Source organism: Cupressus sempervirens, chromosome 10, assembly GCF_028749045.1.
Source record: "Cupressus sempervirens isolate cs-2001-9-10 chromosome 10, ASM2874904v1, whole genome shotgun sequence".
Classification (NCBI taxonomy): Eukaryota; Viridiplantae; Streptophyta; class Pinopsida; order Cupressales; family Cupressaceae; genus Cupressus; species Cupressus sempervirens.
Window position 1 is genome coordinate 327052333 of NC_143127.1, and position 258588 is coordinate 327310920.

The 258588-nt window shown below is 33.7% G+C and overlaps 1 protein-coding gene across 1 annotated transcript; it reads left to right on the forward strand.

Moving 5' to 3' along the window:
* Nucleotides 1–4185: 4185 nt before the first annotated feature.
* On the forward strand, nt 4186–130904 carry LOC149533946 (MADS-box protein AGL24-like). Its single transcript, XM_089804701.1, has 8 exons — nt 4186–4440; nt 53130–53187; nt 107972–108018; nt 108134–108233; nt 108348–108389; nt 130171–130212; nt 130436–130524; nt 130628–130904. The coding sequence occupies exons 2-8, from the start codon at nt 53131–53133 to the stop codon at nt 130632–130634; spliced, it is 384 nt and encodes a 127-aa protein (XP_089660827.1). The 5' UTR covers nt 4186–4440; nt 53130; the 3' UTR covers nt 130635–130904.
* Nucleotides 130905–258588: the final 127684 nt, after the last annotated feature.

Here is a 258588-nt window from a genome sequence, read left to right on the forward strand (position 1 = left end):
GGTTTAGAACAATCTTTTTCTGGTTGCTTTAATATTGATAATAAATGGAACACTTTAGTATTTATTCTATTTGCCTGATGGTGAGAGAGGTTGTCTAAACTAACTATGAGTTTGATTATTTGTGGAAAATATCTCCTACTTACAAGTTGATGAGCTCAAGGGGTTTTCTAATGAATCACTCATAAGGCACAACAACTATTGAAGGTTTTGCAAATGGGGTTGTGAGTAGAGTGGGCTTAAGTATGGAAGAAATTTTGTGGTTAAGCAAGTTTGAGATGGAGTAGTGCTTGGATGGATGACCTCGAAGGAGCATCACCTAGATGCAATGAGTGCTAAAAGTTCCACCCATTGATATGATATGATAGATTTTAATGAAGTCCATGAGACTAAAGTAGCCTATGGGACCCACGCAATCACCCTCCCGAGACAAGAGCGAAACTAGTTAGTTGCAAAGTTTTGGTTAACTTGTCTCTCCTTCTCTGAAGTTTGATAATCAAATCCGTTGTTCTCTTCACTTGATCTTCCTCGAATAGATAGTTGAAGTCCTTGTTCTGCAATATCTCTGTATAACCAGATCTAATGTCGTTGTATGCCAGGCACTCCTTGACAAAGTGTTGCTCTGTCTCAACTGTTCCCATATTACAGAACAAACATGTTCTGTTTGCCCACTCTTCCTTTGGAACTTGTCATCTACTAGTTTCACATCGCAGTCGATGTGAACTAGTTCTAAGTTGTGCCATCAACATTTTTGCTTTCCAATTAATAGGTGCTCTTATATAGGCCTTTTTATATGACATATAGACTCTTGTCAACTACTACTCATGAAACATGTTTAAGTTTTCTATCCACACATTTTCTCATACAAAGTCATTTTCACTCCTAATTATGAACCTTTAGATAATGATATCTCATTGCATGATTGTGATTATGTTCTTTTTAAATATGATTCATGATTTAAACTTGGGTTATACTTATTTTTAAATCTTTTCTCACATGTACATAATTTTTTTTTTGTCAAGTCCAGACATATAATGAGCACATATTAGTTAGAAAGGAGTTGCAATGATGCCCAAGGCAAGATAACACAGACCAAATATGTATGGTGGGGCAAGTTCCCCAAATATCCAATATGATCAATGTAAACTAGATTAGAAGGCAATACTAGATAGGATGCTATGTTTAAAAACACAAATCGCCCCCAAGTATGTTTATGCCAAAAGAGCTTGACAAGAACCGTTATTACAAAGTGAGCTTCTAGCTCAATACCAAATGCCTCCAAGAACAAGAAGACCAAAAGACTAAGTGCCAAGACCAGCTCTTGCACTTCTTTGTTTGGCACCACTCCTCACTCCAAAGACTCCAAAGTTCACTTTCTTCATGTCCTGATCATTCCTTGATCGATTGATTTGCCTTCCTTCCTTGATGATTTGAGCAATGCATAAGGTCTCCTTAAATAGTAGAGTGCCTTGGGTGAAATTCCAAGATTTGATCATTAGAAAGATAGGTCCTGCCCTATCCGGCTGCAAACTCCAATGTAAGTAAGCATAATAGCTAAGGGGTCCATCCTATACTAAACCCATTATGAAATAGGGCCCAACTATGAGGCCGATGCATTTTAGCAATAGCTCACATGACTCAAGTGGTTACAACATTGCCCAATGAAACTTGATACACCCAACCCAATGCATTCTCCAATGTGCAATGGCTAGCACTAAGCTGCCTTAGCAAAGTGATTGAGCCGTTGAGATAAAGAACAACAATAAAATGTCCAGTTAGCCAATTCTAAACAAGACAAGTAAGTGACAAAGTCGGCCTAGACTGCAGGTCTGTTACATCCTCCCCCACTTAACTCGTGGCGGTGTCTTGACGCCTGTGCTGCCTGCTCGCACTAGTAGGTTCAATGTGTTGTGAATCAGTTCAATTGATTGGGGTTCCTCTCCTGAAGAAGCCCATCTCCATCCCTAAAAATGTTTTCAAAAGTTGTCTCATCTTCTCCTGGCCCCATCGATGTCGAAGGTTCCAATTCTTCCCAAAGTTGTACTACTTGCCAACATCTCTCTAGTGTGTTGTGCATCTGAGCATAGAGATCATTTGACGTGGTATCATCTTCCAAGAGTTCCAGTTGCATAGAAGCATGTTACACCTACAATCACGAGCTCTTATATGTGGCATCAATTAGGATCTTGATCAAAACGTTTATTGCAGCTGAGTTCATAATTACTATATTATATTACTCAGTAATTAAATACAAAAAACATGCAAATAAGTCTGATATGTCTATGCAACAATTCCCTTTCTCCAAATTAAGGTTTGGAGTTGTTGCATAAATATTTCACTTAATTGTGAAAATTTTGCTAGTTGTTGTACAATAAATTCCAACTTTCCTCAAAGGTTCTTATTTTTTGCATATCTATTCTTGGTTTCATTAATTCATTTGAATTTTCATCAAATATGTAGAGAATGAATTCATTAATTTGTTTAGAATGAAGCAAATTGTGTTTATAGGTATCAACCAAGATGATGTGACAAGCTTTGGAATCAAACACAAGTTTCATACTTAGTAATCTTGTTTAATTATGATCTTAAATAGAGAGGGTTTAATGATTGAGGACCGTTACCATTCCATTCATGATGACATCTAAGGATAGGAATGTTAGTGTAAATAGTTAATCACTTCTTAGGAGATGCATGAACACATTAACTTAAGTTTATTTAGTCATTATTTGGTGATTTGTCTCACCTCATGTAGTTGAGACATGCATACCACTTTGTGAGACATCTTTTCTATGCACAATTTCCAATCATCAAGTGAGATAACAAAAAATCTTTCATTAGAGTGGTAATAAGTTGCATGCCTCCTCTAGCTTTCCTATATATGTAAGGATTCATTGTAAATTTTACACACGGAGAGATATTCATCGAAGTATGTCATTGCTCTCATCTATTTTGATAATCATACTAGACTATTGTAGAGCATACACTTGACTTTTGTAGCTCAATCTAGTTATTATTCATTTGGTTTATCTTGGCTCTAACAAAGAAGAAAAACATAAATGGCTAAAAGGGATAAAAAGATATATAATAATATAATGTCAATATATTCTTCAAAAAAAATTCCTACATCATATGCAAGTGGAAAACATGTTTATAAGACAAAAGAGGACATTGTCTAGGTCATCTAAAAATAATGGGACATTGCAAAATAAATGGAACTCAAGAACTTGAAATTAATTTTAAACTTCACCGATTATGGGCATAGATCATAGCTATTTCATTTGTGTATTGTGACAATGATTTTTTTTCTCACTAGATTTATAAGTCATTGAAGGCCTCTCCCATTAATTTTGTTCTATTGTTGCTGGAGGATCCTTGTAATCCACGTGTTTATGTTTTTAAAACTGGTCCTGCTTGACACAAAACTTTGATGATTGTTATTTTTTTTTGAATTTTGTAGGAGGGCAGATAGAAATTACTTTTCTTTTCTTTTCATCAATAGTTTTCTTACTATTGTGAGTATTAACTATAGTAGGAAAGGTGTGGGGATTAATTGATTATGCTAGGTTGGGTTTTTGATGTTAAGGGGAGGGATAAGTTGACAATTATTTGTAGATCACTTTGGTTATGATGTGGGGTAATTAATGGTTTTGTCTTTCGTGAGTTGACAATCAGTTGTAGATAACTTTGGTTATGATGTGGGGTAATTAATGGTTTTGTCTTTCGTGAGTTACGCCTCTTTTAATATAAATTAATGAATTGTTATTTTAACTTGATATTTCAATATGATCCAAAACAATTATTTAGGTTGCTTTGGTAACTTGTCTTTTATTGTACCCTAGGTACCGAGCTTACACTAAATAGTATCAAAGCAAGACTTTCTTAATATAAAATTTTCTAGAGGTTCTAATAGATGTGTTCTAGATAAGAGAAAATCACATTTGCAAAGATTGTAGATGAGATAAACAAAATATGAGGTCTTACTTAATTTGGAAAAAAATATTTTTTGAAATGAGCCACCTCATTAAAAATACTTATCCTTGCCTAAATACAATATATACTAAATAGATAAACTTCTTTTAAAAAATCATAAATTCCATACTAAAAAATAATAATCAATAAATCTATTAAAAACTACAAAATTGATATATATATATATATATAAACATTCTCTTAAATAGATCCAATTATCGCAGTAAAATCATTGGTTGCAAAATAAACAATAAAAAATGGCATCAACATGATCATGTGATATGAGTACCATTGAAAAGCCCGAGAGAGGTCATATTTGTTTGGGTATGAAAGCAGATTCTTTCTGTAAATCAGTGGGCCGGTAATAAACGCTGGTTGGGAGGCGTCAGATTCATTTTCTCCAGATCAGGAGGTTCTGCGGAAGAGAAGGATACCTACGCATATTTACATACCACTCTTGTTTTCGTTTTGCAGGTACGCCATTATATTCCCAAAACTGTTAAACCTAATCTGTTTTTTTACCATTTTTAGACTACCAATATATTGTAAAATTTGAAAAAGCTTAGCAAGATATCTGTCCAGGTCTATTTATAGAATGTGCCGGTATAAATGCTTGCAGTTATAACAAAACAATAATAAGCGTTGCTACTTATTGTGAGATAAACATAATAACTTGCTTCAACTTGGCACACAGATCCGTTTTTCAGCCTTTTGTTTGACTGAATCAGATTTTATTCTATCTCTTTCTGTGATTATGTAAGAGGTTAGAGGGATATTACCCATATTTTAGCACTGTCTGCTTAGTCTATTTGAAATGTGTAATTTTGTTTTCAGAATCTGTAATCCAAAACGATTTCCAATCACCATCATCAAAATGAGAGAAAAGTTTTGGATCACATTTACTCAGAAATCAAAATATCAGAAAGTACCAAAATCAAAATATTAGAAAGTACAAAAAGAAAAAAATTGAGATTTTGATAATAAAATACTGAATATAATCTAAACATATAAAAGCTAAAAAAAACTTACACCCAATTAGGAAAACAGCAACAGTAGTATAAATTTGTGGAAATATTTTGACATTGTTATCTGGATGAGTTTTGGCATCTGTATCATATTGATAATGGATTATAAGAAGTATTATCGCTATATATGTAGAGAGAGAGAGAGAGTGACTGTAGCATATGAAGCATAAGGATCTTATATCCCTACCAACTGTACAGTCCCATCAAAATCCATGAATGAGTATTCAAATGAAACGATGTGAACAGTGATAAGGAGTTGATTACAAATAAGTGACAAGAGCGACAAATTAGTGTGAGAATAGAAATGAAGATATGGTCCACGTTTTTCTTATAAATCTGATTGGACCATCCTATTTTAACTTATTTCTATTACAACCAACATTCCAAAGGAGAGCAACAGAGAAAAATTGGCGAAGGATATATTACATTTTGGCCATTCTCTTCTTTGCTATTATCATATGAATCATGGGGTATAGTGTAGAATGTCTTGTAGTATGTTTATGGATCTAGAATATGAACTGAATTTTCAGTACTATATTTTAATAATGAAATATAGAATATGATTTAAAATGTTTTCTAATATTATTTTGTTTCCATTATGAATCATAGAGTATGATTTAAAATGTTAATGTTAAAATATGTTACACAATCAAAATCTATAAATCTATATATGTTATTGCCATAGACTGTACAAATTTTATCTTGTGAGATAAGAGCTGGTAACCAACTAAATAACAAGACATAAAACATTCTTACAGATATCTGCGCAGACCTTGCCACCCAAAAACGTAATTTCATGGGATGGTGGAATATATAAGATGGATCATAGAATGTGTATATTTTCAATTATTTCCTTCTATAACATCATCTAGTCTTGGCGATGAATCATGATCTATGATCAGTCCATGTTGAAATGAATACATTAATTTGTCTAATAATTTAAAGTAAGAATGTTCTAAAATAGTCAAAAATATTAAATATCAAAACACTTCTGATTAGTCAACATTATAATAAAAATATTAAAAAGTCATATTTTCAAATTATATAACAAATTATCATTTAATTATCAAAATTATAAATATAATTTATAATAAAGAATTAAAATATAGTTATTATTTTATTAATCTCAAAATAGATTATAATAGAAATAATGTGTAAATTAACTAAACTATTCCGTTTTTAATCTAGACCATTCATTTGTCTACGAGAAAAAGAAAATGGGATTCTTGGATTCTATTTACTCTATCAAAGGAACCATTTTAATTCTCAAGGACTCAATAGAGTGGAATGTGGTAATTAGTTGTAAATAAGAAATCTATTTTTTTTTGCTTTATGGTTGTTTGACAACATCTATTGTGTATAAAGAGGTAAAAAATGAATGATAAGAGACTAGATATAAACCAGTTAATGACAAGAGACTAGATATAAAATGACAGGATTGGTCCAAATACATTATCACCCACCTTCTTTATAATAGTCTAAGTATCATATTTTATAGTTTGAGTTTTTAATTATCTTTGAGCCTTTATTTTTATTATTATGTAAGTTGATTTATTTTGATAGGCAACAATTCCTAGATTATCCAATTGTTTTAATTTTTTTTTGTTATTTATCAGATCTTATGTCTCTAATGTTAGATCTATAAAATATGTTTTAAAAATTGTGAACTTAATTCAAAAAATTTCCTCTTTCAATTATATGATAAGCAATGCTACATCAATATGTGTCAATAGTTGAAATATATGGTAGAACTTTAATGAAACATGTTTGAATCCACAAAAGGGTTGATTGTGGCTATTTCAAACATAGAAAAGACTACTATCCTGTTTGTGTGGATTTAATGAGTGCTTTATCTAAATAACTGTATGATTGTGATATTTATTCTATATTCCCACTTAGTTTCTAATGACCTACTAATGTTATAGTTTATGCTAAATATTTTTCAAGGACAACAATGTAGACTAAAAATGACAAGAAAAATATTGCACATTTGACACAATATACTTAGTGGCTTATAATGTGCCTATAAATTGAGGAGAGCTTGACGATGTCTTCTATATTGAGCTTTCATAAAAGTTATGGCAAATGTCATTATTAAGGACTTGTTAAGCATATCATACAAATTCTTGTGACCATGCTTAATTGGAATGACCCAATATATCATCCATTAAGATGGATTTCAAAGACTTGTTAGGAATCCATATAGATCTGCTTGTATTCCATATTTATATATTTAGTTGACTTCACAATATCACATTTTGTGCCAGACTTTATGCATGAAAACATTGTAACTTGGTTTTTGATAGTTAATTTTTCTTATATAAAATGATCAAAACTTTTTAAACGTACGATGTATCCCAATAACCTTTTGATTGTCCCACTTGTTAAACATAATATGTGCCTCATGAGGAACTAACAACATTTTTGGTACATAGTATTTAAGGATCCATCACATGTTTGTCAATATATGTTACAAATTGGAGAATTAAAGTAAGCAAACATATAACTTGCATTAGCATGATATCTAATCCTAATAAGAATCGAGGAGTACTATGATGGCTACAAACAAAGTTAAAATCAACAAGACAATCTTGTTTCTAGTTTATATGTTGTAAAATTATTGCGACTACATTCATATTTGCTAGATATGTAGAGTCATTGTGACTATATGTAGGTTACGATGTAAACTAAGAAGATAACAAAAAATGAATCTATATAAATTTGAGAAATTATTAATCATTGACATGAAATAAGTTAAATAAGTAATCAAATAAAAAAGGATGAAGAGAAACTCACATAATTCTTCTTTAGATTTGCAAGTTGTCTCTTGCACATTGACTTCTTTGATGAAAACCTATCTATGTTATAAATTAAGAATATTCTTTATTAAAGTTACAATTCCTCAAGAATATCATAGGTTAAGAACTCAACTTGAAAAATCAACTGAATTTATGCAATACAAATATTATTTAGGTACCAATTATTAATGTCTAGACTAGTCATTCTTATTCCAACTTTTAGATTATGATCTAATTTGTACATTACTAATAACTAATCATCTATAAAATGAGTAATTTATTTTTGAAAATTTGTACTATACTTTAATCAAATTTTTTTTTCCTAATAGAGTAGAGGTACATAAGATTTGGCTTTGGAGATAACTCCCAAGATTTTCAAGACAAATAGAAAGCACAAAAATAAGAGAGATTGCGTATTACAAGAATAAACTATATTCTCAACACATAAGTGCAACACAATCAATTGGAATGATATTATAAGTAGACCGATTGGTTAAATAAATTACAAAGGTACATAAGAACCATAAGATTACAAAAATTGTTGTGATCTTATGACATGGTAATTTAAAGATAATATATCACCCACCTAATGTGGAGTTACATGTGCACTAAAGGTGAATCACCCTAAAAAATAGAACAAAGTATTTACAAAACTTCAACTAAAGGTGGAAGGTGATAAAGTGATACGTGAACTAAAGGTGGAGTCACCACATAAAGTGGAATCTGGTAACATGATAACACCAGATAAAGTGGAAATGCTCCTAAAATCTCTTATATGATCCCTAAGTAAACTTAAATAATACACATGTTTATGTTTCACAAGAATAAAATGATAGGTACAGTACTTGAATGCATCAACACTCCCCTTTAATGCAAGTTAGAAAGAATGTATGCATACAATGATTGAGATTGATTAAAAGGACTTGTTAGGTACCCATGTACAAATGCAATGCAATATCTTGTAAATGGGAAAAATGAATAAATCCTAGTGTAAAAGAATTTTTTTCTCAAAAGACAGAAGAAATATAAATAACCTCTCAAATAAGAATGGGAAAGAAAAAACCTTGTGTGAGGAAAAAATCCCACCCATAAGAGATACAACGAGAGACTAAGTAGCTCGTCACCAATTTATAGTGTACACCAATGGTATATGCTCCAGATTGGATGTAGAAGATGATCCACGATCATAAAATTCTCAATGTTCCTCCACTTAGGGAAATAGAACCAAAGGTGTATGAATAAAGTCTCCCTAGTCTTGAAAGAAATATGTAGGAATAAATCCCAATATGGATGTAGTATTTGAAAGTTTCTCTAGTGTCCCCCTTGTTGGTGATGAAAGTTATCTCATTTAAATATCATTTACTAGGCCACACTACTAAAAGACAATACAAGATCCAGTGAAGATAAATGCAAAACAACTCATCCACGGACTCAAATATCTCATCCTAAGGATAAATAGACCTCCTCCAAGAATTGGTCTAAAGTATCCATGCTCATGTCAAATTGTGAAGGATAATCACATAAAGAATAAAGAAGAGGGTCAAATTCCACCCTCATGACAATTAAATAAGGTCCATCTCCATAAAATAGTAGATGAATATCATCAATAGTATTTCCTAAATTTTTAATAAACAAATCCAAAAATAAACCTATAACATCTAATATTAGTCCCAAGGAATTGTGTTTGGAAGACCATGCATGCCTTGTTTTGTTGAATCAGAAAAAATCATAACTATGTCAACATTAGAATCATCTATAGAAATATCAAATGTAGTCTCAAAAGGATAAGATGGAATGAAAGGCTTAAGAATTGGGTTATATGTGAATAGTTGGGTTAAAGTAAACAAATTTCTCCTCAAGATTGATATCCACACTAGAAGTATGACCATTATTTGAAGAGTTAAAGTCGTCAATAAGAACAAACTATAAAAAGGAGTACAACAAAAATGTGTGATCCATTAGCTTAATAGAAGCAATAGTTCCACTCATCAAGTCTATGATGATAACTAAATCAAGAATGAACTCTTCCTTACTACACCATGAGTGATTTGATAGATGAAAATAGTATTATTGGTCAAGTTAGGTACAAACAACACAACATGGAAGGTTTCATCCTCAATATCAATAGATCCTTTTATAATCACATTCATATATGCATGATTCCCCATAAAAAAATGGTGGTGACTTGTGACCTGTTCTTATCATTAAAATTGATAATTATGAAGCAATCCACACAAATGAATAAAATAGGAGAATTCAAATAGAATTTAAAATTGATAACAATATCATTGCAAGGTTTATCTTGAAAGGTTCTAGTCAATAGTTTAACCATGAACCTATGATCATGAGAGAATTCACTAGATACAACATTTGAAAGGTCTTAAAATGGGTCAAGGGATCACATTTACCATTGTAAGCCTCCAAGTGAGGTATTTTCATGTATTAGGGGATAACAAAATAGATATCATATCCAAGGACAAAAGGCTATCAATGTCACATGTAGGAATGTTAAATCAAGATTTATTCATGGAGGCAATTTTTTATTACAACGATGAAAAATAAATTAAGGAATACTATTGATAATGGATTTGGTTGAGAGATTTGTATGAGACATATGTGAAAGGTTAAAACCATTATGGGAAATGGAAGGAAGGTTAGAATATAAAAATGGGAGATTGTTGTATATAGGTGTGGATGCAAGTTGTGAAACAAATGGAACACTAGAAGGAGGGGGAATGATAATATTATAAATTCTTTTAGGAGTTTAAAATGTGTAGCTTTGATATCTGAAATAGTTAAGTCATGAGAGGTGGAGCATATGTGGAAACACTAGGTGAAGAGGTAGGTGCTTATTATACACCATAATTTGATTCATGACTATAGATGTTAATTCTTCAAAAAATAAATTTGATCGCAATTGGTATTCTAAAGCCATCCAAGTCAAATATGTTGATGGTTCTTCATGAAATAGGATCTGACAAGACATTGAAGAAATCAAATCCTAAGCCATACAAAAATTAATACCATTCTTCCTTTCCTCAACAAGGAGATTCTACATCCTCTCCCAAGGGAGAAACATATAAAAACTGGAATCCTACTTGGTCATGTTGCAAGAACATTGAGCATGAAAAATACCATTTCTATAAGAAGGATATTGATGAATTGAAGCATCTACTAAAAAAGAATAGAATTAATTTTCTTTCAAGAATGCCTACTTTAAATTTTTCTTCACAGTTATAATATTTTATAAGGAAAAGATATGCAATATTAGGACATGTAAGAATAGATGTGGAAAGGATGAGTTCTTTTTCCTATTATATATCATAATTTTGTGAGATGGCTTATATATTTAGGAGCTTCTCATGATATGGAATCTTTAGATGTGACCAAGACTTCCATGACTTGTGACTTGTGCTTATCATTGAAAATTTTCTTATTCCATTATCTGGTTAGTTTAAACCCTATTTCAACGATAAGCACGGGTCACAAGTCACCACCATTTTTAAAAATCTAGGATCATCCAAATGTTCCAAGACTTGTGACCCATGCTTATCATTGAAAATTTTCTTATTCCATTATCTGGTTGGTTCAAACCCTATATTTTGTGTCTAGCGAGAAATCACATTTGATTTTCACAATTTCCTTATCTCTTTAGGATCTCACAATTAGATTCATTATAGTGGAATCGTAAGTCTAAGATTTCTGGTCTGTTGATGTTACAAAATAAGGTTTAGTGCAAGATCATAAGTGATAATTCATGTGTTTCCCGATATCACAATATCTAACATAAGCGTAAAGGTGTAGAATTACTTTACATGGGTTATGATCTTATGCGCATGATGATAGCATAGCATCATAAGTATTTTTATGAAGATCAGTAGGTGTTACAACTTTACGATGAAAGGAGAAGCGTAAATCTTTTTCTATAGAGTCCTAACCATACACATAAATCTAAAGTGGGAGATCATAAAGTGTAGAGTTTCAAGTCATATGATGCCTACAATATTATAGTGTGGGGCCTAGCACATATGCATAGAAGATTTGAGCACATGTCAATAAAGACTTCTACGAATACGAAAAGTGAAAGATCATAAGATCACGAGGTAAGATACAAAGACATGATGAAGAGTCAAGCATAGGATCGTGAGGCTAAACTAAATCTAAAGTTAGGGCCTCTAAGGTTATGATAAGTAATAAAGGTAACTATTATTGTATAATCAAAGGGTTAGGACAATAATTAGAAGAAAAGCTCCCAAATTTATGATGGAGGTTGTCTAACTGTTAGCATAAGATCATAAGATGGTAGGAGAAAAGCCTCGATGCTATGGGTATCATTGAAGTGTAAGATCGTAAAGGTTTGACTACACAATACCGATGCTATGCAGATGGTTGTAGATTGCCAGGTGTGAGTTCACAATTTGAAAACAATATTGCAAATAATGTTTCCAATCTTATGATAAAATAATGAGTGTAAGGCCATAAGGAGTATAAAAGACCTTTCCACTGATACAAAAAAGGGATTGAATGTAAGATCGTAAGGGTGATTGTTCTTGTCTACAAGGTTATGAAGGGTTTGAATTTCAAATAAAAGGCGTAAGATCACAAGCCCTAAATATGACATGAAAAAGTAATTTTTCTTTCTTTGAAATGGAAAACAACAGAAAGGTTTCAACCAATAAGGTTTTAAAAGTACAATAAAGTGTTGAGTTGGATAATCAAGTTGATGCTCCATGAGGTGACAAAAAAATTGAGAATTAAAGCTTGTGCATGCAGGAAATCAACACAAAAAAGAAATTGATGAAGTATACAGGACATAAAAGACACTTTCCAGGCTGAAACAAGATACCATTTACAAAGCACGAAGAATTTGAGAAGTTGTAGAGCTTTCAGATAGAAGTTGTAGAGCTCTTAGTTTTTATTTGCAGGTAGAGATTTCAGATCTTATTTGTAGAAAATATGTTAGAGAAAGAGGTACAAGAGATCCAAGCTAAAGACATGGAAGTTGTAGAAATGTCAACCTCAAAAGGAGGAAAAACTCAGCAGAGAAAGCCAAATAAATATGAAAATGAATGGATGAAGGTATTCCCAAACTTTTTGAATGCCATTTCTACAAATGATCATGATTTGAGAGACCCATACACATTTTGTAGAGATGCAACTTTCGCTAGTGTAAATGGATACGAATTGTTCAGATACTTTTACAATAATAGGTTTGAGAAGATCCCCATTTGCAGCCCATGGAGAAGAAATATGGCGAAGCTATTATTCCCAAAAGTATATGTGGATGTTGATTTGGTGAAAGCCCTAATCAAGTCATACAATCCAAAAACCAAATCATTCCACTGACATGATACAAGTATTCTTTGTACACTATACCATGCTTCATTCATTGAAGCTTTTGGACTTGAAGGTTAGAGTAGTGTCCAAATTGATATAGATGATCTTCAAGGAAAATTTGAGAGAAATATGAGTGCTTACACTCAAAAAGAAATGATGCATCATATCCCTATGGACCTCAAAAGGGTAGGGGATTTTCCTAAGAAGGTAGAGAAAATGATTCCTGTGAGCAAGTTCAAGAATTACTTTCAAAAGATTTTATATGGTGTCTAAAAGGTAGTGGGAAGTGATGGCTCAGATATGATGTATGGATCAATATACATTATAGCCTGGGATGTGCATGATGCCTTCCACAATGTGGAATAGAATTATGTGGCTTACATCATTGAGAAGATGCAATGACAAATTGAATCAACATAGAGAGGAGAATTGGGTAATTTTAGATTCCACCATTATTCATTGTTGATGCATCTTATCTTGTACAAGAAGGTGGGATACATTAATCCAGATTTCATTGATCAGACATCTGATGAGAATGGAGTGCTGCCAATACAATTGTGGACATGGGTGTGGGAAAAATTACCACTACTCTGATTGTATTTATTTTTTCAATAAATTTAGTGTAGTAATAATGAGAATGTTAGATCCCAACTTCTTTAGGGCCCCTAAAATTTGGAAAAGTTTATTAAGAACAAACCTTTTGCTTGAACAAAAGAGATTAGATCACAATTGGGGTGATATATTCTTGTTCCAAACTTTTTCTCTTATGAGAGTTTATGCATATCCCAAACCACCTCATGTATTACCAAAGTATATCGTTCCTTGGCTTGCAATCATTGAATTTTTATGGCAGTTGGTCATGGTAAATAAGGAATTCTTAGGGCCAAAATTGCACAAGGGAACCTTTTTATGTAGATGTTTTAGGATAGGAGACTTTTCAATTGGAAAAAGCATCTCTAGATCAAATCCATGCTTTCCTTAGGCATTATAACTTATCTACTACCCCATATAGAATGTATGACTCATAAAACTTCATGAGAAATGCTCTAAAAGAGATCAGGTGTTATGTGTTGCCTGCTACTAAGGAATTTCTCCTTGAGGATCTAATTACAAACATTGTAGCTGAAGGGGAAGCCACAAAAATAAAATAAAATAAAAATTTAATGACATCCGGAGGGTGGAGAATAAATTGAAGAGGACAAACCCAAATTTCAAGGGTTTTTACTTAGATGTCCCATACCCCTACAAGCTAAGGAAGATGGTGGATAATTATGATGATATCATGGCACAAATGCCTGAAGAGCCAATAGGTGAAGAAGGGAGGGTAAACTATTGAGCCTGATGTAGTTTTGGAAGTTGAAGAGGAGCCAACATCAGTGTCATGGGTAGCCAAGGGCAACAAGAGGAAAAAAGTGATCCATGTACCTGCTAAGGTAAATCAGAGGACACTGCAACTAATGCCCAGAAAGAACCAATTATATTTTTTTGATTTAAGGAAAAATTATTTGCAAGATATAGTAACAACATCAGAGAATTCTTTGACTGACTTACAACTAACATCAACTAGACTGGATGAAAGGATCATCCAGGTAGAGAAGTTCATGGAAGATGATGAATTCCTAAATTTTTCTGAATTTGAAAGTTTTTATACAGAGTGAAGCAGGGTGAGTTGGTCTTGAAGCTCAAACTAGGTGAATTTGAGGAGAAGATTCAAGAACTGATAGATAAATTGTAGGCATATGATCTCGAGAGTGAGAAAATGACTCCTAGAGAGGCTAGATACCTTGTACAAGGGAGTGGAATGCTTTTAATGCCTTGTTGGGATCTTGAGCAAGCATTTATGCTTGATCAGATCAAGTAGAAAGAGAATGTGATTTCCTATGAGGCATTTGGTGTTGACAATTTTCAAAGAGGGTCACGATTCAACATAGACTCTAAGCCCTTGGTAGTGTGGAGTATGGCACTTGAAATAAGCAAGCCAAAGATGATGGACATTTAGAGCACTTCTCAAGGAAACATGATACTATGAACCATGAAAAATAATTTTGGTACATAAATCTCAAAGGCCTTGAGACATTTTTCATTCATGAATGAGGCCAAGGTTAAAGAAATTGAGACTAGATTAGCCAAGACCTTCCATGATTACATTGACATTAGAAAATTGTATTAGGAAGAGCTAAAAAATAGTTATGTCTATGGGTAGAAAATAGATGAGTTAGAATCAAAGGCCAAGGAGCTAGAAGTTGAAGTGGCATCTTTAAAGGAGTAGCTCAAGGAAACAAAACATGGAAGAGTATAAGTCAGGAGTGAGCAACTAGCAAGGATTACTCAAGAGACATCAACTCAGACTACAAGGCAAGTGCAAAATGATACTGAGCCACAAGGAATGAGTATTGATGTTAAAGCTCCACATCAAGGTGGTGATATAAAAATAAATGTTTTAAAATGTATGATAAGCCATATGATAGGCACTTTGAAGAAGATCTCTCAACAGACACATATCCTTTTCATTTCTCTGCAAAGTGCTGAGCATATATGCAATGAAGCACTATTATGGCTAGATCACCTATTTTTAACCAATGGGGACCATACAATCAATTTTTTGAAAGATTAATTTTGTTAATGGAAAAGAAGCCTGATTTTCTCGATAAAATTTTCACACTAAAGGAAAGTTTAGAGATAGTAAAAAAATTAATTGGTTTCTTTACTGGTAAGTTGCAAATTGTGCAAAATAAAATGAAGATTTTGATAGGAGGGATTGATTCTTACATCCCACCAATTTTAGATGCTGAAAATAAGTTGAAAGACTGGTAGGAGTGGTCAAATTATTTTGACTCAATACTAGCTCTACGAGGAGTAACAACCATTTTTGATAATGATGCAGATAATGTTACTTTCAATGATTTAATTGATTCTCTCTTCAAAGTGGAAATTGATATTAATTGGTTTGTAATTGAGTCAAGAGTCATAATAGATGGTAGGTGGAATAATGTTGTTAGTGATTTGGATGAGGTTAGAGACACTTAAGGGCTAACAAAAAGAGAGATTTATGTGTGGGAAGCAGTTGGAGAAATTAAAGCTTTGCTCATAGAAAGAAGTTATAGATCATAATTGGATGGTAGAAGAGACAAAACATAGAAAAGAAAATGTTTATGATAGGTTGTTAAAGTTGTACACATGCTCATCTTGGAGACATGTAAAGAGAAAATGTCATCTGCTAGTTTTGAAACTACTTCTTATCTTTTGTCTAAGTACAAAGAATGTTTGTAAAGAGAAAATATCTGAACTGCCTTTGTATTAATTTTTGAATCAAATTTTGACAAGAGTCCTCCCATTTGTAGCTTGTTGGCAATCCTTTTCTTATAAAAGGATTCCCAATATGTAGAGTTGAGGTCCAATTTTTGTTTCATTTTAATGTTAATACTATTTTGCAGTCGGTCTTGATTTTATTGTTAATTCGATGTTGTTTCAAATTTGTATCTCAAGAACATTGTGATAAATGAATGAACTACCTGTTATATTTTGAGTTCTATTTTGAGTTTTGTATTTGATAAATGTATCATTCTCATGGAGATTAATACACAAGAGAGGAATTACTAAACATTCGTATCCCAAATTTCTGTCTCCTTTTTCATATTCTTGTTATTTTGAGACTAAATGAGAAAAGTTCATTTCAGTTCAATACAACTTGGATAGGTTGTCTATCAATTCATCATTTCTTTTAATTCAAGAAATTAAGTTAATGCTTCTAAGAATTGATAGGGTTTCTAATTATATGGGAGGGATATCATAAGAATGGGAATTAGGGTTAAAAATTGATATATTTAATTGTAAGCCAATAGAATAGATCAAAATTTACTGATATGACTTTGTATAACAATGGATAAGGCATTGGTCATCAATTCATAGACAAATTGAGGCAATCATTGAGTTGCATAATTCACATTTAAATCAAATCAATTATCCTAAAGTCTATGAGAATGAATTACATGTTGGCCATTCACTTATTGTAATAGCTTTTGAGTTTATAGTTGGTTGTTGTAAATCAATAGTTATTTTCAATTTAAAGAAGATAGTAGACCGTTTTCTGCTTAAAGGGATAATTAATGGGTAAAGAGAATCAATAAATGATATAATCCCCAGGTATACCTGCCTTGGCTTGCAGAGCCTAAAGTCTAGAAAGCCCATGTGCTTTGTTAAGTTGGTCCAGATCCAAAATAAGTTTTGCTAAAGATGGGAAATAACCAACCCTTATCCACCTTTGTTTTGTATTCTACTGTTGTTTTAGATCTGTATTTCTAAAACACCAACATGTTGTACAAAAAAAAATCTTGGAGTCTCTTACGAGCCAATATTGGCCCTTATATGAGAAAACTCCACCTACTAGATGAGTTAATGTTATATTCATACAAGTCCAGCTAGCCCTTGTACAATGTGTTGCATGACTAGATGATAGATCGTATCTATCATATGTTAGAATACATTGTCATATGAAACGATGCACTCCCAAACAATGCCAAGAGGACAATAACACAAAAATGCATAAAATAAGCATAAAAATAATTAAAACCTCCACACCTAGGAGTACCAGATCTGCACAGGTCAAGGAGTGAACACTCGAGAGCATCACATAAAGATTAAATAAGCCTAACATACTAAATCATAAGCACATTCCCAATCTATTCCATAATACACAATGCCAAGATAAGCAAAAGGTACCAAGTACCCCACCCCAGACATTAGGAATACATAAATATCAAGTAATCCATATGCATCAAGGCAATATAATCAAGGATATCTAATATGATATTCTACCAATATCTCTAATTTATAATAGTGATAATTAGGCATCCAGATAAATGGATACATGAACATCAAGTAAACTTAAGATACAACAATGCATAACATGATATCCATAGCATTAGAAGAAAAGCATAAATCACAAGCAACAATATACTTTAGATAAACATTTAGGATCCAAGTGAATATTTGACTCTAACCCAAAACTAGAAGTAGATGGTCCTTGTACACTAGACCTTAATAATGGTATGTAGTTGTGCCTCCCAACCATGTGGTACCCTCAGGCCCACTCCCATCATGCTAATGGAGATAGTGACCTGACCATAATCACATAAAACAATCACCCATAGATTAACATGCCAAGAAAAGTATGAAACCAACATCTATGATCATGCGACTTGAAGATAATCATGTACATCAAGTCATTGGTGAGGCCCACTATAGGATAAATTTGTAGGGACTCTAGTAGAGTGTAATTCATTTGGCGTTGGAAGCTAATGCTATATGGTATGGTAACTCAACTCCCTTGGGAGGCCACACAATTAGCGTTGTAACTCAACCCAAACATAAGGCCTTACAATGTGTCCTTGAACCAAGTCATATAGAAGCAAGTGTATAGGCACCGCACCCTCAAATTGGCTCCCTCAGGGTGCTCAACAATTATAAAGGTGTTCTCTTATCTTATTATTAAATTTTACTATCCCATTTATTAATTTTAATTATCACTTGTTTAAACCTCTTTATGTTACCTTGTTGTCCACTTCTGGGCCAAGGTACACAAGAGAATCCACTCCAAATTTCTACCCTACATACCCATTCCCATCACATGATGAGTACCCATTGGCAACCCCAAATGAACAATCACTCCACCAACCTATATCCAGGAGTTTGAGTCTCGTACTTAATCCCAACATACAAACACACATGTGATCATGTGTGGGAATAACCAAATTCATGAATATAATCAAGTAATACAAACTCAAGGGTTCAATATGAGAATGCAATAAATGAAACAAGTATAATGAACTCACTCAACTAACCTAAATCTAGGTAAAAATTCAACATGAATCCCAATGTCCATAAGGTAAAACCATAACATGAACGAAAACATGGAATATAATTCATTTCCATAATCTAAACAACTGTTGCCAAAATCCTAACAAAATATAGGTGAAACACAAAATGAGGCAAGTGAAAACGTAACAAATCCAAATGTCTCAAATTTTAATAAAATTGAAAACCCAACTCTAGAATATGGTCAAACAACCAAGGGTCCAACAAAACTCACAAACCATCCTTGGATTCACAATGTAACGAATCTAACAAAATTCATAGGTCTATAAATTCAATTTGAAAATAAAACTTCATATTAGAAAATAAAATACCTCAGAATGTCCTTGAACCATTGTGATTCTACGATCTTGCTTATTGTAGCAAGGGTTACAAAATTAAATCTCTAACTAAGTTAAATGAGACAATAGACAAAAACTTGATGGCATGTAGAGCAAGGCAATTCCAAAAGAAGCTAAAAATCAAACACCTTAGAATTTGATGAAATTGAGAACCTATTTTCCAATTGGGATTAAGCACCCATATATCAAATAAAATTTGAGCTACAAGCTCTCAGGGAAATTCCAACAATATAACAGTAAGGAAACTTAAAAATTAAAACCCCAATTTTACACATATGCTCATTATTGTCCAATCAGGTCAAATTAAAGCATGAATATAGAGAGAGACACTAGTTCTCATCCTCCAATTAAATATAAATTGAAAAATAGAGCTTAAATGGATGAAAGCCATAAAAAAAGCCCCACAACACAACCAAAAGGGTAAAAATGAGAATTGCAACCATAATATAATGAGGCCATAGAATACTATGAAACACTTGACAAATTAAGATTTCCCCATGAAAAATCCAATGATACCAATGTCGTGACTACACATTTGTTCACCCTAACTATGCTTTTTTGAAATTCACCAGAATTGCGCTTTTGTTAAGTAGAATTGCACATCTATTAGGTAGGACTACAAATTTATTATTTTGGTACATATGTTTACCATAACTACGCATCTATTCAGGTTGGTGGAAAGAAGGGTGACAATTGGGTGTTTGCAGGCTGCACATATGTCCAGTGGTCCTAGACATATGTACAATATATTTGTGCATCTATCCAGAAGACTAAAAAATATAAGGAATTGAGTTGAACTTCTAGATTCGGTTGGGATTGAGGAGTGGTTCTAGGAACCTCCCTAGGCTGAACTCTAGGTTGGAAACCTCTTCCCAAAACCCATTCTCAGAGAAGTTCCACTCAGAGGAAACCATCCCATAACCTAAAATATAGACTAAAAAAACACAAAGAAACATACAAGAGGTACATTACAAATTATAGAGAATAATACACTCATTTTTAACTAGAAAACAACACCTGCATTTCATACAATAATCTTTTAGTAATATTTTATGACATTATCAAGATAAATAGAGAGAAAGTGTAGTTTCAAGCCTACTTGAATTCATTTAAAAGAGTTGATGATGATGTATTTGTGTAAATCCAAACTCCCATAGTCTCTTCTAGGCAAAAATCCTATGGCTCCAAGACTCCTTGGTTTTCTCCTTCCTCCTAGATTCTGTGAGATTCCCTTGTCTAGGTTCCCAAGTCCCAATATTGATTTTTTACTATAGTTTTTAGTAAAGTTTTTGCCTTAATTTTTTCCTATGTTTTTGCATCACAAGAAGGACCCTATTTTATAGGGAGTAGGATGTTGTTGCAATGGTTGCATCTGTTGCAACCAACATCCCAACCATAGTTTAATTTATTAAATCAACCTATTTGTTTATTGTTGATAATTTGTTTAATATTTCCAAGTAGTCGATAGTTATCTAGGTGGTCAAGGAGGTTGAATTTAAAGGATACCTAATTGTGTATTGGTTAAGTTTCTACCATCTCACTTATTAGGTCAAGGGTTCCATTCTCGTGACCTTTTACTATCTCTAGTCTATATCTTGGTCTTACTAAGTCACGAGTTAAAATCCATTTTCTTTTTTAATTTTTCATGAAGATCTAGGTAGGTGGGTTGGGGGTAAAATCAAGAGGTGGTAGGTTCTATGTTCAAACCTCATAAATAATTTTACTTTAATTTTATTCTTTTTTTTTTTCATCCTTTAACTCATTAAATAGACTTTGTGCAAACTAACCATGCAAGAGCTAAAACCACATACAAGAAGTAATACACATAAATATATTTATTTGGGTATATAAGTGCGCACCTATATATACCTAGATAAATATATTTAAGTACTCAATCATAAATTAAAAACTCACAAATAAATATGTCATTAAACCAAACAAAGATGAAACTTTTAGAATTAGGGAATATTGAGAGGAGGAGGTGGTGGGGAAATCAACATCTACAAACCTTATCCCAAAACTGGATATTATTAATTTCCTTATAACTTGCATATGAAAGAAAACTAATTATATTGAGCAGTAAACATAACTATGTAATAAGAGAACTCATAACACCATATTTTGTTAACTAGGGAAACCCTGGCCAAGGCAAAACCACGGTGAGGATGGTACCCACAAAATGATCCACTAATAAAAAACTAGTTAAAGATATTGACCTTGTTGGGGGTCTATTACATGCATATAGTGTTTGGTCCTTGTATAGGACTTAGGGTTTGTTAGAAGCCTCAACCTTGTTAGGAGTTGTTATAGATAAATACAAAATGTATGTAAGAAGAGCCCACTGCCCAAACATGCAATATATAATACAATGCCTTGATACAAAAAGATAGATATAAAAACCTCTTGCTTGTTGTTGATATCTTCAATATATGATATAACAATTGCTTCTCTTTACAAAACTAAATTAACTTTGCATTTACAAACTTTCCTTTATACCTTAGTAATTCTCAAAATAATGTCTAGTCAACCTTCAAGCTTTCACATGCTTTACAAAATACAAAATAAACTATTTTCCTCTTAGAATTAACATCTTGGATGTCATCCCTAATTAGTCAAGTAATTATTTTGTAAACAAAATAATTCCTTAACTCACAATTGACCATTTCCTGTCATGCTCTATTTTGTCTGTATATTGCCACAAATGGTAAAACTGTCATATCTTCTTCTATATTGACCATACTGACTCACACTCTTGAACACATTTTCCTCACACTTTGTACTATCTGTACCTAACTGCACACATTCCAATAATGCCTCAGTCAATTGCTTATTTGAAAATTGAATTTTTTGTACTAGATGAGCTAACTAATACTTAGATAATTTTCTAATTATGAATACCATAACTTCATCGTCAAGGTTTTCTTTCTTCATACTGAAGATATGTTGCCATAAACAACAACATTCAATATCTACCTTGGCCAAATTTCCAACAATCTCCCCCTTTGGCATTGATGGCAACATATGAGAAAATTGGCCTAGTCCCAAAAACTTTTAATCATCAAAACCTTACAAAATTTGGCTTTATGAAAAATATAAAATTCAAAACTTGCGGATCATTGTACGTAACCATCTTTCCTTATATCTCCTAATTTTCATTCATAACTCCCCTTTTGATTATAGTTATATTTGATATATTATTCCTCCTTTCTACATACATCATACAATATTCCTATATTACTCCCCCTTTTACATCTATGCCAAAGGTGTTAAAAACATATATATAATTCAAAATTTGGATCTATACCTCTGCATTAGCTGGATAGTTGTGTTGTACAGTCATCGAAACTTATCTTTAAACTATTAAAGTTATTTTCCCATGAATCTCTAACTCCCTCTAATATACTGAGAAGAGTGCAAAGTCCATAGGATGCAATTTCAACTGCATTCAAGTATGAATAGACAAACTTCTCAGAAAATGTCTTGGCCTTAAGACATTCCTCAACTTTCCTTTCCAAAGTTTCTATTTTCAAAGACACATTTTCTCTGAGAAGTGAAAATCTTTTGGCAGTTATCTCTTTACTAATCTCAATAAGACTTATCTCATCATAAGTCTTTCCGATCTTTATCTCAATATCTTTAATTTTCTTACTAGCCCATTGAAGCTAATTTACTAGTACTTCAAGTTCTTCATGCTTCTTCTTTAGCTCTTCATCTTTGTCTCTACTGAACTTAAATTTTAATGCACATTTTACATATAATACCTTTCCTTCATGTTCACATCTTCTTAGCTCCTTGACACATGGATCAAGAGCTCCCAAATCATTTCTGATATTTTGATAGACAATCTCAAACATCCATGCATCATGTTTGGCCTATACTTGAATAGTTGCAATATCAGATTGGTTGGTGAATTTTGTATCAAAATCTTGTACTATAACTTTTTCTATGCCCTAGAGATCTGACTTAGTCATCTTTATAGTCAAGGTCTTCTACAGTCTCTCTATTACCTCCATTAGAGAGATTTATAGACTCTTTACCTTTCTATTCTTCTTGATGATCTTGTTGAGTGATGAGATCCATTCAATTTGATCATCATCATATGATCCTGTTAATGTTGCTAAGGTAAGGAGTGTCTTGGAAGAACTAGGTACACTAATTTTTTTCTCATCTTCCTCCTTTTTCTTCTTCTCCTCTTCTTCTTTTCATTTCTTCTCTTCTTCTTCCTTTTTACTATTCTATTCTTCTTCTTTTCTCTTCTTCTCTTCTTCTTCCTTTTTCTTCTTCTATTCTTCTTCTTCTTTTCTTCTCTTCTTCCAATTTCTTTCTTTCCTCCTAAATTTCCTTATGTTCTTCCTCCTTCTTTCTCAAGTGTACTTTTCTTTTCTTCTTTTCTTTCTCTTTCTTTTTGCTCTTTTCTTCCTCTTCCTTTCTTTCTTCTTCTTTTCTTAATCTTTTCTTTTCTTCCTCTTCTTTTCTCTTTTCTTCTTCTTCTAGATTCTTCTTTTCATCATCCTCTTCTTCTGAGCTAGTATAAATGGTCAAATTGCCAACATTAGTGCCATAATCCTTGAATCAATCATTTTTTGTATCAATTGTGACCTTTGCGTTGTCAATTTGCATTGTGTCAGTGTCCATGGTAATTTGTGGTGCTGCTACTACTACCTCATTTATATCTACCATCATCTGTATTATGGGTTTCTCTACTTTGTCATTGACTTCTAGATAATTACCTCCCATAATCAGTATACTTCTAGTCTTGTTCCTAAGATAAGACTCACGAGTCTTTAGTAAACTTGCAAGGTGCTCATGCTCTTACTTCATGTTGCTTCTTTGCAAGTTTTTTAGGTTCTCTTTGTCCTCTCATCTTCTTCTTGGCAATATTTGGCACTATATCCTTGTGTCCTTGCTAGGTCTTGTAGCCATAGCTTTCATTTTTTTCTTCCTAGGGGAATTAGGAGATTTTTTTTTTACTTCAACTAATCTGACTGATTTTCTTTTTACCTCAACCACCTCTACTTCTTCTTCTTTTGATGGCTTAGATAGTTGAATAACAGGTGTAATAGGTGGTTGATCCTATGAAACTACTACATAAGTTGCTATTGATGTAGTCACAGATGGAACTACAATGGTAACACCTTCAGATGGTCCTATTGATGCCAATGGTGGCACAAACATCATCCCTTGATGACCAATCTATTTCATCCATGTTATGGTTTACTTCACAACACTTATTTCTTCTTCAATCATGCCTGCTTCCAACATTGACTTCTTTAAGACCGAATCAACTTTTTTTTGAGTTGACTTCTCTAATGATGCCTGACTTGGTGATTGCATTAATTCATCATAGGTTCCAAGCATGTCAAATCCTTCATCCTTATCATATTTAAGGATCATCTCTGCATATCCCTCAATTTCTTCTTCTGAAACCTCATAGCTAAGTGGCTCAACATACAACATTATAGGATCAACTACATTAATATATGTGAAATCAATATTAATCATGAAATAAATATCATTTTTGAACTTCTCTACCATAGAGGGTGGTACTTTGTATCTTCCCTTAATTTCATTCTGAAAGGTCTTCATGATAAGGTTTGCGATGTCATTGATCTTATCAATAGGATACTTATTATGGATCTCTGATATCTTCTCCATGGTACACTTATCATTTCTAAGTAATTTAACTACTGACATTAAAGGAAATATTTTGATCCAATGGAAAAACACATCTTACCAAGAATTGGAATCTAAATTGACTATTCTTAACCTTCTTGATCCTTTCAAGGTTCTCAACCAACTATGCTCTTAGAATTTTTCTCAAGTTAAGTTTTTCTTTCTCAATGCAAAATTTGCAGGCTACATGAATGAATCCAATTTCCATGTCACACTTCTTGAACTAGAACATATCTTTATTGCAATGATTCTTCTCAGAAATCTTACATCATCTTGTTTGATTTTGCTTATTACTATTCCTCTTCCATTATAGATAGATTTTGTGTTTTCAAGTACTATTTTCTTAACGTTCTTTTCATTTATATGTATACTACCCTCATTGCATAAATCAATAACTTCATGAATTAGATTAGCTAAGATTTTTATTATATTATCCCCTAACCAAAACTTGCCATCATGAGTTTTACTAAGTATGACTTTAGTCCATTCTTTATTGTCAAACTGGTAATAGAACAAAACTTTCACTAGGTCATTGTTCTTTAGATGTTCAAACTCTTTTCTAAAACTCATATATTGATTATAGATTAGGTTGAATTCCTTGGAAACATGTTCTTATCCTATATATTCAAATTTTAAGCTAGAATATCTACTTAAATCTTCCAGGTGAATGACTCTTTCCAGAACTTTTGAAAGCATGATGCTAAGGTCATCCTATAAATGTTTCACTATATTGACTTTCAACTTAGGTCTTTCTTCTTCCTCAACATTGTGAATCAAAGACTTGTCCATTTTGATACCCAAATTTTGAACTCAATTCACAACTCAATTCTTGTGTAAAATGTTAAATACCTCGATTCTACACATAGCTAGGGTTCTCTGAACTTCACACTTCAATTCCCCTTCAATTTTCTTTCAATTCACTTTCAAGTTTCTCTTTATTGTTCCTTAACTCTTTACATGCTCAAATGATACACAAGATCTTGTTCACATCCTTTAAATCTTACCAAATCGATCTCTGCATTAATTGTGCAAGTACAACAATTCATGAAAAGTTTTCTCTGATGACTAGTAGACTTGTTCTCTTTTGCGCACACATATACGATCTCCAAACCATGTGTGCTCTTAACTATAACTTGAATGGATCATTAAATACCTCATACTAACTGTGTTATTCATAATTTTCCATCTACTACTTCTTTTGACTTTCTGAAGTTATAAAAGTTTATCAATAGGATAAATTGCATATAATTGTAGAATTTAGTCTTCCTTTAGGTACATCAAATGACTTCTCTTCTAATACTACGTATGAGCTTGATGGGTTATTTTCTTTCACAAATACTTCTTTGAATTCTTCCACATTCTCTCTCAACTCATCTTTCTGACTATTATTGCTTCTACCATTCCTTCTAACATTTTTGTTGTTGTTCCTTCTAAAATTTGGGTTCGTATTGATGTTCCTCATATCCATTTTACAAAGTTTTTCTACATGACCAAACTGACATATTGGTGCATTATTTTTGTAATTAGGTCTAGGTTTGTCAATAGGTGCTTCGCAATTCCTGACAATGTGTCTAAAGTTGTTACATTTGTAACACAAAATGTTGTTCCTTGATCCATTAGCTCCTTCATTGGATCTCCTTCTTTCTCTTGCAGGATTAGTACCTCTAAACATTCTACTATAGCTATTATTACTATTAAATTTAGGTTTCTTATGATCAATTGCTCTATGACCAAAACCATGACAATAATGACAATATAAATTAGAAATAGGTTTGAATGAATTACATGTATAATCCCTTTTCGTATGACCAATTATATTACATGCAAAACATCTATCTTTAAATTCATACCTTACTTCCTTAGGTGATTTAGCTTGCTCAATTTTCTTAGGTTCATCATTTTTTTTACTTTGATTTTCTTGTTCAACTTCTTTTGATGCATCTTCAAATTGACTTGATTCAATCTTATTATAGTAATCTTTCTTATGTTTAGGATGCTTAGCAATTGGATCTAGTTCCTTTCTTAGGATTTCTTAGCTGACTTTTCTCCAATAAAATATTCAAGACCAGTCTTATCATAGGAAGGTCTCTGAAAATATGATTGTCCATTAATATTCTTGCTACTAATATATATCTTATCTAATTGTTGCTTAGTCTAGGTTAACTCTTCTTTCATAGTAATTTTGTACTTCTCAAGTTCCACATATTCTAACTTGATGGATTCAAGTTCATATGTAACTTTTGTCAGATGGGATCTTAGATCCGCATTCTCAATTTTTTGACCTAACTCAATTTTGCTATCATCTTTCTTAAAACTTAGCTTTAATTGAGTGATTTTCAACTCATGTTTCATAATCTCATTTTCTTTCATCAATCTTGAGACTTCATCTCTATCATTTATCTGATCTTTAGGTTCCTTTTTGGATTTGAGATAATCAATCTTGCCTTTCAACTTTCCAATGTAGTCTTTTGCATCTTCATATCTTTCTTTTAGGTTGTCTCTTTCTTCAGTGAGAATGTTAATCTGCTCAAGAGCTTCTTTTAAGTTATATTGGCTACTAAATTAATAGTTTTTTAATAACCCAGTGATAAGAACACATACACCTAGGGGCAACTAATTCCCATGGTCAATGCACCTATTTAGACACCAGTGCCAACTATAAGGCTATACTCTCCTTCTTCTTCTTCAGGTTCTGCAAGACCTAGGCGAGTGGACCTTATATTCTTTATATGGTACAAGTGTAAAGGCATAAAACTGAATCTAGATAACAGATAAAAACCCTTGAATCTTGTATGTTTATGCAGACATTCATGGACATGAAATAGCTATTGATAGGACACACGAACCTGATAAACTAACTGAGGGTAACTCTTTTCAATTCTTAAACATAAATTGGAAAAGATATTTGATTAAAGATTAAATCAACATAACCTAGGTATGCAAAAACAAAAACATGTAACCTCTAAGTTGATCAGTCCCTTATCCATTGAGCATAAACTAAGTCTTAACACACACATGGATACTCACAATACTCAGATATCTAATCTATCTATCTACCTTGCAAATAGACATATGTTTTCATAAGAACTCTCATATTTATTAAGGGTGAATACACAAAGTTGGGTCACAATTCTGTGGAATGAGACCTCTTATGAAATGAGTACCCAATTTGAAAAAATGGGCACCCATTGTTGGCTTAGGCACTTGATTCTAAATTTAAAAAATGGGCACCCATTTTTTTAAAATCTGGTACCTATTTTTGAAAAAATAAAAAAAATTGAATTTTTTAGAAATAGGTAGCCATTTTTGACTTTTTAAAATTTTATTTTATTTTTATTTTTGAGGGGCTTTTGAATGTCGCTTATAGTTTTTCAAAACGGGTACCCATTTTTTGAATTTCAAATAATGGGTGCTTGTTTCTTACAACATGTGGCGGGATTTTTTTTCTTGCCTTGGATTTTGGGTTAGGATAGGCTTGGTGAGACCAAGCCTATGCCTTTACCTCTCAAGATTTGGCTAAGGCATTAAACTGACAAATTCATTCCTTGCCATAATTTTTAGAGGATCTTCCCAATCAAAATTTTTTACAAAACAAAAACCCATTAGAGCTCTCACTGTCCTAATTTTAGAAATATAAATTTTATAGTTTTATGATTTTATTTACTATTTTTGTATTTTTTTTTAATCAAAGGTGGTACCTAAATATAAAATAGCGACATTCACTAAAATTTTAATAACTTTTTTATTTTATAACTTTTCTTAAATTAATTTATATATCATCAATCTACATTCAATTCTTTTGAAGTTAAATTTTCTTTTTGAAAAAAGTGAAATTTTGATCAAATTATGGTGTTCATACATGAGAGGTTTTAAAATTTACCTTTATAGTCCATTAAAAATTAATAATAAAATAATTATTCAATAAAAATTTAAGAAAAAATATTATCATCAATCTTTGGTGTCTTAGGTAACCTTGTTTAAAAGGATTTATAAAAATTCATTTATTTGTGTCAAATTATGGTGTCTGTGAACGAGTGTGGTATGGTCCTGAAATAGGCATTTTGAAAAAGTGGTTTTTAAAGATCCATACCTAAAACAAAATTTATCATATGGTTATACAAATAAATTACAAATTCAAAAAGTAGATTCTGAACACTACAATTTTTATTTTTAAAGTTTTTTATATCCAATCTCTAAATGCATTAAATTTTGACATCAATTGACAAGAAATTTCAAAAATAGGAAAAACACTTCCATTTTTTGTTCAAAAGTGAGACCCAACTTCTTGCACTTACCCTTGAATATCCTCCTGGTGAAAACTGCAATCTTGTCGATGTAAATAAGCATTTATATGGCTCTTTGTTCCAATAGAAAATCTATCAAGACATACAACATTAAGGGATTGCAAAAGGGTCTAAGCTCTTTGTTCTTAAACACGAAACATTGCAGACAATAGAAGAAGGAGACGAGAATCAGAATGAAACTAAGAAAATAAAGTTTTTTTATTAATCTCAGTGAAACCAATACATCATCTGTATGCCAAAACTCAGAGAATATGCAATGAATGACTATATCTTATGGATATGTTAAAAGAAACTACAACATTCTATTCAAAATAGAGAAAGTACTGAAGAAATATAGTCTCAGAGCAATTAGGAAAATTTTACTTAGGCTGGAACCAATAGAGTGGTTACACAGCAATGAAAAATGTCTAGAATCGAAACCAACTATGGTCTCATAACATCTGGGAAACTTCTCCAGAATTGGAACCCTTACAAAGAGAAATGAAGAAGAATATATAGACAAGAAGAGACTCAGATCAGAAATCTAATTCTGATATGTGTCCTACTAAAAACATCTTATCTTGTTGTTGTTGAAAACTATCTCTTCTCCATCTACTAGCAAATCAAATCTTGATTAATAGTGTTAGCAAAAATATCTAATATATCCCAATAAAGTAATTAGAAAAATATCCTCTGAAGGAATATCAGATACATGTCATAATATATGCTAGAGCTTCAAATCTGATCTTGTTTGTCCTCATCTGCCTTCAATTGTGAATCTTCAACTACCTTAGCCGACAAAACATTATCTTCTGTATCTGCTATCAAAAAACATTTAACTTACTCTTTGTAGTTGCCCAGTGCATATGATCCTATCTAAAACTAATCATAGATTATATTCCATCAAAAATAATAAATTTGCATTATTATTGAGGCTGCCCCAAAATTATAAGACCTCCTGTAGCTTCTTCTGATGGATGGAGACATGTGCAAAATCTGAATGTATAAATGAAAAGTACCTCTTCTCTTGGTTCTAGTAGTATATCATACTCTACATTTCTAACACAAATAGTGCCTCTGAGATCGATTTGAAAATCCATGCCTTGGGCCATGAAAGAGTAATATAATTGAAATTTTTTAGAAGCCTATATAGTATAAACTATATAATAACATTAGATCATTTCAATTTTTTCAATTCCAACTTTAGATGTGCATTCAAATTATTTTAATATCTCAGAAACTCCTTTTTTTGTTCCTCACCTTATCTCTCCAACCTACATGCACCATGTGTCAGATTCTCATTGGCCATCACCATCCGGGCGGCCCCACGCAATTTTATGCATTGAAATATTTGAATTTTTGATGTATCCCCCGACCTTATGAGATTATGATATTATGACAACTTAACCCCTTGTAACATCTTAGCCTTGTTTATTTCCCTCTATGATCATACGAGAAACCTGACAATTTCATAATATCATAGCGCCTTCATTTGCTTCTTATGATCACTCAACATCTCCTTCTAGTGGAGCATCTTAGGTGTTCTAATTTTATTCTATGATCCTATGCCTACCAACGGGCCCCTGTCATAATATCTTAAGCCTTCAAACTTCACCTCCCAATATCTTGAGATTATGATGCTATGATCTCATTGTAGCGTCATAATGCCAATGCTTGTCTCTTCTGACTCTATAAAAATTGGCAGATTCTTGCCACGTGAAACTTCATGCTTAGACGTTCCTTTTGTCAAAAACTTTCCTTATATCTACTAGGCTAGCCATGGGTGGGCCCTTCCAAGTGAGCAACTCTTGTCTTTAAGATACATGTCTCTTAAGACACCAATGTTGATCATAATGGGGCATATAAAAACAAAATAAAACCCCCCATATCAAATGTGGGATTAAACCTGAGGGTTTTTACTACTTCACCATGGATGGCTCTAAGTTCCTTTCCCCTATTATGGATTTGGGTGCCCTACACTTTTTGCGTGCCTTGGAGCTCTTTCTTCCCATGTGGATGCTCTCTCATGTGCCATCCTCTTGCACGTGTGTACCTTGCATTTCATTCCCATTGCCATACCTGCCATGAATGTTGCATGTTCTAACTCTAGCTATGAATGCTCTACATATCTAATGGCATAGATATCATTTTGAATCCGAGACATTTATCCTACTTCCTCAACTCCACTCTTGCCTTCACTGCGATCCAACAAGCCGGGTCTCCTCCATTTCACCCCTACCAAAAAAGCTCTGTCATACCATGGGTCAGCATTCATGCCTCTGCTATTGAGCTCTGCTCTAGCTCCCACCTTTGACTGTTGTGCCCTCTTTTCTTTTGTGTGGTGCTTTGCATTTCATTTAACATGGGTGGAGCTTGGTTCTTCTTCTCCTGTGCGAATTGTAGGTTCCTCCTTATGGTTCCTAAACATTTACTACCACTACATCAAAAGGCCTTCCCTACCATGGACTATCCTACTTCTATGCCATGAGTGTTTTGTTCTGTTCTTTCCTTTTGTCATGGAGCTCCTCTTTGATTAAATATGTGGATTCCTATTGGCATATGGAAAAGATCGACAATAATTTCAACTTTCATTCACATTTTGACCACCAACTCCTCTAGACCTTGCAATCAAGAGCTCTTCATCTTTGGAATCTATTACCACTTCAAATCCATCAAACTTTGGCATTATTGCAACAATAGAAGTAGGTATATGAACATGACCTTGCAATTCTATTTGAGGAACATGTTGAACATGATGAACTACTAATTCATATTTATGCTTACTATAGACACCTTCACCACTTATTTCTATTACATATTGTTTGAAACCACATTTATCATCCTATGTGTAGTTAATGGGTGAACAATTTCATCCATTATTTTCAGCATATTTTTGATACATATGAACCTAGGAATTTCATTGGTTTCTAATTAATTCTTATTGGTCAATTGCTTGCTTCCTGCTCCTAGACAATATTGTTTTTGAAATCTATGGATCAATCATAATTGAAACTTTTAGGTACACACTAAAACTCACAATGATATCTAACAATCATTAAAATCATCTAATGAAAATATTTTCAATCCTCGATGTCTTATCATTCTCCAGCAATCAATCGGACCCCAAAGTGGATCTAGCTATTTTTTTGGGTTTTCAAACAATTGATTCCTCAAAATTATCCAATGAGCATCTAGAAATGATTAAAATTGAATTTGACCACTGTAACATCATTAAAACTCATTTTATCACTTATCTTTAAACTATGATTTTTTTACTGAGAGGCCTAAAATTTGGCTTTAAAAATTGATCAAAATGAGTAACTAGGCTCTAAAAATTGACATGTTGATTCTTTGTTCCATAATCCTTCACCATGTCAGATCTCATCTTATGATGACACCTGAGTCAAAAGATATTGACCGTCAAATTTGCCTACTTGAAACTGCCTACAAACCAACATGTTAGAAAATTGGAAAGTGTGTTTGGTTTGTGATTTGAAAACAGGGCAAATAGATACTTGAGGGCTTGAAAATTAGAGCTTTAGCTCACTATCATGAGGGGAATAAAATTCTATGATTTGGGCTCATGAGAAATAACAGGACGCATTTGGAAAGCATGTGAAGTGAGGAACTCAGAATTGCAGGATTGGAAACATCAACAGAGCAATGATTTTTGCAAATGGAATGGACCTGGTAAAGTGTACAGATGGATTCATCAAGACATGAAAACTAACACAGTTGAAGATTTTTTGGAGTAGAACTCAATGGTATAATCCATTTGAACTCATCTATCATAGATTCAGTGTTATTACATCTCGAACATGGGTACAAATGAGATTAATACAAAAGCTTTATTTTCTTAGTTTCATTTTGATTCTCAACTCCTTCCTTTGTTGTCTGCAATATTTTGTGTTTAAAAACAAAGAGCTTAGACCCTATTGCAATCCCTTAAGGTTGTATGTCTTGATAGATTTTCTACTGGAACAAAGAGCCATGTAAATTCTTATTTACATCGACAATGTTGTAGGTTTCATCAGGAGGATATTCAATAAGTATGAGAGTTCTTATGAAAATAGATGTCTATTTGCAAGGTAGATAGACAAATCAAATATATTTGAGTATTTTAGGTATTCATGTGTATGTTAAGACTTAGTTTATGCCCAATGGATAAGGGATTGATAAGCTTAGAGGTTACATGTTTTTTCTCTTGCATACCTAGGTTATGTTGATTCAATCTTTAATCAAATATCTTTTCCCATTTATTTCTACATTTCTTGATACTAGTAAAATTTCACAAGTTGCATTCAGAATCACATTTGAAAACTGATCAAACAAATTCATCATAGGCTCAAATTTGGGACATATAAAATGTGTGACCTCTAGAAAATAATAAAAAAGGAATTTTCTTAGTATGGTCAACTGGGTCAAAGTTACAATCGGTCAAACAGGGCCTTCCAGAATTCAGGGCAATTTGCATCAGCATGACAAAGATAAGTAACCAACTTAAAGGGATTCAAAACCTAAGCAAAACATATTGAAATGACATGAAAATTGAAATATAGGTTCATTAATATGCGTAAAAAACACTTCCAAAGAAGTGAGTCATGAAACATAATGAGGTGCAAGATATTCAAATGCAAACTAGGCCTTCTGTCATTGTTTGATACTTGGGCAAAAATGCAGAATTGAACACTGCTCAAAATAGAACTTCACAGAATGACTTAGAATGATGGGTTATCATTATAAGACACACATATATATAATAAATGAAAGGTGTTAGAAACATTAAACACCTCTTAGACCCTAAAATGATAGCTAGGTACGTAAGCAAGAAAATGTACCTATAGGGTTCAAAATGACTCAAAAATTTGGAATGGTACTCATAACAGGAATGCAATTTTGAGTCCCATCAAGTTATTTTGTAACTGTACCATATCCATAGGGATCTTACTCAAGTTGTTAAGCCTCTTCTAAGTAGCTGAGCTCTGATACCAATTGTTAGAAATAGGGAATGCTAAGAGGGGCGGGGAGGTCGTAGGGTAAATAATTATTCTACAAATTTTAGCCCAACACTGGATATTATTAATTTTCTTATAACTTGCATATGAAAGAAAACTAATTATACTATATAATAAACATAGCCATGTAATAAGAGAACTCATAACCCCATATTTTGTTAACTAGGGAAACCCTAGTCAAGGGAAAAACTTGGTGGGGATGGTACCCACAAAATGATCCACTAATTAGAAGTGTTTAGTTAAAGATATTGACCCTGTTAGGGGTCTATTACATACATATAGTGTCTCGGTCCTTATTAGAGAATTTAGGCCTTGCTATAAGCCTTAACCATGTTAGAATTTGTTATGTATAAATACAAAATGTATGCAAGAAGAGCCCACTGCCCAAACATGCATTATACAATGCAATTCCTTGATACAAAAAGATAAATACAAAAAGCTCTTGCTTAATGCTGATATCTTCAATATCTGATATAACACTTGCTGCTCTTCACAAAACTTACAATCCTCTGATCATACATCAGAATTGACGTCACATAAAGATTGCATAGTCTTCCTTAGAAGAAAACTTAACTTTGTATTTAAAAACTTTCCTTTATACGTTAGTAATTCTCAAAATATTGTTCAGTCGACCTTCAAGCTTTCACACGCATTACAAAATAAAAAAATTAACTCTTTCCCTCTTAGGGTTAACATCTAGGATGTCATCCCTAATTAGTCAAGTAATTATTTCATAAATAAAAGAATTCCTTAACTTACAATTAACCATATCATATCATGTTATGTTTTGTCTGTATACTAGCGCAATTAGTAAAACTATCATATCTTCTTCTGTACAGACCGTACTGACTCACACACTTGAACTTGTCATCCTGACACTCTGTACTATTCATACATACTACACACATGACAATATCAATTGATGACTTATATCAAAATAGTATCTACTCTACCAGATTAACTGACTCATACTTAGACAATTTTCTAAGTATGAATGCCATATCTTCATCTTCAACGTTTGACTTCTTTATACTAAAGATATGTTTCTATAAATGACAACATTCAAGATCTACCTTAACCAAATTTCCAATAGGAACTCCAAGTCCCCAAATACAGGTAGAGATAACTCTGGAAGTGATCCTCTAAGCATAGGGTGTCTACTTGGACCATGGTTTCATATCCAAATCAACAGATAATATAGAGGCTTTAGTACATGTTCTTGCACATACTTGTATCATTGACCAAATCAACATGAATACCTACAAATAACTTTGTGATCACATTAAATCATATCAAATAGTGATATAGGTATTCAATGGGTTAGTAGGGTCCATTGGAATCCATAATCCATAATTCATAAGAGAAAGCATAAGAAATGTATCATAGAAAGTGTAACTCAAAAAATCATCATGTAAAGTATTGCCTAGCCTCCTATCACAATCATGAAACATATGAAGAAAATCTAGTGTCTCAAAATAAGTCTGAAATCATGTTGTTAGGGTTATAGTACAATAAATGAATTGGTTTAGAGATTCTATTAATAGATATATGGAGGGTTTGTATGAAGACATGTATACTACTATTTTGAGGAGTCTTGATGACCTGATTGTACAATTGAGATCACGTTCATCATTTTTACCGTAGGTTAATGAGAGGATATTTGTAGAGTTAAGAGTTGAGGTCACATAAGATGTATCCTTAAAGCAAATTCATATCCTTGTCTCTAAGGATACAATCAAATTAGAGGTCTTCTCATTTTATGAGGGGAAAGTTGAGGTGAGGGGTATTAGGTTATCTGATATGCGATTCCATATATAACATGTATGATATACCCTTGATTCCTTACAATACATGGTTGATATTTTAATAATAACCCAAATTCATTATACCTTTCCTAGTAGTTATACATCATGTTCCATTTAGGGATCAACATCAACCCTCTAAATCTTTGAGGATATTTTGGTCACGAGCACAATAGAGTTCTTGATTGTGATCAATACTATAGGGCTGATCAAGTTGCACCTACTCATTGATAGTTGGTGTGATAGAGGACTCCAAAGTAACACCAGTAATGTCTGATACAATTGATAGAGTTACCATTTCTTTTTTATAGGGAATCAATTGATAGGATAGGGAAGATTGCATCTACAACTGACAACATTACTTTTTGATACATTGGACATTATATATTATGACTAAACTTAGTCAACTAAAATCATCTTTTGAGGTATTACCTATTGTTGTACCAAGATCAAGAGACAAGGCCCATAGAGCCCTACATCTTCCTATATCAGGTGATATATGTGGGTTTATAGGAGATCAAAGACACATGGATATGACAGTTAATTTTTTAGATGTTCTTCTATAATTACATTCGTACATTGTAGGCTTGTAGAGGATACCAAAAGAGTTTCATAGATATCATCAAAGTTGTGCATGGCCTTTTATTTCCAATGAACCAATATATGGCATCACTTCATGCACATCATAGTGTACAATTCTCTACATAAAATCAACTTAGCACTCTACATATTCAATTGAGCACATTGCACAACCTTTAGATGCACAAAACTCTACTACAACTCCAGATGTAGGGGTACGAGTTGGAGATGTCTACATAACCACTGATTTATTGGAGAATTTTTATATTCTTTTCCTATTAGGAATTATTTATTTGATTATGATTCTCTTTTACAAGAGGTATATGTCCTTGATCATCACCTCTTCTTTGTTTGGTAAACTCTTTTCAATGTAAATACCTACCCTTACTAGGTATTCTAAAGTTTATTATCCTTCATGTAAGAATCCTTATTTCAGTTTGAAAAATAGGAATAAATAGGTGCACTATTGTTCTCTCCCCCTATATTTTTCTTGAAGTTATTATCTGTGTTCACACACCCCTCTAGAAGGTAGATTTTCTACAACCAATATTTCCTTCTTTCAAGGGTCTCTTCTCATAAGTGACACATCCTTTCATAATTATCTATGTTCTTATCTTACAAGGTCCAACTCTCTTTGTTAAGGTTATGATATACTTTATTGCTTAAAGGTATCTCATTGTTGCTCTAGAAGTAGTTATCTTTGATTCTATTCCTTATGAGATCTATGGCTATATAGTGATCCTAAGTAGGGGGCATACATATGCCTTCCTTGTACTAATTTTTACATTCTATACACTTTTACTTTTACATTGCAACATGACACTCCCTAATGAGTACAAGTGACCCTTTTCCATCCTAGGAAAATGTATTTACATGCACACACACTTATCTGTAGAGATAACTGAGCCTTGTCCATCCACAAAGAGCACAAAGATATTTACATGTCATGGTGACACTAGGAAATAATCCATGGGTGTACACACACACATACAATATACACATAATGCAAAAATCATTAATGAGTGCACAAGATTAGCTCTCTCTCTAAGGTACACAAATTGACTAGACCATCCAATCCTACCTTTTTTTTCTTGCTCTCTCTCACTCACTTCCTAGATAGAATCATGGGGAATATCATATTTTTTGATCACTCTTCCTTTCCTATGTGATCATCTATGTTTTTTTAGTATGTCAAATTGGGTGAGATATTTCTTCAATTGAGGTTTCTTTTCTTTTTTAGTATGTGAAATTGGTGGGTGAGATATTTCCTCGATAGAGGTATCTCTAACTATTTGATCTGGGTATTGTGCTATCCCCGTTTGAGTCTTTTTTTTTGCTTTATTTTCCTTTTTCTTAGTTTTTATGCTCTTATGCATGGGATTGGAGTTAGGATCCTAAGTTTTGGGCCTTACATTCTTCAACTTAGTGATGTTCTATCTCCTTGTAATTTTATACTTGCCTCATAATTCTGCTAAAGTGGTGGCTAAATATATCATCTTAAAATAGAAGAAATTATTTTGAGGCCTTTTAGCCCTCCTTAGTATAGTTTTGTTCCCTATCTTTTCTTCCAATTTATCCCCAATCTCTACACCATCTCCTATTTTTATGAATGAACCTCATAGGTGTTACTTTACCACCTTTTTGGCCATATCTTCTGGCACTTTCATCATTTCCCTCTTCTATCTGCACTTAGCTTGAGATTATCCCTCTTGAGCATAACCTCAAGTATAGGTTGACCGATTGAGCTATACCCAGAGGGTCTTTGGTCTCAAGACCCAATTTATCTCTGGCTTTAATATGCTTCTCCTAATGCATTTGTTGGCTATCTTTATTTTTTATCTAAAAAAATAGTATTTAAGGTAGCTTGGACACTTCATTTTCAACATCAAGTGCATCATGCACATGCATAAGGACATCATATGCATACACATGATATCTCCTAGAAAGACATCAAACATATTTAAAATCTCAAGCATTCATAAAGTCTAATTCTTCTTGCATTAAGCTTCTTCCATCAAGGTGGTAGTAAAGTTTTACTTTCAAGGAGGAGATCTTACACTCTTTGATTCAAGTTACTCAGATCTTCATCAAGCAAAATTACAAGAACTAACATTCATGAGGTTTTTATCTTATGTGATTTTCCTTTGGTTTGTGTATTGAGTCAAGTCTATTACACTACATGCTTGATTACATACTTGATACAATTGTATCTACATTGGTAATTATATTATCTGTTGTTAGACTCATTTATGCTACTTGCTAGCATTTCCTCTATTATTTACATTTCAATTTCAAGTTTTATTCCTCAATCCAAGGCTTGATCAAGGCAAGTCCTCCCTTAACAAACAAAACTATTTTTCTCTTATTTTTAGGTTCATGACCGAAGTATTGGATATGTATTTTGGGTACTCTTTTTGGAGAAGTTTTTAGATTCATAGAGTATTAAGAGCTAGAAATACATCTACTAGGTTAATGTATACCTAAAGTGTTGACCAATATACTAGTATAGGTTGATGAATTTGACCTATACTTAGGAAAAATCAAAGACTAACCCAGTTTAATTTTATTTATTTTTGGATTAAAATAAGATTTTTTTGTTTCAGGACCTATAAGGTTTTGAAAATCATCATTCTTCTCTATATATCTATTTTCCTCTATTAAGTTACTCATTTTTCCATAGCTTATCTTCATGTTTTAGATATGATCTTTCATGTGCTTAGTTACCAATTATGATTCTTGCAATCTTAATCAATCTAATCAATTTACCTTCACACAACAAATTGAAAGTGAATGAAAATTATATGTAAGAGGACTTCCTTCCCTACTTCCTTGAGATAAATTTTGGTTTAATGTTGATATCCATTTCTCCTACTTGAGTTGTGCAAATCTAACTTAGGTTATATTGAGAGTTATGTTTAGAAGCCTCTCTTTGTCTTGTATTGAATTTCTTAGGCTAGAGATGTTAACTAATGAGTTCATCTCATCTAGCTTACATTACTAAATTGATTGTGCCCATTTTCTCTCTAAATAGTAGGAATTTCAAAAAAAATATAAAATATATTTTCTTCTTTTGCAAATTACTTAAAATAGTAATTATGCTTATAGATTTAATTATGAAATCTATGCTATTTAATTTTGTTTATCATTATATGAAGTAAAAAATTTATTAATTAAAATTAAAAATTTAAATGTATATAATAATAAAAATATAATTACAAAAGTTTTAAAAAATTCAAGATATGCTTGACAATGCATTTGTGCCTATCTCCAATTGATTAGATAATACAAATCACAGTAGATCTAGCCACCATATTGACTGATCACATGTTGGGTTTGAAATCCTAAGGAAAGATTTTAAATTATTTATTTTAATCAAATCCATGAGGGAACATCTTTAAAAGGGCTCTTGATAAAAAGTAATAAAGTATAGTTTCCCTAATTCATAAATTAGTAATTCTTGAAATGGCCTTGATCTGTTAGTATGGCCACATTTTTAGGATAGAAATTATCAACATTGTTATTGTTTAATATGAAATGTTATTAACTTCCATATGAATTTGGAATTTTGAATGATGTAAGTAAAAAGATGAAATGAGTATTTCTTAAGTGTTTTATAATTATATATTTTGAAAAAGTAAAAAATAATTGAATTACAATATTCTTTTAATGACAATATTATTTAATCATTGTATGATGTTAAAAAATGAAGTTTCATTATTTTTAATGTATATATAGCTTAAAACAATAGTACATGGATTGTATCCGATTCTAAAATAGATATTAAAATCCTCATTTATAAGAAACTTAACACATGCCTTTATTAAATACTTTTAATTGAATAAGTTGTGTTCGTATCTAACTTAGATTAATCTATCTAGGTATGTTTATATTTGAATAGGTACACAATTAAGTGGTTCTATTAAGCTTGCTTAAAAAATAAATGTATATTCATGTTTGGGTAGGTGCATGAATAAGAATAATAAATGAATGGATTGTTGGAAACTTACAATTGGAACAATTGTTGTTTTGTCATTGATGTCAAATATATTGATAAGACATATTTCTAACTAATCTAAATGTCATATCTATTTGTTTGATGAAGACAATTTGGGAAATTGCTCATAACAATAGCACCTAGATGAAAGGTTGAGTTATGAAAAGGAAGCTACAATGGACATTTGATTAGATAGACTTTGATAAAGCAAAGTGGTTGCTTATATCAAGAAAGTTAAGCTAAATTAAGCAATAGAGTAAAAGGTTAAGGAATGCTGAGTGATGCTAGTATTGATCGAGCATTAGTATCGACTGAGCAAGATAGGTGATGTCAAGCTAGAAGTTTTTTAGCGATTGAGTAATTCAGTGATTTTTGAGTAACAATGTCAGGGAGGAATTTGAGGAAACTGTGAAATCGAGCCGACCCAATTGATTTCTTGGGAGATGTAAACTATATTGAACATAAGATTGATAAGTTGGATCATTAAATTCAAGGTGAGGATTAGTTAAAGACCTAATGGACTAATTCCAAAGAATTTTCTAGAGGATGATCAAGATGATGGATAGATACATTGAATCATGTTGAACCTGATTATAAACCCTAAGATCTATGATGATCATGGAAAATGGTAAAGAAAGAATTACCTATTTAAAGATGTCTAGAGCTGAACTTAAAAGAAGAAGGAGAGACACATAGAGAACAATGGATTAGAGAAGCATAATGGTGAACACAAGTGTGTGTGAGAGCGAAGCACAAGGATATTGATTGCACATATCTTGCTAAAATTGATAAGTGAATCTAAGAAGATGACTTACTTTTTGTTGGAAGGAGAAGATTGATTTCTTGAAGGGTTGCTAATTGAATCAAGAATAGAGATGACAATGGGAAGCTTATTAGTGAATCAACACATGGACTAAAGAGTGATCTAATCTTGCAAAGTGATTTGTAATTATAAAAATCAAACGCCAACTATTTTCTTTCTAATCATTGTACACAATTTGTATTGAAATCCTTTTAATACAGGTGACCTAACAGTCATTTGAAATACTTAATAGTCTATGTAAATCCTTTAACAAGGTGACATTCTAAATGGAATGATCAAAGTCCTTTGACAAGGCCACTCATAACAGGGTGATTTACTAACCATGTCACATTTAATAGTGTGTATTGTCAACCTTTAATAGGGTTGACTCCTAACAGAGCTCACTTTGAAAGAATGAAAAAATGGTGACATGTTGTTGGTGGTTTTTCCCATTTGGTTTCCATGTAAAATCCTAGTGTCAAATATGTGTTGAATGCTTTATATGTTTTACATTTGATAATATTTACATTCCACAAAGTATGTTATGTTTGAGATAGTAATTTTATCAGCATAGTAGAGACTGAGCAACAAAATGTTAAGTAGAATAGTAAATGTTTTGTATTTAATTGTTCAAATGGTACTTATGGACCTTGAGTAACTCATTCACTGCCCTCCTCTTAGTTATTCTAAACATTTCTAACAATTGGTATCAAAGCTTAGTTCTTATAGAGAAAAGTGTGAAGCTACTTAAAGCTAAAGATCGCGACTCACAGGAGAGATGTACGAAAGCTAAACAAGGAAAACCTACTTGCATCTTATTGCTAGGTGTCCTAACAAAGAGGATAAGGATGATAGAGAGAAAGGAAAGTACAAAACAAGAAGAGACTACCGAGACTACAAGAGAAACAAGGATTCCAAAGGTAAGAAATCTTGTTATGTTGATGAAGAAGAAACTGATAATGAATTTGAAATTAACGATGATGAAGTTGTCTATATTGCTATGAAAAAATATTTTGATGAAGATGAGAAAACTGCATTAATCTCATATAAAAAAGTGATAGATGGATAATTGATATGAATGCTCCAATTATGTAGTTGGTGATAAAGACAATTTTGAGGATATTGGTCCATACAAAGGTGGGTTTGTTAAATTTGGTAATGATATTCCATGTGTTGTAAAAGATAAAGGTACTATTCAACTAAATGACAAGATAAAATGTGACAATGTTACTGGGTTAAAAGACTTAATTATAATTTTTTGAGTGTTTCATGGCTAAAAAAATCAAGTTACAAAGTTTAATTCCATAATAGAAAGGCCAAGATATATGATGTTGGTGGTAAGCTGATTGAAGTGGTGATCAGACAAGAGGTAACTTGTTCTATCTATATTTATCTAATGAGACATGTTTGTTTGCACAACAAGAACATGCTTGGTTATGATACAAGAGGCTATGTCATGTGATCTTTGACAATTTGTTGGATGTTAGTAAGATGAAGAAATTAAGAGGGTTTCATAAATTGAAGAACCTTGACAATGCTATTAGTAAACAATGTGAATTGGGAAAAATGACCAAGTCTAATTTTAAGAGAAAAACATACACTTCTAGTGATATTTTGGAATTGGTTCATACTGACCTATGTGGACCTATTGATGTTCAAAGCTATTGTGGAGATAAGTATGTCATTCTATTTGTTGATGACTACTCTAGGATGATGATTGTGATGTTCCTTAAAGCTAAATCTAATGTGTTTCATTTATTCAAGTGATATTTGGCTAGAGTTGAAAAAGAAATAGGGAAGAGTCTAAACTGCTTGAGATCTGACATAGGTGGTGAATTCATTTCAAATGAGTTCAATACATTCTACAATGATAGAAGAATTAAAAGATAGATGTTAGCACCAATGGCCCCTCCTCAAATAAGATATCTGAAAGGAGAAATAGATCAATAATAGACTGTGCAAGAACATTAATGATGGAGAAGAGTGTATCGAAGAAGTACTAGAGAGAAGTTGTTAGTACTATTGTCTATACACTAAATAAAGTACAAGTCAAGAAAGGTACAAATGCTACACCTTTTGAACTATGGCATGGATATGCTCCTAAAGTCAAATATTTCAAAATATTTGGAAGTAAATGCTATATACTTAAAGATAATAGGAATGGAAAACTTGATGCAAAGAGTGATGAAGGTATACTTCTAGGATATTGCACCAAAAGTAAATATGACAAGTGTTTGAACTCTAACACTAACAAAGTTGTGGAAAGTGCAAATGTGAGAGATGATGAGTTTGTAGAAAGAAGTGACATTGCATGTAAAGAAGAACATAAATATTACAATACATTTGTCTATATGGATGATGGTGCTCTCAGCACTCCAAATGAATAAGAAAATCAAGTTGTAGTTTTCCAACATATAGGAAATGATGAAGTGCAACTACAAATTGTCGAGCAACAGATAGTATGTACCGAACAATAGGATAAAGATGCTAAGTCATAGAAAGGAAATGTTGACCATCAGATAGAAAATATAGAGCATATAGAAATTGGACCATAACCTAAACAAGAAATAAAAAATGAGCTTGAGGTTATTTTTCAAGATGAACCTATAGAAGAGCAAAGAAGGAAACCACCTCTGCTAGAAAAGTTTGTAAGAAGACATCATAAACCTAAACAAATAATTGGTGATGTTGAATCAAGTGTTATGCCAAGGAAAAGACTCAAAGATAATACATGTTTACTTTGTGAATTTGAGCCAAAATCAGTAAAAAATTCTTCAGACAATGAAGATTGGATTCAGGAAATGAATGAGGAAATTAACTAGATTGAGAAGAATAATACTTGGACTTTAGTGCCAAGACCTAAACATACAAATGTTATTGGAATAAAATGGGTTTTTAGAAACAAATTCATTGAAAATGGTGAAGTAAAAAGAAATAAGGAAAGACTGGTATGCAAAGGATATTCTCAAGAAGAAGGAGTTGATTATGGAGAAACTTTTGCTCATGTGGCAAGACTTGAAAGAGTCAGAACTTTGCTTGCATATTCAGCCTACAAAAATTTCAAGGTATATCAAATGGATGTTAAATCTACATTTTTGAATAATATACTTGAGAAAGAAGTGTACATTGAACAACCTGAAGGATTTGTAGATCCAAACAAGAAGAATATGGTATGTAAACTTAACAAATCCCTTTATGGATTGAAACAAACCCCAAGAGCATGCTATGAAAGATTGCATAATTATTTGATAAAGATTGGTTTTGAAAGGACACATAATAATAGTAATCTAAAATATTTTTTGATGACAGTATATTTGGAGGAAGAGAAGTATTATGAAAAATCATTTTCTGATGAAATTAAGAAGGAATTTAAAATGTCTATGTTTGGTGTAATCAAATTATTTGTTGGATTACAAGCATGTCAAATGAAGTTTGGTATTTTTAGTACTCAATACAAATACATGAAGGACATACTAAAGATTTTTGGTATGGAAGATTCAAGGCCAATGAGCATGCTTGTGTCTACAAGAGATAAGCTACCTAAAAATGATGATTCTGCTAATGTGAACCAGACATTATACGAATCCATGATTTGAAAATTACAATATGTTGTTTACAGTGGACCTAATATTGCATTAGTAGTTTGGATAGTTGCTAGATTTTCAAAAAATTGTAAAGAGAATCACATGATGGAAGTGAAAAGGATAATGACATATCTAATAGGTACTGAAGAGTATGGATTGTATTACAAGAGAATTGATAGATTTGAATCAAGAAGGTATTCACTAACTCAGATTAGGTAGGAATTATTGATGACAGAAAAAATACTGGTGGAGGTGCATTCTTTCTAGGAAAGAGATTGGTGTCATGGACAAGCAAGAGATATAATTATATTTCCCAACCAACAGCTAAAGCCGAGTATGTGGCAGTTGCAGTAAATTGTTCAAGTATCATGTGGATAAAGAAATTGGTAAAAGGTATGAAAGAAGAAATTATAGATCCAATAGTTATCTATTATGATAATACAAGTGCTACACTAAGACAAAGCACATTGCTATCAAGTATCACTACTTGAGGACCTAGTTCAAGACAAAGAAATAAAGTTAGAATATGTGCTCACCAAAGAACAAATTGCAGACATAGTCAATAAAGCCTTACTTAAACGTGCTCATGAATATCTTAGAGCTACATTAGGGTTATAGTCAATAAAGCCTTACTTAAACGTGCTCATGAATATCTTAGAGCTAAATTAGGGTTGATTCCCCTAAACAAGGCTACTTAAGAAGATAAGGTGCATTGCATCAAATGTGCTAATCAGAATATCTTACACATTGATACAAAGCTTCTTTACTTCAAGAAATGCCTAAGGTAGATAGTCTAGTACAACATAATAGATAAGTCATAGACATGTGATTGAAATTAGCTAGCTATGCAAAATCTACATAATTTAGATGTATGAATAGACTGAAGCTAGGAAAACTAAGTTTCTTTGGCATTGTTGTCAAAGAGGGAGAATATGAACAAGAGATGTATCCAAGAGGGAGATCTATTATATCAAAGGGGGGAAATTAGTAAAGAGAATCAAAATGAAACTAAGGATATTGATCACTCATGATGGTGAAATCTTTTGGATTGTATGGTAACAAAGTTAGATACATTAAGATATTGCTAATATTGAGATGTTGCCATCAATGCCAAAGAGGGAGATTGTTGGAAACTTGCAATTGGAACAATTGTTGTTTTATCATTGATGCCAACTCTATTGATAAGACATTGCTACCTTATCTAAATGTCATATCTATTTGATTAATGAAGAGGATTTGAGAAATTACTTATAACAATAGCACCTAGAGGAAAGGTTGAGTTATGAAAAGAAGCTACAATGGACATTTGATTAGACAAACTTAATAAAGTAAAGTGATTTTTTATATCAAGAAAGTTAAGGTAAGCCGAGCAATAGAGTAAAAAGTTAAGGAATGTCAAGTGATGCTAGTGTTGACCGAGCATCAGTATCGACTGAGAAAGATAGTTGATGCTGAGCTAGAATTTTTACAGCAATTGATTAATTCAGTGATGATTGAGTGTCATAATTTAGGGATTGTAGAATAATAGTGTTAAGGATGAATTTGAGGAAATTGTGAAATCTAGCCAACTTAGTTGATTTCTTAGGAGACGTAAATTGTGTTGAAGATAAGATTGATGAGTTGCATCATTAAATTCAAGGTGAGGATTAGATAAAGACCTAAAAAATGGATTCTAGAGAAGTTTCTAGAGGATGATCAAGAATATGTACAAATAAAATGAATCATGTTGAACCTAATTGTAAATCCTAAGATCTATAGTGATCATGGAAAAATGGTATTTATCAAGAATTGCCTATTTAAAGAGCTATAGAGCCAAACTTAAAAGAAGAAGGAGAGGCACATAGAGAAATGTGGACCAGAGACACACAAGGATGAACACAAGTATGTGAGAGTGAATGAGAAGCACAAGGAGATTATGTAATGCCCTGCCCAAAGAATCCTTGGAACACACACACACACACACACGCACGCACGCACGCACGCACGCACGCACACACACAACAAGTATGGATGTACACAACCATCAAAAAACAAGGATCACAAAGATTACAACAGAAGACTAAAAAAAATTCAAACACCAACGAATCTATAAGCATCACTATTGACCAAAAACGATGAAGCTACAAAGGTTGCAAACAGATTTGAATTCAAAATATCCCAGATTCGAACGGTCAAACACAAGGGTTCAAGAGCTCCATAAAGGGTATCCCAATCACCTCTCGAAACCCTTTGGTCAAGTCAAAAAGTGCCTGCACACACACACACGCACGCACACACGCACGCACGCACGCACACCAAGTATGGATGTACACAACCATCAAAAAACAAGGATCACAAAGATTACAACAGAAGACTAAAAAAAATTCAAACACCAACGAATCTATAAGCATCACTATTGACCAAAAACGATGAAGCTACAAAGGTTGCAAACAGATTTGAATTCAAAATATCCCAGATTCGAATGGTCAAACACAAGGGTTCAAGAGCTCCATAAAGGGTATCCCAATCACCTCTCGAAACCCTTTGGTCAAGTCAAAAAGTGCCTGCTGGTTACCCAAGCAAGTTTTTTTTACAAACCTAGCCGACATTTCCAAATAGCCTAGGTGATACTTTCCAATATCGTATGACATTTCTCTAATGGCTATGTGATACTTTTAGGGTCTGGGCAACAAAGTTACTTTTCTCATGCAATACTTTACCTGTATTGTATGCCAAAATTCTAAGGGGCATTTTCTACTTTCTGATATCATAAAATAGAATTCCCTTAAGCATGTGATACTTTCCAATATCGTACGATAGATCTCCTTTGGGCATGCAATACTTACTATCGCTCAATGCTAGAGCATTGTCATCTAGGAATGCAAGAAATATTCTAATGAACAAAAAAAGAGACAGAATAGAGAGTAAGAACATCCACACTGAGGAGTGTCAGATCCACCAATCAAGGCTTGGACACTCAAACACAAGAGTGGCAAGAGGTAAATACAACTAACCATCTATACCATAGCAGTATATGAAAACATGGGGAAAGAAACATCACAATGAACAAAAACAACCAAACTCTTGTGCGGTTCCTCCCAACTATAATAACATCATGAGACCTTAAAGGCCCTATCCATTCCCCACACATAACATCCCAAACCACAAACTAGATAGTTGAGACTGTCTTATGAGGGTGTCACTACTACAATGTAATAACATCATAAGAAGAAGAACATTTAACGTAGTAAACCAATGAAGCAATAGATATTTCAACTAAGTGAATCACATCATCTAATCATATTCTGAACATGATAAATAAGGAATGCATCAAATAAACTAACATAATTTAAAGATGATATCCAAGCATTCCAATTAAAGCATAAATCACAAAGGAGCATACTCTAGAATCTCGAATATACCAAGTGAACATCCAACATCGGTCACAACTGGAACTAGATAGTCTTTGTACACTGGTCGCCAATAGTGGTATAGGTAGCTACGCCTTCCAACCATGTGAAATTTATAGGTCCATTCCCACCATGCTGATAGAGATAATGATCCAACCACAAATACACATAAAACAAATGTCCATGGCTAACACTCATGCCAGATAGTAAAGATGACTGAAACCGAGATCATGAAACAATGCAACTAAAATAGGTCCTAGTTAGACACTCTATGGGTCAACTATGTAGGGACTCAATGGAGGGTGAGTCACTTGGAATTGGAAAGCCCAAGCTAAATATCGCGTGGAATCAAAACCTCCCTAGGAAGTGCATCACACCATGTCCTTGAACTAAATTGGGTGCTCACCTTTTTATTATATTATATTTATTATCTAGTAGTTTAATAAATTATCACTTATTTAAAACTTCTTCATGCTGACCCATGAAATAGTCACCAAGGCTGCAAGAGAAGCCCCTCCATGGTGTGACTCTACATACCCATGCTCATCACACAATGAGTGCCCGTAGGCAATGCATATTTCCAACCCAACCCCAATGAACATAACAACACTAAATACAATTAGGAGTTTAGGTCTAGCAAGCACCTGACAAATACATACATGTACTCATGTGGGGTGACACCAACACCATGAAGATCGTAAAACAAGGGTTGGATGAGAACACAAGAAAAACCACACTCAACCGAATACAAGCTCGAGAGTATAGATGTGTCACACATCCCAATACAACATAAAAGTGCAATAATAATTTGAAGTACATCCAAGTCCATGACCAACATTATGCCAAGAAAATTAGGTGGTATGAAAATCAAGGCAAAAACCTCAAAAACCCAACATTGACAAAAAAGAAAAAAAATTAAACCCATTCACCCCAAGGATGAATAAGCCATAAATTTCCAATAAAAATTGGGTTTGGACATTGTATGAAAAAACAACTAGCATGATGGTGCGAAACCCCAAACTCTCATCCTGAAAATCAAGGAAATGTTAATACCTAACCAACTGGGCAGAACTAGCAATTAGAAACAGAGGGGAACAATATTTCTCAACCTCCTAACATACAACTACTAGAAAAAAATTCTGAAACAAAGCTGAAACATAAAAATAAGAGAGCCATACCTGCTAGCCAAAAGGTAAAAAACATGAATTAACACAATAAAATAAATATCCCATGGAAGTTGCCAAAAGTTGCGGCAATCCAAGGTCTCCTCGAGTTGGATCCAATGAGGCCAATCTCATGATGATCCCATGCTCGTAGCTCCTATAATGAACATAAATGCAATCCTGCAGAAGAGGATTTGGAAAAAAACTCTTAATTTTCTTAATTCCAGAAGTGAGAAGTGAGGAATAAAATTCCTTTTTGGATACTTTTTTCACTTTTTGAGTGAATAATGGATTAGGGAAAATAACTAGGTCACCTAGTTAAACCCTAATTTGACCCAAATGAAAGCAGACTATTCCAAGTAATTGGAATTCATCTATGACAAAGTTGCTGGGAATTAAAATTAATTAAAAATAAAACTCAAAAACCCCTTAAACTAAAATCACATAATTTCTTAATAACTTTCACAATAAATGTAAACTTCTAAATGCAGACACACTCATAGGTCTAATCACATAATACAAACAATTTTGGATTTATTAAAGCACCAGAGGGTTTAATTTAAATAATTTAAATAGGATATGTCAACCATAGAGGGACACCATTGGTTAAATATGAACGACTGAATCACTAACTCCATGTACCTCTACTAGAGATATAAATCATGCACACTAAAATACATGATCAAATTCAATCACATATAATAACATAGCCGAAGTAATAAATGTAGTAAATAACCTAATTTAACCATTTATTTAATTATACTAAAATAATCCATTTACATCACCCACATTCACATAAAGCATCACAAAGCCAGAATGAGGTACATAACCATAGCATTAAATCCAATCATAGAACGTAATCATAAGATATGTCCAAATACTAGATAACCATATATCATCATAAAACATACTATCATCTCAACAAGACATCAGCATGCAGATATGATCAACTGAACAATATAGCAATCTAACATCTATGATACTGGAAATCAAAGTATAACATTTGACCATCAGGTCATCTCAAATGTAAAAATAGCATGAGTACAAGTATCTATTGGATCAAAATATAACAATGTATAGATTTCAAATATGAGAGGCACTACAAATTGCTTGTGCATATGCTGCTGATATTGATAAGTGAATCTGAGGAGATGGCCTAAGTTTTGTTGGAAGGAGAAGACTGATTACTTGAAGGATTGCCAAGAAAATCACAAACGAAGATGACAATGGGAATTTTATCAGTGAATCAACACATAGATTGAACAGTGATTTGAGCTTGCAAATGAGTTGTAATTATACGGATCAAAAGCCTATTGTTTTCTTTCTAACCATTATAAACATTTTGTATTGAAATCCCTTTAATAGAGGTTGACCTAACAGTCATTTGAAAGAGTTAATAGTCTATGTAAATCCTTTAACAAGGTGACATTCTAAATAGAATGACCAAAGTCCTCTAATTAGGCCACTCCTAATAGGGTGATTAAATCCTCTAACTAGGTCACATTTAATAGTGTGTATTGTAAACCTTTAACAGGGTTGGCTCCTAATAGAGCTCACTTCGAAAGAATGAAAAAATGGTGACAGGTTGCTAATGGTTTTTCCCAAATTTTGTTGCCATGTAAAATCCTAGTGTGAAATATGTGTTGAATTCTTTACATGTTTTACATTTGATAATGTTTACATTCAACAAAGTATGTTATGTTTAAGACATTAATTTTATTAGTACAATAGACACCGACCAACAAAAAGATAAGAAAAATTGTAAATGTTTTATGTTTAATTGTTCAAATGGTACTTATGACCTCGAGTAACTCATTCATGACCACCCCCTTCATTTATTCTAAATATTTCTAACATGGATAAGATAAATTTATTTGAGTATATGTATAAAAATAAGTATGGAGGTGAGTGCATGGAAACATATATATGTAACAAATATAAAGATTAAGAAAATGTTTACCACTAATATTAGTTATGAATATAAATTTTCAAATATTTCACCTAAATAAAGATAAATTTTAATAAAAATATCACGATTATATAATTTTTGTCATCATATTTATATATAATATAATTCTCACTACTTGAATAATAATGTTTGAAAATTATTATAAAAGGTTAATGTTTATTTATATTTTATAAGTACTTCTTACTCACATTTAAATATTAATAGATTATGTCAATTTAACATTAAGATGTAGTTATGATTAATAGAATATAAAGAAGGGAGGGTTATTGACAATACTATAATAAAATATAAATGAATTAGTTATAAAAAAATTGATCGGTAAAAGGCCTAAACCATAATATTATATTAATTAAGAGAATATTTAATTATGAATATAAATTTTCAAATATTTCACCTAAATAAAAAAAAAATTTAATAAAAGTACCACAATTATATAATTTTTGTCATCATATTTATATATAATATAATTCTCACTACTTGAGTAATAATGTTTGAAAATTATTATAAAAGATTAATGTTTATTTATATTGTATAAATAATTCTTACTCACATTTAAAGATTAAAAGATTATGCCTATTGAACATTAAGATATAATTATGATTAATAAAATATGGAGAAGGGAGTGTTATTGATAGTACTATAATAAAATATAAATGAATTAGTTATAATAAAAATTGAATGGTAAAAGACCTAAGCTATAATATTTTATTAATTAAGAAAATATTGTACATTTACTTTGTTCAAGCGATCACTAGTAGAAAAGAACTGAGTGAAAAGCACCTCCAATCTTGTCTAAGGAGCCTATGAATGCATGCATAGGTGCATGTAGGTGCAGGGATGCTATGGCCCCTACTATTTGTATTGTAAGGGCCTACGCATGCATAGGGAGGGCTGCTATGGCCCCTACTATTTATAAGGGCTAGTACAAAGGTTTATTATATATCTGGTAGGGCAGTGCCTGCCTTTATAATACTAGGGGGTGGGTGATAAGCCCTATAATTTTATGGGCTAGGGGACTTTTGTCCACTGAAAAACAATTTGCAAAAATTTAGGCTATAGGGGAATTCCCCTATTTACAAAGATTGCACATGTTTGGTAATTTTACAAAGATTACAACTTTGAAGCCTTTTCCTCCTGATTAAATTATATAATTTACTTTAGATGTTTCTCATTTTGGTTACATGATCTTTTTGACCCTTCAATATTTGGTCAATCCCTTCTTCCTAAACTATCATATAATGATTGTACAATTTATTTAGACCTACAAAACAATTCTTCCTAACCAAGATCATTGTTAGCTTGGTGAAATTTAAAGAGTAAAACTACATAATTCTGAATTGAGATTCCTCCTCAATACAAATGATCATTTATACATAAATAATCAACTTTAATAATGATATTAATCATTTTCCATTAATAAATTAGTTATGAAGTTATTTAACAATTTTTTAAATTTTTATTTTATATATTTTATTGTATTGAAGAAGATTTGAGCACAACATTGTTTAGATGTCTAATCTTCTATTTCAATTACATAGGATGCAATCAAATGGAAGATATTTTAAGGCTCAAAGCATTATCGATGATGATGATGAGGTAATGTGCTACATTAGTATATTTAAAAAAATATTTTAATTCAAATATGTGATATATCTTTCTAAATACTTTAAAATGTTTATTTTTCTCTTCTAACAATATTATTATAGGTTTTTTTTAAATAAAAATAGGTAATGATATGTAAATTAGACTCATATTTTTCTTGCATGATTATAAATTATTTATTTGTACAATAGTGGAAAAAATGAACTTGTTCTTTTGAATTTTGCTAAATGATTCTATGCAAATAATAGTTGAAAAAATATATTTTACAATTTAATTTAATCTAAATATTATAAAACTAGAATATATATTTGAAAACAATTCAAAATTTCATGCAAAAATATGTATCCTAATCAAGCCCAATCATAAGAAAAGAATTCCATACAAATTCAATCATCATCCAAGAGACACTACTTCATAAAAACATAAGAAACATATTACATAAATACCAAATCAAACCCAATTATTTCATAAAACTTTTAATTCCCTTGTTCCTCTATCAACCAAGATGTCATGTCAGTGAAATTTTTGTTCTTTGAGTTTTGTAGCACAAAGTTCAAGAGGCTATGGTGAATGGAGATGTTTGATTGACAAATAAGTGATAATTATGTTGATATTGATAGCAAGATGATACATATATGATAGCATAAGATAATATGATGAAGTTTGTACATAATATATGGCCAAGTTGACTACATGAGTAGACAAGATTAATACCAAAGTGAGGATAAATTATCTTTTATAGAAACCTTTTAAAAACTAATGGTCAAGATTAAGAGGAAAGATGAAATTGCATAGGATGAAATGCTAGGTAGGATTTTGAAAGGAGGGGACATGATTGAGAGGCAATAAGGAAAATGCGTGGTTAAGATTAAGTTGTAGAAGATTTCTATTGAATTCATAAGGTGCATTGGACCTAAACATATGCAAGGTGGAAAAAGGTCAAATGAAGAGATAATAGACAAGTGACACATGTAGAAAATTCAAGGGTTCATATATGTGATTGGTTAAAATAGAAAGAAAATAATTTATGAATTTTTACTAAATATATAAAGATATTTATAAATAGAAATAAACATTGTGGTAAATAGAGGAAAGAGTGTTAGAATAAATAGTCCATTGATATAATTGGGGGGGGGGGGGGGGGGTGTTGAATTAGGTATCCAACTAATATCATAATTATCAACCTTAAACAAACTTAACCATATGAGTAATATAAACTGAAACCACAACAAGATACTCATACACAATAACACCATATATCTTAACTAGAGAAACCCTTGATCAAAGGGAAAACCCTAGTGGGGATGGTACCCACAAGATAATGTACTAATATAAATATTCCTTGTTAGAGGATGGACCCTGTTAGGAGTCTATGAATACATTCAGTACATATGAGTCCCTGCTAGGAGACTTTGAATCCCAGTTAGGAGATTCCAACCCTGTTAGGAGTTGTGGAAGATAGTTGGATCCATTGCTCAAACAACTTCAAGGGCAAGGCCAATGAACCCACTGTCCAAATGATCTTTGTATTATTCCTTGCAGAATAATAGAATTGTACTCTATTGTTCCTTCCTCTTACTTTATCCTATCAACCAAACCTCTGCTACTTTTGATCTTGTAACTAGATCACAAATCTTGCATCCAATAATCCCTTAGATTGCTTACATGCAATCAATAAGCACTCTTCTCCTTTTTGCACTTCACACTTCATACAATGATCACAATACTTGAACACACACTAAAATCAAGGAAAAAATCTTTCCTTTATACCATATTTTCATAATAATTCCTTGAGTCATCCTTGAGGCTTTTCCAATTAATTATAATAAGATAATTAATTAATTACAATTACAATAGCACTATCTACTCACAGTCTATAAAAAAATTCACATGTGTGATACTAGGGCTTGCTTACTCACTAACGTCATCAGCTGATTATCCTCTATCACTTCCTGACTGTGCATCTCTTTATTACATCTCAGATGTAAGATAGCCAACAAACATCATGAACTACTTTCCCAATACTCTATCTTTGAACTACTCTTTGTAAATCAAGTACAACTTTTGTACATCTTTGACTTGGACTTTGCACACTTGATCACATCATCAAGACACTGTACTGAATATGTCCATAATTGTGCATCACTAGACAATGAAACCATTTTTTGTACTATCAAGATCTTTATCTATTCCTCAGCCAGTCTTTATAGAAACCATGCTATGTTGACATCAATGACAAACACAATCATGAATACAACATGTTAATACTCTCCAATGCTCAGTATACTCCCCAAATGTATTATCATTAGCATTCATGCTAACAATCTCCCCCTTTGACATTGATGGTATCATAGATGACAATAAACATCTAAGTTCCAATAATACCAAGTAATACTTTGTTGCTACTTTTGTTCTCATTTACTCAAATCCTCTCCATCAAGCAAGTTTGAAATCCTTTGGATTTTGAGATCGACATTAGCTATCAACATGCTAAAAAGAATGTCAAATGCAAAAAATGCAGATAGGTGCATACTTCTTCTTCTTAGAATGTTAATTGTTTACTTCACACTAAACAATTCACAATACATCAGGTGCATATTATTGCTTCCTTTCACGAATCTTTTTAAATCTCTCTAAAGAGATATCTCTCCTTCATACCTTAGAAGATGCTCTCCCCCATACCTTAGGAGATATTTTTTCATGTATATTCTCCCCCATTGACATCAATATCAAAGACCTCAATCTCACTATTAAAACATACCAATTGTTAAATACCAATTACCAGTATAAGCCATCAACCAACTCCAGTGATGAAAGAAACTATTCAATATGAAATACCTAGAGTCCTTAGTGACTCAGATCATCATAGATACTCCATTATATGAGAAGCATCAACATTTAGTCTACGTTAACAGTAGTGCTCTATACTACTGGACTAATGCACTCTCTGCATCATCTACTATAAAGTAGACAGAGGCATAACTCCAAGCATACCTCTTAAGTACTCAAAAGTATCTTTAGGCAAAGCCTTTGTAAAGATATTTGCAATTTGATCTTTAGTACTCACATTTTCCAATCTAATCTCTTTTTCTACTACTTTCTCTCTCAGCACATGATACTTAGTAGATATATGCTTAGACTTAGAATGCAATACATGATTCGCAGACATACTATACTTGTGTTATCATAGTAAACGATAACAAGTTCTTCAAACTTAATTCTAATATTATTTAACATCTTCTTCATCCATGTAACTTGATTATAGTTATTTGCTGCTACAACATACTCTTCCTCAATAGTACTTTGCAAAATACAATCTTGCTTTCTACTTAACCAAGAAACTAATCTTCCTCCAATAAAGAATGCTCCACCATTGGTGCTCTTTCTATCATCCATATTGCCTACCCAATCTACATCAGTATATGCACATAGAGTGAAATCACTCGATCTGTTATACCAAATTCCATAGTTAGATGTCCCTTTCAAATATCTTAATATTCTCCTTATTGTTGCAAAATGATACTCCTTAGGATCAGCTCAAAATCTAGCTACAATACCTACAACATTTGCTATAGCTGGTATAGTGTGAGTTAGATATTACAAACCCCCAATCATGAATTTTTACTTCTTCTGCTCTACTACTGGTGTCTCATCTTTACTTGATAATTTGTGACTAGTTATCATAGGCGTACCAATGGGTTTACAACTTTCCAAACCAAACCTTTTCAACAAATCTTTGAAGTACCTACCTTGTGAAATGAAAATACCATCACTATTCTGTATAATTTAAAATCTTAGGAAAAAAGTAATTTCTCCTATCATGCTCATTTCAAATTCATTCTTCATTTTGTCAACAAACTTATCACTTGCTTTATCATTACCTCCAAAAATGATATCATCAAAAAATATTACAATAATTAGCAAACCATTTTCAACTTCTTTCAAATACAAGTTATTGTTTATCGTACCTTTAGCAAATCCAAGCTTTTCAAAATAACTATCTGACCTTGCAAACCAAGTTCTAGGTGCTTTCTTTAGGCCATATAAAACTTTATTTAATCTACATACCATGTCTTTTTCTTCTAATAAAGGAAAACCTTCATGGTGTTCAATATATACCTCTTCTTCAAGTTCTCCATTTAGAAAAGCTGATTTAACATCCATATGATAAATCTTGAACTTATTTATTCGTTGCATAATCTAGGAACATCCTTATTGCTTCCATTCTCGCTAGAGGTGCATATATCTTCTCATATTCTATGCCTTCTTGCTATGAGTATTCCTTGCAGACAAGTCTAGCCTTGTTCCTCACAACTTCTTCGTGTTCATTATTTTTGTTTTTGAATACCCATTTGGTTCCTATCACATTCTTGTCTTTAGGCCTAGGAACTAACTCCCATGTATTATTCTTCACAATCTAATCCAATTGTTTCTTCATTACTTTAATCCAATGATCATCTTTACATGCTTCATCTGTGCTCTTAGGCTCAACTTGAGATATCAGACATATATCCTCATTTACTCTATTCCTTATCATCACACTTTTACCTTTACTTCCAATTATCTATTTAGGAAGGTAATTCTTTGTAAAATTTTTGTTACAGGTAGGAGTTGATATCTCAATTCTTATCTCTTCTCTTGGTTCAAATCTATGCTCTCCTTTTTGCTCACATATAGCACATCATTCTACAAATCATTGTTAGTCTCAAAGAAAGCTTCAACATTATGTCTAAATATTTGAGAATTATCTTCTTCTTCATCTTAATAATAATCTACCATCTTTTCCTTGGTTCCAAACTTTTCATCTATCCTTATATTTGTGCATTCAACTATTGTCTTAGTTTTATAGTTGAAACATTTGTAAGCCTTGCTTTTCAATAAATAACCAAGAAACATACCTTCATCACTTCTTGGATCAAACTTACCAATATCATCATCTCTCTTAATGTAACATTTGCTCCCAAATATTCTAAAATACTAAACTGATGGTGAGCGACCAAATCATAGTTTATAAAGTGTCTTGTACATACCTTTTTTGATATGTATTCTATTCAGAGTGTATACTATTATATTAATTGCTTCTTTCCAAAATGTCTTTGAAAAATCATTCTCAAACAATATTGCTCTCATTGCTTCTGCTAACGACTTATTCCTTCTTTCAACAATCCCATTTTTCTCAGGTGTTCTAGGTGCAAATAACTACCTTTTGATTCCATTATCTTCACAAAATATAATAAACTCTCTAGAGGTGAATTCTCCTCCTCTATTAGATCTCAAATACTTTATCTTAACACCAAATTCATTCTCAACTCTATTCTTAAATATCTTTAACTTCTTTAAAGCTTTAGATTTCTCTTTAAGAAATGCTACCCACATCATTCTAGTGAAATCATCAACAAAAATCATAAAATACCTTTCACCATAGAATCCTCTTATTCTAGAAGGACCACTTAGGTCTATGTGAATGATCTCTAGCTTCTCTTTGGTAGTGAACTTATTGCTAGGGAATGATACTTTCTTTTTCTTAGCCAAAATACATTCCTTACACTACATTAGTAGGGTTTGTAATCTTAGGCAAGTCTTTGACTAAAAAAGTGCTACTAACCTTTACAATATTATCAAAGTTTATGTGACAAAATTTTATATGCCACAACCAACTATTATCCACTTTACCCACCAAACATGTTATTTTAGTAGGATTCAACTGAACCTCTAGATCTAGTGCCAATTCTAATCATCTTACCATCTTTGTCTTTGATAATACAAGTCTTCTTAGTGAACTGCAATAGATAAGCCTTGTCCACCAACTATCGAACACTCAACAAGTTATGCTTCAATCCATCAACAAAATAAACATCATCAATGTTAGTTTTACCATCAAGAGTAGTGGATCCAATTCCTGTTATATGACAAGCTGCATTATTACCAACTCTAACAAAACCTCCATCATGATTCTTGAACTTAACAAACTTATTTATATCACTAGTCATGTGATGTGAGCAACCACCATCAATTATCGAATCAGACTTATTTTCCACTTGGCAAACTAGACCTCTTTCTTCTCTAATTTCTCTATCAAGATCGTCTTCCTTGATAGCCACAAATCTTAATTCATCATCACTTTCACTTTGACCTTTTTCATCATATTCTTCATCTTCATTAGCATACAGACAGTTTCTATCTCTATCTCTTCTAGGCTTGAACTTTTCCTTATACCTTTTCTCTCTTTTAGGACATTTAGATGCATAATAACCAAATTCATTACAAGTCCAACATTTAAAGATTTTTTTACCATATTTTTCTCTTCTCACTAGAAGGGCTATTCCTTCTTTAATCTTCTTGTCTTCATCAGATATGTTGCTACTAGCAAAATCTCCATGAGTGCTTGCACTCCTTGTAAAAGTATGTTGAATGTTCAATGCACCGAAGGCTGTTTCAAATCTTGCTAAATCTCTAGACTATCTCAGATCTGCTTCTACTTAGTTTGATTGTCCAACTAATGTTTCCTTTGTGAAATCCTCATTGCAAGGCATTACTAGCTGAATCATCTGAGATATTGGCTTGAATAGCGTTGTGAAACTTTTCAAGATCTTCCTTTTAACTTCATCATCATGATTGGTTCCACCATGAGACCAAATTCTTACAATAATTTGTTATATTCTACCAACATAACTTCTTACATATTCATCTTCCATCATTCTAGCATCTTGAAATGCACATATCCAATTTTGTAATCTCATCCACTTAGCATGATCATCACCTTCAAAAGTAGATTCTAATGCTTTTCAAATTTCATAAGATATTTCAAGTGACTTTACCTAACTATACTCATTCTCTGGAAGAATTGTTAGCAGAGCTTCTCTTGCTCTCATGTTACACATGAATAGATCTCTTTCTTCTTCATTGCATCCTTCAAGCTTTGCTTTTTCTACAATTGTCTTCTTTCCCTTTGTCAAGATCCAATATCTCAGACCCATGCACAACATATGAGTCTTCATCTTCTCCTTCCAACTATCATTGTTGGCCCCATCAAATCTAGGACTATCATTTCTAAAAATATTCACCATCGATCTCCCAAAGCTATTAAGCTTATCCTTCAAGGACCTGAGGCTCTGATACCAATTATTAGAATATATAGTCCATTGGTATAACTGAGAGGGGGGGAATCAGTTATCCAAATAATATCATAATTATCAACCTTTAAAAAACTTAACCATATGAGTAATATAAATTGAAACCACAACAAGATACTCATACACAATAACACTAGATATGTTAACGAGGGAAACCATTGATCAAAGGGAAAACCTCGATGGGGATGGCACCCACACGATGATGTACTAATATAAATATTCCTTGTTAGAGGATAGACCTTGTTAGTAGCCTATGAATACATTCAGTACATATGAGTCCCTATTAGGAGACTTTGAATCCCTATTAGGAGATTCCAACCCTGTTTGGAGTTGTGCCAACCCTATTAGGTGTTGTGGAAGACAACTAGACCTACTGCCCAAAAAACTTCAAGGATAAGACCAATGAACCTACTGTCCAAATGATCTCTATATTATTCCTTGCAAAATAATATAATTATATTGTATTGTTCCTTCCTCTTACTTTGTCCTATCAACCAGATCTCTGCTCCTTGTGATCTTGTAACCAAATCACAAATATTGTATCCAATAATCCCTTCGATCGCTTACATGCATTCAGTAAGTACTACACTTCTTTTCACACTTAGCACTTCATACAATGATCACAATAATTGAACACACACTAAAATCAAGGAAAACATCTTTCCTTTATACCATATCTTCATAGTAATTCCTTGAGTTGACCTTGAGGCTTTCCCAATTAATTATTATAAGATAATTAATTAAGTATAATTACAATAGCTTTGTTGGCTCATAGTCTATAAAAAACTTCACACGTGCAATACTAGGGCTTGCACACTCACTAACAACATCAATTGACTATCCTCTATCACTTCATGACTACACATCTCTTCATTACATCTTAGATGTAAGATAGCCAACAAACATCAAAAACTACTTTCCTAATACCCTGTCTTTGAACTGCTCTCTATAAATCAAGTACAACTTTCATATGTCTTTGACTTAGACTCTATGCACTTGACCATATCATCAAGAGACTATGCCAAACATGTTTATAACTGTACATCACTAGACAATTAGACCATTGTCCATACCATCAAGTTATGTGTTTGCTACTCTACCAGTCTTTACATGAACCATGCTATGTTGACATCAATGACAAACACAGTCATGAAAGCAACATCTCAATACTCTTCAATGCTTAGAATACTCCCCAAATGTAGTATAATCAGAACTCATGCTAGCAAAGAGACCACAACACAATAATAACTTGTGAGCCTCTCATGTGGGAGGTCTTGGAATCCTAATGAAATAATGCCTATAATTTAAAATCATACTGAAACTATTGTATATTTAAGTACTTTAAGAATGAAGATTGCTTGAGTCATGATTAACTATGACTCATGACTCAAGAAATCTTCATTCTTAAAATATTTAAATGTACAATAGTTCCATTATGATTTTAAGTGAAAGGCATTATTTCATTAGGAATCCTTATTGATTTTTTACATTTTAGACAATTTTTTTTGGTGAGATAAATCCACATTAAAAATATTCATATAAAGTGAGCTATGTCATGACTTCACAACACACACCCCATTTTTTAACAAAAAAGGGGACCCCCTCTTTGCTTTTAGGGCAAGGGATCCCAGTCTCCACTACAATCCACCTAGTTGAGTGCCTTGACAGATGGGTCTCCCTCTAGGTCTAGGTCAGTCTAAAATGTCTAGTTGGTTAACACAAAACAAAATTTGGGGAACTAGAAAATCATTTGTTTCCAAGTAAGAGAAATGTTCACACATGCTCACTTGCACACCCTTATAGGTGTGTTGGGTGCACACCTATTAAACCCCTACACCTATAAATAGGTGAAACCCCCTCTCCTATTAGTCATTTACATTCCTTGAACCCCCAAAGACCACTCATTCACACCTCCACTACTATGCATCCAATGATCATACAACACAAGGTATGCAAAGTGCCCACATGTGTACCTTGTGCACCTTAGCAAGGTGTGAAATGTGTGGCATGTGTGCCCCTATTTTAAGCATCATTGTTGAAGCAAGGCATTTTGACCATACCTTCACACCTTGCACACCAACACAAGTGAGCAAGGCGAAAAGGTTCCCTACTTGCGCATATTGTGAGCTCAAAATAAAAAGGTTGTGCCTAGTGCACTTTGTGCACCTACACATGTGTGCTAGGTACAAAATGTGTGCTTTGTGCTTTAGAGGCCTTTTGTCAATTTTGTTGATTTTTCGTTAAGTTTCTCATCAAGTTTTGCTAGTTTGGTCATACCAGTTGGTATCTTTTAATCTTTCAACATTGAATTATTGACATGTGTCTCTTGTATAGGTTTAAATGGCATCATCATCATCTATGGTGGCAATGATAGCACCCAAATCAATAAACTTCAAGTTTTAGGGTGCCCCAAAGAAATTATGGTGTGTAGACAAGTATTTAGAGGTTTGAGAGATAGAAATGGGACATATTGATTGGAACACATTGCTAGTTTTGTGTAACAAACCAATAGAGTGATCAGAGTTGATTTGGTCACTAATCCTAAGCAATTTAGTGAAACACAACTTCCCACCCCATGTCTATTCAATCTTTAGAGTTCCTCATGGCACTGGCCCATGATTGCATGCTAGAGGAGAAGGTTGTGAGAAGTTTCATTGGGGAGATGGTCTTGGACATATGCCCTAAAAATATAGAGAAGTTGTTCCACCTACGACCTACAAACCAATTCCAAAAGATAAATTTTGACATAGCAGACAAGTGGTACAGGGAACACGAATATGAGGTGAAAGGAATAGTGAAAGAGAAGTAACTTCTTGGTTGACCCCCTACCAATAGGAGACCTAGAAAGGTTGATATGTGTTGAGGACATATGATATACAATATTGGCTACGACATAGTGTTAGAGTAATAAAGTATTTTTCTTATTAATTAAATCATATTGATTCAATTATTAAGTCACTTATTATCTCTAGTTTACCAAAGCTAAGGTTTGGACATATAATAATGAATCTTCACTAATAAAGTATTTTATTAATTAATTAAATCACATTGATTTAATTATTAATTCACTTATTATCTCTAGTTTATTGAAGCTAAGCTTTGGACATTAATAATGAATTCTTGTATTAATTATTATCATGCAACTTAGGTTTTACTTTTTAGGGTCTTGATCTCCTTTATAATGGTGACCTCTCTTTCTAATCTAACATTTATTCACTTTTGATTATATCAATTTCTCTTTTCAGTCATCTAGAATGTCTCATCTCTGGATCTAGGAATTCTAGCCTCCATATCTTTTGCTCCTCTCCTTCTATGAAAGGACTAATGGGAGTTGTGGGGTTGATCTTTCATCAACTTCAACATGTTATAAGAGCTCCAGATCTTCATGCACCTATTCTATTTATGAGAGGCTTGACTTGGCTTTTAGATCTGTGTTGTTTTTTCTTTTAGAGGGTTTCATTTCTTAGTGTATTTTTGTAATAGATCTGGGGGGTCACCTTTTTTCGGTGCACTTTGAGCCCAAAAGGACCTTAATGTTGAGATTAAAGCACCCAAAAACCCCTATTTCATATAAAATTTGCCCAATTTGGACATAGTTATAATTTGAGGCAAAACAAATTGCTACTAAATTAGGCAGATTTCCCAAGGCAACGATTCTATAATTTTTAGGCACAAAAATTGAGATTTTTTGCTTAAAAATTGATTTTTTTTTTGGCATGGGATTCAATGTTTTCATATTGAAAAATCAAGATTTTTGACCCACTTCTTGGGGCAATTTTGGTATGAAATTGGCACACTTCCTAGGGCAATTTTTGGTATGAAACTTGTACATTTTCCAAGACAATTTCTAGTAAGAAAATAAAACATTTACTGATGTGATTTTTGGTGCTAGTTGGCACAAGTCTCGAGAGATTTTGGCACAAGTCTCAAGGTAGTGATTTTTATTTTTCCCTTTTGACTCTTTTTTGACCTAGCTATGATTGTTTTGTCATAACTTTCTCATCCAGCCTTGTTTTTTGCAAACAAGATATCATTAGAAAGTTGATTCAAAGCTAGTTGTGATGGTGTAGTTTATTTGTAATTTTGATGCTGTTTGGTTTCTATTTTATGAATTCAAAGTTAGAGATTCTATTTTGCACTCTAGGAGACATATCTTGAGATATTCTATTTCCCAGATTTTGCTCCAAGCACATCCTATTTAGTTTTTTCCTCTTTTGTGCTTAAGTAAATATCTTGGTTATTTTAGGTCTTGGAATATATTTCATTTATTTAGATGATTTGTCATGGGTTGTACTATCTTTTATATCAAACTTATGTCTCTTTTGATCTTTGTTGACATCCTTTTGTAGTATTTTTGCAAACACACTGAGATACAGTGTCACTCTATTACATTTCAGGTTCTTGCACATCTTTGTGTTTTGTTGTACTTGCACTACATTATAAAGTGCCTTTGGGGTTTTCATCTTGGCCATATTCACCATTTTTCTTTGTCAAGTGAATGTTCCTTCCATGACATTAACATCACGATGTGTTAATGACATGCACCATTATAGGTGTTTGTACTTCTTGTGCACTCTTGATGCTCTTGGTTCTTCTTTCTATAGGAGATATTGCATTCAGTTTCAATGTTCATATCCTACCTCTTAGCATTATGGGGGGGTTATGTTAGTTCTATTTCTTTCTTGGTTTGATGGAGTGACCTATTATCTAGTATTTGATACAATGTACAAGGTGATTGCAATGGATGGATACCTATACATTTCCGTGAGACAGATCATTTACCATATAGACATTCTTTCATTCCTATTTTTGGAGGCCATGAAGATACCTTCCATCTTTGATTGATCATCTCTTTAGATTTATTCTTCTCTACTTGCTCATGTTCTATATAGTGGAGGTTCTATAGATCAGCAATTTAGGAGTGTTTGTAGCTTAATGCTTTAGTGGTATTCTTCATGATCATTTTATTAGAGATTTGGTTGTGCTTGGGTACCTCATTTGAATTGTTTTTATTGTCGAGACCCAAATTTTCTATCCTAAAGCTACAAGATAAACATCCAAAGCATTCTTAAAAGAAGTAGCTTCCTGAAGATGGGCCTATCCCATAAATTAAGTATCATCCACAAACTGAAGATGTAAAATAGGAGGCAAGACAACACTCCATTTCTACCCATGAATCAAACCCTGGTGAGCACGAAGCCTAAGAAACTAGCCCAAACCCTCAGCTAGAATGATAAAGAGGTAAGGTGAAATAGGATCATCTTGGTGAAGTCCTCTAGAGGCACCAAAGGGCTCTAAAGGAACACCATTCACCAGAATAGAAAAAGAAGCTGAAGTAACACAACTCATAATCTAGTTCACTCAATGTTGGCAGAAACCAAAGGCCAAGAGGATCTTTTGGAGAAAACTCCATTTGACTCTGTCATAAGCCTTAGCCATATCCAACTTAATGAACATGTCTTGCTCTTTTGATGTATGCATAGAATGAATAACTTCAGAAGCAATAACAATTCCATCAAGAATTTGCTTACCAGCCACAAAATTGCCTTGTTCCTCTGAAATCACAACTAGAAGGCATATCTTGAGTCTATCAGCAATCAATTTGGTGATAATTTTGCACACAACATTACAAAGAGCAATGGGATGAAAGGATTCAAGATTGTCAACACCTTCTTTCCTAGGGATAAGAGTTAGTAAAGTACAATTCAATGCATGAAGCATTTGCTTATTCTAAAGGGAATCCTAAACCACCTCCAAGAGATCCATATTAATAATTTCCCAAAATTCCTAAAAGAATTTCACAAGGAAGCCATCTGGGCCTAGAGCTTTACCTTTATTCATCCCAAACACAACCTCTTCAATTTTAGATATCAAAATTGGACAAAGAAGAGAATCATTTATAGCATTAGTGATAAGAGAAGGAATGCATGAAAGAATTAAGTTCTCCTCCTTAGCTGCAGGTTGAGAATCCTTAATAAAAAGGTTAGAATAAAATTGAAGTTCTTCCTTGGTCATAACAGACTAAGAAGACATCTTAAGTCCTTCAGGAGTAACAAGAGAAGAAATATACCCTTTATTGCGATGAGCCTGAACAAAATGATGAAAAAAAGTAGTATTTCTATCCCCTTCTTGCAGTCAATCAATGTGAGCCTTTTGTTTCCTGTAAATCTCTTCTTGAGGTTCCCATTCTTCTATATCCTGCATAGCCTAGGATTCAGCCCTACCAAGAGCCTCTGTAAGCCTAGAGTCCCTGATTTGGTGAGTAATCACTATAAGATGATCTAGAGCATTCCACTTTCTAGATTAAAGGTCCCCAAAGCAAGAAGTATTCCATCTCTTAAGATGATATTTGATATATTTAAGTTTCTGCTCAAAGACAAACATAGCCATGCCATAAGCCAGGCCACTCTCTCTCCACCACTTAGCCACCAAATCATAAAGGGATGAATCTTAGAGCCGCATAAGTTGGAATATAAAAGAAGGGTTCTTAGGGAGTGCCATAGGAGAAGAAGAGAACTTAATTGACCAATAATCAGAACCTCTCTGATCAAGAATTTTAGAACTTTTAATTAGGCCACTACCAACCCAATAACATGAAACAAGAAACCTACCCAAATGTTTTGAGATAGCTTCCTAACCACTCTATCTATTTTTCCAAGTGAAAACCCCATTTGAAGGCTTAACATCAATAACAGAAAGAACATCCACCTGGGCTTGAAAAATATTAGAAGCAGGACCAAGCCTATCCCAACCTCCTCGTTTCTCCTCAAGACTTAAAATGGAATTAAAATCCCCTCCTAAAATCCAAGGAAAATAAGGAGCAGAAGAATGCACATACCTAATGTGATCCCAGAGATGAATCTTCCCACGAATGTTAATATGGGCATAAATATTTATCATAAGAATAGTCTCATTAGAGTCCAAGGTAGTAACCACCGTAGAGATTGAATAATTATTAGAAATCCACCAAAGGGGATATATCTTTTGAGGTTCCTAGAATAGAGCCAAACTTCCAGAATTCCCTTGTGCACCAATACTTTGATAGTGACCATCATAACAAATGAGTGGAGCATGTTGATGTATAACCTCAACAGAAACCCTAGTCTCTTGAACACAAAAGACATCTAGAGAATGAATTGCAATCAAATCACAAATAAATTTTTGACAAAAGGTGACATTCAAACCCCTCACATTTCAAGAGAGAATGATAATTGAGGGGTTTGAGAAAAGTGAGCACCAATAGGTTTAACAAACCCAAATTCCACCAACAGATCTCTTGTCACTTTTATCTTTTCAAGGTCTATCTTCTACCCTTTTGAGGAGCTATCAGTAGGACTTTCTTAAGGATTAATTGTTACACTCCCAATCTATGAGATGAACCATTATTTTGAGATGAAACTAAAGCTTCTCTAGCTAAATCAGCCAAAAAAAAGTCATCCTCTGTAGAATTATTTAAAGTCACCTAAGCAACTTGTTGTCCTTGAATAGCTTGAACTGGTTATAGTTCAAGTGCTAGTACAATCTCCATACTAACCCCAACACTATTAGAAGTGACCACATGTGGAACCCCTTCTTCGAAAGCTAAATTCTCTAGCACCTCAAACTTGTTAAAGGTTCCATCTCTTTGTCTATCCTTGAATGGCCTCTTCCGACCTTGTCCTTTAGCCTTAGTTTTAATAGCTAAAAATCCTTCCTTGTCCTTTCCCTGAGGTTTAACCATCATGGGAGCTTTCCCTTGTCCTCTTTACCTAGAGGAGGAGGTTCCAAAGAGGGCGAATGAGCTTCCTTATGAACTTTAGGGCAATGTCATAGGAGATAGCCATAGTCATGACAAAACCAACATTGAAAAGGGAGAGATTCATATTCTAACTATTGAATCCATGATGAAGATCTCAAACAAATTTCCATTGAATCCAATAGGGGATTATTTAGATCTATCTCAACACAAATCTAGGCAAAAAAAACCCCTTTTTATCAAGGTTTTGTGTAGCAACTACCACAGGCTTTCCCAAGAGACTAGCAATTTTATGTTAAATGTCTTCTCGCCAAAACTCTAGGGGGAGGCGAGGTAGACAAACCCAAATAGGAACTCAAGAAGGAATCTCTTTAGCTGAATTAAAACCTACATGCCATGGTTTAAGAAATAATCTAACCTGATTATAAAAATATGGGCCACCTTCAAAAACACTATTGTGATCTATAATATTCAAGAAAATAACCATAAAATAGCTATTTTCCACAAGCATAATGTCCATATCTCCTTTAATCTGCTAGGAATGCTAGATCTAGGCCTCAAGAGTGGACAAAGGAATATGAATACCAAGAAACTTATAGATTAGAGCATGTCTACTCCAATATGAGGCATCTTCTTCCACCAAATCAGGAGGAATGACCAAAGCTAGGTGATCCTGGATTCTAGGAAGACACCCATTGACCTTTTTCATATTAGGGCTAGCACTCATATAAAATGTATCTACTTGTTGTGCATGCATGCTTGAAGAGGACCCATTATGATCCTTTTCCATGCAAGAAAGATCCACAATTGATGCCATAGAAATCTCTGCCATGCAAAGATTGAAGCCAGGAAAACAAACAAAAACTAGAACAACTGCCAACAAACTGAAAAAGTCCTCGTAGACACCAAACATAAGGAAAACCCATTGCAATAAACAAAAACTAGTATGCTGTTGAAATGCTTCGACGGAACCCCCACATGCAAACCTACTATAGATCCATATTCAAATGAGCCACCACCAAGCACTTGTTTGTACTCCTCAAGGGTAGACACCAATAAAGTATTTTCTTATTAATGAAATCATATTGATTTAATTATTAAGTTACTTATTATCACTAGTTTAATTAAGCTAAAATTTGGGCATATAATAATTAATTATTTTATTAATTATCATCATGCAACCTAGGTTTTATTTATAGGGTTTTGATCTCCTTTTTAAGGATGATTTATCTTTGTAATCTAACATTCATTCACTTTTTCTTATAGAAAATTCTCTTTTTGCTCATCAAGAATGTCTCATAAATGGATCTATGAATTCCATCCTCTGTAGCTTTTTCTCCTCTCTTTCTATGAAAAGTTTTTACATATAGGTGATTCTTGGGAGTTGTAGGGTTGATCTTTCATCAACTTCAACACATAGTGCTCTTGAAAAGAGTCATGGGACTCCCTACAACCAGCCATCTTGAAACATGGATAGTTAATTTCATAGAAACCATCAAGAAAAGGGGACTACCAATTGACTAAGTTTTTATCATCACCAATACTATTTGAACAACTCATTTTGGTGAAGTTTTTTCCTCTACATATGACTTCCTATGTGGTGTACATTCTGGAAGCTAAGTTTGTTGATTATCCAATACTGATAAAGAGAGGAAGCATGCAAGATGCCAATGCTTGGCCATATATAGTGCACCCTCATTTGGTATAGTAGAAGCTCCCATTTAAGAGCCTAGTGTATAGACTCATGAATGATGGTTTCATCTTTTCTATGATATGGTTCATTTAAGGGGATTATGCAAAGAGACTATTGATGGAAATTGTCGCCTGAGTAGCTCAAGTGGGTTCTTATTTCATTTAGTTTAACACTTTCACCTATATCTAAGTGGTAAGGACACTCTTGTGTCCAAAAATATTCCTTGCTATCTACTAAAAAGATTGATATTATTGGAGATAGCTAGGTAATTGGCCTTATCCTATGATAGGGAGAGAAAGAAACACAAGAAGACATGTGTATGGTCCATCACCATTAGAGCTTTCGAGGTCAAGAAGAAGAGGGATATAGTTATGTATGAGATTGAATGGGATGAATAACCCTTAGACAAATATCCATTATCATGACCTTATTTTGACACCATAGAGATGGTCCAACATCTCGTAGGGAAGCAGTTGATACTTGATGCTACTACTAAAGATCACTAGATGAACTATGTAGATGACTACAATGTCTGAATCAGGAACTATTGTAGGATGGGTCTACAACTTTTAGATAGAGCCCTCAATTTTTACATTCCTTTTAAAATATGGAATAAAGATAGTCCTAGTGTGTTAAACTTGCTATACAATAGGTTCAGGATCTTTGGAAGGCCTATAATGAATTTTGATATTGTACAAGAAGAGAATGATGACATACACCATCAGGCAAGACATGTCATTCAATTGACTAGAGATTGGGTGAGGAAGCTTTTTCACTTGGAGCTAGTTCCTAATAGACCAATGTTACAGGCTATGACAAAGCCCAAGAAAGGTAAAGCAACTAAATTCATAGTTCTAGCTTGCCAAGAGAAGTCCCCAGTGCAACCAAAGACTATATACGACCATGAGATGGAAGTGTTATAATTTTGTAGTGATAAGGTCAAGGGGAAGAAAAGGAAGAAGGTCATGCAAGAGGATGCAACTCGACTAGAAGAAGGTTAGAGTGAAGAAATACAAGCTTAGGGAGAGGAATATTAGGCTCCACTTGAAGAAATGCCTACCCAAATAGAGGCTTCTCTCTTGGTACCTAAAAGGGATATGAACGAAATAGTGGTGATAGGAGAAAAGAGGAGGAAGCTAAAAATGAAGGACACCACATCTCCTCAAATTTTGGAGACCATACTAGAAGAAGAAGAGAAAGAGCAAGGGGAAGAGATTGAATATCTCTTGTTCAATCAGAGGAACCAATCAACTAGGGTCATCGAAGAAAAAAGGCGAAGGAGTGCAACCTAGACATCTCCCTCTATTTGGGAACAACCCATGTAGCTCAAAGAGTCTATAGATTAGGAATAAGAAAAATAGATGGAGTCCATAGAAGGATATGGATTTGATGTCTTTAACTTCTAAGAGTTAAATTTTATGCCCAAAGGGACCCATTTAGAGGGTGGGGGGATAAGGGATACTCTATAGAGAGAATCATTAGGCAAGGATTCAAATAAATTGCCTCCACTTCTACAAGAACTAGTGGGTATAACACCTACACCACTAAGAAAAGAACTTTTGCTTCCTCCTCCTCCACCATTAGAGTAGAAGACCACCACTTTGTCACCACTAATCACTAGATCAGATAGTTAGATGGTTAACATGGATGATTTCTAGAAATTACACACTGTTGAGGTTTTAGAGGAGGGACAAATTGCTAGAGAGAGAGTAAACACCACTTATAGAGGTATTGAAGACCTCTCCTCCAAGGATGATAACAAAGACTCTATTAGTCGAGCCACCAAGGATGGAGAAGACCCCAGAAAAGAGTGACAAGAGAAACATGCTAGTTTCTAAAATGATCTCATTTATAGGCCACTACATATCACCCATGGGTACAACTCCATTATGACTAAAGTGAGAGGTATTTACTCGCCAACAAAGGTATGTAGAATGTACGGAGGCTAAGGGATTGGAGGCATTGACAAAGGTAGTGAAGACATCAACACCTATTCAAGATGATCCTAAGCAACTAACCTTTGTCATGAGGAATCATAACAATTACTTAATAGCACATATAGCTATTCTTCCTTCCCATGCAAAATTCGAAGATATTTCCCCTAAAGACTATCAGATGAAAGAGGTAGTGTTAGGGAAGGCCATCCAAGACATGACCAATTTTTTTACTATCACAAGCCTTAATAATTATTTTGGCACTTGGATGAAGATGACACTATGATTTTGGAATTTAGATAGTAGAATGATATGCTCTAGGAGTACATAAAGGAGCTAGTCAAGCCAATAGACCATGACCATCTTGAGGTGACCCTAGTGGCTTCCCTCAAAAGATGATCTCTGACCCTGGCACCCACAATCTCATTTTTGGATGCATATTAGAGATGGTGCCCCAATTTTGAGGACAGAGTAGTAGAAATAATTGAGGGATATATAAATGTATAGCACATTATTCAAAATAATGTTGACGCATTGGTTGTAGTGGTGCAACAAGATTTTAGGTTGTTGGATAAGGTGGCTACTTAGAGCACTGATTTGGAAGCGTTAAGGACTATCAAGGGTCAAAGATATAAGATGGTACTATATGTATAGTTGACAGAAGAGTTAGATAAGATAGATGATTGGATTGACAAGGTAGTGACCAAAAGTAAGGTTATGATTGGAATCTACAAGGATTTTCAGGAAATGAAAGCTGAGGTTTTGGAATAGGTTTTCGAGGCAGATAAATATTATAGTGCTACCAACTTGAATTTTTTTGTAGATGGCTCAAGAACCCAACTAGATTTTTTTGAAATAATTGTACAACAATTCTATATATTATTTGAAACAACATCTTCTAAAGATGATGTTAGACATGTATTCAAGACTAAGGAGGCACTGAAGGATTTAGATTCCAAGATGGAAGATTTTGCATAAATTAGGCAAGAAATCAATTACTATTGCTAAGAAATACATACTAAGTATGAGTCTTTAGACTTGACAAGTAGTTAAGAAATCACCACCATAGTTTAAAATTTCAATCTGACACATGCAAACATCATTTTGGTAGAGGGATAAAAAAACTCAGATGCTAGAGATCAAAGTTTTGACACTGGAAAAAATTCTATCAATTTTGGTCTTGCCACCCTAAGCTGCCCTAGCACAAAGGTGCAAAAAACACATAGGTGAGCCAAACAGTAAGGTGTGCCAACAGTTTTGATCAGTTGTAGTGGTGTTGATAGTTAATTGCTAGTTCTATTTTTTTAGTTTTTCATGCAATAAAAACATGTTTTAGCAGCAATCTAACTGATAGAGACACACATTGGAGCCCAAGTATGGATCTAAACAAGTTCTAGAGGCTCCCAAATTATATACAAACTTCTCCCTTCTCATCTTATTGTTCTTTAGAATTTTTTGAGTCATTTAAAGGTCTATGCACTTAGCACCTAGGTAGGAGTCTATTTGTACATAATTTTCTTAAAATTAGTAATTTTAGCATGCTTTTTGCAAGGAAAAAGCCCTAGATCTAAAAATGAAATTAACGATGGGGTTTGTGATAATAAAAAAATATGTAATATGTATTCAAGGTAGACATTTTGATGCAATAATGTATGATATTGGTGCTCTCATTCTATGTGTAGTGTTTCTTGTTGGCATGTGTGTTTCCCTTGTGAATTTTATGTTTGTGAACAATGATGGAGCCAATAGTTTTATTGTATGTTAATGCTCATGTTATCAATTAGTTCTCATTTTTTTCATTTGATAACAAATTCCTCTATTGTGACTAATTAGAGAAAGGATCACTTTCGAGTTCTAGCATAGCAATTTTTCTTGTGTAAGTGTTATTTTTGTGGCTATACAATTTGATGATTTGTGAAATATCCTGTAGTTTTCATCGTTCCCTTTGATGATTAGATTAGTGGAGTTGAGGATATACTTCTCCTAATTTCATTCATTTCTTAATTGATCCTTTTGAAGATTTAATTGGTAGAAGCATTATTACTTTGATTTATTTCCATTAGGAATTTCATTTTTTCAAGAATTTCCTTTAAATTTCTTACTACCCTAACTCTATTATTTTATTTGAAGACTTGGTTAGAATAGGAATTCATATAGCTGCATCATTAGAACTTGAATTCATCATAAAATGGAAAACACAAAAATCATATTCATATGTGGATAACATCCTTCAGAGTTTTGTAGATTTAAAGATACCCGCAAAAGCCTCCTTGTGAACATTCACATTTATCTTCAATTGAGCTACCTAGCAGCTTGGAAAACTACCATCCAGAACCTTGGAGTTGGCCAATTTGATTAGATTTTCAAGAGAGAAATTTTGGTAAGAATTTATTTCATTGGCATTGGGAAAAATTACTGCTATATAGATGTGGCACTAGAAGGAGGGCATTATCAAAATTCTAAAGTCTAAAATCTTACAGATTCATAGATTTCTGAGCGTAGAATTCTGCAGCTTGTAGAATTTTCGAGTTTGGATTTTCACAATCACTAAGATGTGCTAGTGTGAAGGTGCATCAACCAACAAGGTGCACTAAACACTAAGGTGCACCACCTTAGAGGTACATAAACTGGAGGATCTTGACCCAATGTCCCCTTTTCAACAAGATTTGAGGTCCTTGCCTAGTAAGCACGAGTTTCTAGAACATGATCATTTCTAGAAGTCTCATAGTGGCAAAGGAATACAGAAGCTTTGTACACTTGCTCCACAAATTCCATCATTGTCTTTTGCCTCACTATTCAATACTCCCACCACAACCATCTCACAAAATATCTCTCAACACCAAAGTCATTTGCCACCCCCTTTACCCATGGCTTTCTTTTCCAATGCACAAGATTTTCCTATCATCTTACAGGGTCCACTTCATGATCTCCTAAAGAATCATGAAAACTTTTGTCCAAATTTCTTCTATGGTGAAACTCAAACAACACAATATCACATAAAAATTGTTAAAGAAATCTATAATAGAAAAAAAATATAGCATGAAGATGTGGTCCTCCATTTGATCCCATACACTTTGGGAGAAGTTTCATTGAACTGGCATGTAAATGTACCACTGACATCTATTCAAAATTGGGTAGCTTTGAGAACTTGTTCCTAGACCAATTCAAGACAAATATCAACTTGGTTATCTTTCATCACAAATTATTGTTGATAAAATGAGACTTGAAAAAACCAACTCTTGGTTTAGCCATCATTTTCATATGACGTACCAAAGATTGGAGACTCCCTACACCATACCACTAGAAGTTGTCATTCAAATCTATTTAAATTCCATGGATAAACTTACTACTATCTTCCTGAGAAGACTTCTTGCCACAAATATTGACACTTTAGAGAGTGTTTTTGAAGAAGTGGTCACTTTCACGAACTAGCCCAATCTGAATGGTGGAGGTATGATGGTTCCAAATAACACCACCTTAATGGTACTTTCATATATACGAGGGATGTTGATGATGTCTAATTAGTATCCCTCACTAAATCCCATGCCAATACGATAGGATGTTGCAATCTTGACATCCACCATAACCTGTCCAGGATATGAACCTCTAAAAGTAGCATTTTTTTAATAGAAGATTGAGTTGAAACTGAAAGAAATGTGACATTCGAGTTGAGGAAAATGAAGAAAACCATGTCTCGAGTCACAAATGAGCTCACTAGTTTGTGATTTTCATAATGGCAAAATAAAAATTTCTAATTATTCAATGGAAACTCGAACAACAACAGTTATGGACAAAGCAAGTTAAAGAAGTTCAACTCTTATGGGAACAAAACTATTGGAAATAAATTCAACCCATCAGATCGCAACACTGGATTTCCTAGACAAAAATGACAATGGAACACTTAGCTAAAAAATGAAAGCATACCAGCATAAATTAATAATAATGTCTAATTTTTTGAAGTCAATTAGGTGGATATAAACCAAAATATATCCAATAATAATATGTTCTGTGGGGGAAATTAGAACATAGGCCAAAGCTCACAAGATACAGGTGACATTCCCCCTCTTCAATTCAACACAATACTATTAGAATCCTATGATATGTCATTGCACATTGAGACAAAAAAATCATTTTCAACAATGAATTTGTGTTCCTTTTCAACCAGAGGTAGAACTTGAGTTAGTTGAAGTATTTTCTTTCTGTAATAATGATTGCAACACAAACAATTCATGTAATCAGAAGGAACCACTAACTAACGGGATTCCCCTTTATTACACCTAACTCCTCCTAATCTGTGAGATAGAAATAATCCTACATTAGTGCACACCTAACTAAGTGCAACACTCTTGAGCATAAGGAGCGGTGCACACTATATTAAATAATCCTGCATGGTCCACAGAAAAGTACAATGCCGCCAATGAATTGAAAAGAACCAAGGAAAATATTTCTAGGTATGACATGTTACAAAGTTGTCCTACCCAAAGGGAAGTACTTTTGAAGACATTGGACCACATCAAGGCATCTACAAGTTCCAACACACAAAAGGTAAACTCTCCATAAATTAACTCCATCAAAGATATTGCAATCATGTTCAAGGATAAAATAGAGGTACCTCCTTTTCTACTAAGTATTTGAATTTTTGGGAAGACCCTTCTTAACTACCTTGTGGATTTAGGCACCTCATGCAACATAATGTTTCTCTCAAAGGCTAAGAGTCACTCCACAACCCACCAATCAAGTTGTAATCTATCTTGATAAGACATAAGTTAAAGTCATTAGGGTACTTAAAGATGTATGCATTCAACTAAATACAGACCCCTTGAGTTAAGGATATCATCGACATAAATGTAGTGGAAATTCCCAAAACATATGACATGCTCTTGAGTAGGGAATGGACTAGGTTCCTTAGAGAATGGTTTTGCATAGATTTCACCCAATTATGGCTACCATGGAAGGGGTTGAATAACCAAATTAAAATTGATGCTAAGCCTCAGCTAAAAAAGATAATTACTAAATACAATGCACCCAATGAATTGTTGCTCCTCCAATCTGACTTAGGATCCTATAAAGTGATGGCATTTGATACCTCCCAAACTAAATAATCTGGTCAAAACCCTACTACATGTCAGTAAAAGTGTCAACAAAATCTCATCACTTAGTTCATACATAATATGGTTACTAACTTGCAATACCTTGGAGAAGATGCAAAGCCAAACATATTACTCCTCTCTATGTTCAACGGGTTGCATCGTATGAGAGATTCCACATTTGAATGCCCAAGTTGTCAGGATGTTGTCACCCAGGTGCTGACCTAACTTTCTCCATCAACAAGTACCAAGGAAGATAGCTTCCCTTTGTCACTCAATCAAGCCATAGATGATGTTCAAGATGACACTTTAAGTGTCCCCTTCAAAGGGATTGACATTGAGAAGGGTATTCTAATAGAAGAAACTACAAAAGATCTTAACACATCATACAATGATATATCTTTAGATGGTGAATCTTTATCTTCTCCTCCTAAAGGGTTAATTACCTTATATAAGAGGACATTCTTTGTAAAATGTCAAGGCTAGGTATCAATAGTTGTCCACCCTGAACCATAGACTTCCAAGGTCCCTGGCCTAACTAAGGAGATCCAAGAGAAGTGGAGGAGCTAAATTGCCCTAGTGCCCAAAATAGCTACTAGTAATAGGCTGGCCCAAGGAAAGATGTAATGGGTTCCCAAGAATTTGTCCAAAGATCAAGTGAAAGGAAAGGTTAGGAGACATAAACATAAGTTGAAGGCACCTAAGAAAGAACCCATTTGGACTCTTAGGTTCAATAACTCTAAGTGTATACAAGGAGTCATGGCCAGAATTGAGCTAATCAATCCCAAGAGAAAATATTTCTATGCTGCTTATTGCTTATAGTTCATATGCACCAACAACATGGAAAAATATGAATCTTTTGTATTAGGACTCCTCTTTGCACTAGAGAAGAAAGTAAAAGTCCTCGTAGTAGAAGAAGATTATCAACTAGTGATTTGACAACTGAAAGCCATATAATCTTGTAACAATAAAAGGTTAGTGGCCTATGTCAAGAGAGTTTGGAACTTGATGGAGGACATCCAAGCTCTAAACATCAAATTTATTTGTAGAATAAAGAATACAATTGCCGATTGAAAGTACGAAACTCAAAAAAAAATTTGTGGAACTTGTAGCTGACTCATTAATCTCAGATAATATCATGAACTTCCAAGTTTTTCAAGATGATCAACATATTTTAGAATTCATCATGTGTAGGAGTTTGTTTTATGGACAAATGATTGATGAAAAGATCGAGGTAGAATCAAAAGATTATAAAGGCAAGGATGAGGACAACATCCTAAACCTCAAGACCAACAATACCCAAAGGGATGGTAGAGTTAGAGCATATCTTTGATCATGATGAGGTCATACACAACAAGGCATCCCTTGAGTAGAGGGGAAATAATGGGTGTAATTCCTATGACTTGGGTACAAAAGACAATCCCATAATTGTCAACATTGAGAAGGAATGCACCACTAAAGAAAGAGAAGAAATGATTTACTCTAACTCATCGAGTATAGAGATGTCATCACCTAGAGTTATGAGGATCTTAAACATATTACCCAAACATCATCATGCATAATATCCCATTGAAGCCATATAGTAAACCTTTTTGATAGAGGCAAATATTGGTGAACCAAATCATTGAGTCATTGATTATGAAAGAAGTTTAGAAGTTGTTGGATGCTAAGATTATCTTTTCTATTGGGGCACTCTACCTGGGTAGCCAACCTTGTACTAGTAAGAAAGAAAACTGGAGAAATCCATCTTTGTGTTAACTTCAAAAACCTAAATAGGGCATCTTAGAAGGGTAATTATCCATTACCCTCACTTGACAAGGTATTGAAGATCATGAATGGATCCAAGATGATGTCATTCTTACATGGATACTCTAGATATAATCAAGCAATGCTAGACAGGGAGAGTAGACTAAAAATTGTAATTAGTACTAAATGGGGGCATTCACATATAGGCTAATGCCTTTTGGCCTAATTAACATGGGAGCCCCCTTTTAATGAACCATGTATGAGGATTTCAAAGGATTGATATACAAGTGAATTGTCATCTACATGGATGACCTTATAGTCTTCTTAAAAGATAGAATAAATAACATCGCCGATCTAAAGTAAGTACTCAAACAATGAAAGAAATATGACATATCCCTCAATACCAAGAAGTGTTCATTTGGGGTTACTAAGGGGAATCTCCTTGGGCACATCATATTGGAAACTGACATTTCCATCAACCCTGAGAGAGTTGAGGCGATCCTAAAGTTGCTACCACCCAATAGCCATAAGGAGTTAAAATATTTCTTTAGGAAGATCAACTTTGTATGAAAATTCATTAGTAGTTTTTTTGAGATAGTACATCCTCTAAATGATCTACTAAAGAAAGGAGTAAAGATCTAGTTGACATCCGAAGTCAAGTGGTCATTTGAAGATATCGAGGTAGCTATTTCCACACCCCTAGTCCTCATCATCCTAGACTATCAACTACCATTCAAAATCCACTCTTCCACCTCAGAGCATTCATGTGTTGGTATCCTCACACAAAAGAAAAATGGTGAAGATTGGAGACCAATCACATTCATGAGTTTTCATCTCAAGAATATAGAGTTGAATTACCCAAACCTCGATAAGAAGTTATTGCATTGGTTAGTGACCAAAAATTTCTAACATTACATACTCTAGAGAAAAATGTATGCCATTTTCCTCAAGCCTATGGTCATGTGACTACTGATGTAGAATAAGTTAGGAGAAAGAAGAGAGAAGTGGATAGCTATCTTGCAATAATTTGAATTGGAGATTCAACATGTGAAACTAGCAAAAGGACAAGGGTTGACCAAAATGATGGATGACAATGAAGAATCAAGCATAACATCTCATGTTTATATAGGCAAAGGGGTCATAACTGATATTTGGTATTAGGATATTATGTATTATCTCCTATAGAATTGAAGTTCATATTGCATGAATAGTTCTCAATGATGAGGTCTAAAAATGAAGTGTGAATCCTATATGCTCAAAGATGGGAAACTCTACAAGAGAAACTATGAAGGAATATACTTGAGGTGTTTAAGTTGCGATGAAGCCAAGGAGGTATTGTAACAATATCACAAAAAGTATGGCACTAGACATGGGTCAAAAGAGGTTACAACTCACCAAATTCTGAGGTTCAGACATTACTGGCCCACCCTATTCAAGGATACCCATGGAGACATACACTCCTTCCATGTATGTCAAACAAGTGCTAGTAGAGAGAAACTTTGGCTATGCCTTTGCAACTAGTCTTTAAGACCCACCCTTTTGCAAAATGGGGACTATATTTCATCAGACCAATGAACCCACTATCATCAACTAGGCACACTTTTATATTGACAACCACATATTACTATGCTAGGTGGACTGAGGTGGAATATTTCAGAATTGCACATAGAAAGTGGTTACCAATTTCCAAAAAGAACACATATTAATCAGATTTGGGATGCCCTTCTTCCTGTTATACAATAATGTAACCCTTTTTGCATCAATTTTCCTTACTCAATGCCCTTGGAAAATCAAGTGATATTAAATTCTTCATCTAACTACTACCCACAAGGGAAAAATGTTGTTGAATCTAAAAGCAAGAATTTGACCATAGTCATAAAGACCTTGCTAACAATTAATCAAAGGGTTTGACATACATGATTGAAGTAAGCTTTCTGGACTGACAAGGTTAGAGCGAAGAATTCTTTGGGTACATTGACATATTTTTTGGTTTATGGTCAAGAGCTTGTTTTCCCCCTCAACCTGAAGATTTCATTGCTAAAGTTCGTGAAAGGATACATTAAAAATGTAGAAATAGTCCAAGTTAGACTAATGAATCTTTTAGAGTTGGATGAAAAGACAATGATGACGTTAGAACATGTGTCAAGACATCATGTTGTTGTCAAATGTTGGTTCAACAAAAGAGCCACCACAAAGGATTTTAGGATCTTTAACCTAGTGCTCATATGGGGTAAAGTGAAGGAAAATCCTAAGAGCCATACAAGGTTCCAACACCTATATATCAACCCCTACCAAATTGTAGAAATCCTAGGGCATAACACTTTTAGGCTATGCACAACGGAAGGGGAATAGATTCCATTTCTAATCAATGGCCAATTCCTCAAACACTGTTTTGAAAATAATTCAAAAATAAATAAATAAAATTGCGGATTACTTATTTGTTTAGTCTTTGTGTCATAGCTCCACCCTACTTGTGTTAGTGTGAGTTAGGCAGATAATAAGCATAGAAAGTATGTGTACCATGCCAACTAGTCTCAAATTTTGGAAAGGGTATTTCTTCATTAATACAGTCATATGGTATTGTCTCTTGCAAAGACTAAATACTACTATTGTGTATGGGAAATGAGGGGTTTGCAGCTTTCGATTTAGACATAAGAATGATCACTCTCAACACTAATAATTCACATAAATAAATGAATAACCAAGTTGATAGTAACATGAGTAGATGATAGCTAGGTCAAACTCAAAAGTCATTGGCTTGAGAAGAAAGGGGTTTCCCTAATAAATCTTACCAAGATCACTTGTTGGTGTTTGAGTTTCCCGAAGTTCACTAAAAGACGAACACAAAAGACATCCAAAATGAGGGATCAAAAAATCAACACACCACCTCTCACCCACATAGTCTAAGCTCAGACAAGAGGGTATAAAAGAAAAGAAAAAGAAAGAAAAATGATTGTAGTTAAGGAATCTCCTCAAAATAAATGGTTCAAACAAGGTCAAAAATACTTAATCACTACCTTGCTGAAACAAAATAAACCCCAAGGGTAATGAAGTGGGAACATGTTATCCCTATAATTTGTCAAGTTCCCTACAAAATTCAAATAATGATGTCTTGTTAAGAGCCCTCTGAACGAATTCTTAGATCTAGTCAACAATGGTTGGGAGTGTGATAATTAGGGAACTCTTAAATCTCATGCCCATTTATAAAGGGTTTCTCTTAAACTATTGAATAATCATGGGGACAAGTGCTTGGGAATGTTGATGGAATTAATCCATAAAAGAAAACACTAATCATTAAGGTCAAAGGTCTGAGTTTTGAGTCAAAACCCTAAGTGACTTGTCATAAGTACTAGGAATCAAGTCTTTACGAGACACATGGTTAAGGATAGCTTGTTGATAAAGAAATGCCTACATTGTTTCTTCCTTTTTGCTAGGCTATTTGTTGTGGCTTCACAATACACACACCCCATTTTTTAACAAAAATGGGAACCCCCTCTTTGATTTTAGGGAAAGGAATCCCACACTTCATAGTAGGGCACCTAGTTGAGTGCCTTAGTGGATGGGTCTCCCTTTGGGTCTAGGTCAGTCCAAAATGTCCAGTCAATCAACACTAAACAAAAACTAGGGAAGCTAAAAATCAAATTTATCCAAGTTAGAGAAAGGTGTGCACATGCACACTAGCGCACATGCACACCTAGGAGGGGTGCACTAAGTGCCCTCAAATACCAAGCTCCCTAAAGGGGCATAGATGCACACATGTGCACCTTCAGAGTTGTGTTGAATATGCACCTATTGAACCCTCATGCCTATAAATAGGTAAACCCCCTCTCTTATTAGTCATTTACATTCCTTGATCTCCCAAAGACTACATGTTCACTCTTGCACTAGTGTGCATCTTATAATCACATGACATAAGGTACAAAAAGTGAACACATGCACACCTCATGCATCCTAGCAAGGTGCACAATGTGTAGCATGTGCAACCCTATTTCAAGCATCTTTGTTGAACCAAGGTACTTCGATTGTACTCTTCACACCTTGTGCACAAACAGAGGTGTGCTACTTGCACATGGTGTGATATTGGAACACTAAGGTTGTGCCTAGCACACTATTTGCACCTGTGAATATATGCTAGGTGTGCAATGTGTGCTTGTGTACTTTAAATGCCTTATGCCGAATTTGGTCTAGTTTCTCATCAATTTTTGCCAGTTTGCTCATATCAGTTAGCGTCTTTCAATCTTTTGACATTGATGTATTAACATGTGTCTCTTGTGTAGATTAAAATGACATCATCATAATTATCTATGATAGCAAAGGTAACACCCAAACCAATGACCTTCAAGTTTTAGGCTGCCCAAAAGAAATTACAATTTATAGACAAGTATTCAAAGGTTCGAGACATGAAATGGGACATATTTATTGGATTGCTTTCCTAGTTTTGCACACCAAACCGAGTGAGAGATTGGAGATGATCATATCACTAATCCTATGCAGGTTAGTGAATGCAATTTCCCACCTTGTGTCTATTCAACCTTCAAAGTTGATCATAACACTAGTCCATCATTATGTGCCAAAGGAGAAGGTTATGAGAAGTATTACTGGGGGGATGGTCTATACATGTGCCCAAATAATATAGAGAAGGTTTTTCAACTACCACTTTATATACTTTTGGAGTACATAAAAGAGCTACTTCTCTTCTGTTGGTAGGGTGTTGGGAAAGGAGGTACTTCTCTTGCATTATGCCTTTCACCTCTTATTTGTGTTCCCTATACTACATAAAACCTTCTCTATTGAGAAAGAAGAATGATATACTTTTGGAGTACATAAAAGAGGTAGTCAGTCAATTAGATGTTGACCATCCTGAGTTTATCCTAGCAGGTGGCCTAAAAAGATCAGCTTTGGCCCTAGCACCCACAAGCTCATTTTTGGATACGTTTCAGAGATGACACCATAGTTTTGAGGATAGAGTACAAATAATTGAGGGAAATATAAACTTATTTCACAATATTCAAAAGATTACTGACATATTATTTATATCAATGGAACATGATTTTGGAGTGATGGACGAGGTGGCCACTTGGACCAATGATTTGGAAGCATTAAGAACCATCAAGGGTCAAAGATATCAAATGCAACTAGATATATATTTGGCAAAAGAGTTAGATTAGGTAGATGACTAGATTGAGAAGATTGTGATTGGATATAAGGTTATGATTGGACTCTATGAGGATATTCAGGAAATGAAAGCCAAGGCTTTGGAATAGTTTTTGGAGGTGGATATATATTATAGTGCTTCCTAGCTTGGAGAATTTTGGAGATGACTCAAGAACCCAACTAGCTTCAGTTCAAACAATCATGCAACAATTTTGTGCATTATTTAAAACAAAACCTTTTGAAGATGATGTCAGACGTGTATTCAAGAGTGAGGTGGTACTAAAAAAGTTAGATTCTAAGATAGAATATTTTACATAAATTAGGAAGGATATCAATGACTATCACTGAGAGGTACAAACTAAGTATTAGTCTTTTGATTTGTTGAGTAGTGAAGAATTGATGTAGGAGCACCCTAGGTTTCCTTGTAATCATGTTCATTTTGTGCATTCTTCTTGTTGGTGTCAAGTTCTAGTTGCTGCCAAGTTCCAGTTGTTGTTGAGTTCCAGTTACTATCAACTTCCAATTTCTACCAAGTTCCAGTTGCTACCGAGTTTAGTTGATGCAAAGTTACAATAGTTGTTGATGCCTGGTTCCTTATTTGAATGAGTTAGTTTTTGATTGGTTCTTAGTTTGATCTGATTTATGTATTTAATTTGGATGTAATGATATAGAATCTTCTATAATCCATTTTGGAAAATATAAATAGGGGCATTTAGGTTTGGGTTAAAAAGGGATGAGGTCACAAAGAGATGACTTAGAGATTCTGGATAGGAGAGTGAAGTTGAGGGAGCTAGAAGTTAGAATTAAGGACCAAATTTTGTAAATCTTGTTGGTTGTAACCTGAAAGGCCTTACATTTGGGCATGTATGTTGATAATTGAATGAATTAATAAAGTGTTTACTTTTCTCTCTCTCATTGATGTTGTTCTCTCTGTTCTTTTTTTTGTTGTGTTTACTAAGCAAGGTAATTGGGCAGTTAGGTGTTCCTCTGGCCCTATCTTTTCATTCCTCCTTGTGTTAGGTGGTATCAGAGCTTGAGGTTCATCCTTGTGGAGATTGGATCATCTTAATCCCTAAGTTGAATTTGTTTATATAGTGGAAGATCTACAAATTTTACCTATAACTTGCAGAGGGTTACAATCTTGTAGGAGCTTGTTTATAAAGATGATTTGAGGTAGAGGAAATGTTGACACTGCTATTATGGAAATGTTAAGACAAATTTTATCCCAATTAAATGTCATGGAGATAACCTAAAGGAAATGAGTGCATCTTGATGATTTGAGTGATGATGAAGCAATGACACCAAACCCTAATCTAGAACTTGAGGAAAATTAGGATGAGGAAAGATTGTTGAGAGTGTTATCTAGGGAGCATTCAAAGTCTGATGTAGAAGTTGTTCCTTATGATGAAAAATTGGACATCAATGCTATGTTGGATTGGATCTTTGATATGGATAAGTTCTTTGAGTTTGAAGGCACTCTTGATAATAGGAAGGTAATGATTGTAGTCACTAGGTTGAAAGGTCATGCCTCACTAAGTTATAATCATTTGTAAACTGATATACCAAGAACAAGAAAAGAGCAGATTAAGACCTTGCTAAAAATGGTTAACAAGGTAAAGAAGAATTTCCTTCATGCTAATTACCAAGTTATGTTGTTGAGAAAGGTACAAATTTGAGATAAAAGGACATGACTATGAAGGAGTACACTAAGGAATTCTATAGATCTGACATCAGATTTGGACATGTGGATGATGAGGTTGAGAAAGTTGCAAGGTGTCTAAATGGATTGAGATCTAGAATTAAAGATGAGATAAGTTTTCTGAAATTGAAAAGTATAAAAGAAGCATATCAATATGTCTTGAAAGCTGAGGAGATCTTGACAAAGAAGCATGAAAAAATAGAGAGAGGTAGAGGTGGTAGATTCTAGAGAGCCAGAGGTGGACCTTATGGACAAGGTGGAAGATCTGATAATTCGGTGCAAGATAAGGGAAATCTAAGTGTAAAAGTGATGATAAAGGTGAGACTAAATGGAAGAGGTAATTCTTATTCTAGAGGAGAATTTTGTGGTAATTGTTTCAGATGTGGAAAAGAAGGGCATATATCCTTCGAATGTAGATACTCTAGTGAAAATAAAAATGGTAGTAGGAATATTGTGATACAAGGTGAAACTGTGCACCCTCAAAGTGATCTTGAGGTTGGATAAAATTTGATGGTGAGAAGAACTCTATGTGGTGAGAGAATTGAGGATAAAAAATCTATTCATAGAAGTCTTTTCAAGACCAAGTGTTTAATAGATGGGAAATGCTACAAAGTGATCATTGATAGTGGAAGTTCAATAATTTTGGCATTAAAGGATCTAGTTACAAAGTTTCAATTGTAGAGGTTGAAGCATCATAAACCCTATCATGTTTCATGGATTAGGGATGACCATAAGATATTGGTAGGTGAATAATGTGTTTTGAAATTAAAGATCTATTATTACTTTGATAAAGTTTTGTGTGATATTATGCCTCTGTATTGTTGTCATATTTTGTTGGGTAGACCTTGGCAATATGATAAACATTTTGTATATGATGGAAGATTGAATCAATATAATATTTGGATGAATGGAGTAATGGACACATTGATTCTTTTGATTAAGTCTCCCGATGGGATCAATTGTATTACTGTAAGACTTTACATGGTTAGTGGAAAATAGTTTGAGAAGGAAATAAAAAAGAACCAACTCTATTTTCCATAATTCCTAGAGGGCCAAGTTATGGTAGTGATGGTCGAATAATAGGGTATAGTAATGACGAAGAAGTAGATACAAGTCAAGTAGTAGAAAATGGTAGAGGTTGAGTGACAATAGAAACTATTAATGTTAGCTATGTGCCAATAGAAATTGAAAGCTTGTTGAATGAGTATAAACACATTGTTTTTGAAGATATACCTAACGGTTTACCACCATTGAGAAGTATAAGTCATTGTATGGACCTAACTCATGGACCTAATTATCAAGTAAAGCACCATAGAGGTTGACACCTATAGAAAATGAAGAACTTAACAAAAAAGTTCAAGAGTTTTTATGGGAAGGTTTGATCAGAGAAAGCTTGAGTCCATGTATTGTACCTATTGTATTAGCACCTAAGAAGAATGGAGAATGGATAATGTGTACTAATTCTAGAGATATTAACAATATCACAGTGAAATATAGGTTTCGTATGCCAAAGATGAATGACATAATGGATTAGTGGAGCAAAGTATTTTACCAAGATTGATTCAAAGAGTGGTTATTGTCAGATCAAAATCAAAGAAAGTGGTGAATGGAAGACTACTTTTAAGATGAAAGATGGTTTGTATGAATGGTTGGTTATGCTTTTTGGTTTGACTAATGCACCTAGTACTTTCATGACATTGATTAATGAAGTTCTCAAGTAGTTCTTGGGTAAGCTTTTTATTTTTTATTTAGACAACATTTTGATATTCAGTAAGACTAAGGAAGAACATCTTGATCATTTTAGGCAAGTATTGGAGAGTTTGAAAGAGGAGAAGTTGTTTATTAATTTGAAGAAGTGTTCCTTCATGCAAGAAGAGATTGTGGATTTGGGATTTATGATTTTAGTTGATGGTTTGAGAATGGATCCTGAGAAGGTTAAGGAAACTTCTAAATGGTCTATACCTAAGAATGTGGGTGAGGTAAGATCATTTCATGGTTTGGCTAGTATCTATAGAAGGTTTATAAAGAATTTTAGTTCTATTTGTAATGCTATGACTGAGACATTGGGAGGAGACAAAATGGATTTTAAGTGGACACATTGTTAGAGTAAAAAATTAAATATTAATTATTTATTCTATTTACATATGCTTACTTAGGTTAATGAATTTAGTTAATAGTTGTAGTGATGAGTTGTTGACAACACAGGAGTTTGTTCCCTTCTAACATGTTCCACCTTTTTATGGATGCTTAGTTGTCAACCTTATCTTCTATCACTTTCCAGCTTGTTCTACAAGCTTCCATGAGGCCTTTATATTCAGGCTTTCTCATTGTATTTTCTCATCACATTCTCATTGTAAATACAATTTTCATTTTTTTGCAATATTTTCTCTCTCAAGTCCATTTAGGGTTTTTTCCAAGATCCACCTCTTCCTTCTTGGTTTTCCTTCAACAGGTTATTTGCATGCAGGTGATCTTGGTGAGTTGTGAAGTTGGATTTCATCAACTCCTATATGGTATTAGAGCCTCCTTGCTGTTACATCGTTGAAGGTTTTTGAAGCTATGATTCAAAGACATAAACCCTAGTTTATTTGTGCATTTTTCTTCAATCCAGGGGAAGAGCATTTTTAGGAGCACTTTGGGCCCAAACGGATGCTACCATTGGATCCAGAAGGTCGTTTATAGTCAAGATTCATATAAAATTGTCAATTTTGGATACAGAGCTCCAGGAGGCAAATTTTTTTTAGCTGTAGGGCTTTTCGTACAATCATACAGATGAATTTGATCAAAAAAATAAATAAAACACATTTAGGTCATGCCACTGTGGCACCATGGGGCTGCCCCTATGCCATTGACACCTCAGCTATGCCAGCCATGTTGCCCAACCAACTCCTTAGCCCACGCAACAATGCCCCTGGGTTTCTCCACTGGCAGTTCAGTTGTGGTTCTCTGCCCGTTGGCGGCCTCATCACTACTCCTACGCTACCTCTGTACACTCAGCGCTAGTGAGGATTTCTTTGCCTCAGCCCATGCAAAAATGCCCCTGGGTTTCTCCACTGGCAGTGTTCCTGCTCCTAACACCTCTGCCTTAGCTCAGTTGGGGTTCTCTGCCCGTTGGCAGCCCCATCACTACTCCTACGCTACCTCTGTACACTCAATGCTAGTGAGGATTTTTTCAGCACTAGTGAGGATTTCTTTGCACAACTAGCACATTTTGTGAATAGTCAGCACTTTTTGTGAACAATCAACACCACTCGCAGGAAGACACGTGGCACGGGCGCCATATGACAATTTGCCACATATACCTTGCCATGTCAGCTTTTTCCATGTGGCTACCATGTGGACCTGCCATGTGGCATATTTTTTGCAGTAATGGTCCCTAGGCCATCAAATTTTTCCATTGAAATGCTTATGTCAGCACTACATCATCATCCCTCTTACACATCTCTAGGGTCATTTTGACCTACTTGCAATTTTGTGGCCATATCTTGAGCATATAGAGGTATTTTTTTGATTTGAAACAAGTGCCAAAAAGTTGGTTTCAAGACAGAGACATTGGTATAGGTATTTTTAGGTTTTGATGTAGTTTTGTTGCTAATTTTTTGCAGTCAAAGTCCAAAGTTCTATTTTTGACTTTGATAAGCTTTTCTTTTGTGTCCCATGTCAGTTTTTTGAAAATATTTTATTTTTGGAAAGTTGGTTTTTTCACCATTTTAGAAATGTAGTCTTTTTCCTTAGATTCAAGCCCATGCTCTTTCTATCATGTTTTTGACATTTTTGCTCTAGGGTGGATATCTTGGGTATTTCAGGTCCGAGGATCATTTTCCTAGCATAGTTTCTTTTATTTTGTGTTGTACTATCTTTGGTATCAGCTTTTTTCCTTTTCTAATCATTGTAGACATCATTTATAAGCACTTTTATTTATACCCACTAAGATAAAGTTCCACTCTTACATTTTGAGTTAATGAATGTTGTTTTGAGATAGTTGTACTTACACTATTTTTATAAGGCACCATGGGGGGATAGTTGTTGCCATTTTTGTGCCCTCTTCCTTTGTCAAGTGAGTGTCCCTTCCACAACATTAGCCCCATGTAGCATTTGTGTGACAATGTCTTTATAGGTTTTTGTACCTTTTCCTCTCTCATCGTTCTTGGTTCTGTCTACAGAGGATTTTGGCCCACCTTCTCAGTCACCTGTCATCTCACCCTATCTACATTAAGGGGGGGTTATGTTGTTGTTCTAATGCATTCTTGTTTTGATGGTTTGATAGTGTGAGCTATGCATTTAGTGGCTGATCCTATATACAAGGCAATTTTAGTGGTTGGCTACTTATGCATTTCGGTGAGATGGATCATCTACCATATAAGCATGCTTGGTTCGTGCCTTCTTCTTCCATGGAGGTTCTTCAGATCAGTAGTTTCCTTCTAATGGAAAATTTTGTAGCTTCTTCGTGCTTGTAGTTTCTTTCTGATGGTAGATTTTGTAGCTTCTTCATGCTTCAGTGATGCTCTTCATGATCATTTTTTGTTCCTATTTTAAGAGGACACTTCTCTAATTGGAGGCTTCTTTAGTCCTTCACTAGGTTACCTCTTTTTGGGGGAGGGTTTTTCCCATGTGGTTTTCTCTCTTTCCCCATTTTCAAAGGTTGCATCTCTTTGCATTGTACATGTGTACCTAACATGGCCTTGTTGCTGGGACCCATCCTGCATTTTCTCTTAGTTTTGTGAGCTTAAGACATTCCCCTAAGTTGCACTTAAGGGGGCGTGTTAGAGTAAATAATTAATTATTAATTATTTATTCTATTTACTTAAGCTTAATTAGGTTAATGCATTTAGTTAATAGTTGTAGTGATGAGTTGTTGACAACATGGGAGTTTGTTCCCTTCTAGCATGTTCCACTTTTTTGTGGATGTTTAGTTGTCAACATTATCATCTACCACTTTCCAACTTGTTCTACAAGCTTCAATGAGGCCTTTATATTTGGGCTCTCTAATTGTATTTTCTCGTCACATTCTAATTGTAAATACAATTTTTATTGTTTTGTAATATTTTTTCTCTCAAGTCTATTTAGGGTTTTTTCCAAACTCCACCTCTTCCTTCTTGGTTTCCCTTCGATAGGTTATTTGCATGTAGGTGATCTTCGTGAGCTATGGAGTTGAATTTCATCAACTCCTATACACATGGGGCTGATAAATTTTTTGAGACTTTTAAACAAAAGGTTGTTGAATGACATGTATTAGCCTTGTCTGATTTCAATAAGGTATTTCAAGTTGAATGTGATGCAAGTGATAATGAAATAGGAGTTGTGTTGAGTCAATAAGGTAAACCTATTACTTTATTTAGTATGAATTAGAATGATGCTAAAAGGAATTATTTTGTGTTAGATAAAGAATAATTCTAATACAAAATTATTCAAGCCTTGAAGAAGTGGAGAAATTATTTTTTTCCTAAGGAGTTTTTGTTGTATATTGATCATAAAGCTTTATAGTATTTGGGAAGTCAACATAAGTTGAATCAAAGATATATGAAGTGGGTTGAGTATTTGCAAAGTTTTACATTTGTGATCAAGTCTAAAAGTAGAGTTACTAATTGAGTTGTTGATGTATTGAGCAGAATATGTTCTTTTTTGACCAAGATCAAGGTTGAAGTACTTTGTTTTGATGAGATGGAGGAGTTGTATGATACTAACCCCAATTTTCCTTAGGTGTAGAGAGAGTGCAATACATCAAATCTATCAAAATAACTAAGTAAGTTTGATGAATATTTCATTCAAGAAGGTATGTTGTTCAAATTAATTTAGTTGTGTATACCAAGAAGCTCTATGAGGGTTAATTTGATTAAGGAAAAACATTGTGGTGGATTGGATGGACATTTTGGAATTGATAAGACATTGATTTTGCTTAAGGATAAGTATTATTGGCCACAAATACATAAAGTTGTTTAGAAGTTTGTAAGGAGTTGTAGAATTTTTCAAGTTGCAAAAGGAGTAAGTAAGAATACTGGATTGTATACACCTATTTATGTTCTAGAGAAACTTTAGAGTGACATCAGTATGGATTTTTTTCTTGGATTACCTAAGACAACAAGAAGGTATGATTCCATATTTCTTGTTGTGGATAGATTTTCTAAGATGGGACATTTTATAACATGTAAGAAAACATCATATGTTATGCATGTTGTTGAGATTTTCTTCAAAGAGATTGTTAGATTACATGGATTACCAAGAAGTATTATTTCTGATAGAGATAGTAAGTTTGTTGGTTATTTTTGGAGGACTTTGCGGAAGAATATGGTTACTAAGTTGAAGTTTAGTTCTACATTCCATGCACACAAAGATGGATAGACAGAGGTTGTGAATAGAAGCTTGTGTAATTTTTTGAGATTTTTAGTTGGAGATAAGTTGAGTAATTGTGATATGGTATTTGCATAAGATGAGTTTGCACTTAATAATTTTTTGAATAGGAGTATAGGAAAAACACCTTTTGAGATTGTTACTAGAATGTAGCCTAGAGGACTATAAGATTTGAGGGATGTTGTTGGTGAAGAGAAAGAAGTGGTGAAGGGGAAGAATTTTCTAGTTTTATAATGTGTTTACATCAGGAAGTGAAGTTGAGGTTGGAACAAAGTAATCAGAAGTATAAGGAGAATTGTAATAAGTCTAGGAGACATCATGTTTCTAAAGTTGGTGATAAGGTGATGGTTTATTTGAAGATATGAAGATTTCCTATTTGAACATATAGTAAGTTGAAAATGAAGAAGTTTGGAATGAAGTTAAGTTTGTTGATGACATGGATATATCTCCTATATTCAATGTTTTTGATTAGCATATATATCATGAGTCATATGATGAGGTTTTTGTACTAGATGATTATCCTAAGAAGTATATTGAAGAGGTTGAACATATCTTGGATCACAAAGTTGGTAAAAGCATAAGAGGAAAAGATTACCATGAATATTTGGTGAAGTGGAAGAGAAAACTAGTTGAAGATGCTACATGGATTTCTCAATCTGAGTTGAATTCAACTCAGGTTGTGACATCTCAATGATTCAGCTAAATTATTTCTTTCAACCCAGTTGTCTGATGCAAGAGTAACCTGGGTTGCCTTGTAATCCTGCTCATTTTTTTCATTCTTCCTATTAGTTTCAAGTTCCAGTTATTACCAAATTCCAGTTGTTGTCAGGTCCTAGTTACCATCGAGCTCCAATTGTTGTCAAGTTCCAATTGTTGTTGAGCTTAGTTGTTGTTGAATTATAGTCATTTTTAAGTTTTTACATAGTGTTAGATTAGTTTTCCTTCATGTGCTAAGTGAACTTGATATTTTTGATGCTCAATTCCTTCTTTGACTAATTTATTCTCTGATTGGTTCTTAGTTTGAGCTGACTTATGCATTTAATTTGGGTCATGAATTTAATGTTAGGATCTTGTCTTTTGGTATGTGAAAACCATTTTACGATTGGTCTTTTATTATGTAATGATATAGAATCTTCTATAGACATATTGGAAAGTATAAATAGGGGTGTTTAGGTTTAGGCTAAAAAGGGAGGTGGTCACAGAGAGATCACTTAGAGAGTCTAGATGGGAGTGTGAAGTTAAGGGACCTAGAAGTCCAAACTAAGGACCAAAATTGGTAAATCTTGTTGGTCGTAACCCACAAGGCCTTACAGTTGGGTATGCATGTTGATAATTGGATGAATCAATAAAGTGATTAATGTTCTCTATCTCCTTGGTGTTATTCTCTATATTATTTACTTCCATTGTGTTTACTTAGCAAGGTGATTGGATAGTTATGTGAGCCTATGGCCCTAGCTTTTCATCCCTCCTTGCATCAAGAAATCACCTACACAATTCAAAAGTTTAAAGAAGTATATCCAAAAATCATTTTGATAGAGGTCAAAAAACCTAGATGCTCAAAATTAAAATTTTGACACTTAGAAATTTTTTGCAATTTTGTTCCTACTACCCAAACATGCATTAGTGCGAAGGTGCGCAAAACATAGAGGTGTGCTTTTCATAAGGTGTGCTTCATAAGGTGCACTAAACACTAAGGTGCATCGATAGTTAACTACAAGTTTTTTTAAAAAGTGTTTCATGCATCAAAAATGCATTTTAGTGGTTGTTTAACTGATAGAGACACACAATGGAGCTCAATTTTGGATCTAAATAGGTGCTAGACACTCCCAGATCATCTACAAACCTCTCCCTTCTCATCTGCTTCTTCTTTGGGAGTTTTTGAGTCATTTAAAGGTCCATGCACCACGTAATTAATACAATCAAGAGTGCATGCTACTTAGCACCTAGTTAGGAGTTTGTTTGTACATAATTTGATTAAAATAAATGATTTTAACATGCTTTTTGCAAGGGAAAATCCCTAGATCCAAAAATGACATTAAGGATGGGGTTTTCTATAAATATAGAGATCTAATATGCATTCAAGGTTAGTATTTTGATGCAATAAAGTATGCTACTGGTGCTTTCATTCTATTTGTAGTGTAAATTTTATGTTTGTGAATGGAAATGGAGGCAATGGTTTTGTTTCGTGTTACAACTCATGTGATCAATTAGTTCTAGTGTTTTTTTTTGCTAACAAATTCCTCATGTAATGTCCTACTCGAAGATCCTTGGAATAAGGATAAATAAAAGCCAAGATAGTTTTTTTGAAAAATAAGTATGGATGCATATGACAATCAACATACAAGCATCACAATGATCGCAATGAAAGACTTAACTAACAATCTTGACAACCAAAAAATCTCCAAGTGCCACTACTAAATTGACACACTCAAATTAAAAGATGAGAACCAAAGATGAGAATAGATCTCAAGTCTCTGATGTATCAAAGCCTAGAAATACAAGCCATCCTAAAGGGTACTCGAAACACCAAAATACATTCCTCAAAAATTAGTGGGGATACACCCTTTTTCCACAAGAGGAAGTAAACCTCCATGCAAGAAAGTGCACCACACCATACAAAGAACTACCCTTTTGCATGAGGAAACACTCTGGGTTAGCCAATATTTCTCTCTACTTTGTAGTTGAGGTTCACATGAGAGAATGCCAACTTGTGTGTGAGGAAGTGCCAAGTATCACACAGGAGAGAGTACAATCTCACGCAAGCTTTCTCCACACTTTGCATGAGAGAATTCCTTCTAGTGTGAGAGATCACATTCTCGCACATGAAAACACTTCTTTAACATGAGGAAGTATAAAAACAAATAGGCAAAACATAAAATGAAGAAGCAGGAAAAATATTTTCTCAAGGAATAAACACTCGAACACAAGAGCAACAAGAAAGAAGGAGCAACTAACCATCTAAACCATAATAGAAAAAGGAAACATACTGAAAGCAACATCACGATGTACAGAAATAACTAAACTATTGCACAGTTCATCCCAACCATAATAGCATCATGAGACCTTGAAGGTCCTAGCCACCCCCCACCTGTAACATCCCAAACTATCAACTAGATAGTTGGAATTATCTTTTGAGGCATCACTACTAAAATGTAATAACATCATAAGAACAAGGAAATATAACATGCTAATCTAGTAAAGCAATAGATACTCCAACTAAGTAAATCACATCATCTAATCATATGCTAAACATCATAATATAAGAATGCATCAAATAAACTGACATCATCTAAACATGATATCCAAGAATTCCAATGAAAGCATAAATTGCAAGGAAGCATACTCCAAAATCCTGAATGTACCAAGTGAGACATCAAGCACCGATTGCACTAGAATTAAAGACCATCTTTGTACACTAGTCCCCAAAAGTGGTAAAGGTAGCTATGCCTCCCAACCATGTGGAACCCATAGGCCCACTTCCATCATGTTGATGGAAATAATTATCCAACCACAAACACACATAAAGAAAATATCCATGGCTAACACTCATAGCAAACAATAAAGATGACTATAACCAAGATCATGAGATAATGCAAGTACAATAGGTCCTGGTAAGACACTCTATGGGTCAACTAGGTAGGGGCTCAATGGAGGATGAGTCACTTAGAATTGGAAAGCCCAAGCTAAATATCATGTGGAATCAAAATGTTCGCAAGAAGCACATCACACTGTGTCCTCGAACTAATAGCTTGGCATCGTGTGGTGTAAGCTAGTAATGACAACTCGCACTCTTGGGGAGGAACACAATCCTATGTCTTTGGACTTAATCGCGTGCTCACAAAATTTTATTATCTTAAATTTATTAACTAGTTAATTTATTTAGTTATCACTTTTTTAGAACTTCTTCATGCCAACCCACTAGGCACAATAGTCACCAAGTTGTGAGATAGAAGCCCCCTCCGTGCTACCATACCCTACCCATACTCATCCAACAATTTATGCTTGTAGGCATGCATATTACCAACCCAACCCCAAATGAGCATAACTCCATTAAAATACAAATGGGAGATTGAGCTTCGCAAGTTACCTGGCAAATGCACGTACACATGCTTGTGTGTGGCAAACCACCATCACGAAGATCATAAAACAAGGGCTAGATGAGAACACTAGCAAAATAACACTCAACCGAATACAAGCTTGGGAGGATGAATGTAACATGTATCCAAGTGCAACAAAAAGGTGCAACAGTGGCCTAACCAACATGCTATGAATAATCCAAGTCCATGAACATCATGCCAAGAAAACTTGAGAAAACTAGGTGGCAGACAAATCGAGGTAAAAAAATCAAAACTCAAAAACTTCAAAAATAAAACCCATTTGGTGTTGGGCACAAAAGGTATGAAAATTCAATAAAATTTAGATTCAGACACTATATGAAAAAATGGCTAGCATAACAGTGTGAAACCCCAAACCCTCATACTAAAAATCATGAAAATGTTCATACCCAACCAACCAAGCAGAGCTAGCCATCAGAAATGGAGGGGAACACTAGTTCTCAACCTCCTAACATATAACTACAAGAAATAGAAACATAAACGAAGTTGAAAGATGAAAATAGGAGAGCCCTACCTGATAGCCAAAAGGGCTAAAATAGGAATCAACTAGATAGAATAAATGTCCCACAAAAGTTGGCAAAAGTCGTAGCAAAGTAAGGTCTCCTCGAGTTGGATCCAACAAGATCGATCTTGCAAAGATCCCATGCCCGTAGCTCTCACAACAAACAAAAGTGTAATACTCTAGAAGAGAATTTTGGAAAAATTTCTCAAATTTCTAATTTACAAAAGTGAGAAGTGAGGAATTAATTTCCTCTTTGGATACTTATTCATTTTTTGAGTGAATATTCAATTAGGGTAAATAACTAGGAAAACTAGTTAAACCTTGAATCAATCCAAATGAAAATAGGCTATTCCAAGTAATTGGAATTCATCTATGGAAAAGCTTCTAGAAATTAAAACCAATTAAAATAAAGCTCAAAAAACCCTTAAACCAAAATCATAGAATTTCTTAATAACTTTTGCCACAAAATGTGAACCTCTAAATGCACAGACGCGTTCACAAATCTAATCACATAATGTAAATGAGTCCAAATTTAAAAGATAATTGGAAGTTTTTATTTATATAATTAAATAAGATAAGTTGACCACACAAGGATGACATTGGTAAAATATGAATGGCTGAATCACTAACTCCATGTGCCACTGCCAGGGATATAAATCTTGCACACTAAAACACATGATCAAGTTCAATTGCATATAATAACATAGCCGAATAAATAAATGTATTAAATAACATAATTTAACCATTTATTTAACTATACAAAATTAATCCATTTACGTTACTCACATTCACATAAAGCATAGCACAGAAAGAATGAAGAAAATCACCATAGCATCAGATCCAATATATAACATAATTAGAGATATGTTGAAATACCAGATAACAATATATCATCATAAAACATACTGTCATCTCAAAATGACATCATCATGCAAATATGATCAGCTAAACAACATAGTAATCTAACATCTATGAGACTTGAAATCAAAGTATAGCATCTGATCCTCAGGTCAACTCAAATGTAAAAGTAACATGAGTAACAAGTATCTCTCAAATCAAAATATAACAAGGTATAGACTGAAAACAAGAGAGACACTACACTTCAATTGTGACGAATTGGAGAAAGGATCACCTTTGAGTTCTATCATAGCAATTTATTTTATGAATTGTGAAATATCCTACAATTCTCATTGCTCCCTTTGATGATTGTGTTAATGGATTTGAGGACACACTACTCCTAATTTCATTGGTTTCTTACTTGATTCTTTTGATGATTTAATTCATAGAATCATTGTTACTTTGACTTATGTCCATTAGGAATTTCATTTTTAGCAATTTCTTTTACATTTATGGTTACCCTAACTTTGTTAGTTGCCTTGAACACTTGGTCAAAATAGGAATTCATATAGTTGCATCATTAGAACTTAAATTCATCATTAAATAGAAAATACAAAAAAAAAAAGTTTGTCTATGAATTCCTTCAGAGTTTTGTAGATTTTAAGATACCAACAAAGGCCTCCTTGTGAACATTCAGATTTACCTTCAATTGGGCTAGCTACTAGGTTGAAAAGCAACCATCCAAAACCTTGGAGTTGGCCATTTTGATCATCTTTTTAGGAAAGAAATTTGTAATAGTTTCTGACATCATGCAAAATGATTGCTGAAGTTATTTTAGTCAAAATTTCTCTTATGGGTATTTATTAAGATATTATGAATTTATTCCAATAATTTTGTTTCCATGGGTAGAAACGATGCTTGGTTTTCCTTAAAGAATTTCCTTAGATAAGAAGGAAATTATTAAACAATTTAATAGAAGAGAAATGTTTATGCAGCTTATGTCTATATATGGAGGAATCATGATTACTCTTATTTCTAATTCATTAAAATAATATTAGAAATTCTTATCTTATGACTAACACTTAAGCTATAAAAGTGAACGTCCTAGAAATAAAGCCATCGATGTCAAATGTACAACATTTTTAGTAGTTGGACCATTGTAAAATATCTGAACGATAACTTTTAGTATAGTTCATATTGTTTTGATTGAAAAAGAAATAACTTATGGAATATTTAATAAAGAAGACTTCTTTTAGAAGTGATGGGAAGATATGACATTGTAATACACCATTTTTACCTTAAGTAAAATAAGATGAGATTAAGATTATTTATCTTATATTATAAAATCTTATACAAATTAATGTATTTCTAAAAGTGAATAATCAAATGTAATATAAATTAAATATTCCTTCAAACCAACATTTAAGTCACAAATATATTAATCAATTATTACTTATAATTATTAATGTACAAATAGTAAAAAGAAAGAATATTTGTAATATTAGTCTTAATGAGAAATAACTTAATGACTACAATATAAAATGAATTTATACATATTTGTGAATCACAAAGAATTTGTTATCCACTAAAGATGAATAACAAGTAGAGGATCAATTAGAAAAGCTCTTTCCTTATATATGAAAATAACATAGCTTTGGCTAGGACACTCTTAGGTGTATGTTGTAACTCGAGTTGGACACGTATTTGTGCCCCTTCACCAATGCTTAGTGTCCAACCAAAGAAATTAACTATGCTCTCTCATGTGCCCTTTTTAATTTATTCCACTTCCTTCTACTATTATTTTTCTTTTCTTCTTCTTCCATGAGTGATCTTCCCTTTCTCAAGTTTTGAACATAATGACTTATCTAATCTTTAAAGTGGTGATTTTCCAAAGCATTACACCTTTTGAAAAAGATACCTTTGATCACTCTTTTATAAATATAATATTATTTAATAGTATCTCATATAACTTAAATGATTATAATATATATTTTTATCTTCCCTTTTAATTCTTGAAAGATTATTTTATAACCTTCATTTTCTTGGAGAAAATGTCACATAAAAGACATGATCTAAAATACTTTAGTTTTTTAATGTTTGTGATGTTTACGAAGAATTCATATGTTAAAATTCTTTATATGTTTGGCCTCCATTGCTTTACTATGATGTAGGAAAAAGTAGTTGACTTTTGTTTTTACTATGAAACTCATTATAAATTTTTCTTTCTTCTACACTTTTGTGTTTCTCTACAAGATCCATTATGTAAGAGATTATCACACTCAAATGATTTACTAATATTAGAGTTGTCATCTTTATATGTTTTGCAAAGCTATCCATCAATTAAAAATTGCTTTGGTACCACATGGGATATGTTTACGAAACTACAATTTAAACAATTGAAAGAAAAATAACAGTAATATAAAACAAATATGATATAAAAAAATTATGTTCAAACCTATAAGAATGCAAATTAGTTGTAAAATACAATTATTTTGATGCTTCTACAAAGTAGACAACATATGATTGTTTACAAGTAACTAAGAGAAGATGGCTATATGCAATCTTATGAATCTATGATAGAAGGAATATAACTCAAATAATACTAGTCAAAATCCACACTATTGCCTTTTCATTAAATTTAAATATGATTAACCCCTCTCTCTTCTGCTCAGTTTATTTTTAAAAAAAATCTTTAATCTCAATTAATTTTTTATTTCAATAGACCAATTTTATCCATTCATTAAAATCTTTTGATTTTTCAATATAAATCTCAATAATTGAAAGTACAAGAAAAAATCTACATAGTAAATTTAACATCGACAATAAGTTGTAAAAAAACTTATCTTAACATCTTACTTAAAATATTTATTTTTATATTTTAAATATATATAATATTTCAAGTTTGTGTCCATATGTATATGTATATGCTAGCATTGTCTATATATTGTGTTGATTCATGACCATTAGCATCATTTAAGGGTTTGTCTATTCTCCCAATATAGCATGTATCCAAAGTATCCAAATTTATGTTGATTGAATTTGTCCTTTTTGTTAGTATATCTAACCATTGTTGTCTATTAGTGTCAAACAATTAGTCATTTACAAGGCAGAGTCAAACAACCATCACTATGGTTGTGCTACTCTATAGAGGTTGAGTGATTTATGCAAGCATGTACTGAGATCTATAGGAGCCAAGTAAGTTTATGGTCACCAAGTATTTTCTATAAGAGCTCAGCTCAACAACAATTGAGAAAGTTTCAAGAATACAAGTGTCGAGTTACATTGTGTGTGGCAAGTGCAATACATACCGAGCATTAGAAGAGCACAATACAAGCCAAGCAATGCAAAGTTTACATAAAAGTGAGAAATGGAATAGAGTTTGAGGTAACACATTTTAAAAGCTAGTAGGGAATGAATATTTAAAGATTGTAGAGGTTGTTACAGAATATTTAAATGACATGGATCACATATCTCTATATGGAAGGATCTAGAAAACTCTTTAAATATCAAAAATCTTAACCTAGATCATGTGGGATGTGAGAAAGACATAAGAAGATTATATGTGTAAACATCAAGTAATATGCAAATGAAGGATTGAAATCAGATCAAAAGTTAGTGAAACAGTTATGTTATCACTTAATAGAGCAAGTGACCTATTCACAATAGCCAAGTGAAAGGGAAAGACAAGTTTATCAAATCAGAGGAGAGGATCAGTTAGCAAGGAGAAGACTCAAAATTATCTTACAAAGCATAACAAGATTTATGTACTGAATCAATTTTAATAGACTTGAATTAGGGCAAATCTCTTAATAGATCTTTGTAAATCTCCTAACAAAATCCTTACTTTGTTGTAAGTGTTAAATCCTCTATCAAGGTGAGATCTAGTAGTCTCTTAAGCTTTTAATAGGGAAGACCCCTCATAGGGTAGATCATATATTATGGTCAAACATTGTAACCATTATAGGTAAACTTTATTATTGCAGTAGTGAATATTTGTGGGTGTCATCCCCACTCCAGTTTTGTCCTCATGTTGGAGAGTTTTTGGGTAACAAACATTGTGTTATGTGTTTATTTTCATGTATGTGATAGATAAAATTTATATGTTACAATAGATTTATATGTTACAACATATTTACATTACAAGTTTTACATGCACAAGTTTACTGATAGATGCGAATGAATTGGTGAAAAGTTTAAGTGCTTCAGATTTTGATTCACCCCCCCTCTCAATATCTATTTTATCCTATTTATAAATCTATCAGTCAACAATTAGTATCAGAGCATTGGTTTTTTGAGGGAAGCTTAATCGCTTGGAGATGGAGGCTTTCAAACTGGACAAGGTTATTGACAATCAGGTGATTGACATCCAAATCATACTGTAGAAACTTGTGAAGGAAAGATAAGATTTGATGGATTCCCTAAAAAGGAGAAAGGAAATTGCCATCAAGATAAAACAATTTTCCCATGAAGAATTTGAGACTGAAGGAGTGTCTGGAAAAATTAATCCAAATGAAAAAGCATATGTAGATCTACTTGACAAGAACAAACTCTTAAATAAAGAAATAAGAGGATTGAAAAGAGGACATGAAATCCAATTAGTTTGACTATGTGAAGTGACTAAACAAAAAAAGAAAGCTAAAGAAGATAGGACTATGACTTAAGAAGACAAAAGGGTAATGAATACTAGACTTTAATGGCTACTACACTTGAAGAAAGGATATCAGATGTATAGAAGCTCACAAACACTCAACTGGACATGAAGAATCAACTAATACTTGTAAATCAGGAATTGAATCACAAGGATGTGGAAATTGCAAATCTTAAATGACAAAAGGACATATTGAAGAATGATTTGAAAACCAAGAAAGAATCCATGGAGAGATTCAACAAACCAAAAAAGGCAATGAAGTACTTTGAAGATCTTATGAAGTCTCTATCTATTCTCATGGGTCAATACATTCATGCATTGAGAAAGGAGGATCATCTAGGAATGGAGAATAGAGGAATGCAAAGTCAAAGGACAAACCAACATGCTATCACTGTGGAAAACTTGGTCATACTACAAATATTTTTCAAATCAAACATGGTATGCAAAATTCTAAACCTAAGTTTATTCATTAGTGTTTTTACTACAAGAAATAAGGACATCAAATACATTATTGTAGGTCAAGACTGAGGAATACAATAACTACACTTAAATTTGAAGGATATTGCTATAACTATCAGAAGTATGGGCATAGAGCATATGAATGCAAATTACAAACAAAACCTTATTGGACAAATCAGAGGAAGAATTATGCACCTAAAAATGCATGTTCCAAATGTCACAAGTTTGGATATCTAAGAAAGAATTGTAGGACTCAAGTACATTCAAAAAATTAGACAAAAGTAAAGGAAAAGGCCAAGTGGACATTGAGAAAATCAAGAAGGAAATGAATATAAAATGGAAAAAGAAAGCAGATGAAAATAGTGGAGCAAATGGAGATGAGATCACCCAATCCAATGGAGAATGTGATCATGTCATCTCAAACTAAGCAAGTAAGGTATGTATGGAACTATATACTTAATTGATATATCATACATTAGTCTATTACATGAGAATGTGCCAAAAGTCCATATTTTCATATTTAAGATGTATATGAGAAAATTTATGAAAGGTTGTCGAGTGTCAATAAAATTGTCTATGTTGACCAAGAATTGTAACATAGATTGAGCATTTTTAGAGGAGGAATGATAGAGACTGAGTGATATGAAAGAGCCCGAGTTGTAAAATAAAGACCTAGTTAAAAAGGAGTCAATATCGACCAAGACACCTAGCTTCCACTTATCTAACTCAACATTAAATGAGACCCTAAATCGATCAAAAGAAGGTATATAATGAATTTCAAATACATTATCTCATACCTTGCATGAAGATTTTTGAGAGCATATATTGATTTGGTTATTTTAGTGACTAGAAAAGATTTCAAAAGTGATTTGAATGAAGAGGCTTGAACAAGTGAAGATTTGAACTATGCCAAGTATCTAGAGAAGAAAGAACTTCAAACCCTAAATACAAACATGGTAGCTTCATCAACCACTAGGATGAGCTAAGATGTTAGTAAAATTCAACTAGTGAAGAGTGGTGCTTTTCCTCCACCAAAGTTTCATGCTATTCTAGAAATGGAAATGAAAGGAGACTCAATGAGTGTGCTATCTTCAATACCTCTTAAAGTCATTATGATCCATGATTTTAGAAGTTGTTATATGTATAAAATTGGAGAAGTAGGAGACTATGAGATTTTGGAAGCTTATGAGAAGTTGTTCAATGAAAGAATCTTCAAGGACGAATTCAAAGTTGTTGAAAGGAAAGGGTTAACTCATGCCCTAGAATTCCTGAGAAATTTCAAGATTGAATTGATTAAAATTGTTTTGAGCATAATTTATGATGTGAAGTACTGCTATAGAATGGACCCGTGGAGATTACAAAGAAAATACTGCATAGGGTTATAGGCTATCAACCCTAGACAAGAAGAAAACCATGCAGTGTTTGAGCTGTAAAGAAGTTGAGGCTAACATTGGAGTCAAGTGGAATGGATTTGGTTTGTCCATCACAACCATTTTTATTGACTAATTGAGTTTGTAGTGAGATTCATTGTTCACAAATTCTATAAATTGAGTAGATTGAATAGTGTTCCATGTATGGTTGTGGATCAAGCATGGAATATAGTATTGAAAGATCATGAGTATGATCTTTTCGAGCTAAACGGCTACAACTTGCAGAGAATTTTTCATCTATAGGAAAAGTAAAGAATTCAATGTGTAAGTTGGGATCCCTCATTATGTGTATTTTCTTTTATATACAAAAGTATTTTCCTTGTGTTGGTAATGTTGGATGGGAGAAAGACAAACTAGTGACAAAGCTTATTAATGAGTACATCACTCAATTGGGAGAAAACTTTGAGAATGTAATGGATGCTTATTTTGATGAATTTAAGAAAAGGATGAAAAGGCAGATGAGGATACCTGAAGAGCCAGTCACAAAGTATTAGAGTGACATATGTTTTCTTGTGGATATAACACTTTGGTATAAGCAGCAAAGTTGAGGAAGGCTTAGTTACAAAGTTTTGATTATGAGATAGATAGTGATGTAGTGAGTTCTAACATTGATGCACTTCTAAAAGAAGAGATAGATGTTGAGGTTAGACCCTTTGGTATATATGAAGAAGCTAAAGAAAGAATAACTATAAATATTAGGATGGCCTCTGAGAAAAAGAAAAGGAAAATAATGATAGAATATTTAAAAGCTATGCTAGGCACCCTAGGAAAGGGAAAGAAACATTACAGTTGACACAAGCTCTTTGTAAAGATGAAGAAAAAGATAGTGGTGATGAGGAAGAGGAAGAAGAAGAAGGTGACAAGGGAAAAGCCCTAGTTGTTGTCATGCTACTAAGAAAGAAGGCCCAAGGAACCAAGAAGAAGTTGGCATTGACACCCCTCTATCCTCCACCACCAAAAAGCCAAGGAGCAGAGCAATTGCTATTGCCAAGCAAATTGCAAAGCAAAAAGTAATAGAGTCTACAAAGCCCAGTGGCCTTAGAACCATAAGAAGAAGATTGGTCAAAGGATCACCTAGGAGGCAATATAAGTCTATTGATGAGTTATGTCCACACATAAGGAGCTCCCCAAGTTTATCTACTTTTAGATTTGTAAAATATGATACACTAGATAATAATGCTAGAAATAAAATTGAGGAGGCTATGGTAGAAATGATTTCAAACTAGCTCCTAGTGAAATAGAGAAGAAGATAAGGACTAACACATTAGTTAGAGTAATGCCTGATCTATCCCAGGAGCAACATGATGCATTTTTGGAATAGTTTAGAAGAATATTTGTTCCAAAATATAGAACATTTTTTTATCTTACTAAAGAAAGAGGAAGTTGTGGAACATCAAAGTGAGTTGCTTTGGAAGAGCATTTTTGGGTTATCAACAAGGACACAAGAGACAAACACTATAAACATCGAAGATGATTACAACACTGGAGAAAGAAAAGGGGTGTCAAGTCCATAAGACAGCATGTATAAGGCAACATGTATAAGCATGATTACAACACTAGAGAAAGATACAAGTGCCACAATTAAATTTGGAAAAACTCACCTTGGAGAAAAAAATTTAGTTGTATAAGTTTTTAGTGAAGAAGAAGAGACAAGAAGAGCTAAGAAGAGAGCTTAAGTAGAAGCAGGTACTACATGATGTAAAACATATTTTTGTTGATGCTTTTGAATTTCAAATTTTTGATGAAGATGCACCAATCATCAACCGAATTGTAAATATAGTTGATCAAGTCAATGCTGGAAATATGGAGACAAATGAGAAACTAATGGATTGGTCAACGAGAAGATTTGAAAATAAGGTTGTGGAAAAAGTTTCTATAACCATTGTTGAGCAGAAAGTGCAACTACAAGAGAGAGTACAAGTTATGATTGAGGTAATACAGAAGGTACACCATTTGTACACAATTTTGTCAGATGTGCCAAGATTAACCAATAACATTCAAGCAAAAACAAATAAAATTTAGACTGAGATGAAGAGATCTTGTTGCATTATTTTTGAGTCAACAGGATCAAGTAATGATAATTATAATAATCTTCTAAACTCTCAGGGCACATTGGTCAAGCTTCAGGTAGCTAACAAACATATGAAATCTGAATTGATCTCTATTTAGGCAATGATGATACCTCATTTGGAGATCATGTAGAGAGAACTAAAACAACCCAGGATCTTATCATAGAAGATTGTAATCATTCAATGGCTAATATTTTAATTGATTTGGCTACAAGATTACAATTATAGATTACTATTTTGGAGGCTGAAAGAACCATATGGATCATACATTATCCATGATTACCAAAGTTTACAAGGAATTCATTAGCAATATGTATTACTTCCACCTATGTAACACTAATAGTAGTGACATATAGTGTTAAAAAACAAGGGGAAATGTAATGTAAAGGGAGAAATGAAATGAGATGTCAAATAAAGGTAAAGAGAGATACAAATTTGAATAAAGGTGAAATAGATTTCTCATTCATTTTTACATTTATTATGCATTATTTATTAGCATAAGTCATAGAACTTAGGGGGAGAACTCATTTATTAGATTGCGTTGTAAAGATTTAAATATGACAAAGTTTTTTTTCCACTAATGTTAAAGAGGGAGATTGTTGATATCTCTAACCATTGTTGTCTATTAGTGTCAAACACTTAGTCATTTAAAAGGAAGAGTTAGACGGTGATCACTATGACCGAGCTACTCTATAGAGATTGAGTCATGTAGGTAAGCAAGTATGTACTAAGCTCTATAGGAGCCGAGTAAGTTTATGGTCACCAAGTATTTTCTATACGAGCTAGGCTCAACAATGACTGAGCAAGTTTAAAGTATACAAGTTTAGAGTTACATAGTGTGTGTCAAGTGAAATACATGTCAAGCATTAGAAGAGCACAATACAGGCTAAGAAACAAAAATGGAAAGCATCACAAAATAGTAAAGACTAAGCAATGCAAAGTTTACCTAAAAGTTAGAAATGGAACAAAATTTGAGGTAACACATTTTACAAGTCAACAGGGAATGAACATTTAAATATTGTAGAGGTTGTTACAAAAGATTTAATTGACACGGATCACATATCTCTATGTTATGTGATCAACGATTCAGATGGAAAGGCTATTATGGAAGATCTAGAAAACTCTTTATGAAAATCTTTAAATAGTGATGATCTTAACCTAGATCATGTGGGATGTGAGAAAGGGATAAGAAGATTATATGTGCGAACATGGAGTAATATGCAAGTGAAGGATTGAGATTAGATCAAAGTCAATGAAAGGGTTTTTTTATCACTTAACAAAGCAAGTGACCTATTCATAGTAGTGAATTGAAAGGGAAAGACAAGTTTATCATATTAGAGGAGAGGATCAATTAGCAATGAGAAGACTCAAAACTAGCTTACAAAGAATGCCAAGAGTTAGGAACTGAATCAGTTTTAACCATTTTGAATTAGGTGAATCTCTTAATAGAGTGATCTTAACAAATCTTTGTAAATCTCCTAACAAAGTCCTTACTTTGTTATAAGTGCTAAATCCTCTAACAAGGTGAGACCTAGTAGTCTCTTAAGTTATTAACAAGGTAGGCCCCTCATAGGGTAGATTATATATTATGATCAAATATTGTAACCATCACAAGTTAATTTTATTACTGTAGTAGTGAAGATTTGTCAATGTCATCCCCACCCCTGTTTTACCTTCACCTTGGAGGGTTTCTGGGTAACAAATATTGTGTTATGTGTTTATTTTTGTGCATGTGATAGATCAGATTTATATGTTTACAATAGATTTGCATTACAATTTTTACATGCACAAGTTTAGTGATAATTGTGAATAAATTGCTGAAAAGTTTAAGTGCTTAAGATTCTAATTCACCCCCCTAGTATCTAGTTTATCCATTTTATGCCTCCATCAGTCAACACTTTTATTCTCTTTAGTTGGGAGCAATTTTGAGTCTTTGGAAACAATTTTTACAATTTTAGAAGCTCTCTTCTTTTAATACTAAAGTAGATTTAATAAATCAATGTTTAGATATGTGATCTTGATTTAAACAAGTTATGAATTTTATATAAATATTCATGGTCCTCAAAATATAATGTTTTTAGTGGATTGGTCTTTAATTTTTGTAAATTTGTCAACATAATTTAGTTATATTAGCTTTTTTTTGTAAGAGTAACATATTTTTAATAATATGTCTCATTTAATGTGAACAGAGAAATTTTTTTACAGAGAAGATGGAAGATTCAAAGGTTCATATAAGGTATATTATAATTTTTATATGTATTACTAAACTATAGAATATTTAAATACTATAAAAGATTATGTAGATATAAGGTTAAATCTCCAATGAAAATATATAATTTTCCATTATGTAGTGATTTTAAAGATGAGGATCTTGAAGGGTTAACTATAGAGCAACTAAAAGAATTAGAAGAAAAACTTGAAAAAGGGTTGCGACATGTTAGAGAAAAGAAGGTATATATTTAATTTCATTTCAAGTTTTAATTATTTATACTAGTTATATTTCCTTTCAAAATCATTTTTTTGCTTAATTTAAGCTATTTTCTAACTCCGTGGTTTTAAATATAGAATCGAGAATTGATTGAACAAATGAACGAGTCAAGAAAAAAGGTAAAGTATGGTTTTAATTTGTTAGATTTCATATATTTTTAAAGTTTTTTCTTTTTTTGTGTGTTTCTACATATTCATATAACTAGTCTATCTATACAATACACACTAAGTTGACAATATGTCTACATACCAATTAATTCATCTTAATTATATAAAGTAGTTGATATGTATCTTTTGTTTTACTTAGTCCAAGTTTGTTATGAAGTACAATAATTAAGTTTATTATGGATCACCAAGAAATTATATTTAAAATTAAGAGATTAAGAAATGCATATCAAGAAAAATTAGGACACACTTAGTTCTTTGTTGATTTTTATTATGAGTAATAGAGATATTATTTTACATTTACTATAAAAATAAAATTGATATATTGGAATTGGGATACTATTCATATGAAGAAATGATGAATCAATATTATGAATTTAGATATGCCTAAAAATTGTTTATGAAATTAGTTTAGCGAGTCAATAATATTTCATAACATGGTTTTATTCTATTTCATAAAATGGTTTTATATTATTTTAAGCTTGTGGAATAATATAAGGCAACAAGATTAATGAAGGGCTAAATGTTTAGAGAAAGAATCAATAAAACAAAAAAAGGAAAAAAACTAGATTAAAGTGTGTAGGAGTTGATGAAATCCAACTCCATAGCTCACCAAGATTACGTGCATGCAAATAACCTGTCAAAGGGAAACCAAGAAGGAAGAGGTGGAGCTTGGAAAAACCCTAAACAAACATGAGAGAGAATATATTGCAAAACAAGAAATTGTATTTACAATGAAAAATGAGTTGAGAAAATACAATGAGAGAGCCTGAATATAAAGGCCTCATGGAAGCTTGTAGAACAAGTTGGATAGTGGTAGAAGATAAGGTTGACAACTAAGCATCCACAAAAAGGTGGAACATGCTAGAAGGGAAAAAACTCCCGTGTTGTCAACAACTAATCACTACAACAATTAACTACTAAATATTAAATAAATGCGTTAACCTAAGTAAGCTTAAGTAAATAGAATAAATAATAAATAATTAATTATTTACTCTAACACCCCCTTTTAAGTGCAACTTAGCGGAATGCCTTAAGCTCACAAAACTAAGATGAAATGTATAATGGGTCCCGATGTTAGGTACCCATGTATAATGCAAAGAAATGTAACCTCTAAAAATAAGGAAAGAGAGAAAACCACATGGGAAAAACCCTCCCCCGAAAAGAGGTAAGAACCAAGTGATGGACTGAAGAAGCCTCAAACTAGTGGAATGTCCCATAAAGTAAGAACAAAGAGAGAACACGAAGAGCATCACTGATGCATGAAGAAGCCAAAAAATCTACCATAAAAAAGAAACTTCTGATCTGAAGAACCTCCATAGAAGAAGAAGGCACAAACCGAGCATGTCTATATGGTAGATGATCCATCTCACCAAAATGCATAGGTAGCTAGCCACTGAAATCACCTTGTATGTAGGATCAACCACTAAATACATAGCTCACACTATCGAACCATCGAACCAAGGATGCATTAGAGAAATAGCATAACCCCCCCTTAATATAGATGGGGTGAGATGACAGGCAACTGAGAAGGTGGGCCAAAATCCTCTGTAGATAGAACCAAGAATGACGAGAGAGGAAGAGGTACAAACACTTATAAAGACACGGTCACATTGATGTTGCATGGGGCTAATTTTGTGAAAGGGACATTCACTTGACAAAGGAAGAGGGCACAAAAATGGCAACAACTATCCCCCCATGGTGCTTTATAAAAATAGTGCAAGTACAACTATCTCAAAACAATGTTCGTGACCCTCAGAATACAAGAGTGGCACTTTGTCTCAATGTGTATACATAAAAATGCTTACAAATGATAGCTATAATGATAAAAAAAGAAAACAAGCTGATACAAAGCATAGTACAACCCAAAACAAAGGATCCCATTCCAAGAAAATGATCCTCGGACCTATCACACCCAAGATATCCACCATAGAGCAAAAGAAAAAAGACCACATTTCTGAAAAGATGACAAAACCATCTTTCCAAAAATATAACATTTTCAAAAAACAGACATGGGATGCAAAAGATATACATGCCGGAGTCAAAAAAAAGAACTTCAAACTTCAACTACAAAAATGAGCAACTAAACTACATCAAAACTTGAAAATATAATGTCTTCATCTCAGAACTAGCTTTTTGGTACTTCTTTCAGATCATAAAAATACCTCTGTATGCTCAAGTTATGGCCACAAAATTGCAAGTAGGTGAGAATGACCCTAGAGAGCCTAGCAGGGGTACTAATGCAGGATGATGTCATGTTGATGTTAGCATTTTACTAGAAACAATTGACAGCCTAGGGGCTGTCACAACAAAAATAGGCTACATGGCATGCCACATGGTAGTACCATGTGGATGCCATGTGGCAAGTGGGCAAGGTGGCGGGTGACACGGTAGGGTCCACGTAGAAAAGTGCCATGTGTCACCACTAAACATGTTGATTGTGCTGCAAAATACCTCCAAATAGTAGAAAGGACTGCTAACTGTGTCCAAGCGAGTGAACAAGTGGCGAGCGTTGCAGATGAGTTGCGTAGTCAGTGGAGGAGTAGCAAATAGGAGTGGAGGCGATGATAGCAGGAAACATTGTTGGTGATTGGGGAGGTGCCGCTAGAAGTGGTGGAGCTCAGCCAGAGCATAGACTGAGGCTAGGTTGCGGTATTGAAAGGGTAGCGTGCTAGCATTTGGTGAGGCACTGGTGGTGGGCAGGCGGCCCCACGGTGGTTGTGGTGGAGTAGCTTGCAATTTTTTATTTTTTATTTTTCTACATTGAAAATGTATGTATGACCATATGGCTAGCCCTACAACTTAATTTTTTTGCCTCCCAGAGCCCTGTCACCAAAATTGAAAATTTTTATATGAATCTTGATTTTAAATGATCTTCTAGATCCAATGGAAGCATCTGTTTAGGCTCAAAGTACTCTGAAAAAATGCTCTTCCCCCGGATTGAAGAAAAATGCACAAACAAACTAGGGTTTGTGTCTCTGAATCATGGCTTCAAAAATCCTTCAAGCAAGAAGTAGAAAGGAGGCTATGATACCATGTAGGAGTTGATGAAATCCAACTCCATAGCTCACCAAGATCACCTGCATGCAAATAACCTATCAAAGGGAAACCAAGAAGGAAGAGGTGGAGCTTGGAAAAACCCTAAATGAACATGAGAGAGAACATATTGCAAAAGAAAAAATTGTATTTACAATGAAAAATGAGTTGAGAAAATACAATGAGAGAGCTCGAATATAAAGGCCTCATGGAAGCTTGTAGAAACAAGCTGGAAAGTGGTAGAGGATAAGGTTGACAACTAAGCATCCACAAAAAGGTGGAACATGCTAGAAGGGAACAAACTCCCATGTTGTCAACAACTCATCACTACAACAATTAACTACTAAATATTAAATAAATGTATTAACCTAAGTAAGCTTAAGTAAATAGAATAAATAATTATTTACTCTAACTAAGGGGTTCATATAATGTGGTATAAAATTTGGAATAAATATAGTTTCTTGATCAATTTGCTCATACTATATAATATTTATAAGCTCAAATAATGAGTTATTGAAAGGTTTCTTATGGATTAAATATGAATGAAAGTTTCAATATCTTTAAATTTAAGCTAATGAAATATTTATAACTCACAACTGAGAGATGATAATATTTTATATCAAAGATCCATTTGATGAAAAGTTGTGCCATAGTTAAAATTTTCATTGTGAGGAAAATATTTGGTACTAGAATTCATTGATTGTTTCTATGATATTGAAGGAAGATGATGCATAGAAGGATTAATACAAAAAATATAATAACAATAGGAATGCCTAATGTCTAAAGGTTAAGGGTAAATTTTATAACCACCTATGATGAAACAACAATAAGACGCATTATCTTCCAAGAGTCATTTAAGATTAATTGATTGGATTAGTAAAACTATTAGGAAAAAATAGAAGTAAACAAATTTCGGTAAGAAATATCCCTTTCTTCTATTTGCTAAAGGGGCAAATACAGAATTATAATTCTAGTACTTCTTATATATTTCCTTACACAATTTTATTTGACATAATGATGTAAAATCTATGCTTTATATACACAACTTCAAAAGATAGCATTTAGTGAGGCATCTTTCCTCCAAATTTTATACCTTATCCCTCAACATATACAATTTTCTTATAATACACTCCTCCTTTGATATTAATGACAAAGGCAAGTCAAAAACTACTTACAAGTCAAAATTTTGATTTTTACCTTCACTGTACTAATGAATTGGTTAGAAATGTGATACAATCATAAAACTACTCTTCAAGCTGATCAAACCTTTATTTCATGCATCTTTAGTTGAATCATATACAATTATAAGTGTGCTCAATCCATAAGATGTCAATTCAATAACTTGAAAGTATGGATAAGAAAAATTTTCTTATGATACTTTGGTCTTCAAGAAATCATCAAGCTACTTCTGCACTAGATCTATCTTCAATGATAAATGTTCTCCTAATAAAGATAATCTTTACAATATCAACTCCTTGGTTTCCTCCAATAATCTGGTCTCACCAAAAATCTTATTGATTCTCTACTCCAAGTCAATGACTTGAGCATCTGCATTCCTTATGTGACTTATCACATTCTTCAATTCACCTTCTTTCTCTTTGATCTTTATGGTGTAGGTCTGAATGTAATCATGTGACAAAGAACATTTGTCATAGAATTCTTTTCCTTCATAAACACACCTTCTTAACTCTTTAAAGCATGTGTCTAAGTTTTTCAAATTATCTTTGACATTTTTGGATACTTTTCTAAAAAGATTTGCATCATGTTCAGCTTGGGCCTTTACTATAGAAACTTCTACCAAAGTTTTGAAAAGATTAACTTATTCTTCTAATACCTTAGCTGCTTTCTTATCAAGATAACTCTCATTAATCTAAACATTTATCAAACTTTACTTTTTTCTATCATCTTCTCGAGAATTTCTTGATCTCTTTTGATTCTCTTACTCTTTCTTGGTCTTTAATTTTGTTTCATTCGGTCTATCATAAATTTCTTTGTGTAATTATCCGTGTATTGTAAGTAGGGGTTTCTTGAATTTGATCACGTATTGAATTACTACCGCATCCAAATTCCTTTGCTCACATATAGTGTATTTGTCATAGTACTTTTTGAGGTTCTTAAGATTTCAATTCATTTAATATAGAATCATTCAGATTCTATATTCTTGCTTTCCAAGTTATGTTCTTCTTAATGCTTCCTTCTCCCTATTCTTGTTGTTGTGGTGGTGATTTTTGTTCTTGGGAATTAGGTGGAGTTATCTAACCTCTCATTTTCCTCCCTTCATAGGATATTATTAATTTCTAGTCTCTTGCCTAGTCCAATAGCCATTTCTTTGACTCTTTTAGACTTAGGGGAATCAAGTTGTTCTTGTTTTACCTCAACTAACCTCAATGATCTCTTTGTGTTGGAATGTGTAGATAATGGAACATGTGTTACACTGACATCTTCTTCTTCCATAGGCTCATCCAAAATAACATTTGTGCTTTTGAAATTGTATTGCAGTTGCTTCACTACTAGTGCCTTCAACTAATAATGGTGGAACAAATAAGGAATCCTTTTGTCTAATATGATGCATCTCAATTATAATTTCCTTAACATCAAAAAACTCTTGTGGTGTCATCTTAGTTTTCTTTAAGATCATTCTCATTTCACTATTAACTTTCTTTTTTGCTGACTTCTCAAGCTTTGTTTGATATGCCAACTTCATGCTTTATTCATAGCTACCAAATCTAATATTTATAAGGTCTACGTCTGCACTTAGAATATTTTTTCCATATGCTTCAATCACTTCCTCAATAACCTTATAGCCAAGTGGGTCAACATATATCTGTTATAAAGGCTAGGATTATCGTTACACCAAAAGATCACCTTGTTAATGCCTGATACAACCAATACTCTTATAAAACCATACGAAGCGGTTAAGCCATGCCACGAACCCTATGAGGGACACTAGCCCATTTCCAACAATCCCCCTCCTAGTGTCACTCGTTGTGGGCTACCAGATTCAAACCTATGACCAAGATCCGATATCGATTGTTAGAAAGGCTAGGGTTGTCGTTACAAAAAAAGATCAACCTATTAATGCTTGGTACAACTAATACTCTTATAGAACCACATGAGGTATTTAAGCCATGTCATGAACCCTGCGAGGGATGCTAGCCCATTACCAATAATATCACTCTAGGAGTGATTATCTCCATGTAGGTAGAATCAATGTCAATCATAAAACGTAACTCATCCTTATACTTCTCAACTACTAATTTTGGAATCCTTGATCTCAATTTCATCGTTGACTATTTTTTTTTCAAAATGAGTATTAGGATATCATCCACTTTATTCATAGGGTGCCTTCTATACAAATCTATTATTTTCTCCATAGTGCACTTCTCACTACACCAATTAGTTATAGGCATGCATGGAAATATTTTAAAAGATGGAAAAATATGTATGTGATCAATGACAAAAATTGAAATTATTCATTTCTTGTTTTTCTTCTTCTCTCAAAGTTCTCAATCAATTGAATTCTCATAATTTCACATAAATTCACTTGAGCTTTCTCAACAAATAACTTGTAAGATAAATGAATAAATCCAATTGCCAATTCATCATCTCTAAAACTAGTAATGGAAATTTATTTAGCACTCCCCTTGGGATTCATGACAAGGGCTTAATCGCCTCTTGTGTACTATAAGCTGAGTGGTTGTATTGGGCATTGATAGATTGGTCTTTTGGTGCAATGACAACCCCAATCTAACAAGTGGTATCAAAGGTTGGTCAAAAGTTTAAATCCTTAGACCCTTGGGTAACGATGAGGGGGAGATTGTTGGAAATTTATTTAGCACTACCCTTGGGATTTGAGACAAGGGCTTAATTGCCTCCTATGTACTATAAGTTGAGTGGTTGTATTGGGGATTGATGCATTAGTCTTTTGGTACAACGAAAACCCCATTTTAACAACTAGAACATAATTGAGTTGCAATAATCTTACTCACAAACCTCACATCATCCTATTTAATTTGACTTATGACTATTCCTCTCCCATTGTACATTGATTTTGTGTTTTCAATGACAATCTTCTTAACATTCTTCTCATTAAGTGGGATAGATCCTTGATTTCTAAAACCAGTTGCCTCATGAAATAATTCTATTGAAATGTCTATCACTCTATCACCTATCCAAAACGTATCATCATGGATTTTACATAGAATTATCTTAGTCTAATTTTTGTTGTCAAACCCATAATAAAATATATATTTTACAATGTCATTATGACCTAGATGTTCAAATCCTTCTTTGAATGCCATGTCCTATTTATATAATTTATTAAATTCATCAGATATGTTAATCTACCTTGTAGTTTATAATTTTCACTTTGTGTAACTTCTAACATCTTCTAAATATATAACCTTGTCAAGAATTTGGGAAAATGTAGTGTTAGGGTCCTTAATAGGTGGTATAGGGTTTAGTTTTAGTTTAATTCTTGGAACCTCCACAACATTATGTAACACAGATGCTTCCATTTCTTAATTTCTTATAAACCTAATCACCTTTAAATTTGTAAATTAGGGCTTCTTGTGTAAAAAAAACTTAAATTCTTTATCTAATCTTCCAAACTGATTGTAATTCATTCTCAAATTTTCTCTTCAAGGATCTTCTACTTTTTGTGTGATCAGATGGTGTTTTTTCCATCGATTCTAATCATAATATGCAATTCAATTCAATTTTGCATTAATTATGCAAGTTCTTATTGATGAAAAACTTGTTTCCTCTGACCAAAGAATTTATTTTTTCTTATGCACTCACATATGAATTCAAAAATACATGTGCACTTAACTGTAGCCTCCTTTTATCCATTTAAAGCTTGTCCTAACTTCACAAGCCTTGATTTAATCATATAATGGGTAAATGATTTTCTAATGTTATTTCTCCTTTTAATGTTAATGAGTAAATAGCTTAGATTGATATGGGTTTGTTAGCAACTATTACTATCTTTGACTTGTTTTCAAGTGTGTCACATATCTTCAGCTCTGCCAAATTTGTGTTCTTGTTGGAGTTTTAGCTTTAACAAATATTTCATCGAAGTTCTCAATATGTTCTTTCATTTTCTCCTTTTTTTTGTCATTGTTATTTTCATTCCTTCTAACATTGTTGCTTACATTCCTTCTCAAGTTACTTGTCCTTGGATTTTGTTGTCTCATGTTGTTTGGCATTCTCATGTTGTTCATCCTACAAAATATTGTTTTATGTCCCATGTTGTTACGAATCGAGAGACATGTTATCACATTGTTTTCATATCTAGGTTTTGACTGACTTATCTATAATCTGAAATCTCTAGCAATATGTCCAAAGTTGTTGCACTTATAACACATGATTCTATTTCTTATGACATTAGTTGCACTAGAATAGTTCTACTAGCTATAGGGTTAGTACCTTGATACATATTATTATTAAATCTAGGTCCTTTACATTCACTAGCTCTATGTCCATATGCATAACAATTATAACAATAACCAAAAATAGTGTTAGTATACTTACTTGTACAATCCTTCTTCATGTGACCAACTTTATTGCATGCAATTTTTTTTCTAGTGAATTATCTTCTTAATCCTTTAGGTAGTTTACATTTTTTAGGTACTTCTTCAGATTGATTAGGCTCTTCCTTGTTTAGATCTTTTTCTGGTTGTTCAGGCAGTTGAATTAGAATAATTGGTTCCTTAGTAATATTATATCTCTTAGATTTTTCATCTTCATAGTAACCAAGACTAGTCTTATCAAAAGTAGGTCTTTGAGCCATGATCTTCTCATCAAGTTTCTCGGTGCTTGAATACAACTTTTCAAGATTTTTCTTTTTTATGTGTAATCTCTCCTTTCACAATAGAAATATACTTCTCAAGTTTTGCATATTCTAAATTTTTGGACTCATGTTCAGATACCACCTTTGTAAGTTTGGATTTCATTTCTGCATTATCAAATCTCAAATCTGATTGATTTTTCTTCTCATCTTCCATCAAGCTCATCTTAAGATTGGTAATCTCAAGTTCATGCTTCAAGAAATAATTTTTGTTCTTCAGCTTAGAAATTGCATCACTTTCTCTGATCTAATAATTTTATTTTTTCTTTTGGGAATTGATAAATTCAATCTCCTTTTTAAACTTTTGAATATAATCATTTGCCTCTTTGTATCTGTTCTTCAAACTATATCTTTCTTCAGTGATCACATCAAGTTCCTCTAGAACTTCTTCTATAATCTTATGCAAATAATCTACATCGATAGTGATCTTACTCAAGTTGTTAAAAATTCTCTAAGTAGCTATTCTCTAATACCAATTATTAGAAACAAGAAATACTAAGAGGACCGAGGGGGGTGAATCAATATTTCACAAACTTTTGCCCAACTATAGATATCATTTACAACCTTAAAACATGCACATGTGGTTAAATTGAAAAGTAAACATAGAAATAGCATAATGCAACTCTTAACATCATTATTTTTTAACTAGGGAAACCCTAGCCAAGGGAAAACCTTGGTGGAGATGGTACCCACAAAATGATCCACTGATCAAAAGTATCTTGTGAAAGATATTGGCCCTGTTAAGAGTCTATTACATTTGTATATTGTCTCAATCCTTGTTAGAGGAATAGGCCTTGTTAGAATCCTCAACCCTATTAGGAATTGTTATTATAATTACAAAATGTATACAAGATGAGCTCATTGCCCATACATACAATTATAATGATATATTATGTACACAAAAGGAATATATGCATAAGCCTTTTGATAATGCTGATATCTACAATATATGATTTGTCCTTTGTAGCTCTCTGTACATAACTTAGCATATATTGTCATATCTATACTCTATCATATAGTTTGCATCACAAAGTAAGTGTATATCAATGTCCAAAGATATCATACAACTTTGCATCCAAAAATTGGTCCTTTATAACAAGTTATTCTATCATTTTGACTTTTGCTAAGTTAGGGTTAACATCTAGGATGTCATTCCAAATTAGTTAAGTAATTATCTAGTAAACAAAATAATTCCTTAATACAATTGATAATTCTCTTGCCTCTACTATGTTTTGTCTATACAAGACTGCAACTGATAAAACATTAATAACTTTGTCTCTATTGTATATAGTGACATGTGCTCTCATGCATAATATTTGTATATTTTGTTCTAGCTTCCCTCAAGTCTGCACATGCCAATTCACTGTCTATGAACTCCACAAACCAAAAAGGTACCTTTGTTAACAATTATCTTTTTCAACACTTAGACAATTTTCTGACTCTTCAAACCAAAGCTTGTTTTCATAACATGTTGATTTAATATGGATGATATGTTTCCATAAATGACAACCTCAATAGATTTCCATACCTACCTCTTACCCAAATTGCAAATAATATGCAATGAACTATCCATCATTTCTAAACACATTTGCATCAATTTTCTCGGTCATACATTGTGATGGCTCTTCCATGAAGGCTACATTGACTAAGTCCATTTTTCTGTGTCTTTCATTTTGCATGAAGAGATAGTGAATTTCCTATCTCTCCTCTCTAGACATTGTGTAAGAGAGACCAATTTCTGATCTAGGAGATCAAATAAGTGTCTCAAAGTTACTACTGAAGTCATTAAGAGGTTCAAATTAAGTTTCATACGTTTCTTTAGGGGATTTATCAAGGATAACTTGTGGTTCTTTTCCTACATGCCTAGTAGTTGCTAGCATGAGAGAGAATGTAAGGAGCTAATAGACAACTCAAGACACTTGATGTCCAAACAAGACAAGTAAAAATGCCACTTGTCCAAGCAGTAAAAGAGAAAAAAATTTAGCATAGAAAAACTTACCACAAGGTCCCAAGCTATAGGTAAATACCCTATGTATGACACTTATGGATCAAGCAAAGCTGAGACAAGATAAAAGAGATAAAAAAACAAGAAAAAATATGAAAATATTGTTTGGACAAGTGAGAAATTCCACTAATCAAGAGTATAATCAAGGCATCTAAGTGATCTTAGTTGAAAAAAAAACTCCATCTTACTAGTTTCAGACCAAGGAACCAAGAAAAGTCACATACAATAACCTTAACTAGTCAAGACAAGCTTCCAAGATGGGCACATACTTAAGATGAGAATATGAAAAAAATTTCACAGTAGTCTAGATGATAGTTTAATAGGAAAAGTGGCACTCCACAAAGAAGTCAAATGATACTTTAGTAACAGATGGCACACTAAAAATTAAGCAGACAAAGAGTCATAGTAAAGGTGGGTGACACACCTTGCAATATCTAGTCGACACTTCAAAATTTTGTATGATTTTTCTCACTTTTGTAGATGACACTAAGACAACAAGGACCTAATTTTGACTTAAAATGATTAATTTGAAGATCATTTTTTCCAATTTTGACATAAACAATATTCTTCAAACAATCAAACAAGGGACAAAACAACTTTTCTGATATATACTTGTAAAAGCCAATGAGAAAAGACCTAAGAAACTATTGTATGTGTAGTTTCAGTAGATTTATATGGGTCTAAGAATGAATCAAAGACATGCCAAGAATATTCTACAAAAGGGTCACGACTCATTACTTATTACCTTGTCCCACAACTTGATGCTCTCTTTCCCCACACAAAGTGGTTGCCCATAATATATATTGGCTTTGTCATAGAGTGGTTATCCACATCTAATAGAACAAATATGGTGAGTCAAATATTGAGGTGATCTAGGTAGTCCACTTGGATCAATCCTTGCACCAAGATATTGAGTGACTAAATAAGGGTGGCTTCTAGATCTAGGTGTCTAGTAAGGATTCCATTCATAGTATCCCTCTTGCATTTGATATGGAATAGAGGCCTCACACCCACAAGAGAATTCCAAACTAGTAATTTTTCCATGGTCTCAATCCCATGCGTGTCCTTACTAGTATGAACAAAGATACTATGTCCCCCAAGGTTTTCACCTTTGTCTAGTGCTTTGTGATTATAGTGGGTCAAATTAGTTATATTTTCTTGTTCCCACTTTGGTCATTCCTATTGGTATCTTTCCACCAATAGAAATCCCTCTAAAGGTAAATGATATCACTAAGAGATCCAAAAAAATGGATAACAAGAGGAGGTCAAGAGTTTTGATTCACCTAAAAGAGGCAAAGAGCATAATCTCCAACTCTAACTGCTTCTTGCAAAAAAACCAAGCTAAGATTAATCAAATTTACTAAAGAGTGACCTCTCCACTCACTCTCTTGATCACACTACTGGGTCAAGATTTCTAAATTCCCTATAAAGACAAGAGCATAATCTCCTACCACCAATATGATCCTTACTAATGAGTTATTAGGTGCCTATGAAATGAAAACCTAATGCAAAAAGATCAATGATAAATGCACAATATAATATTTTTTCTTTTTCTTTTTTTCTTTATGGTAGCCCTACAAAACCACAAGTTAGTAGCCCCTTTTGTATGAAATACCCTTTAACAACCAAGTCCCTATAAAGCCATAAGTTAGGACATCAAAGATATGAAAATTAAAGAAAAACCTTGCAAGACTACTTATTAGGAGATGTTAGAAGATCAAAAAACTTGAAATTTAAGGAAACATCTGCAAACTAGACCACTAGAATATAACTATACAAGAAAATAGTTATGGGAGACACTTTACATACTGACAGAAAGTCATATGATACACTACAAAGAAGCCAAGTGATACTTTAGGCCCACACAATAGAGCATGTTAAATGAAGATGATATTCTTCTAGAAGGTAGACTATACTTCACAAATATCTTAGGCAATAGTCCATAAAATAGTAAGGATTACCTATCAGTTGTATGAAATATCATACAATATTCCTACAAAAAAGAAAGTAGAGATGAACTTACAACAACAAAATGCAAGAAAAAAGGAAATGGAGCTAAACCCTAGAATCCATCCCCATGGTGCACAAAAAAAAAAAATGTGTAAAATGTGACATACACTTGTCTAAGAAATTCTATCCAAGGTATCCAATGGATTAGGAACCTTGAATGATGACTTAGAGTTTCATATCTATGATGTGGAAGAATCAAAGTAGTATAGATTGTGACTCTTAAATGAACCAATAGAGTACACACTTGAAAGGTGCATTATAGAATGGAATATTCAAATGAAAATGAAATACAAAGATAACTACTTGATGAGAGTGCAAGAACTAAGCTACATGAAAATGTAAGTAAAAGAAGCTAATCTAACAAAGATTCCCTAGTTAAGCTATATTTTCTAATCTAAATACAAGTAAAAGAAATACTAAACTAGTATGCAAGTGCAAGATAATTGCTCAAGTACTCAAGAATGCAAGTAGACAAAATGGAAACATAACACTAACATGAACATGAGCTAGAGAGAATGAGAAGATAGCATCCTTTTAAAGAGAAATGGATGATAGATATTAAGAGGAAAAATAAATGATGGTGAATAATCCTCATGTTGAATTTGGTGGAAAAGAATCTCAAGAGGTGAAATCAATGGATATGTTTGAGAGGCAAAATATGTGTGGAGGAGAAAAAGAGATTTCATTTCGTTGGAAAGTTTGCATTCATAGTGTAGACAAAAATGTGTTTTTCTTTTATTTTTAAATTAGAAGATTTTTTTTTCATATGCATACATAGGATAATGGGGGTATATTTAATTAAAATGGAACAAGCTCTTCTAATTATATAAAATACTTAGGATAAGGTGACCAAAACATAAGGTATAATCAAATAATAAAATGATGACTTGATCAAACATTAATTACATGTAGATTCGATCAAGCATAAAATAGATTTACAAAATGGGGGCATATGGTTTAGATGACCATTTTTGGTTGATTATGGTTATGGTCTTCGGTAGCTACAACACGAAATTCCACATTGCACATAACAACACTTCAAACTTATACATATCCATGCATACAACTAAGGACATAGATTTTGTTTCACAAATGATCATCCTACACACTCCATCAATAATTTATGATTTATTTAGACCATCCTCACACTTGCAAGATCATCCATTCATGACTAAAAATCTTTACCAAACATAATTCAAATTAGGTGGGAACTTAATAATTTCATTGTTGGAAAGGAACAAAAAGTGGACAACACCATGTGTTAACTAGGAGAAAAATATAAAACATACACATCACTTTTCAATTTAAATTCATCAAATATTTTTATGTGAAGATGTAAACACTTGAGGTCAGCAAAACCTAGAGTAAATATCATAAAACTTTGAACACATGCGTCTAAAACAAAATATAAATTATTTCTACTAAATTAAACAAAGTAACAAATATTAAAGCTCAATTGCAAATCCAGAATGCCATAAACCATCAAGAAAAGAAATATGGAGCATGCATTTCTTATGAGAATATCTTCCAAACACTACACAAAATGGTGAATACCAATTCTTTTGAATTGATACCTGAAGCAAGAAATCATAAACTAGGTTCTGAGCATTGCTTAACAATATACCCAAATCACACAAATAGATTTTCAATATAGAAGTAGCCCAAAGCATATATCTCAGCACCAGTTTATGAAAACTCAAGATCATTTGTAATAACCAGCCACCAATGACAAAAAACCCATGTTGACATCAATGAAAACATCATATCATTTTCTCATTTTGCTCAAACCTACAACTAGATTGGAATATGTTTGTAAAATATTATTTTCAATATTTCATTTTTATTATCAAGTATTTTAGAAGAACAATCAAAACTATTAGTGCATTTATATATTCATGAAAAATAAAATTTGATAAATTATATTTTTAATTTTAAAAAGATTGTAATAAAATTTAACATTGAATTTACTATGCATATATGTAAGAATTCACCTTAGGGCAAAATAACACCAAGATCAAGAAGCTCAAACACTAGCACAATATGGACCAATAATGGATGATTAGAATAAGAATAATGAGAATATCATATGTGTACATACACACTAGAAGTGCCTATATATAAAGGCCTCTAGTCTTTCTAGGAGTCAACAAAGTGATAAACCTCACAACTAAGCACATGTCCACCAAGAGTTGATTATCCTCCATTGAGCATAGAAGTTAGTGTGATGATGAGAGGATAAGCTTACATAGGTTTATCTCATAAAGAGATGTTGTAGACACCATGCATTTAATTAGAGTGCAAACAACTGTGTTGTCTACATGACAACTCAGATGATTATGTAAACTCATGTGTTGTCATCAAGACAACTCATCTAACTATGCATACTTCTAGGTGTCCATATGATAAATAATAAAATAATGCATTTAACATAAGTAAACTTAAGTAAAGTGTAATAATAATTATTTATTTACACTAATGCCCCACCTTAGGTGCAACTTAGGGGAATGCACTTAATCTCACAAAAACTATGATGAAAATGCATAATGGATCCCGTCTACTAGGCCATGTTAGATACCCATGTACAAATGCAATGCAATCTCTCTGAAAATGGAGAAAGAGGGAAAACCTCATGGGAAAAATCCTCCTCCAAAAAGAAAGAAAAGGACAATAAAGAAGTATGAGAAGGAAGAAGACCTTATGTAATTAAAAGATCTCTCCCATAAGAAAAAAGAGAGAATTCAAGGGACTCCCCTTTCTAAAATATCTTGCACCCTAAAGAGATCTCACAAATGAAGATACTTGACCTCAGTGAAGGGTTTGGTGAATATATTTGTAACTTTCTCTATTGTAGGACAATACTGCAATGCAATGACCTGCTCATGTATCATCTCTTTGATATAGTGCATATGAACCTCAATGTGTTTGGTTTGCTGATGCTGAATTGGATGTTTTGAGATCTCAATAGCACTCTGATTATCACAATGAATAACTATAGGTTTAGGTATTTTAAATTCAAACTCCTTCAAAATATGTTGTAAACAAATAGCTTCAATAGCTGCAATGAAATCTCCTCGAAACTCAGCCTTAGTTGAAGAAAGAGAAATAGTATTTTGCTTCTTACTCTACCAACAGATAGGGCTAGAACCAAGATGAAACATGTAACTTGAAGTAGACTTATGAGAATCAAGATCCCTTGCAGAGTCTGAGTCTATATAACAAACCAACCGAAGTATAGTACCTGCTCCTTAGTGTATCCCATGTGTATGTGTACCTTGTATGTAGTGCAAGATGTATTTGGTGGCCTTCCAATGAAGCTCATGTGGCTCTTGCATGAAGCAAGAAACCATGCCAACTGCAAAAGTTATGTTAGGGTGTGTATGTGTCAAGTAGATGAGACTCCCAACCAACTATTTGTAAAATGTAGCATCAATAAGTGGAGTGGAACACTTGGCCTCTAACTTAACACCTGAAAGAAATGGAGTAGGTGTAGGCTTGTAGTCACTTATGCAAAATCAAGCAAGTAAATCAAGAGCATACTTGGGTTGAGAAAGTGTGATCCCCACTAAAGACTGTGTGATCTCAATACCAAGGAAATAATGAAGTAATCCCAATTTTGTCATAGAAAATTTGTCCAACAAAGAAGTCTTGACACTGGCAATGATGGATGAAGTATTTCTTGTAATGATCAAGTCATCGACATAAATCATGAGTATCAAGTGTGAGTCATCCCTCTGAAGAATGTAGACATTTGAATATGAATGACATTGTGTGAATCCTACTAAGAGAAGAAAGGAATCCATCTTGGCAGACCAAGATTGAGGAGCCTGCTTAAGGCCAGAGATAGACTTTTTCAATTTGCAAACCAAAGTATTATCCTATATGAACCCATGTGGCTACCCCATATAAATCTCTTCAAGAAGATCACCATTCAAGAATGCACTCTTCACATCCATCTGATGTACAACCCAACCATGAGCTGCAACAATAGCTAGTGTCAAATGAATGGAGTTCATCTTAGCTACCGATGCAAAGGTCTCAGTATAGTCAATACCAAGAACCTGTGAGAAATATTTGGCAACAAGTCTAGCCTTATGCTTATCTACACTTCCATCTACTACAAACTTGGTCTGATAGATCCACTTACACTGAACCAACTTTCTTCCCTTAGGAAGAGGAACTAAGTCCCAAGTGTTATTTTTCATTAAAGAGTTATATTCTTCCTCCATGGCCTTGCCCCATTTAGGAACCCTTGATGCTTCCTTAAATGACTATGGATTAGAAGCAATGGAAATATATGCATGTGGAAATGATTTATGTTGTGACCTTGTCCTCCTAGTATCTAAAGGATTCCCCACCAATGAACCTATTGAATCAAGTGTTTGTTGTGCCCAATGAGGTCTAGTGGAAGAAGAATAAGGAATATCCTTAATTGTTTGTGGACCCTCGAAGGTGGTGTCCTATGAGTCAAATTTGAAGGAATATCATCTTCCAAGTCACTATCATCACTTTCCATGAAGGAGGAAGAAGGAGTTGAAGGAGCCAAACTTGGACAAATTTCTTCAAAGTGAACACTCTTCTCAAAGAAGATTTCATGTGTCTCTGGATCCATGAGTTTGTGTGCCTTAAGATGGTCAAGATATCCAACAAATATACAAGGTTTTCTTTTAGGTTCCAATGCCTTCCATTTTTGTGGAGGTATCCTTTCCCATGCTAGACAACCAAAAACTTTAAAGTGTTTTACACTTGGTTTTATGCCACACCAAGCCACAAAAGGTGTAATTCCATCTAAGGTCTTTTGTTTTGGATTTAATTGGTACAACACATGGCTTCTACCCAAAAAACTTGATCTAGAGACTTATGTTGTAGCATTGAAGTGATCATCTCCTTAAGGCTTCTATTCTTCCATTCAACAACACCATTTTGTTGTGGAGTGTATGTAACTAAATGTTGAAGATCAATATCCTCATGAGTACAAAAATCTATAAGCCTTGAGTTCACATATTCCCTTCCTTTATCTATTCATAGAATCTTGATGGCTTTCCCTAATTGCTTCTCAATGTGAGCTTTGAAGGTGATAAACTTATCAAACACTTCACTCTTATGAGCAAGAAAGAAGACCCTAGTGTAGTGTGAAAAGTCATCAATGAAGGTGAGAACATAGCAAGCCTTTCCAAATGATGGTACTAGAAATGGACCAGCTACATCACTATGAACCAATTCAAGAACAATAATAGCTCTCCAAGACTTCTCCTTGTCAAACTTCTCTTCAGAATGCTTTCCTGCATCACAACCTATACATACACCTTCTAAATACTTGGCTTGAGATAGACCTATGACCATATCCTTATTGCTAAGTTGTTGAAGGTAGCAGTAATTGAGATGCCCAAACCTCTCATGCCATAGTTTACTTTGTGAATATGAGTGGGTCAACAAGGAAAGGGAAGTGGACTTAGGCACAAAATGATAAAAATAATGAAGTCTTATCTCATGATTATCATTTCCAATTGCCACCATAGAATCATCCTTTAGATTTTTCACCACAACCAAATCAAGAAGGAATTCCACTTTGTTGCCACATCCATAGTGAGTTATTTGGTAGATTGAAAGAAGGTTGGTGCTGAGTTTGGGAATATGAAGGACATCCTTGAAGACTTCATGGTCCAACTCAACATTCCCTTTTCCTTCAACTTTCACTTGAGTGTATTTACCACATAGATGTAAGGTACATGTGATGGTTTCAAAGAGGAAAAATTATCCCTTGAAGCAACCATATGATGTGTTGCTCTTGAATCAAGAACCCATTCCTCAGAATTGTTTGTACTTGCTACCAAAGCTTGTCCCTTACCTTTTGAAGTGGTTGAAAATCCCTTATCCTTATAGGCATTTGGTACATCAATTTTATGTTTCCTCATTAAGTTTAGCAACTCATCAATCTACTTATCCTTACACTCATGTTCATCATGACCATTCTTCTTAAGATAGGCAGAAGTTTTTTTCTCCCTTTTGTTGAACTTGTTCCCCTTCTTATTATTTTTGGAAAGAGACTTGCCTTGTTGTGAAGAAGATTGTTGTGTAGAGTAAGATTGATGCGTAGACGAAGATTTTTGTGTGTCATCTTGTGGCTTAGCCTTCCACTACTTTTGCTTCTTGAATTGACATTTTTAAAACCTTGATTCCCTTGATTAGCTACCATGGCTTTGGTCTTGAAAGACTAGATAATTCCCATACTCACTAACTTTTCATGTTCTAAGACCAACATTCCTAGAAATGACTCGAATGAAGGCTTAGTGAAGGCACTACCCATCGTTAAATTGTGAGTATTATAACTAGAAATAAAAGCTGCATATTTAGGAGAAAGATGAGTCATCATATGTTTGATCAACTTTCCATCCTTGATGGGTTCACCACAATCCTTAAGTTGTGCCCTATATATGTCTACATGGGTAAGATAATCTTTGTTGGTCTCAAAATTCCTAGGATCCAATTTGAGAAGATTGTCCTCAATGGTGTAGGCCATATCTTCATCTACTATCCCATACAATGCTTCACGTTTATCTCAAACTTCTATTGGATTATTAAGGTTCCTGGTGGGATATTTGATAGGATCTAAGATATTCTTTAACAAGGTTCCTAGGGCCATTTCATGTTTTTATGCCCAGTCTTCTTTACGAGACTCATCAACATTGTCCTCAATGATGTTGGCCATATCTTCATCTACTATCCCATACAATGCTTCAAGTTTATCTAAGACTTCTATTGGATTATTAAGGTTCCTAATGGGATATTTGATAGGATTTGAGATATTCTTTAACAAGGTTCCTAGGGCCATTTCTTGTTTTGATGCCCAGTCTTCTTTACAAGAGTCGTCAACATCATCATCATGTCTCTTTGTTGCCCCAGTTACATAATATAGTAACCCTTTTTTCAACTAATGGTTCCTTTGTCTTTTCTTTTTATGTAGCATAATTATGTGGAGTTAACTTCAAAAAAGAACCCATAATGCAAAGGAAAGAGCACAATATCAAGGAGACACAAGAACACAAGACACATCCCCCCTTTTCACTCAATCAAAGAACCCCCCGAATGAATGCTTTAGGCACTTTATATGTAGTGCATTTACAATAGGCCACTTGTCAAAATGGACAAAAGTGGACTTTTGATTTTGTTGTTTACAACCTCCTCTTGGAGTTTAGATCTGGTACTTAGCAATGTATCTTGGATATACAACAATTTTGAAGTTTAATCAAAGCAATACAATGCAAAAAAGGACCTATTTATGAAATTGGTATTTCTTTCCACACAAGCCTATAATTTGATTGCAAATCTAGAAAGTAGATGAAAAATTATTCACTTTAAAAAAAAATGGAACATGAATATGTGTCTAGATGAGCCCAAGCTAAGCCTTTGAAGTTGCAAAAATTGGGATTTGCAATTTGTTGAAAATTTTAGGAACAAAGAACTCAAACATCCTTCACCAATGTGTAGATCACAAAATTCTATCCCAAAAAAAAAAAATTCTTCGAAAAGGAGTCCGTGTGAGGGAGATATCATTGTTTGAAAATCACCTCTATAATTGTTTTTCTGAACCACCGCCATCACACCTCCAAAAATCAATTGACTCTAGATTTTACCTCAGATGTCTGATTTTGATGAAACAAAAGTCAATTTGGGGTTTTTTAACCTTCTGAATATGATGCCAATATTTGATTTGCACCAGCAAGCTCCAATCTTTTCCAACAAAACCAAATCTATCTTACTGGCCTAAAATGGTAATTTTTTCATAGAATTTCAAAAATAAAATGAAAATCTAAAAAGAAAAAATGAAGAGATGCAAAAATATTCAAATCTGAAAAATGAACTGCATAGATTTAAAGAGACCATACCAATTTCGTAAATTGGGCCTTTGGGTTTTGGTTTTCAAAAAAAAATTGCCTCAGATTTGACTATGGCCTAGGGTAGGCAAATTTATAGTCAAGATTCACCGAATTGATCCTCCAGACACAATAGTGAGGTCTACTTTAGCTCTAGACACTCCAATAACTATAGATAATCTAGATCTAAATCATGGTCCTTGAAGAGGTGAGGCAAAAATGGTCTCCAATGGCTATGTGAAGAGAAGCTCTCTCAACTCTAATACCATGTAAGAATTTTCCTTAGGAAAAAATAACACCAAGATCAAGAAGCTCAAACACTAGCACAATATGGACCAATAATGAATGATCATAATAAAAATAATGAGAATATCATATGTGTACATACACACTAGAAGTTCCTATATATAAAGGCCTCTAGATTGACTAGGAGTTAGCGAAGTGATAAGCCTCACAACTAAGCACATGTCCACCAAGAGTGGATTATCCTTCATTGAGCATAGAAATTAGTGCGATGATGAGAGGATAAGCTTACATAGGTGTATCTCATAAAGAGATGTTTTAGACACCATGTGCTTAATTAGAGTGTGAAAAATTGTGTTGTCTACATGACAACTCAAATGATTATGCAAACTCCTATGTTGTCATCAAGACAACTCATCTAACTATGCATACTTCTAGGTTTCTATATGATAAATAATAAAATAATGCATTTAATCTAAGTAAACTTAAGTAAAGTGTAATAATAATTAATTATTCAAACTAACAATATAAAGTAATGACTATGTTTAAGAGAGTACATAAATGAAAGGTTTTATAAATAACATCTTTTTCTATTATTCAATATAATTTATGTTATTTCTCTATCACTATATAATTTATGTTATTTCTCTATCAATATTATTTTTAAGTATTGATAGTTTGAATTAAATAATGAGTTTATAATTGTGGGTATTTTCTTTATAGGGAAACAAACTAATGGAAGTGAATGGCATTCTATATCAAAAGGTATGACTTAATAAAAACTATCAAACATACAAGTTGTTTTTGTATTATATTTACACGAGATTGATTTTATTTTCAAAAGAAAAAATAATTCATGCAAAGATTATTCATTATGAACACTTAATGCAATTAAAATTAGATTAAATTATGATATTAAATAGAGTATAATATATTGTAAAACTACTTCAAATATCTAATGATTTGCATTTTGAAATGGGTTTTGAAGTTGAAAGAGCTCCAAAAAAGAAATCTGAAGCCTCAATCAAAAGAAAACAATGATGAGTGCGAGGATCCAAATACTACTTTACATTTAAAGTAAGTCCAATTAGCATTAAGCCTCTTTAATGTTTATTTTCTCAAATACAATATATTATGAATACATAATAAATTTCGTGTATCTTGTAATATGATGTTTCAGGTTATGAAATACATCTTTGCATTCTACTGAATGTACAACTTTAATTATATTTTGTTGTAATCATCATCATTCATAATTTGTTAAATTAAATTTGAGAGAGTTGTTTTATACTTTTAAATAGTAGGAAATAGAATTAAAATAATTATCACAATTCAAAATTTGTTAAATTGAATTTGAGAGAGTTATTTTATACTTTTAAATAGTAGGAAATAGAATACTCTAGTTGTAATTATCACAATTCATAATTTGTTAAATTGAATTTGAGAGAGTTATTCTATACTTTTAAATAGTAGGAATTTCTTATTGAAGTACTTAAATGATTTTATTTTTGATATAGCATTTATGTAAGTTTTTAAAGGAAATGTTAAGGATGTATGTATTAGTAGTAAAATAATTAATCATTTATAAAAATATTATATTTTTATAATTAAAATAAGAGTATATATATATATAGTTTATTGTAAATTCTCGATTTAATTTTTATTTTTTAAAAATAATTTAAATTTAATATCTATTTTATATTTTATGATAATTATTGTGATTTGTAATGATTGATAATTGTTAAAATAAGTGATGTATTATTTTTTCTATATACTAATGAAATCCCATTTCAGTTTTTTTTTTTGTAATAATATATAATAGTAGTTGTCTAAAAATGGTTATTGCCTTTAGATCCTTTTTTTAGTTGTCTTTTACATTCTATGTCATTTTTTACCATTTATATTCATTTTTGCATGGACTAAAGATCTCTAGATCCCCCAATATCACTATGGGTCCAACTTGATTTGTACTATAGAGCAGGATCCTACTAGTATGGGGATCCTACTAGTCTCACTTGCTATGGTTGCCACCTTCTCCAACTCTGTGAGTCCTCCAACTTGGTGATTTTGAATGGACTCTCTTGCTTCCCAGGTTTTGATCTTTTTATGTGTTGGCCTCATAGTGGGGGTGTGAGCGTGGTTGATTATATCCTCATTGTTGCTTCCTTCCTCCCCTCCACCCACAACTTTACTATCTCCCATCTTCCCTTGGTCGATGATGCCCTCCTTAGCCTTTCAATTCATGTTTCTTCCAACCCTCTACAACCCATCTCTAGTCACCCTGCTTAGATCTTCCCCCATACCCATTTCTATTTTGAGGATAGTGATCAAGACCTCTTCATTTTTCATTTGAGAAGATTCATCTATCCTACTAGCTTCATGTATAACGGTCAAGTGTCCACCATGTTTCACTCACTAACCACCATGATTTGGGAGTCAACTCTCCTCTCTATCACCCACTGCTCCATGCCCACCACTCCTAGATTTGTTTGACAAAATACTTCCCCCATGAACTAGAGGTTTGATGATACCTATAAAACTTTCCATTGCTCCTTATGCTTGTCTTTTGATACTCATTCCCCAACTTTCACCAATTTATGACTCTCTTACTAATGCTTTCTTTGCCATAAGAAGCAATTATTTATTGCTTCATAGGGAAGATCCCTCCACGACACACTTATTCAGTATCCCAAGTTGTTTTGGCACATCATGTTTCCTTAGTACAACCAACCTCAGTCCACCCCCGACCTTTGCCTCCTTACCTCCCATGTTTGCATGTTGTATGACATCCTAGGTTAGTTTGCTCCCCTTCCTAGCCCATCCCCCAATTATCACTTGTTCTCCACCTCTAGCATTTATGAGGCCATCAGACTTATGAGTTGTAGTAGGGCAGCTGATGATGAGGCTTTTCATGTTGAGCTCTTCAAGATTGATACCATGATCCTAGGCCCTTATCTCTCTACAGTCTTTAATAGAGTGGTTTGTTTTGGTTTTTCAGACCTGATCCATAAGTCTGGACTGGCCTCCAATCTCAAAAACTATAGGACCATCATGATTGGGCATACATTTGCTAAACTTCATGCTACAACATTGAATACTATTTTATCCAATGTGCTTGATACGAACAATTGCAGGGGTAAGGGTCAAGTAGGATTTAGGACAGACTACTAGACCATGGATCATATCTTTACACTATGGGCTGTTATTGAGGATGCTTGGTACCACTTGAAGAAAATATACTATTATTTTGTGTATTTTAGTAAGGCTTTTGATTCCATCCCTAGAGCGACCCTTTTTTAGAGACTTAGAGATATTGGTATTTTATAGATCTTATTGACAACTATCATGAGGTTATATGAGATAGTGATTGGTAGACTCAGGGCCACAAAGGGCCTCTTTGACCCTATCTAGAGCACCATTGGGGTGAAGCAGGGTTTCCCTCTACTGCTCACCTTGTTTAGGATCGACATTAATGATCTCGAGCCTTTTCTCAATGACTCCTCACTTCTGGGTGATGGTTGTCATCTACACCAGGTATTGATATCCATCCTTCTCTTTGCTAATGATGTATTTCTTCTTGCTTGTTCTCCTGAGGGTCTTCAGAGGCTTTTGGATAGATTTGCATCTTTTTGTGACATGAGACAGCTGGTTCTGAACCTTGAGAAGACTCATGTTATGATCTTCAAAGGTCTGAAGACCTCACATCTCCATTTTCACTTCTAGGGTTGGGAAGTTGAGATAACATCATCTTACACATACCTTGGGGTTAAGTTTTTTGATTTCATTTCAGCTTGAGATCAACCATTCAACCTTGAATCAGTAAAGGATTCGGTTCCCTTGCCATTCTCGAGAGACAATGCTTCAAACACCACTTTCAGGATACATTGTCTAAGCTATCCCTCATGGATTCCTTAGTAAGATCCACTATGCTCTATGCTTTAGTGGTTTGGGGTCCTTCCATTTTAGAATCATATTGGTCCATGATTGAGTGCATCCAGACTCTACTCATCTGTTAGATTATCAAATGTCATAGATCTTTCCCCTACAGTGTTATTTTGGCTGAGTTTGGAGCTCACCCATCTAGGATTGCAACCATTTTTTACCTAATCTGGTTTCTCCACTATCTTCATGGCTTTGAAAAATTAGCTAAAGGCCAACATAGATACCCTTACCTAGCCTACTTCTCTTTGGTTACTATTGTAGACTCTAATCTAGCCACTAGAGCCCACTATTGGTATGCTCGGGCTACTATCTTACTGAGTTCAATTGGGATCGACATCAACCATCTCCCTCCCTACCAGTTCTCATTAGATGATCCTGCTCATCTACTCCCCTCATGTCAAACTTGACATCTATAGGAAGTATATTATATGGACCTAGGTTGATCCTTTAAGGGGACTATGTCCAAGGATGACTTTCTATATTGAGCACTTCTTAAATATTTGGGATGTGATTATTGTATGCTGTGAGTACTTACACAGATATTAGACACACACCCTCTGTATCTCCCTTGGCTCCTTTAGGGTGGGCTCACACAGAATCTAGATCCAGGTCGATCACCATATTTCTAGAGAGGATTAGGTGTATAGACTTTGTACCTTAGCAGAGGCAGAATGTAAGATCCATTTCCTTTTTAGATGCCCCATATACTACGAGATTAGAGGGAGATTTTATTGTCTATTCAGAGATTGTAGATCCATCTTAGATTTTTTTAGGTACACAGATCATTGTTGCATTGTGCTCTATCTCTGTGAGTCCTCACAGCTTTGCAACCATACTTTACAACTATCATTTCCCAAGAGTCAAACCCAGGCACAACTTATTATGACCTTCTCCTTGCCCTTAGCTCTGGCTTGGGGTGTGAAGTGACTGTATAGTTTCCCTAACATGAGCCATTCCAAATTTGTGAGACCCCACAAGGGGCCTCTTCGCTAGTGACACTCCTCTCATAGCACTTAGCCTCACCGTAAAGCCTCTAGTAGCCACCCAGATTAGTCGTTGTTGGACTTATTCCTTGTGAGAACAAATACCTAATCTTTTATGTGATGTCTCCTACTTTGTTCTTCATTTGTACTAGTTCTTTTGTGGACACCTTTTGGTGCTCCATTTGTCTGCTATCTTCTTGGTGTAAGCTTCCAATCCCATAGACCCAAGTTGTGGTCATTTATTGGACATTAATAAAATTATCTTATTTATCTTATCTAGTTTCTTTTGAATCATTATGATTTATCTATCATTTTGTCTTGGTCATCTATCACATTTTTATCACTTTGACATATTTAATTTAGTAATTTTCACAATAATCATGTCCTAATACCCCCCTTTTGCATAAATAAATATTGTATTTTCTTTCATCTTCAATTGCAAATGACTTTTTATTATTTTAATTTATTTCATATTTACATATTTTATTATTTAAATGACCGTTGGTCTTTTTTTAGAGGAAAATTTGATACTTTGAGTTTATTATTGAGCTTTTATTATTGACTCTTAGCTCTTCCTTTCCCTTTGACTATTCATTTTGTGTCTTTTCATTTTTTAAGTTATTTTTCTATTTAATGGTCTTCATCCTTTTCTGACTAACTGTAATTTAAGTATCCTCGTGCTACTGTTTTCTTTATACTTTTCGAACATTATTAGTGCACTTTTCATTAAAGAGGAACAATAAATTGGAGGAGAAAGAAAAACAATAAAACACAAAGCAAAGTTTGTCTACTCTGAATGTATAGGTTTTCATATAATTTCTTTCTTTTATACAAAATCTAATTTTAATATTTTAGTGATTGGTATAATTTTAATGTGACTTCTATTCTTTTTGTGGTTAAAGTTTTCATATTCCTAAATTGATAATTGTCTCTATCTACATATACCTACATAGTTATTTAAAGTTTTTAACTTTTATCATTATAAATTATACATTTTGAGATAATTTAGTGCATATACTCTATAATTTCATATTTTGTGCACATTTAAAAAAAACATTGTATAAATGTTATGCATCATAAATCAAACTTTTTATTCTTATTTTTGGTAAAAGGATCTAAAATAAAGTGATATAAACATTATTTTGGGAGTTTTTATTAGGAAAGTATATGGGTGATGTCATATATTTGTTATCTTCTCTTTTAGAGGGACTTCTTTATGTATGATTCAATATGATTTAATCTTCTCTTCTATCAGTCACCCTATGAAATTATTTTGAGAAGAAAATAAATAATTTTATGTAAAATAAATGATATTTGTAGATAATAATGGAAAATTAAACTCAATAGACAATTAATTAGTTAAACTATTTTTTAAGAAATTAAATACACTAGAGTTAGTTATCTTCAATTATCTTATATTTATGTTGAGTCACTTATTTGAACAACACTTAATAATTTGCATGGTGACAAAAAATATCTAATTAGTCATTAAATCTAAAATGAATAGATTCATCTTCATAAACATTTTAAACTTTGTAGTACATTTGATATTCATTTGAATGTATATATGTGAATTTGATGTACATAAATGCATGTGTTAGGAGTAATAACATAAATGGATAATGTATATTATAATAATTCTCTCAAGCCTAGGTTTACAATATTATTGCTATAAAATTTCTAGTACATTAATTGTGCCTTAGGAGATTCTTTTGCCATGCCAAGATTGGGCTCATTTATTGAATGCTTCCCTTTAAGAAGGACAAAATGTTTTAAAAAAGTCATACCAAGTCTTTTTAGTCAATCTCCTTGTTACAACTTATCATGCATGGGAGACAAGGACTAAAGCTGAATGGAAAAATTGAGGTAATAAAAATTAATTTAAGAAAACTACCATCTGTATGTGCTAAATATGGTCCTCTAAATCCACACACACTTCAACACGATCATTATTTGCAATTAACAAGTCAACATGAACACTAGATTGTCCATTTGACGTGTATGCACAAGGCAATCTATTACCTTCTAACTAGATGGGGTTTCACTATTCTCTCTCATAATTGAGAGTTTAGTAACCAGACCACACTAGTAAGAAGGATTTATGAATGCAAAATGCAATCTAATCTATATTTTTGATGGTTTTCAAATGCAAATATGTAAACTAATCTAAATAAATTTTAGATTAATCTAAGAATATTGAATAGTAATTTAAACTAAATGAATGCATTTTAGTCTAAATGGTAAACATATAAAGAAAAAGTAAATTTTAATGGAAGAAAGCTTTTAGCAAATGGTTCAAGAACAATTCGATACTATTCATGCATCCTCCCAAAATGAGAGATTGAAGGTTTCTTTTATAGAATCTTGGAACTGATCAATGGTCAAGATTGATCTGAGTGTACGATCTAGATCAAAGGTGAGATTTAGTCCTCCATTTTTTATCAAGTTGAATGAGATGAAATAGGAGATAACCTTGATCCATTCAAATATGTGGCCATAACAATTTTTCTAATTAATTAAATTATCAATTTCAACAATTATGAGCACATATTTGATTTAATCAATATTATTAATTCCTTTTTCATATGAGATGAATTATGAAACAATATTGATCCATTCAAACATGACATCATAATTGGGTTTCCTAATCAATTAAATAATTAGTTTCAATAATTATGTTATATATATTTAATTAGAACAAGGTATTTTAATTCATTTTTTATGTGTATTAACGAAAGAGGGTGGATTTAATTTAATTAAAGTACTTAGAACTTATAATTAAATTAATTAAATTAGGAGACTACTTTAGCTAATTTCAATCAATATTTAGGAATTAAATAAAATATGTGATTAATACAGATTAATGTTTTTCTACATTTGACACTTAGCTCAAGTAAAGAAGATAAGAATCATAAATGGCTAGTACAATAAGACTTAGTAGATTAACAAATAGATGTTGTGAGATTGATGCATTGAAATTGGTTCAAAATGTCAATTTGCCATTTTTGGGGTATTACATTTGCCACTCTTTGAATGAATGTGCAAGCAACACATTTGTTCAAAGAAATCAAAAGTCATAAGGATAGACTAAGAGTTGAGATTGAATTCAAGATTGATGACATGGAAATCAATGGATGAAATTTTTAGGGTTATCTCCAAAATAAAGCCTAACCTCCTGGAGTCCATATAGAATACCTAGATACTAGTTTTAATAGAACAAATATTATCAAAATTTATAGAATTGTTCCTAGAATGAGGCTCAATCCCTAGGAGTTAGGGTTAGAATGCCTTGATACTTGTCTGTCATGATTCATAGAATTATTGTCAAAATGAGGCACAATCCTCAGGAGTCAAGGCTAGCATGCCCCAATACCTATCCATTAAATAGTGAGAAACCCATCTCATTCGAGAGGCCCCCAATACATGCCCCAATATGTGTCATGCGGGAGGCACCTATCTCTCATGTGAGAAACCCTAGTTTTGGTTTCAGTTGCACTAAAATATATGCATTAAATATGCGACTATAAATCTACACACACTTTAACGTTATCATTATTTGTGATTAACACCTCAAGATGAACATGAGATTTTCCATTTGACGTGTCTGCACAAGGTGATTTGTTTCCTTCTAACTAGACAGGGTTTTACTATTCCCTCTCAGAATTGAGAGTTCAGTAATTAGACCAAACTAGTATGAAGGATTTATGAATGCAAAATGCAATATAATCTATATTTTTATGTTTTTCAAATGCAAATATATAAACTAATCTAAATGAATTTTAGATTAATTTTAGAATTGAATAGTAATTTAAACTAAATGAATGCATTTTAGTCTAAATGATGAACATATAAAGACAAAGTAAATTCAAATGCAAGAAAGCTTTGAGCAAATGATTCAACAACAATTCAATACTATTCATGTGTCCTCCCAAAATGAGAGATTGAAGGTTTCTTTTATAGAATCTTTGAAATGATCAACGGTCAAGATTGATTTGAGTGTACAGTCCAAATCAAAGGTGAGATATAGTCCTCCATTTTTTATCGAGTTAAATGAGATGAAATAGGTGATAACCTCGATCCATTCAAATATGTGGTCATAACTATTTTTCTAATTAATTAAATAATCAATGTCAATAATTATGAGCACATATTTGATTTAATCAATATTATTAATTCCTTTTTCATATGAGATGAATTAGGAAACAATATTGACCATTCAAACATGACATCATAATTGGGTTTTCTACTCAATTAAATAATTAGTTTCAATAATATGATATGTATTTAATTAAACCAAGGTATTTTAATTCCTTTTTTATGTGTATCAACTAAAGAGGGTGGATTTAATTTAATTAAAGTAATTAGGACTTATAATTAAATTAATTCAATTAGGAGAGTACTTTAGCTAATTTCAATCAATATTTAGGAATTAAATAAAGCATGTGATTAATGTAGATTAATGATTTTTTTCATTTGACACTTAGGTCAAGTAAAGAAGATAAGAATAAGAAATAGCTAGTACAATAGGACTTAGTTGATTAACAAACAGATGTTGTGAGATTGATGCACTTCAGAATGGTGATGTGCCAATTTTGGGGTATTACACCATCATGCATTTTTAATCCATGCAAAACAATAACTCACTTGGCAATCTTTTAGAAAGTAATAAAACTAATGTTCACAATTATTGTTATGCATCCTTCTCAAAGCCTAGCAACGAAAAACACAAATCTTTAATGAAAATTGTCTCTTTATAATCTCTAATAGTTAGATATTTGATTCAAGTTTAGAGTAACTAATAATTTGGATTCATCTAGTCCAATTAGTTCTCTACAATTAATCCATTCTCTCCTTTGAATATACATGGATGCTAATTTAATAGAGGATAACGATAGTTTGGGATAATAGTAGCTAGATATTTGATTCAAGTTCACAACTACTAATAATATTGATTGATCTAGTCCAATCAGTTCTCTACAATTGAGTCCTTCTCTCCTTTGATTATACATGGGTTCTAATTTAATAGAGAATAAAGCATTTTAAATTTTGCAGTTACATGTATGAAGAGTTATGAAGACTGTGAGTTGATAGCTTGATTGTAACTATAAAAAAGATGTAATATTGTAATGTAATGTATAAATGTAATATCTTAAGTCGGTTCTATATTATTATTGTAAATTGAGAAAGCTTCAAGGAAGACTCAATAATTTTTTTTAGGACTTAGTATAAAGGGTGGATATTTGTGTAATGTGAGTATGTAAACTTATACGTGAAATCCAGTAAACCTAGTATTGAATATCTTTGGATCACAAAAGTGTTTGGTGTAGATAAGGCATGATGAGCAAACAAAGAGACTATATTTGGCAAAGAAGTTGTTATGGAAAGTTTTTTACTGGTATTACTTTGAGAAGGATAGTACTAATGGCAATTGGATAGTGAGTTTGGTGGTCTTTCTTTGAAGCTATTTTGACAGTGGGTTATTCTACCCTCCACAACTCCTAATATGGTTGGAATCTCCTAACAAGGATTCCAAGTATCCTAACAGGGATTGATATGTACTAAATATATTCCATTGACTCCTAATAGTGTTCATCCTCTAACAAGGAACTTATATAATAGTACATTATTTTTTGGGTACCATTCTCACCAGGGTTTTCCCTCTGATCAAGGGTTTCCCTAGTTAAAAAATATGGTGTTATTATGTATGGTAATCTTTATATGGTTATTTCATCTATTGTTTACATGTTTTGGATTTACTAAAGATATTAAGAATTTTTTTAATTAGATAACTGATTCGCCTCCGCTCCTTCTCCCCCCTATTAGTTATCTTGGTGGACTTTACTTTCTAACAATTGGTATCAAAGCATTAAGCCTTTGAAGGAAAGGATTAAAAAATTAAGGAGATCTATGGTGCTCATAATCATTTCAAGAAAGAAAGTTTGAAGTTTGGATTTAACTATGACATTTGGAAGGAGAAAATGAAGATGCATTTGCTATGCATGATTCTAAGATATTGGTTGATCGGTAAAGGAAAGAATGATGTGGTTGATGAAGATAAGCTTGAGTCTTGTACTAAAGGTCAAAGGGATCTTTTTATGTGTAATATGCTTGAGTATAATCAAGTAAAATATTTAAATCTTGCTCATGTGATTTGGAAAGCTTTGGAACCTACATTTGAAGGTGATAAGCATGATAGAAAGGTTAGATTGTAGAATTGGATATGTTTATTTAAAGAAGCTAAAATGATGGAAGATGAATCTATAATAAGTTACTTTGGTAGAATATCAGAGATTGTGGCAAGAATTAAGGCTTGCGATGGAAACAAGGGTAAAGATAAAGTTATATAGAAGATCTTGAAAAAATTTGACACCTGCATATAAGAAGACAACACAGATCATTGAACATGTTATACCTTGGATAGAAAATTTCACAAGGGAGACTCTTCTTGGGAGATTTGAATCAACTAAGATGGGAATGAGACAAAGTGGAAAATTTCCTAGAATTGAGACTTCTTTCAGTGCATTAAATCTTTGACCTACATTGACAAGAAGTGCTAGCACAAGTTGACATTGTGCTAGTAGCAGCCGAGAAAAATCAAAAGAAAACAAGAAGGTTGAGGAAGGACTTTCCCTACTTATTCAGAGAGAACCTAAAGGTGAAAAGTTATTTAAATGTTGGACATGTAATGAGTATGGTCATTATTATTCTTAATGTCATAAGAGAGAAATAACAAAAAGAAGAAATTGTATAAGCCAAGGAAATGTCTATTTTCTAATGATGAGGAATTAGATGTTTGTTTGGAAATATTTTTGAGTGAAAGTGATGAAATAGGATTTTTTTCTATTAAAGAAGAAAATCTTGAAAAACAATTTAGAGAAGAAAGAGCATTAGTGTCACAAATTGAAACGAAGAAATCTAATTGGATTATTGATAATGGTTGTTCTCATCATATGACTAGAAATTTGAGCAAGTTTATTGAATTTAATAGCTATGATGGTAGAATTGTTAGAGTTAGAAATAATTATTACTCTTGATGGAAAGACTAACATTGATAATTTTTACATTTTTGATGGTTTCAAACATAATATTTTGAGTGTTAGATAGCTAGTTGACAAGGGATGTCAGTTTTAATTCACAAATAAGACATGCATTATCAAAGATAAAGATGGTAAGCTGATTGGTACTAGTATAAGGACAAGAGGTAATATTTTCTAGTTGAATCCTACTGAGATGACATGTTTATTTTCTAAGGTGGATGATAGGTTGTTATGGGATAGGAAGTTTTTTCATATAAACTTTTATAATATTGTGAAGATTAGTACAACATTCGATGTTAGATATTTTCCTAAAATTGTAAAACCTACTAACATGCTATGCAAGGAATGTGTTATGGAAAAGGAAAAGAAAAGTTCATTTCCAAGCAAGAAGTTTACTACATTTACGAAGTTGTAGATTGCACACAGAGACTTGAGTGGTCTTACAAAGACAAGAGATTTCTATGATGAAAGGTATTTCATGATTTTTGTTGATGATTTACTAGAATAGTGTGGGTAGCATTTCTTAGAGAAAAATATGAAGCATTTGAGAAGTTTAATATATTCGAGAATAGATTTGAAAATGAATGTGGATTAAATATTAAAATTTTGAGATTGGATAGAGGAGGAGAGTTTACTTCAAATAATTTTAAGAGTTGTTGTGAAGTAAATGCCATTAAGAGAAAACTTTCAGCCCCTAAGACATGTAAGTAGAATTATATTGTAGAAAGGAGAAATAGATTTGTAATAGAGATGGTAAGAGTGATGATGTTTGAGAATAATGTGTTGAAGATATTCTAGAGAGAAGAAATAAATATAGTTGTTTTCACTATGAATAGAGTACAAATCAGACAAGGTACTAGTAAGACCCCCTATGAACTATGGTTTGGACATGCACCATTAATTAAATATTATAGAATCTTTGGAAGTAATTCTTACATTAAAAGGGGTGATGAAATTGGAAGTTTTGATTCAAGGAGTGATGAAGGTATATTTCTTGGTTATTCATTGAAAAGAAAGGCTTATAAAAATTTTAATAAGAGAACTAAAACTATTGTTGAGCATGCAAATGTTAGAGTGGATGAGAAGTTTATAATTTAGGAGAGAATGCTTGATTGCAATTCTGATGAAGAGACTAATCCAAGGAGTAACCAAGAGAATGTTGAGTTATTTTATAAGACTAACATCAATTTTTAGAATGAGATAAAAGTTTTGGAAAAGAGAGAAGAACCAAAAACTAAACCTAGGGCTGAAGTCAGAGTTGAGACAGTGACCTAATATAAATTTGATAGAGAATCACCCTGCTGATCATATTGTTGGGAAAACAGACAAAGGAGTTATGACAAGGAATAAGGTACATGAAGAATTATGTTTGATTTCTCAAATTGAAACTAAAATGGTTGATGAAGCTAGTAAATATTATTTTTGGATTAAAGCTATGAGAGAAGAACCAAATTAGATTGAAAAGAATAACACTTGGAAATTGGTTCCTAGACAAAGGATAAAAATATTATTGGAACTAATTGGGTTTTCAAAAATAAGATGAATGAACAAGGTGACATTGTAAGAAACAAAGGAATACTAGTATATAAATGTTATTCACAACAAGAAGGTATTGATTATGAGGAAACATCTACACATGTTGCTAGAATAGAAGCAATTAGAATATTTTTGTCATATGAAGCTAACAATAAATTCAAAGTATATCAGATAGATGTCAATCAATATTTCTAAATAGAGAGCTTGAAGAAGAAGTTTACGTTGACAAGCCTAAAGTTTTTCCTTTGAATGGGGAAGGAGATATGGTTTATAAGTTGAAGAAAGCATTGTATGGATTGAAATAAGCACCTAGAGCATGGTATGCAAGATTGGACAAATATTTGGAAAAATTAAGATTTGTTGAAGGCACTATAGGTATTAATTTTTATTTGAAGGAAATTAAAAATGGCTTACTAGTTATTGAAGTGTTTGTGGATGACCTAAAATTTGGAGGTGATTATGGATCAAGTGAAGCATTTGAAGAAAAAATGAAGAAAGAATTTGAGTTGAGTATGATTGGTGAGATGAAGTATTTCTTGGGTTTGTAGATTGTTTAGAATAATGATGATATTTTCATATCACAAACTAAGTATTTGAAAGATTTGTTGAAAATATTTGGTTTAGAAATTTGCAAACCTATTGGAACACCTATGTAACTGGTCGCAATATATATAGAAAAGATGAAACCCATATTGTTGAATAAAAGAAGTATAGGTCTATTATTGGAGGAGTAAAATATGTGACATATGCTAGACCAAATATTGTTAATGAAGTTGGTATTGTGGTGAGATTTCAAGTTGATCCTAAAGAATCACATTATGCAGGAGTAAAAAGATTTATTAGATATTTGAAGAGCACACATAATTTTGGTTTATTGTATGCCAGCTCAAATGACTCTACCTTATGTGCATATACTGATGTGGATTGGGAAGGAAGTATGGATGACAAAAAAATTACAAGTGGTGGAGAATTTTTCATAGGAGGAAGATTGGTATGTTGGTTAAGCAAGAAGTAGGATTGTATTTCATAGAGCAATGCAAAAGCAGAGTATTCAACAGCAACAAATAATTATAATCAGATCATTTTGATGAAACACGTGTTGAAAGATATTGGAATTGAGTTTACAAAGCATTTTATCATACATTGTGATAATACAAGTACAATGAGTATGTCAAAGAATCTTTCTTTGTATTCAAAGACAAAGCATATATCTATAGTATCACTTTTTGAGAGAGAAAGTTACAAAGAAGGAGGTCATATTGAAGTATGTAAGTACAAAGGATAAGATAGGAGACATATTTACAAAACCTTTGTCGAAGAAAAATTTTGATTAGTTGAGAGGTATTCTTGGGTTTATGCCACAACCTAATTCTAAGTAGTTGATGCAAAGATTGCATCAGTCCACTAGTAACATAACAATATTCTTTATCTGGATTGGATGCTTGATACTTCCTCTATGGGGGAGTATCTACATTTGAGTTAAGTCATGAAGGACTCTTGGTAACTAGTATTTAACAATGTCTTTGGACACTTGAGCTTATTGAAGATCTTATGTAGAAAATTTACATAATGATGCTTTTTTCATTCATGTCAATGGGGGAGAAGTAATACATTAAAAAAATCCTTATATATTAGGAAGAATATCTATGAGGGAGAGATATTTTTGTGTGAGAGATTTGATTTGATTGATGAAGATAATTTGAAAAGATGCTAATGTGTGGGGGAGATTAACACCTTCCTTATGCATATTAGCTACAGTACAATGGACATTCATGATCAACATGAATGGAGGAGCAGATCCAGTAGAGACATTTGGTATTCATGGAACATAGATGTTTTTCATCTATTTTGCCATCAATGCCAAAAGGGGAGATTGTTAGCATGAATGTTGATGGTATTCCTATGGGGGAGTATCCTATCATTATCAGAGAGATGATACAATGGTCATATGTTGCATTCATGGTAGTATTTGTCATTGATGTCAAAATACATGTTATTATGTAAGATTGACATCGCAATAGATAAAGATTGAGTTTGCATGGTTTGAAGATTAAAGATGAGATTATGAGTAGTCGAGAACATGTTCTACATAGTGTCCTGATGATGTGGCTAAGTGCGCATGTAAAAATATGAAGACAATGGACAATTATTCAATATTTTATTGAAGACAATGTTTAGACAAGGTTGCTGGTTGAGCAATTGTTGATGTTTGGATTATATCTCCTAACAAAGATATAATTTGGTTAATGATGTAGGAGCATCCTAGGTGTAAGAGAAATCTTGCATCACCCAAAATATATATTTTTTTTTTTTCTTGAATAAGGGTTGTCTCGATGTAGATTTGTTGTGTATGGAGGTTTGCTACTTAGTAAATTAGTCATACGAGCTTAGAATGTCTTAATTTCAAAGGTGGACATTCATCTTGGATATATCAACCTACCAATTGAGGCTCATTGCAATATCATTCATATTTGTGGATTTATTGCAGATTTTTGGTGTACAATTTTGGTATAAAAAATTTAGGTTCATTGTTGAAGACCTTAGAGGCCATGGATGGGCTGTAAAATGGGGTTGACTACAACTTGCGTGAGTTAGGTCCTAAAGATCAAAAGATGAGGATTCTAAAAAGTGGTTATAATAGCCAATTAGAGCAACAATTTGAAAGTTATGGCCTTCCGAAGTTGGGCCTACCAAAATTTCCAAAATAAGTGTCAAAGGTGTATCAAGTTGACTTTATATGCTATTTTGGAGTTAGTTGGTCTCAAGGGTTAGGGTTTGATGTCTAGAAACTTCCTAGGTAATGTAAAATGCCAATTTAAGGAACAATCATACATTTTTTAGGAAAGTTTTGGGTTTGCATATTGCGTTTCAAAATTCTATAATTTTGCATTTGTGGTGATAATAAGAAGCCCATATTTTGTTCTCAAAAATTTTTGTTATTTATTTGTTGGTATTGTGTTTGTGGTATTAAGAGGAGCACCCTTCATCAAGTGGTATCAGAGTAGGAGTTCCTAAGTGTGTAAACAAATTGTTGACTATGAGGTAGTTACACCACAATGGTGGTTTGGGCTAAGTGTATAGAGAAATCGCTGATTATGAGGTAGTTTGCACTAGGGTTTCAGTGGAAGCACAAAAAAATGCCTCCACAAAGAGAGTATGGTGGGAGAGATGTAGCCATTATACTTTAGGGTTTTAGAGCCCTCCAGAGATAAATGCAAGCATTGGAAGAACAAATGCGTAGAGGGATAAATCTTGCCGTAAGAGATGAAAGTGAGGATGAAGGTGAAAAAGAAGAAAATGTTGAAGAAGAGATGATTCTAAACCCATAAAAGAAAGAATTTTGAAGGCCATCTTCAAGATTAGAAAAAGACCTAAGTTTGAGGTTCTCGCATTTTCAAGAAATATTAACCCAGAGGAGTTGATTGATTGGATCAGTAAAATGCAGTATTACTTTGAGTAGGAAGATATTGAGGATCCTAACAGGGTCAAGTTCATGAAATAAAAATTGAAGGGACATGCAAAGATCTGGTGGTAGGAGATTCAATTAAAGAGAAATAAAAGAGAGAAGGAAAAAATCACCATATGGGATAAGATGATAGCTAAATTGAAGAAAAAATTCATTCATGTGGATTATGAGTTTGATCTACTAAATAAAATGCAAGGGTTAAAGCAAGTGGGAAGATCTATTCAAGAGTATATTGAGGAGTTCTACTGAGCTCTCATTAGAACTGGCCATGCAAAAGCTAATAAGGAGAAAATCATCCATTATCTTAATGGGTTGAGGCCAAGCATTCAAGAGGAGCTGAGTCTAGTCCAAATGAATGGTATTGAAGAGGCATACTATTTTTCTCTAAGAGTGGAGAAAATTTGAACAAGAAGTTTGATAACAAGAATAGTGAAAGAGGTTAGGGTGGAAGATTTGGTGGACAATCTTATGGATGCTGAAATGATGATTAGAAGAACAAGGATGAGGCCAAAAATAGTAGTTAGAACTATAGGGGAAACAATTTCAATCATTTCCATAATCAAAACAATAGAGATTAGAGAGGAAGAGGAGGTTTCTATGGAAAATGTTTTCACTATGGAGAAGAAGGGCATAGAGAATTTGAATGTTCCAAGCTCCAATGAAATATTGATAGAAGAACTGAAGGAAAGGATAGAGTTGCATATGTTGATAAAGATGCAAAATCGTGTCATTTTGAAGATGTTGAAAGAGGAGAAATCATAGTTAATAGGAGGGTCTTGCTAAGTGGAGGGAATGAACCTAATCAAAGGAGTTAGTTTCACACAAGGTACAAATGTGAAGATAAGTTTTGTGATGTGATCATTGATGGTGGAAGCACTGATAATCTAGTGTTAGAAAATATGGTCACAAAGTTAAATCTCAAGAGGAAGAAACAATTGCATCCATATTGTATTGCATGGGTGCAAGATGACAACAAGGTCATGGTTAATGAGCAATGCCTAGTGAAGTTCAAGATTGGAAACTACCAAGATGAGGTTCTTTGTGATATCATGGTTATGGACATATGTCATATATTTTTGGGTAGATCATGGCAGTTTGACTTGAATATTATAAATGATGGATGAGAAAATACCTACACTCTGACAAGGGATGAAGTGAAACATAAGTTGAATTCATTGAAGAAGAAAGAAGAAAAGGTATGTAGTGAAATATGTTTTGTTGATGGAAAGGAATTTCTCAAAGGTATGAAGTTTGAGCATATGTATTTTTCTACGATCCAAAAGGATGGTAAAGAAGTAGAGGAGGTACCTACAAAAGTTCCAAATTTGTTGGGAGAATTTCCTGATAATTTAGCTGATGGATTACCCCCAATAAGGAAGACGTTGAAAATAGATGATATAAGTATGAAAATGTGTTTCAATCATTGTTCTGTGACTAATGTCAAACCTACTATTTGTTGGTAAGACAATTACTTAGATAATTTGAGTACTATCATTTGTTTGATTGATGAAGATGATTTGATCAAATGAGGTAACAATAGCACCTAGAGGAAAGGTCGAGTTATGATATGGAAAAGGAGTAAAAGAATCAGTTAGGATAGTGATATTATAGTGCATTGATAATCTACTTAAGGTTTCAAAGGATGGATACACTAATTAAGTTTAGAAGAACAAGTTAAACAAAATATGTCTGCCAAGCTTAACAATCTACACAATAGGTGTCAAGCAATGTTAGTTGGAGCCAAGTAGAAAATTAGTTGGAGCCAAGCAAAGTCAAATTTTAGTCTATGTCGAGTGACATAGTGTAAGCTGAGTAAAGTTTAGTTGATGTCGAGCACCAGTAAACTTTAGTTCATGTCAAGTATTTTGATAGTGTATGCCAAGCAATGTAGTATGTACCAAGCATCAAAACCAAGTTAATGTCAAGTGTCAACATTATGAGAAAGATTATGAATTTAATGAATCTGAGCTGACAAGTTTAATTTCTTGGATTGTGTGAACCATGTGGAAGATAAACTTGATGAGCTGGTGGCACAAAATTGAAGATGAACCATTTTGAGACAAATTCAAAGAGGATTGAAGGAGAATTTTGTAGAAGGGAATAAAATGAAATGATGGTTAGATTCATTGAATTGTACCTAATCCAACCTAACCCTAAAATGGATGATGGAGGTTGAATGAGAAAAGATCTAAATTTTCTATTTATAGAAATGATTGGTCACAAGCAAGGGTTGTTGTGTGTGAGAACCTAAGGAAGACAAGGATTCTAGGGTATTGCTTCATTTAGTGACATAAGAGAAGATATTGTTATTGGAAAGTAAAGAAAGAAGGTTTAAGCGTATGGATGCTTGAAGGGTGTGTTGATCTTAGATTAGTTTTGACAGCTGAGTGTCTATACACTTAAGTCATTTAATTAGTTCATACCGAATAAGTAATATATGTTGAGCATAACATATAAGATAGAGCATGTCGAGTAAATAGTGAGTGCCAAACCACTCAAGTGACGAGTCACTCAGATGTCAAGCAGACAATATGTGTCGAATGATTCAAGTGTCAAGCAAGAAATACATGCCAAGTGACAACATTAAAGTTATACTTAGTGCAAAGCACCAAGGACTTCAAATGCCAAGTAATACAGTTTTGACATAGTTGTTTATATTGGCACAAACTACTATGTAAACCATTTTTGAGCCGACTTGAGGATTGTGTTATGATCTTTGCCAATAAGGATGCATCTTAATTGTAAATCCCTATGCATTACATGCATCCAATTAGAAAAAGGAAAGGTTTAAGTGGCAATATGGGTGAATCACTATCATTGATCCAGACCTAACCCTAAGTCACCTAGATCTTCTTAAGGAAGACAAACCCTAAACTTTATAAGAACACTTAAGGAGAATTGAAGTGAGTTTGCATGGAGAAACAAAGCATTCATGGTGATTGAGGCATTATGGATTGAGTTGCATTACATAATTAGTTAAAGGAGAATAGAGGAAAGGAATCAAAGGACAACAAAGCTACATCTAATTAGAAAGGATCAAGTATACATCAATATAGAGGTGATATAACATCAAACAACCTAGTGCTAACCGAAGGATCATTGCTGAGACATTTTAATAGGTGAATTAGTTAAATCTCTTAATAGAGTAGTCTTGATAGGCAATTATAAATCCTTTAACAAGGTGTTTACTTCATTGTAAGTTAAAGTGCTTTTACCAGACACACTTTTAGCAAGGTTTTTAAATTCTTTAACAAGGTAAGTTCTAACAATCTTGTAAGCTTTTAACAAGGCAGACCTTTCATAGGGTAGATCATGTTTCATGGTCAAACATTGCAACATTAATTAGATGCACTTTATTACTATAGTAGTGAAGATTTGTGGGTGTCATCTCCACCCTAGTTTTACCTTCTCCTTGGAGGGGTTAACCAAATATCATGTGTCATACAAGTGTTGAATGTTTTACTTTCATGCTATGGATGTATATGCTTAATTTAGTATTTCAATTTATATGCATAGATTGTGAGATGGATGTGTGGTGAATAGTTTTAGAGGTTGAAAGTTTTTTAATGTAGATTCCTCCCCCCCCCAAGAGTTTACTTCCCTATTGTAATTCCAACAATTGGTATCAAAGTTGATTTCTCTAGAAAGTAGAGCTTTGCAATTTTGAGGAAAGATCTTGGAGACAAAAGTCTACATATTGGGAAGGACTATTGAGAATAAGAAGATTGAAATACAACTTTCCTTACATTACCTGAATGAAGCAAGAAATTACTTGAAGATATCATTGAAGAGAAGGACAAAAATTGCTATTGAAGAGAATGGCACACAATACCAAGAGATTGACACTACTAAATTGTTTGCAGATGGAAACACCAATGATTTTGATGTAGCAGTTATAGATCTGATGGAAAAGAATGGAATCATAAGTGAAGAGGTCAAAAATCTCAAAAGAGAACAAGAAGTCCAATCAATATTACTATGTAAGGTGATCGAGCATAAAAAGAAAGCTCAAGAGGAAAAAGTCATGGTTGAAGATGACAAAAGGATTTTGACCAATTGACTGGAAGATGAAACATTAGAGGTAATTATGATTGCTAACATGCAATTGGAAACTGTCATGTCCCCTTTTCAAATGATTAGAAATAATAATCTTTGCTACGGCAGGCAGGCCCAAAAAGGTGAAGTTTTAGCAAAAGGGGATAATCTTTGGAAGAAAATGGACTAATAAATGAAAATTATTATTAAAATATGTTTTTTTAACCCCTCTTGGACGTGAGTTAGGGTTATGCCCTCTTTTAAGGGGTTTGGAGGCATTTTGGGCTCATTCCAGAACTTGATTTTTGCTCATTTCTTGTTATTCTTCAGAGGCTGCCAAACCTGTGGAGAAGGAGACCCAAGAATGAGAGTTTGCAGGTTTCCAGGGAGACCCAAGAATGGGACTTTGTAGATTTCCAAGAAGGCTAAGGATGGGAGTTTGAAGCCATTCCATGTGCATGCTCATGCAAAGTTTGCCTTTGTGCTGAACAGTGCAGATTTGTGGGTTTTCGGGTGTATATTTTGTAAGAGTTTGGTGTTTCCAGTTGAGTATTTCATATCAGTTTGGGTTGCTTCTATATATCAGACTTTTAAATATTAAAATAGAGCTGAATATATGTATTTGGATATGATTATACTTCTGTGATAGATTATTAAGTTTTTGTGGTGATTCTGGGCTATTTTCTGCTATTTTTGGGAGCCGATGAGCATTGTTTTTGTCCTCCGTTTGGGAGCTATTGTGTGCATGTTATATAGATCTAGAAATTTCATTTTATAGGCTGTTATGCTGCTCAAATTTTTGTAAAAATGTCCACTTTCAAATTTATTAATAATAGGTGAAGCTGTGAAGCTTTTGGCACTATTTCTGGCATACCTGATTTGGGGTTTCTTGAGAAATTTGGTGGATCTTTGTGATATTAGTTGTTTGATCTTGAAAATCTGATTATAGGCATGAAATATCATATAAAATCAGTAAAGGGACATTTCAGAAACTCTGGGTCAAATGACAATTGCAAATCATGAACTAAATGCAAAGGATATATAGATCACAACACTAAAGTTGCAGAATGAACAACTTAGAAATGATCTAAAAAGAGAAAAAGAGTTTGCTAATAGTTTCAATAAACCTAGTAAAGCCATCAAGTACTTTGAACAATTGATGAGATCCCCTAGATCCAACAGTGATACTTTTGGATTGGGATACACTAGTATTGAAGAAGGAGAATCATCCAAAAATTGTGAAGAAAGAATTAACAAAGGTAAGAACTCCAAACCTACTTGTCATAATTGTGGTAAGATAGGTTATACTACTAATGTTTGCTGGAGAAAGGCTAAAAATTAGAATCCTAAGCAGAAGTTCATGGGTTATTTCCACAAATGCAATAAACAATGACATCAGGCATATGAATGTAACACCATGACCATAAGCACACAAAGATTTGAAGGATACTAATATAATTGTAAGAAGTATGGACATAGAGCATATGAGTGTAGATCCAAGCCTAAATGGTCATCAAACAAGTAGACAAAGGCAAAGCAATTTGACAACTCTTATAATTGGGATTATAATACAAGGTATAGTTGTCACTATTGTCAAGAGTATGGACATGTTGTTGAATATTGCATAAGAACACATTTCAATAATGACTACAGTAGATGGTTGAGTCAAACCACATGCTCTAGTTGTTTGAAGATTGGTCACATAAGCAATAATTTTCCAACAAGGTCAAAGGCATCGAGTAGTGAGTTCAACAAAGGCAAAGGAAAGACAGATACTGAGAATGTTAGAGATGAAATGAACAAGACATGTAAGAGAAAGGAAGATTGTAGCACATCAACTATAGATGGGATCACTTCACCCAATGGGTCAAGTGATCACACCTCCTCAAATAAGAAATCAAGAGGTGTGTGGGATTGATATTTAAAAGAATATACTATACACCAATTCCAAGGATTTAGTTCTAAAAAGATTACATATGCATGAATAAATATGTAAAGTTTTGTCAGTTTTCATGTTACCGCCAAGCATGAAAAGTTTCACTATGGTTGTTGAGTGAAATGTTAGTTGATAGTGTTGACCAAGCTTGTAGTGGTTACTGAGTGGAAAGTAAACTTCATTGAAGCTGAGTGAGTCAAAAAATTTATTGAAGCTAAGCTTACAGTTGTGTAAGCACTAAACATTAATTGCAAGGTTTTAGGGTCTATATGATAGATTTCCATTCATTTGACATCATTCAAATTTGGAGGAGAGCATGAAGAGCAAAAGGAAAATTGAAAAAGATCATACTAGCACTTGCATTCCAAATTCAACATTCGTTGAACACCATCGCAGTAAATTCACAAAGGTATTTATCGTGTGCCAAGCTACACAATTTGAATTTTTGCAAACCCTAGTTTACATAATGGCGTCTAGTTGTTCAGATGCTAAGGCTAAAGAGGGTAAAGAGGTTTTGAATGTGCAATTGAAAAGAAATGAGATTAAACAACCAAATTTTAGAGCTATTCAAGACATAGCTTATAAACAAGATCCATTTAGTGTGTTGTTAATGATACCACCTCAAGTTTTGATGATTCAAGATGTAAGATGTTGTTGTACATGCAAGGTGGATAGTATAGGAGAAATGGATATTATAGAATCCTATAGAAAATTACGTGAAAATGGAGCATTGAAGGAGGAATACCAAATTATTGAGAAGAAAGGGTTAACCCATGACCTCGATTTCCCCAACATCTTCAAGGTAGAATGGATAAAGATAGTTTTGAGAAGAATACATGATAATTTTGTATGGTTAGAGAATGGATCGGTGAAAATCACCAAGAAGATTTTGCATAGAGTTACAAAGTATCCAACCCTAGATCGACCCAAGACAATCAGAAGTAAAGAAAAATAGGTAATTGAAAGGAATACAAGGGTTGTATGGAATAAATGAGGCATGACAATAGATACAATTATAGATCCCTTAATTGCTTTTGCAATAAGGACTATAACACACAATTTTTATCAATCCAGTAGACTCAACAATGTGCCATGCATTGTAGTTGACGTGGGATACAAGATAGTGAAGAAAGATTATACCTATGACCTTTTTGAGTTGCAAATGCAACAATTGTCAAAAAAATTGGGAGCTATAAGGAAGGCCAAAAGTGTAAAATGTAAATTTGGCTCAATTCTTGTATGTATAGAATACATTTACTACTTTTGGTAAAGTTGCATAGAAGGTAAACAAATCTATTGTAGTGCAAATAGGTTAATTCATTAAGAAACTAGGTGATAATTTTGAGTTAGTTATGACAAGTTATATCTTAGACTTCAAGCAATAAATGAAGAAAAGAATGAGGATACTAGTTTCACTAGTGGAGAAACATTTTGATGATGTTTTCTTCCTAGTTGATAGTGACTTTACATATGTCTAGGAAACAATTCCTAGAGTTAGGTGGTTAAGATCATTGGGATATAAAATCAATGTTGATGAAGCCTCTATATCAATCACATCATTACTTGCAAAAGAAGTGGACAAGGAGGCTAAAACTTTTGGGAACTATGATACGGCTAAGTCAAAAATCACCATGGACTTGAAGACTACCTCAGTCATTAGGAAGAAGAATAAGATGGTGAAGAAATTGAAAGAGAAGTTTGGTGAAGGGGTAGAAGAAGACATACTTATCCAAGCACCACTTGCCATCACCCAAGGTCAAGGAGAAGACCAACAAGAAGAGAAAGAAGAAATTGTAAAAGGTTCCAAGGGAGAAGAAGTCAGGGAAGCACCTACAGCTACTAAAAAGAAGAAAATAAAAGCTAAAGCACCAATAGTGAGAAAACCAAAGAAGGTTGCAAAACCTACTTAGCCTATAGTACCTAAAGCAAGGGCTAGAACAAGAGACACTACACAAAAGGCTAAGGAAGTAGCCAATCTAAAGGAAAAAAGAGCTAGTCAAGCTAGCAAGGGTGAAGAGTCTCATAAGAGACTAGAGAGAAAATATGTTACTACAATAGAATCCATTGAAGAGAAGACTAAATCTAATGACAATAATCAATTTCAAGTGGTAAGTCACAACTCTTCAGATTTAGATAATCTATGTGAGAATATTAGAAATAATGTTGATCTATCTGGACTGTCTCACATTGAATTTGACAATCTTGAGAAGATTGAAAAGAATCAAGTTGAAGAGGAAGTATATGCCATGATGGCAATATTTAAAAAGGCTCCTCTTGAACTTGCCAACTCCATAACCAAAATTTTGTATGATATAGTTGAGTAGAAGTGGCATTATTGTCATGATACTAAAAGACAAATAAGAGAGACAACACTTGCATAGGTAATGCCAAAACTGAGTAAGGCTGCAATAGAAAAAGTCATTAAGAGATATACTGGAAGGTTTGTTCCAAATTATAGGGCATTTAGTATATTGTAGAATGACATTAAAGATGTTGTGCAGAAGTCCAAACAAATATGGAAGTTGACATAAGGATTGTCAACATCTAAGGAAGTTGTGCAAACACCTATTGAAGTAGGTGAGGAAAAAGAAGAAGAAAAAGAAGGAGACACTATATAAGATATAGTTGAGGGAGGCATGAATATGAACATAGACACCCAAGTACCAGTTGTAGATGAGTAGCAAACATAACATAGTGTACTAAATACACAAGTGTTGAGTACTAGTCCTCAATAGGAGACAAGTGAAATTATTGACACTATTAAGATTAAGGATGTTTTTGAGACTATCACTCAGAACATCAATCCCCTTTCAGAGAAATAGTTGAAGAATATTTTGATAAGATCAACTACACATGCTATACTTTGTGAGAATCCTATCCTGGTAAGTGTTGATGAGATTGAGAAGGTAGATAAGGTATTCATAGGGGAGGAAAAAAAAACACCAGAACATCTACACCCCTTCCTCAATTTACCATGGTACATCCACCATTACTTGTTGTAGTGTATCACAAAAAGAAGCAAGAAATTTCCATTGATAGTAAAATAGTACAAAGTGCTTCAGTCATCAGAGATGAACCTGTAAAGACAAATGATAAAGTTAAAACATCAGTGAGCAAAAGGATGAGGTTACAATAGTAGAAAAAGATGGACCTCAACCTCAAATAGGTCAGGATGTCACTCTTTCACCTACAACACAAAATCAAGGTGTTACTAGTAATATAGAGAAAGAGAAGGACAACACTGAAGAGTCAAGTTTGATAACAAAACTAGAGGCGAAACTAGCAATACAAGAATTGACACCATTACCATAATCTGCTAATCCTAGTCAAGCTCTTCAAAGGCCAAGTATAGAAGCTACAACATTACAATCCTCAAGTCCAAGTCCAAAAATATCTAAGGCAGATGAGGTAACATCATATGGTGATGTGAGCTTAGATGAAGTGATTGTGTTTCCTAAATTTTATCTTGGAACCATCATAATTGAGCAGATGGGCATTCTTCACGAGGCTCTAGAAAAGAAGAAAAATCAAGAATTTCTTAGAAAGGAGCATAGGCAGAGACATGCCTTGATTGATATCAAAGAGATTTTTCTTGATGCATTCTATCTGTCGGCTCCAAAGGAAAACAAGTCAATAATTAAACAAGTAACTAGTATAGTGGAGAAGGTCAATGACATAGACCTAAATACAAATGTCAAATTACTTGAATGGTTTGAGAGAAACTTTCAAAATAAAGTTAATGAAAAGATATCAAGTGTTTTTACATTATCATAGGTTGAATTAGAAATCAAAATAGAGAGTGTCAAGAAGGTACTAGAGAATTTTTTATCTTTCTATACCAAATTAAATAATACTACACTCTTCACAAGGGAAGTTAGGAGTCATATCCTAAACTTGGAGAGCATTATGCAAACATCTAGCATAACTCTACCAAATTCTCCAACCCAAAGTGAGAAACACTTCAACACCCTTCTACAATCTGAAAGTTAGTTAGCAACATTACATGAAAATGAAGCCAACATCAAGAGTAAACAGATATGCATCTAATCTACATTGACTCCACACATGGAGACACTACACAAGGAACTAGCCTATGATGAAACTCTCATGAAGAAAGATCCTTGTATTTCTACACTTGAAGGCTTAGTACACCTTGCTGTAGAGCTAGCCATCCAAATCAAGTCTTCAAGGTCGCTTGTGATAATTGGGATGCAACTCTAAATATTATAATAGAGGTCCACAAATAATTTTTTTCACTATTAGTGTATAACCCCTTGACATAAGTGTCAAAAAGGGGGAGTAAGAGCAAAGGTGGAGTAAGAGAAAAGGGAGAGTAAGAGAACAATAAATGAGAAAGAAGTATGGGGGAGACAAAGAAGGAAAGAAACAGACAAAAATAGAGTATCAGCTCAGCTTATGCAAATCTACTCTACAGGAGAAAGACTTTGGTTCAGATATAGAGTATAGAAAAGAACAATCAACTCAGGGAGAGTTATGAAATTTTGAGGTATGGCTGATAAGTCATGTGCTGCAAAATTTTGATATTTTGAAATTTTGTATAGAAGCCAAATAGATATTAGATATCTAAGTTATACTTATATAAGGATAAGATGACCAAGTGTTTTTCACACTCATGTCAAAAGGGAAGATTGTTGATCTCAGATTGGTTTTGACAAGTGAGTGTCTATACACTTAAGTCATTATAAGTCATTTACTTAGTTCATGTTGAACAAGTAATATATGTCGAGCATAACATATAAGATATAGCATGTCAAGTAAATAGTGAGTGTTGAGCCACTCAAGGGCTAAGTCACTTAGATGTCATGCAGATAATATGTGTCAAGTGATTCAAGTGTTGAGTAAATAGTGCATGTTGAGTCATTTAGATGCCAAGTGACAACATTAAAGTTACAATTAGTGTCAAGCACTAGGGACTTAAAATGTTGAGTAATATAGTTTTGACATAGTTGTTTGTATTGGCACAAACTACTATGTAAACCATTTTTGAGCCAACTTAAGGATTGTTTTATGATCATTTTTTGATAAGGATGAATCTTAATTGTCAATCACTATGCATTACATGCATCCAATTAGGAAAAGGAAAGGTTTAACTGGAAATATGGGTGAATCACTACCATTGATTCATACCTAATCCTAAGTCACCTAGGTCTTCTTAAGGAAGACAAACCCTAAACTTTCTAAGAATGCTTAAGGAGAACTGAAGTGAGTTTGCATGTGCAAACATAACATTCATGTTGATTAAGGTGTTATGAATTGAGTCACATTACAGAATTAGTTAAATAAAAATAGAGGAAAGGAATCAAAGGACAATAGAGATTCATCTAATAAAAAAGGATCAAGTATACATCAGTATAGATGTGATCTAACATCAATAAATAGAGTGCTAACCAAAGGATCATTACTGAGACATTTTAATAGGTGAAATAGTTAAATCTCTTAACAAAGTAGTCTCAATACGTTGTTGTAAATCCTTTAACAAGGTAAGATCTTACTTCATTGTAAGTTAAAGTCCTTTTACCAGACATACTTTTAGTAGGGTGTTTAAATCCTTTAACAGGGTAAGATCTTACAATCTTGTAAGCATTTAATAGGGAAGACCTTTCATAGGGTAGATCATGTTTCATGGTCAAACATTGTAACATTCATTGGATATACTTTATTACTATAGTAGTGAATATTTTTGGGTGTCATCCCTACCCCATTTTAACCTTCTTCTTAGAGGTTTTTCGGGTAACGAAATATCTTGTGTCATACATGTGTTGAATATATTACTTTCATGCTATGGATTTATATGTCTAATTTGGTATTCAATTTATATGCATAGATTGTGAGATGCATAAGTGGTGATTAGTTTTAGAGGTTGGAAGTTTTAAAGTGCTGATTGCCCCCACCCCCCCCCCCTCAAAGTGTACTTCCCTATTGTATTTCCAATAAGGTGAACAAGCTATCAAAGTTGAAGTGTGTGAAAGAAAATCATAATAGAAGATTGAAAGAAAGATTTTTAATCTGCAAGATGGAGTTTTAAGTTGTTATTATATCAAACCTTATTATTACTTTTTAATTATTGTACCAGTCTAGGGTAAATCCTTTGGATTAAGGTTGACCTAAGAATAATTTGTAAATCCTTTAACTTGGTGAAATTCCAAGTGAATGATTTAAAGTCCTCTAACAAGGTTCACTCCTAACAAGGTGATTGAAATCCTTTGACTAGGTCACATTTAACAATGTGCATTGCAACCTTTAATAGGGTTTGCCTTTCATAGGGCATCACTCCAGAAGAGTGAGAATGAGTAGCATGGTATTGGTGGTTTTTTCCAAATTTGGTTTCTACATTAAATCATTGTGTCAAATGTGTTATTGAATCTGTTATGTTTCATGCTTACATTTCTGGAGAGTTGATTTGACAGTAATCTACAAGTTTAAGTGATTATATGATCTAATGGATGTATGCATGATGAATTTTTTTTATGGATATGGGTTCACTAAGTTGTGAAAAGCTTTATTTGTACATCTAGACCTTAGATAACTAATTCACCCCCACCCCTCTCAATTATTCTAAAGAATTCCAACAATTGGTATTAGAGTCATCTGCTTAGGAGGACTAGTTTGAAGTTATTAGAACTAAAAAGAATAAGATGTCAGAAAGAGAGGTACCCAAGCTTAATAGAGATAACTTTCTTGAATGGAAAAGTATAATGAAGCTACACGTATGAGGTCTTGGAGATCATGTACAATCTACCATCACCACAGAGCATGTTGATCTTGTTGGAGCCCCAATTGTTGAAGATCTAAAAAAGAATAAAGAACACAATAAGGCAATGTTGGAGATTTCCTCTACCCTAAGTTATGTCAAGTTTGATGATATCAAGGGTTATAACAGTACAAAGAAAATGTGGGATTCTCTATACACCATATATGGAGGTGATGTAAATGTTCTAAGAGATAAATTTGAAAGTCTTAGAGGTAAGTTCAATGATGTGAGAATGCAAGAAGGTTAGAATATTGCTCAATATTACTCTAGGATAAAGGATTTTGTTAATGCGATAAGGGGATCTATTGGTACGATAGAGGATGAGATTGTATTAAGAAATTTTTTGAGAACACTACTACCTATTTATGTTACTAGAGTTTGTGCAATACAAGAACTAAGATGTGTACCAGGTTCTAATCTGACTCTTGCAGGTCTGGTAGGTAGGCTCACTACTTTTGAGCTATCTAATTTTGATAATTTCAAACTTGATCATGTTGAATCTGCTTTCAAAGCCAAGATGTCATTGAAGGAACCTAATTAGAAGAAGAAGAAAAAGGTAAAATATGTTTCTAATGATAGTGATATAGATGAGGAAGATGTAGAAAAGTTGAAGCACTACTAGCAAGGAGATTTCATAGAGGTAAAGGAAAATTCCAAGGTAAGTAACCTATCATATGTTTTAATTGCAATGAGGTTGGTCATATTGTTGCCAGATGTCTAGAGAATAAAAATTATAGAGTTGGAGACAAGTACAAAAGTAGAAGAGATGAAGACAAAAAAGATTAAAAAGACAAATGAAAGAAGTCTTGCTACATTGTTGAAGAGGAAACAAAAGATTGGATCTGACGATCATGTTGATGAAGTGGCGTGTGTTGCAAAAAAGGATGATTGTAATGAGGATGAGGCAACTGCACTAGTGTCTTGTGTGAACAAGAATGATAGATGGACCATTGACAATGGGTGTTCACATCACATGATTGGAATAAAAGTAAGTTCATTACCTTGAATTATTATGATGGAATTAGTGTAAGGTTTGGTTATGATGCACCCTATTTGATAAAAGGAAAAGGTTCTATCAAACTCACATAAAGGATTTTATGTGACAATGCTTATTATGTTGAAGGACTTAACTTCAATTGTTGATCATGTCACAACTAAATAATTTAGGTTGTAAGGTTGAGTTTGAAAAAAAGATTGATAAGATATATGATACTGATGAAAAACTGATTGGAAAAGGTGATCAAACTAGAGGTAATCTATTCTACCTTGATATAGAGGATGCTACTTGTTTAGTTGTATAATTTGATGATGTGTGGCTATGAAACAAGATGTTATGTCATGTTAATTTTGATAACTTGGTTAGTATCGGTAACATGAGAAGAGTCATAGGTTTGCCTAAGTTGAAGAAACCTAACAATGTAATTAGAAAGTAATGTTAGTTAGGCAAAATGGTAAAGTCAAGTTTTAAGAGTAAGACTCTTATTTCTAAAGGAATATTAGATATTGTTCATATTGACTTTTGTGGAATAATTGAAGTGCAAAAATAGAAAGGAGATAAGTACATTATGCTATTTTTTCATGATTATTCTAGAATGATGACAATTATGTTTCTGAAACATAAATCTGATGCTTTCCAAATGTTTAAGTGGTATTGAGCAAGAGTTGAGAAGGAAATAGGTAAAAGTTTGAAATGTTTGAGATTTGACAGAGGAGGAGAATTTACATCAAATAAAATTGAAATGTTTTGTAATGACTGAGGAATCAAAAGATAGACATCTACCCCTAGGACCCCTCCACAAAATGGAATTGCTGAAAGGAGGAACAAATCTATAATGGATTGTGCTAAGACACACATGATGGAGAATTTTTTTTCTTTGAAATACTAAAGAGAAGCTATAAGTATAGTTTTCTATACCTTGAACCATGTAGAAGTCAAGAAAGGTACTCATTGAACACCTTTTAACTATGGTATGGATAATCATCCAATGTAAAATGTTTTAAGGTATTTGGAAGAAAGTGTTATATTCTCAAGGATTTCAAGAATGGTAAATTAGATGCAAAAAGTGAAGAAGGTATATTCTTTGATTATTCCACAAGAAGTAAAGCATATAAGTGTTTAAATAGTAACACTAACAAAGTTGTGGAAAATGCCGATGTGAAATTTCATGAATATATAGAAGTGCATGTGGTTGAACCTATGAAGGAACTAGAGGAATACAAATTATTTGTATACTTTTATGAAGGTATGCTTGCTAATGAAGATGTTGAAAATCAAGTTGCAAATCAATAGCAAGTTTTAGTGATTGTCGAGTCACATACTATGAATGTTGAGTTGCATTCAGGAACCAAGCTACTTTCACGTGTCGAATTACAAAATGAAGTTGAGGCACATTTTGATTATGAGATTAGTTTGCATGAAAGAGATGTTGAGCTACTTGGTAGAGATGTACATAATAATTCAAAAGTTGAGAGATCAATTGAGGAAAACAAAGCAGAACCAAGATTGTCAAAGTATGTCAAGAGACATCACCCTGTTGCACTGTAAACCATGGGAGATAAAGATGCTAGACCAATTACAAGGAACACGTTGAGAAATGATGCATGTTTTCTTAGCATGAAAGAATCTAAAATAGTGAAAGATGCCTTAGAAGATGTGGACTTGAGTAAATCCATGAAAGAAGAGATTGAACAAATTGAGAAAAATTATACATGTACTCTAGTTCCTAGACATGAAGATAAAAATGTGATTGGCACCAAATGGGTGTACAGAAACAAGTTACATGAAAATGGTGAAGTCAAAAGGAATAAGGAAATATTAGTTTGTAAAGGATATGCATAAGAAGAAGGAATAAACTATGGAGAAACTTTTCCTCCTATTGTAAGATTGGAAGGAGTAAGAACTCTACTTGCTTACTCTGAATACAAAGGTTTCAAAGTTTATCAAATGGATGTCAAGTTTGAATTTCTAAATTGTATATTGGAGGAAGAGGTTTATATAGAACAACTAGAAGGATTTGTTGATGCTAACAACAAAAACATGGTATATAGACTACACAAGGGTTTATATGGTTTGAAGAAAACACTAAGACCATGGTATGAAAGGCTTCATAATTATCTTATGAATATTGGATTTGAGAGGATTGATGATAACGTCAATGTATACTTGAAGAAAGAGAAAGGCAAAGGTATTTTACTATCTATTTTTTTTTTTGATGATATCATATTTGGAGGTCAAGATACTTTATGTAAGGATTTTGCAAATGAAATGAAGAAAGAATTTGAGGTGTCTATTTTTGGAGAGATCAGGTTCTGTGTGGGTTTGCAAATACATTAGATGAAATATGGTATTTACATCACTTAGTCAAAGTATGTAAAGGAGATACTGAAAACTTTTGGATTGGAATATTCCAAGCTAGTAAGCACACTTATGGTAATAGGACATATGTTTTTAAAGAATGATGATTCATCTAAGGTAAAGAAAATATTGTATAGGTCTATGATTCACAAATTACAATATTAGTACATAGTAGACCTAATATTGCATTATTTGTCAAGATAGTTGCAAGATTCTCTACTAATCCTAGGGAGAATCATTTGATGGATGTTAAGAGACTAATGAGATATCTAAAAGGAATAGAAGAATATGGTCTATACTATAAGAAACATGAAAAATTTGAATTGAGAGCCTACACTGATGCTGATTGGGCTAGAAATATTAATGACAAAAAGAGCACTAATAGAGGAGTATTTTTCTTAGGAAAAAGGATGGTTACATGGACTAGCAAGAAACAAAACTACATGTCTCAATCTACTGTTGAAGCTGAATATGTTGTTGTTGTAATAAATTGTACAAACATTGTATGGATCAAACAACTACTCAAAGATATGAAGGAGGAAATCACTAAACCTATGATACTTTATTGTGATAATACAAGTGCTATAAGTATATTAATGAATCATATGATGCATATAGAAACTAAGCACATTGCAATCAAGTATCATTACTTGAGAGAGTTAGTTCAAGATAAAGAGGTGAAGATGAAATAGAAAATAGTGTATATCTTCACAAAAGTATTACCTAAGGATGCTCATGAGTATCTAAGAGGTAAATTAGGGGTGATACCGCTATCAAAGGCTATTCAAGAAGCATGAGAATTTTTCTACATCAAACAAGATGATTGACATGTGTTACACATTGATGTAGTGGATCTTACTTTAGGAACTACCTAAAGTAATCAAAGAGCTAGAAATGCAAATTAGTCACAAGCTAAGTGACCTAGGGAAAAATTGAAAATGGTCATATTTGCAAATTAAGATGACAAGTCTTTGGCATTGTTTTAAAAAAGGGATAAACCTATCGAGGGAGAAACTAAGGGAGAAATCATGAATTCTGAGGGAGAAATCTTGATGGAGAAAAGCAAAAATAGTGAGAAAAAGTAGATACAAAAGAAACATAGAAGAACCCTAGTCAAAGGGAGATAATGTCAGACAGAGATATAAAAAGTAATCTAGAGGGAGTCATAAAGATGAATTGATTGTTTTTTTGTTGATTAGAACATAATTTTGTAACCTATTAAGAAGATGAAAAGTTGTTGATAGAGGAAGAGATTTCAATAGAAGGAACTATTTTCCTTTTGGTATTTTGTTGGTTAAATTTGGTCAATTTGGTTTTCCATCAATGCCAAAGAGGAAGATTGTTGAAAAAAGATTGATACAAGTATGAAAATGTGTTTCCATCATTGTTTTTTTACTAATGTAAAACTTGCTACTTACTAGTAAAATAATTACTTAAATGATTTGAGTACTATCATTTGTTTGACTAATCAAGAGGATTTGTTCAAATGAGGTAACAATAGCACCTAGAAAAAAGGTTGAGTTATGATATGGAAAAGGAGTACAAGGATCAATTAAGATAGTGATATTATAGTGCATTGATAATCTAATTAAGGTTGCAAAGGATGGTTGCACTAATTAAGTTCACAAAAATAAGTTAAACAAAGTATGTTTGCCAAGCTTAATAATCTGCAGAGTAGATGCCAAGCAATGTTAGTTGGAGCCAAGTAGAAAATTATTTGGAGCTGAGAAAAGTTAAATTTTAGTATATGTCAAGTGATGCAGTGTAAGTCAAGTAAAGTTTAGTTGATGTTGAGCACCAATAAACTTTAGTTTGTGCCAAGTGTTTTGGTAGTGGATGTAGAGCAATGTAGTATGTGCTGAGTAGCAGAAGTAAGTTAATACTGAGTGTCAACATTACAAGAAAGATCATGAATTCAATGAATCTGAGCCAAAAAGTTTGATTTCTTGGATTGTGTGAACCATTTGGAAGATAAGCTTGATGAGCTAGTGGCATATAATTCAATGTGAACTATTTTGAGGTGAATTAAAGAGGATTGAAGGAGAAGTTTGTAGAAGGAATAAAGTGAAATTATGGGTAGATTCATCAAGAATCCTACCTAATCCAACCTAATCCTAAAATGGACGATGGAGGTTGAATGAAAAAAGATTTAATTTTCTATTTATATAAATGATTAGTCAGAAGAAAGGGTTGTCATGTGTGAGAACCTAAGGAAGACGAGGAGTCTAGGGTATTGCTTCATTTAGTGACCTAAGAGAAAAGACTGCTATTGGCTAGAAAAAAAAGAAGGCTTAAGGGTATGGGTGCTTGAAGGGTGAACAAGCTATCAGAGCTAAAGTGTGTGAAAGACAAAAAGAATGGAGGATTGAAATAAAGATCTATAATCTGCATGATGGAGTTGTAATTTTTTATCAAATCAAGCCTTACTATTACTTTCTAATCATTGTATCAATCTAGGGTAAATCTTTTAGATTAAGGTTGACCTAACAATCATTTATAAATCCTTTATAACATACTGTAAGGTAGGAGAATCCCCAAAGGAGATGTCCTAGCCCCAAAATATATAACCACATAGTGGAAACACAACAACAAGGAGCAACAATGCAAGATCTAATACCATATTACAATAATGTATTCTTAAAATATAACTAATTACATGCAATATGCCTAGTTGTAAGGCCTTCTAGGTTAAGGCCAATTACTAACAATAATTAAAAAATTAGTTTATGTAAGATCCAACAAGATACAAATTATAAAACCAATATCAACTAGTCCAGATACACAACTAGATAAGAACATCAAGAAGAATCCACACTTGTACCCTCAGGTCCATTAAGAGATCCTCTAGTTCCTAAGTTGTGGCTCTAGCTCTTTAAATTCGCATCTATCATTCATTCAATCCAAAATCTATGAATAAAAGACTCCACAAGATCCCTATTTATACCAATCTAAGCCACAAGTCATCCTATCAATTAAAAATTAAATAAAACTTAACATTAAATACTTGAAGAGCCACAAGTTAGCCTATAACAACAATAAAATGTCTAGAAATTGATATTCAAGCAAAATCACAATATCTTATAGATATAATTGAATTAGAACTCATGCTTCAAAAAAAAGGTAAAAATTTAGGTCCTATACAATCTCTAAAATTTTTAAGGGCTAATTCACCAAGGATAAGTGTGCATCAATCCCAAAAGTCAAGCATAGAAAACTATCACACAAAACTCTTGGGAATTGATACTCTGGGAGAATTGCCATATCTCCCAAATTATGAGGAATTAGAAATTTTTATTTTAAATAAAAGGAATTACTCTAGGTACTCTTCAATTATTTAAGAGATAATCCTCTCATTCATTATGAAAAAATAGTAACATTCCTTGCAATAGGCACCCAAAAACTAGAAAACATAGCTCCAACAGTAAGGTAAAAATGGTTCAAACTTTAACTCAATTCATCAAATCTTTGTTTCAAACACATCCCTAACCATTAAAATCATAATTACACCAAAATCCAAGCTTGATGATCCTCAATACTTAACAAAAATTCCTCCAAACATGTAGGATTGCATTCAAGCCTAGGATGCTCCTACATCAAACACCCCAAGTTTGAAAAGATGTTCTAGTAGTTAGAACATCTTCTAGGATTTAGCACATAAATCCCAAACTAGTTGTTCACATATATGTCCTCCAAGCCTTAAACTTGCACACTCTTTCCCTTCTTCTTCTTCTTCTTCTTCACATCCACCTCAGGTGTTCCATAGGTCTTCTTTCCATGCTGATCTCCAACTTTGTCAAAATCTGCCAACTCAATTTGGCTACCAATACTCAGGTTCCTCCTACTGAGCTCTTCATTCTACAAAGGAATTAGAGAAAACTTCCTACCACCTTTCTCAGTAGTAAACACATTCCTAACACAATCATGAACAACTTTGTAATCATACTGCCAAGGTCTACCAAGTAACACATGACAATTGTTCATATTCACAATATCACACAACACTTGATCCTTATATTGACAAATCTGGAAATCAACAAGGCATTGCTCCTTCACTTCCAAAGCATTCTCTCCTTACAACCAACCAATCCTATAAGGATAAGGATGTCTCATTCTCTTTGAACCAAGTTTTTGAACCATCTCTTCAGCACCAAGGTTATCAATACTACCACCATCCAAAATCACCTTGTAGATTTTGCCACTAGACTTACAAAAAGCCCTAAAAAAACTAGTCCTCTAACAAGAATCCAATGTCCTCTCACCAATCAATTCTTGCTGAGCCAACAAACTCTCTCCTTGCTTAGGCTAATTGTCCTGGACTACAACCTCATTCACAACAACAATTGTCCTCCCAATCAGACATTCAAAAGATATATGCCCTTCTTGACCACACTTGAAACAATTACCTCTAAACCCGCCTCCACCTATCCTTCTTTCCTATTCAATAGGTTTTGGTTCACCTTCTACTTTTGTTTTAGCTTGTGCCAACCTATCTTACTTCTCTTGCCCTCAAAAACTACCTTGATTCTTCCTCTTTAGCTTCTCTTCTGCACTCAAAGCATATTGATAAGCATCCTCAACTAAAGAAATATTCAACATACCAACCTCATTATGAATATTGAATCTAAAACCATAAATATACCAAGCTACCTTCTCTTTTGAATAGTCAACTTGTAGAAATCCTTGGTATAATCCTTCATACTCATATCTTTCTACTTCAAATTCTACAACTTCTTAAACAACTCAATTTCATAATTAGTAGGAATGGACTTAGCCTTCAACTTAGTCACCATCAACCTCCATCTAGTGATCTTCATTTTACCTTCCTCTTCTCTATATTTTTGTAGTTCTTTCCACCAAAGAGCAGCATGCCCCTTCAGCTTAGTTTGTACCAACCTTACTCTGAGTGGATCCTCAATATCCTCAAGCTCAAAGTAGTCTTCCAATTCACCAATCCAATAAATCAGCTCTTTAGGATTCAAAGTACCTAAGAAATTCCATCTTATGCTTCAACTTCAATTGAGATTTGGGTTGAGCAAACTGACCAACCCTAATTCTAATAGGTCTCTCCACACGATTAGTTATGTCCCCACTACTCGATCCAGCAACTTCAAAATCTTCAACTAATTCTTCCTAACTACCTTTAGTACCCACATGCCTAAGTACACCACCTAAAGAACTTACAATTTCAGCAATCATGTGCACTCTTCATCAATGTTATCTAAGATCTAAAATTGGCTTTAACCTCCTACATCTCATATCTAAAATCTAATTTAACTTTCTTTGAGATTCATTCTTCTACAACATCAATAAGATCATTAATTTCCCTAGGTTCTAATATTCTTGGAGGCATCTTCAATTTTTTTAGAAAACCCTAAGCAACAAATCCACCAATCCAAAAGATCAATCAACCACAAGATCAACCTTATTTTCAAATTCTGGTATAAACTACCTCAGCTTCGGCAATCTATCAACACACTCAGGAACAACCTTCACTCTAATACCATCTGATGCAGTGTAAGGTAGGAGAATCCCCAAAGAATATGTCCTAGCCCCTAGCTATATAACCACATCATGGAAGCAACAATGCAAGATCTAATACCAAATTACAATAATTTGTTCATAAAATATAACCGATTACATGCAATATGCCTGACTGTAAGGCTTTCTGGGTTAGCGCCAATTACAAATAGTAATTAAAAAATTAGTTTTGTAAGATCCAACAAGATCGAACTTACAAAACCAATCTCAACTAGTCCAGATATGCAACTGGATAAGAACATGAAGAAGAATCCACAGTTTTACGCTCAGATCCACCAAGAGATCCTCTAGTTCCTAAGTTGCTGTAGTAGCTCTTCAAATTTGCATCTATGCTTCATTCCATCCCAAATCTATGAATAAAAGACTCCATTAGACCCCTACTTATACCAATCTAAGCCACAAGTTGGCCTAGAAATTACAAATTAAATAAAACTTAACATTAAATACTTGAAGAGCCACAAGTTAGCTTGCAACAACAATTAAATGTCCAAAAATTGATATCCAAGAAAAATCACGATATGTCCTAGCTCTGATTGAATTAGAATTTTTGCTTCAAACCAAAGGCAACACTTTAGGTCCTCTACAACCCCTTAAAGTTGAAAAGGCTGAATCATCAAGTATAAGTGTGCATCCATCCCAAAAGTCGAGCACAAAAAATTGTCACGCAAAACTACCAGAAATTGATGCTTTGGGAGAATTGCCATATCTCCCAACTTATGAGGAATTAATCTAGGCCCTATTAAATCCCTAAAGAGATTATTCTCTTATTCATTGTTCAAAATTAGTTACATACCCTGCAACAGACACCTAGAAACTAGAAGACACAACTCTAGCAACAAGGTAAAAATGGTTCAATCTTTAACTCAATCCATCCAATCTCTATGAAATCATGAGGAAAGGTTCCCCAATGTGTCACCAACACATCCCTAACCATTAAAATCATAACTCCACCAAAATTCAAGCTTGATGCTCCTCAATACTTAACCAAAATTTTTCCAAACATGTAGGATTGTAGGCAAGCCTAAGATGCTCCTGCATCACTTTAACTGGGTGACATTCCAAGTGAATGATCTAAAGTCCTCTAACAAGGATCACTCCTAATAGGGTGATTGAAATCATCTAACTAGGTCACATTTAATAGTGTTCATTTTAACCTTTAATAAGGTTGACCTTTCACAAGACATCACTTTAGAAGAGTGAGAATGAGTAGCATGTTACTAGTGGTTTTTTCCAAATTGTGTTTCTACGTTAAATTATTGTGTCAAATGTGTTATTGAATCTATTATGTTTCATGCTTACATTTCTAAAAAGTTGATTTGACAGTATCCTACAAGTTTAAGTGATTGTATGGTCTAATTTATATATGCATGATGAAAATGTTTTATGGATATGGGTTCACTAAGTCATCAAAAGTTTTATTTGTACATCTGGACCTTGGATAACTAATTCATCCCTCCTCTCAGTTATTCTAAAGAATTCCAATAGAATATCAGTCACTAGATGGAATTGATTCCAGAAGCCAATTTTAAAAATAAGGAAAAGTACACAATGAAACTAGAAAAAAAGTAAGGAATTGAACAAACAAGTATATGAGCTATTGCAGAAGGGATTAATTCAAGAGATTCCAAGTCCATGTGTTGTACCAATAGTATTAGGAACAAAAAAGAATGGATAATGGAGGATGTGCACAGATTTTTGGGCTATAGACAAGATCACAATCAAGTGCAAATTTCCATTATCAGAGCTGGATAATATTATGGATTGTTTGAGTAGAGTTGTGTATTTCACAAAGATGGATTTAAAGAGTGGGTACCATCAAATTCGCATCAAAGGAGATGGATGGAAGATTACCTTTAAGAGAAGGGAAGGATTGTACTAGTGGTCAATTAGCCATGCCTTTTGGTCTAACCAATGCACTGAGTACTTTCATTAGGTTCATGAATGAGGTACTGAAGGAGTTTCTTGTTAAGTTTTTCATTATATACTTAGATGATATTTTGACCTTTAGAAAGACATTAGAGGAGCATTGATGCATTTTTGTAAGGTGTTTGATATGTTGAGGGAAGAAAAGTTGTTGATAAATCTAAACTGTGTAGTTTTGTGAAGGATTTGGTGTACCTAGGATTTGTAGTATCAGTGGAAGGTCTAAAAATGAACCTTGAGGAAGTGAAGGATATCCTGGAATGGCCTACTCCAAGGAGTACAATGGAGGTAAGATCTTTTCATGGACTGGCTAGCTTTTACAGAAATTTAATCATAGGTGTTAGTAGTATTTTTGGACCTTTGACTGAAACAATGAGAAGCATAGTGGAGGAGATAAGACCACTGCTTTGGTCACTGAGAATTATTACTGGACATAGCTGCAACAAGATGTGAAGAAGTTTGTGTAGAGTTGTAGAGTATGTCAGATGAAAAAATGAGTAAAGCAAAATACTAGGCTGTATCAGCCATTACCTATACCAAATAAGCCATGGGAGGATGTCAACATGGATTTCATTCTAGGTTTACTAAGGACACAATGAGGGTATGATTCCATATTTGTGGTGGTTGAATTTTTTTCAAAATTGACACATTTCATTATGTGTAAGAAAACTAATGTTGTTATTCATGTGGTGGAGTTTCTTTTTAGAGAAGTGACAAGACTACATGGTCTACAAAAGAGTAGAGTTTATGATCGAGATACCATGTTTATGGGGTATTTTTGGCAAACATTGTGGAAGAAATTGAAGAAAGAATTGAATTGTAGTTCATCGCATCATCCACAAACTGATGGACTAATCAAATTTGTGAATCAAAATTTGGGGAATTTTTTGAGATGTTTAGTTACAAATAAGCCAAAAGGTTGGTATGTGACTTTACTATAGGCAAAATTTGTGTACAATAATTCCATCAATAAGAGTACTGATAAATCACCATTCCAAATTGTATATGGGAGTAGTCCCTAAAATACTTTTGAATTGAGCGAGTTGGATAAAAGATAAAGAAGTAGTGCTGAAGCAAAAGGATTTGTTGAAAATTTGAAGAATATCCATGAGGAGGTGAGGAAGCACATTATTAAGATAAAGACATAGCATAAAGCTAAGGAAAATGGGAAAAGGAGTTATAAGGAATTTTATATTGGAGATGAAGTTGTGTTTCATTTGAGAAAGGAGTATTTTCTAGTATGTACATATAATAAGTTGAAAAAGAAGAAGTTTGGACCATACAAGATAGTGAAGAGGCATGATTCTAGAAATGTCTTTGAAGTGGAGTTGCCTACTGAATTAGATATTTTGCCTATATTTAACATTTTGGATTTGACAAAGTATTATGAAGGAGGTAATGGAGATGAACTTGAAGAAGCGCAATAGAGTATTCTAGCAGCTAGTTCAGTTACAAAGGAGATTGAGAAGATACACAACAATCATCTTGGCAAAAGTATAAGGAACATAACTTATGAAGAGTACCCGGCCAAATGGAAAGGGAGGCCAGTAGAAGATTCATCATGGATAGTAAGGGAGGAGGTTAACCATCTTGGTTTTCCTCTAAACACTTAAGAAGTGATGAGGTCACTTCTCAAATTACTTTGGGTGTCTGATGCAGGAGTATCCTAGGTGTAAGAGTAATCTTGCATCACCCAAAAAATTTCCTTTTTCTTTCTTGAATATGGGTTGTCTCAATGGAGATTTTTTTTTGTGAAGGATTTTGATTTAGTATGTCAATCATATGATTTTGGAATGTCCTAATTTTAGAGGTGGATGTTCATCTTGGATATATCAACCTACCAACTGAGGCTCAATGCCATATCATGAGTATTGATGGAGTTATTATAGACTTTTGGTGTGTAATTTTGGTATAAAAAATTTAGGATCATCATTGAAGACCTTAGATGCCCTAGATGGGCTCTGAAATGGGGTCAACTGGAACTTGTATGAGTCGGACCATGTTCATCAAAAGCTGAGGATTTTGAAAAGGGGCTATAATACCCAATCGGAGCAAGGGTTCGCAAGTTATGGCCTTCCAAAGTTGGGCCAACCAAATTTTTTGTCAAAGGTGTATGGGCCTACTCTATATGTTATTTTAGAGTTAGTAAGTCTCAAGGGTTAGGTTTTGATTCTAGAAACTTCCTAGGGAGTGTAAAAATGCATATTTAAGAAATTCATATGCATTGTCTAGGACAGCTCTGGGTGATGGTTTACAACTCCATGTTGCAAATTATTGTAAGGAAGGTTCCAATGTGGGCTTCCATATTATATTTCAATATTCTGTAATTCTACATTTGCAGCGATAATAAGAAGCCCATATTTTGTTCTCGCAAATTATTGTTACTTTTTTGTTTCTATTGTATGTTTGTGGTACTAAGGGGAAAACCCTTCATCAGTGAAGAGAGGTTGTATAGAGGTAGAAGACATGTTGAAGATAATGAGGTTAAATGAGAAAAGTTAGAAGTTACACATGTGAAGATTTATGAAGACTCTAAGTTGACAGTTTGATTCTAATTTTGAAAAGATGTAATATTGTAATGTAATGTGTAAATTTAATATGTTAAGTTGGTCCTATATTATTTTTGTAAATTGCAAAAGTTTCAAAGTTGATCCAATAATTTGCAATAGAAATTAGTATAAAAAGATGATGATTTCCTTGGTTGTAATCATCCAGTGTTGATATTTGTATAATGTGAGTATGCAAACTTATATGTGAGATCCACTAAACCTAATATTTAATATATTTTGATTAGATTAGTGTTTGATGTAGTTGAAGCATCTTGAGAAAAAAAAGAGATTATATTTGGAAAAGAATTTTTTGTGGATAGTTGTGTACTGGTATTATTCTGAGAAGGATATTAGTAAGGACAATTGGACAGTGAGTTCGATGGTCTTGCCCTAAAGTTGTTTCAACAGTGGGTCCTTCTCTCCACAACTCCTAATAGGGAATTAAAATCTCCTAAAAAGAACTTATATGTACTAAATATATTTTATTGACTCCTAATAGGGTCCATGATACTCTTGCAAGGAACTTATATATTAGTACATCATTTTGAGGGTACCATCCCCACCAAGGTTTTCCCTTTGGTCAAGGGTTTCACTAGTTAACAAATCTAGTGTTATTGTGTATGGTAATCTTTCTATGGTTGTTGCATCTACTATTTACATATTTTGGATTTAATAAGGATATTGATAGATTTTTTAATCAGATACCTAATTCACTCCACCCCCCTCATTTATCTTGGTGGAATTTAATTTCTAACAAGCTCCTCCCCAAACCTTCCTTATATAGTTATTTTACAACTTGGAAACCATTTGTGGTTTTACAATACCATGGTCTAAACCACCATGCCAAGTGATTCCCATTCTTGACATTTGGATTTTTAAGATGGGAAAAAGACAAGTTAAAATAGTATTCTCATCCAAAAAAAATTCCCCTAGCTTAAACCCTCACAAAAGACATAAAATGAGTCATTTATACTTTAGAAATGGCCCTCCTATATTCTACTCTGGACTGGTCACCTTTTTGACAACTCATATAACTTTTTCCAATGCATAAACATGTGGAAAACTAATAGTTTTTTTTTGTAATTATCAAGAAAAGATTTCAAGTTTAAGACACATGTTTCTCAACATTTTCACATTTGTTGAATAGCTTGAAAGAGTCAGGGGATCCAAAGTATCGTGGACTTAATTCCTAGGGACCAAAAGGCCCATAGACTCTGAACACCATCTAAAATTCTCTCTGCTTATGGGCCTAGTTAAAGAATCAACAACATTCATCAAAGGTTCTACCTTCTTCAACTTCACCTTTCCATCCTCAACCATATCTCTCAAAAAATTATATTTCATGTCAATGAGCTTGGTCCTAGCATGAATAGGCATATTCTTCGCTAGGAAAATTGTACTCTAATTGTCACTATAAATTATCATTGCACCCTATTTGAACTTTACATCTAAAAAAAATCTCTTAAGCTAGATTTCTTCCTTGTAAGAATGATTAGTTGTAATATACTCTGCCTCTATAGTGGATAGAGTAACCAAAACTTATTGCTTTCTCATCCAACTGATTGCACCACCAAATAATTTAAACACATATGCATTGATGGATCTTCTTTTATCAACATCACCAACCCAATTTGAATCCATATAACCTTGAATATCTAAGGAATGATTATTTCCCATTCCATTAAAATATATAGAGTACTCTGAGATACCCCTCAAGTATCTAAATTTTTTTCTTACTACATCTCATTGTGAGCTAGAAGATTTTTTTTTCCATTGTAATAGGAATACTCAATCATCTAGAATCCTTTATATTGAATCTTCTCAAAATAGTACCAACATACTTACTTTGGCCTACCCAATTTTTTTTCTATCTCTTATAATTTCTCTTCCTAGAATGTGTCATTTTATACCACGATCTTTCATTTCAAACATTGTAGAGAGATAAGATTTTAATTTTGTAATCAAACCTTTTCCTTTTCCAATAAACAACATGTCATCAACATATAAGGAAACAACTAGAAAATGGTCACCATCAAAATTGAAATATATACAGTGATCAGATTTAGACTGCACAAATCCAAAAATCAACACATATGTATCAAACTTTTGGTACCACATTGTCAAGCCCAAACTACGAGGGCAAAAACACACACAATTTTTTTTTTTAAGTATAATTAAATTAATTAATATAATGCTCAAGTTGATAAGTTTGCAATCACATTTCAAGAAAAATTCTCATCATTACATCATAAGTTTATAAACTCTTGTGGAGGAATACATCGTTAAACTGAAGCTCTCGATAATAAAATAATATCGATGATTATTTCATTTCAAAATAATCTTAAAACAATAGATTTGAATTTCCTCTATAATATTATAATTAAAGATAGATTTGACATTTATTACAAAGCATCTTTCGTCTCATATTAGATTAAAAGAATTTTTAATCGAGTTCAACTAGATCAAGTTCAATTATAAAACTCTTAGACAATTATCAATTGACAATTAATCGATATTGAAAAGTCACTTTAAGAAAATGATTAGCTAGAATTAAAACATAATATATATATATATATATATATATATATATAATTTATTAACTTTAAATATTTTGACTACTTTAACATAAACAAAAAAATTATCTATCTGATCTTAATAAATTTAAATTTCATTTAGAACTAACTAAATCTAAATGCCTACTAACTAATTTAAAATCTAAACTATATTACATTTAATATTAGTTTGATACTAACTAACTTAATTTAATTCTGTCTTAATTTTAAATGCAAAACTAAACTAAAATAATTAAATACCAATAAAACAACTTAACTAAACAAAGAAACTAACATAATTAAAACCTAAACTAAACAATACAATTAATTAACTTACAACTTTAATAAAATAAATTAACATCAAATAAATCCTAACTATCCTAAAAACATAAATCCTAACACTAACCTACCTATTCACCCCTCACAAATCTACCTTACTCCCTCCAACATGACACATCGACCCTTCTCCCCAAAAAGCCCAACACGTCCAGACTGCGCTTCCCAAGCGCTACCACTTGGGATAGTGCACTGCCCAAGTGAGACATGAGCGGACAGAAGGTAAGAAGTATAAAATTTCAAAAAAAATGAAGTGCACAAGCAACTTGTGTTGTCACCAAATGCCCCACCTGCCATCCAAGTACTCTCCCACCAATCACGACTAAACAAGAAATGTTAATATTATCCCATGGATATTTCACTTAGTCCAAAACATGCTAAGTGCAGACCAACCTCCAGCGAAGGCCCAAGTAAAGAGGCGACCAAAAAGCAAGCGGATATAAGTCAGCAATCATAAATGGGGCAAACAAAAGGTGACATCATCCCATGTGATGACCAAGACATTAGCAAGATAAACCCCCCTTTTTAAAAAAAAAACAAAATTATTTAAAAGCATCGTAGGATCTGACGCCCAAGAGGGATGGTAAGCATTTAACATATAAAGTTTTATAGGTGAAAGGAGATATTTAGGATATTGAAATTTCTTTGTTTATTTCATTGTTATATTTAATTTAAAACAAACAATATTCAAAAGGCAAGAAGATAATAAGAGAATCTAATAGATTCTATGTCTCAAGGGGGAGCATTTAAATTCCTCCCCATACAAAATCCAGAGAGTTTTTGCTCTCTTGGCACTTTTCTTTTTCCTTTTTGTCTTATATTTTTCTTAGTAAGAATTTTAAGTTAATTTAATAACCAAGGGGGGAATTTTTTTTTAAAAGCAAGTCAAAGGATTGATGCAACAAAATATACCAAGGATATGAATCCTCTGATTTACTTGATAATACAAGAATGGTTGATTTGATAATCATGATAGCTTACTCTACATTCATAATATGATTTCCTTATTATTATTATTATTTTTATTATTATTGATGGATTTAAACATAGATTTATTCCTTGTGACACATTCATACAAGATTCATTGATATCTCAAACAACTTAAATTGAATCGTCAACTCTAATCATTTTCTTTTCTCAACATAATTTTCATATTTAACATATAAGGAACTTGAAAATTTGCTCAATTCAACCATCATTAAATCATCTTATTCCTGATGTACATCCATCAAATTTGAAATTTTGATTAAATCACAAGATAAACAATTATACTCAACACCAATTTTATTGGCAAACTTGATTCAAAGGCTCAGCCGAGAAAGAACCAGGAAGAAAACTCGGCGTCATTGCCATTACAACATAGTTTGAATTACAAATTTCATAGGATATCAATCCCAATTACAACAATTTAAATGAATTTTCTTCATGACTCTCATCAAGGGATTCATAACGATTTCAGCAACACATTCAAGAACCATGGAGGGAAACAAAATTCAGATCAGGTGACAACAAAGCATATCAAAGAGACAAGCAAACATGCATATTCATACATGGTTTTCACAAAATGATTCACAATGAATTCAACACTAGGGAAAGGTGGATTCTTCCAAACAGGAGAAGTCAAGCACAACACCAAACAGATGCCCAATCGGGGCTATATACCAAGAACTTCCGTTCTTCCATTTCAACATACCAAATTCATACAAGGTTTGTGCTGATAGGCAGGGGCCCATAACACCCTACCCTTTCTCCCTCTTCTCATCCTAAGAAGAGACTCTACACTGGTTGGAGTCTGACTAAACAGACCTTTCCCAAAATTGGTCACTTCTGCCCTTCCCAAGGGTGAGTAATACCAAAACACCCAAGCAAGAAAAATCTCAAAAAAAAAAATTCAAACATACACATGAAGGGAAATCATCCAAAATAACATGGTTTTCAAATCTTCCCAACATACCCACAACCATACAAACAGTGAAACAACAACAAGGTAACATAAACATGAAACAAAACATAAAAACTGAATAAGGGAGATGAGAACTCCCTACCTTCACAAAGAGGTAATGGCAAAGAACAAGTTTGAGTAGAGCTTCCACTTCCTTCCTTCAATCTTCAAAACTCCTCTCTAAATGTAGAGATTGGGTAACAACCTCCACTAGCCCAATGAAGGCCTCTAAATAAGCCTCCAACTCAACCACCCAAAAGGAGCAATAACTATCTCCACCTACTAACAAATCTAGAAACTCCTAACTCAACCTACACCATGGTTAAACCCTAAGTGGAGATGAGGTGAGGTAACTCAAGATAACCATGATCAATTTTCGCACAAAAGCAAAAAGAGACTTTTTGAGTGACCTCAAAAGTCAAAAAAAGGGGCTTAGGGGTTGGAAAAGACCCCTAACCCATACCCATACCCTTTGGGTATAATAATTTCATGATTTCAGCCTTAGGAAAGAGGTTTAGAGCCAAATAAAAATCTAGGAATAAAATAAGACCATCTAACTATTCTAACACTGCGGATTAAGCACTAATCCGGATTAGGGATGACTAACCTCAATTCAGAAATTAATAGAAAACTGACACTAACTTAAACCAACTTGGTCCAAAGGTTAAACAATTAACCCTAAGCAACATGATGAAGAACATAACCAGTTTACGAGTGTCAAGCGACACTAAAAGAACATAATTACGAACATTAACATTTACTGAACAAAGAAGATACATACATATATCTCACAATACAACACATGAATTACGAACAACAAGGTTTTCAAATTTAGCACATAGAGATTAGTTCTGTTCCTCCGTAGGGTTTCTCGGCTAAAATATCTGCACACTCATTGCACACATCAATAGCCCCGTAAAATCACATGTACATAAATGTATATGTATCAAAAATTTACATAAATTAAAACATACATCAATAAAGGTTTGTTCATCCTACATAATTCTTAACCATTTAAAATATCTTAAATCAAAATCTCAATCCTACATTTACTGATTTCATCAACATACATATATATGAACTTTAAATGACAATCATCAAATATATCTGAAGTAACATCACACAACATGAAATAATAAAGTATGCTCTAAGCATCAGATAATGTCTCAACATCTCGAGTCGTGAATAAAAAAATAAGGGTAATGTATCACTATGCTACGATGGGTCAGGGTGAGGCCTCACATCCTCCCCCACTAGGCATGAACTTCCTCCTGGAGTTCATCAAAAGATAAGTGTATAGAGATCACATTCGTGCTGCATCCCTCAAAGAAATCATGACCTCATCATAACATTCCCGCTAGACCCTAACTTGGTCCAGCTCTCGACCTCGAGGAGCTAGGGTCTACCGAGCAATAATAAGGATAGTCTCTAGCGCTAACTGGATGACCAACTCCACCTGTAATCTCAATAACTGCATCCTGATGCTCAATCTAGCGATTGTCAACCACTGCGAAAACTCTGTGAGATCTGCCCATGTCTCCAACTGTCGGCTTTGAAAAAGCCCCTCTCTAACCACTGGATGGTTGTCCCTGCGGACACTCTCTAGCTAAATGACCCATACCACCACAAGTATAGCATGGCCCTCGGGTATAAGATCGTGTATCCTATGATCCAGACTGCTGTGGGCCCCCTGACCTACTAGACCCACTGTATCCACCCCTAGAAGACATTTGAGTCTGTACTGACTGTGACTATGGGGTATGTACTCTCTGATCCTATTGCGACTACCACTGCTTGGGCTTAGAGCCCTGGTAACCTTGTGAGAATTCTTGTTGCTACTGTTGAGACTGTTGGCCCTTAAAGGACCCTAGTGTATAATTTTGATTCCCTTTCCAAGGGGGTTTCTGCCGAGTGGAGTTTCAGTTCTGAGACCGATCTCGTGATTCCTGTCTGCCTCAAGTATCCTCTGCCACTAGTGCTATCTCCACTACCTGTCTGAAGGTGGTAGGGAAGGCCATCTGAACTGGATGCTGAAGTGAGGAATTCAGCCCCATGATAAAGCGATGTACCTGCAGTTTCTCATCCTTCATGTATTCCACATAAGGAAGGAGCTCGAGAAACTTGCTCTCATATTGTGCCACTATAAAACCTCTCTGATGAAGAGAATGGAACTCCTCTATCTGCTTCTGTCAGAAATGCTTTGATAAGTACCTCTCTCAAAATATTTCTAGGAATGATTCCCATGTGAGGGTATCCATCCTCACTCCACCTATGATCTCCTCCTGATGCCACCAATTGGAGGCATCCCCTCTCAACTGATGAACTGCTAGGCATGCCTTTAGATTACTCCCATAGGGTCGTAATCCAAAGCACCACTGTAGGCTCTGCAACCATGCCTCTGCTACTGTCCCCTCAGTAGAACCTGTAAATAATGGTGGCCCAAGTCGAATCAATTCCTTGATATCATCTCCTACATGTCTAGGAGGTCTATCAAGCGAGGGTCTTCTCTGGTGTATTGACTCTTCCTCGTGCTCACCCTGACCCTCCAACTGTCTCGGTGGGGGACTCCTAGTCCTCTCTCTGCCTCTAGGCCTGCCTCCTCCGGGTCCCTCTACTTCCACTATTGGAATATGCTAAACTGGCTGAACTATCGGTACCACCCTCTGCTGAACTACACCAATCAAAGTCTGAAGTGCATAAATAATGTCTTGATTTGGGTTAGGTGGTGCTGGAGGTGGAGGTGGTGGAGGTGGTCCATCCCCTTATCCCGCTCTACCACCTCTCACCCTGTGACCTCTTCCTTATGGGTTACTTCGAGTAACAGGAGGCACCCTACACAATTTAATGTTTAGTTTTAAGTTTCAGAAGCGTAAGGGTTTAAGGTTCCTAGTGTTGAAACACGAGCTCTGATACCAAAATGTCAGGCCCAAACTACGAGGGCAAAAACACACACAATTTTTTTTAAAAGTATAATTAAATTAATTAATATAATGCTCAAGTTGATAAGTTTGCAATCACATTTCAAGAAAAGATTCTCATCATTACATCATAAGTTTATAAACTCTTGTGGAGGAATACATCGTTAAACTGAAGCTCTCGATAATAAAATAATATCGATGATTATTTCATTTCAAAATAATCTTAAAACAATAGATTTGAATTTCCTGTATAATATTATAATTAAAGATAGATTTGACATTTGTTACAAAGCATCTTTTGTCTCATATTAGATTAAAAGAATTTTTAATCGAGTTCAACTAGATCAAGTTCAATTATAAAACTCTTAGACAATTATCAATTGACGATTAATCGATATTGAAAAGTCACTTTAAGAAAATGATTAGCTAGAATTAAAACATAATATATATATATATATATATATATATATATATATAATTTATTAACTTTAAATATTTTGACTACTTTAGCATAAACAAAAAAATTATCTATCTGGTCTTAATAAATTTAAATTTCATTTAGAACTAACTAAATGTAAATGCCTACTAACTAATTTAAAATCTAAACTATATTACATTTAATATTAGTTTGATACTAACTAACTTAATTTAATTCTGTCTTAATTTTAAATGCAAAACTAAACTAAAATAATTAAATACCAATAAAACAACTTAACTAAACAAAGAAACTAACATAATTAAAACCTAAACTAAACAATACAATTAATTAACTTACAACTTTAATAAAATAAATTAACATAAAATAAATCCTAACTATCCTAAAAACATAAATCCTAACACTAACCTACCTATTCACCCCTCACAAATCTACCTTACTCCCCCCAACATGACACATTGACCCTTCTCCCCAAAAAGCCCATCACGCCCAGACTGTGCTTCCCAAGCGCTACCACTTGGGATAGCGCACTTCCCAAGTGAGACATGAGCGGACAGAAGGTAAGAAGTATAAAATTTCAAAAAAAATGAAGTGCACAAGCAACTTGTGTTGTCACCAACTACCCCACCTGCCATCCAAGTACTCTCCCACCAATCACGACTAAACAAGAAACTTTAATATTATCCCATGGATATTTTGCTTAGTCCAAAACATGCTAAGTGCATACCAACCTCCAACGAAGGCCCAAGTAAAGAGGCGACCAAAAAGAAAGCGGATATAACAAGATTTAAACCTTTCCAAAGTCAGCAATCATAAATGGGGCAAACAAAAGGTGACGTCATCCCATGTGATGACCAAGACATTAGCAATATAAACCCCCCTTTTTTTTTATAAAAAAAAAAAATTATTTAAAAGCATCTTAGGATCTGACACCCAAGAGGGATGGTAAGCATTTAACATATAAAGTTTTATAGGTGAAAGGAGATATTTAGGATATTGAAATTTCTTTGTTTATTTCATTGTTATATTTAATTTAAAACAAACAATATTCAAAAGGCAAGAAGATAATAAGAGAATCTAATAGATTCTTTGTCTCAAGGGGGAGCATTTAAATTGCTCCCCATACAAAATCCAGAGAGTTTTTGCTCTCTTGGCACTTTTCTTTTTCCTTTTTGTCTTATATTTTTCTTAGTAAGAATTTTAAGTTAATTTAATAACCAAGGGGGGAATTTTTTTTTAAAAGCAAGTCAAAGGATTGATGCAACAAAATATACCAAGCATATGAATCCTCTGATTTACTTGATAATACAAGAATGGTTGGTTTGATAATCATGATAGCTTACTCTACATTGATAATATGATTTCCTTATTATTATTATTATTATTATTTTTGATGGATTTAAACATAGATTTATTCCTTGTGACACATTCATACAAGATTCATTGATATCTCAAACAACTTAAATTGAATCGTCAACTCTAATCATTTTCTTTTCTCAACATAATTTTCATATTTAACATATAAGGAACTTGAAAATTTGCTCAATTCAACCATTATTAAATCATCTTATTCCTGATGTACATCCATCAAATTTGAAATTTTGATTAAATCACAAGATAAACAATTATACTCAACACCAATTTTATTGGCAAACCTGATTCAAAGGCTCAGTCGGGAAAGAACCAGGAAGAAAACTCGGCGTCGTTGCCATTACAACATAGTTTGAATTACAAATTTCATAGGATATCAATCCCAATTACAACAATTTAAATGAATTTTCTTCATGACCCTCATCAAGGGATTCATAACGATTTTAGCAACACATTCAAGAACCATGGAGGGAAATAGAATTCAGATCAGGTGACAACAAAGCATATCAAAGAGACAATCAAACATGCATATTCATACATGGTTTTCACAAAATGATTCACAATGAATTCAACACTAGGGAAAGGTGGATTCTTCTAACCAGGAGAAGTCAAGCACAACACCAAATAGATGCCCAATCGGGGCTATATACCAAGAACTTCCGTTCTTCCATTTCAACATACCAAATTCATACAAGGTTTGTGCTGACAGGCAAGGGCCCATAACACCCTACCCTTTCTCCCTCTTCTCATCCTGAGAAGAGACTCTACACTGGTTGGAGTCTGACTAAACAGATCTTTCCCAAAATTGGTCACTTCTGCCCTTCCCAAGGGTGAGTAATACCAAAACACCCATGCAAGAAAAATCTCAAAATAAAAATTCAAACATACACATGAAGGGAAATCATCCAAAATAACATGGTTTTCAAATCTTCCCAACATACCCACAACCATAAAAACAGTGAAACAACAACAAGGTAACATGAACATGAAAAAAAACATAAAAACTGAATAAGGGAGATGAGAACTCCCTACCTTCACAAAGAGGTAATGGCAAAGAACAAGTTTGAGTAGAGCTTCCACTTCCTTCCTTCAATCTTCAAAACTCCTCTCTAAATGTAGAGATTGGGTAACAACCTCCACTAGCCCAATGAAGGCCTCTAAATAAGCCTCCAACTCAACCACCCAAAAAGAGCAATAACTATCTCCACCTACTAACAAATCTAGAAACTCCTAACTCAACCTACACCATGGTTAAACCCTAAGTGGAGATGAGGTGAGGTAACTCAAGATAACCATGATCAATTTTCGCACAAAAGCAAAAAGAGAGTTTTTGAGTGACCTCAAAAGTCAAAAAAAGGGGCTTAGGGGTTGGAAAAGACCCCTAACCCATACTCGTACCCTTTGGGTATAATAATTTCATGATTTAAGCCTTAGGAAAGAGGTTTAGAGCCAAAGAAAAATCTAGGAATAAAAGAGGACCATCTAACTATTCTAACACTGCGGATTAAGCACTAATCCGGATTAGGGATGAGTAACCTCAATTCAGAACTTAATTGAAAACTGACACTAACTTAAACTAACTTGGTCCAAAGGTTAAACAATTAACCCTAAGCAACATGCTGAATAACATAACCAATTTACGAGTGTCAAGCGACACTAAAAGAACATAATTACGAACATTAACATTTACTGAACAAAGAAGATACATAAATATATCTCACAATACAACACATGAATTGCGAACAACAATGTTTTCAAATTTAGCACATAGAGATCAGTTCTGTTCCTCCGTAGGGCTTCTCGGCTAAAATATCTACACACTCATTGCACAGATCAGTAGTCCCGTAAAATCACATGTACATAAATTTTCAGAAATTTACATAAATTAAAACATACATCAATAAAGGTTTCTTCATCCTACATAATTCTTAACCATTTAAAATATCTTAAATCAAAATCTCAATCCTACATTTACTGATTTCATCAACATACATATATATGAACTTTAAATGACAATCATCAAATATATCTGAAGTAACATCACACAACATGAAATAATAAAGTATGCTCTAAGCATCAGATAATGTCTCAACATCTTGAGTCATGAATAACAAAATAAGGGTAATGTATCACTATGCTATGATGGGTCGGGGCGAGGCCTCACACACATCCTAGGACTTTGTTATCAAACATACAAGGATTTCTTTAACTAGCATTCAAAATGAATTTTACTCTTCACCACATAGTGCTCTAGTTGTGCCATATAAATTTATTCCTCCAAATCTTCTTGAAGCAAATTTTTTTTCACATCCATTTTCTCAACTTCTATATCATAAGTTTCTGCAATAGAAAGTAAACAATGCATGGATGTCATTTTTTTTATATGAGAAAAAATTCACCATAATAAACTCTTGTAAACTAGCAGTAACTTTTTGCAACTAAACATGCTTTATACTTCTCAATGCTTCTATCTGAATCCATCTTCCTTTTGAACACCCATTTACAACCAATAGGCTTCCATGATTTAGGAAATGGTACAAAGTCCCACATGTCATTCCTCTTAAAGGATGTCATCTCTTCATCCATGCATATTTTCCAAGATGTTGAATCATTCATACCAATAGCCTCTTCTATAGATCTTGGCTCATCAATAGTAGTATTCAAATATACATTTCTAATCGTCAGGAGAATACCCGTACCTTTTTCATTGTTTCCTCTATCTACTAGACCTTTGAACAAGATCTAGTTCAGGTTCCTCTTCTCCCTCTAATGATTCAGAATTTGTAGAGCTCTCCTCAACATCTTGTTTTTCTAAGGGCCTTTATTCAACTTTCTTAAGTGTAGTAGGAAATTAAAACACATCTTTTTCTTTTGATTGTTTTGGCTACATTATAACAAAAGAAGGCTTAGTTTCTCTAAAAATAACACAAGTATGGAATAAAATACATTTTGTTCAATGAGATCCAAAATCTTGTCTCCGTTCACACCATAACTATATCCAATAAAAATAAATTTGATAGATCTGTTATCCAATTTTGTTCACTTCTCATTTTGTGCATGAGTATATGCCTCACAATCAAACACTCTCTGATGTCTAATTGAAGACATGTAACTTGACTATGCTTCAATTGGTTTCTTATCAAGAAGAGATGATGTAGGGGACCTATTTATCAAGTAACAAAAAGTGGCTATAGCTTCAACCCTAAAAAAAAAAAAATCCAGTCCAACTCCACTTAGCATACTCATAGCATTCTCCATCAAGGTCCTATTCATTCTTTTTGTAGCTCCATTGTATTATGGAGAATATGGATTTGTATTCTATTTGTTAATACCTTAATCTTTAGAAAATGAATAAAAATATTTGGAGCAAAATTTTCCACCATTAGCAGTTCTTAAACATTTTATCTTATTTCCAATCTACAACTCAACCATTACTTTAAATTATTTTAAATGACTAAAAATTTCATCTTTACTCTTAAGAAAATAAATCCATGTTCAAGTCTATTGAAATCATTAATGAAAGAAGCATAATAAAATAATCTACAATTAGAAGGATTATCAACCATACCAAATACATCTGAATGGATTAGATAAAAAATACATGAGGACTAATGAGAACTTTAGTATAACTAAATAAAATTGTGTTTCCCATATATACAATGCTCACAAAAATCAAACTCAAGATTGTAGTCATTTAACCAATCAAAAAAGGTTTTTATTTTTCAAGGTCTATAGACCCTTCTCACCTATGTGGTTGAGTCTTTGGTGCTATAACATGGTCTTCTCTATTTTCAACTTTGATTTGGTAGATAGAGAACCCTTGGTTACACAAAAACCATGATCATCTATTGAAGAAGAAACCCTCTCCTTTTCCAAGGGAGATGACAAGTGAACAAGCAAGGGCACCAAATTCCTGTAAATGATCTTGGGGATCGGTAGTTCCAAAGTATTTATCATACTTAGGTAACTCTACTCCTCTTGGAAAAGGAGGCATGTCTATGCTCTTGTCAAATGGAAATGGGCAAAGAGTATTTAAGGTCTATGTTTTCGTGGGTTTTTCTTTATCATGCATCATCTAAGCTAGTTGGTCTTGCATGATTTTCAATTGTTTTTGGAGTTTTGATGTCTCATTTTCCTCTTCATGCATGATGATAGTTTCCACATTGAAATGATGGGGTAGCTTAGCTCCCTCTTGGGCAAGTTTGAGAAAGTAATTTTCTTTCTTTTCATTGAGCAAGATTTCCATGACCTTTTGAAAGTTTTTGTATTTATGACACTTTTCTATGTGTTCAAGAAGCATTTCCACCTCTTCCTCCTCCTCATCAATGTAATGGTATTTTTCTTTGTCATTTCTAGGCTGGTCTTGGTTTCTATTGTGTTCATCATGTTTAGGTTTGTAATCAGCCATCGTAGGAAGGTGTTTAGTTTCTATATGTTTTGATTAGAAAGGTCCCTTGAAAAAGAATTCACATGTATTGTTTGGAGATGTGAGACCTTTGCTAGTTTCAGGATCCCCTTGATACAAGGGGTTCCTAGTTTGTTGCAAGTTATAGAGAATATTCTGTGGGATCGAGGTGATCTGATAGGTGAAGGGGATCGTGAAGATTCCTCACTAGATAAACTATAGATAGATTGTGTATGGACTGAAGAGAAACCTCTATCGCGATTAGTACCCCTATCTCTACCTCATCTAGGTCTTTGGGGATAAAATACATTGCCACTTCTTGTTGCCATAGTCATAGACAAGGACAAAAAGTGAAAGTTTAAACAAGGACCACACTAGAACATAGTCTCAAAAACAAAGCAAGATGAGGGTACTGTATACTAAGGTATGAGTCATCTGAGTAATGGTTAGAATAGCCAAAGATTATGACTATTGTGACACAGAGTATGACAAGCATTAAAGACCAAAGATAAAGTGAACAAGAGACAAGACTAGTTTATGTGTAGGTCACAAGTCATTAGCTAAGCAAGAAGTCATTGTTTGACATTGTTTGTAGACAGAAAAGAGGTAAAATGTTGCAAATAATAGACCAGATTTAAAGCACAAGTAGCTTTGACAGAAAAGATACTGAATTTTGAAGTGATTTTTACAAGTTTTAGACTATTCTGGACAAATTTTTGGTTGTTTTGATAGATTTTAGATAGGTAGTAAGACTATTTTCAAGTTTTGGACAACATTTTGGTTGTTTTGAACAAGACAATTGGTTTTCAAATAAACATGGGAAGCAAGCAGTAGTTTCAAACAACCCAAACGAGGACAAAGCAACTCGGAGAAGTGGGGGAGTCTTGACATTTAGTTTGTTTGATAGGTTTGGACAATGTTTAAAGACTCAGTAACAAACACACTTTTCTCCCTAAAACAAAAAATTGGTAGAGAAGATAAAACCTTTGTTCCACAACTTATGTGCATGCACGCACCTCACACAATTGTATCACCCCCTAGAGGGCAGCCATATTTTTGGTGTATTCAAAGGGCTCAATAACATATATTCTAAATGAACACCCTTGTGGTAGGGGTCAAGCACATATACCACCTTCTAACACCTAGTTGCATGCTTATGGTGGGTTCTACAAGAGAGATTCTTCCCCCTCCTTGCACAAATTGATGCAGGAGCATCTAGAGGTATAAGGGCAATCCTATGTCACCCAAAAAAATGGACTTAGACTTAGTTTCTATTTCATGTGTTTTCATTTTTGGATACCCATTTGGGTCAAATAAAGGTTCCAACTCTCATAGTTCCACTATTAGTGTTTTGGGTTAGAGTTTTGATCACCTTGGGATACATGTAAATGCTGGAAAAATAAGAGTATGTAATTGAGCCATCATTTTGGTAAACTAGGAGGTGTAAATTGGTCGGATGATTTTTATTTTAATTTAGATCATTCCAAAAAAAGAATCAAGTCAAAAGGCCCCATAGTTTGAAAGTTATCGCAGTTTTTCAGTTTCTAAAGACATCCTAAGACTGCTTCAAAGTCAGGTTAGGGGCATTAAATGACCTCAAATAGCGATGAAAAATAGAGGATGAGTGAGGCTTATCCATAGGGCTATAGAGTGCTTCAAGAGCTTTTTGAAAATGTAAACAGTTTGTCAATCGGAGCTACGGTTATAAAGTTATGCCTCCTAGAAGTTCGGTTACCATTTTTGGATTCTTCTAGTTTTGCACCGACTTCTAATGCAACTTCTAGAGCCTTCTATTTGGTCGGTGGATGCCAACTAGCACTTTCTAGAATGTATTCCTAATCCTTAACCCTCCGGGGTCTATTTAAGAACATTTCTAGCATTGTAAAAGGCAGTTCGAAGTGGAGTTTGAGAGAAGGTACTGGGAGAAGAATTTATCTCCAGATTTATGCTATTGTAAGCCCATAGGGCATGTTTTGGAGTATGTTTCTCTGCACTAAGTGTATTAGCATATTTTTTTTAGTTAATAAAATTTTCCCTTTCCTGTTGTGTCCATTCTGTGCTTGGGTTGTGTCCCCATCACAAATATTATGCCTCCTTTTGGAGGTGAAATAGGTAGCAACTAACTAAGAGGTTTTTACTTGGCTTCCATTCATACTAATGCCTGGTGGCTTTGCAAGCAAAGTTGAGGCTAGCAGACTACACCAGCATCTGTAAGTGCACACACTTGGCTAGCAAGATTGGGGCTGGTATCGACCAGTGCAATTTACAAAGCCTCTTCTTGATATGTGATATCAGAATGAAGAAGAGGAAATTAATATGGCTTTGGAGTCTTGTGCTCAACAAAGCTTCTTTAGTAGAGTGAGGTGGAATCTTTGATGAAAGGAGTGTGCTCACTTGGGTCATCCCCAAAGGTTGGATCACTCCAGCAGGCCCTTTAAAGGATGATTTAGGCTGGTGGTTTGGATCTAAGGATCAAAGTTTTTGATTTCCCTAAAGGGCAAAGAGCATACTCCTCTACCTTATTACCTCACCCAAACACACAAAACACATTAATCACTGAGTTAGCTTAATCAATCCCACCTTGGCCTATTCCAAGACTTTGATCCCCTAAAAGGAAATCATCATCTCTTCATTAAAGGCTTCATTTGGGAGAACCACTAACTTGCTTGCCTCCCTTGGATATCATCTTTTAGAGGCTTCTAGGTTTTTGATTTACCCTTGGTCGTGACCTCCAAGTGGTAAAGAGCATACTTCCCTATTCCTCTATCTTGCACCCTACGAAGTTCACAAGCCCTATTTATACTATGTGTGAAAAGCAATAAAAAAAGACACTATGTTTATGTGGGTTTGAAACAAGTCTTCGTCATGCATATCTTTGACAAGTGTCTTCCATTCACACAGTCAATATATGTTTGAAGTGTTTGGATAAAAGGTGTCTTCGTTAAGCGTCTTGCAAACCACTGTTAATCTATTGAAAATCAAAAATTGACAAATGCTTCAGAAAACACCATTAGTCAAATGGAAGCTTAACTATGGAAAAATAAAATTTAATTTTTTTTTGTTCTTTTTTATACCCATAAAATAGCTTAGAAAAAGTCAAAACCTATGAAAGCCTCAAAAGTCAAAATTCATTTTAAATATAAATTAATATGTTCGATTAATTTCATAAGACACATTAGGTTGACATGATTCCATATTTCATTTCATTATGTCAGTTTAATTCCCTTGGTGAACTAAATTTTCATCTCTTAGGAAGTGATCTAGAACTACAATACTTGATCTCATTTAAATTCATATTTTAATTTAACTATTTAAATCATTATTATTCATTACTTAATTACTTTTGACATTCATTTCATCTATACTACATCTTCCTATTTCACTATCGGGTCGACTACCTAAGATCTTCACTATTCGAGTTAAAGAACCCATAATGAAACCATTATAAAATATTAAATGAAATAATATACTAAAATTATTTAACTAATTTACATGATATACCTTCCTTGATAAAATGACTTACCTAATAATCTGACATAAGAAAATAAATCTATCATAAAAATCTATCCCACAACATGAACCCTTACTACTTCACTTGTATTAATCTTTTAAAAACAACTATGAAATTTAATTCTAAACATCATTAATTAAATCCTATACATCTCATTCATTTCTAACTTTATTATTTAGTAACTAAACCTTATTACTAAGAAACTAAACTTGATTTCAATATCCTCACATATACCTTTATGCAAACAAAATTACTTAATTCTAACACACCAAAACTAATTACTAAACTAACTAACTAACAAAACCCCTAAAAAAAAATTTCATTACACCTATTTACTAACACTAATCTCATAACTAACTTAACTTAATATAATAACTAACCTACTTACTTAACATCCTAACTACCACCTAACCCTAACTCCCTACTTCTTAGTCTACCCCTTACTCCCATCCATGCCTCTCCAAGCTCACATGGGCCAAGAGAATGGCTGCCCCCATTCCTGGCATGTTTTCCAAGTTGTCTACATCAGCCTCCCTTTAGAATGTACACATGGGAAAGGGAACAAAAAATGGTAGTTTTTTAAATAGACTATACAATCATTTCCCACTTTTTACACTCAACCTCCAAGTCTATCGTACCAACCCAAGAAGATTTGCATGGGGAGTAGTGTACAAATCCTAAGGTAAGGAATATGGTAGACTTGTGTTGGGATTGGGAGTCAAGTGGGGTGACATCAGCACTCTAAACACATGGGAGAAAGGAAGGAAGTTAGGAGTTAAACATTTATAGGTGAAATTAGGATAAGGTAAGGGTAGGATAGAAATAGGTTATTTTCCTTTAATTTTTATTTGATAAATGTATATTTAATTTTTTATAAGGTTTCAAAAAGGATTTTAAGGTGAATCTTACAAAGAGTATTCCCTATTACTAAAAGAGAATTAAAATCTCCCCCATACATTTTCCAAAGAGCATTTTAACTCTCTTAAATAGATGAAATTTATAAGTTCTATTTTCTCCTTCAAGTACTAGGTTTACACATTAGAAATTTTTATAGGGACATAGTGTATTATTGCTTGGTCATTTTATAGAGTTGATTGTAGGTAAAATTTTGATGTTAAATTTTGTATTCAAAATAGGAGTAATTTTAGGGAGTTTATAAACAATGAGATATAATGTAACAATCATTGATTAAACAAAATTTGTATGAATTGAGGTTTCAAAATGCAAGTAAGATAAATGTATCTAAAATCGAACATTGATTTTTTTCCACATGATTTTAAAGATGAAATATTGCATTTATTAATTAAATAACTCATTTATCCATATTCTATAATAAGAGCTTTAGAATACAATGCATTAAAACAAAGATTTAATGGAGAAAGGTAGAGAGTTATCATCTCAAACTTTTAGAAATAAATCTAATTGAAAGTAAGATATAATTTGCAATTTAAGAAAACTTGATCACATAACTTGCTAATTCCATACAATAACTGAATATTTGATTTATCAATATTGAAATTACAACATTTGATCCATTCCTTTTATATTCAATTATAACACAAATATACAATATAACAAGTGGTATTATAATAGAGAAATCTCCAATAACATGACACTAAGAACACCATTAGTGCTTCAAGATAACCAAGTTTGCTCGATCATGAGATCTTATCTAGACAATCTACAAAATACAAAGAATAACCATGGAGAGCTCACCTCCCAACCTAGACTTCGATGTGAGGCTACACCCCAACCTAGGAGAACTAATAACTGACTGAATGACATTAAAAAAAAATCACAATGACACAACTCAACATATAAATCCCATCCAAGGTATGCACAATAGGTTTCATAACGAACTTATGATTAGGGAGAAGGTAGAATTTTCCAAGAAGGAGATGTCAATCACAAAAAAAAATCATATGCCTCTTCCAAGGCTATCAAATCATATTAGTTTTGTATTGACAAGAAAGGGCCCATAACACCTTAATTTCTCCCTCTCCTCTACATGAGAAGAAACTTTGCACTAACCTAGAGTAAAATTAAAACCCTTCCCCCATCCATGGCCACTTCTGCCCTATCAGAGGGTGAGTAATGCCAACACTCCCTTCATAGTTTCCCTAATAAAACAAGGAAAAAAAACATGAAAAGAAAGCAATTAAAATCCACAATACCCATCCCTCACATGATACACACACATAGTACAAAATTAAATAATTTGAAACATACAAGAAATGAAACAAGGAACATAACCATGGCAATGGAGAACCTACCTTCACAAAGTTTATGGAAATGAAATTTGAGATCAGCTAAATCCTCTCCTTCTTGCAACTTCAAACTTGACTTCTCTAAATGTAGAAAATGGGTGAACAACTTTTAACTCTTCAAATGGACTCTAAATAGCTTCTAAACTCATCTACCCAAAATAACAATAATACCAAACTTGAATTAAGTCTCCTATGGTCTTCCCACTTGCCCCTATCATAAAGGAAACCTTTTAAAGGAGTGAAAACTTGGGTAACCTCATGAAGATTATACATTTTCGTACAAAAGGGAAAATGAAATATTTTAGGGGTCATAAATGTTGCTAGGAAGTTCTAGAAGGGTGGAAAAGGTTCCTAACCCATACACATACCACTTGGGCACTTGAATTGCATTAAATTTGGTCTCTATGATCATTTTAGGACCTAAATAAGTGGCTTGAAATATTTGATCTTCAAAAACCCTAAGGATATAATCTTTCCAGTAAACCCTAATTAAGGGGAACTAATTTAGGTTACTAACCAATCGGTATCAGATTAACAAGTTGCTATGCTAACCCTAAATTGACATGTCGACACACATCTGCACATAACGAGTGTCAAATGACACCATACGATTTACTTTTACATAAACTTTGATATGTCACAAAATAAAAAATTATACACACACATTTAATTTGAGATACAAATTGAACAATTAACAATGAGGTCTGAATCACTTTATTGGATTCAACCTTAGTCTTATAGTTTACACATAGAGTCATTTACCGATTCTCTAACTAATTCCATGGTTAATTATCCTACACACTCAATTTGAATCTCACTAATTCAATAACATCATATTTATATATTTAAACCAAATTTGCATAATCCTATTGATCAAAACATTAAAACTTTTATTTAAATAAATTTTCTCATTTCTACACACATATTTAGCCATCACTAATTGCAAAATTGAAGTATTTAACATATTCGTAATTCTAAATCATTTATTGAAATACACCATCATAATGCATGCTTATAAAACATCAAATAATATGATTAAGAATTTTAAAATAAAACATCACATGACATAAATAATATAGATAATGTCGAGATGATGAAATAATGTCTCAACATATCAAGTCATAATGTGTCAAAATAAAATGTATAGGATGTGGTATGATTGATCGGGGTGAGGTCTCACACTAAATGAGATGCAAGATGAAAGCTAACAACCATGAAATATTGAAAAACCCCTATTTAGACTAGGTAAGCTATTTTAGAGCACAAAAGGAAATCTAAACAAAATGTCATAGTGCAAGAATGAGAAAGAAAATATGAAATGCAAATGCAAGAGTGTTCCAAATCCTTCAAAGCTCCAAAGTCACCAAGAAAACATGCAACATAACATTAGAATGAGAGTCTAAGATTAGAGAATGAGGAGAGTGTCCTCCTTTTAAAGATAAATGGATGATAGGGATTAAAATGCAAAAGAGACATAATCAAGGGAGGAGAATTCATCTTGAGTGATCCATGTGCACAAGCATCTCCATCAATCACAATCAACAACTCACTTTTGAGATGGAAAAAAAAAAATTGTGGAGGAGAACTAAAGTTATTTTAAAAATAAAAAATTCCCCTCACATAGAAAGTTGTGCATTCATGTGTAGACAAAAATGTCTTTTATTTTATTTTTAAAGTGGGAATAATACTTTATGTGTGCACTCTTAGGAATAGAGGATTTTTTGGGACTTTTATTTAATTAAAAGGGAGGAATTTGTTTCAATTAAATAAAAGACTTAGAATAAATTGGTCAAACCATAGGTTATAATCGAATAAATATATTTTTGATGAATTGATCAAAGATAAGCAATTGATAATTTAAGAAAAAATGCTAGAAAGGGGGTTAATTGTCTAGATGGTCATTTTTTGGTGATTACATTTGTCCCTCTTTGACTAATGTGTGATCAGTCTGGGAACACATTATGTCAAAGAATGAATAATCCAAGCAAGCAACTGATGAAAAAAATTTGACTCTAAAGAACAAAGCACAAAGAGATAGCACATACTAAATGCACAATTAGTTAGTAGCAGAACTGAGCATGAGGATAAAGAAATAGACAATACCAATACCTAAGATGAGCACTAATATGTCAATCCTAGAAAGTAGATGAACCAATAAAAAATAGAAAGGTCAAGAATATGCTCTTGAGAGAATAATTAGCCATAGTAAAAAAGCAATTTGAAACAATGATAGAATATTCCTACCCCCTCAGGATTGAAATTAAAATGAGATAGAGGAGATGCAAAAATGAGCTAGATGTGATCAAATCAAGATAAAATATAGGTTATAATGACAAATAAGTAATTAAAACTACAGAGAGACCACCAACCAGTGATATTGTGTCCCAATGCAATTAATTTTAACCAAGAAAGATAAAGCATTAGAATTAGGTCAAAGAAAGAGGAAAGGTGAAATAGAATTAATTATGAGAAAGAAGAGTGGAAGAGAGTGGAAATGATAAATAAATGATGATTTCCCTAGCAAGATTCAAAGATTAATACTTAAACAATTAGCCAACTACATAGAAAAACAAAATTTTGACCATCAAGATGAACACAAATTTCAATTTTGAATCTGAAAATGGATCTAGCACGTCAACATTAGGTAGGGGTATTTTTTTGTGAAAATATGAGGAGTTAAAAAATTAGGTCAAAAGTGGTCCAAAAGGATAAATAGATGTGATAATAAGATTAATCCCTTGTGATGACAGGATAGCAAAGAAGTGAGCAAGAACCAAGAAGATAATAAAAGATGTGATCAAGAAGAAGTAAGAGAAAAATGAATGTAGTTGACTAACATGTCCACAAAAGATGAGAAGACTCTCTCAACACTCAAATGCAAACTAAGCTAGAATGAACCCTAAAATGCAAGCTAATATACAAATGTGCAATTGCAAGGGTTATATAACTAGGCCCTATTTTTTATCATCAAGCCTTATTAGGGACATCAAAAGATCATATGATTATCACTAGCACAAATATGAGGATATGAATATGATCTATGTCAGATAGAAATGTGGGAACCCAACCTAAGTATCAAAGATAGAAAGGTCATGATGACTAGTGGAGTTAGATTTCCTAAGTATAGTGTAGCATGTTGGAATTCACAAGTGGGAAGATTTACTTCTTGGGGGGGAGGGGGGTGAATCGAAAGTAACTCTAAAACTTTTAACTAAAATCATCACATGCATGCAACATATCTAATTAACATGAAAGTAAAGGCATGCATGAAAATAGACAACACAATATTTGATCACCTAGAAACCCTTCAAAGTGAGAAGGTAAAACTGGGGTGGGGATGACACCTACAACTTATCATTGCAGCAATATGTAACTTGTCAAGGTTAAAAAGTTTGACTATCATCAATGGTCTACCCTATGAGAGGCCTACCCTATTAAAGGCTCTAACACCCTATTAATGGTTAGCTATCTAAAGGATTTACAAACATTCACTTGGAATGTCACCCTATTAAAGGATTTACAATATGGATGTTAAACCAACCTATCATCATAGGATTTTCATTCTCCTAATACAATGGCTAAAAAGTATAGTAGAATGTGTTGACCTGATGACTTACAATCTTCAATTTTTGATTTCAAATCCTTGTTCTTTCCAATCTGATATGATCCTTCTTGATCTTATATAACTCTATTTGAACTGCTAATACTCTATTCTAACCAACTTGATTCTACAATGCTATTCTTCCTCTAAGTCTTCACACCCCTTTCACTTCCTTCAAAACTTCGCTAGTATTCACTCCTTGCATACATTCTCTCCTTGCATACTCTCACACTCTATTGAATTATGGGGTTTTGACCTCCTTTAAAAAGGTTTAACAACTTAGGGTTAGGTATGAATCTACAATTGAGATTCATCCATCTTTTCCACTTAAATCATTCCATTTTTCTGATTGGTTGCATGTTGATTTCATAGGGAATGAAAAAGATTTGATCTTATCTTTAAGATCCTTTGAGATTCATCTTGAGTAAGCTCAAAATTGGTTTACATCTGATTTTGTGAGAGCGCAAACTCTTATGTTGATTCTGTGTTACTTGGCACTTACTAATTGTTGATGCTTGGTACATATAGGAATTATGTCTTGCTTGGCTTCTAAAGGAATTTTTTCTTGCTCGGCTTCTAAATGAATTCAATCTTGCTTAGCTCCTATAGCTTACTTGACATATACTATCCCAGCATCAATTTTCACTTGGCACTTGAAACTTCCTCAACACTATCTATCTACTCGGCATCTGAATAACTCATCACCTATTGAATTTCTAGCTCAGCACATACTATAGGTCAACATCTGTATTATACTCGGCATCAACTTAGAAATTTCTTAATTGTGTTGACACTCAATTCTCAAAACCAATTTGAGACCAACAATCTCCCCCTTTGACATGAGTGTCAAAAACACTTAATTAAACATTATGAATCTGACCTCTATGAGTATAATATACATCTTGTTTAGCATATGTAAAAAATTTCAAAAACTTGTTCAAAATTTTGTAGAAGACTATATACCTTAAAACTTGTAACTCCCCTAGAGCTGATGTGCCATTTTTGTATCCAAAACTCTTTATGCTGGATTTGTCTCATTCCAATTATTCTGATACTCTTTATCTCTACCTTGTCATTCCTTCCCTTGTCTGCCCTATTCTATCTGCTCTATTTTTGCTCCCCCTTTTTCACATCTTCCCTTGCAGTTTTTGCAACCTTTTGGCTTTATCTCCTTATCTCTCCCTTAGTTTTATCTTCTCTAAACTCAAAATTTTACTATATCCCCCTTTGGGTCTCCTAATTTATTATCTCCCCCTTTTTGACACTTATGTCAAAGGGTTCTATGCATTAATTGAATACTTAGACAAAAAGGATTTTTTTACCTCCATAACAATCTTCAAAGCAGCATCCCAATTATCTAGTGCAATTTCCAGTACTTTAAGCTAGATGGTTGTCTCGGCTACAAGGTGAAATAGGCCTTCTAGTGTAGAAATATTGGGATCTTTCCTTAAGACATTCTCTACATAGGCTAGTTCCTTCTACAAAACTTCCATGCATGGGGTAATGGCAGATTGAAGTTGAATCAATTTGGCCTTTATGTTTACCTCATTTGTTGTGAGCACAGCTAGTTGCTTTTGAGTGTGAAGCGTAGTAGAAAAATTCTTCTCACTTTGAGTTGGATCCTTGGGTAGCTGCATGCTTGATATTTTCACATTCCTTTCCAAGCTCATTATCCTTTGGCTAGTCTCTTGTGTGAAAATTGATGGATCACATAGTTTGGAGTACAATGAGAATATGTTCTCAAGTACTACTTTTACCTTTTCAACCTTCTTTTTCAGCTCCACCTGAGATAGTGTTATCTCACTTGATATTCATTCATTTACTTTCATTTGGAACTTCTTTTTAAACAATTCTAGCAATTTTGCATTTGTGTCTAGGTCTTCATTTTGTACCTAGTCCACTATACTAGCTAGTTGCTCCATTATGGGCTTAGTTTCATCAAGTACTTGCAAGCTGAATGCATCTAAAAAGATGCCTTTAATTCCAATCAAAGATTTCCTTTTTTTATACTCATTTTTGAGTATTTATTTCTTTTTCTTCCTCTCAAGTGTCTCTTGCACATCATTTTTTTGATCTATGTTCATATTTTCATAGTTATATTTTGGAATGACTATGTCATCATCTAGTCCAAGGTCTCCATAGTGAAGTACCCTTGCAACTCTTGTACAACTCAAGCCTAGTATTGAAACTTGAAGTGGTATTGCTTCAGTGCTCAACTTCTGAGGCATTGTAGGAGTCCCTGTTGTAGGCAAATTGACCAATGTTTGTATTGCCTCTTGTTCTTTCTCCTTAGGGGTCTCCTCCTCTTTTTTTCTACCTTGATCAATTATTGTGATCTGAGGTGGTGCACCTTGTCCTTGTGTAGTAGGAATAGAGGTATCCTTCTGTCCTAATTGATCTTTTACTTGTTCCTTAGTAGTTGTTGTGTCTGGTATTATGGAATCAACCCTAGCTGGTATGTCTTGTGTAGATTTCTCTTAGGGTTGTCCACCTATAGCTATTTTTATATGTGAAGGTGGTTCTTATGGATTCACCTTCTCCTTTTTTATGTCAGCTATAGCTTTTTGTAGTTCTTCCATACTCGTCAAAATTGGATTGGTACATAGCTATGATTGTAAAGTAGTCTACTGATGGATCTTTATAAGATCCTCTATAGTCAGTGGGTTTATGTTCTGACTAGAGGTATTAGGAACATCTTGTACTATCACTAAATTTGCATGTGTGGGAGTCACACGTAGAGGGCTTGGTGGTGGTAGTTGTGTGTCTTGCACTCTCTGTTCCTGTTGCTCCTCCTCACCAGTTACCGCATCAACCTTTGGTGGTTCCTTCTCCACTATAAAATTCTAATTTCTTTTTCTCCTTCTTCTTCCTTATCATTTTCCTCTTCTTTTTCATCATTGTTTCTTCCCTCAAAGGGATCTTCTTGTCCTTCCTTTATAGTTGTGAGGCCATAGATTACTTTCCACATTAGAGTAGACTTCTTCACAACATCTTCAATTTTATTCTGCACTATGATAAAGGCTCTATACTTGGGTGTAAATTTTCTCCCATGCTTCTTATTTACCTTACTTATTTTCCCTATAGTAAGTTCAGGCATAATACAAGCCAATGTTGACTCTCTTATTTCCTTCTTCATATTCAGGCAATAATGCCATTTATTCTCTATTATTGAATATAACTCCTTAGGCATTGTATTCTCAAGTTCAAGGGGAGTATTCTTGAACTTGGCCATCATAGTGTACACTGATTCTTCCACTATATTCTATTCTTCTCTAGTCTACTTGTTAAAATCAATACTTTTCAACTCAGACAAGTCTGCATTATCTCTCATATTGTCACATATATTCTCTAGATCAGACTTAATGGTGTGACTTACCACTCTGAATTATCCATTCTCATCAGACTCTATCCTCTCCTCATCTGATTTAGGAGATGCCACATACTTTCTCCTTTGCTTCTTCTTTGTTGGTCATCCCTACTCTATGGCTTTCTTCTTTTCTTGTTTCTTGGCCCCCTTTGTTGTAGCCCTTGTATCTGCCCTAGTGGTAGGTTTTTTCAAGGTTGACTTAGATTTCTTCTTGCCTTTAGGATGACTAACAGGTTGTTTCTATGCTTTCTTCTTCTTAGGCTCTACCTTAGGTGCTTCCTCTTCTTCCTCGGCATCTTATTCTTCAGCATCTTCACCTATGCCTTGCATTAGTGCTAGTGGCTCTTGGCCCTATTCTTCTTCTTCTTCATCTTCATCTTATTCTTCCTCTACTTTTGCAGCCCCTTCTCCAAATTTGGCCTTAAGCGTCTTCACTAATTTGTCCTTTTTCTTCAGCATTGAAGTAGTTTTGAATTCCATATCCACTTTGGATCTTACAACATCATAGGTGCAAAAGGGTTTGGAACTTTTATCTACTTCCTCTACAAGAAGTTTTGTTATAGTTATAGATGCCTCATCAATATTTATCTCATAACTAAGTGGCCTAAGCCATCTTACCCTTGGTATGGTTTCTTGGACGTAGGTGTAATCAATATCAACAAGAAAATATATATCATTTATGTGCTGCTCAACAAGAGAGACATGTATCCCTAGTCTCTGTTTCATTGATTTCTTGAAATCTTCAAATTAGTTGGTCATAATAGTCTCAAAATTGGCTCCCATTTGTTCTATGTATTCATTCACCTAGACTACTATAGACATGTTTGTGTTCCAGCTTACCTTTCCAGAAGGAGGAAATTCATTTTGTACATAGAAGAATAAACATATCAAAATTGCTCCAAATTTACATTAAGCACCCTTGGACCTTCTTATGGCTACCAAATTTTCCATAATCTATTGTTTTTTTAGTTTAGCTAGATCATAAGTATGATCCTTTTTAACAAGTTTGTAACCAACGTCCACTGTAATACAGGGAACACCATTGAGTCGGCTTGATTGGTAAAATTTGTGGGATATGATTTTGACTGCAAAATCAACAAGAGGATCCTTAATGGTATCAATGGTCATGTCTCTCTTGTTCCACTTAGCGACTTCTAGAGCCTTATTAATGGTGTCAAAAGTTATGCCTCCTGAAATTTTGGTTACCATTTTTGGATTCTTCTAGTTTTGTGTCGACTTCTAATGTGACTTCTAAAGCCTTCTATTTGGTCGGTGGATGCCAACTAGCACTTTCTAGAATGTATTCCTAATTCTTAACCCTCTAGGGTCTATTTAAGAACATTTCTTCAGCATTTAAGTAGTTTTGAATTCCATATCCACTTTGGATCTTACAACATCATAGGTGCGAAAGGGTTTGGCACTTTTATCTACTTCCTCTGCAAGCAGTGTTGTTATAGTTGTAGATGACTCATCAATATTTATCTCATAACTAAGTGGCCTAAGCCATCTTACCCTTGGTATGGTTGCATGGACGTAGGTGTAATCAATATCAACAAGAAAATATATATTATTTATGTGCTACTCAACAAGAGAGACATGTATCCTTAGTCTCTGTTTCATTGATTTCTTCAAATTTTCAAAGTAGTTGGTCATAATAGTCTCAAAATTGGCTCCCATTTGTTCTATGTATTCATTCACCTAGACTACTATAGACATGTTTGTGTTCTAGCTTACCTTTCCAAAAGGAGGAAATTCATTTTGTACATAGAAGAATAAACATATCAAAATTGCTCCAAATTTACATTAAGCACCCTTGGACCTTCTTATGGCTCCCAAATTTTCCATAATCTGTTGTAGTTTTAGTTTAGCTAGATCATAAGTATGATCCTTTTTGACGAGTTTTTAACCAATGTCCACTGTAATATAGGGAACACCGTTGAGTCAGCTCAATTGGTAAAATTTGTGGGATATGATTCTGACTACAAAATCAATAAGAGGATCCTTAATGGTATCAATGGTCATGCCTCTCTTGTTCCACTTAGCTCCATTATTCTTCTTAATTGCTTCTTTTGAATCATTGCTCAGTGTTTTGGGTCATTCTAGGGTTGGATACCCAGTCAACCTATGAATAATTCTTTTTGAGATTTTGACTAGTCCATCTTCCAACCACAAGCTACCATCATGTATCCTACTTAACGCAATTCTGATTCATTCAGTCTTAAACACTGTGGGAAAATTTAGGGCATGAGTTAAGCCCTTCTTCTTAATGATTTGAAATTCTTCCTTCACAACTCCATTCTCATACAATTTTTTAGATGCCTCCCTGATTTCCATATCTCCAATAGCACTAATCTTATAGTTATAGCATCTCATAACATCTTGAACCATTACAACCTTAGGAGGAATAATAGGTAGGGCTCCAACAAGGTCCTTTTTGTATGCAACTTTGGGAATAGGTCAAAAATTGGGTTGTTTGACTTCATTTGATACTAACTAGACTTCAAATGGCTCTTTTTCATGGAGTTTTCTAGAGCTAGAGGCCATTTGTATAATCTAGGGTTTCAACACAAAGAAATCTTGGAGTTGCATAGTTCAGTACAAGTAAAATACCTTGAATCATCAAAACTTTGTCGAATCTATGTTGAAATCTGTTCAAATTCTTGATTCTCTACTTTGAAATCCTTTCTGCACTCTTCCTATTCTTGCTTTTTGCTTGTGATGGTGAAAAATGATCGAAAAACCAAACTAATATCCTTCAATACCTAGCATTAAATGCTTAGTGCTTATACAGTTGTCCATTTAGCTCCTTAAGCAATTTTTCTTTACTCAGCTTCCATTATCTTTCCAACACTCAGCATGCACTGGTGTTTTACTTACTCAACTTCAATACAAATTTCCTTTTCACTTGGCATCCACTATTAACTCTATTGCAACTAATCACTCGGCATCTACTGACTTTTGCAGACAACTTGGCACATACTAGGATTTTACTTGGCATTTGAGAACAACTTTTCTTACTCAGCAACACTTGTGAAAACTTGAAGTTTTAACTTTGCATCTCTATTCATGCTGATCTATCCTTTTCAGTACTTACTTGTCTTGGAATTGATGTATGATAAAGCTTTTTATATCAATTCCACATACCTTCTTCCACTTAATTGGATGAAGTGTGACCACTTGACCTTTTGGGTGAAGTGATCCCTCTGTTGGATGTGTTGTTTCCATCTTTCTTCTTCCATGTTTTATTCATTTCTCCTCTGATGTGTTCAACATCTACCTTTTCTTTTCCTTTGTTGAACTCAGAGTTAGGTGCCTTTAACCTTGTTGGGCAATTCTTGCTGATGTGACTAGTCTTCAAACAACTGAAGCATGTAGTTTGGCTCAACCATCTATTGTAACTTCCAATAAGATGTCTTCTTATGCAAATTTTAGGAATGTGTCCATACTCTTGACAATAGAGATAGTTGTGCCTAGTGTTGTAGTCCCAATTGTAATGATGTATGTGATTATTTGACCTCGCTGGTTGGTTAGGTGTCCACATAGGCTTTGATATTCACTCAAAAGCTCTATGTCCATACTTCTTGTAACTATAGCAGTGACCTTTAAATCTTGGTGTTCTGATGGTTCTGGTCCTCCAGTTTTGTTCTTGATGACCTTGCTTATTGCACTTATGACAATGACCCATATACTTAGGTTTATCATGTTGATTGATGTTCTTTCTCTTGCACACATTAGAGATATTTCTTTTTTTACCACAAAAATGATAAGTGGGTTTAGTGTTCTTACCTTTGTCACTTCTTTCTTCTATAGTCTTGGATGACTTTCCTTTTTTAGTGTTGGTGTATCCTAGTCCTAAAGTGTCACTGCTGGATCTTGGTGATTTTAGTAGTTGTTCAAAGTACTTGATAGCTTCATTAGGTTTATTGAAGCTCTCTACAATTTATTTCTCTCTTCTCAAGTCATTTTGCAATTGCTCATTTTGCATCTTTAGTGTGGACATCTCAATGTCCTTGACATTCAACTCATGATGGGCATTCATAATTTAACTTAGGGTGTCTAGCTACATGTTGGAAACTCTTGCAAGTTTAGTTGACTTCTCCTCCAATCTATTGGAAAGATTTCTCTTGTCTTCTTCTATCATAGCTTTATCTTTAATGGCTCTTTTCTTCTATTCAACCACTTCAGAAAGTAGCATGGATGTGATTCCTGTTTAATCTTGAGAGTTTTGATCTCTTCTACTTTAGCTCTATTCTTTTTCATCAAATTTGCTATTGTTGCATCAAACTCCTTATAATCTCCATTTGCAAACACTTTTGAGGTGTCAATCTCCTTGTACTGTGTATCATTCTCAGCTATGGAAATTTATTTTCTTCCCTAGCTTCTTCTAGAGAATGTAGAATGAGATGTATTTCAATCTCTTGGTTCTCAATGATCTTCCCAAGTTTGTAGAATTCCATTTCTGGATCTTTTCTTCAAGTTGTCAGGCTTCTCCTTGTAAGAACTCAACTCTAATACCAATTGTTGGAATTCACAAGTGGGAAGTTTACTTCTTGGGGGGGGGTTTGTGAATCAAAAGTAACAAAATTTAACCTCTAAATTTTTTGAGTAAAATCATCACATGCATGCAACATATCTAATAAACATGAAAGTAAAGGCATGCATGAAAACAGAAAACACAATATTTGATCACTCAAAAATCCTTCAAAATGAGAAGGTAAAATTGGGATGGGGATGACACTCACAACTTATCACTGCAGCAATATGTAACTTGTCAAGGTTACAAAGTTTGACTATCATCAATGGTCTACCCTATGAGAGGCCTACCTTGTTAAAGGCTCTAACACCCTATTAATGGTGACCTATCTAAAGGATTTACAAACATTCACTTGGAATGTCACCATATTAAAGGATTTACAATATAGTTGTTAAACCAACCTATCATCATAGGATTTTCATTCTCCTAATACAATGGCTAGAAAGTATAGTAGAATGTGTTGATCTGATGACTTACAATCTTCAATTTCTAATTTCAGATCCTTGTTCTATCCAATCTGATTTGATCCTTCTTGATCTAATATAACTCTATTCGAAGTTCTAATACTCTATTCTAACCAACTTGACTCTGCAATGTTGTTCTTCCTCTAAGTCTTCACACCCCTTTCACTTCCTTCAAAACTTTGCTAATATTCACTCCTTGCATACATTCTCTCCTCACATACTCTCACACTCTACTAAATTATGGGGTTTTGACCTCCTTAAAAAAGGTTTCATGACTTAGGGTTAGGTATGAATCTACAATTGAGATTCATCCATCTTTCATGCTTAAATCATTCCATTTTTTTGATTAGTTGCATGTTGATTGCATAGGGAATGAAAAATATTCGATCTTATCTTTAAGATCCTTCAAGATCCATCTTGAGTCAGCTCAAAAATGGTTTACATCTAAGTTTATAAAGAGCATAAACTCTTATGCTAAATTTGTGTTACTCGGCACTTATTGATTGTTGATCTACTTGGCACATATAGGAACTCTATCTTGGTTGGCTTCTAAATGAATTTTGTCTCACTCGACTTCTAAAGGAATTCAGTCTTTCTCAACTCCAATAGTTTACTCAACACATATACTTGTTCAGCATCAATTGTCAATTGGCACTTGAAATTTCCTTGGCACTTTCTATCTGCTCGACCTCTGAATAACTCAGCATATGTTGAATTTATGGCTCGGCACATACTATACCTCAGCATTTGTATTATACTTGACATCAACTTAGAAATTTCTTAAGTGTGTTGACACTCAATTGTCAAAACCAATCTAAGACCAACATAGCAAGATTACACTTGCATTGAGACACAAAATTTCAAAATGAAAATAAGCATGCACTTGCATAACAAAGGATGTAATGTTGAAGATCCTAAGTGTCAAGTGGGACAAGCAAAATGCTCAAGATGCCTAAAATTAACAAGGACACCTACAAGAAGAAGAGAAAAAGAAAACATATCCCATGCCCCTAGTCCTCTAGTTCATGAAATCCTTAAGAGACTGTTAGGGAGGGAACACTCGTCAATAAAACCATCATAGAAAATAAACAAAGACAAAATAAATTAACAAGTTTTAGCCAGTTTTGGTGTCTAGTACTTATGTGTTAGTCACATGACTATCTCTTTAAAACTTCAGTCTATCAGCAAGAAGTATTACAATATCCTATATTGTAGTCAACGTATCCAATAAGTCTTGAGAAACACTTGATGTCAAGGGGAAGTATTGAGTAACATTATTTTAGCAAGATGTCAAAGAAACACCAATGCAACAAATATACCCTAGAAAGCTTAAGTGGGTTATGCCCCCTTGAGCTAGATGTGAGAGTGCAATCCAAGCTAGGAAAGGAAAAGAAAAATGCTAGATGGATTGATTTATGAGTGCAAAGTGAGATTTTGATAAACATAGATTCAAGAGTCTCAAGTAGCACATGTTTCTAGCTTTTCATCACTTGGAAGGATTGACTAGCTCTTAAGAAAAATCAAATCATTTTTTCTCAATGTCAAGCAAGGTTTAGGGCATTATGTTTTAGCAAGACGATGGATAAAAATGTTAGAAATGTTTAGAACAAGTGGGGGGTTTGGGGGGGTGTGGGAGGGGGGGGGGGGTGGGGGGGGGAGTGTTGAATTAGTTAGTCAAGGTTTGTATGTACCATTTGAACTTTTAAACACAAATACTCACTATTCAGTCTATCTTGTTGTTGCTCGATCTCTATTGGAAAATTACTGTCTTAAACATAACTTCCTTTGCATACTAAGAACATCATCAAATGTAAAAAATATAAAGAATTCAACATAGATTTGACACTAGGAATTTTATGTGGAAACCAATTTTAGAAAAACCACTAGCAACATGTCACTACGTTCCACTCTTTTGAAGTGAATTCTACTAGGAGTCAACCATGTTAAAGGTTTTAAAACACATTGTTAAATGTGACCTTGTTAAAGTATTTAATCACCCTGTTAGGAGTGGCCTTGTCAGAGGACTTTGATCATTCCATTTAGAATGTCACCTAGTTAAAGGATTTATAGAGACTATTAAGTCTTCCAAATGACTATTAGGTCAACCTCTATTAAAAGGATTTCAATTCAAACTATTTATAATTATTAGAAAGAAAATAGTAGGTTTTGATCTATGTGATTACAACTCATTTTGCAAGTTTAGATCTCTATTTGATTCATGTGCTGACTCATTGATAAGCTCTCCATTGTCATCTTTGTTCTTGACTTGCCTGACAATGATTCAAGTAATAAACCTTCTCACTTTTCCAAAACTTAAGCCTTTAGCTTAGATTCACTTATCAACATCAACATCATCTCTATAAGCTTTCTTCTTTAGCATCGCATTCACTCACACTTGTATGCTTTTGATCAACCTTCTTTAGTATGTCTCTATCACATACAATTGCAACTACACTCTGCTATATATATTTTGGATCTATACCTCTTTAAATAGGCAATTCTTGCTTTACCATTTTATATCATCATCGTAGATCTAAGGTTTTACAATTAGGTTCAACATGACTCATTGTATCTATCCATCTTCTTGATCTTCTTCTAGAAACTTCTCTAGAATTTATCTATTAGGTATTTACCTAATCCTCGCCTTGAATTTAATGATCCAACTCAACATTCTTATCTTTAACGTGGTTTACATCTCCCAAGAAATCAACTGAGTCGCCTAGATCTTGGGATTTCCTCATTCATTCTCATACAGTTTCTCAACAATATCAAAATTTTGACACTAAGTCATCACTAAATTACTTAGTTGCTATATAAACTTCTAGCTCATCATTAACCATCTTGCTTGGTCGATATTGTCGCTTGGTCAACAGTAGCTTTACTTGGCAATAACTGTAGCTCAGTTGAAACTAGTATCACTCAGAATTCCTTAGCCTTTTACTCTATTGCTCAACTTGGCTTAACTTTCTTGACATAAACAATCACTTTGCTTTATCAAATTCTATCTAATCAAATGTCCATTATTTTTTCCTTTTTATAACTCAACTTTTCCTCTAGGTGCTATTATTATGAGAAATTTCTCAAATCCTCTTCATCAATCAAATAGATATGACATTTATATTAGGTAGCAATATGTCTTATCAATAGATTTCACATCAATGACAAAACAACAATTGTTCCAATTGTAAGTTTCCAAAAATCTTGCTCTTTGACATTGATGGTGACATCTCTACATCTCAATATTAGTAATATATTAATGTATCAAAAATGTATCACCTTGTCACCATACAATCTAAAAGATTTCTCCCTCTAAAATAATAGTTTCTTTTTTGTATCCATATACTCCTCTAATATATATTTCTTCTATCTCTCCTTCATTTTGGTTAAGTCTCCCTCTATGGTATATTGCTTGTACTGTATTTTCTCTACTCTTCTAATTATGTCTCCCTATTTGTTGTATATCTATTCCTTTGTCTATCTCTCCCTCTTTGACAAAAATCTGTCTTTTTACTGTATATCTCTCCCTTTTTGACAAACATTCCAAAGACACTTATATTTTATGGCTTCAATCCCTTCATACATCTGAGTTATGTAGATTCTGCATGTCTGGCTAATATTTATCATCTTTCTATGTTTGATCTATTATGTTTTACTAAACTTTCTACCTTATCAATTTCCCAAAGTAGGGGTGTATTGCATCAATGTGTAGGATATTCCAATTAGCACATGTGATGTAGTGCACCTTGTCTCTTCAAGTAGCTTTGGTTAGGAGAATCACCTTAATTTACCTCTAAGATATTCATGAGCATCTTTAGGTAAGGTATTTTTTGAATATGTCAACAATCTATTCTTTAGTGTTCACATGTTCTAGCTTCACTTCCTTATCTTGAACTAGTTCCCTCAAGTAGTAATACTTGATACTAATGTGCCTTGTCTTAGTGTGTATCACTAGATTCTTTGAAATGTTAATCACACTTATATTATCACAATAGATAACTATTGGATCTACAATTTCTTCTTTCATACCTTTTAGTAATTAATTGATCCACATAATGTTGGAACAATTTATTGCAATTGTCACATACTTAGCTTTAGATGTTGATTAGGAAATACAATTTTTAATCTTTCTTTTCCATGAAACCAATCTCTTTCCTAGAAATAATGCACCTCCACTAGTGTTATTTTTGTCATCAATATTTCCTGTCAAATCTGAGTCAGTGAACACTTTTAGTTTAAATTGATAACTTCTCTTTAATATAATCCATAGTCTTTTGTACCTTTCAGATGTCTCAATATCTTTTTCACAACCATCATGTGATTCTCATTAGGATTTTTTGAAAATATAACAACTATCCCAACTACTAAAGTAATATACAGTCTGCTATGAACAATATATTATAATTTTCTAATCATGGATCTATATAAGGTCTGGTTCACTTCAGTAGAATCATCATTCTTAGATATCTTATGTCTTGTAGACATAGGTGTACTCACGGGCCTTGAATCTTCCATACCAAATGTCTTTATTATTTCCTTAATGTATTTGGATTGAGTAACAAAAATACCAAACTTCATTTGACATACTTGTAATCCAATAAAGAATTTGATCTCACCAAATATAAATATTTCAAATTCCTTCTTCATTTTATCAGCAAATGATTTGCATAATTCTTCTCTTCCTCCACATATAATATAATCAAAAAATATTTTAGATAATAATACTTCATTGTTCTTACCATTCTTTAAATATAGATTATTTTTATCATTATCCTTTCAAAACCAATATTTACCAAATAATTATTTAATCTTTCATACCATGCTCTTGGTCTTGTTTTAATCCATAAAGGGCTTTGTTAAATTTACATACCATGTTCTTCTTGTCTATATCTACAAATCCTTTAGGTTGTTCAATGTATACTTCTTCCTCCAGTATACCATCTAAAAAATACAAATTTGACATCCATTAGGTTGAATATGCAAGCATAGTTCTAAGTCCTTCAACTCTTGCCACAAGAGAAATTTTTTATCTATGATCAACTCCTTCTTGAGCATAAACCTTGAATACCATTTTTGCCTTATTTCTTATCACTTCTCCATTCTCATTGAGTTTGTTCCTAAAAACCCACTTTTTCCCAATGACATTTTTGTCTTTAGGTATTGGCACTAAAGTCCAAATATTGTTCTTCTCAATCTGGTCAATTTCCTTGTTCATTGCATGAATCCAATCTTCATTGTCTAAATAATCCTTTACTATTTTGGGCTCAAACTCACCAAGTAAGCATGTATCATTTTTGAGTCTTTTTCTTTTCATAACACTTGATTCACCATTACCAATGATTTTTTCAAGTTTTTGATGTCTTCTCACATGATATTTTGCTAGCACAAGTAGTTCCATACTTTGTGCTTCTACAGGTTCATCTTGAAAAATAATCTCTAGCTCATTTTCTCTTTCTTGTTTAGGTTCAGGTTCACGTTTTACATGCTTGACATTTTCTATCTGATGGTCAACATTCCCTACTTGTGACTTGACATCTTTAGTCTATTACTCAACACCCACTCTTTGTTTCTCATCAATTGTATTTGCACTTCATCGTTTCTTGTCTACTGAGAGAATACAACTCGAATTTCTTATTCATTAGGAGTTCTAGTAGCATCATCATCCTCATAGATGAATGCACTATAGTCTTCAAATTCTCCTTTGCATACTATGTCACTTCTTTTTGCAAACTCATCAACTTTCACATTTACACTTTGCACAACTATGTTAGTGTTAGCATTTTAACACTTATAAGCTTTTCTTTTAGTGGAATATCCTAGGAATATGCATTTATCAATATTTGCATCAAGTTTTCCATTCTTATTATCTTTAAGTATATAGCATCTACTTCCAAAGATATTGAAATATTTCATAGTAGGAGCATAACCATACCATAGTTCAAAAGGTGTAGCATTTGTACTTTTTTTGACTTGTACTCTATTCAAGGTATAAACAACAACACTAACAACTTCTCTCCAATATTTCTTTGATACACTCTTCTCCGTCATTAATTTCTTGAATAGTCCACTATAGATCTATTTTTCCTTTCAACTATCTCATTCCGAGGAGGGGTCCTTAGTGCTAACATTTATCTTTTAATTCCTCTATCATTGAAAAATGTATTGAACTCATTTGAAATGAATTCACCACCTCTATTAGATCTCAAGCACTTCATACCCTTCCCTATATCTTTTTCAACTCTAGCTAAATACCACTTGAATAACTAAAAACCATCAGATTTAGCTTTAAGAAACATTGCAGTCATCATCCTAGAGTAGTCATCAACAAATAGAATGATAGACTTATCTCCATAATAACTTTGAACGCCAATGGGTCCACATAGATCAGTAAGAACCAATTCCAAAATATCACTAGCAGTGTATGTGTTGCTCTTAAAACTAGACTTGGTCATTTTTCCCAATTCAAATTGTTTACACGTGGCATTTTTGGCCTTCTTTAGTTTAGGAAATCCTCTTACTTTCTTCATCTTACTGATATTCACCAAATTTTCAAAATTCACATGACATAACCTCTTCTGCCATAACCAAACATCTTCTTGTTGTGCAAACAAACATGTCTCATTTGATAAATCTAGATAGAATAAGTTACATTTTGTCTAATCATTAGTTCCAACCAGCTTACCATCAACATCATGTATCTTAGCCTTCCTATTATGAAATTCAACTCTGTAACCTTATCTATTCAACTATAAAACACTCAAAAAATTATAGTTAAGTCCTTCAACCTAGTAAACATTGTCACATATTATCTTTTCAATCCTTTGAATAGTACATTTACCTTTTACAACACATGGGGTATCATTACAAGATTTAAGACATTAGGCTTTATATGGACCAATATCATGTGATTTGAACATCCATTATCAATTATCCATTCTGTCACTTTTGTTTACATATGAAATTAATGTAACTTGCTCATCTAAATCTAAATCTTCTCTCATAGTAACATAGACAACTTTATCATCATTACTTCCATTGCTAGTTTCTTCTTCAACAATACAAAAGGATTTCTTACCTTTTTCATCCTTGCTTCTCTTGAACACCTAGCAGCAGTATGACCAACATTGTTGCATGAAAAATTTATAATAGGCATCTTACCTTTGTATTTACCTTTTCCTCTTCCAAATCTTTTTGCAATAAGGGCTTCAAGTTCATCAATCTTGTCATCAAAACTATCTTTGTCACTCTTCACTATTTACCTATCTTTTCTCTAAGGACCAATTGTGACTTGAAGGTAGATTCAATAGTAGTTGGTGTATAGTTATCAAAGTTAGACATCTCAAAAGAATTCGGTCTACAACTTATACCTTCTAAGGTCAAAGTATTACCTGGTGTGCATCTCAATTCTTGGATTGTAGAAACTCTAATGGCATATATAGGGAGTAGAGTCCTCAATACCTTGCTTATCATTGTTTCATTTTTTATTTATCCATTTGCACACAAATAGAATTAACAACCTCTTTGACTCTTATGCAGTATTGGACTATATTATCACCTTCCATAATTCTCATGTCATCAAATTTACCTCTTAGGCTTTCTGATTTGGCTCTCAAGACATTGCCATCACCTCCATATATGGTTTTCAATTTGTCCCATATTTTCTTTGCACTATCACAATATTTTAAGTCATCAAACTTGACATAGCTTAGGATTGAGGCAATCTCCAACATTTCTTGGTTGAGTTCTTGCTTTTGCTTTAGTTGATCAACTATTAAAGGGGTAGTGGCCACCTTTACATACTCATTGTCCACAAAGTTGATAGCAACATCACTAATATTGGATTTGTACAACTCATCAATGTTTTCCATGCAGGAAAGTTATCCTGGTTCATCTTGGGTATGTCTCTCTAATGAGTCATGATATTTGGCTTTAAGTACCTTCAAACTTTTCTCTGTAAGCACTAAGTTTTGATACCAATTGTTAGAAATTTTAAGAATAATTTTGGGGCTGAATCAGTTACTCAAGGTCTATATGTACCATTTGAACTCTTAAACAAAAACACTCACTATTTAGTCTATCATGTTGGTGCTCGGTCTCTACTAGAAAATCATCGTCTTAAACATAACTTATTTTTCATAATGAGAACATCATCAAATGTAAAACATATAAATAATTCAACACAGATTTGACACTAGGATTTTTACGTAGAAATCCAATTGGGAAAAAACCACCAGTAACATGTCACTACTTTTCACTCTTTCTAAGTGAGCTATGTTAGGAGCCAAACCTATTAAAGGTTACAAAACACATTATTAAATGTGACCATGTTAAAGGATTTAATCATCCTGTTAGGAGTGGCCTTGTTAGAGGACTTTGATCATTCCATTTAGAATGTCTCCTAGTTAATGGATTTGCATTGACTATTAAATCTTCCAAATGATTGTTAGGTCAACCTTTGTTAAAAGGATTTCAATACAAATTGTTTACAATAATTAGAAAGAAAACAATATGTTTTGATTTGTGTGATTACAACTCACTTTGCAAGTTCAAATCTCTATTCATTACATTTGATGACACACTAATAAGCTCTCCATTTCATATTTGTTCTTGATTCACCTAGCAACCCTTCAAGAAATCAACCTTCTCACTTCACCAATAATTAAGCTTTCTGCTTAGATTCACTTGTCAACATTAGCATCATCTTTGCAATATTTCATCTCTAGCTTCACATTCACTACACTTGTGTACTTTTGATCAACCTTCCTTAGAGTGTATCTATCACATTGACTTGCACCCATACTCTTCTATATTTTACTTGGCTCTGTACCTCTTTAAATAATAAATTATTTCTTTACCATTTTCCATCATCACCATAGATCTTAGGGTTTATGATCAGGTTCAACATGATTAATTGTATCTATCCATATTCTTGATCTTCTTCTAGAAACTTCTATGGAATTCATCTATTAGGTCTTTACCTAATCCTCAACTTGAATATAATGATCCAACTCACCAATCTTATCTTCAACCAACTAGATCTTATTATTTTCTCTAATTCATTCTCCAACTATTACTTAGCAATCTCAAAATTCTAACACTTGGTTATCAATTAATTGCTCAGTCACTATAAAAAATTCTAGCTTGGCATTAACCATCTTTATTGGTCGGTACTATTGCTCAATTAAGACTAGATTTACTCAGTAGTAACTATAGCTCAATTGACACTAATATCACTTGTTATTCCTTAGTCTTTTACTCTATTACTTAGCTTTGCTTAACTCTCTTGATATAAACAATCACTTTTCTTTATCAAAGTCTATCTAATCAAATGTCCATTGTTGCTTCCTTTTCATAGCTCAACCTTTCCTCTAGGTGTTATTATTATGAGAAATTTCTCAAATCCTCTTCATCAATCAAATAGATATGACATTTAGATTAGGTACCAATATGTCCTATCAATAGATTTGACATCAATGAAAAAACAACAATTTTTCCAATTGTAAGTTTTCCAACAAAGAAAACATGGATAGGTAAGGAGTATGAAGTGAAAGTGATCCTCAAGAACTAGCTTCTCAAGAGTATGAAAGCTAGGGAAAGAGAAAAATAGCCAAATGAAGAAGGTTTTGGATAATACAAGAAAGCTAAGGATGGAGATAGTGTGTATTATAAGTAGTTAAATCCAATAAGAAAGATAGGATATAGGATAAGTAGTGGAATCCAAAAAGAAAGAAAACATATAGGATAAGAAGTGAAAACCAACAATCAAGATTGAATATATGATAATGACTCGATGTGATGAAACTATATAGCCCAAAAGAGTGGATATGTCAAGAGGCCTCTAAAAATCAAGATTTTTATTGGAGTGATCAAAACCAAGGGGTCAACTAAATAGGATAACTAAAGGATAGATAATTAAGAATTAATCTAGATATGGAGGCTATGAGTGAATGATCAAGATTGTGATAGAGAATATAATGGATAAGATAGCCAATATGCAAGGATGACTCAACATTTTCAGGATCAAAGAGAGAGGAGGGAATAGATGGATTATGGAAGAATTACATATGACACATGTTTTCTAGGTTTTCATCATGATACTTTCCCAAGGTGCCACAAGAAGTGGTTTTAACCATAGGACATGTTTATTTTCTTTACTTTTTATACTAAGGCGTTGTTAGCATGTTTTCACCAAGGCACTTTCTTTTTTTTTTTTCTTGATTTTTTTGATTTTTTTAGAAATAGATCAAGCTTTTTCAAGTTAGATAGTGCTCCTATTAGAAGGATAAGTCATGATAGCCAAGGAAATAAAGAGTATGTTCAAATATTTTAATAGGGTGATGGAAGGTAGATGATAAAGAAGGTATATGGAGCATGAGGTTTTATGTTTTGGAAGGATAGCAAGAATATTGATAGTAAGTGTATCCTTAAAAGGATTGCATAAGTGTAGGTGCAAAAGTGGGAAAGATCAACATTGACACACATCTTGAAGGGTGGTGGAATTATGGAGGAATAATGGATGAAATATCTTGAATTTGAAATGTATGAGATAGAAAAGTAATCTTAGAGGAATATGGAGTAGAAGGATTTGAGGGATTTTTAGGAAAATATTTGGAAGAAAATAGAGTGAAAGCCTTTTGGAAGATTGAATGTCAACTTTGATTTTTTTTCAATATTCAAGTCTTTCAAAAGAGACTTGGGAATCCATATAGCTTTTGATATTACATTTCCTTTGGATTCTTTAGAACACATATCTTCAATGATGGATTTAGGAACCCATATTTTCTTTGATTTCACTTTTTTGTTAGTAGACCTTTGTGGTCTCTTGAATATTTTTTCTTTCTTTGCATTCACATGTTGATTAGATAGGACATAGTGATCTTCATTTGTAAATGGATTCTTGTATTTATTATTAATTTTATAATCCAAATTGCTTCCAAAAGACTTTGTATTTGTGGATGAATAAGGTTGATATGACTAGTTTAGATGGAAACATGGGTGTGAATAGTTCGAGGATGGATATCTTTATTGATCTTGAAGTATGGTGGGAGAAGTAGGTGATGAGCTAGGAGAGGAAGTAGGAGATGGAGGAACATAAGGTCCCAATATGGAAGGAAGGATTGAAGGCTTTATCTTAGATGGATAAGGACCAAAGATTGACTTAGGAAATGTAAATGGATAGTGAATAGGGATATTAGCACATTTAGAGTGAGAAACATGGATAAGACCATCAATAGACTCATGAGTAGACTTGATAGGAGCATTTGAAGCTTGAGAATACATTTTAAGTGGATATTGAGAAGTAGAACAAGAGGGGATACTTTGATCTTGAAAAATTTCTTTGGATAGCATAGTTGTAGTGACTTTCTTATGATTTTCAATAAGCTCAATGGAGATAGTGGAAGTAGTGTCTTCATCATACTTAGGAGGTGGGTAAGACATAGGATATAGAAGAGTGGCCTCTTCAGGGAGATGAAAGGGTGCTTGATATTGATCTTTCTTGAAATTTATAGTTTAATCTTTTTGAGAGTTCTCTTGACATGGAGCCACTTCTAAGAATAATGGAGAATACGAGGTTTGTATGATAGACTCTTGAAGATATAGTAAAGGATTATTTGGAGTAGGAATAGAATAGCATGAAGGTTAAGTATCTTTAGTCTTAGTAGCATGCAAAATATTTTGAATCAAGTAAAGGTTAACTTGATTTTCTTTTAGAGGTAGCCCTTGATGGTAGGCATAGTCAATATGGGAAGCATTAGGTTCTTTGTTTGATGGAGCCATGTTGGAACACTTTAAAGTTTTATGAGGTTCATATGTGTTGGAAGAAATGGAGGTGTCAAGAAGACCATTACTAGACATAGGCTCATCAACATGATCATTTTCAAGAGAAGTTTCCTCATCATGTGAGTCATTATAGGTATCAATAATCCCATCATCAATAAGATCTTGGAATTTATGTTTCAGCTCCATGCAATCTGAAGTACTATGCTCACTATGTCGATGATAAGCACAATAGATATCCAAGAATGGGTTTTTATATGACCTAGACTTAGGCAAAGTGATGAGCTTAGTGCCAAAAAGTGTTTACAAAATATCATCATAAGAATCTTCTAAGGGAGTAAAAGTTCTCTCAAAACTATGTCTAGAATCATTTTTTTTCTTCTCAAGTAAATAGTAGTCATCCATGTCTTCATCATATTGGTCAAAGATAGGATTGTCATAAAATTTTGGCATATCCTCCAAGGAGCTATTACTTGTTTTCTCTCTAAAGAGGTCTTTGGATCTAGAAGATGAAGACAATTGATGTCTTCGAGTAGAATAGGTAGGCCTTGAAGAATATAACTCATATGAAAGTAAAGGTCTTAGGGAATATTCACGTGAGGATGACTATTTCCTCTAACATTTTCTCAAGTTTAGACTTCATTTCTATCATGCACCTAGTGAGATGAAGATAAAAAAGATCATTTGTCTCTTCTAGTTCTTTATATTGAGCGTATAAGTTTTGAAACTCTTTAGTAGCATGAAAGAGATCATGATAATCTAAATCTGGTTGAGGCTCTATAGTGAAAGACTTGAATCTCATAGTGGTAGATAGAAGGTCAAGCATGAATGAGACATTTTAAGAAAGTTCAAACACTAGAAACATAGAAAGAAAAGTCAAATGATGGAAATCTTTTTATGAGAAACACAAGAAAAATATTTAGACTTAGCATTTTGACTTGGTTGAAAAAGTTTGATAATTGTGGATATCATAGCAAGTTTGATGTTCAAAATAAATTTTTTCCTAAGAAAGATAGTGACAGATGTAGTATTCTTAAAGAAATCAAGAAAGGGTCAAAGAAACCTTGCATGATAGAAGCATATGTGAGGTCTCAAAAGAAATCCCTAGAACTACCATTGTGTGTATATTCAAATAATTCCCATAGGTCTAGCACAAAGCAGTATGTACCTAAGAGTCATAGTTCATTACTCAAAAACATGGCCCACGCTTCATGTCCCCTCACCTCACACAAATTTTTTTCTTACAATAGATGTTGGCTTTGTCATGGAAGTGCTATTAATACAACTAAAGGGACACAAATGGTGAGTGTAAAATCTTGGGGTGATCTGAGTAGTCCACTAGGATCGATCCTTGAACCAAGATGTTGAGTGGATAATAAAGGTAGCTTCTAAATCCTAAAGTGTCTAGAAAGGGTCTCATTTGCAACACCCCTCTTGCATCTCATACAAGACATCTTATCATATGACAAGTAACTGACCTTGTGGCCACAAAAGTACCTTAAGAATTCTCACCTAGTTATTTCCTCATGGTCCCAATCCCACAAGTACTATCCCTAGATGAAGATAAGTGTTATGACCCCCAATGCTTTGGTATTTTTCAAGGAGTTTGTGATTATAGTGTATTGGGTAAGTAGGGTTTTTATCGTTCCCACTTTGAGTTGTTCTTGTTGGTATCTTTCCACCATTAGTAGGCCCTCTAGAGGTATGAATCTCACTAGAAGATTAAACAAAATGGATCCACACTGAGGAGGTCAAGATTTTTTATTCACCAAAAGGTGAAAAGAATACTCTCCTACTCCTTGATGTTTCCCCAAAACACGTCAAACAATGTTAATTAAAACCATGAAAGAGTGGAGTATCCCACCCACTTTCTTGATTCAATGTAGGGTCAAGATTTATGATTCACCTAAAAGGTGAAGAGCATACTTTCCTTCCAATAATGAGCCCTTACTAATGGATTTTATGTGCCTAAGAAAATGAACAACTAGTATATGCCACACATGAACTAAAAGGAAGACACGCTAAAAGCTTTTTTTTATTGCTTGGGCAATCCTACGACAACGTTAGCAACCTTTTTTGTGCAATTTTTCCTTTAACAAAGCAAGAAAGCAAGTAAGTCCCTACAAAACCACAAGGTTGGGGTTAAAACCTACAACACAAAGTGGTTAGTTTCCTCAAAAATCTAAAATTTTTTCCAATCAAGTATATGCAAAAACAAGTGCAAACTAATCACAAATTCTCTCTTTTTTTACTTTTTGATTTTGACCTAGTCAACAAGATTTGATTTGTTTATTATTGTTTCAACTCCAAAAACACAAATGCAAACAAGAGAACCCTAGTGAATACTAAATAAATTTCTAAAAATGCAATAAATTTAGAAATATCTATTGATTTGTACCCTATGTACCCATTTTCCCAAAATAGACACATTTTTTTCAAATTGAATTATGGAACCCTAATATGACCCCCAAATTCAAAACACAAAGAACTAACCCCCTATAGAATCTAGAGACCTTTTGAAAAATATATTTTTTCTAAAAAATTCACTCGCTTACTACTAGAAACTTTTTTTTATGAAAAAAAAAGGAAAATTTATAATTGACGCAAATAAACTCAAAAAAATCTTACAATTAGATTGAGACATCTTGAATGCATCCCCAATTTGCAAAACATATTTCAAATCCTAATGCAAAGGAGTTTGGAAGATATGATAAAATCTTTCAAAAACTAGGGTTTTGGCCTTCAAAACAATCTGCACAAGGGTTAGCCTTGCAACCAAAGTGAGAACCCTCCAAAACCACTTGATTAGATCCTATAAGTGGCTACTAAAAACTAGAAATGAGCATGCAACTAAAATGAATGAAAGAAAATTGATGTAGAAACTTGGTTCTAGCCCCACATTGGGCACCAAAAATGTGTGTACAAAAAGTGTTGCACTTCTGTAAACTAATATTCTTGAGAATGCTCATGAAAGAGCATCTCAAGAGACAACTTATAGCTCTCTATCTATGACATGAAAAGGTGCAAGAGGTAAAATTGTGGATTTCAAATGAACCAAAGTTATGCAACCTTTGCAAGGTGCACCATAGAATGAGATATTCAAAGAGAAGACTCAATGAGTGCCAAAATCCAAGAATCTTAAAATGGGCATGCAATGAAATATGAAAGCTAAACTAAATGAGATGCAAGGTGCAAGCTAAGAAGTATGAAAGACTACAAACCCCCTATTTAGACTAGGTGAGCTATTCTAGAGAACAAAAGGGAATATAAATTAAAATATCATAATACAAGATTCCTCCAAGTCCTTTAAAGCTCCAAAGTCACCAAGAAAACATGTAGCATAATGTTAGCATGAGAGTCTAAGATTAGAGAATGAGAAGAGATCCCTCCTTTTAAAGATAAATGGATGGTAGGGATTAAAAGGAAAAAGAGGCATAATCAAAGGAGGAGAATGAATCTTGAGTGATCCATGTGCAAAAGCGTATCCACCAACCACAACCAATCGTTGAGTTTTGAGAGGGAAAGAAATGTGTGGAGGAGAATTAAAGTTATTTTAAAAATTAAAGATTCCTCTCACATAGAAAGTTGTACATTCATGTGTAGAAAAAAATGCATTTTTTTTTTTTTTTTAAATAGGAATAATGCTTTATGTGTGCACTTTTAGAAATAGAGAAATTTTGGGGAATTTTGTTTAATTAAAAGGGAGAAAGTTCTTTCAATTGAATAAAAGACTTAGGATAAAGTGGTCAAACCATATGTTATAATTGAATAAATAGATTTTTGATGATTTGATCAAAGATAAGCAATTGATAATTTAAGAAAGAATGTTAGAAAGGGGGCTAATAGTCTAGATGAGCATTTTTTTTTTATTATAGCAGGTTTAGGGAATATCTCAAAACCTCTATAATATCAACTTGATAAGTATATAAAGAAGACAACTAGGTGTACTCAACTTGAGAAAGAGTGAAACAAATGTGATTTTGATGGATGCACCAAAGGGAACTCATATATCTCTATTTCCAAATGTGTTATTAGTGCTTAGACAAGGGAATTCATAGAAGGATACAACAAAAACTTAGGATTAGAATTCAATAACAAAGTTGAGGCCATGGTTACTTGGCAGGGAATCAAGCATTTCTAGGAGCTAAGCTATTAAAAAAAATTATTGAGGGGGACTTAAAAGTTTTTATTGATAATTTAAAAGGAGAAACTAGATGCCCTAGGACTTGAGGAGTGCTAAGGACTATAAAAGGATACTGTTAATTATATGTGTGTGTGTATATGCACATACGTACGTACGTACGTACGTACGTACGTATGTATGTATGTATGTATGTGTATATATATTCATGTATATATGTATATATACATAGATGCATGCATACACACACATAGACAAATATATATATGTATGTATATATACACACATATATATGTGTGTGTGTATCTAATTATACACACACACACATATGTGTGTGTGTGTGTATCTAATTATACACACACACACATATGTGTGTGTGTGTGTGTGTATCTATACATACATACATACATATATGTATGTATGTATGTATGTATGTCCATCACTCACACTCTTAGTGAAGGAAATAACATTGTGATTTTTTTTGAAAATATGGGTTAAAACTAGTGCTACATTACCTTCAACTAGTGCTCTCAAGGGTTAAACAAAATTTTAGTTAATGAGAGAAAATAAATGCTTTCTTATTAATTCTAATCACTTAAAAAATATGGTGGAAAAGGTCATTGTTATTAAGAATTCCAAATATAATCTAAGTAAGAAGCAAATATGGAAAAGACGAAAAGAAAGTGTTATTTTAGGACTATTTCTTTATTTTCAGAATGAAAGAGAGGGCAATGGTTTTACCATTTCCAAAAAAAAAATTAAAAAGGACAAAAATAATAATAAGAAAAAAAGAGATTTTGTACCAATAAATCTAAGCATTTGTTTAGTGTTATAAAGTGAAAACAAAAGCATAAATCTGAAGTTAAAGTATAAGAGCATTAATTATAATTACACTCAATATCATGGAAAATAAATATATTATAATGACAAAAGAAATGGTTGGCATCACATGCAAAAAATTAGGGGGGATTAAATGAGGCTAAGAATGAAATTAAGAGATCAAATAGAAATGAAATCATAATGGCCTTGAGTTGTACCCAAAATATCCTTTCAATAATCTGGCAGATAAATTTAACATTATAATTGGTAGGCATAAAAATCAAAACATGCCAAAATTTGATGAAGTTGAAGCAAAAATATTAATGTGATACGATTTTAAATTTTGTTTTACGAAACATCGAGCGAATTTTTAGAAAAAGTGTGAAAGAGAATTTTCAAACTATAGTATCATTGTGTTTTGTGGGTCTTACCACATGAACACTTGCAACCTTTAGCTTAGGTCAACCAAATACTGATGGATGGTCCTCAAAAATATTCTAGACCCAAAGATTGTAAGGAGATTACAAAAAATGAAGACATCTAGAATTTGTTTGCAAGGGTAGAGCTCACTCCCTACTTATACATCATGAGAGGCTATAAAAAAAATTTGTAATTCTTAGTAGAAGGGTTTTGTCACTATTGGTAGCATAAGTTTTCAATTCACAATGAATTTGATTGCAAAAGATATGAGGAATAAATGTGAAGGGGAATTGAAAAGTGAAGATAGAGAGATTATAAGGCATTCATGAAGAAAATATTTTAAAAAGATGACAAGTTGGAGATAGCCTAAAATGAAAATGGGTATGAAAGATCCCTTGTCCCTCTTCCTTATGAGTGTTTCTTCTATCATGCAATGAAATATTTATTTTAGAAGGTAGATACATGACCTTCCATGGCTACCATTCTTTCTATTTTGGATCACATTAGGAGTGACAAAGGATTAATATGTCATTTTGATGCAAGAGCATCCAGAGGTATCAGGGTAATCCCGTGTCACCCAAAAAATGTACTTAGACTTAGTTTCTGTTTCATGTCTTTACATTTTTGGATACCCATTTGGGTCAAATAAAGGTTCCAACTCTCATAGTTCCACTATCAGTGTGTTTAAAAATCCCAAAAAAATAGGAGCATGCAATTTGGCCATCATTTTGGTGACCTAGAAGGTGTGAATTGGCCAGATGAATGTAATTGTGATTTAGAGCATTCCAGAAAAAGAATCAGGTCAAAAGGCCCCATGGTTTAAAAGTTATTGTAGTTTTTCGAGTTTTGGAGACCTCCTAAGAATGCTTCAAAGTTAGGTTAGGGGCATTAAATGACCTCAAAAGGGCCAAAAAATGGGGGATGAGTGAATCTGGTCCATAGGGCTATAGAGCGCTTCGAGAGCTTTTTGAAAATGTAAACGGTTTGTCAATCGGAGCTACGGTTCAAAAGTTATGCCTCCCAGAAGTTCGGTTACCGTTTCTGGATTCTTCTAGATTTGCACCGACTTCTAACGACGCTTCTGGAACCTTCTATTTGGTCGGTGGATGCCTACTAGCACTTTCTAGAATGTACTAAATTGTAAAAGGCAGTTCGGAGTGGAGATTGAGAGGAGGTGCTAAAAGGAGAAATTATCTCCAGATTTATGCTATTGTAAGCCCTTAGGGCATGTTCTGAAGTTTATTTTCTCTGTACTATTTGTGCTAGCTTATTTTCTCAGTTAATATAATTTTCCCTTTTTGTTCGTTCCATTCTGTTTGTGGGTTGTGTCCCCATCAAGTGGTATCAGAGCCAGTTTTCCTGAGTGTGTAGACAGAGCGCCGACTATGAGGCAGTTTGCACCAGGACTGTGTGGTTGTGGGTTCGAGTTAGAAGATGCCTCCACGAAGAGAGCATGGTGGAAGGGCCAGAGCTATTAATCTTGAGGAGGTTAGAGCCCTCCAAAGGCAGGTGCAGGCATTGCAAGAGGAGCTTCATAGAGGAGCAAATATTGCCGTAGGTGACAACAGTGAGGATGACAATGAAGAAGAAGTAATGGGACCAGAAGAGGAAGTTGACGGGGAAGTTTTGAATTCTGTAGAGGAAAGGCTTTTTAGGGCCATTACTAAGTTTTGGAAAAGACCTACAATTGAAGTGGGTGTATTTTCAGGAAATCTGAAACCAGATGAGTTGATCGATTGGATCAATGAACTCAAAGAATACTTCGAGTATGAGGATATCAGGGACCCAGATAGGGTTAAGTTTGCAAAGGCCAAACTGAAAGGCCATGCCAAAATCTAGTGGCAAGAGGTTCAATTGGAAAGAAATAGAAGAGGAAAGGAGAAGATCACAAGATGGTATCGCATGGTGGACAAATTGAAGAAGCAGTTCATTCCTGTGGACTACGAGCTGGATCTGTTTAAGAAGATGCATGCGTTAAAGCAAGCAGGAAGATTAGTCCAAGACTATACAGAGGAATTTTACCAACTCTTGATTAGAGCAGGGCATGCAGAAGCAAATAAGGAGAAGGTTGCTCCTTATATCAGTGGGTTGTAACCAAGCATCCAGGAGGAATTAAGTCTAGTAAGAATGACCAGCGTTGAAGAGGCATACCAATTTGCCCTACGAGTTGAAGAGAAGCTGAATAAAAGGTTTGAAGGAAGACAAAGAGGGCGTGGTCAAGGAGGAAGGGGAAGTGGTAGATCATCTAGAGGCCGCAATGAAACCCAAAAGAAAAATGAAGATGAGGGTACTAGCAGGAACCAAAGGAATGAGGGTTTCAACCGCTTCCATGACCTAGACTTTGGAAATCAGAGAGGAAGAGGTAGAGGACGTGGACAAGGAAGAGGAGGCTTCTGTGGTACCTATTTCCATTGCAATTAAGAAGTTCATCATGCCTTTGAATGCCCTCAACAACAAGGAAGGATAGATAGGAGAGCTGAGGGCCAAGCTAGGGTTGCTCATGTGGATGAGGATGCATAATCATCACATTCAGACGATGCAGAAAGAGGAGAGACCTTGGTAAATGAAAGAGTCCTACTAAGTGGTGAGATTGAACCAGGACAATGAAGGAGTTTGTTCCATACCAGATGCAAGTGTGAGGATAAATGTTGTGATGTGATCATTGATGGTGGTAGCACTGATAACTTGGTATCAGAAGAGATGGTCTCTAAGCTGAAGCTCAAGAGGGAGAAACATCCCTAGCCCTATTGGATTTCTTGGGTAAAAGATGATCATAAGGTCCTGGTAAGTGAACAATGTTTAGTGAAATTCAAAATTGGAGTTACCATGATGAAGTTCTCTATGATGTTATTTCGATGGATGTTTGCCATCTATTGTTGGGTAGACCATGGCAGTTTGATAGACATGCAGTGCATTATGGACATGCAAACACATACTCTTTGACAAAGGATGGAGTTTGCCACAAATTGAAGCCCATGAAAAAGGAAGGTGAAAAGGTATGTAGCAATGCTAGGATTTGTCTTGTTGATGGAAGGAAGTTTTTAGATGGCATGAAACATCAGCATATGTGCTATGCTTTGATTCCTAGGAAAGATAAAGAAGGTAGTAGTGAAATACCATTTGAAGTTTCAGATTTACTAGGGGAATTTGGAGATATTATCTCTGATAATGTTCTAGATGGATTGCCACCAGTAAGGCAAATCAGTCATCAAATAGATCTGATTCCAGGAGCTACTTTGCCTAACAAGGCTGCTCACAGGATGACTCCTATTGAAACAGAGGAGCTAAATAGACAGGTTCAGGAGCTGTTGAGGAAGGGCTTGATTCGAGAGAGCCTGAGTCCATGTGCAGTACCTACAGTACTTGCACCAAAGAAGGATGGAGAGTGGAGGATGTGTACAGATTCTCGAGCTATAAATAGGATAACTATCAAGTACCAGTTTCCTTTGCCAAGGATGGATGATCTTATGGACTGCTTGAGTGGAGCTCAGTACTTCACAAAGATAGATCTCAAGAGTGGCTATCATCAAATACGGATTCGAGAAGGAGATGAGTGGAAAACAGCCTTCAAGACCAAGGAGGGTCTTTATGAGTGGTTAGTCATGCCCTTTGGATTGACGAATGCCCCAAGCACCTTCATGTGGCTCATGAATGAGGTACTTAAGAAGTTCTTGGGAAAATTTGTTATTGTCTATTTGGATGATATTTTAATTTTCAGCAAGACTTTGGAAGAACATTTACTGCATATTCGTAATGTCCTTGAAAGGCTAAGGGAAGAGAAACTGTTAATTAATCTAAAGAAGTGTGTCTTTGCAAAAAGGGAATTAGTCTATTTGGGGTTTGTTATATCACCTGAAGGTCTCAAAATGGATCCAGAGAAGGTAAAAGCCATCTTGGAATGGCCTACTCCGAGGTCTGCTACTAAGGTAAGATCATTTCATGGTCTGGTTAGTTTTTATAGGAAGTTTATTAAGAATTTCAGTGGCATATGTGCAGCCCTAACTGATACAATAAGAGGGGATAGAAAAGAGTTCAAATGGACCACAACAGCTACGAGAAGTTTTGAATTGCTGAAGAAGAAGGTGATAGAATAGCCTATGTTGGTACTTCCAAATTTTAGAAAAGTGTTCTAGGTGGATTGTGATGCTAGTGGCAGCAATGTTGGGGTTGTATTAAGCCAAGAAGGTAAGCCTATTGCATATTTTAGTGAAAAATTGAATGATGCAAAGAAGAAGTATTCTGTTTATGATCAAGAGTTCGATGCAATAGTTCAGGCCTTAAAGAAATGGAGGCACTATTTATTGCCAAAGGAATTTTTTTTGTATACTGATCATTAGGCATTACAGTACCTAAATAGCCAAGGCAAATTGAATCAAAGGCATATGAAGTGGGTAGAATTCTTGCAGAGTTATAAATTTTTGTTGAAGCATAGAAGTTGAAAATCTAACAGGGTTGTAGATGCACTAAGTAGGAGACAGTCACTGCTTACAGTAATGCAAGTTGAAGTAGTTGGGTTTGATGAACTTAAGAATTTTTACCCCGAGGATCCTGATTTTGCTGAAGCATGGAAAGCTTGTAAAGAGCCTGTTCCTATAGATAGAACCAAGTGATTAGACTATTTGATTCAGGATGGCATGTTGTTCAAAGGTAGTCAATTGTGCATTCCAAGGAGTTCCATGAGAGAAAATCTGATTAAGGAGAAACACAGTGGAGGGATGGCAGGACATTTTGGTTGAGATAAGACCATTGCCATTCTTAGAGAACATTATTTTTGGCCTCAAATTTCACAAGATGTGAAGAAGTTCATACAAAGTTGCCAGGTTTGTCAAGTTGCCAAGGGGTTTAGTCACAATACTGGTCTATATTAGTCGTTGCCTGTTCCATCAAGGCCATGGGAGGACATAAGTATGGATTTTGTTCTTGGATTGCCAAGGACACAAAGGGGTAATGACTCAGTATTCGTGGTGTATGATAGGTTCTCCAAAATGGCACATTTCATTCCATGCCACAAAACTCATGATGTTGTCCATATTGCAGACTTATTTTTCAAAGAGGTAGTAAGACTACATGGTCTTCCAAGGAGTATAGTTTCTGACAGAGACACTAAATTTGTGGGGTATTTCTGGAGGACATTGTGGAAAAAGTTGAGAACAAACTTGAAATTTAGTTCCACGCATCACCTGCAGACTGATGGCCAAACAGAAGTCTAGGAAATTTGCTGAGATGTTTAGTTGGGGATAAGCCCAAGGGATGGGATTTGATTTTACCACAGGGAGAATTTGCTTATAATAACTCTATAAATAGGAGTACTGGAAAATCACCATTCCAAATTGTATATGGGAATAGCCCAAGGACTACACCAGAGCTGAGGAAGATAGAACAAGGGGAGAGGACAAGTGCTAAAGCTGAGGAATTTGCTGAACATATCAAGCGTCTACATGAGGAGGTTCAGGCACACATAACCAAGATGAATCAAGAGTATAAAGCTAGGGCTGATCAAAGGAGAAGACATAAGGAACTCCAAGTAGGAGATTTAGTCATGGTACACTTATGAAAAGAAAGATTTCCAGCCGGTACTTACAACAAGCTGAAAATGAAGAAATTTGGCCCCTGCAAAATTTTGAAGAAACATGACTCAGGAAATGCATATGAAGTGGAGCTGCCAGATGGTATTCAGATTTCTCCCATTTTCAACATTGTAGATTTAACAGAGTATCATGATGATGGTGCAGATGAGGAGCTGGTGTTAGAGCCATGTCCAATTCTTGCTTCTAAGAAGGAGGAGATAGAAGACATTCTAGATCATCGTGTGGGTAGGAGTACCAGAAACAGGCAGTATGAAGAGTATTTGGTCAAATGGAAAGGACGGCCAATCGAGGACTCAACTTGGATTTCAGCAGTTGAGGTTTCCCATTTGGGATTTCCTTTACCATCCATAAAGTGACAGGGTCACTTTTCAATCTACCATGGGTGTCTGATGCAAGAGCATCCAGAGGTATCAGGGCAATCCTATGTCACCCAAAAAATGTACTTAGACTTAGTTTCTGTTTCATGTCTTTACATTTTTGGATACCCATTTGGGTCAAATAAAGCTTCCAACTCTCACAGTTCCACTATCAGTGTGTTTAAAAATCTTGAAAAAATAGGAGCATGCAATTTGGCCATCATTTTGGTGACCTAGAAGGTGTGAATTGGCCAGATGAATGTAATTGTGATTTAGAGCATTCTAGAAAAAGAATCAAGCCAAAAGGCCCCACGGTTTGAAAGTTATTGCAGTTTTTCAAGTTTTGGAGACCTCCTAAGAATGCTTCAAAGTCAGGTTAGGGGCATTAAATGATCTCAAAAAGGGCCAAAAAATGGGGGACGAGCGAAGCTGGTCCATAGGGCTATAGAGCGCTTCGAGAGCTTTCTGAAAATGTAAACAGTTTGTCAATCAGAGCTACGGTTCAAAAGTTATGCCTCCTGAAAGTTCGGTTACCATTTCTAGATTCTTCTAGATTTGCACAGACTTCTAACAATGCTTCTGGAACCTTCTATTTGATCGGTGGATGCCTACTAGCACTTCCTAGAATGTACTCCTAGTCCTTAACCCTTCGGGGTCTATTTAAGGAGATTTTTGGCATTGTAAAAGGCAGTTCGGAGTGGAGATTGAGTGGAGGTACTAAAAGGAGAAATTATCTCCAGATTTATGCTATTGTAAGCCCTTAGGGCATGTTCTGAAGTTTATTTTCTCTATACTATTTGTACTAGCTTATTTTCTCAGTTAATATAATTTTCCCTTTCTGTTCGTTCCATTCTGTTTGTGGGTTGTGTCCCCATCATGTTTTCCCTATTTTCGTCTCTCATTTGTAGTATAACCAAAAAGTATTTCCCCCTCTAGACCAAGGGATAATTATACCCTATGGATAAGTGCACTAAGATGGTGTACAAAAAAGTGGACACCCCCAAAAAAAAAAATTCAATAATCTGGTCGAGTTTCTAGTCGAGTTTTTAAAAACCTGATCGGGTTATTTAAAAGTGAAATGTTGGTATATACTTTACAAAACCTGATCAGGTTTTGTAAAGTATATATTTTTACTGTTGTCCACATTTGAGGGCATTTTTATACCCTCAAACGATAACAACAATGTGGATTCCATAGTAAGAACAACAAAACCTGGTCGATTTTACCATAGAAATTGATTTTCAATTGCATCTCCATCCATGGTGCTGTGCAAACAAGGTAAATCTTCATTCTATTCCTCATTTATGTATTTATTTTATCAAATTTTGTAAGTTGGTTTTGTAATTATTTTTAAATTTTTTTAATATAGAAGCATCAAGGAATCCAAGAAAATGAAGGAGAGAAGAAAGACAACCTCCTACACAATCAAACCCTCCACCTGTCATGACACAACCACAAAACACTCCACCCATTGTGACACAAATATAAAACCCTCCACTCATAGTGACACAACCACAAAACCATCCACTCAATGTCCCCATTCAATAACCACCACCTCATATAAACCCTCTGCATATACAATTACATCATTTAACTACTACACAAGAGGACCTCATAAACTACCTCTCACAAAATAGTGCTAACATTACCCAAATGGTCAATAGGTTGTGGTCATTTACACTTGATCATCACTCAACCATAGCGAATACACTTGAACAAATGGCCCAAAATGAAAATGAGGTGTCTAGGGAAGTTATGAAATGGGGTACATGGAGGGCTAGGTGTCATGCATTTTATGCCGATGGGTTATCATATCGGCAAGTGAAAGATAAAGACTTAAAGAAAGGTAATATATGTTCTCTTTTCATCAATCCCATATCTAACAACTCCCTTTGACACACAACCAAAACTTTTCCTATTCATTGGTGCACTCATGTTAGGATTAGATCATGTTTTTCAGATAGGTGGTATATGGTATTTGACCTACCACCATGTAATAATTATGAGGTGCCTCTATATTTTTGAGAAAGCTATATTGTGAGTTCATCCTTGGTGAGAAGCCAAATTACTTTGACATCCATCACTTCCAAGGTAGACGGAGAGGCTCTACAAAGGATAGACCTAGGGCTCATAGGGTGGTACCACAACATGAGAGGAGACATACAGCATGAAAAACCATGCCTCATGTTTTTCTCCCATCAATTGTAAAGGAGTCTATTGATTTATAGAATCTTCACACGGTTGCATCATTAACAGATGTTATCATTTACAATGGTTCATAGTTAGGTGGTTTTCCTTTACTTATGGCACCAAAAACATCATCAAATGAACCTTTAGGGTCATCACATCATGTGACAACTCCATCATCATCACCTATGGTACCTCAATTATCATAGCCTATGATAGCTCCATCAGCATCACCTGCACCACTAGTGTCATCTCCACTTGTTTCACCTGTACCACTAGTATCATCTCTACTTGTTTCACCTACACCAGTGTCATCATTACTTGTGCCACTTGCATTTTCATCATGTGCATCATTACAGTCTTCGAGGCCCAATCAACATTTTTTTAGCTTTCAGCATATGTGTGATGGGATAGATATGGATGCATCTCAGGATGGAGTATCATCTCATCCATGTGTACATTGTGGTCATACTTGTAAAAAAAAAAAAAATTTAAATTTTATTAACCACTTTACATTGATATCTTAAAACAATATGCAATGCAAGGTGCAACAAGCAATACGAGAACACTACATAGTACTCATTCTGCTAGAGGTGCGAGGCTAGGAGCAAGAACACCTGAGGTAAAGTTTTTAAAATATTCTTAAAAGTACAATGCTACATTGGATTTGAAATATTGTTTCTTAATTGGTATTCTTAAAAGTAAAATAATACCTTTCCATTTCCCACCATCGTTGAAACCCTCCTAAATTCATCAAATCCATCCAATTCCCATCTACATATCTTGCTCCTAGCATACCTGAACTCCATCTAATGAACCTCATATGAGTTCATCTTCCATATACCCATCTGCATCAAAGAACCTCCATACCACATAGGGTGTCTTATATGAGTATGGAGATCATGAATCTCCACTTTTATTTCTTGACAAGGTGCCAAAAGTTCATTCACATCTCTCTTTTCCTTCTTGGTCTCTTTGTTTTCAATTTCTAGGCCTTGCACTATCCTTCCAATATCGTCCTTCAAGTCCTTTTTTCTTCTTTTCCTCCTATGATCTTCTTGTTTTTATTGTACCTTCTTTCCATTTACAACATTATCTCATATTTATAACAATACTCTTTACTAATTTATAAGGCTTGTCGGAGGCTGAAATTTCTCTAATTGATGATACCACACTTTCTACCATTAAATTTGGCCTTGAGATCTATGCGGAATCATAGCTTGCACACCTATCAAGTTTATGATTTGAGTTAAACTCATGATGTATCTTATTGATTCCTCTTATGTTATATTTTTTCTTCTTTAGGGTACATCACATAGCTCGAGGTTTGGAGGAAAGGGAAAAAAACTAGCAAGAATACCAAAATAGAAAGAGATATTAAATACAAGTTTATATTTTGAAATTAATTATGAATGAATTTATATACATGTACTCAATATTGATGAGTACATGTTGAGTTATTTATTTAATATATGTAGAAATTTTTTAGTTTTCTAAAGTTGATGAATGCTCCCGAGACTGCCAATGTTGAGGCAATGGAAGAGGTGAAATTTCATATTTCCCTTCTCATAAATTTTAGGTTATCGCATGCATTTGTTCTATATACATATTAAACAATTGCATTTACAAATGAGTACTTTTTTTTTAGTTTTATAATAATTATCAACATTTTTTATTATTAACATGTTTTATTTATCTTTTACCTATTACAACACACTTTGAGACTTTGTGCAAGTCCTTTCCCATTTTATTTTGTTAGGACTCCTGAGCATTAAAGAGAGGGTCAAACACAATAGAGGATAGAGGTATGTATGTAGAGTCTTAGTTGAAGCCCTTTTGTGATCTTAACTTGGATTTCTTGTGTGTGTGATAGAAATACCTAACACCTACTCTATAATTCTAACATTTTAACACTTACCATATAGGTTGTGCCTCATACCAGCATTGATTCATCAATGCTTGTACCTCCTGTTAGCATGGGAGATCTAGCTCAAGTTGTAGTATGTCTTTTTTTTTTACTCTATTTTTAATCCCTAATGCCACTCTATAATTCTAACATTTTATCGCTTATCATATAGGTTGTGCCTCATACCAACATTGATTCATCGATTCTTCTACCTCTTGCTAGCACGGGAGATCTAGCTCAGGCTGCAATACTTTTGTATTTTACTCTATTTGTAATCCCTAATGCCACTCTATAATGCTAACATTTTATCACTCATCATACAGGTTGTGCCTCCCATGAGAATTGATTCATCAATAGTTGTGTCTCCCATCATCACTCTACCTCATCATTTTGTGTGGGGTCCCTAACATTGACAAAGGAGTCCATTACTGCTATCATTCAATCCAACTCTAGGACAAAGGGATGAGGTAATGAACGGCTCAACTATCCACAATTTAGAATCTAATTTCTAATTATTTTCATATTACTTATAGATAAGATATTTGATAGTGTATTTTAATTTTTCTTCTATAGGCACTTAGCGAGCCACAAACTGCATCAAAGAGGCTCAATTTTGATGATTCTGCATAGTCATAGATATTGATAGTGATATACATATGTAGTTGTGGTCATCACATGACATTAACATATATTTGACTTTTTTATAGTATATATTCAAGATTTGTATTATGCACATTCAATATTTATATTATACACATTCAACATTTGTCAAGTATTAAACTTTTGTATTGTACTGATGAGACATAACATATTTTCTAATTATATGATTAATATGACATAATATATTATTCATTTTGATATACATTAAACTTGGATTTCCATCCAACTTGTGCAATGTGTTCATATAAACTTGTATTTCAACTTACTTTCTTGTAATTAATCAAACACATGAATGTTCATTATTTTATATAGAAAATGTAACATGTTTATCAAATTCATTATATCATGTAATCATATGTCACTTATTTTGATGTAATAAGACATGAAAAGTAAAAATATGTCATGATTTTTGTATTTTTGTCAAAGATCGCATCCGAATAGTGCATAGATACCCTTAGGGACACTTCCATTCAATGTGATCGATACTGTCAAAGGGACATTGTGGCTGAAACAAAGTTGGTCCTAGGATAAACCCAACTAACTAGAGCTAACAGAGCAAATGATTCAATTCTAGGACCAATGGTTTGAAATATACATAACCTTTCTCATTTTAATTGAGCAACATTGTAAGCAATAGGCAAGATATGGATACCAAATCCAAACATAATCGAATCTCTAAAAACTAAGATATGTTGTTGTAGGCCTAGATAATATGATTCTATAGCACCTAAAAGTTCATTAATACCTTGCAGGATCTCAGAGAAATGCCCAATAAAAGATCCTAGCCCAATGGTGCTTAGAGACTCTTAGGGATGCTTCTGTTTATTGTGGTTGATACCATTGGAGGGACATTATGGCTAAAATAAGGTTAGTCCTAGGCTAAACTCAACCAACCAGAGCTAACAGAGTAGATGATCCGATCCTAGGACCAATGGTTTGAAATATACACAACCTTGCTCATTTTAATTGAGCAACATTGCAACTTTTGGCAAAAGGTGAGATACAGATGCCAAATCCAAAAAAAGTTGAATATCTAAAAGTTGAGATAGGTTGTTGCAGGCCTAGATAAAATAATCTTGTAGCACTTGACAGTTGGTCAATACCTTCCACAAGCTTAGAGAAATGCTCGATCAAATATTGTAGCCCAATGGTGCTTTGAGACCCTTAGGGATGCTTCTACTCAGTGTGATTGATACTGTGGAAGGGATGTTGTATCTAAAATGAGGTTTTTTCTAGCCTAAACCTAACCAACTAGAGCTAACAAAGAAAACAACTTGATCCTAGGACCAATGGTTTGAAATATGCACAACCTTGCTCATTTTAACTGAGCAATATTGCAACTTTTGGTAGTAGGCAAGATACGGATGCCAAATCCAAAAAAAATTGAATATCTAAAAGTTAAGATAGATTTTTGTAGGCCTAGATAGCATGATCCTATAGCACCTGACAGTTCATCAATACCTTGTACAAGCTCAGAGAAATGCTTGATCAAAGAGTGCATTCTAATGGTGCTTAGAGACCCTTAGGAATGCTTTTGTTCAATGTGGTCGATACCATCAAAGGGATGTTTTATATAAAATGAGGTTGGTCCTAGCCAAAACCTAACAAACTTGAGCTAATGGAACAGTCGTGGATTGTTAGGAAAAGCCAAAATTGCTAATTAGGTCCTAAGTTGGTCAAAAGTCGCTCAATGAGCCAAAAGTTGTTGAATAGGTTAAAAGTTGTTAGGGATGGGCAATTGAGGTATTAGGTTACTTAATATGTCCTAGGAATCTTAACTAGGGTCCTAGAATAGTCCTAGATGGACCCATTTGACCAAAAGATGTCAAGAGAAAAAATTGCTCAAAAGTTGCAAAGTTGCTTGAGCAACTTTTGCAAATTTTGCAAAAAGTTGCAAATTGACCCTACCTTAAAGTTAACTAGAAACCTTACCTATAGTAAAAAAATAACCATAACTCTTCATGGACCTTATTGACCTCATGATGACATCATCATCATGCCTTGGCCCAATCAGAGGGCTATTTTAAGCTTAAAAAGGGGTGACAAAACTTGGTGCAAGGCATCCTAACCATCTCCATGGAATCTAGAGTTATAATTAGTAGGTTTTTATGTCATGTTATATTAGTATATTAGTTGTTTCATTTCATGTTGTTTGATGTTCTATTAAGGTCGTGTTAACCAAGTTCTTGTTTAAGCATTATGGGTCATAGTGAGTCAAAAGTGAGAAAATGCCATGCAAGGGCCTGCATGGAGTATAATGTAGTATTAAAAGGTCATAATAAGATTTTTAACCTATTTAGGGTGTCTAGGAAGCATGAGAATTCATAAAATGAAAAATATACAAAAAAAGTGTAAAATTGTCAAAAGTTGCAATCAACAATTTTTGTGCAAGATGGCAAGTTTTAGAAGATGAATTGTCATCCACCTTGAATGACCTCTTAGAGGAGGTGAAAATTCATGTTTGTATATAAAAAATTGTAATCTCATGTTAAGAGACAGAGGAAAATAAATGTGGAGAAGAGAAATGAATGGATAGTGTTTGATCTTGAATAAGAAACCAATTATTTGTGAAGTTCCTGGTATTCAAATTATAGTCCTCATATCTCCTCTCTTGCCTCATGGTTTTGGTTACTCTTAAACTCCCTCTTTCATGATAATGAAGCTTGAATTGCTACTAAGTATTGCATGTATTTTCTTCATTTCTGATTATGGGTATGGCTCTTTGTATTCACAGTTTGAGCAGTAAATGTGTATTTTCGGGTTAAGTAGTCATAGTTGTTGCATATTATGTATATATCAAGTAGAGAAAGATTTAAAGGCTCATTCTAGTTATTTTAGTTTTTTATCTAATGAGTGAAACCATACCTTTTTTTCTTATTATGGACATGGTTGTGAAATCAACAAATTATTTGTTGTTGTAATTAATCACAATGAATCAACACTGTTAGAAAAAAAATGTGATAGTGGTAGATATGGTTAGTGTTTCATATGTATAGGAACATTAGTATAGACTCTTAGGATGTTGTAGAACCATTTACAAGCTAAGTTAACACCTTATTGTGTTTCCTATAATGGAGATTCCCACGAATCAACAAGTTACTTGCTACTGCACGTATTAACAGTGAATCAACAATCTAAAAATAAAGAAAATGTGAAAGAAGTTAGAGTATGGTCTCCATAAAGGTTTAGAAGATTGTGTTCATTTAGAGGGGGTTGGAGAACTATTTGGAAGTGAAGAAAAGGTAGGATATTTGGGTTTAGGAACCAATCATGGTAGTCAACAAGGACACCCTCATCATTACAAGGGTTTGAAAGTTTAACCATCTACTCCAAGACAAGGAGCTCGAGAACCAGCATTTTGAAGACTTTTAACAAGAAGAGTTTGATTCCTTATGTATGTCTCAAGGAAGGGTTACAAGGAAGAGCCTCCTTAGGTATGTTTATGGAAATTGGTGTTTGAAGCTCACCAAGGGATATAGAACCTTGTGAATGTTTGGAAATCACTTAGTCGGAAATGAGTTAAGTCTTTTGGAAGATTATTGGGTATGGTTTTGATAAAGGTCCTAGAGAGTGTAAGGTGGTAGAGGTATTGTGAGGTGTGAGAGTTAGTGTTGGGGTTTTGATGAAGGTATAGGTAGACACATTTGGATTAGGTGAGGTGGCATAAGGAATAGGCCAATCACCCAGTCTCTAACCTTGGAGAATCCTAGGGGATAGCATATGATATGCCTAGTAGGCTTGGAAGAAGTGTAGTTGTTAGTATTAGTAAGTGAAGAACATAATAGTTATCACCTCCTCCTTGCATCACATAGTGTGACAGCAAGGACATGATCCAAAACCCACAAAAAAGAATATATGACATACAAATATGCACATTTTACATGTTTTCTCTTTTTTTTTATATAAAATTTGGCATCTAAATATGCACATGTGACATCTATTATTGGATTTTTATACAAAATATGGCATACAAATATGCACATATTACATGTCTTTTTTTTATATATATATACAAAATTTGGCATCTAAATATGCACATGTGACATCTCTTTTAGGATTTTTATACAAAATATGGCATACAAAGATGCACATGTTACATGACTTCTCTTTTTAATTTACAAAATTTGCATCTACATATGCACATTACTGCGAAGTTGCAACATTTTGCATAACATATATATAAAAAATTTCAAAATTATTCTACCATATGTAGAATGATTCAGCTATATAGCACACAATCAATCAAGGGAACCTTTTGGATTAACTCTAACCCTTATTGTATCAAGTATTGCCTAGTAATCAGATTCACGTACTTTCCACAACTTCTTGTTAAGAAACCTACCATGATATGGTATCAATTGAATATTTTTTGCAACAATAAGGTTAGAGTAATGAAGAATATGTCTGTGTGTCTAAAAACCCTCAAATAACTGTGGTAGATTTCTTGATAGGGTACCTACATTTAATTGTAAAGACAATTTAAAGTCAAAATTTTAATACATTATACATGACAAATTGACTTAAATACATATTCATGGTAGCCTAGGACAAAAATATATTACCTTATAATTCATGTGCCTATCCCAATGACAAATCCTATTGGGTACTCAATATCCTCACTATCAATGTCTGCAACTATCAGTTTCTTTTTGGGCTCAATACATCGACATATAAAGTAATTTGTTCCTTCATCATTATTCTCATATGCAATAATTGAATATACATGACCTACATTATATAGAAGGATAAGTTAATGGAAAAATTGAAAGTAATCTATTTTAACCAAGTATTAAATTGATAACTTAGTACCTGGTTCAATTGGGTTAGATACATGCTCAAAATCTATTGCTGCTTCAACCTGGTTGAGTTGTAGTATTGTAAGAAGTTGATATGAATCAATTGGATGCAAAGGTCTACAAGACCATTGGTCAACCCACTCTTTTGATTCACATTCATCCCATAAATGATGCATACACAAAGAGCAAAAGCATGTAAGATTTCTAGTATGAATCTTTGAAATGAATGCATTTAACTTGTTCCTATAAGTGAATAACAATCTTGCAAATTTTCAATTTTAGGTTCATGTATCAACCAAAAATATCTAGAACTATAGAATTACCTATATTACTTGGTCCCATCTAGAATTGCACCATTGGACAATTGTTTCAACATTTTTTAATATAGTGCTACCTTTGTACTTTAATTCCTTTGTACTAAGAGCTATTTTCACACATGCTCTAGCACCATCATGCTCTCCCTTTTCATGTCATGCCTCAACAAAATTCAAAAAATGTTGCACTCCACTTGTCACATGCATCTTATTGAACCAATAGAACATCCTTGCATTCTTGAATTGTGCAGTGCAATTGTCTGACTATATAATGTGTTGATTGTATCTTTCATCTCTTTCCCTCAATTTTTCATAAAAAACTCTAAAACATCCTTGCAACAACTCTGATGAATGAGTTCGATCATTGTTGATATAGAAGTGATACTCTCTTAATATTTTTCTATCATCTGATGTACTATCATGTGCATGAACAAATGTAATGTGTACAAAAAATGACACTTGTATAGAGTTGTATTACATTAGTTGCACTTCATTTTTAGGTTTTAGTGTATAGTTTTCAGCAAAGTCAACAACTGACACAATTGTACCCAAGGGAAAAGTGTCCTTACACAACTTGAAGTGCTTGTCTGACCATCTAACTCTATGTGTATGACCTATGTAGTCATAAACTATTTTATCTTGAAATAATTTCATAAAATCAATTACACATACATCACTTTTCACTAATTCACACCTCTTTAATTATTTTCCATCTTTAACACCATATATAACTGATTTTTACTTTCCAAGAGAAACTAGAATCTTACCAATTTCATGTGTGCTATCTAGATGTAGGCATCTATGCAACTTTTGAAAACCACCACATTGAGGGAAAAAACATTTCAAACACATGGTCTTATAATAAATGCACCCATCATCTCGTTTACATAGTGCCAGCTTCTAAAACTCTTCAGTGTAGGTAGCCACATCAAATTCCTTCTATTTGGGATTCTGCCTCTACTTATGGATTTGAATCTCATAATCCTCTGGTAGGTAGGTCTCTTTGATCTTTTCCACCATTACCTTCTAGTTGGCTATAGGATTCTTTCCCTCATTTTCTCTTTCTTCTTGTACAAATTTCCACCATGTCAAGGCTTGACCTTTCAACTTGGATTTTGCAAACCTCACTTTTTGGGCCTCTGTTGTCCCTTTACACTCAAAGTAGTTCTCAACAATTTCCAAAAACTCCAAGACTACTTCTGCATCCACTTTTCTATGGAATAGAGACACGTTATCTAGACTTTTCCCTCCAAATTCTTTGAGGCATTTTAGGAATGACTCCTATTCACCAAGTGGAGGATCTAGTTGAAGAACTTCATCTTCCAAACTTACTTTCTCTTTACCCTTGCTATAGTCTCCATCTTCCTTAGTTTGGGCTCCTTCCTCTATCTCTTTCAACTTGTCTTTGACCTCCTCTAGGGTTTCATCTAAAACCCTGGTCTTTTCTTCTAAGAGCTTATTCTACTCATCCACCTCTTTGGCCAACTCTACATTGTTCACCATCTACACTGACCCAATTGATTTAGTAGGCAAGAACATCTACTGCAAGCCACAAATCTTTGGCTTTGATATGACTTTGATGAGGAGCTTCTTCCACAAGAGCTCACTGGCTCCACTGAGGATCTCTATAGCCTCCTAAGGTTCTTCATTCAACCCTACACTAGGGAGTCACACTCTAGACCCCCTTTCTCCAAGAAAACTCCCAAATAATTCAAGTTTACCTTCTCTCCTTCCCACTCTTTCCACTAGGTACATTTAAGCTTCTAAGGCAAAATCCCATCACACTGTCAGTTTTAGGTTCTAACCAAGCTTGGTCTCTTTATTGAGTTTCTTGTTGCATTCCCCACCATTCTGCATCATTCCTTTAGGTCTATCACACCCATAACCCCAAATTGGTCGAATTGTCCTTGTATCCCTAAGAGCCCCTATTAGCCCTCCTAAAAATAAGGGTTTAGCATTTTCTCCTTAAAAACCTTAATTAGGCCAGTTGTTGTCCAAAGGACTTTGTCTCCTATGAACCTAGGCTAAAGGATTTTGGTGGTCTTAGGTCACAGTACTGTCTGTATAGTACAATATTTGAAAATCCCTATTTTGAGGGTTTCTAAGGTAAAAAATAAGGTTTCTCTCTTTCTAAGGTGTTTCTCTTCACTCCCTACCTCCTCCTCTAAATCCAACACTCTTAGCACCCTACTCCTACCATACCTTATAGAGATTGACTTTTATCAGTCCCCTATTCATTAATGTATCACTTACAAGCATACATTGCACCTTGCTAAGCTCTGATAGCTTGCCTAGGGCTTGCTTGTAACCATGGACAACTACCTTGTACAAACTCCAACTTCCATATTTACAACCTGACAAAGGCTATTGCCTGATTTAGAAAGGCCATGGGAGTTTGACCATGGAAGTTCAAGCCATAGCCATCTCTATGCTAACAACTCAAAATTGGACAATAGAATCACACACAACAAATGATTTTCTAAACCTAAAGAAATGAAACTCTTGAATCCAAGCTATGTAAAATTTCAAAACATGATCCAAAGAATCCAAATCAAAGAAAATAGTAACACAATCAACTCTTCTAATTCATTAGTTCACAAAAATTGTTCTTAATGCTCATACAATGTTGTACTAACAGGTGTTGTTTGTACATCCAAGTATCCAACCCCTAGATTGAGGGATGTTTAAATAGTCTTCCCCCTCCTTCTTGACTATTGAATTGATCCATAACTACTCCAAGTAGTTCATTCCAAAAACTGCCTGAAAAGTTGCGAAGCAATTTGCAAAATTGAAAAGTTGTCAATGAGAAACTTTTGCAATTATTAAAAATCAAGTCTCCAATCTTGACCATTTTGGTTCCAAACCTCTCCACATGGATTCATATCATCAAACAAACATTTTATGCCTATTTTTAACCACTCACAGGGTCTTTTCACCTTATTTTTCTACTTTAAACACTTTGAGCAACTTTTTCTTCCTAGGACCTACTTGACAACTTTTAACTCCTAGATTCAAATAAACTAAATACACTTACCTTGGGACTCTATAAGTAGTCCTTATTGCTTCCATGGTTGGTTAGACCATGTACAAACCAAAATTACTTTAGGGTTTGACCTTACCCCTAGGTGCTCCTAAACTAGAGAGAGAGAGAGAGAGAGAGAGAGAGAGAGAGAGAGAGAGAGAGAGAGAGAGAGAGAGAGAGAGATGGGGACAAGAGAAAGAGAGTGATGGGATATGATATAAAGAGTGAGAGAGCGATGGAGATAATGAGAGAGAGAGAGAGAGAGAGAGAGAGAGAGAGAGAGAGAGAGAGAGAGAGAGAGAGAGAGAGAGAGAGGGGGGGGGGATAGCAAAAAGGGAGGGGGGATAGGACAAAGAGAGAATGAGACTGAGACTGAGATAGAAAGAGAGGGGGGATGGGATGGATAGAAGAATTAGAGGATATGAGAGAGAGAGAGAGAGAGAGAGAGAGAGAGAGAGAGAGAGATTAGGGGATATGATAGAAATTGTGTGTGTGTGTGTGTGAGAGAGAGAGAGAGAGAGAGAGAGAGATTAGGGGATATGATACAAAGAGTGAGAGAGAGATGGAGAGAATGAGAGACAGGGAGAGAAGGGGATAGCATAAAGAGAGGGGGGGATAGGACAGAGAGAGAGAGAGGGGGGGGAGAGAGAGGGAGAATATGAATATGTGTGTATGTGAGAAAGAGAGAGAGGATATGAATGTGTGTGTGTGTGTGTGTGTGTGTGTGTGTGAGAGAGAGAGAGAGAGAGAGAGAAGGGGATATGACAAAGAGCGAAAATGAGAGAAGGAGAGATGTAGAGAGAGGTTGGGATGGAGACAAGGATTGGAGGCTATGATAGACACTTTTTATTAGAATGCATAACTTGATCTCTCCCTCCCTCCCTCCCTCCCTCAATCTAACCTTGTGAAGTAATAATACAAAACCTGATCGAGTTCTAAATACATTTTATATTTTAATAACCCGATTGGGTTATTTGAATCCCAAAAGCCCGATCAAGTTATGGCTTGGTGATAGCCTAGGAAAATGACCCAAAGGCTTGGAAGACTGTTTTCCCTCCATTTCTTTTCCTTTAGACATTTTTTCATCTTCTAAGATAAATTCCCATCTTTGCCTTCATCAGGTTGTCTAATGGTGAAGTGTGTATTCTGAAATCACCACCATAATATTACACGTCTTCTTAGCTTTCTAACCATATAAATTTTTCCATTTTTTGACAACATTAACATTGTAAACTTTAATTACTTTTACCCATGCCTTGACATTCATCATAGACACAATTCTACCATTTTTTTAATAACTTTTTATATACTTAACCAAATTCAAAATAAATTATATGTTACTATTCTACACTTGATTCTATACAGTTTAAAAAATAAATTCATTTTCAATTATTTTGATGCAAGTTATGCTCAGCACATGAACAAGTACCAAAATTTCAGAATCTAGTTAGTTCAATAATTCATAATTAAAACAATACTCACCATAAAATTACAAAAAAATACACAAATTATAGATATGACTCTTAACTATCATCCTACCAAAGGGATATGCAAGATACTAAATATAACTTTGTCTTTTGTGTTACACATGAAAACAACTATGTTATGTTTTCTGAAAAAACTAGGAACTATTTTTCATGTGCACAGGGTTTGACCCACCTAGTCTTATCAATTTTGTAAAAAATATAGTAGTTTAAAAAGTAGATTCAAAGTGCTAAAATTTATATGTTTTAAACATCTTGTCATTTTTAGTGGATGACCCTCAAATGTCTCGTTCAAGTTCAGGTTTACCTAATTTTAGAAAATAGGGGTCCACTTATACCCCCCTTTTTGTACACCATCTTGGTGCACTCACCCCTATAACAACATGAATTTGATAAATCCCCTTTTACGAGTAGATTTATTAAGCAACCTAAGGTTAAAGCTAAGAAAAAAAGTGAACCACCTATAGTTATATTTGTACCAAACTCATTTAAAGCAATTCTTTACCAAAATTTCCCAACCCTAAGAAGAAAGATAAACCCACTACGCTCCCATAAAAAATTGCCTTGAAGCTAAGCTATTAGATATCAAACTCAAAAAGTGTAGAACCCTTAAAATTAAATTGGGCTTGACTATGATGGGGAAAATTGGTAAGGGTACCAAAATAGTTACTGCACTTGTCAAAACTAAAGATAATGAAGATAAGACAAATGAAATGGAGATATAGAAGGATATCAAATAGGATATTAAATCTAGAGAGATAAGGTCATCTAGGTTGTTAAAAAGGATCTAAAAGGAATTAAATTTTTTGAGGAAATTATCCCTAATATAGACTTTGAATATGAGTTAGAGGATTCATGTACAATAAATCTGAAGTGAATATTATAGGGAGGGAGAAGACTCTAAAGATTCTTCAGTAAAGAGAAATTTGTGGATATTAGAGTTAATATGGTTGACTATGGAGAGGTAATGAACAACTTTTGCACCTCCCTCATCCCCATGGAAACTAAAATTGGTGGCTCGGATCTTCTATCCCCATTTGTTCCCAAGGAAAAAGATACTCCTATTACTTTTAACAAAAAAATGGAAAATTCTCAAAGCAGATTGATGAACCTAGGAGAACATACTTCTTTTTTAGAGAATAAAAACATCTATATGATCTTGTATTTCTACCCTTTACATGATAATAGATGGTATAATGAAGAAAGTTTCATATTTTGAGGCTCTTTGCTAGAGTGTGATTAATAGAAGAGAGAGGTGGAAGATGAAATCATAAGGAAAAAGGGAATAGGATGAGCACTAGGAGAACAAGGAGAAAAAATAATACATTGTAAACTTGAAGAATCTTTCAAAGAATTAGGATATTATCTTCAAAAGTATGATTCTAAAGATACTTTTAGTTAAGGGCTTTGGCATTTGGCTGATGATATGTAGGCTATTAGATTTATGCATTTTTTAAGGTCTTTATTGTTAAAAACTATTTAGCAAATTTTTTTTTTACACTTTGTGAGCTGTAATGCCCTACCAAGGGATCCAAAGAATTAACCTAGAATTTTCACTAAGTTTAGTAGCATTTTTTTTTTTCATGAAAGTAAATACCACATATAACTTCTGCACAATAATGGAAGCAATAGTAATGTCCATCTAAAATAAACATAACATATATAATCAAATTACATTCTTTAAGATCCCTTAACGTTGGATTACATCTAGAAACATTTAACATACATGAATCCATCTAGTACAACATCCAAATGAAATAATAATGATAAGTCCAATGTTTATACATTACATTTCAAATACTCAATCATCCACTGTACATGTCACAGGGTATGACAAGCTCAAAGAATACACATACATAGAATAAGATACATCATCCTATTCTACTCCATGATACATCAAAGTAAAGATAATCACATGATATACATGATACATCATCATAGAAGACAGATACATCCATCATAAAGATCAACATAATAAACTAAGTGCACAGTTCCTCCCAACCGTTAATAGCATCATTAGACCATCGTAGATCCTAGCCATCCCTCCGTGTGTAACATTCCAAATCATCGAAGAGATCATCAACACTAACATAGTAGGAATGTCACTCCTAATATATACAACATCATATGTAGAAAGTAATCTAACATGCAAATATAAGCATAAGATAACATCATCTAACATATGCTAATCATCAATAAAAAGGATACATATCCACCATCATGAAGGACGCATCAGCCACGATGTCTCAATGAATCTCAAATGATAAGAGTGAAAAATACAGTACCACTCGACCGCGTGGTACCTAAGTGGTCCACTCTCACCGTGCTAAGGAGATAATCTCAAGTCCCAAATAGGCTATCAAAAATCATATAGCACAAATCTCTATAAGTCTAGGAATCCTAAAAGTATACTAACTCAAAGGTTCCAAACACAAAATTGACATCTAATCCTAGAGGCACACAATGACATGTAGGAACCTACTATGCAAGCGAGAAAGTGTCATCGCATTTATCATGTACAAGTTACCCTAGCAATTAGCTAAACTCCACAGGTACATACTGATCTCATGCGGCTACTAGTATCCTCTCATACTGACGAGGCATACTACGAAATGCAAGGTCGCAACCATGCTTCTCACTACTCCCATCCTAGCCTATACAAGCACTCAAAGCATGGGCGAGAACAAAACACTTATCTTTTTAGGTTCATTCAGTTAGTATTAGGTGTGAATGTTATCACTTATTAATCCAACATACAATGAGTTACCCTGGCAGCCTCTTAGGGCCTCGGCCCCCATTGCAAACCACTTCCCGACACTACATGCAAATATCCTACCCTAATTCTCATGGAATCATAAATCTCAAAATCAAAAAAGATAATTCATAATAATATCATCAAATATGCATGAAAGCATCAAATCTCCATGAGCAAACATCCATAGAAAATCATGATCACAACAGCTCTCTATTGGCAACTGGAGTATCACTGATAATCAAAGTATCCAATGGTTCTCAATAACCAAAATATATCTCAATCATACTGATCGAAGACTCCAAAAATGGTTGAGTCAAACATGTCATAACATGACATCATCAAGAATAAATCCACATCACAGTCCCATCATGGTGACTAGAAAATAACCAAGGATAACTGATCGATGACCAAAAATAATGGTTAAGTCAAGTGTCTCATACATAAGAATTCTCAACTATAACAATCAGTAATCACATCCAATACATAGAGCATTCCATCACATAACCATGGTTGGGTTTATAAAAATCAAGATTAAAACATCATCATGACATCACAATCACATAACTCCCCAAGCCTCTGGTAGACGTCCTATACTGGTCAACACTAGTCAACCCAAAACCCAAAACAACAGCATAAAGAATACACAATGCAAACACATGTTTTGGTTTTGCCAAGTTTACAACTTAAATTTAAATGCAAAAGTCTCGATCTACGTTTTCTCAATTTAAATATCAAGTGGAGAAATTTCACGTTTTACCTAACCCATGTTTTTGTATTGGTAGATAAAAGTTTCTACCCAAAAACCATTAGACTCAATTTTCTAAATGTTCTAAATGTCTCTTATATATTTCCATTTAGAGCCCCATCATTTTACAAATAATATTTGAAATTCTTTCCATATTCATCTTTCCAAATTAAAGATTATATTGAATCTATATTGCTCACCATTATAAAATATCTTGTTATTAAAGAATTTCTCTTTAAATTTCAAACATCAATTAATATATCAATTATTTATTATTGATAATGCATATATATATATATATATATATATATATATATATATATATATATATATATATATATATATATATATATATATATATATATATATATATATATATATATATATATATATATATATATATATACATATACATATATATACATATACATATATATATACATATATATACATATATATACATATATATACATATATATAACATTTAATAATTTAATAACAATGCAACATTGAAAAGCCAAAATTCATATTCAAATAACATATGAAATATCATTTAACAATGAAAATATGATTTCGTATAACATAAATTTTTTTTTTTTAATAAAAAACAACAACGAAAAATTAACATAACCCCCCACCCTTGTTGCGGTACGCAGTACCTGCGGTCGCAGGCACTACGTCGACAACGGGTACGTAGTACCCCTGTCATCGCAGACCTGCGACGGCAGGCCTTTGCCTTCCGCAGGCATGGGGTACAAATCGTGCCCAAGCAACTTTTAATATTATTTTTTTATAAACATTGTTTCAAACGCCGATTAACACTATGAAATGCGTCGCAAATTTTTAAGTTTTCCCCACTGCGATTTAACAATCGATCATTCAGTGAATTATATATATACATATGTATGTATATATATATATCAGTATATATATATATATATATATTCGAATTTCGTACTACAATACATTCATAATAAACACACACACACACACACACACATATGTTTATATATATATATATATGTATGCAGATCTGAATATATAAACATGTATGTTTTTTCACAAGCAATTATATCCACAATTAAAAAATTTCCTATAAAATATTTGCACTCAAGATTCATTCAATTAATTTTCTAATGGATTTGGCTATAAATCTTAACCCTAGCCCCGTGATCTCTTTAGATCTATGCATGTAAGTTTTCTCAAATCAATTTAACTACCCATAATGAAAATGCATACAATTAAAATAAGAAAATCCTCAGAAGACATATGGAAGACACGAAGAAGACAGGGAATGCAAGATGCAAAAATAGCATAAGTAAAATCACAAGAATCTACCCAGATTCTGATGCTAATTCGCTCTTTCTCAGAATACCCGCGGAGCAAGCTCCCTTCTTCAGAGTTCTTGAATCCTCCAATGCTCCAATTGCACTCCAAATGCTATATCTAAGCCTCTAGGAATGCCTGAATATAAAGAGCTCTCAAGAAACACCTAGAATGCTTCTAGAAACATCTAGAAGGTGTCACCAACTAAGCATGGGTCTTTTCCAACTTTCTAGATGAGTCATAGGGTTGTAGACACCATGTGCTTAATTGGTGCACTAACCTCCGTGTTGATGACACATGAGAAATAGAAAAGTGCGTTAACTCTCATGCAAGCTTATAACTCCAATTCACTTTTTATATAATTTCCATTTAAATATTTATAACTTTCATTTTAATTTTTATAACTTTTATTATTATTATTTATTTATTACTTTATTATTATTATTAATTTTAATTTCTAATTCTCTTTTATTTAATTCTTTTCCTCAATTAATTCTCATTTAATTAATTATAATCAAAATATCAAGATTATGATATTTTATTTTAAATTTTTTTCAAATAATTAATTTATTAATTAAATCTATTTATTAAGACTTAATTAATAGAAAATTCACCATAGACCTCCAAGATAAAATATGAAAACCCATTATAGAGAAAATCAAACAAACTCAGTCTAAAGAGTTAAAAATCACGAATTATGTCATCCGACACATTCGGTGGGTAAAATATCCAAATACTTGTCCTACCTCACTAGGACAATTGGCTTAAAGGTTTGGGATTTGGACTTGAGAATTTCTCCCTTCTCTTATCATTGAGATAGTATAATAGGGTACGCTCATCCTGGCAATTCAAAGAAGTCGATACCCGATACCTACAACCTGCAGAAAAACCATGCATGTACATACAATATATATAATGCTAAGCTAAATAGACAATGGCAGGAAGTAGTGCATCATGTAGATTCTGACTAAGCAGGTGACTACGACTCCCTTCCTTAACCACATTAGAAATGCCATACAATAAGAAAGCACGCACACCATACACATGCAAGTATGGGGTAAGTATCCATAATAAAACACATGAGATAATAAACCATCTAACTAATCATTAATAACTGAACACAATATAATGATCATCATGTATGCACGAAATGTAAAGTCTAAATGATCTCATCACATAACCACTGAATCCATAACATAATGTCTGATAGTATCAAAACAATACCACTAATCCATCAACATAAAACTAATCCATCATAGTCTGATAATAATAGCAACAATATGTCCAAAAAAGATGTGAACGAGGGTAGGCACTACATCCACCCCCCCTTGGGTTAGGCTTACTCCTGGAAGCCTATAAACAAGTAGGGATATAACTCCCTCAATCTAGCTGCATCCTCCCAAGTAGCTGAAGAATCATCAGTAGGGTCCCATTGGACCCTTACCTGCTCGATGGCTCAATCCCTAAGGGTCAACTCCCGCTGCTCCAGAATACGAACCAGCTCCAAAGCTAGTTGCTCATCCTCTACCTGCAATGCATTCCAATTAAGAACATGTACAATATCAGGAATATATTGCCGAAGCACTGAAACATGGAAAACATCATGAATGCGAGCTAGGCTAGGTGGTAGAGCAAGGCAGTAGCAACTGAGCCAATCCTCTCTAGAATCTCGAATGGTCCCACAAAGCAAGGTGCTAGCTTAGAACCCTTTCTGTATCGGATCAAACTCTTTCGCGGTCGCACTCTCAAGAAAACCTTATCACCCACAGCAAACTGCTTATCAGTCTTATGAGCATCAACATACTTATTTTGCCTATCCTGTGTCGTAGTCAAATGCTCATGGATACGCACTACCTGTTGCTCCATATCACAAAGCATCTCAGTACCCAATAGGATGTGATCCTCAAGGTTGTCCCAACTCAATGGTGTATGACAAGGACGTCCATATAATGCTTGAAATGGTGCCATGCCAATAGAACTACGATACCCATTGTTGTAAGAAAACTCCACCAGGTAGAGATAATCCTCCCAATGTATCTGCCTATCCATCACATAAATCCATAACATATCCTCCAAAACCTTATTCACCCTCTTTGTCTGACCATCAGTCTCTGGATGATATGTCGAACTGAAGTTTAATTGCGCTCCGAGCTCATGCTGCAGTGATGTCCAGAATGCAAATGTGAATACAAGATCCCTGTCAGAAATGATCTTTCTAGGAATACCAAGTAATCTCACAATGTCACGCATGAAGACATTAGCTACAGAAGCTTTTGTGTAGGAAGACCTAATCGGTGAAAAATGGGCCACCTTAGTCAACCGATCAACGGTGACCATGATAGCATCATGACGTCGAACTGTCATAGGTAATCCTACTATGAAGTCCATGGAGATGATATCCCACTTCCAAGAAGGAATGAGATTTGGCTGCAAAAGTCCAGCCGGGTGCTGATGTTCTGCCTTAACTCTCTGACACTCAAGGCACCTAGCCACAAAATCAGCAATATCTCGCTTCATCCTTGACCAAAAGAACAAACATCTCAAATTAGCATGCATCTTCTTGACACCTGGATGTGTTGAGTAAGGTATACAATGGGCTTCTGCCAATATCAAGGTGCGAAGCTCATCCAAAAATGGCAGATATATCCTCCCCAAATGTCTTAAAAGACCATCTAATTCTTGAACATAACCTGCAAACTTAGCTTCCAAAGATCTCCCTGAATCTATCTCTCTGCACACTTCCTGATACCAGGAATTCATAGGAAGTGCTTGAAGAATTCGACTCCTCAAATCCACACTAAGGGTCATCAATAATACCACATGTCTCCTGTGACTCAAAGCATCCACCACCACATTCTCCTTACTCTGAATGTACTTAACCTCAAAATCATACTCGCATAGAAACTCCATCCATCGCCTCTGGCGAGCATTCAAATTAGGTTGAGTAAAAATGTACTGTAGACGACGATGATCGCTGTGTAGCTCAAATTTGTGCCCCAACAAGAAATGTCTCCACCTTGTCAAAGCATGAACTACTACTGCTAACTCAAGATCATGCGTCAGATAATTTAACTCATGATCCTTGAGCTTGCATGATTCATACGCAATCACCCATCCATTCTACATCAACACTACCCCAATCCCTTCAAGAGAAGCATCTGTACACACCATGAAATCACCTTCTGGATCAGGTACGGCTAGAATCGGTGCATTGGTCAAAAGCTCCTTGAGCTTCTGAAAAGTTTCCTCACATTTCTCTGTCCACACAAACTTCTTTCCTTTCCTCTGAAGAGAAGTGATAGGATGTGGTATCCTAGAGAAGTTCTGGACAAATCTACGATAATAACCGGCTAAACCCATGAAACTACAGATCTCTGACACATTAGTTGGTGTAGGCCAGTCTATTATCGCCTGAATCATTGTAGGATCCATTGAAATACCATCACCTGAAATAACATGCCCTAAATACTGAATCTTTGATTTGAAGAATTCACACTTAGCTGCATTGGCATAAAGCTTATTGTCTCTCAAATACTGCAATACTAACCACAGGTGTTCCTCATGCTCCTTCTGAGTCCTAGAATATATCAATATGTCATCAAGAAACACGAGTACAAACCTGTCCAGATAAGATCAAAACACACCATTCATCAAACTCATGAAAACCGATGGAGCATTAGTCAACCCAAAAGGTACTACTATGAACTCATAATGCCCATAGCGAGTTCGAAAAGCGGTCTTGTGAATATCTGCTTCCTTAATGTGAAGCTCGTGGTATCCTGACTTAAGATCAATCTTGGAGAATACTGTGGCTCCCCTGATCTGATCGAACAAGTCATCAATCCTAGGTAAAGGATACCTGTTCTTAATGGTCACCTTATTCAATTTTCTTTACTCGATACAAAGGCGCAAAGAACCGTCTTTCTTCTTCACAAAGAGCACTGGAGCTCCCCATGGTGATACACTAGGTCGAATCCTCCCTTTGGCCAGAAGTTCCTCTAGCTGAAGATGTAGCTCACCCAATTCCTATGTAGTCATGCGATAAGGATTTTTAGAGATAGGCTCCGCTCCAAGAATCAGATCAATACTAAAGTCAATGTCCCTCTTCGGAGGCATGCCTGGAACCTAACTTGGAAAAACATCTGCATACTCCTGCAAAATCGGGTGATCCAAAGTCTCCCTCATAGGATCTTCCTCATCAAGATCATTTACCATAACAACAAATATCTGACATCCCTTACGAAAACTTCACTTCAATTGCATAGCAGAAATCATCCTCAGAGATATAGGCCTCGGTATCCCAACTATCTGCACATCATTCCCTTGGTTATCTTGGCACAACATAATCTTCTTCCTACAATCTATACTGGCTCTATGAGATCCAAGCCATTCCATGCCTAACACCACATCATAGGAACCAAGGGGTATGACTTGAAGATCCACTGCCGTATCAAAGCTTCCTAAGCTAAGCGCACACTTATGAACTACAGAGTCTGTGGAGACCTTAATGCCTGAGGCTAGTTCCACTTGCCAACCATGATCTTGCTTTACCACATCCAGCTTACACTTAGAAACTATAGATAGTGAAATAAATAAATCTATAGCTCCTGAATCAAACAATACTAAAAGAGATATACCTCTAATAGCATCTGTGGTCTCAACCACTATTCCCTGATGATCTTCCTGACGCTGATCAATTGCTGCAAAAACTCTATGAGCTCTACCTACATCACCAACTGTAGGCTCTGAAATTGTAGGTCTAGGTCCTAAAAATTGAGGTGCTCATTGAGGACACTGAGCTGCATAATGTCCAATCTAACCACATGAAAAACATTCCGTATTTTTTCCAGATCCTCTACCCATAGGTGGAACATTTGATTGCTGACGACTGTTCCTGCTCACAAAAGACTGGCTACTCTGAGCTGGCTGATTGGACTGAATCTATTTATTGCGTTAAGAATTGCAATTGTTCTTGGTGTTAGAACCTTTGCCACCACCTTGAGCTTGAGAATTTGAGCCCTTCTGTTGTTGTGTCTGCTGAGACTACTGCTGATACTGTTTCCCCTTAGAGAAAGAAAACTTCTTGTTACCACCTGAATTGTAGTTGCTTTTAGATCCTGATGCTGCTGGTGCTCCTACAAAACTACCTTGACCAAGGTTGAAACTTTGCTCTACAAGGCTAGCTTGATGTACTGCATCCTTGAGGGTTTTTTGCTCAAATACCTTAACTCCCCCAATAATACGATTATTCAAACCCCTAATAAAGTGTTGTGTCAACTGAGCTGAATTTTCACTAAACCCTGAAAAAGACATGAGCTCATAAAACTTACGCTCATACTCGGTCATTGACAAAGTGTATTGTCTGAGATTATGAAATTCATCAACCCTTTGTTGTTTCCATTCCTCTGGTAGGAATTGTTCACTAAAACTTTCCAAGAATAGTTCCCACGTAACACTACTCATATAGATTCCCAGCTTCTTCTCCTCAATCGTCCACCAAGTGGCCCCAAAATTCTCTAAATTAGTGATCGCAAATCTTGCCTTAACATTGCTGTCAAACTCCTGCATGGCAAAAATCCTATCGAGGGAAATAAGCCACTGCTCGGCCACATAACTAGAACCTTGCCCATTGAAAGGCTTAACCTTAGATCTTGAAAGATCCTTCATTTGAGTGGACACAATGGACCTCTAATGATCCTTCTGAGGACTTCTAGATCTGGGTCTATGCTCTTGTTCTATCTAATGCACTTTAGGCTGTTCTTGAATAGGAGGTAGACGTTCTAGAATAGTCTGCATCATCTATCTCAAACCAACCTCTTCAGACTCAGCTTGGTCCTCTCTACGGCTCTCTTCCTACTGCCTACTAGAGTGCTCTTCCTTGCTCTCTACGTGAGTCGATCCCTCATGGGCAGACTCACAGACACTGATAGCTCTGCCACAACCATGGCCTCTAATAGAAGACCTAGTCCTAGATACCATCCTACAACAACACAAAGTACTATTACAATCATACGTTGCAATGGACTAAGTTCAGTTCTATGTTTAGGTTTAAGTTAAAATTTCCAGTTTTGAAAACTAAGTGTTGAAGTATGAAAAATATTCAAGTAACAGTTGAGGTTTTGCTTCAGTTCACCTAGTTCAAGTTCGAAAAAATACACCTAATAGTTCAAAGTTCTAGTTGTTCCAAATTACCCAGAGCTCCCAATGTAGAAACTCAGGCTCTGATACCACACGTAATGCCCCGCCAAGGGATCCAAAGAATTAACCTAGAACTTTCACTAAGTTAAGTAGCATTTTTTTTTTCTTCATGAAAGTAAATACCACATATAACTTCTCCACACAATAACGGAAGCAATAGTAATGTCCATCTAAAAGTAAACATAACATATATAATTAGATTGCATTCTTTAAAATCCCTTAACGTTGGATTACATCTAGAAACATTTAACATACATCAATCCATCTAGTACAACATCCAAATGAAATAATAATGATAAGTCCAATGTTTATACATTACATTTCAAATACTCAATCATCCACTGTACATGTCATAGGGTATGACAAGCTCAAAGAATACACATACATAGAATAAGGCACATCATCCTATTCTACTCCATGATACATCAAAGTAAAGATAATCACATGATATACATGATACATCATCATAGAAGACAGATGCATCCATCATAAAGATCAACATAATAAATTAAGTGCACGGTTCCTCCCAACCGTTAATAGCATCATTAGACCATCGTGGATCCATAACATTCTAAATCACCGAAGAGATCATCGGTACTAACATAGTAAGAATGTCACTCCTAATATATACAACATCATATGTAGAAAGTAATCTAACATGCAAATATAAGCATAAGATAACATGATCTAACATATGCTAATCATCAATAAAAAGGATACATATCCACCATCATAAAGGATGCATCAGCCATGATGTCTTAATGAATCTCAAATGATAAGAGTGGAAAATACGGTACCACCCGACCGCGTGGTACCTAAGTGGTCCACTCCCACTGTGCTGAGGAGATAATCTCAAGTCCCAAATAGGCTATCCAAAATCATATAGCACAAATCTCTATAAGTCCAGGAATCCTAAAAGTATGCTAACTCAAAGGTTCCAAACACAAAATCGACATCTAATCCTAGAGGCACACAATGACATTAGGAACCTACTATGCAAGCGGGAAAGTGTCATCGCATTTATCATGTATAAGCTATGCTGATAGTTAGCTAAACTCCACGAGTCCATATTGATCTCATGCGGCCACTAGTATCCTCTCATACTGACGAGGCATACTACGAAATACAAGGTAACAACCATGCTTCTAACTACTCCCATCCTAGCCTGTACAAGCACTCAAGGCATGGGCGAGAACAAAACACTTATCTTTTTAGGTTCATTCAGTTAGTATTAGGTGTGAATGTTATCACTTATTAATCCAACTTACAATGAGTTACCCTAACAACCTCTTAGGGCCCCAGCCCCCATTGCAAGCCACTTCGCGACACTACATGCAGATATCCTACCCTAATGCTCATGGAATCATAAATCTCAAAATCACAAAAAATAATTCATAATAATATCATCAAATATGCATGAAAGCATCAAATCTCCATGAGCAAACATCCATAGAAAATCATGATCACAACAACTCTCTATTGGCAACTGGAGTATCACTGATAATCAAAGTATCCAATGGTTCTCAATAACCAAAATATATCTCAATCATACTGATCGAAGACTCCAAAAATGGTTGAGTCAAACATGTCATAACATGACATCATCAAGAATAAATCCACATCACAGTCCAATCATGGTGACTAGAAAATAACCAAGGATAACTGATCAATGACCAAAAATAATGGTTAAGTCAAGTGTCTCATACATAAGAATTCTCAACTATAACAATCAGTAATCACATCCAATACATAGAGCATTCCATCGCATAACCATGGTTGGGTTTATAAAGATCGAGATTAAAACATCATCATGACATCACAATCACATAACTCCCCAAGCCTCTGGTAGACATCCTATACTGGTCAACACTAGTCAACCCAAAACCCAAAACAATAGCATAAAGAATACACAATGCAAACACATGTTTTGGTTTTGCCAAATTTACAACTTAAATTTAAATGCAAAAGTCTCGGTTTACGTTTTCCCAATTTAAATATCAAGTGGAGAAATTTCACGTTTTACCTAACCCATGTTTTTGTATTAGTAGATATAATTTTCTACCCAAAAACCATTAGACTCAATTTTCTAAATGTTCTAAATGTCTCTTATATATTTCCATTTAGACCCCCATCATTTTCAAAATAATATTTGAAATTCTTTCCATATTCATCTTTCCAAATTAAAGATTATATTGAATCTATAATGCTCACCATTATAAAATATCTTGTTATTAAAGAATTTCTCTTTAAATTCCAAACATCAATTAATATATCAATTATTTATTATTGATAATGCATATATATATATATATATATATATATATATATACACACACACACACACACACACACACACACACACACACACACACACACATAACATTTAATAATTTAATAACAATGCAACATTGAAAAGCTGAAATTCATATTCAAATAACATATGAAATATCATTTAACAATGAAAATTCGATTTCATATAACATAAACGTTTTTTTTTTAATAAAAAAAAACACAATGAAATATTTACATAACCCCCTGCCCTTGCTGCGATACGCAGTACCTGCGGTCGCAGGCACTGCGTCGACAGCGGGTACGTAGTACCCCTATCGTCGCAGACCTGCGACGGCAGGCCTCTGCCTTCCGCAGGCATGGGGTACAAATCGTGCCCAAGAAAATTTTAATATAATTTTTTTATAAACATTGTTTCAAACGCCGATTCACAATACGAAACGCGTCGCGAATTATTAAGTTTTCCCCACTGCGATTTAACAATCGATCATTCAGTGAATTATATATATATATATATATATATATATATATATATATATATATATATATATATATATATATATATATATATATATATATATATATATATATATATATATATATATATATACATATGTATGTATATATATATATTCGAATTTCGTACTGCAATACATTCATAATAAACACACACACACACACACACACACACACACACACACACATATATGTAAGCAGATCCGAATATATAAACATGTATGTTTTTCCACAAGGAATTATATCCACAATTAAAAAATTTCCTATAAAATATTTGCACTCAAGATTCATTCAATTAATTTTCTAATGGATCTGGCTATAAATCTTAACCCTAGCCCCGTGATCTCTTTAGATCTATGCATGTAAGTTTTCTCAAATCAATTTAACTACCCATAATGAAAATGCATACAATTAAAATAAGAAAATCCTTAGAAGACATATGGAAGACACGAAGAAGACAGGGAATGCAAGATGCGAAAATAGCATAAGTAAAATCACAAGAATCTACCCGAATTCTGATGCTAATTCGCTCTTTCTCAGAATACCCGCGGAGCAAGCTCCCTTCTTCAGAGTTCTCGAATCCTCCAATGCTCCAATTGCACTCCAAATGCTATATCTAAGCCTCTAGGAATGTCTGAATATAAAGAGCTCTCAGGAAACACCTAGAATGCTTCTAGAAACAGCTAGAAGGTGTCACCAACTAAACATGGGTTTTTTCCAACCTTCTAGATGAGCCATAGGGTTGTAGACACCATGTGCTTAATTGATGAACTAACCTCTGTGTTGATGACACATGAGAAATAGAAAAGTGTGTTAACTCTCATGCAAGCTTATAACTCCAGTTCACTTTTTATATAATTTTTATTTAAATATTTATAACTTTCATTTTAATTTTTATAACTTTTATTATTATTATTTATTTATTACTTTATTATTATTATTAATTTTAATTTATAATTCTCTTTTATTTAATTCTTTTCCTCAATTAATTCTCATTTAATTAATTATAATCAAAATATCAAAGATTATGATATTTTATATTAATTTTTTTCAAATAATTAATTTATTAATTAAATCTATTTATGAAGACTTAATTAATAGAAAATTCACCATAGACCTCCAAGATAAAATATGAAAATCCATCATAGAGCAAATCACACAAACTCAGTCTAAAGGGTTAAAAATCACGAATTATGTCATCCAAAATATTCGGTGGGTAAAATATCCAGATACTTGTTCTACCTCACTAAGACAATTGGCTTAAAGGTTTGGGATTTGGACTTGAGAATTTATCTCCCTTCTCTTATCATTGAGATAGTATAATAGGGTACGCTCATCTTAGCAATTCAGGGAAGTCGATATCCGGTACCTGCAACGTACAGAAAAACCATGCATGTACATACAATATATATAATGCTAAGCTAAACAGACAATTGTAGGAAGTGGTGCATCGTGTAGATCCCGACCAAGCAGGTGACTACGACTCCCTTCCTTAACCACATCAAAAACGCCATGCAATAAGAAAGCACGCACACCATACACATGTAAGTATGGGGTAAGTCTCCATAATAAAACACATGAGATAATAAACCATCTAACTAATCATTAATAACTGAACACAATATAATGATCATCATGTATGCACGAAATGTAAAGTCTAAATGATCTCATCACATAACGATTGAATCCATAACATAATGTCTGATAGTGTCAAAACAATACCACTAATCCATCAACATAAAACTAATCCATCATAGTCTGATAATAATAGCAACAATATGTCCAGAAAAGATGTGAACGAGGGTAGGCACTACACGAGCAAAGATTGTCTCATTAGCTATATGGGTGGTTGAAAGCTCTAGTTATTGTATATGTTTGATTATAGCTATAACTCTAAAGATTTGATGGTAGAAGTAGGTATGTTAATATGTTGTTTTCTATGTTTTTAGTTGATTTTTGTGAGCTATAGGGGGTTCTTAGTCCTTGTATTGTAAGGGTCTAAGGTATGGGTGTAATGTGTTGAATTGTAATCTTTGGTATTAAGGCCCTTTCCCTATTGACTCAATCAAAAACATGATTAGTACCATTTCATTTCCAAGATAAGATTAAAATTTATAAACTATAATTATTTTTTATTTCATGATAAGGGTTTTATCTCCACTCAAACATTATGATTATCCGATCATAATGTAGACACTACATCCAAAAACTAGATAAAATATAATATAATACAAAGATAATGCAACTATAATATCATTGAATCTCTTCAAAGGTTCTCCAAGTATAAGAGTCCATTAACTAATTACTTGACATTATTAATTTTTTTATAAAATGTTACAATGCAAACCTAAAAGGGCCTACCAGATCCATATGAAAATTCATCACTAGTGCTACAATTCAATATGTGATATGAATGTTTACCAACACCACTAAACCATTAACTAATAGATTATCTTTTTAGTTGTAAATATAACCCCAATATAAAATGTTGGGCAAGTATGTACAACATAAGAACATTGTTTTTCTAACGCATGATCAAATATAAAATAATCTAATTAAATAAGGTAAGGGTAGCTAAAACATGGGGTGGTATTTGATTTGGTTCTCTTATATAAATATTTTAAGGAGTGGACCTAGTGGGTATCATAATGAGCATCTACACAAGGGACAAAGTTATTTTATTTTAATATAAGGGTTTTTTTTACTACTTATTTTATTAAATAAATAATAAAAAATTCAATAATTTACATAAAATACCCAAGCACACAAAATATTAATGATTCCAATGTCACAAGTAATTTGTAACTACTAGTTTCATAGATAACAGTCACAATTAATTAGTAACTACTAGTGTCATAGATGACATGCCAGTCCTTAGAGTCCAACATGACAAAATATGATGCCGTGAAATGTGATGCTACAAACCCGACTCTCATTAATTTAGGTACCCCAAAAACCAAATAAAATATCTTACAACTCAAAAATTATTACAAACCTTAATTTTAGTTAATAAAAATATTTCTCTTGCATAACACACATCTATATGTCATAAATTAACCCAACTTATT

Bases quoted from the DNA above. Each gene is read 5' to 3' on its own strand.
- LOC149533946 (XM_089804701.1), top strand. From the start codon at position 53,131: ATGCAATCAAATGGAAGATATTTTAAGGCTCAAAGCATTATCGATGAT. The intron at 108,390-130,170 runs GTAAAGTATGGT...TTTTCTTTATAG, and splicing joins TGAACGAGTCAAGAAAAAAG to GGAAACAAACTAATGGAAGT. The intron at 130,213-130,435 runs GTATGACTTAAT...TGGGTTTTGAAG, and splicing joins ATGGCATTCTATATCAAAAG to TTGAAAGAGCTCCAAAAAAG.